The sequence below is a fragment of the Erinaceus europaeus genome, chromosome 15 (genome assembly GCF_950295315.1).
Source record: "Erinaceus europaeus chromosome 15, mEriEur2.1, whole genome shotgun sequence".
Lineage (NCBI taxonomy): Eukaryota > Metazoa > Chordata > Mammalia > Eulipotyphla > Erinaceidae > Erinaceus > Erinaceus europaeus.
In genome coordinates this window covers 77,125,710-77,367,248 of record NC_080176.1, presented here as the reverse complement: position 1 = coordinate 77,367,248, position 241,539 = coordinate 77,125,710, and the positions used below count along the sequence as shown (strand labels likewise).

The window sequence follows — 241,539 nt, the reverse complement described above, 5'->3', positions numbered from 1 at the left end:
TCCCCTGCAGGTGGGGATCAGGTGCTTGAGCCCAAGTCCGTGTGCATTGTAATGTGTGCACTCAATCAGATGCACACCGTGGGCTCTGCTCCCTTCTTTTTAACCCCACTTCACCCATCTGATGGAGAAAGTGGCTGTTTGTCCCCAACATAGGAACACAGGGCACAAGGCGGGATGGCAGGGTCAGGGCTGTGGAAGATGCTGCTTTTCCCATGGCGATGGCATCCGGAAATGGTCTTATTAAAGCACAGCACACAGTCAGTGCACAGCTGCATGAGCTCTCATGGAGGGAAGCCTACCTGACATCAGCTTCCAAATCACAAACAGAACATTACCTGCACCCCAAAATCTCTTTGTGTTACCCTCCAGTCACTACCTTCTAACCTTCACTTAAAAACTGATTTATGAGAAAGAGAGAGAGAGAGAGAGAGGGGCTAGGGACTGAACTTGACGCCTCATGCTTGTAAATCCGATATTCCAGCCATTGTGCCTTTTCCTGAGTCACTTTTTTTTTTTTTCTGGAGATTTACCAATTCCAGGCTTACTTTATCAGATAGAGGGAAGGTGGAAAAGATAACACAAATACTGACACTTCTTCCAGTGTGATGGGGTCAGGCTCGAACCTGGGTCATGTACAGGGCAAAGAAGGCAGACTATCCAGGTGAGCTATTTGGCAGGCCTCACTCTGTCTCTTTTAAAGATTGACTGATTTTTTTTTAAAGGATACATCTATTTTATTTGTTTATTATTAGGAGGAAGAGAGAGGGGGAGAGAGAGAGAGGGAGAAAGAGAGAAGGAGAGAGAGGGGGGGAGAGAGAGAGGGAACCAGAACATCACTTTAGCACATGCAACGCCAGGAATGGAACTCAGGACCTCACACTTGAGAGTCCAGCACCTTGTCCACTGCTCTACCTCCTGAGCTGTGATGGATTTATTTTTATGAGAGATGCTCTCCCGCTCAGCCCTGGCATAAGGTAGTGTCTGGAACTGAACCCAAGTCTTACATGCTCTGGTATCTTCTAACTCTGGTAACTTCTAACTTTACCCTCTGGGTAGATTTCATTATAATACCACTGAGTAGTTCCCATCTGGCTTTTGTCTGATAGTAGTTGTGTAAGAGTCACTCAGCACTACTCCACTGTGTCCCACCCAAGGATACAGGACTGCTCAGGTCCTCTGTAGCCTCTGGATTTTGGCAGCTTGAAGGTTTCTCACACCAAACCAGAATATTTAGACTTGCAGAGAGAACAGGTGGAATCTGTAAGCACTTGGAGACTCTCAAGACTGAAGCCATCCTCACAGCTTGCGACTCTCTCTGCAAACACCCGAGGGCTCTTTTAACTGAGCTGTATTTATTTGTTATTTATTTATTATCTTTATTTATTGGGTAGAGACAGCCAGAAATTGAGAGGAAGGAGAAAATAGAGAGGGAGAGAGTCAGGGAGACACCAGCAGCCCTGCTTCACCACTTGTGAAGCTTTCCCCCTGCAGGTGGGGACTGGGGGCTTGAACCCGGGTCCTTGTGCACTGTAACAAGTGCGCTCAACCAGGTGCACCACCGCCTGGTCCCCCAAACTTTTTTTTTTAATTTTACAGTATAGTTTGTATCTCTTAGTTTATAGTTACTGGGTTACTGTATAGTATTAGCACATAGGAGCAGCCTCTCATCTTCTGTTGACTGGTATCTAAGAGACACACAAGAACCCCGATGTCCCTTCAACCTGTGCCTTAACTTTCTTCCCCAGAGTCCTTTTTTCTGGTGCAATACGCCACTCCCAGTTCAACTTTCACCTGATATCCTCCCGTACTGTCTTTTATTCTTAAATTACACCTAGAAGTGAGATCATTTGGCCCTGACAGTCTTCATTTGCATCCGACCTTGAATGCTGCCCCAGACCCCTCCTTCCTGGCTGAGCTTCTGTGGGATGGAGTGGGGGTGGGGGGAGAGGGAGAGGCTTTTTATTTTTTGTCACCCAAATCTCTAGACCTTGTAGTTGGCTGGGAAAACAGATATTTAACTGGCTCTTTCCTTTTTTTTTTTATTTTCCTCTTTGCATTTCTTCACTTTGCTTGATTTTTCCTTTAAGTAGAGAAAGAGTGTTGAGCACATATGTTACAGTGCATCAAGACCCAGGTTCAAGCCCCTGGTTCCCACCTTCGAGAATGGTGAAGCAGAGCTGCAAGTGTCTCTCTGTCTCTCTCCCTCTCTCCCTCCCTCTTCCCTCTCAATGTCTTTGTCTCTATTCTTCTTCTTCTAGCGTTTACCCTTCTTCCGTAGCCAGTCAACAGCGTCAGGTTGAGCCTGATGTCAAGTTTCGAGACCTCCTTTGAATCTGGAGAGGTGGCAGTCGTTGACTATGTGGGTCATAGTCTGTCTGGAGCCACAGGGGCAGTTCGGGTCGTCTCTGGCTCCCCAGTGATGGAACATAGCGGCGCACCGGCCATGGCCTGTTCGATAGCGATTGAGGAGGGCCCGATCATAACGTGCTAGGTCAAAGCCGGGTTGACGCTTGCAGGGGTCTGTGATGAGGTGTTTGTTCTTTACCTCAGCTGACTGCCAACTCTGTTTCCAAGAGTCTGGAACAGAGAAGTTCAGTGTAGGCGTAGGGGACCAGATTGGGTGACGAGACGTCAAGCGTTGGACAGGGTGGGCGAAGATCTCCGCGTATATTGGCAGGTCCGGTCGAGCGTAGACGTGGGAAATGAACTTAGATGATGCCGCATCCTGACGAATATCTGGTGAGGCGATTTTGCTAAGAACTGGCAGCCATGGAAGCGGGGTGGAACGGATGGTTCCAGAAATTATCCTCATGGAGGAATATAATTTGGAATCGACCAAGTGGACATGGGGGCTACGGAACCATCCTGGGGCACAGTATTCTGCAGTGGAATAGCATAATGCCAGAGATGATGATCGTAGTGTGGAAGCGCTCGCGCCCCATGAGGAGCTGGCCAGTCTTGCAATGATGTTATTCCTCGCGCCCACCTTTGCTGCAGTTTTTATGAGATGTTAGTGAAATGACAGAGTGTGATCGAGAGTAACGCCAAGATAGACTGGCTGGGCTTCATGCCGGATTCTCATATCGCCAAGCTGCACATTAAGCTCACGTGAGGCCGAGGCATGGTGTAGATGGAAAAACAGATGATACCGTTTTTGCAGTGCTAGGGATTAGTCGCCATTTTTTACAGTAATCAGATATCAGAGACATGTCTTTCGTGAGTGTTTCCTCAAGGATGTCGAACTTTGATGCCTGAGTTGCACAGCAGATGTCATCGGCGTAGATGAACTTCCTTGAAGAAGTTTCTGGGAGGTCATTGATGTAAATATTGAATAGCGTAGGAGCCAGAACAGAGACCTGGGGGAGGCCACTTGAGACAAGTCTCCATCTGCTAGACTTGTCACCCAGATGCACCCGGAATCTTCTGTTTTGGAGAAGAAACGATATAGTGTTGGCCACCCATGGAGGCAGGCATCTTGAGATCTTGACCAGGAGACCACGGTGCCAGACCATGGTGTCATAGGCTGCTGTGAGATCAACAAAGACAGCACCCATCTTTAAATTCTTCTGGAATCCATTTTCAATGTAAGTTGAGAGGGCCAGGGCTTGTTCGCAGGTAGATCTTCCTGGGCAGAAACCAGCCTGGGCGGGTGATAGGAATTTCTCTGTAAGAGGAGAAATACGTGACAGAAGCAGCCTCTCGAGGAGTTTGTAACACATGGAGAGGAGAGAAATTGGTCTATAGCTGGCAGCCAGTGTTGGCCAGTTTGTCTCTATGCGATAAATAAACAAATAAGCAGATTTCTAAAAAGCTAAGTGGAGGACTAGTGAAGTAACTGCCTTGAGCAGTGCACTGTTTTGCTATGTGCACAGCCCAGGTTCCAGCCCGCCCACCGCACTGAAAGAAGCTTCAGCTGTAACATGTGTGCTCAACCAGTGGGGCCCCAGCCTGTCCCCTGCTTTTCATTCCTGGTCAAAGTATCTTTCCAGGTGTCTCGTTTGAGTGTTCTCACTGAAACGCAGTCTCATTAACCCAGACGACACTGTATGCCACTGCACAGACTCTCACTCCAATGTATCAGGCTAGAATCTACAGTCTGCTTCTAGAAGCCTTCTGTGGATGTTGTCTTTCTCTCCATGCACATCTGGAAAGATCCAGCTCCAGCCCCGCTAAATTCTGGGTACACTTCACACCTGCTCCTGAAATAGCTGGTCCTAGCTGGAGAAAGACAATACAGTTGTGATAATGGCTTTATGTCTCTATATTTGTATATGCGACCAGGGTTATCATTGCAGTTTGGTTCCTGCATGGCTCCACCATTCCCAATGGACATTTTGTCCCTTTTCTTTCCCTTTTTTTTTTTTTTTGACAGAGGGTGAGAGACAGAGGGAGATAAGAGTAGGAGAGAGATGGAGAGACAGAAAGGAGAGACACTTGCAATGCTGCTCACTGCTCATGAAGCTCCCCCCCCCACCGCCCTTGAACCCATGTCCTCACATGTTAACACATGTGCTCTACCTGGTGTGCCACCACCTGACATCCTAACTAGTTCTGTTTGCTGTGGGGTTCTGAAGTCACTTGGCAAAGCTACAGTTAATTTCCTTCATAACTCACTATGTCATTCTTGAAGGCAACCGTTGATACCTTTCTCTCCCCACCTCTACCCCTCCCCACACACCCAGTCTTTGTTTCCTACCTCACTGAGGAAGCAGAAGGAGGTGGAAACTCCCTAGTGTTCCCAGCACTCACTGACTGAGCTACCTCCTGGGGTGTCTGTTCTTCCTGATACACTGGGGCAGTGCCCACCTTGGGGCTCTGGGCCTCATCCCTGTCCCTCAGTCGCTGCCTTCTCTGGCCTCCACTGGCCTGTCCTCCCCAGCAAATGACCTTGATCGAATTGCTCCCATGTGACACACAATCCTTTTCAGTATCAGTACTTCTTTACAAACTTAAAAATAGGGCCCGGTAGTGGTGTACCTGGTTGAGTGCACATGTCACAATGTGAAAGGACCCTGGTTTGACCCCACCCCCACCCCTCCAGAAAGCTTTGTGAGTGGTTGCATCTGTCTCTTTCCCTATCACCCCCTTCCCTCTCAATTTCTGGCTGTCTCTTATTAAATAAATATAGAGAATTAAAAAATAAAAATAATGAATTAAAATTATTTATTTATGACTGGATATAGACAGAGGAATTGAGAGGGCAGGGGAGATAAAGAAGAGAGACAGAGAGACACCTGTCCCCTGCTTCACTGTTTATGAAACTTTCCCCTTTTGCAGGTGGGGACCACAGGCATGAACCTGGGTCATTGGGCACTGTAATGTGTACGCTTAACCAACCAGGTGCAACCCCACCTGGTCCCTAAAAATAATAAATTTTTAAACATACATTTTATGGAGATGGAGTGGTGGTGCACTTGGTTGAACACGTGTCAGTCACTGTGCACAAGAACCTGGGTTTAAGCCCCCTGCTCCCCACCCACGAGCAGTGAAGCAGGACTTCAGGTCTCTCTTTCTCCCTCTCTATCTTCCCCTCCCCTCTTGATTTCCATCTCTCTGCAATAAATAAAATATCCAAAATATATTTTACTTATTTTTATATTATTGGATAGAAACAGAGAGAAATCAAGCAGTAAAGGAGAGACATAGAGGAAGCAAGATACCTGTAGCACTGCTTCGGCATTCCAAAAGCTTTCCCCATGCAGGTGGGAACTGGGGACTTGAAGCCGGGTCTTTACACATGGTAACGAGTGCACTTGACCAGGTGTGCCACTACAGGTCCCTTCAGTTTCAGAACTTCCTCTGGCTAGTAATTTCTTCTTCTTTAGCACCATGAGCTCCGATTTGTATTGTGCACAGCCTCTGGGTCCACCATTAGGATCTGGGGGAGAGGAATGAGCCCCAGGAGAAGCACTGAGCTGTTGTGATGGGAAGACAGGGCTGGGGTCTTGGCTGCCCTTAGGGGACTGTCATGTTATCTTCCACAGGACAGAACCCTGGGACTCAAGGGACCGGGGAACAGTGGACCCCATAGTTACTGCGTGATCTTCTCACAGCCATGCTTGGCTGGGAGACAAACCCTGGGCCATCTCTCAAAGGAGGTGAGGTCTCTGTCTTAGCACGGACAGGCAGAGCCTTGCTCTTCATACCTTGATATTCCAGTCTGTGGTCAAGCCAACGGTGCCATGCCAACTGGAATGGTGTTGGGTTTCATCTCACTGGCCCATTCCAGACCTGGCAGTCTCTCCATATTATTTGTCTCTGTCCACTGGCCTCTGGGAGCCACCATCAACCTTACCAGTGGCTTTAACCCCTTCCATGGCTTTTTGACCTGTCATTATCCTGAAAGCAGAGTAGTAGCTGGCCCTCCTTGCAATGCTTTGCTTTCTTTCAAGATACCACACTTGAAAAGAAAGAGGAAAGACATTGGGGCTGGCTGTGGCTCACTAGGTCGAGTCATGACAAGGACCTGGGTTCAAGCCCCTGCTCTCCATCTGCAGGGAGGACAATTAACAGGTGTTGAAGAAGATCTTCAGGTGTCTATTTTTCTCTTTCCCTATCTCACCATCTCAAAAAAAAAAATTAAGTGATCTGGGAGGTGGTGCAATGGCACTGAACTCTTAAGCATGAGGTCCCGAGTTCAACCCCCGGCAGCACATGTACCGGTGTGATGTCTGGTTCTTTCTCTCTCCTCCTAACATTGTCATTAATAAATAAATAAAATATTTTAAAAAATTAAAAAAGAAAAAAAAGGCCACTGGGAGAGGTGAATTCATCATTTGTACCAGTGATAACCCTGGGAGCAAAAAAAAAAAAAAAAAAGACAAGAAAAAAATGTCAACAACTTTACTGTAATCCACTAACCCTTCAATAAAATAAGAAAGAAAAAAAAAAGATTTATTTATGAGAGAAAGGAGAGGACCAGAGCATCACTCTGGCACGTGGGACCTCATGCAGGCAAGTCTGGCGCTTTGGTCACTGTGTCACCTCCTAGGTCACAGGTCACTGCTGCTTCACTTCCACCGGGTAGTATGTTCCTTCTGGCTCTTTAAGCAATTCTACTTGCTCTGTGGGGTTTCCAAACACAGGGCTCAGGGCTCAGCTTGGAACCTTCTTCTGATGGTTCCTTTCTCCCCAGGCCAGGCCACTGAACTCCACAGCTTCATCCAAATACCAATCATCTCATAATCTGTATTTTCACTTAAAATATTAATAATATATTTATTTATTTTATTAAGAGAAATACAAACAGAGAGAAAGACGCAGAGTGAAAGACCAGAGCATAGCTCAGCTGTGGCTTATGGTGTTACTGGGGATTGAACCTGGGACCTCAAAGCCTCAGGCATGAAAGTCTTTGCATAACAATTATGCTGTCTCTCCAGCTTCCATCCCTGTATTTTCAATCTTGACTTCTCCTGAGATCAGACGTGGACAGATTGGGTGACGAGACGTCAAGCATTGAACAGGGTGGGTGAAGATATCCGAGTATACTGGCAGGTCCAGTCGTCACCCAATCTGGTCCCCTACGCCTACACAGAACTTCTCTGTTCCAGACTCATGGAAACAGAGTTGGCAGTCAGCTGAGGTAAAGAACAAACACCTCATCACAGACCCCTGCAAGTGTCAACCCGGCTTTGACCTAGCACGTTATGACTGGGCCCTCCTCAATCGCTATCGAACAGGCCATGGCCGGTGCGCCGCTATGTTCCATCGCTGGGGAGCCAGAGACGACCCGAACTGTCCCTGCGGCTCCAGACAGACTATGACCCACATAGTCAACGACTGCCACCTCTCCAGATTCAAAGGAGGTCTCGAAACTTTACATCAGGCTCAACCTGACGCTGTTGACTGGCTACGGAAGAAGGGCAAACGCTAGAAGAAGAAGACGTGGACAAATCTTTACTTGGCATTTCCTTTCAGTATCTTAACTTTAGTCCAGGTAAAATGGAATCATATCGCCACGTGCGCTACCCAGGTTCAAGCCCAGCCTTTGCTGCACTGGAGGAAGCTTTGGTGCTGTGATTTCTCTCTCTCTCTTTCTGCCTCTTTGTCTCTAGCTCTCTGAAAAAAAAATCATGGAGCTGTGAACCCTCAGTGATTAGAAAAAAAAAAAAAAAGCAAAACCAAGCCTCTCCAGACTTGTTCTTCACTTCCCTCCTGATGTTACCACCTATCTGAAGTCACTCCAGTCAGAAGTCGCAATGACATTTGGGGCTTTTCCCTTCCTCTATCTCTTCACCGCTAGTTGGTCACGTCAACTCTACCTCAGATCTGCCTGTCTCCCTTTGTTTCATTTCTGTGTCACTGCCGCTTCTTGCTTGGACTCTGTGTTGGCTTCTGCCTTTAGCCTCTACCCCTGCCTTTCTCTGAATCCTTCTGACAAAACAGAAGTACATCTAACCTCAGCACATAGTGGATGAAGCCATTCTCTTTCAGCAAAGGATTCCCTTTCTAATTATCGTGGACAAGTCCATCTTCCCCACCCCCTGTCCAGTCTCATCTTTTGGTCTTTGCTTCATTCAATGTGTTCGGCCATTTTGGTTTCTCTTTCCCATCCAGTTCCTTGGACGTAATCATTTATCATCTCAAAGCGATGTACTTATCGTTCCTTATTGTTTCCTACCTTCTCATAGGGCTAAAAGCTATTCTTCCTAGATTTCAAGTAACAAGGTCACTTTAGAGCGCCCCTTCAAAGTAAGCCATAGCTACTCCAACTAAAGGGAGTTCTCCTCAGCCCCTCTCTCTCCTCATGGTTGTGTATTTGTCCGGTTACAGGTGATCCCTGTCAGTCTAATTCTTCTTTTTTTCCTAAAACTTTTTTTTATATTTTATTTATTTTCCCTTTTGTTGCCCTTGTTTTTTCTATTGTTGTAGCTATTATTGTTGTTGTTATTGATGTCTTTGTTGGACAGGACAGAGAACTGGAGAGAGGAGGGGAGGACAAGAGAGGAGGAGAGAGAAAAGAAAGAAAGACTCGCCAGCATGAGGTCCCACGTGCCAGAGTGATGCTCTGGTCCTCTCCCTTCTCTCATAAATAAATATTTTTCTTTCTTTCTTATTTTATTGAAGGGTTAGTGGATTACAGTACAGTTGACATCTTTTTTTTTTTCTTTGCTCCCAGGGTTATCACTGGTGCAAATGACGAATTCACCTCTCCCACCTTCAAGCAACTCCCCTTTACGCCACGTGCACTTAACCCACTGCACTACCGACTCCCTCCCTGTCAGTCTTCTTTTCAGGCCATATAACACAAGGCACAACTCTTTATTTGCATTTCCATGTAGTTCTTATCATCTACCTTGGAAATAAAAAAATATATATTGAAAATAGTTAAAATTTTTTTTGCTAAGGTCGAGATACAACAGACAATATCTACAGTTCTGATGAACATAGTGGTTCAGTGAAAAGGATATGAGGCCAATTTTGTGTCTGAACTAAGTAGGTTTATCTTCTTTGGGGGACTTATTACCATATCCTATTCTTTTAAATCTAGTTGGCAAGCACGCATGGAATTGGTCGCCCACAGCTGTTAAGCAGCTACACGTGCAGGTACCCCATAAGCACTGAGACACTTACTGAAAAGGACAGGTAGTATTTTTCTCATTGAGCTGAGTCTGGTAAGAGACATGGACAATATAAAGATTTTACTATGCACAAAGACTGGGTTGTTTTTTTTCTTCTTTTTCCTCCAGGGTTATTGCTGGGGCTCAGTGCCAGCACTAAGAAGCCACTGCTCCTGGTGGCCATCTTTTCCTCTCTACTGCTGTTGTTAAATAGGACAGAGAGAAATGGAGAGAGGAGGGGAAGACAGAGAGGGAGAGAGATGTTGGATAGTATGCCAGCTCCCCCTGGCTTCTGCTTAACCATATGCCTATATAGGGATAGATTTAATCCCATTCAAAGCTTTGGTCTATTTACATAAATCACTTTTACATTTACATAAAGCACTCCAGGGCATTGGTGGTTCAGTGATAGGATTCTCGCCTGCTCTGCCCCCTCCTTGTCACACTCTGATTTTCACCAGTCACTTTTCTCTCCACCCTCTCTATGTCACATCCTGTTTCCACCCTACTTGGCAAGTATATATAAAGACAGCATTGTAAGTTTTAGGGTACCTTGAGTTTAGCTTAGCTCGTCTTAGATTGTGCTGCGTCCTGCATGAATAAAGAGATACTGCCTACAGCTCAACCATGAGTCCCTGGTCGTCTGTTACCCGCCCGCGAAGCCAGCCCGGCGAAAACAACAGAGAGACACCTGCAGACCTGCTTCACCACTTGTGATTTGACCTCCCTGCAGGTGGGGAGGCTAGACTGGGATCTTTATGCCAGTCCTTGTAAGCAGGTGTGCTACCTCCCGGCCCCCAAAGACAGGGGTTTGAGTCCCTGCTTTCCACATCCTGGAGGTGGGGGGATGGGAAAATTCTCGTGGCGAAGCAGGTCTGCATGCCTCTCTCCCTTCCTCTTTATCCCACCAGCGCAATTTCTCTGTCATATCAGACAGGATAAAAGAAGAGACAAGAAATGAGTACTAAGAATAATCATGAAATAACAAAGAGATGTGGCAGAATTTCAGGGGCTACTTGGACATGCATTGTCAGAGCTCAACAGGCTTTCTGAAAGGCAAGAACCACGTGGCAACTGGCATTGCATAAAATCTATTTGTAGCTCCTTTGTGAAAAGCCAGACATTTGTCCGTTTACCTCATTTTTGGTCACCTCGCCATATTTCTTGTGAATGCTGATTTCTTTTCTTTTAAATTTTTTTAAAAATATTTATTCCCTTTTGTTACCCTTGTTGTCGTAGCTATTGTTGTTGTTATTGATATCGTCATTGTTGGATAGGACAGAGAAATGGAGAGAGGAGGGGAAGACAGAGAAGGGGAGAGAAAGACAGACACCTGCAGACCTGCTTCACCGCCTGTGAAGCGACTCCCCTGTGGGTGGGGATCCGGGGGGCTCGAACTGGGATCCTTACGCAGGTCGTTGCCCTTGGCACCACCTGCGCTTAACCCACTGCACTACTGCCCGATTCCCGAATGCTGGTTTCATTATAGGACTGTGTTTCAGTAGTATGCCAAAACAAAATGGCCAGCAAATTTGACCTCTGGTGTTGACCTCCAAAGACCTAAAGATTTTTGTAGTGTCAGACACCTAATTGTTAATTAAAAAAAAAAAAAGTGGTCAACAGCTAACTGAAGAGTTTTAATAAATTGTTTTCAAGAAATAGCAGTTCTTACTTTTCCTCAATTTATTTGAAAAATTACCAGGAGACTGGAGATTCAAATTAAGTACCTAAGAGAAATAGATTCTCTATCAAGAGGAGCTGGAGTGCATGGAGTGCTCAGTGGTAGAGTACATGCCTGAATGCTTGAGGCCTTGGGTTCCACTTCCAGCACACTAAAAGCAAAAACAAATAGGGGCCAGGTAGTGGCGCACCTGGTTAAGCGCACACAGTACAGTGCGCAAGGACCCGGGTTCAAACTCTTTATTCCCACCTGCAGGGGGAAAGCTTCCTAAGTGGTGAAGCAGGGCTGCAATTGTCTCTTTTCCTCCTTATCTCCGCCTCCCTTCTTAATTTCTGTCTCTGTCCAATAGTAAATAAGTAAATAAGAACAAAAAATTACAGAAAGAAAAAGAAACAGAACACCGTAATGGCGAGGCAGTAGTTGTCTCTCAAACACAAGAATCAAAGGTACACAGAAAAAGATACAAGTAGAGTTCCAGGACTTTTGAAAACCTGAACAAATTATGTAATGGGAAATCAAACTAATTTACCATTTTCTTTTTTTTAACCAGAGCACTGCTAGGCTCTGGTTTATGGTGGTACAGGGGACTTTGGAGCCTGAGCCTCTTCCCATAACCATTATGCTAATCTACCCCCTCCAACTCCTTGTTGGAAGTTTTAATTGAATCACAGACTTTCTTATTAAAAGGTAAATGATATTTCTGACATTCATGAGGTGTAAACTGGGGAGTGGCTACAGTGGGCAGAAAAATCCAACCAGCAGGAATCTGTGCCCTGTACTGCATGCTGGGATGGGGTTACCCAGAGGTCTCTATGTTTTGGCTAGTAATTTAACACTTTTAGTTCCACTCTGAACCTGCCCAGTGCTTAAAATGCTAGAGCACTTTCAGGTTTATTATTATGTAATTTCATAAGTCCTGTGAGGAATAGAGAGCATATCATTACTTTCATGTTGGTGACAAGACAAAATAAGTTCCTAGAAATGTGACTGGAGCATTGGAGTCTCGGGCATGAGGTCCTGAGTTCAATCCCTGGCATACATACCAAGTGCCAGAGGGATGCTCTGGTCCTTTCTCTCCTTAATAAGCAGATGAATCTAAAAAATGAAACAGAACACTAAAACAAAAACCTAAAAGGAAACATGACTATGTTTATAACATCCAAACCAAGAAAAATAGGAAATAAATTACAATATTTAAATATTCACTATAGGTTTATCCTCAATACATGACTGGAAAAAGTTTACAGATAGTTAGATATTCATTACCAGAAACGAGAGCACCTAGGAAAAAAAAAAATCAGTAAATTTTTTTACTTTTTGGCAATTTCTATTGAAACTTTACTGTTAAACATTTTTTTTTTCACCAGGGTTATCACTGGCATTGGATGCCTGTACAGTGAACCCACCACTGGCCTTTTAAAAAATTTTATAGACACAGAGAAGTTAAGAGGGATGGGGGAATAGCGAGGGAGACTGGCAACACTGCTTCACCAATAATGAAACTTTTCCCGCTACTCACGGTAAGGTAATGTGTGTGCTCTACGGGGCGGGCCTCGACCTGGCTCCCTATCACTTTATGGGATGCTGGGGCATGAACCCAAGGCCTCGCAGATGCTAGATAGGGGTAAGTGGTTTCCTAGGCCCCATTTCTCATTCCTTATTATGCAATCCCCATCAAGATCCCACCCAGTTTTTTTTTTTTTTTTAAGAATAGAACAGCTACAAATGTTTATCTGGAACCAGAAAAGACTTGCTAAAACTATCTTGAGGGGAGTCGGGCTGTAGCGCAGCGGGTTAAGCGCAGGTGGCGCAAAGCACAAGGACCGGCATAAGGATCCCGGTTCGAATCCCGGCTCCCCACCTGCAGGGGAGTCGCTTCACAGGCGGTGAAGCAGGTCTGCAGGTGTCTATCTTTCTCTCCCCTTCTCTGTCTTCCCCTCCTCTCTCCGTTTCTCTCTGTCCTATCCAACAACGACGACAATAATAACTGCAACAATAAAACAACAAGGGCAACAAAAGGGAATAAATAAATTAAATAAAATAATTAAAAAAAAACTATCTTGAGAAGAAAGAGAAGTCATAAAAGTTTAATAAGCCAGACAAGTCACTGAAATAAAACGTGTGTCTGGGGGCCTGGGTGCTGGCATACTTGGTACAGATCACATGCCCCTGGTCCCCACCTGCAGGGGGGAACATTCACCAGCAGTGAGTACTATTATTCCAAATAAGTGAGGGGGGCCTGGGCAGTGGCACACCGGGCTGAGTGCACAAGCACAAAGACAGGGTTCAAGCCCCCAGCTTCCGCCTGCAGCGGAAAAGCTTCATGAGTCCTAAAGCAGTGCTGCAAGAGTCTCTTTGTCTCTTTCCTCTTTATTTCTCTCTGTCAATATATAATATATACATTTCCAAGAGAAGGGAGAGTTCAGATATTTTTCTTTTTTTTTTTTTTTAAAGATTTTTAAAATTCATTTATGAGAAAGATAGGAGGAGAGAGTAAGAACCAGACATCACTCTGGCACATGTGCTGCCGGGGATCGAACTCCGTACCTCATGCTTGGGAGTCCAAAGCTTTACCACTGCGCCACTTCCCGGACCACTCAGATATTTTTCTTTAAATCATTTCTGAAATGTATTAAATCTATATCAACAAAATCTTTAGTGAAAGTCAGTGAAAATAGGTAATGTGGGTCACAGTGTTTTCAAAATGAATACACAAATCCAAGACAAGTATGCAAAAACAGTTTATTTATAACAGATCAACATTTTTGACATGAAAGGTAGCCACTTTCTATTTCTCAGGAATGCCTAGAATGCAACAGTTTCCAGAAAGACCTAGTTAACAACTATTTCACTGTAGGTAAAAGAAATAATTTCAAAATGAACATTTAGAATGGCTTTACCCATGGCAACATGTTTTATAAGCTTGAACGTATGGTCAGCAAGCTTTCCCCAGAAGTGAATGTAATCCAACCGTGTTCTCAGTATATTAAACCAGTTTATACAATGAACATGAGAAGCACTTATGTACATCAACTGTGCTCAAACGAAAATTCTCTTTATCAAAATATTCATTTCTTTTAAAAAGGCATCCAATTATTCACCCCTCAGCCCAACTACTCCTTTATATCCAGTACTTTGCTTTCCTACTTCACGCTGCATTATACACAGACAAACTACCAAGTCCCAGTGGACCTGTGCATGACATACTCTATGAAACACCCAACACAACAACAGCCACTGACTTTAAGGGACAAGGTGATAATTAGCCAAGAATAGTTTAGCGATGTCAACTTTAGTTTGGAGGGAAAAAGGCAGCCCCCAGATGTCCTAGACTTTTCCGTACTTCTCTGTAACACACGGGTATGTGTGTGTGTGTGTGAAAAGATAAATCTCTGGAGTTAAAAAGACACCTTGAATAAAATATTTTAGGTAAGTAAGTGTTAACTTTCTAATTCAAACCTTATTTTTCCTTTTCATTTCAAACTGGGCAAAAAAAAAAAAATCACAATTATTAACTCTTCCATTTCTCTTTTGAGTATCTGAATTTACTACACAGCTGTCAGTCAACATCTCCTTGGTTACCACTCTGGGCTTAGGTGCTGTCTTTGCTCAGGTAAGTCCATTAGATGCGTGTGAGTGCCAGGGAGACTGAAATAGCACTTAAAGTATATTCACGAGAGCTCTGAGATGTCGAAGAATTCATCATTGTCTACTCACTGTAGGGTCTGTAGTTCAGATTCACCACAGCATTATAAATACTGTGTGAAGGAATGCATGGCTCCTACAGACACACAAACTGAAGTCCAAAAGGCACAGAGTAATGCTGGTGGCTCTTTCTAGTCAGTTAAGAAACAATAAAAAGTCTGCATTATTCTTCATAATTTAAATACTTAAGTAATCTCCATTTTATTACTTTATAACAATGACTTCGAATTTACATTATTTTGAGTACCATTGTAATAGCTTAGTGTATAATACAGATATTTGCCGATATACCATCCAAAACTTAAAAAAAATCATTACATATATGTATATTTATATACATATGTAAAAAAAATTCAAGGAAAAAAGAACACAGAAGAGGGACTTGGTACAGAGCATCAACTCAGTACTCTATCGCCACAGTTATAACTCCGAAAGTAACAGATATACAGCAATAATCAAAAGCAGTGCAAATATCTTTGGAGGTTAGAGAAAATTATAACAAAAGAACACAAAACAAAACAAAAAAAGGCAAGTACTTCAGTACAGGGAGCAGCCTGCTTGAGGTCCATCTTAGTGTTGACTGGGCTGTCCTTCTTGCTTCTACTTTTTCCTCTGAAACACGTTGGCCAGCATGGCCCCTGATGTTGTCAGCTGACCCATTTTGTTCAGAAACTTGGTCTTTGTGTCTTCACTTACTAAGCTTGCAGCGATTGACATTGAGCTAGGAAAGAAAATTTAAAATTCACAATTAGAAAATTAAAATACTGATTTTTCTGGCATCATCTCCCCAGACAATAACTAGGATCCACCTGAATATCTAATTTCAGGCTCAGGAAAACAAACAAACAAACAAAAAAACCAAACTAGTATTGCCCACAGGCCCTTTGGAATAGAACTAAAATATGCCAACTAGCTATCTACAAAACAGAGACCCTCACCCCCAACTCTTCATCTGCACTATTCCAGTCTTTAGGTTCATGATTAGTCAACAATTTGTTTGGCTTTGTATGTTAACTCTCTTTTCAACAACCAGGTTCCAGGTGCTCTAGCATGATGCCGACCAGACTTCCCTGACCAGAGACAACCCCACCATTGTGTCCTGGAGCTCTGATTCCCCAGAGCTCTTCCCCACTAGGGAAAGAGAGAGGCAGGCTGGGAGTGTGGATCAATCTGTCAATGCCCATGTTCAGTGGGGAAGCAATTACAGAAGCCAGACTTTCCACCTTCTGCATCCCACAGTGACCTTGGGTCCATGCTCCCAGAGGGTTAAAGAATAGGAAAGCTATCAAGGGAGGGGATGGGATACGGAGATCTGGTGGTGGGAATTGTGTAGAGTTGTACCCATCTTATCATATGGGTTAGTCAGTGTTTCCTTTTTATAAATAAAAAAAATGAAAATTAAAAAAGGAAGGAAAAATATTGATTTTCCATGTTGTTACATGTGGTGTTAATAAAAAAAAAATCTGTGTATTATAAAAAAAAGGAAACAAAATATTTCTAGAGGAGGTTTTTCGCCTTAATAAGTTTACAGTAATTGCATGGTATGATATAGCTGTTAGGAGAATCTCGGCTCTGTCCTTTACCAGCTGTGTGATCAAAAGGGAGAGGCTGACTTACTTCAATGGTCACCTATTAAATGTAAGATAAAACGTACCTGGCATTAAGAAATGGCCATCCATCTGCTGTTCATAAATCATCATGCCCAGCTTCCAGACTGTGAGTCAGTTTTGCTCAGTTTGACTATTCAAACTGGTCTACACTGAAATACCCCATTTCTATTGGGTTGTCAGAAGAGCCATGGCCCATTTTTGCATAGAAAAACAAAAGAACACATGTCTTTTCTGACAACCCAATATTTGGTATCAAACATCCTTTAGTTCACAGTTCAAGTCCTATCTTTTCTATGATGCCTTGACTTTAACTAAATTTGTAAATGCTATTCTTCATTCTATAGAAATAGTGAAGGGGCCAGGCAGTGGTGAAGCACATACATTGTAGTGTGCAAGGTGGCAGGTTCAAGCCCCCAGTCCCCACCCGCAGGGGGAAAGCTTCATAAGCAGTAGAGCAGGACTGCAGGTGTCTCTCTCCTGTCTCCCTCTCCCATTTCACTTTCTCTCTATCTCTATCCAATAATAAAAACATTAAAAAAAGTTAAGAAAAGAAATAAAGTGAAAGTCAAGTGGCAAGTATAATTTTAATTTATTTGCTTCTAGCAAAACAGGATACATAAAACCAGGTAAGACTTGAGTCGCCCAATTTTAATGATATCCTAACAGGGCAGAAATGATAGGTGGAGGCCTGGATTTTGCAGGTGTACCAGGATCTCCTTATGTTGCCTGTGAAAAAGGGCATCATGTCCTCTCCTCTATGTCTGCATAGTGACAGCTACGTAGATAGATAGCTCTGCTGTCGGACACCTCAAGACTCGTCCTGATGGCCATCGTTCGGATTCTTTGCATGCTGAGCAGAGGACAGGTGGCTGGCTGTTCTCCAGAGTGTTCTGATACAGGACCACTACATTATGCCATTTTCCCCTGAAGAGTTTACACTCTTTCTTTTAAAAAAAGTCATTTTATTGGGGAGAAATAATGGCGTGTAGGATGACCGCTGACACTTGGCAGAGTTTGCACTCTCCTAGGTTTTGCTGAAGGGCGCTAATGCTTCCCCTCCTGACAACCCCACTACGACCCTCCTAAATCATGAACACATCTAGAGTAGATTGCACTGAGGTTTTAAAACTCAGGTTAAGAGAATTAAAAACAAAAACAAAAACGAAGAACCCAATAGGGGGCCAGGCAGTGGTGAACCCAGTTAACTGCACATATTACCAAGAGCAAAGACCTGGGTTCAAGCTCTGCAGGGAGCATACTTCTTGGACAGTGAAGCAGGTCTGCAGGTGTCTATCTTTCTCTCCCTCTCTCTATTTCCCTGCCCTCTCTCAATTTCTCTGTCCTATGTAATGAAAATTAGAAGAAAAAAAAAAAAAAAGGAAAAACTGGCTGCTGGGAGCAGTGGATTCATAGTGCCGGCACCAAGCCCCAGTGACAACCCTGGCAGCAGGAAAACAACAAACAAACAAACAAAAAAACCCAACAAAAACATGAGACCAACAAGCTAGAGTTCTTAAAAACAAAATGGGCTGTCCTGTAAGGTAAGAAAAATTCCTCGTTCTTCCAACTCATTTCCAACGAGCTGCAGTACTGCTGATTCTCAATCTGCAGAATTTCTTACACCGAGCCTGTCTTCTGTCAGACGATGGACAAAACTGTCTTTGTTCCACACCATATTACAATGTAAAAGCCCTGGCTCTGGCTAGAAATAAGAGGGAACAGGCTGACCTACACAAGGAAATGTAATCAGCAAAATATGGATGGGAAGAAACTTTTATAGGACAAGTGACTCAATCTCCTCAACAAGCAACATGCTTGGAGAAAAAAAAGGGGGTGGGTGGCGAGAGCCTATGGATTAAAAGAGATTTATGAGAGGTAACAACTAATCAGACACATGAACTTTGATCTTGACTGAAAGAAACAATGCATAAAGGAAAGACAAACAACAAATAGCTAATGGAATTTATGAAGCAATTAGAAGTTTGCATATAGGTCAGACTATTGAGATAATATAAAGGAGCGGTTTTGTTGATCTTGTTACCCAACCCCCCATGGCTCTAGAGTTATTGCTGGGGCTTAATGCTGGCACTATGAATCCACTGCTCCTCCTGGTGGACAATTTTCCCCCCATTTGATTGGATAGGACAGAGAGAAACTGAGAGAGGAGGGGAAGATAGAGATGGGGAGAGAAAGAGAGACACTTGCAGACCTGCTTCACCTCTTGTGAAGTGACTTCCTTGCAGGTGGGGAGCTGAGGGCTTGAACCTGGATACTGGCACAGGTCCCTGTACTCCGTGCTATGTGTACTTAACTCGCTGTACCACCGCCTGGCCCATGATGCTGTATACTATTTATGTTTAAAAAAACCAGTGCTACCCACCAGGACCCTGGGTCCTTACTCCCAGAGGGATAGAGAATGGGAAAGCTATCATGGGAGGGGATGGGCTATGGAGATTGAGTGGTGGGAATTGTGTGGAGTTGTACCCCTCCTACCCTATGGTTTTGGTAATGTCTCCTTTCTTAAAAAATGGTAATAACAGAAGATTTGATTAACATGAGAAATCATTATAAAATTAAGTTTTTAATAAAAAGGAAGGTAATATAACTGGAACAGTATGTGTAGACATATATTTTAATAAGCACTATGAATCTACTGCTCCTGGAGGTCATTTTCTTCCTTTTTGTTGCCCTTGTTGTTTATGGTTATTATTACTGTTGCCAATGCTGTCATTGCTGTTGGATGGGACAGAGAGAAATGGAGAGAGGAGGGAAGACAGAGAGGGGGAGAGAAAGACAGACACCAGCAGCCCTGCCTCACCACCAGTGAAGCAACCCCCCCTGCAGGTGGGGAGTCGGGGGCTCGAACTGGGATCCTTACGCTGGTCCTTGCTTCATGCCACGTGTGTTTAACCCACTGTGCTATTGCCTGACCCCCCAAAACCAAATAATTTTAATACTTAATGCATGACAAAGGAACAGAAGTTTTTACTTTGGTCTTATATTCATAAATTTTTTGTTCCAAACAAAAAACTATTCAAATATTTTTATTAATTTTTCATAGCAAAAATGGTAGAGGAGCTCCTACCACCTTAAGTGGCTGAATAAAGGTCTCTGATACATAGTTAGGAAGCAAAAGCGTGCGCGTGAGCATGGTGATGATATGGGGACGAAGGAGTGTGTGAGTTACTGTGTCCACTGCTCCTGGAGGCCATTTTTCCCTTTTGTTGCCCTTGTTGTGGTTGTTGTTCTTGGATAGGACAGAGAAATTGAGAGAGAAGGGGAAGCACAGGAGTCTATAATCCTTTATGCAGTAATTAGGCTACACCTTGTAACTCCTATCACAATTTTTAAAAAATATTTTTACATTATTTATTTTAATGATACAGAGAGAGAGAGAGAGAGAGAGAGAGAGAGAAAGAGGGAGAGAGGCCGACCAACCAAGACCAAAGCACTGCTCAGCTCTGGCTTATGGCGGTGCTAGGGATTGAACCTGGGACATTTGGTGCCTCAGGTGTGAAAATCTTTTTGGGTAACCATGTCTCCACAGTCCATCTCACAAATTTCTAAGAGACCATTTTAACCAGGAACCCCAAGTCCAACTACATATCATAGTCTCTTTAGTAGTTTTCAAACAGACTGACCCTTGGGCTAAATTATACTCTGGAAAGGAGGGCACACAGCATGGGATGGAGATCTGAATTTTAATTTTCCAGATAATTCTGATGTAGATGGTTTATTGAAGACCCCCTGATTAAAGCACTTTCTTGTCTTTCAAATAAATAACCAGGATAAAACAAAACAGTACCATACACACTTATAAAAAATTAGAAAAACTAAGATTAACAAGAAGCCTTATAAGTAATAATGATAATGATACTAATAAATTAATGTCTCACCCTTGAGGCTCCTGGACGGTCTTGTTCTCTACTTTCTGTTCACATTCTTTTATCATGGAACTTAAAATAACCTGTGTTTAAAAAATGACTTAAGTGAAAAGCAATTTACATGTGAAATGCTACACTATAATCTTAAGTTTTCATTTAATTTTAAATGCTACATCTTCAGGACTATAGTTATTAAGAGTGAGAATACCAGAGAGCATCAATCTGTCATATCTGGTGCCAGGCTAAATTTAATGCCTAATGTTTCCACAGGCAAATGTGTAACTTGAAAAGTTAATTTTTCCAACAGCTGATGATCTTGGGATGTCCATTAAAACTGGGCATGAAAATGTTGACTGAATTCTCTTCATGCATAAGTAACTTCAGTTTGTGTTAATTTTGAACAGATTTTTTTTTCCTCCTGTGCAGAAATAATCTGGCTGCCAGCATTCTTAGGAGCCAAGAGGAAAGACAGTGAGGTTTCCAAGCACTGATAGAATATCTTCACTTTCCTGGGTTTCTTTTCACTACAGCATCTTATTCACCTCTCAGCTCTGTCTCTGACATGCCAAGTCTAGAAAGTAATTTCTAGTGTTCAGGGTTCAACCTCCAGTCTCCTCCCAGGATTGGAGAAGGAATCAATAGGACTCTGGCTCTGCCGGTATTTTCACCCTTCTTTTCAGCCCTGCAGTATGCTGATGGAGGTTGCTGCAGTAACATTAGCTTTCCGTTACAGACCACAGATTTAGCTTTTGTCTTGCATAACACACACACACACACACACACACACACACACACACACACACACACACGGCAAAAAAAAATACCCAAATTTAGCTATATATGAGGAGGATCATACACTATAATTCAAGTGGAATTTAATCAAATGATGCAAAGGTTATTATCATCCAAACAGTCACTGAAACAAAACATTGTGTAAGAGGAAAGAAAGACAAAGGATAACCAAGTGATCACCTCAAGTGAAACTAACAAAAAGGACCCCTGAAATCTCCTGATTTTATAAGACCACCGTTAAATTGCTTATAGTAAAGTTAAAAAACATCCACAAAAGCAAACACTGAAAGATTTTTGGATATTTAAACAAAATTTATTTACTTTAGTTGGTAGAACAGAGAAAAATTGTGAGGGATGGGGGTAGAGATGGGGGGGGAGAGGGGAGATGGGAGAGAGAGGGAGAGAGAGAGAGAGAGGCAGGCACCTGCAGCACTGCTTCACCACTCATAATGCTTTACCCCTGCAGGTGGGGACTGGGGGGTTGAACCTGGGTCCCTGTGCCTAAGAATACAAGCATTTCACCAGGTGTGCCGCCACCTGGCCCCAGAAATAGATAATTCTTAATCAAAACTTTAATGCATGCCTTTCAATAGCTGATTTGAACAAGATCTCAAAAAACTGATAGAAATACAGGATATCTGAACTCACTGAGTGAGTTACTTGGCTAAACAAGATCATGGAAATGGAAACCTCAAGTGGAGGCAATGTTTTCATGTGCCGCTGTAACACTGTGAATGCACGGGATGTAGCTAGAGGAAACCATGAGTCTTACCCTCATGTGGCAGAGAAGAAAAGCTGTGAGAATAAGCAACCTGAACTATCTCCTTACCAATTTAGAAAAACAGGGGGTGCGGGGCTGGGGAGGGTGGAAGCACATCTAGAAAAGATGAAATGCAGACGAGACACCACTTCACATGCACCAAGTAATACTGCAGCCTGTGAGGTGGCTCAGTCCCAGCTGCTCGACTGATGAGCAAGAGTTCCTGACTGCTACCAGGCACATGTGCCAGGGCAATGCTTCGCTTCTAACCCACTCATTCCCCACTCACTTTTTTTAACCAGAGCACTGATGAGCTCTGGATTATGGTGGTGTGGGGGAACTGAACCTGGAGCTTTGGAGCCTAATATTCTCTTTGCATAACCATTATGCTATCTACCCCTGCCACACACACTTTTTAAGAAACCAAATATTGATGAAGATGTGAAGGAAAAGGAGACAATACTATCAGGCCTGATAAGTGCTCTTCCGTGCAGTGCTCTGACCACCAGTGACCCTGAGCACAGTGGTCTCCGTGGCTTGGTGTGACGGCAGCGACTGTGATGTCCCACCTAGCTGTGGGCGCTGAGACAGACGGTGAGTGAGGAATAATAGGGAGAGGGACTATGAGGAGAAAAAGGGGGATTTCTGATTTTATTTTATTTAAGAGGGGGAAGGTCAGGCATAAAAGGTTATAGAACAGGTGGTAGAAATGCACACTGAAGCTACAGAATAGCAAATAAGTAATAATAAGTTTGGGGAAATAAACAGTGAGTTATAGGAAATGGAGACAGAAAAATAGAAACCTTGCTTCTAAGAAAAATGATGGTCAGAAAAAATAGCAGCTAACATTTTATAGACAACATAGATATTTCCTGTATATTATCTTATTAAATTCTATGATTATATCTGGTGAAGTAGAGCAGGTTTTCCCCACTCTGGAGAATTAAACGGGTTCTAGGATGTCAAGAAGTAGCTCAAAGCCTCTTATCTAGTAAATAAACCTGTAAAATGACAGTAAATCTGATTAAAATATCAAGCACAGCATTCCTAAGGGAGTCCCACATGAGGAGGAGGGACGGCCTCCATATGAGATAATAAAGCACAGAACTGACGATCACAGGAGCTCACCTCGTGCTCTGGAGAAAGATGTTCCATGTCAGTTCGTAAACATCTCAGACCAGGCAAAAAGTGATTAACCATTAACTCCTCTGAAATGACTTGAGACAAAGTAGTTAAGGGAATTAGGAAAATCTGAAGCAAGAGACTTCTTAAAGGAGAAAAATGAAAACACAAACACTCTTACATCATGCCTATGCGACTGACTGCTAAGACAAGCCTCCCTGCAGCACCACTCTCATTCAATGAGCTACTTTCTTTTCAGTCAACTGCTGTTTATTACTACACATTTCTTTATTACAGTGGTTTCACCATTTTAATAGTGTACCACTTAATTCCATGCTACACAAACATGAAATAATTCAAGTGGAAGTTTAAGTCAGTAGGAAGTATAAAATATAAGAAAACTAATGTTTCCATGATAACTAATTTGAAAATTTAAGAAAAAAACCAAGTTTAAGACATTTTATTCTGAGACCACTCTAAAAGATTAATGAACACATAGGAATCTAGAAGAATCCTATCAGAGTCTTTGAGAAATGTCTCTAGACCCTCTTTAGAGAAACAAACTCATATTAGGTAATTATATCATGCTGTGGTTTATCTATGTAAAATAATGTTTCATTCTAATCAGTCAACTCAAACTAGAAACACCCCACAATTAAAGGATTGATAAAAATAAATATTCAAAACACCACTGCCACCCACTGCCACTGAGTTCTTGACAAGAATAGTGGAGGTTATGCTGTCAAGTAGTCACAGACTCGTGGGACATGACTGTGCCAAGACAGCACAGCACTTAAGTGCCAAGACCTCAGCTTCCTCTCCAGGTACTGTCTGTGCCTGAGGGATGCTCTGGCCTTCTTGCTCATGAAATAGATAAAGCAATTTTTCTAAGTAATCAAAATAAATAGCAACATGGAACTATCTGATAAATGAGCTGTTTGTCATTTAGCATATGTTAAGTTGCGCATTATTTTTTAAATTTTGGGCATCTATTAAAATGGATGATCTAAACTGTGTTTTCTTTATAGTACAGATTGTAAAGTGGGTAGATATACCGTGGGGTATTTTATTTTACCCCAGGCATCCACACATCGGCTATAGTCTTAATTTTATTAAAAGCAGAAGAACTTACTCTCATTCCTGATTTACTTTGTTGGCATTTAAAACTTTAAATGAAATAAAAGAGGAAGTAAAAAGAGGAAGTGATATTATGAATTAGCAAGGAAAAACTTTAGTAATGGAGAAGTGGCTGGATCCTTACAAGAAACTAACAATGGCATGTCAGAGCTTGTGTTTCAAAGAAAGAAAATCTATGTTTATAGCCATTTCAGAGACACCATGAATACGAGTCTCCAAAACCTGAAACCCCTAAGAACTCCCCCATAGTCGCACACAGCAAAGAACTCCTGAAGGAATATGCTTCAGGGAAATAGGACTTCAAAAGCTCAAAACTTTAACTGTGCAAACCTGAATTTCTGAGTGGAAAGGGCCATAGTTTCTAAGCGTCAGGAATTCTGTATCTTTTGCTATACACAAAATAACAATGAAGCAAATACAGCAAATAGTCTGCCAAATATATACAGTGAAGGGGAAGAGACATCTTAACAATAGAGCCCAGCTCAAGTACAAAAATGCTGGTTCTGCATGAGTTAGACTTTCTGCTTGTGCCAGCAGGGTGGTGTGACCAGAATAAAATCGCATTGTCCTAATCTGTTTTGCCTTTGTATTATGAGCTAAGATAAGGGTTACATTCATATAATTAGTATACATGGCATATACTAATGACTTGGGAACGAATATAATTTAAAAATTATTTCAAAAGTTGTTAGTTAGGGGGACCAGGTGGTGACGCGCTTAGTTGAGCAAACATGTTACAATGTGGCAAGGACCCAGGTTCGAGCCCCCAGTGCCCACCTGCACGGGGAAAGCTGCACAAGTGGTGAAGCAGTGCTGCAGGTGTCTCTCTGTCTCTCACCTTCTCTATCCCTCCCTTCCCTCTCGATTTCTGACTGTCTCTATCTATCCAATAAATAATAAAGATAATAAAAAGGTGTTAGGTGCTCTGTTGTGTCACTAAAAAGACAGAATAAGCAGAGACTAGAGGTCAGTTTTACTAAAATAAACTTTCTAACAGAGATATATGAGCTCTCTCCTGACATTTTCCCTGGCTACTAGAAGAGATCTGATATTATGTTGGCTACTCTATACTTTCCTAGTCCTCTTTGAGTATTTGGCCTTCTGATCCTTTTCCAATCTTATTTCCCCTTTCTTGCACTCGTCTGACTTGAAGCTGGAGTGCACCGTACTCATCTTTATTTTACTTCCCTCTTAGTCTTATTTAAGTAGGATAGTAAAAAGAACGTTTAACAGGACAGCCAAAGTTCATTGTTCAAGTTACAGTTTTGCTTTTAACCATAAAAGACAGAAGTCACTGATGTCTGTAAGCTCTGGCTTAATCATTTATAAAATGCAGTGGCTACACGGGCCAGATGCCCTTAGCATAATGTGTAGCCATTACTGGAGGTGATTAGCCATATTGGCTGGTCCTGCACTTTGACAGTGAGAGATGTTTCTCCAAGACATTTTCATAGCATTTCACTGAATACAGATGATTAAGCACTGACATAAAAAAAAAAAAATCCAACAGTTGATCCTTTTAATGCCTTAGCTATAACTCATTTCTTGCTCAGCTATACAGCCAGTTAACAAAAACTTGAAAATCAATGTTTTCAAAACTACAGAACACACAATCACAAAAGATAGAAAGCTTATCTCTGAACACTATGAGACGTTAGAATAAGGAGTGGCAAACGTCAAATGAAATGTTTCGTTTTCTGCAAACCTTCTGTAAGTTAGTTGAAGACCAACTATCCTCCTCCCCAGCCCTTGACACCTGAGGCTGACAGGAAGACTGGCTGTATAAATGCAGACAGACATTAGCACAGCAGGATACAACAACAGGAAAGTGCACTGTAGGCTTCAAAAAGATGGGTAGCAATGTCCAGTCTCTTAGAATCCACAATTTGTAAATTGTTCACCAAGGCTAACTTATGCAAATGTGGTATAACAACTGAAAGAAAAAAAAAACAAAGAAATATTAACTCTTTAATCCAAAACATGCACATACAATACTCACTTAAGAAGTAGGCTGTCATTTTTGTTATAAAATCTTAATCCTAGATGATTATATTTTTAAATTTTCATTATTTATTTTAGAGAGCCAAAAGGTATAGAGAGACGGAAAGAGACCACAGCACTGAAGCTTCCTTAAATGTGGTGGGGTCAGGCTTGAACCTGGAGAGGGCACATGGCACTACCCAAGTGAGCTGTTTCACTGATCCCAATCCTAGATGATTTAAAAAAACACATCCTATGCTTACTACAATGCCACCCCAAGGAAGGCTTTACCACTTGGCAATTCTGGAATTGTTAGTAAGTACAAATGGACAATAACATAACAATACTTTTAACTTAAGTTCCACTTAATGTATCCACTTTAGTAACAGGGCACAGAATTTCTTAGGGTAGCTTTTTATTTTAAATTTATTTTAATTAATTATATTTTATATTTCTTTGCACCAGGGTTGCTGCTGGGGTTTGGTGGTTGCATAAAGAATTCAGGGTTCCTGGTAGTCATTCCCCCTCCCTTTTTTTTCTTTTGTTTCTAGAAACAGGGAGAAACTGAGAGGAAAGTGGTAGATAGAGAGGAAGAGAAGATGAGAGACACCTGCAGCTCTGCTTCACCACTCATGAAGCTTCTCTCCTGCAGGTGGGAACTAGGGGCTTGAACCTAGGTCCTTATACTTCGTAATGTGTGTGCTCTCTGAGGTACGTCACTGCCCAGCCCCCCTTAGTGTAGTGTTTTAAAGTAAAACGGGGGTCCACTAGTAAAAAATACAAAAGAAAATGAATAATTTCACCTTTAAAAAGATAGAAAGCTTTCTGGAAAGAGTGGCCTGCACAGGGTGCCATATCACTGGGGGAAGTTTTGTGTGTGATGTCTCTCCCTCTCTCTCTTTTTCAGTCTGAATGAAAAAGTCAATCCTGCGAGCAGTGAAATCATGAATGTCCAAGGCCCTAGAAGACTACTGAGACACACATGTGTCTAGTGCACTGCAAAGGCTCCAGGGACTGTGCTTTTCTAGACTGTGTCAGGATGATGCTCTGGCCTCTCCTCTCCTCTCCTCTCCTCTCCTCTCCTCTCCTCTCCTCTCCTCTCCTCTTCTTCTTTCTTTCTCTCTCTGTCTCTCTCTCATTTTGTATTAAATTAAAAACAAGTTATTTTTTTTTTAAGAATACACTCTTTTTTTAATATTTATTTTATTTATTAATTCCCTTTTGTTGCCCTTGTTTTTTTTTTATTGTTGTAGTTATTATTGTTGTTGTCGTTGTTGGATAGGACAGAGAGAAATGGAGAGAGGAGGGGAAGACAGAGAGGAGGAGAGAAAGATAGACACCTGCAGACCTGCTTCACCGCCTGTGAAGCGACTCCCCTGCAGGTGGGGAGCCGGGGTTCGAACCGGGATCCTTATGCCGGTCCTTGTGCTTTGCGCCACCTGCGCTTAACCTGCTGTGCTACAGCCCGACTCCCAAAACAAGTTATTTTTTAAAGGTAGTCATTTATACTATAACTTTCAAAAGAACAATTTTTAGAAGTTCTTAAAAGTTATAGAGACATTAAGATACTGACATCTGTGATTTTGGAAATAACTATATTCCCAGAATTACCGAGGGAAAAGTATTTTAAAGATGTAACAAAATAAATAGAACAGAGCCTAGAGAAATCAGATGTAGTCTTCTCAGATTAGATTTTACTAAAATCACCTATAAATCTGATGCTACAACATAGCTATCTCTATTTATAACTAAAATACCAAACCTTTTACTATAAAAGGATAACAAGATGCCATTATTCTCTCCTCATGTTAGAACATCACCCTTGCTCAGAGAAAAGTAGTCTCATGATTATGTTTTTGTAGTTTAGTAAGTGACCATGACTTGATAAGACATTTTGGATACCATGGCACAAATTTCTGCTTTTGTTTGGGATGATTCTGGTCTGAAAAATGGTGAGACAATATCAGGTTGGGCTTTCAATAAGTCGTCTGTGGGAGAACCCAATCTTGTAGGAGAAAACCAAATGAACTTGGCCAAATGAACAAGGCAGACTTGGCCAAGGATGTTGCAGTTCTGCTCAGGGTAGAACGTGTGCTTTATATTGAACCTCTAGCAACAACAACAACAACAACAACAACAAAAATCAAGCTTGTGACTTGCGCTTCTCAACGATGACAACACATGAAATTGCTAAAAAATAAAAGAGCAAAATTATAGCAGCAGGAACTGGTAGTGGTGTCTTTACAGAATGATGATCACTGAATACTTTGATGACACTGAAAAACGTCCTAAAGATAGTGGCCTGCAGTAGAGAGGTAGTATAAAAACCAGAGGAAACGCTTCAGCACACTGAGTGGATCAACAAACTATGCATTAAAACAAAATATGCCACCGCACAACTGCATTTTTATAAGAATTAAACAGTGATCTCTGAATATAATGTAACCCAAATCATCAACAGTTCTATAAAACAGTGGCACTTCAATTGAAAAAAAATGAGGCAGTGTAGCATTCTAGAAATAGTTATTATGAAATATTTATAAATAACCTGAAATTATATTTATAAATTACTTTTTTCACATGTCTTAATAGTGATTAGGATAGCATGTAATAAGTTACCCAGTAATGCTGATCAATTGACAACCAGTTTCATTTTCAGCTTTCAGTATGTGAAAGGAATTGAAGGTTTAACACATGACAAGAAGAAGCATCTGGATTTAACTTCACAGTTCACAGTAAGAGGTAGAAAAACATGACTTACACTCATCTCGGAACCTTGGTTCTGCATTAGGCCCAACTCTACCAAATGTTTTAATGATCTCTGTGTGCAGGGAATACTGGTCTTGATACTGAGGATCTTCCAGGAAAGAAGCCAACTGCATCTTCACTCTTTCCAGTAACTTAAAATTGGACATTGTATAGTCACTTTAGAGAATATGAATAACTGAATAGAGTTGTTAGAAAGAAATCCACACTAAATATGGCTTGTAGCATCAGATTTAAATAACTTACAAATATGATCAACTAATAACAGACTTGGAATTTACTTGGGTTTTTGGTTTAGGAAAAAGCTTTACATTTTTGTTAATGTTTATCAATTTTTCATTTTTTATGGTATGTAAAAATAAAAGTATCCTCTGACAAACTGAAAAAGAAAGCATTAGGAAAGATTCAAAACACTTATGGAAAAAGAGCTATGTTTATGATGATTTTATACATAAATTACAATTTTTAAAACATTTATGAGTAGAAGTTACCCAGTTATTCACCATTGGAAAGCAATGAGTCAATAATGACTTAGGTCTTACTCACATTTCCCTAAAAGATATTATTTTAGGATTTAAGAACATGTTGAAATTCTGCCAAAATTGCAAACTTTGCAAAATATGCTTTTTTTTTTAATGTTGCTTCACCAGTGAAATATGTAACTAAAAAAATTGAAGATAGTTCGTTCTATAACAAAGATGTTTAATTTTAATTGTAAAACCTGAACAACATTGAGACTTTACAAAACAGCTTGCCTTCCCTCCCCCACCCCCTTGCCTAGTCAACAGCAAACCTCACTTTCCATTTAAACGGTTAGGTCAGAGGGCCACAAGTAAATATCTAATCTATAAGATTTTCATTTGTATTAAGAACTTGCTCATTCTGATAACAAAGAATAAAATTCTGATAATGATTCTGAGAAACATCTAATAGTTAAAGTTGCAGGTAGAATCGAACAAGGTTGAAATTAAATTACTAGTTCAGAACCAATACACACTTTGGCAGTCACCTAAGGCTGGTTTGTCAGAGATGTTTGCCACACCAAGACCACTCTGGCCTAGCTGATGGCACACAGCTTGGTATCAATGGCACAGTGAGAGAGTGCACCTGTTCTTGATCCCCTAATTGTGAACCTGAGAAAGATCTCCTAGACGGCAACTCTACAGTTGTCTGGCCAAAGTAAAAGACTCTGGGCTGGTGGTGTGTGTGCGGGGGAGGGCTCAGGTCCTGGAACATGATGGCAGAGGAGGACCTAGTGGGGGTTGAACTGTAATGTGGAAATGTTATGCATGTACAAACTATTGTATTTTACTGTCAACTATAAACCATTAACCCCACCAACAAAGAAATAAAAAAAGAATCAGGAATGTGTATAGACTGATCAGAATTCTAACAGATAATAGAAGGTCCAGGAACTAACTAGCTCTGGCTTGAAGGATTGATTAGTCAGAAGAGTAGTGTACAATCAGGCTTAATATAGGACAGTTGAGAGTTGATTTATATTAACTTTTCTAATTAAGACCAGAGGTTTCTTTAGGATATGAAAATATATTTCAGTGACGCTACCCTGCTTTCATATACTGACATCCTTCCCTGGGCCCATAATTGAGAAATAAAATGAAAGACATTATGGCCCTACCCCCAGGTACATGCATGGTAGTATATTCTCTTGACCTCAAAAGCACACAGAAACACATGTGAACGAGTTCCTACCTCTCTTTGAATAACTGTTTCCATAATAGTGCCAAAGGCTGGAATTGTGGCAATCCTGACAGAGCTGTTAGATTAAAAAAGAAAGAAACTGAAATTTTGAGATCAAAGTCTACTTATTATTAAAATTTATATCAGAGTAAGTACGAGGTAAATACACTGTATTAGTGTCTAGTAATGACAAAGTAAATACATAAATAAATAAATAAAGCAGACCAAGAAGAATGCTCAAAAAAGACAGACAGGATAACTTAAGGCCGCAGTCTGTGAAACTCACAATTCAGGATCACTGGACAAGGTAACAAGGGCCGGAGCAACCCGCTTGTCAACTAACGCTTCACTCATGCCTCGAAGAGTCAGCTGCAAACCAGTCAACATGCAATAAAAAATGGTTTGGTAAACTGGAATGAGAACTGGGTTAGCTGTGACTGAGGATGGGCAGGCAGACTCATTGGCCTCTCTTGGTTTAGTCACCCACACGAGCCATTAAAACGTTAAGCCTCTGGTTCATGCCCCTACACTTACTAGTAACATGTTAGTGAGGTTAGCAGAGCATCCTTTCTTGGCTTGGAAGAAATAGTCCATCAGCAGGTTTTAAGTGTGGGAAATGCTTATGGAGGACTACATGTATAAATGACAATAGGCATATTTTAATATGTAGCCTTCAGATTTGGCTTACTGTGAAAATCTTAAAAGTTACATGCATAGCAATATCACAAAGCTTTAAATCAAGCAAGCAAAATCCAGTATTGTTAATTTACAGAGACAGGTGTGTCTTTCAGTGAGTTTAGAAGCTGATGGTTATTTCTTGACAGGCACATTGTGAAAGGATGCTGAATATAAAAGGCAGGGGCGACACTTACATTTCAGGGTCACTGGAGAGAGTAATGAGAGCAGGAACAACCCTCTGAGCTACCAGAGTTTCATTCACCCCCTTCACCAACAGCTGATTGGTCAGCGCAGGGGGTATTCACAGGTGGTGCATGAAAAGAGCAAACACAGTGCCGCAGGAAGAACAAAGGAACAACCAAGAGAGAGAGAGAAACACAAAAGCAAAACCAAAATTAGAAGCTAAGCAAATATTGCTACTAGAGTGCTTTATAAAGGCAGAGAATGCTTAGGAGGAAAATAAAGCTTAAATTGTTTAGCAGTCCACAAAGACAGATTATGTCACCAATTCAGTGACAGTTTGCACTTGTGGTCAAATAGGCTCTGCAATTTCCATGTCCAATTAAAACGCAATTCAAAAGTGATATCTCTGTTTACATTTTAGAGAAGACAAACAAGAACATACATACTGAGTTCTATGTTTAAAGCTCTCCAAGTACATAATCTGGTGTGATTTCACTATGACCAACAAAGTACAAACTGGACTTAACTGAAACCAAACTGAAACCAAACTCAAATGGCTAGCAGCCAGCCACCACTATTTGAACATCACACCTGATTCTTCTACAACAAGAATAATTTACAGGTGTAAATTTAAAAATCACATAGGAAAGTTCCAAAATTTTATATCACATAGCTTCCTTTCTCCTTTGAGGTATAGAGACATAATGCAGCCTAGTGGAAAGTATTATCCTTGGATATCTGGTCTGGGCTCAGATGCCAGCTCCCTACTATATGGCCTTAGATATATAATTTCCTGAAACTCAAGTTTTCTCATCTGAAAATGCTGATGATATTATCTACCTTAAAGGATTGTTGTGTTACTAGTTTGAAAATGCTATACCTAAATATTATGTCTCACAAAGACTGGACATTCAAGAAACAGGAGTTTAGTATGATTATTTAGAGGCTGGAAGAGTATGACATGGTCAGAAAAAAAAAAGTTGCATTTAAACAGTTTGCTTGGATTAAGTATTTAATATTTTAAATAAGCAGTTCGCAATGTGCATAATTAGATGAGTATAACAAAAAGAATGTATTTTACATGTAACCTGGGGCCGGGAAGTGGTGCACCCAATAAGAGTTCATACATTGCCATGTGTAAGGACCCAGGGTCAAGCCCATGGTCTCCACATGTAAGGGAGAAGCTTCACTAGTGGTAGAGCAGGAGCAGTGCTGCAGGTGTCTCTCATTCCCAAAAGAAGGAAACAAACAAACAAAAAGGGCCACCAGGAGTGGTGGATTTGCCATGCAGGTACCAAGCACCAGCTATAACTCTGGTGGCAAAGACACAAAAAGAAAACCAAAAAACATGAAGTCCCAAATCACAACAAAAGATCAGCAGTATGGATCTTATTTTTCTAAGAATTACTAGATTTTGTATGTCCAGCAGAGAAGGACGACATTCTAACCTTAAAGTTTCCATTTCAGAATGTAGTATCATGAAAATTTTAACAGCAAAAATCCAACTCATCTCTCCTTCAAAACACATGAGAAAAAGCAGAACTTTCCATAGTTTATGGAAAGCCTTAATTTTGTAGCATGACCTACCTATTCACTTTCGAATCTACTTCCATCACATGGAACCGGACACAATGAATGGTCTGAGCTCTGGAATGCAAGCCTGAGGTCCTGAGTTTGATCCCCACCATCTCATGTGTCAGAGTGATGCTTTGGTTCTCCCTCTCTCTCCCTCTCTCTCATTGACAAAAAAAGGGGAAAGGAAGTTAGCCTCCTATTTTAAAATAAAACAAAAAGAGTCTAGCTCATTACCCTGAAATAATTCTTCTTTAAAAAAAAAAAAGAAAGAAATTAGGTAGGAATAGAATGATAAAAGAAATTTTGTTATCACTTTAAACATCACTGATATCAAGTAGAAAGAAGGATGAAAAAGGTCAAATACTGTTAAACAAAAACATTATCCTCTGTATCATTTTATAGAAGACAGCTTAGATTTGATTCAAATAGAGTATACCTTGAAATGTCTGCTTTCTTGTGCCAGTCAATAATAATAAAGATAATCTAGCGGACAAGTTAATTTTTATGGCTTTGGGGATTTTCAGTTTTCTTAAATTAGAAAATCTGAAAACAAAGTCGAAGAGCTGTCAGTTATTGCACACTTTATACCCAATAATTTGATCATTAAACCTAATGAGGGAAATACAGTTATGACCAATATTTATTTTTAAAATTATTTTTACTTATTGGATAGAGAGAGAGGGAAATTGAGAAGGAAGGGGAGCGATAGAGAAGGAGAGAGACAGAGAGACACTTGGAGCCTTGCTTCACCACTTGCAAAGCTTCCCCCTTGCAGGTGGGGACTGGGGGCTGGAACATGGTCCATGCACTTAAACAGGTGCACCACCACCCGGATCCCTAAGATCAATATTTAAACAGAAGAAGGAAGTGAGACCTTGAGAAGCTGACTCACTTGCTTGAGGGGTTTTAGAGTCAATAACAAGCAGATCTAGAAAGCACACTCAATAATATGTTTTATCTTTCTTTTTAAAAGAGCCTATGCCTTAAGTTTCGGTCTAGTACTAATGATTAATTTTATAACCAAGATAAAAAAGTCATATGACAGTTTCCTAATAAATCAATTTCAGTGATGATTTGCAAATTCAAAAATTATTGCCTCTCATTTAACAATAAGAATAAATAATCCGGGGGGTTGGGCGGTAGTGCAGCGGATTAAGCGCACAGCAAAGTGCAATGGCCAGCATAAGGACCCAGGTTTGAATCGCTGGCTCCACATCTGCGGGGGTGGGGTGGGGGGGGGGAGGTTGCTTCACAAGTGGTGAAGCAGGTCTGCAGATGTCTGTCTTTCTCTCCCCTTCTCTGTCTTCCCCTCCTCTCTCCATATCTCTCTGTCCTATCTGGCAACAACAACATCAATAACAACATTAATAATAAGCACAACAATGAATAAAAAAAAAGGGCAACAAAAAGGAAAATAAATATTTTTTAAAAAGAATAAATAATCTGACTGTGTTTCCACTTTTTGTCTAGATTTAATTTCAGTAAGTATCTCAGATTATGTTCCTGCTGTATCTATTTCTCATACTCTTGTCTTATAGCTAAAAACTCAAGTGTGTTATAGCTTATGTTTTTATTATAAGTGAGCTCATGGGGGAAATGACTAATTAATAAATGGCATACATATCAGTATTAAGATAACAAAATTTGCATTATTTAATAATAGTTCTGTTCAAAATATGGATCACTAACAAAAAGGTAGTTTGGATTTTACCTACTGATGACCTGTACCAAAAAATTCATGAAAATTTATAACAAATAAATTTGTAAAAATAGGAAGTTTCTCAAATCAGGCTTAATAGGTCATAATAAATCCAAGAAAACATTAAAATTACTTAGACAGTAGGTAGCGTTTCCACTGACACAGAAACCAAAACTACACAAAGAACACATGAAAGAAATAGGGTAGAAAGCACAAAAACAAAATGGGAGGATGCATCATTTTACTGATTTAGATTACTTTCATTTCAATGGCATCTTTCACCAGTACATATATACATATTAGAAACAAATGGTTTAAGAGAAGGAACTCACTTCTGTGATCTTATGATAAAAATATTCCACAAAAATGTTTTTAAAGAAACAATTCTTCATTTAAAAGACTGCTTTTTTTTGGGGGGGGGTGGGGAAGGAAGTTTTTTTTTTCTCTTTTTCAGCAGATGAAATAACAAAAAATAATTTATACTCAGAAATAATTTGTGCTAGGCAGAAAAGCAAACTTTTGATTTGGCACTAGGTTATAGTTTTATAAAAATCAAGTACAAAGTTGAGGGGATAACATGGACAGAGTATTTTCAACGTCCTGATACAGAGAATTATCTTTAGAGTCCACAAATCCACCATACATACTGAAACATTTTCGTTGACACAGGTTATCGCATATATCTGGGTTCTGGGTTGGTGAGACAGCTCACTTGGACAGTATGCTGCTTTGCCATATGTGCGACCCAGGTTCAAGCCTGGCCCCTACTGCACTGAAATTCTACTATTTTGTGGTGGAATGGACATATGAAGAAGGTCCAGTAAGGATGATAGTTATTTAGCTCTTATTATGTGCAAGAAACCATTAAAGGGCTTTCTAGGTATACTTAATACTAGCCAAAATCCTTTGAGGTAGATACTATTATCACCTTCTTTTTATAGATGAGGAAACTTAAGGTACAGAGACATTCACCCCTACCCAAGTCATATACAAAGACACGAAGTGGCAGGTAGTGTGGCTCTGCTGTGATACCCTAGAGCAGTGAAGAACGCTCTGAACTACTGTAGTGCTCACATACAAGCTCTAATAATACATATGCATGTTAAAAACATGCTAGGCCATGGCATAGCTTCCTCTATGATCGACAGAAAAGGTAGCTATTTCAACTTATATATCAACTTAGGTAAATAGCAAGTTGAGAAAATTTGGTAAGATTAAAAGAACAGTATCATCCTCTCTTACAAATCTACAGACAGACAGGTTAGTGTACAAGGATATTATTCCAGATGTGGAATATGCAAAAGTAGTTAAGTAGGAGTAAGCAGTAAAATACACACTTCTGTAAGTGCCATAATTTCCTAAAGCTCTACATGAATCCAATTACATTTTATCAGTTGAGATCCTATGCTGTTCTAGCATATTTTAAATTATTTGCCTCAGAAACAAGTCAGATATACATAGGTTGGAAAAGTAAATATTTAAAAGGAAATTTGAGAAGCTGAACTGATAACAGAATAATATTCAAGGAACCAACAGGGCTAGAAAAATTCTTAAATAAGTGAAAACTGAAATTTCTGCTCCATCACACAGTACACAACTAGACATACATCAACATCACATAGTATATGAAAACTTTTTAGTTCCCCTTTTCCTCTCCCAAAGAAAAGAAATACAGTCTGAGTAAACAGAAGCATCTGATGACATACCTCAAACATCCTAGCAGCAGTGCACCTTACAAGTGCTGAGGTGTGGACAACACCATACCATAAGACAGTTAGTAGTAACTCATGGTAGGCTGGATTTGCACTGAAAGAAAAAAAGAAATCAGTATTAAAACTGAGGAGTACAAATAATTAAAAAAAAAAATTAGGCAAAACTCATGAAATTACTTTGCCTAGTTTAATAGGTCATACTTAGGATTCTTTAAAAAGGAAGTCACCTTATAAAACTTTATATAATGGTCCTAAGTTCAATTTCCAGCACCACCATAAGCCAGAGCTGAGTACTGCTCTGGTAAAAACAAAACAAAAACCAAAAATTAGAAACGTTTATAATATTTAGGAGTTCCTTTTAGTTTCTCTAAGCATTTGTAATTATAATAGAATGTCAATTTTAATAACAGAAATATATATATATGTAACATTTCTGTTTGAGATGAGAAGAAAGCCCTGGACTCAGTCAGCTGCGGAAGACCTCTGTGGGTCTTCAGTCTTAGCATCTATAAAGAAAGCAAGGAAGGAATCTGTGTGAAAAAATGATTTAAAAAAAAAGGCAAAATAGGGTTCTGGCTAATCAGCTGTGGCACAACTGAATAGCGTACTCTTTGTGGTTAGTAGAGCAACTATTTATTTTGGGATAAGTTCAAAATGATACTAGATTCATTACCTTACTAATTGGTCATCTCTGGAGCTTCACTGCTCTGGGCTAACTTTTTAAAGAGAGGGGTGTAGGGGGTAGGGGGGGGGAAGAAACAGCAGCATGGAAGCCTATCAATGCAGCACACGTGGCAACACAGCACACTATCCAAGCCAGCTATCTGCATACGGACCTCACTGCTCCTGGCAGCCATTCCCCCCCCTTTCCTCTGTCCCCACTCTTTTTTGGATAGAGGGTGAGGAACAGAGGAAACATAAAGAGGGAGAGAAACAGAGGTTACTATTATTCTTATTAGTTTTATTAAAAAGTTGTATTTTATTTATTTTCCCTTTTGTTGCCCCTTTTTATTGTTGTAGTTATTATTGCTGTTATTGATGTCATCATTGTTGGATAGGACAGAGAGAAATGGAGAGAGGAGGGGAAGACAGAGGGGGAGAGAAAGATAGACACCTGCAGACCTGCTTCACTGCCTGTGAAGCGAAGCCCCTGCAGGTGGGGAGCCAGGAGCTTGAACCGATATCCTTACACTGGTCCTTGTGCTTTGTGCCATGTGCACTTAACGCCTGACCACCCCCAAAAAGTTATATTTTAATAAGAGGAAAATAAATGAAAGAAAAATAAAAAAAAATTGGTAGCAGAAGGGACAGATTTAACACAGCTTACATGGTGTGAAAAGTTACTCAACAGTTGGGAGAGGAAATCTAAAATAGTCTTTGTGTTATAAAGGTCTTACTCAGTACTTGGGGGCAGGTTCTCACAAGCATCATTTTCTGCACAAATATTTAAGCACTCACTTGTATATATTATGCAAGAACTTCCCAAAGCGAGCCAGGTGTTTTTAGCAACCAGCCATCACTACAACAGATACAGAGGAGATGCAGGTGTGCCTCAATTTACAGATGGGGGCTTAGAGAACTGATTTTGCATTTATTAAACTTACACATTTTACAATTTTAACACAAAAACAGCTACTTAAAAGACTTGTAGGGGATTTGTAGGGAGAAAAGACAAAATTTCTCAGTTTATCTTTAGTATGATGTTTAGATTCTGGTGCTTTGAGCTGGATTGCTTAACTTGAAGAAACTTTTCTGTGTTGTGTTTATGTGTTTTGTTTTAGTATTTTAGTCTCAATAGTAGAAAACTTTTCTTTTTTTAAAGATTTTATTTATTTATTAATGATAGGAGAGAGAGAGAACAAGATACCACTCTGGTACATGTGGTGCTAGGGACTGAACTCAGGACCTCATGCTTGAGAGTCCAATGCTTTATCCACTGTGCCACCTCCTGGACCACAACTTTTCTTTTTTAAAGTTTATTTGTTTTGGGGGGGGGGTAGCAGAGTACTGCTCAGCTCTGGATTATGGTGGTGCTGGAGACTAAACCTGGGACTTTGGAGCCTCGGGCAGGAGAGTTCTTTTGTAGAATCATTATGTTATCTTCCCAGATCAGTAGAAAACTCTTTTTTTTTGCCTTTTCTTTCTTTCATTTTTTTTTTTTTAGTAGAAAACTTTTCTATGCTCACTTGGGTTTACCAATTGTTTAAACTTTCTTTTACCAATTATTTTTGAAAAGGTGTGAAAATTCACTCCTAAAACTATACAGTGCTGTAAACTGAAATAACTTGAATTAAAACAAAACATGACATCATCTCCCCAGACAATAACTAGGATCCACCTGAATATCAGATTTCAGGCTCAGGGAAAAACAACAACAACAACAAAAAACAACTAGTATAGCCACAGGCCCTTTGGAATAGAACTAAAATAGGCCCACTAGCTATCCATAAAACAGAGACCCCCCCCCCTCCAACTCTTCATTTGCACTATTCCAAACTTTAGGTCCATGATTGGTCAACAACAATTTGTTTGGCTTTGTATATTAACTCTCTTTTCAACCACCAGGTTCCAGGTGCTCTAGCGTGATGCTGACCAGACTTCCCTGGACAGACAACCCCACCAATGTGTCCTGGAGCTCTGATTCCCCAGAGCCCTTCCCCACTAGGTAAAGAGAGAGGCAGACTGGGAGTATGGATTGACCTGTCAACGCCCATGTTCAGTGGGGAAGCAATTATAGAAGCCAGACCTTCCACCTTCTGCATCCCACAATGACCCTGGGTCCATACTCCCAGAGGGTTAAAGAATAGGAAAGCTATCAAGGGAGGAGATGGGATACGGAGATCTGGTGGTAGGAACTGTGTGGAGTTGTACCCCTCTTATCCTATAGTCTTGTCAGTATTCCCTTTTTATAAATAAATTTAAAATATTAATAATTAATAATAAAATAATTAATAATAATAATAAAACAACTCTGGGGACTGGGTAGTGGTGCCCCTAGTAAATCACACACACTGCAGTGTGCAAGGACCCAGTTCAAGCCCCCAGTCCCCACCTGCAGGGAGGGAAGGTTAACAAGTGATGGAACACTCTTTCCCTTAATCTCCTTCTCGCTCTCAATTTCTGTCATTGCACAAGATAAATACATTAATTTTAAAAATATTTATTATTGAAGAGACACAGAGAAATTGAGGGGGGGATAAAGAGAGGGAGAGAGAGAGACACTGGCAGCTCTACTTCATCACTCCCCCTGCAGGTGGGGGCCAGGAGACTTGAATCCAGGTCCTTGCGCACTATAATGTATGTGCTTACCCAGGTGTGTCACCACCTGGCCCCCATTAAAAAAATTGAAAAACAAACTCATTAAAAAAACCCTTTCAATACATGTTCTATTTGCCATATGGTTGCATGTGGCATATACAAGACGGACTCAAATCATCTTCATAGAAGGGTTAAGTTAATTATGAAGCCCATCCCAATTCAAATGGTATTATTTATAGGTTCATATTTTCAGTAAATGTAGATAGAATTTTTTTTAGCAGCCACATGATACAGTTACGAGCAGGACTAAGTATATCAAATGAAATGGAAAAAGAATGCCTTAGTTTTACTCGAGGTTCCTTTTTCAGCTTTGGGCCATTAGAGATTCTCCAAATCTGTAGCTGATTTTTCTCCGACTACTTCAAAGGTAACATGTTTTTATCCTTTTCTCACACTGCCATTACAACACTGTATTAATATATTAATTAATGTGTGAATATTAAGATAACAAGCAAGTAAAACATAATTAAAAACCATTTTAAGTCTCAAAACCAGGAGACTGAGTGTCTATAATAGTTCTTTGTTTCTCTCCTCCCCTCTCTATCCATCCATTTTTCCTCCCTCCCTCCCTCCCTCCCTCCCTCCCCCCTTCCTTCCTTCTTTCCTCCCTCCCTCCCTTCCGTTTTGTTGACTGAGATAGAAATTGAGAGGGAAGGCGGTCAGAGAGAGGCAGAGGGAAAGAGAGACACCTACAGCACTATTTCACTGTTTATGAAGTTTCTTCTCTACAGGTGAGGTCTGGGGGTCTCAAACCTGGGTCCTTGAACATGGTAACATGCACTGCACTGGGTGTGCCACCACCATGCCCCTATGCTAGTCTTTTCAGACTGAAAGTAAGTACTTTATGAATCCAAACTTTAAAACTTTATATGACTTAAGAAAAAAACCAAAAACCAAAAACTCTGCAAGCTATTATTTTTACCCCAGTTCCACAAAAGATGCCTTCAGACTATCAAGAGGAGCATGAGAGAGCGAAAGCAGTGTCATTACATCTTCTAGGAATCCAACTAACAGTTTTCGGTCTTCTTCCTGGAGAGGAAAAGGGTTGATAATAAATTTCCAGCAATGAATTAAAACACTTTCTTACAAATTGTCTTAACTTTTTCTAACTAGAGAACAACCTCAGTTGGAAGTAGTTCAACATTTATAAGCCTATCTATGGTCACCATTCACTGTGTGTGCCTACCTCGATTTAAATTCAATTAAAAATAAGTGAAAGATTCAGCTGTACTAGCTACAGATCAGGTGAATAATAACCATTTCTGCCTACACTCCAGGTGTAGGTTATTTCCATCAACGCAAATTGCATTAGATAGTATTTAGAACATAAAAAGTTATATTCTTTCTTTTTAAATTTATTTTATTTTTATTTGACAGGACAGAGAGAAATTGAGAGGGGAAGGAAGGAAGAAAGGTAGATTGGTACTTGGATAGATATTTAGATAAAAAGACACATGCAACACTACTGCATTGCTTGTGAAGTTTCCTCACCTGCAGGTATGGACCGGAGTTCTGAACCCAGATCATCTAAGTGTACCACTGCCTGGCTCTTGGTATCTTCACTTGTTCAAACTCACCCTACCAACTTTAGTCTCCATTAATTTCACCTTAAAGTATTTAAATGCAAACTCATGTATCCCTGATTAAAAAATAATCCGTATTCTTCAATAAGTGATTTTCATAATTAGAAATTTATTCTCTTAGATAATATTTCATTAAGTAAATGTGTGAGGAAAAAAGCATTTCTGCTATATCAGGAGAACTGGAAAAAACTTTTATAAGTTAAACTGAACTCTATTTACAAGAGAAGGAAAGGTGACATTTTACTAGGAAACACAGGGCTGTCAGAACTAAGTCAGGATGCATTTTTGCACAGAAGAACATAAAAAAAAATGTATCCAGACTTTTCTGAAAATCAAATATGTAGTTACATTTTGGTCATGAGGAATACATTAAGCTAAATTAAACAATTCATTAAATAACTTCTATGTGAATTAATAAATTCATGAAGATAACTTGATTACTGACCATTTCCCCCTAACAGAATAATCTAGAATGAGACAAAAGTAAACAAAACTAGTATTAGCTTTGAAAGGATGGATAAAGTAGTTATGATGGTACTGATTAAAAATATGACAGTCTACTCAGTACAGAGACTAAGACACTGACAAACCAGCATCACAAAATTACTTTTTCTATTTTTACATGGTTATATATATGTACATATACATATACATAGAGAGTAAAAAACTTTTTTGTGAGAGAGAGCGAGAAAGAGAGAGAGAGAGAGAGAGAGAGAGAGAGAAAGAGAGAGAGAGAAACTACAGCACCAAAACTTCCTTCACTATAGTGGGGGCTGGGTTATGCATATGGCAAAGCAGTGTACTACCCAAGTGAGCTATTTTTCCATAGACTAATTACTTTGATACAATTAGTTAATTAATTTATTTTTTGGCATATAGATTATATACAGTTGATAAATGTCTGGGCAACAAATGGTAAATGCAAAAAACTAAATATGAAATAAGAGTGATGACGTATATATATTTTTATATAGACTCTGCTGATTTTTTGAAAATTTACTAAAACCTTATTTTTTGAAATCTCAAAACTAGTACTACTGCTTATGTATCTGATTCAAAGCAGTTTTTTTTTTAATTTACCCAAACAAATATGGTACTGACTTACTCCAGTAGAAAATGCTGTTTATTAAGAAGACATTAACTGTGACTACATGTTTCTTCAAACAAGTATTTCTGGCACTGTATGGAAATTACTTGCTATTATATTTTGTAGCAAACTGAAACGTTCCTATCTCTTTAGAGATATGATGAACATTTGAACTTCATACAAGGAGTCAAAAGATAAGTCCTTATCCAGTCATTTAGCAAATACACACCAAGGCCTACTTTACTATGGCACTTCACTGTGCTTTAAAATATTTCTTATAGTCACAATCAACATTCTAACTAAACTTCTAAAGGCTAATGAGGAAAACAATACTGCTTCCATAGCTGTTATGCTGGAATAGCTCCCCAAACTGGAGAGAGTGGTATGCTTACTACTGCGCCTCATAATGGAGCAGGAGTTAGTCTCCATGAATTTAAGAACAGCACAATCTAGTAATGTTACATAACTTAAAATATTCTTGACACATGCACTGTCATGTACTCGTAATATGAGGTAGACCTATAAACGGGTGTAGAAAACTTCCAAGGAACACGGTGCTACCTTCACAGAGTTGGAACTTCAAGTTGTCAAGTACCATACCATACAACTAACTATATTTTAACATTTTACAGTTGTCCAGATCTGTGTTAGATAACAGTGTGAGAAGCATGTTGTCTGAATTGAAATGTTAAAAGGAATGTTAGGTATCAGTAGGAGAGCAACTCAGGAAACAAACAGTATTCTTTTGATGCTCACATTTTAATTCCAAAAGTGCTTTATCCTGGGTATGTACTTTTACTTTGTTGGTGGCTCTCTTTCACACTTGAAATGATTGATATGTCTTAGTATATGCCATGTATTGTTTGCTTAGAATACTGTTGTCTGTTAAACTGGTGAACTATAATGAACCACACTCCAGGTCATGGGCCTGAGACCTGCTCCATCTGACTGGAAAGTTACTGGTGGTGTGTCAGTTCCTAAGCCTTAGCTTACTGGATTCTACTTCTGTACTCTTGGGGTCCCCGAGCCAGCAACCAATAAATCTCACTTTGCCCTTTGAGAGGCCATTAAATAACTCATGAGGCCTAGCCATCTTGGCGAGGCCCTTGATGCTCAGATAGATGCGATCAGCAAGACAGCAGAAGAGATACCCAACTAAGCGAAGCCCAAGAACAACTGCTCGGTAGTGAGCCATCGTGCTTCCCAACTGCTTACAGTACAGTGACAATCAAGAAAAATCAAGGGCCATTACAAGGTACTGTGCTGGGCCTGCGACATAACTCACCTGGGAGGGTGCCTATTTTGCCAGGCTCAAGCACAGCCCCCAGTGTGCTGGGGGAAGCTTCAGTGCTGAGGCTGTCTTCCTCTTTCTCTCTATCTGGAAAAGTTGGCCTGGAGCGGTGAAGCCCCCGCGATAACATAAAGAAAATGCTTTGCTGAAAACAATGATAAAGTATGGTGTTCTAAACTATCTTGCAACTTCTTCACTTAGCACCTCTACTGTACTATTTAAGAAATACAATACAAATTTCACAAAATAAGTGCAATTCCTTAAAAAAATATCAGAATAAGCATACAATCTCTAATATAGTTGTTCAACTGAGATTTTACTCAGACTTATTGAAATATATTTAAATACACTATATATTGTACATTATTTGTTGACTAAAACAGGTTTCCCCTTTCAGTAACATTTTCACTTACAACACATTAAAAAGATTTAGTGACAGGTCGGTTTCTAAACTGAAAGCACTTTATCGGAAAATATCTCTGTGCTTACCTGAATATAACATGTAAGGACTCCTGTTGCATAAATGGGGACTGTAGCTTTAGTGAGAACTCCATTTCCCGCTGAGGATTCTAAAATTGTGAAAAATGATTTAAAAATTCTGAATATCTTAAAAATATAAAGCAAAATATCACATCTTATTATCTTTACAATTATAACTGGTTATAAGGCTAATAAATATTATTACTTTGGAAATATTGTGATTAAAACACCTATCAGAGCCACAACCTGGAAGCAACCCAGGTGTCCAACAACAGATGAATGGCTGAGCAAGCTGTGGTATATATACACAATGGAATACTACTCAGCTATTAAAAATGGTGACTTCACAGTTTTCAGCCGATCTTGGATGGACCGTGAAAAAATCATGTTAAGTGAAGTAAATCAAAAACAGAAGGATGAATATGGGATGATCTCACTCTCAGGCAGAAGTTGAAAAACAAGATCAGAAGAGAAAACACAAGTAGAACCTGAAATGGAATTGGCACATTGCACCAAAGTAAAAGACTCTGGGGTGGGTGGATGGGGAGAATACAGGTCCAAAAAGGGTGACAGAGGACCTAGTGGATTGTTATATGGAAAACTGGGCAATGTTATGCAAGTACAAACTATTGTATTTACTGTCGAATGTAAAAAATTAATTCCCCAATAAAGAAATTAAAATAAATACATAAGTAAAACATATCAGTTAAGTGCAGGTGGCACAAAGCGCAAGGACAGGCATAAGGATCCCGGTTCGAGCCCCCGGCTCCCCACCTACAGGCAGTCGCTTTACAAGTGGTGAAGCAGGTCTGCAGGTGTCTATCTTTCTCTCCCCCTCCTCTCTCCATTTCTCTCTGTCCTATCCAACAACTACGACATCAATAACAACAACAATAAAAACAAGGGCAACAAAAGGGAATAAATATTTTTTAAAAATATCAAAGCTTTAAACAAATACAGTACTAGTAACTGAGCTGCTAGCATAACCATTTCTGGTAGGAGGGAAAGAATTTTTTTTTCTTCTAGGGTTATTGCTGGGGCTCCGCCTGCACTATGAACCCACTGCTCCTGGAGGCCATTTTCCCCATTTTTGTTGCCCCTTTTGCCTTTGCTGTTATTGTTGTTACTGTTGTTGTTGTTGGACAGGACAGAGAGAAACTGAGAGAGGAGGGGAAGGCAGAGGGAGAGAGAAAGACACCTGCAGACCTGCTTCACCGCCTGTGAAGTGACCCCCTGCAGGTGGGGAGCCAGGAGCTCAAACTGGGATCTTTCCACTGGTCCTCACACTTCACACCATGTGTGTTTAACCTGTAGTGCTATTATCTAGCCCCCTGGGAAGAATTTTAATAACCAAACTTGAGATATTATTTCATAATCAGAATTTTATTGATTCTGCATCCTTAAATGCTGGGTGGTGGCACATCCAGTAGAGTGCAAGCACTACCAGAATGATTCCATTCAAGTTTTTAAACTAAAAGAAGTCACTTACTCATCTGTTTATTGATTTATTTCTGAGGCCAGTCAAGAATGGAGCTTTCTAGATAGTTCAAATCATTAAGGCAGGTGTGAGGTAAAAATCAGTGAAATTGAAGCAGGTGGCGCATGGACACAGCTGCAGCCCAGAACTGCACAGGAGGGTGCTACGGCACCAGAAGACACCCACCTTTCTCTCTACATGAAAACCCAGCCAGAGTGGCGAGACCGCACACGGTGAGACCCCAGCTATGTAATACACAGCAAAACAAAGGGAGGGTATATATTTTATGTGACATTTCCTACTATGTAGCCCTAGAAATGAGGAAAATACAAAAGGATGTCAAGAGTTTCAAATGAATGCATTCCTAGACTAGTGGTGTTACAACTAAATTTAAAATAGATGAAGAGCTCTGCAAACAACAGCTAGAGGAATTCATTACCACTAATCTGGCCCTCTAAGAAATATCCTAAAGACACTCACATAAAAAGACAATATAGAAAAATCTTGACCTGTGGTGTAAGCAAAGAAACCAAGCAAGGAAAACTAGCCAAGTTAACAGAGAAGAAGTCATTGAATAAGACTGCAGAAATGAGATTACTGAAAGGAACTGGGGGTGGGGGAGAGGACAGTTGGGGTGCAAGAGTGGATGGAGCCCTAGTGAACACTGATGGAGGGATACTGGTATTTTGTTGGTCACTAAAGTGCAGTAATTGTAAACCAATTAATTGTAAGACAAAAAAATTAATGAATCTATAATGAGTGAACTTACCAATGTTTTCTTCAGACAATCTTAAAATCTCCTGGAACTGAGGTTTGACCTAAACAAGCCAAAGAAAAGATCCAGAAGTCTTAGGTTCAATGGACCAAGTGATATATACAGATAAATAAATGAAAATGTTTACAACTGCTAGTAATACAACTACTATTTATTTATCTTTATGAGGCACTATTTCAATTGGTCAGAAATATAACACGTATCTTAATTAAAAAAATTAATTAGGGTCAGTTAGCATTGTCTAAGTGACTGTTGGTTTTTTTCACTAAATGAAAATAAATGTCCAAGATGCTTTTACATGCTTGCAATTGCAGAAAGGTTATTTGGGTAGAATTTATAAAATTAGAGTTAATGAAAAAATAACTGCTGTGTTTAATAAATAAATCTGTAAGGAAACTACTTATCTAGGATGCTTAACAGTGACATATTCATCATGGGATACCCACCTGGCTAAATTAGTCTTTTATTTTTACTACTTGAAATTTAAATACCAAATACAGAATTTAATATTTTAAGTTATAGCCAATGCTAGTTTCACTATTTAATTACTAACCATATCACAGATTTCAGGCCACACAGTAAGCCACTTGTTAGGTTTTAAGTGGACTCCTACTTGCTCTTGAAAGAAAATGTCAACAGTTCTTGCCAGTAGTGAAACCAAAGGATTTTTTTTTTTTTTAATAATCAGATGTTACTGAAAAATGTAAAATGTCCTTGATTTTTCTCATAGTAACATCAGAGTCTGGTTTTTGCCCTCCAATTGGCAGATCAGGCATATAAACTATTCAAAGTAAGCTGGGGGGAAGACTACTGTTAAATGTTTAACCCACAGGATCACACTAAAAGAAACAACTTCATTTCACACATAAAAAGACTAAGTCCAAATCAATTAATGTAGTTATTAAAGGTTATAAATAACAAAGCTCTAACTCCCAATTTTGGATGTTGTCCCATCTACTATACCAACCTGTCTTGCTTGCACTATTTCAACAACTCTTTCAATAGTGAGAGAGCTGCCTAAAGTCCTTACCTACTAAATGCTTATATTAGCATCTGACTATAACAAATGTATCTTATTTTAAAAATCTGAAGCATTTATTTATTAGCGGCAATGAAAGAGAAGAGATGCAGAGGAGAGAGAGAATCATTCTGGCACAGGCAACACTGGGAATCACACTCAGGACCTCATATCTCAGAGTCCAAGGCCCTGTTTACTGTGTCACCTCTTGGGTCTCAACAACTCTATCTTTAATGTTTGCACTGTCTCTAAAGAACAGGCTTAGCAATATGGTTTAGGGGCTGAACAGTAGTGCACCTGGCAGAACTCGCACATTATAGTGTACGAAAAAAATTCATGGAGAAAGAAATAAAATATTAAAAAAAAAAAAACCGCAACAACACAAGACCCCATATGCTGTAAAGACCAATAAATTACCAAGATTAAAGAAACTGGGATTGAAAGACATTCTGATTTTACTATCTCAAACTGCAAAATAACCTGGAGAGACAAAGTATCCTTTCAGTAGTGATTGAACCAGTCTGCATTTAGTCTCCTCCTTCGCTCTATGTTCTACAGCTGCCAGAGGTTTTCACCACATGTGCTAATAAGCAAGTGGCTGCTTCCTGAATCTATGGCAGTGGTTGAAGTGCCAGAAGCATAAGTCAACTGACTGCAGTTGAGTTCCCTAGTTGACGGTTCTCTGTTGAAACTCTTTGAGATGGATATCCACCATGAGTAGATCTCAAATTAAAATCTGAAAACAAACTAAATTTTAAGTAAAGCATCTTGTGGAAGATCAATAAAATCAGGAATATTAACTAAGAATTTTCTTTCACTCTAGTATTCTGAGATATTAAACCATAAATACAGGTCATGCTTTTATTCACTGTCAACACATTAACTAATACATTACATTTCTATGGCTCTTGCATATAAGAAAACATGGAGTACAAGTTTTGTGTTTTTTTTACCTTAGTGTTTGTAAAAATTTTGCCAAATGTCCGGCAAAGGCGCCAGAAAAATCTGGAGAATTCATGGACACAGGCAGTTGAAGTGACATTAATTTTGCCAACTATTTCTATAAGTTGTGGCAACCTGAATATGAAAGGAAAGAAGAATAGGCAGGGGACAGATATAAATGACTGTTTCCTTGCCAGTTTCTGAAACAATGCAAATCTAGTAACCTTTTTAGTCAGTACAATTGAAAGCAAAGGAACTGTTTAGGACCCTCTGAAAAGGTCTTAAGTTTGTAGTCTACTCTGCAGACTTCATAAAATGAATTTTAATTTCTTGCCAATAAAAGATACAGAACCCTAGTGGTAGAGTTCTAAGTAAGTACTTAATGAGACTAAAATCTACAGATTTGAGTTTCACAAAAGAGCTTAGCTAAGACAGCCTTGAAAATGAAAAACGGGGGCCAGGTGGTGACACACCTGGTTAAGCACACACATTACAGTGTGCAAGGACCTGGGTTCAAGCCCTGGTCCCCACCTGCAGGGGGAAAGCTTCACGTGTGGCGAAGCAGGGCCGCAGGTTTCTCGGTGTCTCTCTCCCTCTCTATCTCCTCTTCCCCTCTCAATTTCACTCTGTATCCAATAATAAATAAATAAATAAAAGATTTTTTTAAAAAGGGGAAAAATCTTTTTAAAAAAAGAAAATGAAAAACCTGTTAGAAGTTTAAAATCTATTACCATTACTTAACAAACAAGGCAGCAGAATTTTTTCAGAGTATAGTAGAACCATTTTAGAGATAACTGCATAACTGGTAGTATGAATCCCTTCTCCTAAAGAAATTAACCACAGATGATGCTAAATTCTATTTTGTTATTATTAATTTTTTAAATGTTTTATCTCTTAGAGGCAAGCCTAACTATAAGGAGCCTTTATTCAAATGATTTTGGTTGAACAAATGACTATGGAGGTGGGAACTTACAATTGATTGACAACCCATAGCAAACTCTCCCAGCCTGTTGTACCCTCATGCTCCAGCTGGTAATCATAAAGTTGTAGCAGCACCGCCAATTGTTCACGACTTCCAATAATAGTAGACACATCTTGAAGAGGTGACATAGGCCGAGGGAACCTAGTAACTATATAAATAATAAGCAAAATAAATCAGACAGGTGATGGCAGTTTGCAACAGTTAGTACTCTGTTAAAAGGAAAATGAAATGATTTCTTTAGATATTTAAATGAATTTCTAACAAGAAACTAAACATAAAATTTAAATATTCTATTTTTAAAAAAGAAACTTTTATTGATGTGAACAAAAATGTAAAATACAATTTGCAAATTACAATGATTTTATGCTGTAGTGGAATAGTTTGCTATAGAGTAAAATTTCACTTAGGTTAAATTAAAGTCAGCCCAAAGAATACGACCTGAGGATTTGAGTTTTAAACAATACAAATACTTTGTAATTCCATCTAAATGTCCAAGTAAATGAAAATGTAAATAAGATAAAATGCTTCTGGGACCAGAATTGATGGCACATATTACAGTGTACAAGGACCCAGGTTTGAGCTCCCGGACCCCACTTGCAGGGGGAAAGCTGTGCGAGTGGTGAAGCAGTGCTGCAGGTGTCTCTCTGTCTCTCTCTCTCTCTCTCTCCCCTCTCCATTTCTGATGGTCTCTATCCAACAAATCAATAAAGATAATTAAAAAAAAAAGATAAAATGATTCCTTTTAGGGAATAAGGAAAGGCTAGAAAAAAAATGCTTATTGCAAGGCGACACTACTAATGGCATAGAATACATTAAATTTTATTTAATCTTCAATATTAAATGCTTTATTTTATTTTAAGCCATTCCATTTATTTTTGATATGGCATTCGAGCCAGGGCCCAGAGTCTCAGGCATGAATCACCACTCAGCCACCTCCCCAACCTAACATTTCTCTATTTTCAAAATGAGGTAGTGAGATAGTTACAATGGAAGACAATGATAGAGACAAAGGAAGGTAGAGGGAAAGAGAACAAAATATTGTTTCACTATAAATGGAGAAATATAGTTTTGAGACAACAAAACTCCACTATCTTTGTATTTTGATACTAAGTTATTAAAATAATGCATCTTACATGGCTAGTAATAATAATGCATATCACTAGCTCAGTCATTTTAGGTCAGAAAAGGCTGATGGTCCAGGACTTCTGCATTTAGACACAGACATAATAGCAATTTGTTCTCAAGATATTAATAGTAACTTAAATAACTTAACAAGTAATTTTTAAAACTTAAAATGTAGTTAAATTGAAAAAAATTACAACGGCTCATGCCTGAGGCTTTAAGGTTACAGATTCAATCCCTCAAAATTCAGAGCTGAGCAGTACTCCGGTAGAAAAAAAAAAAGAAAAGAAAAGAAAGAAAAAGAAAAGAAAATATCACAAAGGCAAACTTTGATGTTACTGCCTTTCCAGCCTATCTAGGTCTTTAACAATCTATTAGTAGACAGAAGTTATCCCTTATTGGCTGAATTCTCATGTTCTATCCTAGTACGCAAAGAGATGACATGGAGACATGAGGTCCCTCACTGAGGTTCTGGCTAAATTCTTGAATATAACCTAGCAAAGAGATTTGGATGATGAGGACTATTTATACTTCCTATCTCCACAGCAAGTCAAAACATGTCTAATATAAAAATCACAGAGGATTATACTATAGTAGTCACAAGCTGCTATACACTGACAGACTAAGTTAACCTTCAAAAATGCTCATAAATTACCAAAAAATAATGGAAGTAAGTAAAAGTAAAAAGTAAGTAACTAAAAGTAAAGTAAAAGTGAAAACGAAAAGTAAGTTGCATATGGCTAGAGTTACTGTAAGAAGAGAAATTAAAAGGTAGGTTCCACAGGAGCAAACCAATGTTAGGAAAGAAGTTATTACTTAGATAATTTACTTATCATAGAAAAGAGCCAGAATGGTTATCCAGAAAAGAGCCAGGAACCTCAAAAAGATTAGTCTATTTAACATTAATAGAATTTTAAAAATTGATCATGAAATTTATAACGATATAGAATGGTTCTTAGAATGTCATCTTAATAGGCTCACATATTATTGTCAACAAAATAACTACAACTATCCAGCAAAAACAACTATTATAAGCCTTATAATGTTTGTCTCTTGCTAGAATATAAACTATAATGGCATAAATTTTGTGTATTACTTTATGAATGACTGTACTGCATGTGTTTAAAGTGCTGCCTCCCATAAATCCTAGCTAATGCTCTGCAGTAAGTATATGGATGTAAGACACATGTGTAAACCCAGATGAGGCTAGAAGACTTTTGCATTTTGCATAAATGCTTCACAAGCTAGATGTGAGAATAACTTAACATTTCACTCTATTATTTAAGTCACAGAGTCAAATCAAGAACTGAAAACAAAAGAATACTTTTGACTTAAGAAAAGGTCACATAAACAACCAGAAGGAATACATTCAATGAGATAAAGCAGCTGTTTTTTAAAAAAAATCTTTCTAATTTGAACATTTGTTTGACAACAGGGGAAAAGAATTATTCGGTAAATGGAAGCAAGTGTTATGGGCTGAACCATGTTCCCACTAAATATTCTGTTCAAGTCCTAATCCCCTGAAGCTCAGAATATGACCTGACTTGGAAATCGTGCTGTAGCAGATAGAATTAGATAAGGTGAGGTCATGCCAAAGAGGGGTGGGTCTGATTCAATATGACTGATCTTAGAAAAGGGGGAAACTTCAACACTGAAATAAATATGGACACAATGAAGAATATGAATGTGGACAAGTAGTTATAGAGATGAAGGTTGGCCCATGTCCATAACCTTAGGGGAACTGTGGTGGATTGCAGTGGGGAGGCTGAAGATTCAGAACTCTGGTGGTGGGAATGGTGTGGATTCAAACTCCTGTTGACATGCAATTCTGTAATATAAAGATTACCAGCAAAGCACCAGAAGCCAAGAGAGGGCCATGCAAGGAAAACCTTTTGCCTTATCCCCCAATAGAAGGAACCAGCCCTGTAACATTTTGATCTCAGCTGACAGCTGATAGCCTTCAGAGCCCAGAGATAAGTTTGTTTTCAAGCACTCACTCACTTAACTGTTCCATCTTATGGCAGACCTAGCAAGCCAGCACAGTGAGATGAAACACAGAGAAAACAGGAAGGAAAATTCCTAGCAGATGCAGTGTCTTAATGAGTAGATAGTGAGGCCTGAGGTGGCCAGCTGTGTCTGCTTTATGAAATCTCACTTTCAAAATTTCAAAACATATTTCTCTCAGTCTTCCTTGAAAATCTTAAACCAACCACCCCCAAAGTAAACGGGTATAACTAACATTGCTTTTGTGTAACCTTTGGGAAAGTTATTCATGTCTAAAAGATTACAGGTATACCACAGTTCACTTTGCATGAAAACTATCACTCTGGAAGTAGTAAGGAAACGTTGATATTCTTGATGTGATATACTTTTTGGTCTATCAGAATCCAGGAAGAAACACAAATAATTTCACAAGTCTGAAAAAGCTTCAAAAGAGATATCATACATAGTAGTAGTACGTCAAAAGGCACTTATTTATAGACTGCCATGGATCAGGCTTGCTGAACTCTGAGGTAAGAAAGTATCTCCTCTATCAATTTCACGTGCTTCTGAAAGTAAATCATATCCCACCTTTAGAAAAAAAAAAAAAAAGCAAAAATTCTAGCAAGAACATAGCAGGAAAGAGTAATTGCATTTACACTTCTCATCGAAGAGAATATGAAAGAGCTGCAGCAGGAAAATAAATGGGAGGGAACTTCAAGAGTCATAAACTTACACTAGTAACTATTAGGAAATCTTTTTATTGACTCAGCTCTATTTGTAAGAAAAAAACCCACTTATTCCAGCTACTGAAAAGAACAGCTATTAAAAGACTATAGAGCTCTTTTGGCTGCTGCTGCTTCTCTTGGTCAGAAGCATCTCAGCGGAGATGCACCAGGTATCCGCCATGGCGACTTCTCCTGGGAACTGAACACGTGTGACTCTGCTAGCTGGTAAACTTTTGGACCCCTCTACAACCATGAGCAACCTTTACCAGAGTTGCTAATTGTTTATCTTATGGGACTAAACTTTTGATAACTATACTCAGACTTTATGGACCTAGCGTACTCTTAACCCTTGATGATAAGTGCTTATTTTGCCTTTTACCTGTTACATCCTAATAAACCTTGTATTGTTTAAGGAAAAAAAAAAAAAGACTGTAGAGTAAGGATGGAAAAAACAGAGTATAAAATTTAAATAATTATCATGAGGCTTATCTGCAAATGGAAGTTGTTTGTATAACTTACCTTAGATAGCATATAAACTACAATTATGAGATTCTACACATACAATACATTTTAGTGACTATGCTTTAGACTCATATAAGATGATCTTTAGAATTTCAATCTAAGACAGTTCCATAGGAAAGATAAAGTGCTAACATTCTACATCTATCTCCCAGAATGTCAGTCCAGTACCTTCTATTTGTGGCACTTCACCATAAAGCTTGGCCTTGCTGGAGAAAGGTGCATTCTGTAGCACTAGTGCAAAGAGTGATGGGATCAAGGACTGCAAGGCAGAGAGATACATGTGGAGCTTATGCTCATCCAGCCCATGCTCTCCTTCCTGCAACATAAAGAGGAGGAAGCTTATTTGAGCTTTTTTCCAAATTATTTATGATGCTGTTCATTTCAGAGACAAAGAATACAACATTTAAGGACCTGCATGCTAGATTCAGAGCAATAACGCCTCATGGAAATATCCATGAACCTGAACTTCTCTATGTGAAAATATGAAGGGGTACCAAGGCACTGCAGAAACAGAACACTAGTAAATCTCATCTGTATGGAATTTATTAAAAAAAAAAACCCACTATGGTGTTTTTAAAAATATTTATTTATTTATTCCTTTTTAAAAAAATTTTTTTATTGGGGAATTAATGTTTTACATTCAACAGTAAATACAATAGTTTGTACATGCATAACATTCCCCAGTTTCCCATTTAACAATACAACCCCCACTATGTCATTTACCATCCTTTATGGACCTGTATTCTCCCCACCCACCCACCCCAGAGTCTTTTACTTTGGTGCGATATGCCAATTACATTTCAGGTTCTACTTGTGTTTTCGTTTCTGATCGTGATCCTTTTTTTTTTTTTTTTTTTTAAGAATTTATTTATTCATGAGAAATATAGGAGGAGAGAGAACCAACCAGACACCACTCTGGTACATGTGCTGCTGGGGATTGAACTCAGGACCTCATGGTTGAGAATCTAATGCTTTATCTACTGCACCATCTCCCAGACCACTATTTATTCCCTTTTGTTGCCATAGTTGTTTTTTATTGTTTTTGTACTTATTATTGTTGTTATTGATGTCATTGTTGTTGGGTAGGACAGAGAGAAACGGAGAGAGAAGGGGAAGACAGAGAAGGGGGAGAGAAAGACAGACATCTGCAGACCTGCTTCACTGCTTGTGAAGCGACTCCCCTGCAGGTGGGGAGCCGGGATCCTTACACTGACACTGGTCCTTGTGCTTTGCACCTCCTACACTTAACCCGCTGTGCTACTGCCCGACTCCCACCGTGGTTCTTTTTTATTTATATTTATTGGTTGTTGGAAAGAGACAGAGAAAAATTGAGGGGAGGGTGAAATACAGATGGAGAGAGACCTGTAGCCCTGCTTCACCACTTATGAAGCTTTCCCCCTGTAGGTGGGGACCAGGGGCTTGAACCTGGGTCCTTAGACACTGTAGTATGAGCACTTAACCAGGGGCACCACCGCCTGGCCTCACTGTACAGAATTTGTTTGATGGGTTTTCTTCTCCATTTAAGAGGGTTTCTTGAAATTTTATAAATCAGAGTAAAAAAGTTCAAGTGAGTCACAGGGATCATTTTAAATGCTAACTGCCAAACCTGCAGTAGCTCTTGCCACTTCCTCTCTCCTACTTCCTATCTCCTTTTATAGGTTTGGTGACATATGTATTTGGCAGCATCAAGAACATTAAAGATAGTTCAGCATATATGTAAAATGGAGGAGAAACTTCTCAAGGAAACAAAATGAAGAGACAGCAGAAAGGAAGAGGAAAAGGATAGCATGGCACAGAGAAAACAAACATTTAAATGAAAACCAGAGATGACAATGGTTATTGCTGTTAAAATCTGTTATTATAAACAAATATAAATTAATAAACAAATATAAATTAATGTACTATAAAACAAATGTGATAGAAATGCCAGAGAAAATAGTTATTTGCTACCAAGTTCTGACAATTTCTTCATGGAAGAATTACTACCTATATTATGTATTGCAGATACACTTAGTAGCAATGTGAAATTAACGATGTTAAGAAATCAGAACAAGAAAACTCTGGTATGGGACAACAGCAACACTTGACAGGTATGGTGAGTGCCTTGCCAGCAGTGTAGCCTGATTTCAAGTCCCTACACCACTTGGGAGTGCCATCATACCAGGGGAAGATCATCCAGTGAAATTATCTCTCTCCCTTTCTCTTTCTGAATGAAAACAAAAAGTCAGTGAAATTATATATATGTACGACTTGAAAAAGCTCCATTTTAAAATTAAATAAATGCATGTGTATACATACATGACCAACAGAACAGATTCAGTGCTTCATGTAAAATGCATGGGGGAAATTTCATGGGGGAAGCAGGATAATTGTTCTGGAAAAGACCTTCATGCCTGAGGTTCTAGGCTTCAATTATAAGCCAGAGCTGAGGAGTGCTTTGGTGAAAACAAACAAACAAACAAACAAATAAATAAATAAAATTGGGGGGGAGTAGAGGTTGGTGAGACAGCTTACTTGGTAGGGTGCCTATCTTGCCATCTAAGTGACCCAGGCTTGAGTCAGGACACCACATGAAGAAACGGTGTCTGTCTCTCTATTTGAAAAACTAGCTAGGAGCAATGAAACAGTGGTGAAGACCAAAAGAATAAATAAATAAAGAGAAGTAGAAAAGACTAGAATTTGATGTGAAAACCTGATGTTAGATCCTGATTTTGTCATTTGATAGCTGTGAGACTGTCTAATAGAAACAAAATGTTATATACAAAAATATCTAGCTTCCTGGCATACAACAGACATTAAAGTAGTAGTTTTTCTTCCAGTCTGTAAAAGAAACTTTGAATATGAAAATTAGATCAAGTGATAACTATAGCTAACCTTTCTTTAGTTCTTTCTCTTGGGAAGAATTAAAAGTACATTTAGATAAGGAGTGATCTTAGAGGCAACGTAATGGTTACGTACAAGACTGTCATGGCAGAAGGGCCCAGGTCTTGATGCACCTGGTTGAGAGCACATGCCACAATGCACAAGGACCTGAGTTCAAGTCTTTGGTACCCAGCAGCTAGGGGAAAACTTCATGAGCAGTGAAGCAGCGCTGCAGATGTCTTTTTCTCATTCTTTATCTCCCACTTCCCTCTCAGTTTCTGTTTCTATCCAATACATAAATAAAATAAAAATATTAAAAGAACACACAAAACCCTGGGGGTTGGGCACACTGGGTTACGCACACTTTGTACCAAGTGCAAGAACCCATGCAAGGATTCTAGTTCAAGATGCTGACTGCCCACCTGCAGGGGGTTGCTTTGCAAGCAGTAAAGCAGGTCTGCAGGTGTTTCTCTCCCCCCCCGCCCCCGTCTTCCCCTCCTCTCTCAATTTCTTTGTACTATCCAACAACAACAAAAATGGAAAAAGATGGCGGCCAGGAGTAGTAGATTCGTTGCCCCAGTGATAACCCTGGAGGCAAAAAACAACAAAACCAACCAACCAACCAACCAACCAACCAACCAACCAACCAACCAAAAGTCTTTCTAGCCAGGGGCTCTAAGGCCCCAGTTCAATCTCTCCTACTCTGTAGGCCAGAATTAAGCAACACTCTGCTTAAAATTAAAAATAAAAAAACTTCCACTCTAAAACAGTCAGTTTTTGACATTGTATAAATATGAACAGTTTAAAATTCTTATTTTACTGTGTACTTTGGGAACTGGAGTTGGTACTTTTGCCTAAAGTATTTCAGTTTTCAGAAGAGGCAAGAACTAAGCTTTCTGACTAATGTCTTAATTAGTCGCACAAAGCTCAGATCATGCCCTTGTTGCTCGTGCCTCCAACACTCTAGCTGCTGTGTCACCTCCAGATGATGCTCTTTAGTTTAACAAAGCAAACTGACCTCAACTCTCTCTTGGCTGCAGTCAAAAGGAATCCTTAGCTGTAATTTATTAGAATGTATACAGTCAGGGGGCACTGTCTGTGCTCCCAAGTATTCTTTCAAGATGCCGCAGATAGAACACAGCTTGCAAAACTCTATAAGCTAGATAAAGAAAGGGAGCGCTTACCCTGAGAAGTTTTTCAATCTTGCTCAGCAATGTAGGTATAAGGTGGGCCTGTAGATTTCCAAGTTCTGTAGTCCAGGCAGCATAAGCTGGTAAAAATACTTGATGTGTTGCACTCACTACTCTTTCTGAGGGGTCTCCCAAAGCGGACAACAGTAATTCAAATCCCTGCCAGAAGAAAACACACACTGTAGACTGCTGAAAGAATCAACTTAAAACTACCATTGTTGCCATAGCTCCTATTTCCTTCCTTCCTTTTTCGTTTTCACTCTTTTTTTTTTTCCTTATTGGGGGGAATGTTTACAGTCAATAGCAAAATATAATAGTTTGTACAGGTGTAACATTTCTCAATTTTCTACATAACAATACAACCCTCACTAGGTCCTCCTCTCTCCTCTGCCATCCTGTTCCTGGACCCTCCCCCCATCCACCCCAGAGCCTTTTACTTTGGTGCAGTACACCAACTCCAGTCCAAGTTCTGCTTAGAGTTTTCCCTTCTGATCTTGTTTTTCAACTTCTGCCTGTGAGTGAGATCATCTCATATTCAACCTTTTGCTTCTGACTTATCTCACTTAACATGATTTCTTCAACCTCCATCCAAGATGGGGTAAAGAAGGTGAAATCACAATTTTTAATGGCTGAGTAGTATTCCATTGTGTATATAGACCACAACTTGCTCAGCCACGCATCTGTTGTTGGACACCTGGGTTGCTTCCAGGTTTTGGCCATTAGAAATTGTGCTGCTATGAACACAGGTATTTACAAATCTTTTTGGATGGTTCTGTTTGGTTCCTTAGGATATATCCCCAGGAGAGGAATTGCAGAGTCATAGGGTAGGTCCACTTCTAGCCAGACTGCTCTCCACAGAGGTTGGATCAATTGACATTCCCACCAGCAGTGCAGGAGGTTTCCTTTGTCCCTACAACCTCTCCAGCATTGGTTGCTACTATCTTTTCTGTCCTGTCCCCCCTCCCCTTTTAAATTTCTTTATTGGGGGATTAATGCTTCACAGTTGACAGTAAATACAATAGTTTGTACATGCATAGCATTTCTCAGTTTTCCACATAACAATACAATCACCACTATGTATTACTACCTTTTCTGATGGTATGACATTCTCACAGGAGTGAAGTGGTATCTCATTGTTATCTTTATTTACATTTCTAGGACAATCAATGACTTGGAGAATTTTTTCATGTGTTAATCAGCCTTTCGGATCTCTTCTGTGGTGAATATTCTATCCATGTCCTCTCCCCATTTTTGGATGGGATCATTTGTTTTTTTGTTGCTGGGTCTGGTGAGCTCTCACTATATTTTGGTTATTAGGCTCTTGTCTGATGTGTGGCATGTAAAGATCTCATTCTGTAAGGGGTCTCTTTGTTTGGGTAGTGATTTCTTTTGCTGTGAAGATGCTTTTGAATTTGGTGTTGTCTCATTTTTTAAAATATTCTTATTTATTTATTATTGGATAGAGACAGAGAGAAATTGAGGGGAAGAGGGAGAGACACAGAGAGACACCTGCAGCCCTGCTTCACCTCTCATGAAGCTTTCTCCCTGAGGGGGCTTGAACCTGGGTCCTTGCGCACTTTAATGTGCGTGCTTAACCAGGTGTGCCACTGCCCGACCCGCCCATTTGTATTTGTTTTATTCTTCTTTGTAATTGGATTCAAATAATTGAAGAATCCTTTAAAATTTATACGAAAAAGAGTTCAGTCAATATTTTCTTCTAAGTACCTGATAGTTTCTGGTCTAACATCCAAGTCCTTGATCCACTTGGAATTCACTTTTGTGTTTGGTGAAATAGAGTGGTTCAGTTTCATTCTTCTGCATGTTTCAACCCAGTTTTTTCCAACACCGCTTGTTGAAGAGACTCTGCTTTCCCCATTTAATTGTCTGACACCATTGTCAAAGATCTGATGTCCATAGGTGTGGGGGGCTTATTTCTGGGCTCTCAATTCTATTCCACTGGTCAGTATGTCTACTTTCTTTCTTTCTTTCTTTCCTCCTTCTTCTTCTTCTTTTTAAACATTTTCTTTTTTAAAAATTTATTTATTTATAAAATGTAAACACTGACAAGACCATAGATAAGGAGTACAATTCCCACCACCAGAGCTACATATCCCATCCTCTCCCCTGATAGCTATCCTATTCTTTATCTCTCTGGCAGTATGGACCCAGGGTCACTATGGAGTGCAGAAGGTGGAAGGTCTGGCTTCTGTAACTGCTTCCCAACATTTTTATTCCTTTGCTTATTGGATAGAGACAGAAATTGAGAAGGGAGTAGGGAGATAGAGAGACAGAGAAAGACACCTACAACACAACTTCACCTCCTGAGGTGGGGATGGGAAGCTTGAACTCAGGTCCTTGGGTATTTTAACAAGCTAGTATTTTCTTAAAGACAGTGCCATGCATCCATTGGTGAAAAAACCAAATCGAAAGAATGTTACAGAAGGTATGCCTGATGGCAATTTCCTGCCATAAAGATTAGCAGATACTTTTACTTCTTTTTAAAAACATTCTTATGGGAGTTGGGCGGTAGCGCAGCGGGTTGAGCGCACATGGCGCAAAGCGCAAGGACCAGAATAAGGATCCTGGTTCGAGCCCCTGGCTCCCCACCTGCAGGGGAATCACTTCACAGGTGGTGAAGCAGGTCTGCAGGTGTGTCTTTCTCTCCTCCTCTCTGTCTTCCTCTCCTCTCTCCATTTCTCTCTGTCCTATCCAACAACAACAATACACACACACACACACACACACAACAAAGACAACAAAAGGGAAAAATAAATATTAAAAAATAATTAAAAAAAATAAAAACATTCTTATTTGTGATTTACAAGATTATAAATAGTAGAGGAGTAAGTTCTTTATCACTCCCACCAGCAAAGTCATGGCAGATACTGTAAATGAACCACAGTATTCTTTCCTTGGAATTACAGAACTAAAGATAGTCAACCCTGAATGATTAACATTTGTTTCTCTGCCATATTTACTGGAGATTACAGGGTATCTGAATCAGATTGGGAATAATGTATCCTTTGGAGTTATGTAACAGAACAAATGCAGACCATACCTGTTGATATTTGTCTGGATCATCAATGTATCCCATAATGATCCCAAGGCTTTTGATCACAGCTTCTCTTACCAAATCTGCCTTATCTTCCATTAACATCTGTTGCAACATTGAAAGAACCAAGGAGCTACGAATTTCTTTCTGAAAATAAATAAGAACATGTTTTTACTATGCAATTACACTAGTGAAAAAAATATGGAGGATATGAGACAACTGTGTTTTAAATATCCTTGAACACTTTGCTGTTTGCTTCCAGCCTTCATCTTTCAAGCACATAAAACAGATATAACGTAAGTAATCGTCTCCACCCTCCCTAATTTTCCTCTAAAGTTAGAAAATGAATCCTGTTAGTTCTTCTCCACCATATTTCTCTGTGTGCAAATCAAAACTCAACACTCTACATGTAAAGGCACTGACTCTTCTATCACTACCTGTTCAATCAGAGAAGAGCTCCAAGAGTTCTAAAAACAGAATAGTGGCCTGCTAATTGGCACTGTGGATGGGGTATTGGGTTATTAAGTATGCGGTCCCAAAGTCAGTCCCCACAGAGTAATCCTCTGGTGTTTCTTCTTTTTTTTGGGTTAATATTTATTTATTTATTCTCTTTTGTTGCTCTTGTTGTTTTACTGTTGTAGTTGTTAGTGTTGTCATTACTGCTGGATAGGACAGAGAAATGGAGAGAGGAAGGGAAGACAGAGAGGGGGAGAGAAAGACAGACACCTGCAGACCTGCTTCACCGCCTGGGATCCTTATGCTGGTCCTTGCGCTTTGTGCCATCTGCACTTAACCTGCTGCGCTACCACCTGATTTCCCTCTTTTCTTTTTATTTAACAAGAGCACTGCTCAGCTCTGGCTTATGGGGGTGCAGGGGATTGAACCTGGGACTTCAGAGCCTCAGGCATGAGAATCTCTTTGCATAACCATTATGCTATCTACCCCCGCTCCTCTAATGTTCTGTAAGGTGCTCTCTTTGTTTCTCTCCTCCCTCATAAATAAATCTTAAGAAAACCCCATTAAAACAGGAGAAATTACAATAAACACTCTGGTGAGCAGAGGCAGTAGGAGACAGTTAAATCCTGGTGTTTCTATTTTATGATGACCTGAGAAAAAATTCCAACAGGGTGGTCATTAAGAGAATAAATTTTAAAAGGAACTGCATTGTGATTTTCATAGGTTATTAGTTTAATATAATGGCAATTACTGCTTTATCTTAATTTTAGCTAAAGGATATTTTACCCTAATTAATGGCTAGTGCTAGAACGAAAAATTATCAGTATGCAAATCCTTGTCCTTCTTTTCCTACTTTGTTCCACTACTGTAATTTATAGAATTCTTTTCACTTGTCCACAGTTAGGTCCTTTTTTTTTTTTACATCTAACAGTAAGAATAAAAATAGAGAATGTGGTGGTCCGGGAGATGGTGCAGTGGATAAAATATTGGTATCTCAAGCATGAGGTCCTGAGTTCAATCCCTGGCAGCACATGTACCAGAGTGATGTCTGGTTCTTTCTCTCTCTTCTATCCCTCATTAATAAATAAATAAAATATTTTTAAAAAATAGAGAATGTGACCATTTTCATAAATTCAGTGTGACTTGGTAGGTTTGACAGACATTTTTAGATTGCCTTTTTTTTTTTTTTTTTTTACTTTTTAGAAACAAAAACAGCTAATTTTATCAAGTTTCCAACACATTTAAGTTGGCGAATGTGCTACATGGTATATACAGCTGTTTATTTAGCTTTTAAGTAAAATATTCCTTTCAAATGACTAAAATGACCTTAAAAGGGGTTCCTGGTGGAAATCAGCATAGACACTAAGAGGTAAGTAAACATTATCTGGGTATTTGCTTTACATGGGTCTGGTAGTTCTTGCTATTACTGATACTTTCAAAAGGTCACAGGGACCCAGAAGGAAAGGTCAGGAGGTATCACTCCATGTAAAGGAGGAGCACGATGATTTTAATATCACTCGCTGCAGTACAGCGAAAGGCAAGTGCTATACCACAGAGGAAACTGAAAGCCAATTACAGACCCTCATTTTTATTCTGTAAGAGGAGTAGAGTCGAATGGCTCACTTCACTACTGTAAGCTTTTATGTTCATCTTTGTCTTGGAACAGTGCATAAGAGGGTGTTCAAATCCACTCATGTATTATCTATTTTTTCTGACTTATTACAATAATAACATACTAGCTTTCTCCTGTAAAATATAAAAAAAACATCATTTTCATCATTCTGGGCGATGGTGTAGAAAAATGAAAATAGTGTTGGAGCATAAATCATGTCATTCTGGTTGGAGGCAATTTAATATTGTCAAAAGTAAAGAGTGACAAAGAAGCAATAGAATGTTAACAGTATGAGGATTAGAAAAAAACAAAAACAAACAAACAAAATCAGATATCCACACCAGAACCTGCCAATAGTGCCTACTGTCAGGGATATAGAACATTTATCTACTAATTAAAAACTCCTAACAACAGACAGGTATTTGTGGAGGACTGACAAGTAGCTATGGGAGGGTGAGCTATTTTGCAGGCCCAGGGGGATCTCCGACGACAGAGACAGAGAAGGCGATGATCTGCTTCTGTACATGTGGTGCCAGGGATGCCAGGCACATAAGTTTACTATTCAACCAGGAGAGCTATTTCTAGGGTGTCTGTAACCTCGCTTTTCAAAAACACTATCTGATTATATAATACTAACAGTAAGTAAAACACAAACAGCTCATGCATTCCTGTTCAGTTCCATTCTTGATACATATTTGAAAGAATAGCCTTACAAAAGTGACTCTTTTATAGCATGAGTGAGCAATTTTCTGTCAGTATCCATGTTGTACACGCTCCTGGCTCATCTGAAGACCCTCACCTCTCTGCTGTGACAGTGTAAAAGCAGGAAGAAAAGACAAGACAGAAATATACTTAGAAATTACTAACTCTCATCATTGGATATAAGTTTCCTAAAATTATAGCTCTTGCTTAAAAGCTCCAATTTTATCACTGGCAACTAAATCTGTCCAGTTTGGGCCCTAAAGTGAGTCTGTTATATTCATCATTGTGAAGGTGTCTGCCGGGGGCCTTTATCTGCAGAGCTGTAGCTTATTTGTTAGCAGTGTGCCAAGTAGCAGTGATGTCTCCTAAAAAACATAGGTCAGCTCACAACTCAAAACTATCTGAAGTTCTCTTCCTGAAATAGTCTGTATACTTTAGTATGTATGAGTATTTTTCCATTTTATGATAGAGTATTTTTTAAAAAGCATATTCAAGGGTAACATACACAATCAAATTTTTAAAAGATTATATATATATATATATACACACACACATGGAAAGAGAGAGGTAGAAGGAGAGGGAGAGAGAGGAAAGAAAAGAGAGGGAGAGGGAGAGAGAGGAAAGAAGAGAGAGGGAGAGGGAGAGGGCCAGCTTCCTGCAGTGCAGTGCAGTGGGAACCAAGCTCCAGCTTAGCCTGCATTCAAGGCAAAGCAGCACATCATCCCAAGTGTGCTATTCTGTCAGCCAGCAGAACTAATCTGATTCTTTTACCCAAGTTCACAGTAACTGAAACAGGCCTCTTCTGCAAATGCATAGCAGCGAAGGGTACAGACACCAATATATCTGGGTGTATCTGCGTGTGGCTGCACTGGAACTGCTTCCTTTTACAGGTATGAACCAACAGTGTACATGTCAGCACAGGGTAAAAAAGGTTTCAATATTGCCATGAATACAATTTTAACTCAAAGACCTCTTCAAAGGTATCTCAAGAAGCCCTCATGACTTTTAGATCATACTACACAGATGGTTAATACAGTCTAATGTAAATTTTTGATTGTGCAAAAATCAATAGTGAATGTACCTATTTGTTCTCAATGTTACAACATACTATTCTGAACCTTTTCTTTTTGGTTCAACTCTTACTAGGACAGTATGCCCTAGCAGAATTTGGATTAAAATGTATTAGACATTTGAAAAAAAAAGTTATCCTATTTATTTATTGGACTGAGACAAAGAAAAATAATTGAGAGTAAAGGGGGAGAGGGAAAGGGAGGAAGGGAGGGAGGGAGAGAGAGGGAAAGAGAGAGAGAGAGAGAAATAGTAATGCTTCAACACTTATGAAGTTCCCCCCCTGGGGGTGGGGACCAGGGGCTTGAACTTGGGTTCTTGAGCATTGCCATGCATGTGCTCACCAGGTCCACCCCGTTATTTTTTATAATGGAAAATCATTTTAAAAACAAAAAAGACAATTCTTACCGGAAGGTAAGGTGCCAATGCTCCACAGGATTCTGCCACAAGCAGTCGTCTTTCTGGATATTTGTGATTAATCTGGAGAAAATAAATAAAACAAACAATATTACCTTCCCTTTGTATAACAGACAGCTACTTTTCTACCACAAAGCCTGTTAAGAATGCAAGAAAGTTTTAGCTTTTTCCACTTCTGAGAACCCCTGTGTGGCTTTAACCAGGCCAGCTGTAAGGGAGTCAAGAAGAGACAAAAAAAAAAAAAAAAAATGAGGTCACGGAGGGTTATCTGTTATAAAAACAAGCTGAAAATCTGGCTAGATGTCGAGAGAGTGTAGGTTTGCCTAAAAGATGACTTTCCTTAGAAATGTCAGGAGAAAATGGGAACTCTTCCAAAGCCACACTAGTATACTTTAAAATTTTAAAAATTTAGCTTCCAAATTCTCTCTATATATGGGTTATGTGCCAGGAAGGAGCCATCAGTCCTATTTTTTTTTTATCTGAGTGCATCTAAAGTAAATTAACAACAGACTAGAGTTCTTAGTCAGTGATAAGATTCTGTTTTTAAAGCAAGTGCATTTCAGTTCAGTCCTCCTTGCTTATGATGGGATTTGGCTGTCAAGATGACTACACTGAATCATAACAAAAAAATAACAACAACAAAAAGACACATACTGGGTTTTGTTCCCATATGTCTTCTTCATAGAATATAAATCTTTCTTTGACTGGAAAAGAAGTAGTGTATCTGTTCTCATATTTCCATGTGAAAAGGTGACATAATTCATTAATGTATTGGATGCCTAAAATTAAGAAAAGAAATCATATAGTAATCTATAGGGGTGCAATCTGGAGGTACAGAGCTAGACTGACCCCTCGTCTCCATGTTTATCTGGGTTGCAGAGAAAGTGGCCACAGAGGTGCTTATACACACATCTGTTTATTACACAGTGACCTCAAAACTGAATGATCTGAATGTGGAAGTGTGTATATATAAAATTTCATATTGTGAGACCTAACTCAGTAAATCTCAAAATAAAATGTACATATAAAAGTCAATTCTATTTCTTTTTTTAATATTTATTTATTCCCTTTTGTTGCCCTTGTTGTTTTATTGTTATATAGTCTTTGTTGGATAGGACAGAGAGAAATGGAGAGAGGAGGGAAAGACAGAGAGGGTGAGAGAAAGATAGATACCTGCAGACCTGCTTCACCACTTGTGAAGCAACTCCCCTGCAGGTGGGGAGCCGGAGGCTCAAACCGGGATCCTTACGCCAGTCCTTGCTTGCGCCACGTGCACTTAACCAGCTGTGCTACCGCCCGACTCCTGGTAAACTTATTCTTAACTTGACTGTAATGATGGCTGTGGAACTCTGTACTAAAAATAACTGACCTGTACATTTTCAATGTTATATGAATTTTCTCTTTTTTCAATTTAAAATCTTTTCTTTATTTTGGATAGAGGCAAAGAGAAACTGAGGAGGGGGGAGATAGAGTTGGAGGGAGAGAGAGAGAGACACCTGCATCCCTGCTTCACCACTTGTGGAGCTTCCTCCCCTGCAGGTGGGGACCAGTGGCTTGAACCTGGGTCCTTTGTGTACTGTAATGTATGTGCTCAACCAGGTGTGTCACTGCCTGGCACTTTATGAATTATATCTCAACAAAGTTTTAAAAAAGAAAATACTAACTTTAAATGTCACTGTAAACTAGTATGAATTATCATTTGCAGACACGCGATTGTCAAACATAATCATGGTGGTATTTAAAGTTTACTAGATCTAGACACATCTTCAGTTTCTAAAGGAAAAGTGAATAGTCAAAGCAATTGGGGGAAAAGTAATCTAAAGGTCATCAGGACAAGCAATTTTTCTTTCAATGTGTTTTCTTATGAATAAGTAACTACACTATTATGAATGAAATCAAGACATTTGTCTTTAAAACTAAGAAATCCTTCTTTTTAAGAGAAATAAACTGTTTAATGACATACATATCAACTCTAGACAGCCAATGATATAAATTCTATAGAGGATTAGAATATGAAAATCAATATGAAATCCATAGTAGTGTTAGTAAGTAGAAAATTATAACTACAAAAATCTTGTGCAACAAAAGTTTACACTTTATAGTCTGACTATGCCTATACTGTATAAATATCATATATATTGTATATGTGTATATACACTCTGTGTGTGTATATATTGTAGCTAGGGGGCCGGGCGGTAGTGCACTGGGTTAAGCACACATGGTGTGAAGCGCAAGGACTGGTATAAGGGTCCTGGTTCGAGCCCTTGGCTCCCCACCTGCAGAGGGTTTGCTTCACAAGTGGTGAAGCAGGTCTGCAGGTGTCTATCTTTCTCCCTCTCTTGTCTTCTCCTCTTTCGATTTCTCTCTATCCTATCCAACAACAACAAGGGCAACAAAAATGGGGGAAAAAATGGCCTCCAGGAGCAGTTGGTTCATAGTGAAGGCCTCAGTGATTACCCTAGAGGCAAAGAAAAAAAAAAGTGCAAAATAAAAAAAACTAAAAGAAAAAAAACTAGTATAAACAAGATTTCCTACACATACTCACACTTTCTCTTTCTGCCTCTCCCTTGAAATTAACAAGTATACTACTAACTCAAGGCTTTTATATCTAAAATGACCCTTGCCTAAATATGAGTTCCTCTGTTATTCTTTCTCTGACCCCTCTTTACTTTTCTTCATAGTATATATCACTACAAGTTTTTTTTTTTGTTTACTTGTTTATTCTTATCCCCCTACAAGGATGTCTTCACCTTTTATTAAGCACTGCATCTATGAGTTTTATAAAATTACCTCAACAGAATCTAGTGTTTCTTAATACATCAGAAGTAAAATACCATAGAACATTCTTAAACAAAACAGAGCAAAGAGAAATCAAACAAAACAAAATAAAATGAAATAACGGAACAACTTTTTATTTAGGCTGGCGAAAATAACTGTTGGGCTAATGTGAAATAGACAGGTTGAGGAAAATCTTTAATGTCCTCCAAGGGCAGAATCCCCAGAATCAGACTGGAATCAAGCGGGACACATTATCAAATCACTGCGCTGAGCAGTAGAAACAACAGGGTAATTTACATTGCAAACATTTCTTTAAAAAGAATATATAGGGGGCCAGGTGGTGGCACACCTGGTTGAGCGTACATGTTCCAATGCACAAGGACCCAGGTTTGAGCTCCTGGTCCCCACCTGCAGGGGTAAAACTTTGTGAGTGGTGAAGCAGGGCTACAGGTGTCTTTCTCTCTCTCTCTCTCTCTCTCTTTCTCTCTTCCCCTTACTTTTTGATTTCTGGCTGTCTCTATCCAATGAATAAAGATAGTAAGTAAAATTAAAAAAAAGAAAATATAAATACTTGTAAATACAACAGTATTAATAGGGGAAACCCCTAACAGCTATTTACCTGTTCCCAACACTGTGGTAAAAGTTCAGCTTCTACTCGAGTTGGTCCAACATGACGTGCAAATGCCACACAACCAGTCAGTATCATTTGTCTGAAAATCATGCAAACACATAAAGGCCTGTATTAGCCTTGGAAAGCACCACTGGTACTAGAGGTGGAAAAGAGTCAGCAATGGAATTCATATAAAATAGATCCTTTTCGTATAATCAAATTAGACTTTACCAATAATGGACTTAGACTGCCACCAAGTGAGTGTGTTTATTCAGACCAACTCCTCCAGCAGCAGCATTGCGAGGCATTGTGAGGCACTGTGAGGGGACCCCAGTGGCGGAAGCTAGTTTCTCAAAACCCAAGTTAGCTTGCTATAAGAGACATTATGAGATTATATGTTCAGTGCCTACTGAATTTCAGTTTCAGCTCACTAAAATGACCACTGATGATTCTCCCAACAGTTCTATAAATGTGGTGGGCAGGAGGCTGCTTCCTAGATGGCTTCAGCTTATGCCCATCTCCCAATATTCACACACTAGTATAACCTCATCTTGAGAGTAGACTGAACCCAACGACTTGCTTCTAACAGAAAAATACCAAATGTCACTTCTGAGAATAGGTTATAAAAGTCTGTGGGATATATCTGTAGGACTCTATTACCTCCTCAGTGGACACATTTTACTATTAACAGAAACTATATGGCAAATGCTTTACACGATAGGTGTTTTTTCTGGGGTAAAATTTCACACCTACCCCAAATATGTGCCAGCAACTTATCTAGCACCAATCACTATCTCCCGTCACCCTAGGGCACAGTGTGTTCAATCCACTTCCTTAATTTCATATGAGGTAGAGGGTTTCATATAAGAGAACAAGAAAAAGAGGGGATGGAAGAGGGAGAGGGAGGAGATGGATCACCACTTCGGTACCTGTGATGCCTGGTATCACATAAGGAGTCTCATGAAGAGGGAGTGAAACATTAATAAACTCTTGGTGTATGTCAGCAGTTCTGGAGATACTGAATAAGAGAGGTATAAACAGGAACCAGGCAGCCAAGAAAATAGCTCAGGGGTAAGAATCTGGTCTCTCCAGCTCTACATGTAACACTCCTATTTCATAGTTCACAATAAAATTTCCCAGTATCACAATCTCACTCATGGACAGAAGTTGAAAAACAAGATCAGAAGGGAAAACACTAGGCAGAGCTTGGACTGGAGCTGCTGTATTGCACCAAAGTCAAAGACTCTGGGGTGGGGGGGAAGGTTCAGGTCCTGGAAGACAATGGTAAAGGAAGATCTAGTGGTTATGTGGAAAACTGAGAAGTGTTCTGCATGTACAATCTATTGTGTTTTGCTGTCAACTGTAAACTATTAATACCCCAATAAAGAAATTAAAAAAAAACTTCCCAATATTGAATCAAAATAATCAGGAGACATAAGCATATTGGTTCCACAAGTGTTTGATGATAATAATAGACTACTGATGCAGAAATTCATAAAATAAACATGTTATTTCTTATAAAACATAACCATTAAGATACCAAGGTGCATCTACATCGCCTGGGGGAAAGGAGACTATTTAGATGTTCTTAGAATGAAAGTGCCCTGAATGAGGTGGATTTCTCTGTGTTAAGATAGGTGTTGGAAAGAAAAGATACTCAGAATCAAGTTCAAGGCAACTATTTACCTTCTAAAGAAGCAGTCACACCCACCTTTGCTCATCATCTGGCCGCTTGATCAAATTGAAAAGTATATGGAGGAGCTGATCTCTCTCTTTAGGCTCAGGATGGAGGCAAGCTGTACACAATATGAGGGGGATCAACTCCTGAAAAAATACCAAGGTGAAAAAAATTCAAAGTAAAAATATATAGCTGAATATTTTCTCTAAAGTTGCCTTAAGTCAGTGGGAAATCAATCTCAACATGCTAAAAAACAAATTTTAATTTTGAGGGTTGCTGACTGAAGAGACAACACTGAACCATACATCTATGTACTGTAAATTAGTAAGTGAAAAATCACAAGGAAGTTATTAAAAGATTCAGTTAGTTTGCTTCCTTATCAGCACTTATGAACAGTAAGTTTTTACACAAATAGCCTTACTACAAGCTGATAGAGCAATCTTAATTTTGAAAGTGTTTTAATACACCCCACTCTTTCGAGGTTTCACTCTGTGTTTTTCCTTTCTGCTCCTGGTCAAAAAACAAAATTCAAGGGCTGGAACAGATAACTCACCAGGTAGACCATATTCAGAATTACAGAAATCAAAAAAAAAAAAAAAAAAAACTCAAAAAGAAATAGATCTCAGTAAATCTATAACAAGTCATAAGATTAAAGTAGGAATAAAATACTTCCAAGAAATTAAAAAATCAGATAATCAGTGATCTCTAGAATACACTTAAAGAAGAATTACAGTTGATCTTAGTCTTACATAATATACAAGAGTAAGAATAATTTCTAACACATATGGGATCAGCATTAGTTTGATAGCAATAAATAAATTATGGTAAATAATAGCACTGTAGAAGAAAACCATTGATTAATATCCATATATAAATATCAGTTTTACTTCTTCCTTTTTTCTATTCTGCTATATGGTGAGAGAAAAAGAGAGGAAAAGAGAGAGGGAGTGAGGCAGAGGGAGAGAGAGAGAGAGAGAGGAAGAACAAAGAAGAGACACCTGAAGCACAGCTTATAAAGCACCCCTGTAGGCAGGGGTTGAGTGTTTGAGCCCAGGTACCTGCGCATGATAATGTGTGTGTTCTACCATGTCCTCCTGATAATGTGGGTACCCAAAACCCAGCACCTTCAGTTCCATTTCTATACATCAAGAAGAGAACAAAGGAAACTAAGGAAACAACTTCATTTACAATAGAATCCAAAGGAAAAAAAATGCCCGAGAATAAGTTTACACCATTAAGTGAAATATTTTTATGCTGAAAACTACAAAGCATTGCTGAAAGAATCAGAAGAAATATGAAATGGGAGGAACTCCATGTTTGTGAAGTCTTAAAGTTTTAAAAATGGCAATACTCCAAATTCCTACCAAAATCTCTTTTCTTGTTTTGACTTTTTATTTATTTTATTTGCTAGGACAGAGAGAAATTGAGAGGGAAGGGGTGATAGAGGAGGAGAGACAGAAATACCTGCAGACCTGCTTCACTGCTCTTGAAGCTTTGCCTCTGTACGTGGAGACTGGGGGCTTGAACCCAGGTTCTTGTACATGGTAACATATGCACTTAACATGTGCACAACTGCCTGTCCCCCTCCCCCATCAAAGTTTCCATGAATCTATGCAGTAATGAAGGTTGGGTATCAAATTCGTATGGAACTATAAGAGCACATGAATAGCTAAAACAATGAAAAAAGTAAAAACTGACTTATACTCAAAATTTCAAAATTTACTACAAAATAAGAGTAATCAAAACACGTGGTATAGGCATGTGGAAAAGCATCTAGAATCTCTACAGTCAAGCAATTTTTATGACAACCAATGGGAAAACTATTTTTCTTTTTTTTAAATTTATATATTTATAGTTGGAGGAAGGGAAGGAGAGAGAGAGAGAGAGAGAGAGAGAGAGAGAAATGGAATATGGATCAGAGCACCACTCAGGCATATGTGATGGTATGCATCAAACCTAGGACCTCACGCTACAGAGCTGGACACTATCCACTGCATCACCTCCTAGGGCTGCCAATTTTCTATTCTACAAGTGGTACTTGGACAACTATTTTATTTATTTTTTAAATTAATTTATTTTTTGTTTTTCCCCTTTTGTTGCCCTTGTTGTTTATCATCATTGTTGTCACTATAGTTGTTGTTATTGCTGTCCTTGTTGTTGGATAGGACAGAGAGAAATGGAGAGAGGAGGGGAAGAAAGACAGAGGGGGAGAGAGAGATAGACACTTGCAGACATGCTTCACCGCTCGTGAAAAGAAGGCCCTGCAGGTGGGAAGCGAGGGGCTCGAATTGGGATCTTGATGCTGGTTTGTGTGCTTTGCGCCATGTGCATTAACCGTCCAGCTCCCGACAACTATTTTAGATAATCACATGAAAACATAACATGGGGCTCCTATGTTATCATTCCATAAGCCAAAAACAAACAAACAAAAAAACCCCACAAGTCTCAAAACAGATGTATAATCTTCATAAGAGAGTTGAATCTATATAACTATTAGAAGAGATCTTACAGCAAAATCTTCCTTGTCTCAGACTTAGCTGTGTGCTCTTAGGTTTGACAGCAGGAGAGTAAGCAAAAGAAGAAAAAATAGATCAAACTTAAAAAAAAAAGTGTCCATCAAAGGACACTATCAAGAATATGAAGACATCTATATGGTGGAAGAAAATATTTGCAAATCATATAGGTGACAAGGTTATACTACTATACAGAGTAATTAGAACTATTACAACTGAAAAAAAATCAAAGTTCAGTTTAAAATGGGCACAGAAGTTGAAACAAATTAAATGTTAGTGAAACTTACTGTATGCAGTACAGTGGCTCTGGGACAGAAGAAGTAGAATTTTTCTGTATTTTTTTATTTAAAACATGTTAAACTAAATGAATGTATTACTTAATCAAAAATGTTAAAACTTACTTCTATTCTTCTACTTATATAGTCAGCTGGGAAATTACTGTGATCAATCAGTCTACTGGCAAGTATTTTATTTCTACACCAAAAGAAGGCTTATACTAAGAGCAGAGTATTTAAAATCTAAGAAATAAGAAAAAAAAAAAAACACTAATTCTTTAATCATAAGACCTTTTGAAGACATGTAGATTTAAGGAATATGAAATATTAAATATAGGCAATCAAGTATCAAGAATGAAATGGAAAAATACTTTATCTTAAGACCCAGTGTCAGTCTCAAATCAAATCAAGATATATTTCAATGATCAACATAATTTTGAGACTATAGCTTTGTTGTATGTGGTAAGCTTTCTGAAACTAAGGCACAAAGGATTAAATAATGATTAATTCTTCATGTATTTAAGTCCTTAAACATTTTTCCAAAATATAATAAAACTCAAATTAGGCAGAAAATTCAACATTACAAATCTGTATGTGTCTCTCCATGTGTGTATAATGTTTATATACATTACGTATAAATCATGCAATACAATCAGATTTTAATAAGATAACCTTGAGCTTTTTAAAAGAGGGGGAGAAAATAAAAAAAAATTAAACTGCATGAGATAATAATTAGGTTTCTATGGAATTTTGAAAATCATATTAAGGAATGCAAACATTAATGCACTGCAGGGATTATGTTATAAACTGAAAAAGAAAAAGCAGCTCAAACACCACTCTGCCAGGCAGAACTGCCAAACAACGTGAAATTGGACACTGATCCTGCAAGACACAGAAAAAGTTCCATACTTAGCAGATCTCACACAATTTTACATATCAGCTGGAATGAAATATTAGTAAAGAAAGTCACTTAAAGTATTTAACTTAAAATATGTGTACAAATAAAAAAATTAAAACTCTTCATGCAAGTTTTCTTGAGGATCAGTACTAATTTCTTGTGCTGAGAGGATCAAGAGAAGCTTCATATGGTTTTGCGAATGCACTGTGTAGCTACCATACATGTAGGTCCCATGAACTTTGACTGAAATCAGTAGGAAATCTTGGTAAGGTAAAAGAAATTCATGAGATAGTCTAAAAGGTTCTTAATCCATTTTTAACACAAAATTTGTGAACTACTAACTGACTTCATAAATCCAGTAATTAAAACACACGCGTTTGCAAATAAATAATCTATTATCGCTGAAATGAGATTACACAGTAATTTTCATTACTCTTTTTGGGGCTAGCTTTTAGGTAACTATATATATAGCATTTACGGCTTACAACAGGCTATGTGTACTGAAGTGTATTAACCGTCTGTCAATAATAGTTTAGCTCCAGGAAAAACAAAAAAATCACTTTTAAAAGTTACTATAGTCAGTGTTATAAGTATTCTACTATTATGAGAGGGGTATAAAATTACTGTCAAACAACTACAGTAAAAATAGCATTTATAATAGGTAACTACAGATACATTTAAGAGCATAGTTATAATTATTAGTTCCTGTTAATTTTAAAACCAAGAGTGTCAATTCCTGTAGGCTTATCAAGCATATCATATCAAGAACAGAACAAAAAATACATTAGTTGAACTGGTAATGCAGAAAACAGACAGTGTTCATGGCACATGAATGGACCTACAGTAGTCATTAGTGTTGCAGAAGCTAATGATGCTTTAAGCAAACTGGAAAAACATGAATCCCATGCAGTTTTACTCGACTCACCTGACAGAGGTGCAAAACCATTCTCTAGGAGCAGAGATGCATGCACAAAAGTAAGAATATGATTGCAAGTAACAGACTTAAACAAAATAAAAATATAACACTAGGCTTCAAAATGACAACGGAAGGACAACATGATGAGATTACTGGGTGCAAAGACTTGTGTGTGTCTCACCTCTCTTTTTGCTAACAGCACATTAGGAACAATGTGCGGCAGGCATCGGCCCAGCATCAACATGACACTTTTTTCACTGTCTGCAATCCTAGACACCTAGAAACAAAGAATTAAGAAAAGATGAAAGTGAACAATTGCAGATGAAGAGTTGGGGGGTCCTCCATTTTGTAGGTAGCTAGTAGGCATATTTTAGTTATATTTCAAAGGGCCTGTGGCTATACTAGTTTGTTTTTTTTTCTTTTTCTTTTTTCCCGAGCCTGAAATCTGATATGCAGGTGGATCCAAGTTATTGTCTGGGGAGATGATGCCATGGCTGGAAAAGGAACAGATAGTTGGATCAGGGAAGAGAGTAGCTCCCTAATATGGGAAAGGGGAATAAATATTGTTGACTGTAAACCCCATCGATTTGATGTGACCTGGGCCTATATGCAGCTTAGGAGCCTATGTGACCTCTGCATCCCTGTAGATCTATCAGTCACAGAAGGTCTCCACTTGTCCACTTTTTTTTTTTTTTTTTTTTTTATGAAAAGAACATTGGGAGTCGGGTGGTAGCGCAGCGGGTTAAGCGCAGGTGGTGCAAAGCGCAAGAACCGGCACAAGGATCCGGGTTTGACCCCCCAGCTCCTCACCTGCAGAGGAGTCACTTCACAAGCGGTGAAGCAGGTCTGCAGGTGTCTTTCTCTCCCCCTCTCTGTCTGCCCCATCTCTCTCCATTTTTCTCTCTCCTATCCAACAACAATGACAACAATAATAACTACAATAAAACAACAAGGGCAACAAAAAGGAATAAATATTTTTAAAAAATCATTTAAAAAAAGGGGAAACATTGACAAAACCATAGGATAAGAGGAGTACAAGTCCACACAATTCCCAATTTGTTTGGCTTTATATGTTAACTCTATTTTCAGCCACCAGGTTCCAGATGCTAGCATGATGCCAACCTGACTTCCCTCAACAGACGACCCCACCAATGTGTCCTGGAGCTCTGATTCCCCAGAGCCCTTCCCTACTAGGGAAAGATAGAGGCAGGCTGGGAGTATGGATCGACCAGTCAACGCCCATGTTCAGTGGGAAGCAATTACAGAAGCCAGACCTTCCACCTTGTGCATCCCACAATGACCTTGGGTACTCCTAGAAGGTTAAACAATAGGAAAGCTATCAGGGGAGGGGGTGGGATACGGAGTTCTGGTGGTAGGAATTGTGTGGAGTTGTACCCCATTTATCCTATGGTTTTGTCAATGTTTCCTTTTTATAAATAATAAAAAGAAAGTGGACAAGTGGAGATTTTCCATGACTGATAATACTTAAAGTTAAGTTCATGCTTTAGACATTGCTATCTCAGTTCCAAACTAACAAAGTTAAAATTAATGACGGTAGTAATGACTGTGACCTCAAACAGGTCCAACATTCCTTTAGGACAGAAATGGATTTAAAAACCACAAGCAGCAAGGGACAGGAGGAGAATGACGATGAGGCTTCAATTCTAGGAAAGTAGGGGATCACCCAGTTCTAGGGAAGTTTCAGTGGCTTTTCTTTTGTCCTTGAAAAGATGCTCACCAATCTTTGCCTTAGTCCAAGGCGATAATTTGTATATAAAGCTATAAGCAAGGGGAGGACCGAGTAGTTTGACTCAGCTTTACAAGGATTGTTGGAACTGAATCCAAACCACCCTTTGGAAATCCATGAGAGGTCAAATGGAATCAGTCCTGAAGGGTTAGGAAGAGAGTAGCAAGTATTAAGAGAGACAAAATATCATCTCAGGATGAGCCTGCACCAACCACCACAAGCATTTAAGGAAAACGAATCTGAGAGTTGACAAACTCAGCAATAAAAAAACAACCAATCCTGATGAAACAGTAACGGAGTGATCTAAAATAAAAACATGTATCCTTCAAATTTTCACAACTAGAACACTGAAAGACATACCACTTGTCACTAGACTTAACAAAACTGTAAAAGGACACTTTAATTACCTTTCTCAGAATTATTCCTCAGAGGACTATATCAAATAGTTGATTTTGAAATCACCTTATAGCTATTTCTGGATAAGATAATTAGGAAAATATTTGACTGTTTTAAGTAACTTGTGAGAGTATCTGGGATAATTACCTCTGATCCTAAACGACTATCTGCAGACATTCGACAAAAAGAGAGAAGTGCTTGATGGAAAGCCGGTGACAATTTCCTAGAAGAAAATATTGGGTGGAAAGGGTAAAGAAAAGAGTTACTACTGGCATTTAGTAGAAAGTAAGTTGCATAGTGTAACTTACATTCATCCTGTCCCACAAATGTTAACCAAATTTCCTGGTCATCAATGATGTAAAGAAGATTCTATAAGTCAGCTATGTCTGATCAGAAATTAGCTTGATGCTGTGCGAGTGAAAGATGCGTATGTGTTGGTGGATCAATCCAGAAGCAATACCAGGACGATGACTATAGAAAGCATTTGTAAATGTGAAATGCACCTTTGCTCCCAATTCCTTATGGTCTCAGAATCAAAGATGGTGCATAGAAACACTGATCTGGTATATAGCTAAGAGGAATTAATAGTTTGTCACTCTAAATACCAAGAACGCTAAATCTTAAAGTTAGAAACCCATATAAAAGTAAATATTGCAGATAAGGAAAGGCTTACTCAACATTCACACATTTTAAAGGAAGTGCTTTTTTTAAAAAAAATTTTAAAATGTTGGTTTATTTCTATGTAGTGGTATTCATGAAATTATGGATTGCATAAAATGGGTTTTATCAATGCTTACTATGCTCAATCTACGAGGAGAAGCACTTGTACCAAGTTACATAAGAGAGGTGATTGAGTATAGACACCACTAAGTGGCACTCTGACTTTTGTGACTAAGGTTAGACTAGAGTGCAAAAGCTTATGTCTTCATTTTTATTCCTCCTCCTATATTCTTTCAGGGGAGGGGTCCATAACCCATGGTAGTCTAATCTATAAACTTCAAATGAGTCTTTATCATTCTTTTTTCTATGAATCTCAAAACCAGGCAATCTTATATCTTCTACAAAATGTTGTAAGTTTATTCACTTATTTCCAGGACAGGGATCCATCATCTCTCGAATTCTTCCAGAAGACATCACCTTAATCTCCACTAGACTTGCTACCTGACAACTCTTTCCTATAGGAAGGATTCTATCTGAAAATCTGGATCATGCCCCCAACTGTCTGAACATAAACAAGGCTTGTATGACCCAATTTCTGTTTATTCCTCCAAGTACCTGTCCTGTACTCGTCCCACTTGAATTCTTTATTTAACCTTACTAAATTCTGCTTAGTTCCCCAACTGCACACGATTCTGACACATGTAGTTCTCTCTTTGCTGGAATACTCTCCCCCTTTCCTGGTTAACACCAACTGGTCCAGTGGTCTTATTCTTTGGTAACACTTCTTCCCTGAAACCTTTCATGCTCTGATGACTAACTGAGATATCCTGACTGTGAGATTCCTTGAGTTAGCTGAACTGTTATCACTACTTTCCATATATAATTGTGCATCTCTTATACGCTAAGGTCCCTGACTAAAAGAATTACCATGTGCTTTGCTTACTACTTTATTCCCTGTTAACACTATTCCAGCATACAGTCAAGATACAGCATGTGTGTACACACACACAGACTCAAACAGTTAGTTGAACAAATTCAATAACATGTCTAGAGAGTGGCTTTAGCATATCAAAGACACACAGAAGTACTCTTAAAGATTTAAGAACTTTTATAACTGTTATTACTGTTGAGTGTGATTAACAGATTTTTATACATTTGCTAGCCATGTTAGAATAAATGCACCCTGGGAGTCGGGTGGTATCGCAGCAGGTTAAGTACAGGTGGCGCAAAGCTTAAGGACTGGTGTAAGGATCCTGGTTCGAGCCCCCAGCTCCCTACCTGCAGGGGAGTCGCTTCACAAGCGGTGAAGCAGGTCTGCAGGTGTCTCTCTTTCTCTCCCCCTCCTCTCTCCATTTCTCTCTGTCCTATCCGACAATGACGACAATAAGAATAACTACAACAATAAAAACAAGAGCAACAAAAGGGAATAAATAAATATTAAAAAAAAAAGATTTAAAAACAAACAAGGACTGGTGAGGGTGCTTGCATGGACAGTGCGCTGTATTATTATGTGCATGGCTCTTTTTGAGCCCAGTCCCTAAGGCACTGAAGCAGGCTTGAGTGCTGTGAATTCTCCCCTCTACCCCTCCCCTTTCTTTCCTTCTCTCTCTCCAGTTCTACCTGGAAGAGTCAGAAGACAGCAGTGATGTCCTAGAAGTGACCTGAGCACCAAAAAGCCCCAAACACATTAGTCCTATTACACACCATTTAGCCTTGTGCGTAACAGAAGGTAGAGAAATGATTTTGTGGTTCAGAATGCACCACAGATCATTTGGAAGAATAAATTAGTTTGTGTACATAAAACATAAGTACGCCTGACATATGAAGAGTTCAGTTAAGGTGATGGTGCACCTGGTTGAAGGCACACATTACCATGCACAAGGACCTGGGTTCAAGCCCACAGTCCCCAACTGCAGGAGGGAAGCTTGACAAATGGTTAAGTGCAGCAGGTGTCTCTCTTTCCTCCATCTCTTTCAATTTCTCTGTCTCTATCATAAATAAATATTTAAAGAAAAAAAAAAAAGAAATACTACTTTAAGACGATTCAGTTAATATTATTTAATTATAATAACATTTTTATATACTCTAAAACAGTTTAAAATTACATTTTGAAAAATTTAAAAAGGCAGGAAGAAAAGGCAGACCATAGAAAAAAATGGGCAAGAAATACAGATAGGTAGTTAGTTATAGAAATAATAGCCAACTCCTATCTGTGATCTTGGAAGAACTACTGCAGTTTCCAAGGGAGAGAACAGGGACACAGAACTCTGGTGGTGGGAGCCATGTGAAATTATATCCCTGTTATAATTCTGTAAATCAGTATTAAATCACTAATGAAAAAAGACAAAGAAAAAATATATTTGGAGTCCTCCCCAACACAGAGTAAGGAAGGGAAGGAGGAAGGGAGAGACACCACTGCTTCACCATTCATGAAGTTTCTCCTGTATCTGGTGCTGCTCCCATGTGGTGGCCAAAGGCTGGAACCTGAGTCCTCAGGAATGGCAGACATGTGGTCTACAGAGTGAGCTATCTCCTGGCCCAATTTATTTCTCTTTATTATCACTTATTCTATCCATGTGCTTGTGTGTGTGTGTATGTGTGTGATATTTTATGTCAATTTCATATCAAACATAAAAATGCAGTCATCCAAATAAAAGCTGAAAAATTTCCCACTTGACAAAGTATGAAACAGCTGCTCAACACATTCCATATCCAGGCTGCACACTCACCTATTGGGCTTATCAAAAGACACTGCATTTTTAGTAGAAGGAGAAGAAGATGGCATTCCTTCTTTGTCTCTCCTAGGGAAAGTATTTGATAAATTCTCCTTAGGAATCAGGGCGTCAGCTTCATCCTTCTCTTTACCCATGTCTGAACTACTTAAAACTTGATTCTGTTCACTGTCTCCAGAGACTTTGTAAGGAGGCTGATCCAAAGAAGACTGAACAGAGTCAGAAACTATAGGGCTGGCAAAGTGAGCATTTTTGAGGAAGTCCATTTCACTGTAAAAAAAAAAAAGAGAGAGAGAAAGAGAGAAGAGAGAGAGATTATTAGAGAACAACAACATCAAAGAAAATAATAATAATAAAAAGCTATGGCAAAAGTATAAGCCTCATAATGGATTTAATACTTTGATAGTGTAACATGGAGCAGCCTGAGAGAAGCCAGAGTGGGCATAGTGTTGAACTCTCAAGCATGAGATAGTAAGTCTGATTCCTGGCATTGGAGTGTGTTCTCTTTCTTTCCCTACTCCCCCGTTCTTTCTCTTTCTCATAAATAAATACAGCCTAAGTAAATAAATAAATCATCCAAAAATGAAAGTATAACATATAAACAGAAAATGGCTTGGAAAAATCATTAATCTTTTCACATACACAGATTTTTTTTTCTTATACATAAGCAGGGCTACAAAGTCTTACCAATGCAGCATAAATATGGCACTTAAAATCTGAATTGGTGTTAACTTTGTTTTTTATTTGCAAAACTGCAAATTTCATCCAATCCACAGGACTATTATAATAATTAAAATAAAATAATGAGAAGGAAATGTGTACAACATGACTGTGTAGGGTCTATTCCATTAACTGTGACATGACTCAGGAAAAGTAATACAACTATCTTATTTCTTGATTCTAAGAAATAAGCAACTATAAAATTACTGCATTGATCTATTTATTTATTTTTTTTGGGAAAAGGACATATCAGTTATATAAAGCAATACTGACTTTGGGGAGTACCAGAAAGTAAAAATTTATCTTACAATTGAAGTGTTTTTTGTATATTTATTTAACTTGCCACTTTCTTTAAAAGTTTAGATATGTTAAATAAATGATTGATTACTAACCTTTCAAGTCTTCTGATCTGCTCCATCAAAGACCACTTTTCACTATTTAATAAACTAATTTTATCTTCTAACTTCTGTACTAGCAAGGAGTTCTAAAAATCAAAAACAGGGGAAAACAGAAAAACCCTCATGATCTCAGAGTATGCTTCTTTACACTGCTTAAGTATTTTTTGTGGATTTGACAAGTAAGTCAGGATTTCTCACCTCTACAGTCTGCGGAGTTTCAAGGGTTGGAGGAAGGTTGGCTAAAATTGGTGTAAGAGCCTCTAATTCATCTTCTTCTACTCCACTGGCCACATCCACAAGATCTTTCGTTGTCACTTGATGATTTCCAAAATCTCGATAGAGTTGTAGCAAATCCGGTGGTTTAGGAATATTTAATCCTACATCATCCCATAGTTCAAAATCCTTAAAGAAAATAAATTAAAATATATCTCAGAGTCGGAGAGCTCACCAGGTAGGGTGCATATCTTGTCTGTGCAAGGCCTAGGTTTGAACCCTGGCCATGCATAGGAGGTACCACAGCACTGGGGGAAATCCCAGTGCCAGTTCTCTCCCTCTCTCTGAAAGTAAAAGTAAAAAGAGTCCTAGGAATAGTGAAATCGTATATATGGCGGTCAGATGGAAAAGAAAAAACAATCTCTTTAGGTTAATTTTATCCTGTGCTTTTAACATTCATTTTATTCCTTACTGCTGATTATCTTAGAAACTCAACAATCATAATTTGAAATGCTCTGAAGCAATGAGGAAAATGAGTTAATTCCTTTCCTCAGGCAGGTGATGGTAATGATGACCCTTGCACTGTCTTGGAAAAGGGCTAACTCTTAATAGGCACAAGGCAGCGAGAGGGTAATTCTTCTAGAGTCACGGGGGACAGGGAGAAAAAAAAACAAAGCTCTAAAGGAAACAGATATGGTAAGGAAGATGCAAAGCCTTCTGTTTCACATGATCACAATGATTGGGCAAAAAATAATGTTGGTGAGGACGCCGAAGTATGAGTTAAAAGTACGGCTTTACACATTTCAAATTGGTAAGCAAGGAGTTAAAGGAGAAGGCAGAAAGGAGATGACTGATCTAGACAAGAGAGATTAGGAAAGTAAAGCTATTGATAAGGTGCGGAAAACCTGTGGAGTAGGAAAGACAGTGGCTAGGTCCAGATGGGCAGTGGGAGAAGGGTAATCTTGTTATAGTGGGGGGCAGGGAAAAGTTTCTGGCAGTCAGGGAGCTTCTGGCATTAAATGGTGAGATGGGTTGTTATCTAATTGAAAAAAGGAGGGAATAGAGTCCTTGGTGGATACATATTTTATTTAAGGTGAAAACAAAGTAAATAAAGTTCCAAATAGCATGATAAAAAGAGGGGAAACAGACAGCTGAAAAGCAAGGACTGTATGTAGATAAAGACATGAGAAAACTAACACTAAACCTTTTGAGTGCTGACTGCACATACAGACAGAGGTGAGAAGAGATTTGTGAAGCTTCAAGATATTTAGTCTACTCAGGACACAAGATAATTTCAGGTAAGGGCTGCCACGAAGAACAAAATGAGGGTGTATGGTAGAAAATAATGTTGGGTGTTACAGCCCAAGAGGTGGAGTAGTGGCAAGAGGACCAAGCTTAAACTCAGGAGGTCCTGAGCTTGACCTCTGGCATCTCATGTATCAGAGTAACAGATTTTCGTCGGTAAAAAATTTTCATTTTCTTATGTAAATAAATAATATAGAAAAAAGTAAAAGAAAATTAGGTGAAGTGTCTTAATTTCTGGTCACAAGGTAAAGAAAGGAGTAAGAGCCTGGGGCCAGGCGGTGGTACACCTGGAAGAGTGTACATGCTACAATGTCCAGAAACCCAAGTTCAAGCCCCTGGCCCCCACCTGTAGGGGGAAAGCTTCATAAGTGGTAAAGCAGTGCTGCAGTGTCTCTGTCTCTCTATTCCTTCTGGATTTCTCTCTGTCTCTATCAAATGAATAAATAAATAACTAAAGATATTAAGAAGAAAGGAGTAAGAGCTTCTTTTGCTAAATTACTGATAGGATATTTCATGGACTAATAGCATAAATTTGATTTAAAAATGATGGTTTCCTTATATCTACATAAAATAAACTTTGGTATTTTTATAGTATCAGTAAATATTTTAAAGCAAAAAAAGAGCAAATTTAGTAAGTATAGGAAATACAAACAGATTCCAGAGCTACAGGGAAATTGTAACAGATTACCTAGGAAGAATAAGAAATGTTTCTGTAGAAAGAAGACATGCAAAGGACAAAAAACAAACAAACAAACAAACAATTACATAGGCAAGGAAACAGTGTTTGGCTCCTTGCTTTACAGAATTTCCCGAGATGTATAATTTTGATAGGATTATAGAAAGTAGATAAAATAAATACACGAGAAGTACAAAAAAAGAAACTGTTAACAATAATTTAAAAAAGGAACTGTACCTGATCATCATTTTCATCTGAAAAAGTTATTGACGTAAGCTTATAATTATTCTTCAATAAGAATTCATTGACTAAGAAGTTTAGGGCTCTCTTTTCAAGAGGTTTGATTGGCTCCTAGAGCAAAAGAGAAGACAGATATAAATACCAGAAGTTTCCTTCCTTCAAAACATATGCTACCATTTTATGTAGAAGATACTTTTTAACCCACCTGAATTTCAGGACTTGATTTGTAATTTTTTCGTTCCTGTAAAGGAACTTCATGCTCTGGTGGAAGAAAATATGAACATTATTTTATTATTTTCATGTGGAAGTATCTCAGCTACTTCTACATTATCAAAGTAGGAAAAGTCTCGAAAAAGTTTTATGTACACCACCTGCAGCCTTTGTCAGGTTGGCTCGGAGGGCCTGAATGGTCTCCTTGGCTTTCCGTAGTTCAAACTCCAGGACTGGACAGGGATTTGGAATAAACACACACAGGCATCCAACCAAGAAAAGGGAAACAAAAGTAAAAAAAATAAAAAGCAAGGATGGGTATGAAAAAAAATACAATTTGTATTGAAAACAGAAAGCATGCAGTCTTTATGAAACTTGTGAACGCATGCAGCAGAGTTGATTTGCAAGCAAACTGGTGAATATTTTCCATAGCTTTAGAATTCAGGGGACTGCTGTTCCAGTGTTCCAGCTGTCTGACAAGGAATAGCTCTGTTTAGAAAGTCTATGGCATACTCTCATTTTGGTAAATAAAAATATTAGTAATCCAGGTGCTTTTGTTTGACTTAGTCTAGATAAGAAAATGTAATAGAATAATTTAATCATGACATAATTTGGGGGGGGGAAAAGGTAAAAATCAAATAGGTCCAAGGAAACATATTTAGAGAAAAATCTTAGAATTAAAAAAATACTTTCATATGTTATCTAGAATAATGTTGTAAATAGTATGGAGACACATTGTTAAGTATATTCCTTCATCAAGATGTTTAAGTACTATGGTTTATATCTAACAAATGACAGAAAACCAGTATTTTATTTATTTATTTATTTTTACAAAGTGCATGTTTTCTGTAAAGAAGCACAAGAATTTTAAAAACATCTTTAAAAAGTTTCTTGGGCTGGAACATGATGGCAGATGAGGACCTAGTGGAGGCTGAATTGTTATATGTAAAAATGGGAAATGTTATGCATGTACAAACTATTGTATTTACTGTCGACTATAAACCATTAATCCTCCAATAAAGAAACTGAAAGAGAAGTTTCTTGGGCATTATTTCAGGTTTCATGTAATACCCAAGGGTAGAAACAGTTTGTCCTTCATTTTCTATTTAAAAACATTATAAGGAAATGATTCTAAGTGTGGTCAACTATAGCTACTGAATAAAGTTAAGTGGGATGAAAACTACTCAAATAGATTTGTTCATGTCAGCAAACACTAATAGTAGCTCAAAGCTTTCTCCTGTTACCATAAAATCTGATTAAAGAATAAACATGACGGCTGGAAAAATATCTTAATAAGGTCCTTAAAAATGTCTCTGCATGAGCAAAATTCAACTATATCTGCTTAAAGGGGAACTTTCCTGTTAACCAAACTCAGATTTCCTGAGTAACAAATGCTATACTGAAGAAAAAGCAAATTTATATGGGGGGTGGGGGTAGAAAAAGGCAAAAAGTTATTTCCATGAAGTAACACTGGGAAAGTTAAGTGTTCTCACAACTACAGATTAAAATCTATATTTAAATAATTTCCCATAAAACTAGGAAATTTTATTTGTGACTTTTCAAATTAAAAATTCTATGAAGGCTTTTCTTCCCTGATTCACTAGCAAACAGAAAAAAGATGGTAAATGGGATGCAGTAAAGACAAGAATGCTATAAAATATATGGAAAAATAGGATTCACTCAGTTTGCATATTCTCAGTAAAAACTGAAGATGGAATTATTTAACATGTAGTACATGAAAGTCAATTATTTTGATGCACAGAATCTCAGTGCAGCAACAGGAAAGCACAACACAACTTCTCATGACATGTATGTTACTCTTTCTTTGTTGGTAGTCAGCAATGCTGATCTGCAAACATTTCTGTGCAACAAAGTTAAAATATTTCTCCTAAAATTTACATTCTGGCAACTCAGTGTTTGTGTTTAAACTAAGGCGGCATACATACAGTGTAAACTAAGATGAGATAGTAGGTAGTTTATAGTTTCTTCATTTTAAATTCTAGGTAGTTTATTGTGACTAAAAATACTTAACTGTACCTAATAGTAAAATAAGTATATTGATGATGTTTTCAATATCACAATTTACTAAGACTCATTACAGAATAATTGCAGATCAGAAATGCCCTGGACCAGAATGATAAAAATATGAAGAAAAAAAAACACACATGGAAAAAAACTGGTTAAAACACAAATTGTGAAAAAACTCAAATTCAACTGGTGACCAAGAGCAAAACATTGAAAGATCAAGGCACAGAAAGCCAGAAAAACCCATGTCAGACGGCAAGAATTTATTTTTAAGCATAGATAGGTACATGTACATTCCTAAATGTCATTAAAAATGACCAATGCTTTGAAAAGATAGTGTCGATCAAAATGAATTCACTCTGCTGCATGTTTCTTAATATACAATTACTTTAACATCTGTAAATATCTTTCAACTATAGCACACAGTCAAATTAACTTAAGATCAAATTAACTTAAGAAAGGTTTAAACACACCCATATCAACTTGCCTTTTCTTTTAAAGTAGTTAAGGTTAATATTCAAAAGCATAATGCGAAGAAAAACATTGCATCAACACACCAATTTCCAAGTATTTTTCAAATATTACAATTGTTAATAAAGACGTATGAAGATGTGAATGCTTTGGAAAAGCACCGTAGGAACCGACTACCAAAGTGCACTTTCTACAACCCCAACCTTCAACTAGACTAACTCTGGCGAATGGGACATCATTGAAAGTAAAGTATTAATAACAAGGATGTAGGTATATTCTATTACCGCACTATTATGATCATCAAAACAATTAGTGATTGCATCTGTATAAGCAACTTTAGATTACTTCAGTCATTTCTCAAATGGGGCTGGATATACAATTTGGGAGATATGTAACTGATATGAAGAGACATCAAGGGTGTAGTGTTCAACATTAAAACAAAACAGTATAAATCCTTTGTTGCCTCAACTCAATACACTGCTAATATTACTTTTGAAGTGCTTGTTAATAGTTTATTTTGGCATAAGATTCAAAACATTACATTGCAAGATCTTTCCCATAATGCCAATTTGAATCAAGTATTTATTCATTCCCATTCCTGCTCACTGTTGAAGAGTTCAAATCAACAGGTCTGAAACTTTCTCATTTCATAGTAGACATGAGATTGTCTTCTTCCAGGTCAAAACTTCCTGGATTTTTTTCACCTGAATATAAGGTGATTTGACATTATAACAAAATACTACTGCCCCTTCTTGTAGATTGCTTTGGCTATGCCAAGAAGAATTCTAGGAAAAGGCAAACCATTTCCTTTCAATATGAACTAGAATAAAAACCTGTCTCTAAAACAATACAGAGTTCCCAAGATATCACCACCACTATTCCTGTCAGGTTTATACAGACTTCAGAGAGAAAGCACTGACAGAAATGCCTTACTAGAGAGAGAAGTGAGCAGTAAAAGCGTGACGTGATTCCTTGCTCCGGACACCTAGTTTCCTCTACTCATGGAGTGGGGGAACACGCATCCTCTTTCTAAGGACCAAATCAAATGTTCTTCCCATCGCTGTTCCCCTGTCCTATGTCTTTCTTACAGATTTCTCTAGGATGACAGTCACCCTAGGATGACAGTCACCCATGCTTTTAAATGCTGTCACAACATCTAGGAAGAATCACAAATCTTCAAATTTTGCCAAGATGCAAATCCACCTAATTATCTTGTGAACATGCCCACTTTAATGTTTCATAAGTTTTTAATCTGATTCTGTTTAAAACAATTCCATCATCTCCCTCTTAACCTTGCTTCCCCCACTCTGGCAGACTCTCTACTTTAATGGCACGGTACCTAACCAGCTGCCCACCTAGAAGCCCTTACCCTTCCTTCTACATTAAATAAATGTCCAAGATACACTGACTCCAACTCTTGGAGAGTCAACCCTCCAAACAACCATTTATTTCAACTCTTTGCAGATGCCTTAGTTCAAACCTTTATGATTTGGATAAATTAATAAAACCCACCTGTCATATATTAAGGACTTTGTAAAATCCACAGAAAATTGTAATTTTCTAACCTGCCTGGCCAAACATTTTTATGTTCTTTCGCATGCTTTATGCTTGGTTTCTTTTTTATTTTATCTTATGAAACTAATATTGCCATAAAATATAGTTAAGGAAATGCTGACAGAAATTTAATGAATAAACACCACTTTTATTTTTTAGCTTAAACATAATGGCTTAACACAATGACTTTTTAGAGCTATTTTAACTTCATAAAAGTGCAGAGAAATCTATTTTTTCAAAATTCTCCCTCTATCTTCTCTATAGCCTTGTTTTACGTTTAAGAAAAATGGCAAGAAAGATGCTGAAAACACATGTGGAATCTATCAGTCTTATGAACAGCAGAGCTAGTTAAAGGCTGAAACAGACCTAACAACTGGCTCAATAGTTATCTCTCCATCACTTTTTCTGCCCAAGAAAATAATAAGGAAATTAAAAAAAAAAATTTTCTCTAGAGTACTAGTTTTTTCACAAGCTTTTACATATAGCTACTAATGTTTAAAAAGGAAGCAAAAATACTTTTAGAAATGGGAACTGTGATTAAACCTTTCAGATAAAATTTTAGATTAAACCTTTTAGATAAAATTCCCACACATCATACATTTGGTTCACTAACAGGCAATGACACCAAGTCTGGAGGTTTTTTCTTGGCATTAACACATGTCCTTCCTTCCTTCCTTCCTTTTCCGACGCAGGAAAAAACATCACCTTTTATGTATCAGAGCAGTATTTTTATCACAGATTTTAAAATATTTATTTATCTATTCCCTTTTGTTGCCCTTGTTTATTGTTGTAGCTATTATTGTTGTTGTTGATGCTGTCATTGTTGGATAGGACAGAGAGAAATGGAGAGAGGAGGGGAAGACAGAGAGGGGGAGAGAAAGAGAGACACCTACAGACCTGCTTCACTGCTTGTGAAGCGACTCCCTTGCAGGTGGGGAGCCGGGGACTTGAACTGGGATCTTTATGCTGGTTCTTACGCTTGGTGCCACGTGCGCTTAACCTGCTGTGCTACCGCCTGACTCCCAATCACAGATTTCTTTATGCCCCTCCATTTGTAGGTACATTACTATGTATTTAAAATGACATTTTCAAGGTAGTTGTAGTTTTAACATTTGTATTTGTGATCAGTAATGTTTCTCCAAATCAGAAACAGCTAAACAATGAAAATAATGATGAACTTAAAATATATTGCTATCTTAAAAATTTAAAACAGATTTAAAAGGAAGAGAATAACTGTATGGGATAACTGAGTAGGAACTATTTTCTAATATGTAATCATTTGTACAATAATACAATTCATAATATTAAACATATTTGGTTATTTAATATGTAACAAAATACTTAACTAAACGCTACATATCATACAGAATATAATAATGGCTGATAAACAATATCACAAGAATGATTAATTTGACCTAAAGTCATAGAAATAATTTATTTTAATTTGCTAGCAATTACTAATGTGGTTTGCTGATTTGATACAGTAAATAAGGGGCAAGGTTAGTGGCTTAGCAGCGTGCCTGAGTGCCTGGATTTGATACCGGGTACTGCATAAAATAAAGGAAACATGGAACATGATCTCTATCCCAGAAAAATAAAAGATCACACGAAGCTCTTTCACTGTCATTTTCCACAAAACTGACATGGGTGTTTACAATTTATCTCAGTTTGTACTGAACTGAAAATAAAAATAAAAACAATTCCGTTGCCTTTTACTTCTTTACTCGACAGAATATTGGAGAATTTAAAATATATTCAATATTTTTATCCTTGAGCAATGAATAAAAATCTTGTATACTGAAAATTATGACCCACTATTCAAGGAAATAGAAAAAGACATAAAGAAGTGAAAAGATATTCCATGTTCATGGGTTGGAAGAATTAACACCATTAAAATGAATATACTAAGAGCCATATACAAATTTAATGCAATCCCCATTAAGATCCCAACCACATTTTTTAGGAAAATAGAACAAAGCTACAAATGTTTATCTGGAACCAGAAAAGACCTAAACTTGCAAAAACAATCTTAAGAAGAAAGAACAGAACTGGAGGCATCATACTCCCAGACCTCAAATTATACTATATGGCCACTGTAGTCAAAACTGCTTGGTACTGGAACAGGAATAGACACACTGACCAGTGGAACAGAATTGAGAGCCCAGAAATAAGCTCCCAACACCTACAGACATCTAATCTTTGACAATGGTGAATAGACTAATAATGGGGAGAGGAGAGTCTCTTCAACAAATAGTATTGGAAAAATATGGTTGAAACATGCATATGAATGAAATTGAACCACTATATTTCACCAAAACCCAAAAATAAATTCCAAGTGGATCAAGGACTTGGATGTTAGACCAGAAACTATCAGATAACTTAGAAGAAAATATTGGCAGAACTCTTTTTCGTATAAATTTTAAAGGCATCTTCAATTATTTGAATCCAATTACAAAGAATAAAACAAATATAGACAAATGGGACAACACCAAATTAAAAAGCATCTACACAGCAAAAGAAACCATTACCCAAACAAAGAGACCTCATACAGAATGAGAGAAGATCTTTACGTGCTTTACACCAGACAAGAGGTAAATAACCAAAATATAGAGAGAGCTCACCAGACCCAGCAACAAGAAAACAAATGACCCCATCGAAAAATGGGGAGAGGACATGAATAGAGAGTATTCACCATAGAAGAGATCCGAAAGGCCAAAAAACATGAAAAAATGCTCCAAGTCACTGATTGTCAGAGAAATGCAAATAAAGACAACAATGAGATACCACTTCACCAGGGATAGGCGATAGTGCTGCGGGTTAAGTGCACATGGCGTGAAGAACAAAGACTGGCATAAGGATCCCAGTTCAAGCCCCCGGACCCCCACCTGCAGGGGAGTTGCTTCACAGGTGGTGAAGCAAGTCTGCAGGTGTCTATCTTTCTTTCCCCCTCTCTGTCTTCCCCATCTCTCTCCATTTCTCTCTGTCCTATTCAACAACAACAACAATAATAACCACAACAACAATAAAACAAGGGCAACAAAAGGGGGAAAAGGAAATTTTAAAAAAATGAAAAAAAAAAAGAGAGAGAGAGATACCATTTCACCCTGTGAGAATTTCATACAACAGAAAAGATAGCAGCAACAAATGCTAGAAGGTTGTGGGGACAAAGGAACCCTCCTGCACTGCTGGTGGGAATGTCAGTTGGTCCAACCCCTGTGGAGAACAATCTGGAGAACCCTCACAAGGCTAGAAGTAGATATACCCTATGACCCTGCAATTCCTCTCCTGGGGATAGGTACTAAGGAACCAAGCACAACCATCCATCCAAAAAGATCTGTGTATACCTATGTTCACAGCAGTAAAACCTGGAAGCAACACAGGTGTCCAACAACAGATGAGTGGCTGCGCAAGTTGTGGTCTATGTACACAACAGAATACTACTCAGCTATTAAAAATGGTCAATTCACTATTTTCAGCCCATCTTGGATGGAGCTTGAAGAAATCATGGTAAGTGAAATAAGTCCGAAACAGAAGGGTGAATATGGGATGATCTCACCCACAGGCAGAAGTTGAACAACAAGATCAGAAGAGAAAAAACTAAGCAGAACTTGGACTGGAGTTGGTGTATTGCACCAAAGTAAAAGACTCTGGGGTATGTGGGGGGAGGGGGGGGAGAGTTCAGGTCCTGGAACAGGATGGCAGTGGGGGTTGTATTGTTGTGTGGAAAACTGAGAAATTTTATGTGAGTACAAACCACTGTATTTACTGTCAACTGTAAAACATTCCCCCAATAAAGAAATTAAAAATGACTTCAATGGCCCATAGTCACAGTATCTGGTACAGTAAGAGGTACCAGAAGAAACCAGAAACTGAAGCTATTCATCAGTACCTTGTAGAGATAGTTCCAGAGCAGACCCCAGCAGAAATCTGCTCTACTCATCTGATATGGCTAATAGTTTACTGCCATTATTACTGGTACAAGTTAATCCTCTGAAGTTCCTATGAATCTAATGTTGACTACTAGAAGTCAAAGCTAGTGGGAGGATGGAGTAGTGACAGGAGACAGAGAAGAGTAACCAATCAATTAGAAAAAATATTGGCCTTTTGAATTGAGTGACCATGGTTTTAGAGGCTTCTGTTGTACCAAGCATCAACCCTTCATTTCCTGGGTTAGAGGACTATCCCGGGAAGATCAGAAGAAGTTGCTGAAGAGATACACCGGTGGCTAAGAAGCAACAAGGGATCTCAAGACAAAGTTTTATTCACTAGCCAGCATGGAATTATTTCAACCATTTTTTAACAGCTAGTAGAACTGTACTGGCATCTAATACCTTACTATTATCTTTGGTTTGGAGACTAAAAGAATGAGTATCATGAGGCCTAAGTGACTTTGTACAATATAACACCATTTTAAACCTTTTACACCTGTTTCATAACTAGATGGCTGTAAACTGCTGACACTAGCAGAGTTCAGCAAATTGTTGGAGTACATAGCCAGAAGCTCACAGCACCACTGCAAGAAGAAGCAAAGGCTTAGATTTGGGTTGCTTATTCAAGTCTATAAATTAGTAACAGAACTGTGAACACAGTTATATAATTATAGTCACATACCAAACTGCAGAACGGAGAATTCCTCAGGTCATTTTATTATTCCTGAAATGTCAAAGAATCCAAATCCATCTTTTTAATCTTACTCACCTGCTACTCTCTCATCTGTTTCCCGGTTACCATCATCTGAATATCTTGCAAAGTCTAAAGAATCAAGGGTACTGATGCTCCCAGCTCGATCTGCAATAAGACAAGAGAAGTGAACAGACTGTCAGTTACTTGCCAAAACAAATGACTGGAAAACAATTATATTTCCAGTTTATAAGATCACAATTCCAAGATCTAGGAAGTCTATTAATGTTTAACAGTAAGTAAGGTACAAAGGTTCATACTAATGGATCTACTTAAAAATAACTTAAGTGGCCTGGGGTGGGGTGGCACAGTAGCCAGAGTGCTAAACTTAAAAGCTTGAGGTCCTGAGTTCAATCCCTAGCAAGTGCCAGTGATGCTCTGGTTCTCTCTTCTAAATAAACCTTAAAAACAAAAACAAGCAACCCCCCCCCCATTTTCCCTGAACAAACCTCAAGTTAACAAATAAGATAGATTAAAACTACCTGAGCTAAAGATTAAAAAAAAAATTGAAATGAAATTTGAGCTGAATTCAGAAAGAAAATTCCCCATAAAAATCAAAACAACAACACTTATTGGAAACTACTAAGAACAACTCTGATTTGCATTTCTATATTAAAGATTGCTAGTGGCATTTCCATGTGTCTCTGGGCCATGAGACTAATTTTTAAAAAATCAATTGTAAAAGTATACTATGTGAGAATTCTATGGGTGGTGGAGTGATGCTTTGATCCCATTAAAATAATAAGCCCACTGTTTATAATTATGAAAATGTTAGGCATAGTAATTGACAAGACAACTTTGTATGTGGTTTGCATACATATACACAAGTAACTTTAACACTGTTTGGGCTACTTTATACTAAATTATAAGAGCCACTAAATAAATAACACCTTTTTTCTCCCTTTTTAAAAATGAAAAAAAAAATTTTTTTTCTAATTGCCACCAGGTTATTGCTGGTACTCTGTGTAGGCACCACAAACCCACCATGCCCACTGGCCATTTTTTCTTTCTTTTTCTTTCTAGTTTAACAGGGCAGAGAGAAATTGAGAAGGGTGGAATATCTATATATAGAGAGACAGAAAGACAGACAGATACATGTAGACCTGAGTTGCCACTAGAGATGCGTTTCCCTATGCAGGTAGGGAAGGGCTCGAATCCAGATCTTTGCACATGGTAATGAGTGCTTAACTTGGTGTGCCACTACCTGGCCCCTGAAAGACTAATTTTTGAATAAGATGTTTTCTTATTCAACAATGAGATTAAAGCTAACACTGCTTCAGGGTGATGGATCTATCTTAAATATTATGGTATTTTATTTTACATAATATTTTTTTAAGTGCTAATCTAAGGAAATAGATTATTTGTGTTCATGAGACAGGATATGGGCAAACCAATGCAAACTACAATATACTGTATTCTATTTTATTTTTCAGGTCTAGACAGGGGAAGGGGGAGGAGAAACACCACAGCACTAAAACGTCCTTCACTGCTATGGGGGCTGCAAAGGAACCTGGGCTGTGCACATGGGGAAATAGCACACCACCCAGGTGGCGGATTTCGCGATCTCACAATATAGATTTAGACTCTATAATCTCTCACCCCTTTAAAATTTATTATTACATGCCAATAATTGAAGTGGTTCACGACTAGAATTCATTAACTAAAATAAATTGGAAAAAATAACTACTGCGTTGTTGGAAAAGTCATGATCTATTTTTGCATACAAAAATGTCATGACTTTTCTGACAACCCAATGCCATTGTTTATTGACTTAAAGAATAAAAAATGAATACAGTTTCCATCTGCTGAAATTGAACCAAAGCTAGGGTTTCCAAAAGAGGAAATTTCAAAGTACAGCGATACACTTTATAATGCTTTTTACCTTAAAATATTTAAAATAAGTATAATTTATTTCTACCTTATTTAACATACAATTAGTTCACGATTAAATACATGTAAAATGTCAGTCTGCAGTAAACCACTGACTTAAAAACATGCCTAGTGGGAAAGTAACTGATATGCAGCATTCAGAAAACAGAGTTCCTATATCACAAGGCACTTACAACTTCAAGATTTTTTTTTTTTTAAATGAATCTAACCACACTGTGATTTCACCTCACACCCGTGAGAATGGGCTTCATCAACAAAACAGGAGAAGACAAGTGTCAAGAGAGGATGCGGGGAGAGAGAGGAACTCTATCTACCACATTGCTGGTGGGAATGCAAACTGGTGCAGGCACTATGAGGACGGTATATAGAATCCTTTAAACAAATACAAATGGAAAAGTTTTATGATCCAGCAATTTCACTCCAAGGCATTTATCCAAAAGTTATAACACTAATTTGAAGGGATATATGCACCCCCACGTTGATAGTGCCATTATTTACAAGAGCCAAAATTTGGAAGCAACTAAAATGTCCTTCAACAGATGACTGGATAAAGAAGTTATGGGACATTTATTCAGTGGAGTATTACTCAGCAGTAAAAAAGATGCTATTGTGTCTTTTGGGATAATATGAATGGAATTAGAGAAGATTAGGCTTAGTGAAGTAAGTGAGGAGGTAAAGGACAACTACAGAATGGTTTCACTCATATGTGAAATATAGACAATTGAACTCTTGAATGTGAAAGGAAAAAAGTTAACCCATATCTAAGACTGGGAGAACTATAGTGGGTATCTATGGAGCTGGGTGTGAGACACAGACCTTTGGTGACTGGAGCTCTGAGAAACTATACTCCTACTGGGAAAAGAAAAAAACAAAGACAGAAAACTATGTCTTCCCCACATCCCCACCCCAAATTTCTAGCTATTTTTTAAAATTCTTTTTTCCCAAATTTAAGACTGGGAAGATACTTTAGCAAACGGAATGAATACAAGTTTGTATCATGCTTAAAAAAAAAAAAAGCTTATAGGGCTGTCGAAAAAGCTCACTTAGATAGTGGGTGGCTTTGCTAAGTGTAGAACCCAGGTTTGAATGGGATCCCCAGTGTACTAAAGAAAACTTCAGTGTCTTTCACTCTCTCTTAAAAAATAAAACAAACAAACTCATAGTGAGAATTTGCCAGATTATCAAGGCTACTGATACACTGCTTAAATTGCTTTCCAAAAATTATATAATGAATATATATATATATTTTTAACTATGTATCTGTTTCCTCCGGAATTTGAACACTCTGAAAAAACGTACTGGCCATTTTCTTTCTTTTTGGGGAGGAGTATATGTAAATTATCGCTGCACATCACCTGACATGACCTAACATCTCAATGGTGCTGAAACATTAGTTTATCTGGTTGGTCATTACTGCCCCAACAAGAAACTCAGCTTGAGTATCATCTCCTCTGCTCTTAGTCACCGATATTTACTCTGTCAGCTCTTCTGATGTCTCCACCCTTTGTGGTAAAACAGTATACACCCAATAGAAATAACATACCACTTTTCAGCCACCAGGTTCCAGATGCTAACATGATGCCCACCAGACTTCCCTGGACAGACAACCCCACTAATGTGTCCTGGAGCTCTGATTGTCCAGAGCCCCACCCTACTAGGGAAAGAGAGAGGCAGGCTGGGAGTATGGATCAACCTGTCACTGCCCATGTTCAGTGGGGAAGCAATTACAGAAGCCAAACCTTCCACCTTCTGCATCCCACAATGACCTTGTGTCCATACTCCCAGAGGTTTAGTGAATAGGAAAGCTATCAGGGGAGGGGATGGGATACAGAGATCTGGTGGTGGGAATTGTGTGGAGTTGTACCCCATTTATCCTATGGTTTTGTCAATGTTTCCTTTTTATATATAAATAAAAAAAAAAGAAAGAAAAGAAGTAACACACCAACCAGATTCTAATGTTTTATCATACCTCACCTGCTTTATAGAATGTTAAGTATGTTGCTGGCTGTTGATTTCAAGTAAAATATTTCATTAAGCATTCATATAGTGCTATTAGCATTCTAAGTCTTTCTCTCCCTCATTTATTATTTTATTTTATTTTTACCAGAGCACTGTTCAGTTCTGGCTTATGGTGGTGCAGGGGATTAAACCTGGGACTTCAGAGCCTCAGGCATGAGTCTTTTTACATAACCATCATGCTATCTATCCTTGCCCTCATTTTAGTATTTTAAATCATACAGAAGGGTAATAAAGTCAATTAAGTTATATTATCCTTCCAATATATTTTTATTACTCCCCACAGTTTTAAATAACTCCACTATACTATAAGGAGAGTCTTTAGAGAATGCAAATACATAGCTTGATGTTCAACTTAGTTTTTATGGTCATTTTTAGTATTTTCTCAGGTCCAAGTCAACAACTTTAATTCTCCAACAGCAAAAAGCTAAGACATCTAAGAAAACAATTACAATGTTAAAAAGTTCCTAACATATTAAAACTGATTTCATGATGTCAGAAAAGAATTCATAGAAGTAATTTTAACATCGGGGTAACTTGCAGTTTTACAACTAAAACATATTTGGGTTTTAAGTATAATCTGAATCTTTACCACAGCTAACAAATACCTATTCAAATACTCTTATATTAAAGAGGAAGCGCTTGTAAAAATTTCTTTTATTAAGAATTAAATTATCACATTCTAATATAAAGTCTGCCCCGAAGTATTTCATCATATTTCAGAATCATACAACCTCTCAATAATTCACTTTATAACTCAGAAGCCCAAATAAGCAGGGACTGCTACTACAGTTGGCCAACTGGTAAAACTTGTTTATAAGTTTATAAGTCTGGGAACTAAACTCATATACATGATGTGACTGTAGGCACTGCTTAATGACTTTAGAAACCACATGGAAAAGTAGTCTTATTGATTTCTACAATTACCATTTTAGTAATTGTAACACAGTGGACTTTTCTTTTTTAAATAAGATCAAAACACTACTCCACTAACCATGGAGATCTCACACAATGTACTTTTACAAATGATTTTTAAAAATTAGCCTCATGGCCCAGAGACACATGAAAATACTGTCAACAATCCTTATTACGGAGATGCAAGTCATGCCAGAGCTGAGCAGTGGTCTGTTCTCTCATAAAAATAAGGGCTGGAGAAATAGCTCACTTGATGAAATAGCTCACATGGCTTTGCCAAGTGCCTCATGACTCATGATCAATCCCACATTGAAGTGGTGTGGTTTCTTTTACTCTCCCTCTCTGACTCTATCTAAAAAATAAAATAAAGATAATTATATGCTGGGGATCAAACTTGGGACCTTATGCACTCAAAATTCTTTTCTTAAAATTTTTAGACAGCCAGAAATCGAGAGGGATGGGAGAGATCAAAAAGGAGAGAGACAGAGAGACACCTGCAGCACTGTTTCACCACTTGCAGAGCCTTCCCCCTGAATGTGGCGACCAGGACTCGAACCTGGGTCCTTGTGCATTGTAACATGTACATTTAACCAGGTGCGCCTTCACCTGCCCCCCCACCATGCACTCAAGTCCAGCATGCCACCTACTATGCCACTGCCCTGACCGTGATACATTTATCTATCTACTATTCACTCTGTCACCAGGGTTATCAATAGAGCTTGGGCCCTGTATGACTTTAACATTCCCAGCAGCTTTTTTATTTTTATTTTTTATTTTTGACAGTGGATGAGAAATGGAGAGGTAGAGAAGAGAAAGACAGAGAGGAGAGACAGCTGCACCAGGGCTTTTAAAGTTAAATACAAATGGAGGGGGGCTGTGGGCGGTGGCACACCTAGTTAAGTGCACATTATTACCACGCACAAAGACCTGGGTTCAAGTCCCCACTCCCCACCTGCAGGGGGACACTTTTGGATTGGTGAGCAAGTACTACAGGTGTCTTTCTTTCTCCTTATCTATCTTTATATTCCTCTCTGTCCTGTCAAGTATAGAAGAAAGACAGAAAGGAAGACAGAAAGAAAAGAAATAATACAGATGGAGGAAGAGATTATGGAGATGAGTACCAGATATACAACCAAAGCTGATGATCCTGACCTGAAGTCTAAGACAGCATACAGAACTGATGGTTAGAAATAATTTAGGAGGGGGTCGGGCGGTAGCGCAGCGGGTTAAGCACAGGTGGCACAAAGCACAAGGACCGGCATATGGATCCCAGTTCAAGCCGCGGCTCCCCACCTGCAGAAGGGTCACTTCACAGGCAGTGAAGCAGGTCTGCAGGTGTCTGTCTTTCTCTCCCCCCTCTGTCTTCCCATCCTCTCTCCATTTCTCTCTGTCCTATCTAACAATGACATCAATAATATCAATAACTACAATAACAAAGGGAAAATAAATAAATATTAAAAAATTAAAGAAAAAGAAACAACTTAGGAAATATGGTGACACTACCTTAAGCAATCTCATTCACCTACAACAGGACCGGCTGGTTTAAAAAGAAAAGAATGTCCTTGTTTCTGACTCCTGGCGATTACTGAACAGGTGTGAAATCTCTGAAGAAGCTACACCCATGCTTAGAACTGGGGTTTCTTCCTCGAAACTTAGTCATGCTGCATGCCTAGACCAGAAACTTCAGATGTAACAGCGATACCAATCTGTAAGATTGAAAAAGAGTCCAAGCCAATTCAGCTCTGAATTTCCTCAGTTGATTTCATTCAGAAGTAAAACGACACCTGATGACTCTTTGACTCTAATAGGAGGCTTAGTTGATCCTACAATCATAGGTCGGATGTGCATATTCTGGTTTAGATGAAGCACTTGTGTGGTGCGGGCGCCTTGATGAAGTCAAATGATGCACTGGGCGGACTGTTCACTTCTGGCTGAAACTGTAATAATTTGTCACTCTGATCGTTCATGCATTTAAGACAGAGAACAAAATGCCAACTAGGGGCAAAATTCTGCTAATTTTTCATTATCATTTTTTGTCTTCCTTGTTTGTACGCAATGCTGGGGGTTGAATCCAGGGTGACACACATAAAAGACATGCATTTTTACGTATATTTACATAATTTATTGACTTGTTTGACCAGAGCACTACTCAGTTCTAGATATGGTAGCACTAGGGATAGAAACTGGGAACTTTGGTGCTTCAAGCATCAGTCTTTTTTGCACAACCGTTTGGCTGTTTCCCCTCCAGGATCTATCATATTTCAAATTAGTCATCTTGTATTATCAGATTCCTCTTCTGCATACACAAGACCAGCTACTGAATAAGATATACTCTGAATGAGTTATGATCCCTTATCTGATCATATACACAGAAAAGTACCAGAAAACTTGTGCTGGACTGTGCTTTGATGTTGGCATAAAACAGCAGTTAGTCAATGCTAGGGACTGCCCAACTTTCTGAAGGGGGGCTGTGTCAACACACTCTGCTACCTGAGGAGGACAGGTCCTGAATGCAGCCTAGAATGTTCCTTGCTGTGACCATGGAATGCAAGCTCAGACCTACAGGGATGCAGAGGTTACACAGGTTCCTGTGCTGAATATGGGCCCCGGATCAGATCGATGGGGTTTACAGTTAATGGTATTTATACACTTTTCCCATATTTGAGAGCTATTCTCTTCCCTGACCCAGCTTCCTAGTCCTATTTCCAACTCTGATACCATCTGCTTCCCCAGACAATACCTTTAGCTCAACTGCAAGTTAACTGTCAGGCTCAGGCAGAAATTGGTAAAGTCATGGGTCCCTTGGAATATACCTAAAATAGACCACCGACTCGCTTCTTCCAAAATGGAGACCTCAACTCTCATCTGCTCTATTCTTATGTTTAGGCTCCTGATTATTTAGCCATTTTTTCTGCTTTATATCTTCATGCTTTTCAGCCACCAACTTGCAGATGCTACCATGACACCACCCTGACTTCCCTGGGCAGACAAACTCACCAATGTGTCCACTCTTCATAGCCCTACCCCACTAGGGAAAGAAAGAAGAGAGACAGGCTGGGGGTATGGATCCACCTGCCAACACTCTTGTCCAGCAGGGAAGCAATTATAGAAGCCAGACCTTCCACCTTTTGCCCCATAATGATTCTGGGTCCATGCTCCCAGAGGGATAAAGAATAGGAAGCTTCCAATGGAGGGGATGGGATGCAGAACTCTGGTGGTGGAAATTGTATCCCTCTTATCCTATGGTCTTGTTGATTATTAAATCAATTTAAAATAATAAAATAAAAAATCTGTTAATCTCTTAGTAGATTTTGAATCTAAAATAAGACTAAGATTTTGACTAAAATGTATGAGACCACACTGTTTTCAGGACTTACCATAAACTTCAGAGAGTCATGAAACAGCAATCCAGACTGTCACCCTGCTTACTGGGTGTCAATCCAATAAGGCACTAAAGGTTAAGTCCTTGGCAGGCCAGAAACCCCAGGGTATTTTGGGAACTGAGAGAGGACTTAACCCCAAAGTAAGGTCTCACAGGCCAAATCTGATGGTTATGCTTGGTATGGCTCTTTAAGAGGACAGTAACAGCTCAATCTTGAGAGTCTTTAGAGAAGTGTCTTAGCAAAACACATTAAAATAATCTACATACTTATCCCTGTTCTTTTATTTAAAATTTATTTTATTTATTTATTCCCTTTTGTTGCCCTTGTTGTTTTATTGTTGTAGTTATTATTGTTGTCGTAGTTGTTGGATAGGACAGAGTGAAATGGAGAGAGGTGGGGAAGACAGAGAGGGGGAGAGAAAAACACCTGCAGACCTGCTTCACTGCTTGTGAAGCGACTCCCCTGCAGGTGGGGAGCCAGGGCTCAAACTGTGATCCTTATGCCGGTCCTTGTGCTTTGTGTCACCTGTGCTTAACCTGCTGTGCTACAGCCCGACTCCCACTTATCCCTGTTCTTATGGTATTTATGCAAAATAACTATCCAACTTAAGTGTTTTGTCAGTCCTAGTTATTCCACTAATCATTACCTAAGATCCCCAAAGAAGAAATTATACTTAAAACACAACTCACACAAGCACCAGCGTAACTGTTATGTTTTCTTCCTGGCTGTGAATTTTTTTATTAATATTTATTTATTCCCTTTTGTTGCCCCCCTTTTTTAAATTCTAGTTATTATTGTTGTTGATGATGTCATTGTTGTTGGATAGGACAGAAAGAAATGGAGAGAGGAGGGGAAGACAGAGAGGGGAAGAGAAAGACAGACACACACAGAAAAAAAAAAAAAGACAAACACCTGCAAACCTGCCTTTCTGCCTGTGAAGTGACTCCCTTGCAGGTGGGGAGATGGGGGCTCGAACTGGGATCCTTACCCCGGTCCTTGCGCTTGACTCCATGTGCACTTACCCCACTGTGCTACTGCCTGACCTCCCTTAGTTCATTTTTTAAGAATCATTTGGCTGGACTTAGTGCCCATGACTTAAAAACACTGACTAAGCAGAATCTTACAGGAAATCCATGATGTACGTAATGTTTTGCTTGTTTCTCAGAGCACCACTTAGCTCTGGCTTCTGGTAGTGGTGGGGATTGAACCTGGGACTTTGGAGCCTCAGGCATAAAATCTTTTGCATAACTGTTATGCTACCTCCCCCAAAGTAGATATTACTTCCATTATTTTTAGATGAAAAAACTTGAGTGTTCAAGTTCACATAGCTTAGGGAAGAAAAAAAAAAGACAACAAAACTGGAATCCACATGAGACAATCTGGTTTTCTGTGCTCTTCACTGACTATACAGTTTTTCCCCTTAAAATTAGTTGGGATTTGGTTTTATCTTATTTGTGGTAGTTACTCAAACGGAAATGTTACACAATTTTCATGTGGATTTCAAGCATAGCTGGTTCTAGTACAGGATTTTAAAATATTTTATAAGAAAGATGGCTTATGCAATATGCAAAAGTATGGTGGGACTACTATTATTTTAAATAGAGTGTCATATAACCATTAGTCCAGTTTAACTCCATGAACTAGTAATGTCAGATAGTATCTACCTTTCCCAGTCTTTCAATAGCAGTAAAACTGATTTAGTTATCTAGTTTTCCTTGGTTGTTTCTTGCATTTTCTCATTTAAAAAGTCATTAGTAATGATTTCCTGAAGCCTTTTAACATACATACTGTTGTGTCAGCTTTATTAAAACCCACACCCTATAAGGCACAAGAACTCAAGTTCAAGACCCTGGTCCCCAACTGCTGGAAGAAAGCTTCATGAAGTGGTGAAGCAGTGCTGCAGGTACTACTCTTTCTCTATCACCCTCTTTCGCTCCCCTTTTCTATCTATAAAGAAAGGAAGAATGAAGGAAAAGTGAGGAAGAAAGAAAGGGGGAAAAAGGGAAGAAAAGAGAAACAGCCAAGGAGAGTGATGGGTTGATTCTCTGTGCAGGCAATGAGTCCCAGTGCTAATCCCCGTGGTAGGAAAAAAAGAAAATTTTGTACAGCATGGTGTCAGTAGTTGACAATACTGTATATTTGAAAGTCTTAAGTTCTCAAAAAAGAAAAATTCTAATTATGAGTGGTAGTAGATGGTAACTAAATTCATTTTGGTGTCATTTCATAATATATACATACATAATGTTAGGGGCAGACTAGATGGGGCGGGGGTGGGGGTGGGGGGCATCTTAAGGAATTATTTGAGCACCACTGACAGCTTGTCCTGAGAACAGAAAACAACTGTTATGGACTGGATTGCTGTATCTAATATGCAAACGAGGCATACTGGGACAGCAGGAAAATGGACCACTCTCACTGGCCTGCAAGCAGGGTACATAAGGCATTCTACAAGGGCCAATGGCAACAGGGTTCTATTCCTCCCACTTAGTCCCTTCAGCCAACTACCTCAGGTACTGCAGAGATAAATGGACAGAGCTGAGGCCACTGCCTATGGGGACCTGCCTGTATCTGTGCACGTACTCTGCTCCTTCTTCTGCTAATAAGAACTTCTCTTGACTGATTCATGGGGTCCTCCTGATTCTTCTTGGCAACTACGGTGACTATGGTGATGGAATTGCTGTTTGGGTTACCCAGGCCCTTCTCTGGACCTGGAAAATTCTGTGGCCCCTTCAAACTAATGATATGTTAATTAGACATCAGTTTACAAATGTTCATTGTGATACTGAAACACATACTCATATGATGATGGAATGAAACAGATCAAATTAAAATAAAAATCATCTACTCCACCTCCAAATCAGTGGGTCACTATGTTAAGAGTTAAGCACTATTAATTTATCAACATGATCTTTTTAATACAAATAATTTAGAAACCACATTTCATCAAGTTACAGAATACTTATATAAAAAACAACTACTTATAAGAAAAAATAAACTTAATACTTAAAATCTTTCTCATCTGTTATCTGCAATTCAGGTATAAAATTATGTTTAGATCAAGGCAAATTTTTTCTTTTTTTCATCAGAAAAACATAGGGGTGGGTGGGTGCTGTTTTCGCTGGGCTAGGTTGTTTTCGCCGGGCTGGCTTCACGGGCGGGTAACAGACGACCAGGGACTCATGGTTGAGCTGTAGGCAGTATCTCTTTATTCATGCAGGACGCAACACAATCTAAGACGAGCTAAGCTAAACTCAAGGTACCCTAAAACTCACAATGCTGTCTTTATATATACTTGCCAAGTAGGGTGGAAACAGGATGTGACATAGAGAGGGTGGAGAGAAAAGTGACTGGTGAAAATCAGACTGTGACAAGGAGGGGGTGGAGCAGGCGAGAATCCTATCACTGAACCACCAATGCCCTGGAGGGAGGGTGGTACTTGTTAACAGTGGTTATGTAAATAGAATAGTGTTAAGCAGGGGGGATTTAAACCAAATGAAACAGAAGGGGTCTCATGCATACCAACAATTCCCCCTTTCTTTTTAACTAATGGCCATTGTGGGGTGAACAGAAACCTATATCGTACTACCAACAGGTGGGAAGTAACACACACACACACACACACACATACACACACACACACACACACACACACGTAAAAATTAACTCAAGTTCTTGACCCAAAAACACTAAAAAAAAAAAAAAAATGATAATGTGGTCTGGGAGGTGGCACAGTGGACAGAGCACTGGATTCTCAAGCATGAGGTTCTGAGTTCAACCCCGGGCAGCACATGTACCAGAGTGATGTCTGGTTCTTTCTCTCTCTCTCTCCTCCTATCTTTCTCATAAATAAATAAATTCTTTAAAAAAATGATAATCATATAATTATGTGGTTATTTTTCCAACCAAGAGTTTAAAAAACAACAAATTTTAGAGATTGCTCCTAATTTTCTGATTTTAAAAGAGAAAGTAATAACTTTAAAATACTCCCATCTTGCTTCCATTTAGACTAAGCACCACAACAGAGTGAAGCTACATTTTATAATTACCCAACTGGAGTCACTTTTTAAAGTGGTGAACCTGATAATGGGAAACATGTTTCAGAAGATTATTTTAAACAAGGGAAACTGTAAAAAAAAAAAAAAAGTATATTATCTTTTCTTAACCCTTACTTCCTTTTCCTCACCCAGGAGAAAAAAGTGTCTAAATATGGAAGTAATGAAGTTACCATTTAAAATTCACCCATTCTTGAGGGACAAATTTAAAGTTTACTTTATCTATAAGGGCTCTCTCATTACAACTAACCCCAAAGTAAGGTCTCTCTCACAGGCCAAATCTGATGGTTATGCTTGGAGACATTAACAGCTCAATCCTGAGAGTTTGTTCATTTGCTGGGTCTTGCCTCTCCACTAAGAACATAAACTCTAGGATTTGTCTTAAACAGTTTGTGGATCCCTATAATTTTTGAATGATAATACAATTTAATCAATATATTGAGCAATGAAAAATACTGAGCACCAATTATTGTATAGGAAGTTATTGTGTTAGGCAGTAAAATGATCACGCTATATTTCCACAAAAATTAATCACATTGTTTTAACTACTGTAAAGGTATAGACAAGAAACAAGTTACACAACAGATAAATTTAGGAGTCTATACAGTGGGAAGTTTCATTCATCTAGAAATAGTGAAACTAGGGAGTCGGCAGTAGCGCAGCAGGTGGTGCAAAGCACAGGACAGGTGTAAGGATCCTGGTTCGAGCCCCCAGCTCCCCACCTGCAGGGGAGTCACTTTACAGGTGGTGAAGCAGGTGTGCAGGTAGGTCTATCTTTCTCTCCCCCTCTGTCTTCCCCTCCTCTCTCCATTTCTCTGTCCTATCCAACAACAGCAGCAGTAACAACAATAACTATAACAACAATAAAAATCAAGGGCAACAAAAGGGAAAATAAATAAATAAAATTAAAAAGAAAAAAAATAGTCAAACTAGTAAATTCTAGGAGTACCATATTTCACTTTCAAGCCAGAGAAAGCATTAATGCACTAAACCCACTTCTAACCCAACAGAGTGGAACAGGCAGAAACTTGGGAAGATTGAAATCATGACATCTCGTTCAGGCGTTGGTAAGAGTTATGCAAAGAGACTCTCAAGCTTGAGACTCCAGAGTACCCGGTTCAATCTCCTGCACCAAAATAAACTAGAATTGAGTCGTGCTCCGGTAAAGAAAAAAAAGAAAGAAAATCATGAAATCTTTGCATTCCTGAAACTAAAGGGAACATCGAGTACAGTAAGATATGTACTCAGAAGAGTCCCGAGAAACGATAGGGCTATAAAAGAGAAAATTTAATGGAGGAGGAAGATGTTTCGAGAGGACTGTAGGCTCCTTACCATCCTCAGTCATAAATGACTATCTCTCGACAAGCAGCACTATAAAACTGTGAAGGGATGGAAATTTCAGAATAAATCACAGAAAGATATATATATATATATATATATATATATATATATACATATATATATATATATTTACCTCCATTTGACCACTCACTGTCTCTATTTTACATTAATTTATGTTCATGCAAGCCATTTCAGCCTAATTTTGATTAACACTAAAGCTTCAGTGGAATCAGCATTCTCCTAACTAAAATAACTACAATCTGCTCAGTGTTAATCACTGATGTTGTCACATTTTTTTTCTTGCCAACTAGTTGGAATGCTATAGATCAGTAAATGGAAGTTATTGTGGCTGAAGACGTTGTCTCCGTGTGTGCATAGGCACACAATAGTAAACATAAGATGTAAAAGATCTAATTAGTTCGAGTAGATCTAGTAGGAAAAACGAAATCACCAAGGCTTTAGAGCAGTTGCTAAAAGCAATTTTATTCAGTTAATAGAAAGTCTTTTACCAAAACTATTAACGTTATGAAGCTGTAATTCTTCAAGACTAGGCCATTTTTAGTCACCAATTTGTATGCCTTTATATGTTAACTCTTTTTCCACCAGGTTCCAGATGCTAATATGATGCCAACTGGACTTCCCTGGACAGATGACCCCACCAATGTGTCCTGGAGCCCTGCTTCCCCAAAGCCCTGCCCCACTAGGGAAAGAGAGAGACAGGCTGGGAGTATGAATCTATCTACCAATGCCCACGTTCATCGGGGAAGCAATTACTTCCACCTTCTGCATCCCATAATGACCCTGGGTCCATACTCCCACAGGGTTAAAGAATAGGAAAGCTACTGGGAAGGGGATGAGATACGGAGTTCTGGTAGTGGGAACCCTCTTATCCTATGGTCTTGTCAGTGTTTCCATTTTATAAATAAATAAATCAAAATAAATTTAAAAAAAGACTTGGACATTTTACAAATATGGACTAATCTACTAAAAACAAAACACAAATTATAGTGTGAAGACTCGATCAGTTTTAAAGGAATCACTACACTATAGAGTGAATGGTTCCTACAGTTCAGCTTCAATCTGGGTAAAAGCATTCCCCCAAAGCAAGTCTCAAAACACTAGAAGGGTGACTGAGAATTCAACTTCATCCTCACATACTTTAATTGGAGACAGCAACAGAATTGAGGGGGTCAGGGTCCAGTCTCCTAAGAACCACTTTCCATTTTCGACACCAGTCACAAGCCCAGGCTGTGACCTGTGCTTCTGACTCACTGGCAATGTCAGAGGTTCCCAGGACTCTCCTCAGGTTAGATTAGCTAGAGCAGGTCACATAACTCAGGATTCCTGTACAGATGACACCACTCAAGAGTAGATTAATGGAAAACGTGCCTATGGCAGGATTTGGGGGAAAAGTACTTCAGTTCTCTGCAGTCTCTACCAACCTGGAGCTCTGTAAGCCACCTCTTCATGGATTCTCATGGAAGCTTCGCTACATAGGAATGACTGACGACGTCATTGGTTACTGGCAACTGAACTCAACCTCCAGGAGGTTCCTTTCTTTCCCTAAAGGTCAGTATGTGTGTACAGGGGAGGGGTGCATGTTTCCCCTGGTAACCAAATCCCTGACACTTGTGGGATCTCTTGTCTCTGTTAGAAACAGAGAAGCCGAGAGGTTGAGAGACTATAGCATCGAAGCTTCCTTCAATGTGGTTATCCAGGAGAGCTATCTTGTTGGCCTTGGCATTTTTGTTTCTTAATGTTGATAGTTATAAATTCTAAGACTATTGGGAATTGTGAATTAATAAATGTGGATGAAAATGATGAAAAGAAAATGAAGTATGTATGAAAAATGTATTTTAGCTCATTTAAATGATCAATATCTCTTTTCACGAAACATACTGCACTGGCGACAGATTATTTTAGATAAGCAATTAATTTTTCAAAATTAAGATGTTTTAAAATATCACTATATAAATGACACTACTTTTGATTATGTATTTATTACTCTGAATTTTTGGATCAATCAAAATATGTACAAAAGCAAATCAAGATAACTAAATGTTTTAAATAATCCATGGTATTAATCTTTTGTGTGGATGAGAGCACAGCTCAGCTCTGGCTATTGGTGGTACCAGGGCTAAAACTTGGGGCTGCTGGCATTCACCACCAGTATGCCACTTACTGCTGCATGTCTCCCAGCCCAACAGCACTGAAGGGCTTGTAGAATGTTACCAAGTTATAGCCCAGCTGGCAACAACCAACATGCTAGAAGGGAACACAGACAACCATTACAAACAAGTAGTAACAGCTTTAGAGAAGATTCTTTGGTATATATGCTGTCTGGCTTCTTGAAATTCATCCATGTTTCTGTGTGGATTAGTAATTCATTCACTTTTCAGTTTATCAGTTCATCTGCTGAGGGACATTTATGCCTTTCAAACTTGGACTACATGAATATAGCTGTGATGAACATCCTTTTATGAACTTGACGTGGATACACACACACACACACACATATATATTTGGCTTTATCTAGAAATATAGTTTCAAGGTCACCTGGTAAATAAATTTCCAAGAAATTTCCAAGATGTTTTCCAAAGTGTTTGTACCATTTATTTATTTATATTTTTATTTTTTAAAAAAATAATTTATTGCAACGGACAGTGAGAAACAAGAGGCAAGGGGTAGATAGGATGGGGGAGTGAGAGAGAGACATGTGCAGCACTGCTTTACTGCTCTTGAAGGTTTCTCTTTGCAGATGTGGACCAAGGGCTTGAACCTGGGTCCCTGGGCACTATAACATGTGTACTCTACTACCAGGTACACCACCCACTGGCCCTGCCTCTTGCACCATTGAACATTCCCATCACCAGCTTATGAGAGTTCCAGCTCATAGGTATCCCTTAAATAGTTGCTTTTTCTACAGTTTTTAGTTGAAAGTGCTGTGGTATCTCACATTGCTTGTAATTTTTCATTTCCAAGGAAACATTCAGTTCTTTCTTCTAAGCTTTTTTCCATTAGCACATCTTTTAAGTCATTCGTGCATCTTTTTCTTGTGAAAAGTCGGTTCATGTCCTATACCTTTTCCTCATCCTTAATTCTTTTTTTTTTTTTTTTTTTCAATCTCACTAAAGAATCAAGCTGCTTAGGCAGAGTAGTATGGTAGGCATTTACAAACATGATATTTGAGCTGGGTTTTAAGGAACCTGTAAGAGTTTCCCACATGAAAATCATTATTAGATAACTGAGAAACTTTAAACACAAAACCAACTATGTAGCAATTTTGTTATATTGCCTTTTATAGCCTTAAGGTCAGCCATGAGGCCAAAAACCTCTTCCGGAAAAGGACGGTGATTCTGTATCTTGAGTAAGGAAGTCAGTTCTACCTACCGAGACAATTCCATATCCCAGAGGCAGAACTGCTTGAGACTTACTTTGCCAGAAAATGCACCCTGCACTAATCGACGTCTGTCGACATGCCTGGCACCATTCAAAAGTAAAGAAACAAAGATTATCAACTAGGTTACATTTTTAAAAAAATTGTGTATTTGACACCTGCTTGTAAATTCCAGTTGGTCTCATACCAACACACGTAGACACCTCAGACATCGGTAAAGGAAAACTGAACACCGTCCCAAGAAGGGGTACTGAGAACCCAGCACTGAGACGCCTTTGCTCCGACCTGTTCAGGTCACAAGACGCGTTATCAATACATGACGCATGGGCTCAAGTGCGGGGACCTTGCCTTCCCCCCGCACCCCCCGCCTTCCTCCACCACGGGAGGCGTCACGAGTGGTTCAGAGGGGCGGGGTGTGGCGCACCTGGCTGAGCACAAGGACCCGGGTTCAAGCCCCCACTTCCCACCCGCAGCGAGGAAGCTTCACAAGGGGGAGAGCAGTGCTGCAGGTGTCTCGCTCTCCCTCTCAACTTCTGCCTGTCTCTACCGAGTAAAGAAATAAACTGATTGAGAGAGAGAGAGAGAGAGAGAGAGAGAGAGAGAGAAGGGGACTAGATGGACAGAACACAAAGAGAACCAGATGCCTGGGGGCAAGTAATCCCGGAGACAAAAGCGGCTCAAAGGTGGATCGGTTTCCTGCTTTTCTTTTTAAAACTTCCCTCTGGACTTTTGGCTTTCAAAGAATGACCGCAGGCCACTTAGGAAACTAGATTTCCTGGGAGTGGCGTGGAGGAGGAAAAGAAGAAGAAAACAAACAAATAAGACAAGCTTAAAAGCCATGCAGCCCGGCTGTTCGCAAAGGAGCTCAAGTCAACTATGCCAGGTCCAGCCCCGGGCGGGCGGCGGGCCTCGAACCCAGGGACCGCCGGATCCTCGAGCTTCCACTGCACCCCGCCGTCCACCCCCGCCCCCCGGACCTCCCCGCACACCCCGAGGCCGCACTTACTGAGCTGTCCCCCGCCCGACGCGGTGCTCGGCTCCCGGCCTCCAGCGCCGCCGCCGCCCGCCGCTCCCGGGCCGCCCGGCGCCCCCGGCCCCGGCGGGGTCCCGCTCTGCCTCTCGAAGTTGCCTGGGTTGGAGAAGTAGTCGCGCAGGCGCGGCAGCTCGCGGCCGCTCTCCAGCAGCTCGGTGTGCAGCTCCAGCGCAGTCAGCAGGTACTGATCGCGCAGCAGCTGCGCGGCGATCGCGTCGATGGACAGGCGGGCCGGGGGCTCCCCGGGGCACCCAAGCGCCCCCGCCGCCGGCTCCCCCGGGAATCCCGGCCGCGCGCCGCCCCCCAAGGCCACCGGGTCCTGGGGCGACAGCGAGTCCGCCGAGCCCGGATCGAGGCCGCCCCCGGCCCCCAGCCGAAGTCCTGCCCGTCGCTCCTCGGGCGCGACGACCTCGTCGTCATCCTCGTCGGAGTCGCTAAGGAAAGGATTCACGCCGCCGCCGCCACCGCCGGGCGCCATGGCCGCCATCTTACCCTGTCAGGAGTGTGGGCGCCACCCTGACGGGCTGTGACAGGCCCGAACGCCTCCTCTGCCTCAGCGGGCCGGGCACACCTCCGCAGCCTCGGGCCTGGCCACCGCCCGCCTCCCCACCCGGAGACGCGGCACGGCCTCGGAGCTAATGAGTCCGGATGCGGCGGCACCCGCCGCCTCTGCAGCCGCTGCACCAGCAGCCCGGCTCCGCAGGCGTCTTCCTGGTCCCCGGTCTCGCGAGAACTGGCGTCTGTACAACCTCCTGCCAGTAGTCTCCTCGGCCCCGCCCACTCGGCACCTCCTGCGAGCCGGGATTGGAGGCCCCGCTCCCCGCTCGAAGGCAAAACCCCGCCCACCCACCTATCTGATTGGTTGGAGCCGGGGGGACTGGCCATCAGGGGACGCCTCCAGAATTGTCGCGAGAGCAGTCAGTGTCCAGGTAGGAGTCTGAGGGGCGTTCCGGGACTGGGGGCGCTTTTACTTTGGCGGGTCGGGAGGGTTCTCTAGGCTTCCCTTTCCTGGGGCGCGGGGGCACTGCCCAAGGGTGGGGCGAGGCGGGGCGGCCTGGGTCCCGAGGTCGTCAGCCCCGGTTGCCATCAGCCACAGGTAAAGGCGCAGGACAGAGGCACCGAGCCCGATCCTCCGGGCGCCCCGCTGCCTTAGCACCTGTCACCGTGTCCTGCTGGTCGCTGGTGACATGGGCGCTGCACGTGGAGCAGGAGCCCTGAACAGGTGTCGGGGCAGCGGGCAGAATCCGGCGTCCTTTCTCGTCCCGGCCAGCCATGTGGCGGCGGGCCGGGGTGGCCTAGGATGGAGCTGGCTTCCTGCACATCCAGGCTGTGGGAGGTGGAATGCAGATTGCAAAGGGAAGGCCCAGCTTTGTGTGTACCGGCGTCTGTGAGTATCCACGGAGCCGGGATTTGGAGAGCAGACTAGCAGTGCGCCGTCAGCACCGCGATTCAGCACACAATTCGCACATCAGAGTCCAGTGCAAGCAAATCTCCAGCATGTCCAAGACAGCCCCAGCCGTCAGCAGCGAGAAAAGTCAGCCGAAACTTAGTGACATCCAGTAACTTGATCAGGTGGACCTCACTAATAGGAATCCAAAGGAATCTTAAAAAATATATATATATATATATATATATTTTTAAAAAATATATATATATTTTTTAAGATTTTTTAAAAAATATATATATATTTTTTAAGATTCCTTTGGATTATATATAATATTATATATATATACATATATGTATATATATATGTATATACATATGCTAGAGAGAACCAGAGTATCACTGGCACATTGGATGTCAGGTGGGGATGAAACTGAGGACCTCCTGCTTGAGAGTCAGACGAATTCTTTATGCTGTGCTACCTCGCAGAAACCAGTTCTTTAATTTTTTAAATATTTATTTATTTTCCTTTTTGTTGCCCGTGTTGTTTTTTATTGTTGTTGTAGTTATTATTGTTGTTGTTATTGATGTCGTTGTTGTTGAATAGGACAGAGAGAAATGGAGAGAGGAGGGGAAGACAGAGAGGGGAGAGAAAGACAGACACCTGCAGACCTGCTTCACCGCCCATGAAGCGACTCCCCTGCAGGTGGGGAGCCCGGGGGCTCGGAACCAGGATCCTTGTGCTTTGTGCCACGTGCGCTTAACCGGCTGCGCTACCGCCCGACTCCCACCAGTTCTTTTTTTAATGTGTCAGTTTGTTTTTGATTTTTAAACCTTTTCGAATAGATGGGGAGAATGTTGACGAGGCTGAGGTCAGGGCGTGCAGTCTCACATCTCCACATGCTAGCTTTCAGCACTCCTCACCTTGCACCAACAACCCGGGGTCCCCATCCCATGGCAGCTCCCTCTCACCTCCTCCTTAGAGTCCTCGGATCTGCTGCGCACGAAGACATGCATATCTTCAGTTATTTGTTTATTCTTTAAAAACCATTTTATTTACTTATTAGACAGAAACTGAAATGGGACGGGGAGGTAGAGAGGAATAGAAAAAAGAGATAACCTGCAGCAATGCTTCACCACGTAACAAGTTTTCCACTCTGCAGGTGGGGACCAGGGGTTTGAACCTGGGTCCTTGCGTGTGATAACACGTGCTCTTAACAGGGTGTGCCTTAATCCAGCCCTAATTTTTTTTGGATATGACCGAAAGAAATTGAGAGAAGAAGGGAAGATGGGGGGGGGGGAGACACCTGCAGACCTGCTTGTGAAGCGACCCCCCTGCAGGTGGGGAGCTGGGGGCTGGAACCAAGATCCTCGGTCCGGTCCTTCGCTTTGTATTATGTGCACTTAACCCAGTGCGCCGCTGCCTGGCCCCTCCCCTAAATTCTTTGTAAAATATTTATTTATTGCATCTGAGAGAAGCAGAAGCCAGGGAGTCGGGCGGCAGCGCAGAGGGTTAAGCCCACGTGGAGCAAAGCTCGAGGACCGGCTAAGGATCCGGGTTCGAGCCCGCGGCTCCCCACCTCCAGGGGAGTCGCTTCACAGGCGGTGAAGCAGGTCTGCAGGTGTCTGTCTTTCTCTCCCCCTCCTCTGTCTTCCCCTCCTCCATTTCTCTCTGTCCTATCCAACAACAATGACATCAATAGCAATAATAACTACAGCAGTAAAACAAGGGCAGCAAAAGGGAATAAATAAATAAATATTTAAAAAATAAAATAAAAAAAAAAAGAGAGAGAAGCAGAGGCCAGAACATCACTTTGATACACGTGGTGCTGGGTGTCGCAGGAGGAACCTCAGAAATTTCAGTCCAGTGCCCTTCCAGTTGAACTGTTGCCCCAGCATTCGTATCTGAACTGCATCCTATGTTTTCCTTTAACTCCCACCTATGAGTGAGGTCGTGCAATAGTCATTTCTCTCCTGTGTTACTTCACTCAACATGAGAAATCAGCTTTATTGCTATTTTAGAAAGAGGGAGAGAGATCACAGTGCAAAAGCTTCCTTCAATGTGGTGGGGGTGGGGCTCGCACCTGGGTCAGCGCACGGCAAAGCAGCCCGGCAATCCGAGTGAGTTATTTCACCAGCTTGAGGAACAATCAGTTCTTTTACCTATAAAGAGACATTTTCCAAGCCCCTGTGCCTTGCAGTTTTTTCTGACGTCCTTTTAGGCAGGAATGAAGGTATTGACTATGGAATTAATTTTAGAACTTGTACACTGTAGACAGTTTTATTTTTCTTTATCAAGCACAACTCCATAAAGTAAGTGCATTTAGTCTGGAAGTTCAACGTTTATCTTTCATGTCGTTCTTACCTGGTAATTAGTTTCTAGCCAACAGTATTAGAGTGTCATTTCTAAGAACTTCTATTGTGTTCACACAGGCACTAGCACTTTTGCAAGTTTTAGATTTCCTTTTTTACTATACCATTTCTTTTAAGCTCCAGAAAAAAATAGGTATCAGTAACTATTTTATCAGGGAAGCTATATATTACATCGAAGCAGTAACATATCTGCTTTAGCTCTGTGGAAAGTAAAAATGGAGTGTTCTTATGTAACCTTAGATCAGGCTATAGGTTTACATGCAAAGGTATGTCAACAGTTAAGTGCAGGCTTTAATCTCAGGTTACCTGGGTTTGGGAAATTAAATTTTTCTTTGAATGCAACTTTGTTTTTTATTTTTTTGGCTGTTGTTTGTGGTATTTTGTTTTTGCTAGAAGTTGTGTGTGTGTGTGTCCCTGTGTTTCTGATATATTGTTAGTGCTAATAACTTCAAGTATTTTTTATAGAATATTTACACCTGATGTTTCAGTTCTAAATACTTTTCTGTGCCATATATTGCAGAATGTCATAAAAAAATCCCTGTTCTGAATAAAATAGTATTAAAAAGCCAGAGCAGGATGCTATTATATATTTCTTTTAAAAAATTGTTATTAGTGATTTAATAATGATTAATAAGATTGTAAGATAACAGGAGTCCAATTCCACACTGTTATTACCACCATGTCCGTATTCCATCCCCTCCTTTGGAAGCTTCCCTACTCTTTATCTCTCTGGAAGTATGGACCAAGGATCTTTATGGGGTGCAGAAGGTGGAAGGTCTGGCTTCTGTAACTGCTTCTCCACTGGACATGGGCATTGACAGGTTGAGCGATACTCCCAGCCTGTTTCTGTCTTTCCCTAGTGAGGCTGGGCTCTGGAGAGGAGGACACACTGGTGAGGTCATCTCCCCAGGGAAGTCAGGATGGCATGATAGCAGCGGCTGCAGCTTGGTGGCAGAAAGGCAGTAAGATATAAAGGAGGACAAATTGTTTAATAAGCAGGGACCCAAAGGTAGGAATAGAGCAGATGAAATTAGGGGTCTTCATGTGGGAAGTCTATTTTAGCTATGTTCCAGGGGACCCATGGCTTTAGTAATTTTTGCCTCATGCAGGCAAAAAATTTAGCTAACATGCAGGTAGACTAAAAGTATTGTCTGGGAAGATGGTGGCAGAGTTGAGAATAGGAATAGCAAGCTGGATTAGCAGAAAGGATATGCTTTCAGTTTTAGCTGTGTTTGCTGGAGAAAAATGAAAAAGGAACCCATTTCTGGAATGGAATGAAGGAAGAAGGGTTAGTGAATGATTGGAAAAGGCATGATTAGCAATGATTGTCAACATACATTGAAAATCATTTCAGTCTCTGTAATGGTGGACTTTTCAGAAATCTCCTGCACTGTATGCCTGAAGAGGACTGTGCTTGGAGGTAGAAGAGTCCACCATTCACATCTGCTATTTACCTATTGTTTTCTGTGAGATCTTCAAAAATTTATTAACTTGAATCATGTTGAGGGAGATAAGCCGGAAGGAGAAGGATGAATACCAGCTGACCTCCCTCATATGTGGTCCTTAAGAGAGAAAGACAGGAAGACATGGAATGAAATGGTTGTTGGGTCCAAGATGCAGAAAACATCAGTTGGCAGTGGAAGGGCCATGTGTCCCCCTATGACAGAGTGATAAGGAGCTATACTAATGTCACAACTGTGCTGTATGTCATTGTTTCCACTTAGTAAAGTGATCTGAGAAAAGGAAAAAAAAAGTACTAAACTTTTCTTAACCTCATTTGCATCCTTCTTTTAAGGGAAACTGAAAACAGAGAGAGTTAGGAATATGTTAATCTAGAACATAGCATTTGTTGTTAGAGTCAGTAATCAATATAGCAGTAGCATATATTGGGAATACTTAGTAGGTTTTTAGCAAGACAGAACAAATTTCAACTGTTTAGCTTCTATCTGGGAAAGGCATTTAATTGATTTAATTTTTTTTATATTTTATTTTATTTATTTATTCCCTTTTGTTGCCCTTGTTGTTTTATTGTTGTAGTTATTATTGATGTCGTTGTTGTTGGATAGGACAGAGAGAAATGGAGAGAGGAGGGGAAGACAGAGAGGGGGAGAGAAAGACAGACACCTGCAGACCTGCTTCACCGCCTGTGAAGGGACCTGCCTGCAGGTGGGGAGCCGGGGGCTCGAACTGGGATCCTGACGCCGATCCTTGAGCTTAGCACCACCTGCGCTTAACCCGTTGTGCTACAGCCCGACTCCCAGGGAAAGGCAGTTAATTTAGGAAGACCTAATGAGATTGTTAATTTAGAGTCTGGTTTCTAAAATGCAAGTTGAAAATAATTTTAAAATATTTTACCTCATAGGCTTGCAAGAAGTGGGATATAGACGTTCTTCCATGATTGGCTTTTTAAAATTTTTTTATTTTTATTTATTTACAAAAAGGAAACACTGACAAAACCATAGGATAAGAGGGGTACAACTCCACACAATTCCCACCACCAGAACTCTATATTCCATCCCTTCCCCTGATAGCTTTCCTATTTTTTATCCCTCTGGGAGTATGGACCCAAGATCATTGTGGGATGCAGAAGGTGGAAGGTCTGGCTTCTGTAATTGCTAATTGATCCATACTTCCAGCCTGCCTCTCTCTTTCCCTAGTGGGTTGGGGCTCCGGGGAAGTGGAGCTCCAGGACAGATTGGTGGGGTCATCTGTCCAGGGAAGTCTGGTGGCATCCTGCTAGCATCTGGAACCTGGTGGCTAAAAAGAGAGTTAACATACAAAGCTGAACAAATTGTTGACCAATCATAGACTTAAGGGCTGGAATAGTGCAGATGAAGAGTTGGGAGGGGGGTCTCTGTTTTGTAGATAGCTAGCAGGCATATTTTAGTTATATTCCAAAGGGCCTGGGGCTATACTAGTTTTTTTTTTTTTCCTCTGAGCCTGAAATCTGATATGCAGGTGGATCCAAGTTATTTTCTGGGTAGATGATATCCTGGCTGGAAAAAGGACCAGAAAGCTGGATCAGGGAAGAAAGTAGATCCCAAATATGGGAAAGGTATATAAATATTGTTGACTGTAAACCCTATCAGTTTGATCTGATCTGGGGCCCATAATCAGCTTAGGAGCCTATGCGCCATGATTGGTTTTCTATACAGACCTAAGTTTTCTGAATCGCCTTTGTATTCTGTAATCATGGACTTGTTTATGTGACCTTCCAAGCCACTAACAAGTCAATTGGCCAGTCTTCTCAGTGAGTACTTTTTATCCATAGTGCTTAAAGGTTGAAATATTAAAATGTTTACAAATTTTTGCATATTTAAGCATGAATAATTTTTTTTTTTGACCAGTGCATGCTCAGTTCTGGCTTACGATTATGTGGTGGGTTGAAGCTGGGACTTTGGAACCTCAGGCATGAGAGTCTCTTTGCATAAGCATTATGCTATCGCCCCCAGCCCGAGCTTGAAGGATTGTTAACTTCTGCTTGTAATAGTCATTAGGGTTGGGAAATTTCCTTTTTCAAAAAAAGAAAACTGTTCTTTCTGGCTCTTTTTAAGGCTAGAAATATTTTATTTATTTATTTATTTATTGGATAGAGATAGAGAAATCAAGAGGGAAGAAGGAGATAGAGACCCCTGCAACAATGTCCACAGTTTGTGAAGCTTCCCCCTGCAGACTGGGGTCTTGAACCCTAGTTCTTGTGCATCTTAACATGTGTGTGCTGGTGTGCTACTGCCTGGGTCCTTAAGATTCCTTTCTATTTTTCTCCTATGGAGAAAGGGAGACTTTCAAAATCCTAGACAGTGCCAACTCCTGGGTCATCAACTGTTGTTTTCGCCAGGCTGTAACAGACGACCAGGGACTCATGGTTGAGCTGTACGCAGTATCTCTTTATTCATGCAGGACGCAGCACAATCTAAGCCGAGCTAAGCTAAACTAAAAACTACAATCTTGTCCTTATAAATATACTAGCCCAGTAGGGTGGGAACAGGATGCGATGCAGAGAGGGTAGAGAGAAAAGTGACTGGTGAAAATCAGAGTGTGACAAGGAGGGGGCGGAGCAGGCGAGAATTCTATCACTGAACCACCAATGCCGTGGAGGGAGGGTGGTGCTTGTTAACAGCGGTTATGTAAATAGAATGAAGTGATTATGTAAATAGAATAGTGTTAAGCAGGGGGGATTAAACTAATGAAACAGAAGGGGTTTTTAGAAGCATACCAACAATCAACTGTTTAATTCTTACTTATCAGCACTACTGAATAGAGTGCATTTAAACAACACCATAAACCATCTAAAAAGATTGTCAGCAGGCCAGGTGGTGGCGCACCAAGTTGAGTGTACAAGGGGAGAGGGACACCTGCCAGCACAGGTATTAAATCAGGAGCCAAAGGTGTGCAAGTCCTGTGTTCTACCAGCTGAGCCGTTTCCATGTGAAAGTTTGTTTTCTGAATAAAATTTGTATTAATGTAGATCTGTATAGCTAATGTTTTATTCAAGAATTAGGGCAATTAATACAGTTGAACCTTAAAGAAAACATACAAATATTGCACTTTTCATACTTCTGTCATTTTAGTGTTTAAAAATCTTTTTGTTGTTGTTTTTAACAGTTTTAAAACAGTGACAAATAGCATTTTAAATGTGATTATTTGGTTGAAGTTTTAGAAATGGAAGTACTTTTGGTTTTCATTGCATGGTAAAGATTGCATTGCTGAATAAGATCCATTGGTGTGTAGATATATATCTGTTAAATTTTTCAGCTGTTATCCATTATTTTGGTGATTGTAAAATGGTTGAACTCTGATAGTTTTCATTTTCAGTGAACTGGAATATAATGCGATCTCATTAAAGAGATTAAATAATAATACTGCTTAGTCTGTATGTGTTTTGCAATAATAAAACGTAGTATGTAAAAGATGACATTTTGGAATCACTGCAAGTTTACATGTAGTAAAAGACTGAAGCATAAGAATCTTTTTTGTTTGTTTTTGCAAATATCCTGACTCTTCACACTTCTTCTTCTAGCGTTTGCCCTTCTTCCTTAGCCAGTCAACAGAATCAGGTTGAGCCTGATGTAAAGTTTCGAGACCTCCTTTAAATCTGGAGAGGGGGCAGTCGTTGACTATGTGGGTCATAGTCTGTCTGTAGCTGCAGGGGCAGTTCGGGTCGTCTCTGGCTCCCCAGCGATGGAACATAGCAGCGCACCGGCCATGGCCTGTTCGATAGCGATTGATAAGGGCCCAATCATAACGTGCTAGGTCAAAGCGGGGTTGAGCTTGCAGGGGTCTGTGATGAGGTGTTTGTTCTTGACCTCAGCTGACTGCCAACTCTGTTTCCAAGAGACTGGAACAGAGAAGTTCAGTGTAGGCGTAGGGGACCAGATTGGGTGACAAGACGTCAAGCGTTGGACAGGGTGGGCGAAGATACCCGCGTATATTGGCAGGTCCGGTGGAGCTTAGACGTGGGAAATGAACTTAGATGATGCCGCATCCCCACGAATATCTGGCGGGGCGATGTTGCTAAGAACTGGCAGCCATGGAACCGGGGTGGAACGGATGGTTCCAGGAATTATCCTCATGGAGGAATATAATTTGGAATAGACCAAGTGGACCACTTCACACTTGAGAAATAAAAAGAGTAGTGCGGCCTCTAGTGTCCATAGTGCATATTGCATGTGCCTTTCCAAATGATATTCTTTTTTTTTTTTTTTTTCTCCAAATGATATTCTTAAGTGAATTTAGTCAATAAACATGTGCTATGAGCTGGAGAAACCCAGACTTGCTGTCATCGAATTACTTCTATGCTTGCTACAGCCATCAGTTCATCTAGTTAGGGACATAGTTATGTAACTATAAAGCAAGGTAGACGTTTTGGTTTTACATGCCCTGATAAAATGTTTTCAAATGCAGGGAGATCTCTTGAGAGCTTGTTTGGAGGTTCTAGCCGGGGAGCGCAGCTACTCGTATACCCTCGACCGAAGACCGGTCCGTCTCTATTCGGGGAAGGCCGTCCTCTTCCAAGCATGCTGCTTAGGGAGGGACGCACATGGAGCGGTGAGGGAGGAAGGGGACACCTGCCTAGATTAGCCGAATCAACCCTGGCGATCAGTGAGTGGGGTTACAGATGTCGCAGCCAGATCGCCCTCACATCCGAGGGGAGATCTCTTAAGACAGTGGGGTGAGAGAGGATGGAGGGTAGTTTGCAAGTCCACTGTGTGGAGAAGTATAGCTGTGGAGGTCTTACTAGCAGTGCAAGCAGGGGTACTCATAATAATAATGATAATGATAATATAGTGTGGTGAGACTCTGTAAAGCAGGGGAAGTGCTGTAGGGCACAGCCCGGCCCATGCAACACCTTCCTAGTTGTAGGGAACTCATTTTGACTAGGAGGGAGCCCTAACACTTGTACAAGGGGGGGAGGTGATCAGATTTGCACTTATTTATTTTTTAAGATATGTGTTTAAAATGTATTTTTAAAATGCATGTAACTTTTTAGGCTGGGGAGATAGCGTAATGGTCACGCAGAGGACTTTCATGCCCGAGGCCCGGATATCCCAGGCTCAGTTTCCAGCACCACTGTCGGCCAGAGAGAGCTGAGCACTGATCTGGTATCTCTGTGTCTGTCTCTTTCTCTCTGTATCTCTCACTGTAAAAACAAAAAAAATATTTTTTAAATGTATCTCAATTAAAAAAATTTTAATTAGAGTACAGCTTCATCATATGCTGTGCAGAGGATTGAAATCGAGGCTTCACACATGTGAAACATGCACTCTAGTTCTCAGTCATCTCCCAGGCTCCACTCAGATTTGCATTTTGACAGGTGTCTATCTTTCTCTCTCCTTCTGTCTTCCTTTCCCTCTCAATTTTTCTCTGTCCTATTGAATAAAGATGTGGAAAAGAAAAAAAAAATGTTCACCAAGAGTGACACTGAGCCCCATCGACTGGAGGCAATATATATAAAGTAACTCCATATATGACTCCATAGTGGAAGAACAGATATGAAGAATGCTTCCGGGTTGGGGAAATTTATTTATTTGAAGCAGATTTTTCTCATTATTACCGACCATAGTCATATGTGCACATACATACACATGTGGACACACAGGAAAAAATTAAAACACTTTTTTTTCAAAATAATCATTTGCCTTACAACTTCTGAAGTATAGTCCTGTCCTAATCTGAGTCCTTTAAGCCTAATTGCCACCCATGGAACTAATTTTGTGATGAGTCCAAAATTAGTTGCTCCACCACTCCAAGACATATTAATCTTAATATTACTATTATTTAGTGCTAGAAAGTATTCCCAGTTTGTATTCAAGAAGTTATGGAATAAATTTAACTGAGTAGTTATTTTCAGAGCCACTTATAAAATTGATTTGGGGATATTGGATTATATGAAAATTTGACAATGGCCTCAGATCATTTTAAAGCTATGACTTTATAGGTTAAACAACTTGTATAGAACACTCACTTTGTTGATTTGGTTGCTAAGTATACACAAACACACACACACACACACACACATTTGTATGTGTACATCTAAGTGTATATTGGGTTGACAGAAAAGTCATGACGCATTTCTGTGTAGAGAAACAGAAAATACATCATGTTTCTTGCAACCCAATATAAGATATGAGGTCCTTACCTAAAACATTTTTAAAAGCAATACAATAGAATTAGTCTGCGTTAGCTAACAAATAGGGCATTGAATAAGGTCAGAAAAAACTGAACACAAAGGTAGCGCAGATCTGTTTCATAATATAGTGTGTATTATGGAAATATTGATATATTGCTGTTGGTCCTTGCAATTATTTAATCGTTCATATCACTTAGCTCACTTTTTACTGCCACTTAGTAAGAGTATAACTTAAATAAATCACTTTATTTCTCTGGCCTTCGGCTAAGTTTGACTCAGTGGTTCATACTTTCTAATGTGCTCTTCTTCCTCCCTCCCTTCCTTCCTTCCTTCCTTCCTTCCTTCCTTCCTTCCTTCCTTCCTTCCTTCCTTGTTTTCTTTTCTCTTTATTGGAGAGGGCATTAATGGTTTACTATAAATACCGTTGTTGGTACATGTGTAAAATTTCTCAGTTTTTCTGTAAAACACTCTCACCCGCAGCCTAGAGTCTCCTTAACCATCATGCACCAGGACCGAAAAGGACCCCCAGAGGCCTTTACTTTGGTGGAGTACACCAAACCCAGTCCAAGCTGTACTTTGTGTTTCTCTCTTTGTTCTTATTTATCAACTTCTTCCTTAAGTGAGATCACCCCATATTCTTTCTTCTCTTTCTGGCTGATCTCATTTAACATAACTGCTGAGTCCCTGCCAGTCCAGGCTCACTGCCCATGGTCACAGCTGCAAATATTCTAGGCTGCGCTCATTTCAGGACCAGTTTTCCTCTAGTGACAGAGGAAGTTGACCCAGCCTTCCTTCAGAGAGTCTCTTGCCCTCACCTAGCTTTTGTAGTCTTTTTCTTATCTGACAAGCTTAGACTTTCTCCCAGTCGTTAAAGAGTTGAGTGTCATTTTTTGTACCCACAGAGGTTAACTTTTCTCTATTTTCCAAACTTACGCACTGTGGTTATGATTTATTTTTATATCGATAATGCGTTTTATGCTTTATTTCAGAATTACTCATTGTTAAAGATTGTTAGCACCCCAATGAAGTTGAAATTCTGAGTTCACACACTGTGTTCAGTCAAGATGTAGTCGTCAAGATTTGTGTGAAAGTATAGATGACATAAGGCGCATCCAGAATTAATTTTGTTCCCTCTTGCAGTTGTCGTCGCCGATAACGGAGCGCCCGCGGATATGCTCCTGTTATTTGTTTTCGGGCTGCTCATACACTTGGTGTTCTTTGCCTCCATCTTCGACATTTATTTCACGTCTCCATTAGTTCATGGGATGACGCCACGGTCCACACCATTGCCTCCTCCAGCAAGAAGACTGGTGCTTTTTGTTGCTGATGGACTGCGGGCACATACACTTTATGAGCTTGATGAAAGTGGAAACCCTCGAGCCCCATTTATTAGGTGAGTGTGTAAACCAATACGCAAACATCTCTGGAAAGTGCTATCCTGATACTGACTATCGCACACTGGGCAAATGGCTGAGCTGGGGAGAGAACAGGACACATACATTTGCCTTGGTATATCAGCAAGGTTTTTGTTTTTGTTCTTTGTCCTTTTCCCTCCTGAGAGTTATTTCTTTTTTTTTTTTAATTTTTACTTACAAAATGGAAATATTGACAAGACTATAGGATAAGAGGGGTACAACTGCACATAACTCCCACCACCAGAACTCTGTATCCCCACCCTTGAAAACTTTCCTATTTTTTATCCCTCTGGGAGCATGGACCCAGGATCATTATGGGGTGCAGAAGGTCTGGCTTCTGTAATTGCTTCTCTGCTGAACACAGGTGTTGACAGGTCGATCCATACTCCCAGCCTGTCTCTCTCTTTCTCTAGTGGGGCGGGGCTCTGGGGAGGAGAAAGTCCAGGACACAGTGGTGAGGTTGTCTGCCCAGGGAGGTCAGGCTGGAATCATAATAACATCTATAACTTGGTGGCTAAAAGGCTTTAAGATAGATTTTTTTTTTTCCCAGAGCACTGCGTAGCTCTGGTTTATATTGGTGTCTGGGATTGAACCTGGCATTCTGCATAACCGGTATGCAGAGTGCAGTATGGTGGCATATCTCTGGCCCTTATAATTTTAGATTCAACTAAGTGGTTTTGAAAAGAAACACAATTTGGGGGCTTATGGGGCTCCTGTACACAATTGTTCTTTTTCTGATTAGTGGAAAGACCAGTACTGTTTGGACAGATTCAAAGTCAAGTGGAAATTGGTTTAAAATATTGTCTTTGTCCATCCCCTGTCATTGTTACTTATTCTATCAACCTTTCATCATTATTTACGATTTCCATTTTTGTTTACTTTTGGGATTGAACTCAGGGCCTCATATGTGCATAGCATACTTTTCCACTGAGCTGCATTTCTGATGTGCTTTATTTTTCTTTATAAAAATTAGCACGTGGGGAGTTGGGCGGTAGTGCAGCAGGTTAAGTGCAAGGACTGGCATAAGGATCTCGTTTCGAGCCCCTGGCTCTCCACCTACAGTGGAGTCACTTCATGAGTGGTGAAGCAGGTCTGCAAGTGTCAAAAGAAAAAAAAAAAGAAGTTAGCGTGTGAAAGTTGCAAGAAGTTCAGGATTTTGTTTTGTGTAACACTTTACCCTCAGTTCCAAGAGAATAGTAGGAAGTTAATAAATGCTTTCTGACTTCTAGAAGACTAAAAAGACTTGATGCTAGGTTGAACCTCCAGAATAAATTTATGGTGGCTCAAGCTATATACTAAAGAAGAAAAATAAATAGTCAACCAAGTTATGCCAGTGGAAAAATATGAATAGGTATATAGGTCAGATGAGTGTTAAGGTGAGTACACATAAACTGTGTAACATTCCTACAAATAAGGAACACAATAGGCTCTGGTGACTTTCTTAGTTATCAAAGGGGAGAAATATAGCTTCTTTTTTTAAAAAATATTTATTTATTTATTCCCTTTTGTTGCCCTTGTTTTATTGTTGTAGTTGTTGTTGTCGTCATCATTGTTGGATAGGACAGAGAGAAATGGAGAGAGGAGGGGAAGACAGAGTGGAGGAGAGAAAGATAGACACACCTGCAGACCTGCTTCACCGCCTGTGAAGCGACTCCCCTGCAGGTGGGGAACAGGGGGCTGGAACCGGGATCCTTATGCCGGTCCTTGAGCTTTGTGCCACCTGCACTGAACCCACTGCGCTACGGCCGACTCCTGAAATATAGTTTCTTACAAAGTTAATTAGGAAAGTGAATATACTGGTGGTTAAGGAAAAGATGAACTTTTCTGGTTGTAGTTGTTTCTCCTTTGAGTATTGACTTTTGGGACAAAGGCTCAGCAAGCTGATGTATCTTGTGGTATTTGCCCCGTGTGTGTTTACATTTTCATTGATCTTCTGGTTTCTCATAAACCTGTATTTGGAACTTGAATTTTTGTGAACCACTATGCTACAGCTTAAAGAAGGCTAATACATTTTACCACAGGGAGCTTTTTGCCTCGAATTTTTTTAATCTCAAATTAAGCTGTATAATTGAAATACTAATTTGAGTGTTGCCATTTCCCCTTCCATTAACTTTTTTTTTTTTTGAAAAAGGAGTTGCTTATTTTATGAGACATTTGAGTATGTTGCTCCATCATCTGTGTAATCTTAACCTAGATCTATCAAGTTTTAATATCTTTCATGTTTGAGTTTTGTCTTTTGCTAAAAGTACATTTATTTAGTTGCTTTATTTGTAACGAGAGAAAGATAGAGAGGTACTAGAGCACTGGTGGTGCTGGGGATTGAGCCTGGGACCTCAGAGCCTGAGGCATAAAAGTCTTTTGCATAACCATTATGTGGCCCTGCATTTTTATCTTTTAATGCACCCACCTAAACTTTCAGTTGTTATTGGTGAGCAATTTGAAAGCAATGTGTGATGACAGGTCACCCCTAACCATTTTACCAGGTATCTTCTAAGTACAAGAAGTTTTTCCTACATGACCAGATTACCAAATCACACCTAATCAAGTTTCACACTGACAGAGTAATGCTGTACATGCCCCTTATTTCTTTTCTAAATTTTTAATCTTTATTTATTTGTTGGTTAGAGACAGCCAGAAATTGAGAGGGAAGAGAGTGATACAGAGGGAGAGAGACAGAGAGACACCTGCAGCCCTGCTTCACCACTCACGAAACTTTCCCCCTGCAGGTGGGCACTGGGGACTCGAACCCAGGTCTTTGTGCATTGTAGCCTGTGCACTTAAACCAGGTGCTCAACCACCTGCCTCCTCTACCCCCCTTACTTCTTATGTGACAGAACATCTCAGTGCTTTGTGGCTTAAAACAGTCGTGATACTTGGCCTCATATACTGTACAGTGGTTGGATGGTTCTGCCTCATTTGGACTCACCCAACTCAGTCAACCTGCTGGGAGACTGAGTTCTTGCCTCACTTGGAATCTGAAATACTCCTTTTCTTTTGAAAAGGAAGTCAAAATAAAGTTTGACTCACACTTTTGGGTATTATTTTTTCTGTGATTATCTTATATATCGAAAGCCCTAGCAAGACATTTGATCACTCTGCTTCTATACTAATGTGTAATACCATCTAGGAGTATCATAATGCATGAAGGCAGCTGGGGGATATCTCACACCCATGTGCCAACGGAGTCTCGGCCAGGCCATGTCGCCATGATAGCTGGGTTCTATGAAGATGTCAGTGCAGTTGCCAAAGGTACTGTCTCTTTAAATGACTTCACCACTTGAGAAAACGTATGGCATTAGTGTTGCTTCTTGCATGTCGAATCCTGATACAAAAGCAAGTATGTTTTGAGATGCTTTTAGTTATTCATTCATTTATTGGATAGAGTCAGAGAGAAATTGAGAGGGGAGGGAGAGAAAGACAAAGAGAAATCCCTGCAGACTTGCTTCACTGCTTGTGAAGCGTCCCTCTGCAGGTGGTGTTTTGAGGTGTTTTTATAAGGATGTTAGCCTGCCTAACCTGCATGAGCACAATGGCACTAAACAAGAATCAAGTCTTTACATCATATTTTGTTACTGAAAGGTTATGATTGGGTGAGTTCATAGTCTTCTTGGATATTAAATTTCAAAATTTCATGAGTGATTCTATATTTTAATAGTAAATTATCTGTTGTAAGCTTTTGAAAGAAATTGAAGCATGATACATGTAATCTGAAATCTATTTTAGTTTCTCATCTGTTCTGCTATTAGTTCTCATTGTTATTCTCTGAAGAATCATTCCTTTAGGACAATACTAATACTTTACCATTAAATTATTAATTAAATAATATTGTTGTGTTAAATATTAATTTAATAAAAATATTAATTTATTAACATTATTAAATATCAATTTAATAATGTTGCTTCTCCACCCCACAACTATCTAAGGATGGAAGGAAAATCCGGTGGAATTTGATTCTCTTTTTAATGAAAGCAAGTACACATGGAGCTGGGGGAGCCCAGATATCTTACCTATGTTTGCCAAAGGTAAGGAACATTGATTATATTTCCACAGATAGTAAACAAGTAAGAAATTAACCAGGTAATTTTTTTTTATTGTTGTTGTAGTTATTATTGCTGTTGTTGTTGATGTCGTGATTGTTGGGTAGGATAGAGAGAAATGGAGAGAGGAGGGGAAGGCAGAGAAGGGGAGAGAAAGATAGACACCTGCAGACCTGCTTCACCACTTGTGAAGCGACTCCCCTGCAGGTGGGGAACCGGGGGCTCGAACCGGGATTCTTTTTTTTTATTTTTTTATTTTATTTATTTATTTATTTATTTATTTTTTTCGAACCAGGATTCTTATGCCCATCCTTATGCTTTGCGCCATGTGCGCTTAACCCATTGTGCTACTGCCCGACTCCCAACCAGGTAATTTTTAATGCATTCATTTTTATATTTACTATCACCAGAGCACTGCGCAGCTCTGGCTTATGGTGATGGAGGGAATTGAATCTGGGACCTCAGAGCAGTAGGCATGACCGTCATTTTGCATAACTATTATGCTATCTGCCCCCCCCCCATTTTATTTTTTTTAGAATTTTCTATTGTCCGAACAACTAGTAGCAGTATGTTTTAAAGTACAAAGCATGGTCCGAGGTGAATAAATGCTAGCCCATCTTTATTATAACATAAAATGCTGTCTTATGTTGTATGATAGCTTAAAAGATTATCAATTTTTTTCACCAAAAATTTCTTTTCAGGTGCTAGTGGAGACCATGTTTTTGCACATACTTATGATTCTGAAAATGAGGACTTCGGTGCTGATGATGCAACAAAACTGGATTCCTGGGTTTTTGATAGAGTTAAGGTATGTACTATTGAATGGCTAATTCACATTTTTGTACCTGAAGTGCCAGAAATTGATTTGTTAGAACATACTTCTTACTTTTTCTACCTTCATGAGCTTAAAAGTTCTTTTTTTTTTTTTTTTTTGCCTCCAGGGTTATCACTGGGGCTTGGTGTCAGCACTATGAATCCACTGCTCCTGGAGACTAATTTTTTCCCTTTTGTTGCCTTTGTTATTTATCGTTGTTGTTGGATAGGACAAAGAGAAATGGAGAGAGGAGGGGAAGACAGAAGGGGGAGAGAAAGAGAGACACCTGCAGACCTGCTTCACCACTTGTGAAGCAACCCCCCTTCAGGTGGGGAGCTGGGGGCTCGAACCTGGATCCTTAAATGGGTCCTTGCACTTTGTACCTGGTCCCTAAAATTTCTTTATTGAAGCACGCTATTTTAGAAAGCTAAGCTCGTAAGTAGTTATACATCCTATAATAAGCAATTAGTAGTAATTTTTGAAAAACACTTTTAAGGGCTAAGGCCTAAGAGGCCCCAGTTTCAATCTCTAGCATCTCCATATGCTAAATGAGTGGTAGTCTGCTCTCTTTCTTTCTCTTGTTCTCTTTTTTCCATAAAAGTAAACCTATACTGGGCAGAGGGTAGATAGCATAATGGTTATGCAAACTGACTCTCGTGCCTGAGTCTCCAAAGTCCCAGGTTCAGTCCCCTGCACCACCATGAGCTATATCTGAACAGTGCTCTGGTAAAAAAAAAAAAAAAAAAAAAAAAGTTTAATCCTTAGCACCACCACAAGCCAGAGGTTAGCAGAACTCTGGTAAAACAAACAAATAAATAAATAAATAAATAAATTTCTTGTTTATGGCAGTAAACTAACCAAGCCTTAGATTGGGACTTATGAAAACTATGTTTTACTCTTAATTTGCTAAATCATCCTAAGTTAACTTTCTTGACCTTTTGTTAACTATAGAGCCAGTGTCTTACAGTAGTGAGACCATATGAATTAATCAAATTCTTTTGAAAAATGATGCTCAAATCTAAACCATTTTAGTTAAAGTAGATGATGTTCTGAAAATTTGCTTTAGAGAATAGATGAACAAAAACAAATGAGCAAGTTACTCAATAAAACAGCCACCTTTTTTTTTTTAATGAGTGATTTAATATTGATTTACAAAATTATAAATAAGATAACAGATGTATAACTTTGCCCTGTTCCCACCAGCAGAGTTCTGAATCCCCAATCCCTCCCTTGTAAGCTACAGCTGTTCTTTTACAGTTGCAGATATGGGTTAACTATTATTTCGGGAGTCGGGCTGTAGCGCAGCGGGTTAAGTGCAGGTGGCGCTAAGCACAAGGACCCACATAAGGATCCTGGTTCAAGCCCCGGCTCCCCACCTGCAGGGGAGTCGCTTCACAAGCGGTGAAACAGGTCTGCAGGTGTCTGTCTTTCTCTCCCTCTCTCTGTCTTCCCCTCCTCTCTCCATTTCTCTCTGTCCTATCCAACAACAATGACAACAATAATAACTACAACAAAACAACAAGGGCAACAAAAGGGAATAAATAAATAAAAACAAATATTAAAAAAAAACTATTATTTCTACAACTGTCTATATTTGTATTTGCTTTTTTCCCCCCCTTTAGTCCCATCTTTTTTTTTTTGCCTCCAGGGTTAATGCTCAGGACTTGGTGCCTGCACTATACAAATCCACTGCTTCTGTGGCTGTTTTTTTTTTTTTTTCAATTTCTTTTTTTCTTTTTTTTGGATAGGACAGAGAGAAATTGAGAGAGGAGGGAGAAGATAGACAGGGAGAGAGAAAGATAGACACCTGCAGACCTGCTTCACCACTTGTGAGGCAACCATCCCCCCCCACAAGTGGGGAGCTGGGGGCTCGAACTGGGATCCTTGGGTTTTGTACTATATGTGTTTAACCTGGTGTGCTACTGCCCATCCCCTCTTCTCTTCCTTCCCAGGTAGTACTACATCCAAATGTCCCTCCCTTTTTCCTCTTCTCTTTCTGGGTCTTGATGGAGCCCTCTGGTCATCTTTCCCCTATCACTTCTCTCCCACTGGGAGTATGGATTAGAATTATTTTTGAGGAACAGAAGGTGGGAGCTCTGGTTTCTGTAACTGCCTCTTTACTGGATATGGGTGTTGGTAGGCTGAGCCAGACTTGCAGCCAAATAACATTTCTTAAAGAACCTTGGATCATTTTGAAAGTAACAGCACAGTTTTACTAGCACTCCAATACAACTTGTATTTTCTTTTTTAAAAGTACTGTGTTATATTTTATTTATTTGGATAGAAACAGAGAAATTTAGAGGTGAGTGGGAGAGAGACAGAGAGACGACAGTGGCAGCGTTGTTTCATCACTTGTCAAACTTACCCCCTGCAGGTAGGGGTTGGGGGCTTGAACCTGGGTCTTTGCATGTGGTAATATGTATACTACCAGATGTACCACACCCCGACCCCTAAAATTTTTATATTTTCAAAACCCAAAAAACCTGAATATGAAATATTTGCTTTCCCCTTTCTACCAATTCATGGCTCATTTCCAAGTTATTATTCCTAATTCATTCTGTGTAAGATGTATTCACAGTGGCCTGGAAAGTGGCGTAGTAAAATAGAACTCGACTCTCAAGCGTGAGGCCCCAAGTTTGATCCCCAGCATCGCATATGCCAGAGTGATCCTTTGGGTCATTCTTCCCACCTCTACCCTCTCCTCCTTCTCCTGTAAATAAATCTTTGAAAAAGAAACATTCACAAATTGACCGTGAATGGTTCTTATTTTTACCAGTGTCTTCTAAAATGATATTGTGAGCCTCTTCATAATATGGACATTTTCTTTAAGATAGAGAGGTGAAGGTAAAGACCACTGCACTGAAGATTCCTTCAATGTGCTGGGGGCCAGGCTTGAACATGGGTCACATACATGTTAAAACAGTGCACTGTCCAAGTGAACTATTTTGCCAGCCCATCCTTTTTTGTTTGTTTATAAATGTACTTCTTTGCCTGCATTTCTTGTATTTTTTAACAAAAATTAAGTCAATAATTATTAGTTAACCCCCCTTTTAAATTTATTTATTCCCTTTTGTTGCCCTTGTTTTATTGTTGTAGTTATTGTTGTTGTTATTGATGTCGTTGTTGGATAAGACAGAGAGAAATAGAGACGAGAGGGGAAGACAGAGAAATAGAGAGGGGGAGAGAAAGATAGATACCTGCAGACCTGCTTCACCGCTTATGAAGCGACTCCCCTGCAGGTGGGGAGCCAGGAGCTCAAACTGGGATCCTTACTCTGGTCCTTGGCGCTTTGTGCACTTAACCTGCTGTACTACTGCCCAACTCCCTAAGCCCCCCCCTTTTTTTTATCAGCATCTTTCTCTTTTAAATTTTCTTTTTCTAGAATTTTTTTTATCATGTAATATTTGCTTTTGTCAATAGGGAAAACTTTCAAGTTACAACTGTGCCCCATCTTAAAAGATGTTATTTTATTTATTATTTCTCATATGTAGTACCTGCTATATTCATAATGCCTAGCTGGAGTCTTGCATATGTGTGATTTTTACCACTCATAGGCAACTTTTTCTTTTTAATGATTAAGATAGAGATAAATATATAGATGGATGGATGGATGGATGGATGGATGATGGATGGATGATGGATGGATGGAGAGAAATTACAGAATCAGAGCCACCTCTAGTGCTGTGGCCTTCCCATGTGCTGCTGGGATTTGAACCTGGGCTTTCAAGCATGGCAGTGTAGGCATCCTACCCAATGAGCTATTCCTCCAGTCCCTCTACTACTTTTTTTTTTTTTTTTCAACTAGAGCACTGTTAAGCTCTGGCTTTTATGGTGGTATGTGTGTATGTGTGTGTGTGTGTGTGAGGGGGGTGGGATTGAACCTGGGACTTTGGAGCCTCAGGCATGAGAGTCTCTTTGCATAACCATTATGCTATCTTCCCCCTGCCTAACCCTTTGCTACTATTTCCATTTTAGTTCTTGTCATATATTTCTACAGTCTGCTGTATTTTGTTAACTGAGATTTGGGATGATCACTATTAAGAGATCCTCATAAAATCAGGATCCTTTTTCTCTATCCGTTCTGGAGCCTGATGTTAGCACAAGATAGCTCACTTAATATTTTAGCGTAGCTGTGTGCCTGAACTGACAGCAAAGACTTTGTGCTGGTAGGTCCTAGAGACATACTTTAATGGAAGTAGGGCAACTTAATTTTAGAGGTATGTACAAACGTAGTGCGTTAATTTCCTAATCACAATGATTTCTTTCTTTCTTTTAAAGATTTTATTTATTTATTAATGAGAAACATAGGAGGAGAGAGAAAGAGCCAAACATCATTCTGGTACATTTGCTGCTAGGGATTGAACTTAGGACCTCATGCTTGAAAGTCCAATGCTTTATCCACTTTGCCACCTTCTGGACCACCAGGATGATTTCTTAGATAAAAATGAACTCAGTTTTTCAAATAATTTTTTTTTAACCCATAGGAGTTCTTTGATGCTGCCAGATACAACCAAACTTTGTTTTCTCAAGTAAAAGAGGAGAAAATAGTTTTTTTCTTACATTTGTTAGGAATCGATACGAATGGCCATGCTCACCGGCCATCATCAAGGTAATTCTTATGTCATTTACTTTTATGTTTTGGAGGGCTCAGCATTTCTGTTTGAATTTAAAGTAGTATGAGGCATTCTTATGTCTTAAGTGTCATAAGCAGATTAAGTTCTCAATTTTCTGGGTTGTAGTATTGTGATGAGTTCATGATGAAGATATTTTACTTTTCTAAATTGACATAATTTAATCTGCTCTTTTGTTTCTTTTAAAACTAAAATCCCATGTACTGTGATTGATTACATGGTAATGTAAATATGCCATATATATATATATATATATATATACACACACATATACATACATATGCATATATAGTTTGTCAAGGCGGATACAAAGCTATATATTTTAGGAATATGTCAGTAAATGTTGGGATAAAAAGGTATCTCATTTATTATCATTTAAAAAGTTTTAGAGATTTATTAATTGGGGGAGGGGTTATAAGTAGAGCATCACTCTGGTATATGTGATGCCAGAAGTTGAACATGGGTACTCGAGTTTGAGAGTTCAGTGCTCCACTTCCTGGACTGCAAAAAAGCATTTCATGCTGTTAATATTTATTTATTCATTTATTTTTCCAGAGCACTGCTTAGTTCTGGCTTATATTGGTGTGGGGGATTGAACCTGGGACTTTGGAGACTCGAGCAAGAGAATCAATTATGCTATCTACCCCCACCTGTGATGCTAATATTTATAGCACAAATTTGTCATTCCTTATGTTTTTCTCTTCATCAGTATTATATTCTAGCGAAGGAAGTTTTGTATACTCTTTCAGTTTCATTCATAACAAAGGACAGCAAATATTTCTCTTTCATAGACCACTAGAAAGAGGAATAATACATCTACTTTCACTCTTTGAGTTTGGTTTCAAGTAGTCTAACTGTAGCTATAAAGCCTCATGGTTAGTGTAGTGAATACCTCATGCTTCCCTTCTTTAATATGACACACTGGTTTAGGTGACAAAATTGTACTAAGCCAGTCTTGTTAGACTGTATCAGAAGCTAAAATATAAGTTGTTTGAAACATTTTATTGTGTTTTCTCATGCTGTGTTATGTTTTGTCACACGATATTCTGTATGGCAAACACTTCCAAAGGATGAAAATATTTTATACTTGAAACAGTGAATGCCATTATGAGATAAATGAACTTGAAAGTCGTCAGTACTGCACTTGAAACTTAACACTTGCATCAAAATGTATTTGCTCAGAGGGGGAGATAGCGTAGTGGTTATACAAAAAGTCTTTCACGCAGAACCACCACAATGCCAGATGTAATCTGAGTGACGCTATGGCAGCGGCAGGAGGGTGAATGGAGGTGATTTCTAACCAGTATTTTCCTTTTTAATTTTTTATTTTTTATTGGGGAATTAATATCAGTATTCTCCTTTTAAAACCATTTCACTCAGATCTTTTGCTTTTTTTAAAAATAGATTTTTTTTAACAATATGAAGTGTTCTGGTTTTAAAGTATTAAAGATGAAATTTATAAGTATTTCAAGAGTCATTAACTTTGAATGTAATAAGTTCATGTTAAGCATATTTTATTTTTCCAAATTAATATAATTTAATCTTCTGTTTCTTTTTAAACAGGGACTATAAGGACAATATTAAAATGGTTGATGAAGGAATAAAAGAAATTGTGTCCTTGTTTAATCAGTTTTATGAAAATGATGGGAAAACAGCGTTTATTTTTACTGCTGACCATGGAATGACAGAGTGGGGTTAGTCTGCCTTTAAACAATAAATACTTTATGATCAAAGAAGACATAAATGTAGCTTAGAATATAATATTAAAGAGGATTAGATTTCAGCATTTTCTTTTTTTTACCTTCTTTTTTAATATTTACTTATTTTCCCTCTTGTTGCCCCTGTTGTTTTTTAATTGTTATTGTAGTTATTATTGTTGTTGTTATTGATGTTGTTGTTGTTGGGTAGAACAGAGAGAAATGGAGAGAGGAGGGGAAGACAGAGAGGAGGAGAGAAAGATAGACACCTGCAGACCTGCTTCACCGCCTGTGAAGCAACTTCCCTGCAGGTGGGGAGCTGAGGGCTTGAACCGGGATCCTTATGCTGGTCCTCGCACTTCACGACGTGTGCACTTAACCCGTTGCGCTACCCCCCAACTCCCCAGATGTCAGCATTTTCAGGGTGTCTGCTGCATAATGTATCTTAAAACATTAGATAAGATAGATCTTATTTATATAAAGTCATCTAACTAGAAAGTAATCAATTTCCATTTAAAGTGAGAAATTAGAGAAAAGTACGGAGAAGAGTACAAAAAATATATGTTTATCTATCTGGAATTAACTTTACATTGATGACAGAGACAGAGTTGCTGTGATCAAGGGGGCATCAGTGAGGGACCTAGGAGTACTGAAACTCTGCCTTTGATGACTATTTTCCCTGTGTGATTCTCAGGGCAAATGCAATGTGCACTGGCTACTAGGATGAAGTTTGGGTCTCTGAGTCACCATGTACAATCCTAGTGATCTTGTCACCCCTTTGGGCTGCAGTAGCTAGAGCAGCCTGGAGTAAATAAAGCCTGGAGAGATGTGGCTGTCTTCTCTAGTTCAGACCTGACCTTGACTGCTAGCCTGAACTCAAATGACTTCTCTCTAAAGATGTCACTGTTCACTCTGCCTTTGGCTCCACTGCTTCAGGTCTTATACTTGTTTCTTCAAAGTCAATAGTCCTGCTTTTTTTTTTTTTTGATTGATTTTTGTAATATTTATTTATATCCCCTTTTGTTGCCCTTGTAGTTTTTTATTGTTGTAGTTATTGTTGTTGTTACTGATGTTGTTGTTGTTGGATAGGACAGAGAGAAATGGAGAGAGGAGGGCAAGACAGAGAGGAGGAGAGAAAGATAGACACCTGCAGACCTGTTTCACTGTCGATAAAGCGACTCCCCTGAAGGTGGGGAGCCGGGGGCTCAAAGCGGGATCCTTATGCCAGTCCTTGCACTTTGCGCCACCTGTGCTTAACCTGCTGCGCTACCGCCTGACTCCCTGTTTTTGTTTTGTCGTTGATGCTGTATGACTTGTTTTTGGACTGTTTTGAAAATAAGTGTTAAATAGAGTTGCAAACATTTTGGAGTATGGTGACTAAAATTGATTATATATTAATCATTTCTTTCAAGCTAATTATTAGGGAAAAAAAATACTTAGGTGGTGGCCTGGCATTCTGTAGAGTGTATGTATTATAGTGTGTAAGGACCTGGGTTCAAGTCCTCAGTCCCCACCTGCAGGGGGAAAGCTTTACAAGCAGTGAAGTAGTGTTGCAGGTGTCTCTCTTTCTCTTTCCCTTACTATCTGCCCCTTCCCTTCTCAGTTTCTCCCTGTTTCTATCAAGTAAATAAGTAATATAAAAACAAATTTGCATATGTTAGGTCTTGGATAATCTGTCTTGCTAGTCTCATTTATTTGTAGGTTCCCATGGCGCTGGCCACCCTTCAGAGACTTTTACTCCTCTCGTCACTTGGGGAGCTGGAATTAAGTATCCTCAAAAAGTATCAGCACAGCAGATTGATGATCCCCTTTTGAAAGGTACAGTCATTCCTATCAGTTTTTAACTTATATGTCATTTTTTATAAATATAACATTTAAAAATAAGTCTGAGGTTTCATTTAAAAATCACTTTTCAAGTTAGTTTTAGTTTTGATATCTGAATCTTATTATCTGCCTTGAGAAAATTCAGTTGAATTCTACTTTCACTTTTTCATAATTTTTTTTCCTACAGTCCCTTACTGAGATTTAGCTTAAAGCCCTGAGTTATTTATTTATTTATTTTACAAAAATTAAGTTTCTATACATTAGCCAAAAACAACTGGAATTTAAAATTCTAAAATATCACTATAATTTTATCAAAGAAAGCACAGAGTACTCAGGAATAAACAAAATATCCACAGTATCTGTACACTGAGAACTTTACTAAGCTTTACTAAGACTTAGTTAAGTAAATGGTAGGAAACACTACTTTCATGTCTGAGTTAAATCTTATCTACCAAGACTATCAGCTAGATAAGTTCTTTACACTAGGCTAGATGATTATGTTTGTAGTTAGGAATATAACTTTATTTTGGCATCTGATTCCTGTGATTTAATGTTTTAGGATCATGACTTCAAGAATCATTAAAGAATTTTTTTTTCTTATAGGACTATTAAAAATCCTGAACTATAGAAAATGGGAATGTGCATTTTTTTCTTTTTTCTTTTCTTTTTTTTTTTTTTTTTTACATTTTATTTATCAGTGAGAAAGATAGGTAGAGAGAGAGAAAGAACCATACATTACTCTGGTACATGTGTTGCCAAGGATGAAACTTGGGACCTCCTGCTTGAGAGTCCAGTGCTTTATCCACTGTACCACTTCCCAGACCACACATTTCTTTTTCTCATCAGGTGATTCATGGGAATTTTTAGTAGTTAACTAATAGAAATTGGAACATATTTTAAATTTTATTAGCTTTGTAAAGGGAATTTTTTCATTAGAATACCTTAGAATCCTTTTGGTCATAGCTTAAAGTCATCAAATTAAGGCATGATCTCTCATGATCATCTGTTTTGATTATTGCCTGTTAAATGTTCTGCACTTAAATGTAGATGGGAATGAGATTATCTTTGAGAGCAAATTGAGTGGTAACTCATACTATTTAATATTTGAAAATAGAGATGGTAGGAGCACTACAGCTACAATTTTAAGTTTTTTACAAGCAGATGACATTTTAGAAAAAAGCAGCTCTTCACTGACTAATTGGCTAGATTATCTTAGTTACTCTCTGAGACAGAATTCTGACTAGTCATTTTCATTTGACAATTACCACTGTGGTGTATGCTTCCATCATTGCTTCTTTTGCTTGTTGATTATGAAAGTATGAAAGTCTAACAAATCATCACAGGAAACACCATTTCCTTTTCAACTTTGCTTTTTTTTGCCTCCAGGGTTATCACTGGGCTCGATGCCTACACTATGAATCCACTGCTCCTGGCAGCCTTTTTTTTTTTTTTTTTTTCATTTTATTGGATAGGACAGAGAGAAATTGAGAAGGAGGGGGGTGATAGAGAGAGACACCTTCAGACTTGCTTGTGAAATGACCCCCCCTCCACGCAGGTGGGGAGCTAGGGGCTTGAACTGGGATCCTTGGGCGGGCCCTTGCACTTCGTACTTCAGCTTTGCTTTTAAGGTTCTAGTTTTTTTTTTAAATATTTACTTATTTATTCCCTTTTGTTGCCTTTGTTTTATTGTTGTTTTAGTTACAGTTGTTGTTGGATAGGACAGAGAGATGGAGAAGACAGAGGGTGAGAGAAAGACATCTGTAGACCTGCTTTACCACCTGTGAAGTGAATCCCCTGTAGGTGGTTAGCCGGGGGCTCGAACTGGGTTCCTTTTGCTGGTCCTTGCACTTTGCGCCACATGCACTTAACCTGCTGCGCTACCACCCGACTCCCAAAGTTCTAGTTTTAAAAAGTGAAAGTAATTGTCTTTTTTTTTTTTTTCAAGATTTATTTATTATGTAGGAGAGTTTCAGAAGACAAACTGAGAGAGTGACAAGCCAAGAGTACCACTCCATCCAGTTTCGTGGCTGTGGGAATAGAACCAGAAACTTCAGACCCAAAAGGCTGATGCTCTGCCAGTCGAGCAATCTCTCCAGTTGCTCCTGTCTTTTGGTTTATACTTGGCTTAAAATAGACTTTTCTGATACTTTCGTTTTAGAAAGCAGAGATCATTCATAGTCATGAAATAATTTATTCTTTTAAAAATCTGAACATCAGCTCCTGCTTTGTGCCTTTCAGAATGGAAACTGGAGAACTGGAAAAGACAAGATGTCAATCAGGTATTCATTTCAATCTACTTATGTTCAAATTTAATCTTATCCTTTATGAGGAGTTTAGACCAAAAAAAAAATTGAGGACCATCATAAAAGTGATGATAGAATATACTTTAAAAAAAATTTAGTCTTTAACAAAATTTCTAGTACAAATATTTTTTTTAATTTATTTTTTATTTAAGAAAGGATACATTAACAAAACCATAGGATAGGAGGGGTACAACTCCACACAATTCCCACCACCCAATCTCCATATCCCATCCCCTCCCCTGATAGCTTTCCCATTCTCTATCCCTCTGGGAGCATGGACCCAGGGTCATTGAGGGTTGCAGAAGGTGGAAGGTCTGGTTTCTATAATTGGTTCCCAGCTGAACATGGGCATTGACTGGTCGGTCCATACTCCCAGTCTGCCTCTCTCTTTCCCTAGTAGGGTGGGTCTCTGGGGAAGCAGAGCTCCAGGACACATTGGTGGGGTCTTCAGTCTAGGGAAGCCTGGCCGGCATCCTGATGACATCTGGAACCTGGTGGCTGAAAAGAGAGTTAACATACAAAGCCAAACAAATTGTTGAGCAAAGCTTGGAATAGTGGAGAGGAAGTGTTAGGGGGATACTCACTGCAAAGTCTAGTGTACTTCTGCTTTCAGGTATATATTTTGCACTAGTTTATGGATATGTGTGAACATATGCTCTCTCTCACAGAATCTGGTGTATATCTAGGTTTTGGGACTTTGTTAGAAAGTGAACCACCTGGGATGGAATTAGAGAATACTATGAAAGGAAAAGTCTCACCCGAGTAATGAAGCTGAAGGGTTGTCATTCCACACCTGAAGTCTCTGGACACAGTCTGAGCTGAAGCATGTTGAGGTGGCAATCGTTGTGTTGATTAGGTTGTGATTGGCAGATGCAATATTATTTGATATGGATTGGGAGAGGCATGCGGGAAAGTGGGCCCTATCCTAAGGTTCCAGGACTGGGGGAAATAAAGGCTCTATAGTGGAAATGTGAGGTTTCTTGCTGTCTTAGGGTTCAAAAAGACAATGGATAGTTATTGTTATTATCACATTATTTGGTAATTGGGTTAACTTTGAAAAGTCCTTTTGTTAGGGTTTGTTGTATAGTACCCAGCATCTTGTATATAGCTGTGCTACCTGTTGCTTCTGATGTACTTGATCTAGGCTTTTGAGAGTGTCCGCATATCAAATACAAAGCCTATGTATTAAAAAGACTCAGTCTGTGTTTTAAAAACTTCGAGACATTTTCCCCCTCTCATATTAATTAACTAGGATTTATATGACTACCCTTTACTAGGAGTGTACATAAACACCATTTCCACCACCAAAAGACTGTGTCCCATCTCACCCAACCACCCCCCACCGGCCCAGGAAGCTGCATGTCTACCCCTCACCACAGGGATTTTACTTTGGTACAAATATTTTAAGCCTCAACTAAAACTCAGAGAAATCTCCCTCTAAATCACACTGCCTGATTAAAACATTGTTATGCAAATAGAATTTACAAGCCTGATAAGATTCTGTGACTTCTTGGCATTGCCTTGCTTAGTTGCTTTAAGCACAGATCTTAATATATATATTTTACCCTCTAAAGTATATTATAGATTTTTTTTTCCCCTCCAGGGTTATTGCTGGGACTCTGTTCCATCACTATGAATCCATTGCTCCTGGAGGCCATTTTTAGACACCTGCTGACCTACTTCATTGCTTGTGAAGCGATCCCCCTACAAGTGGGGAGCTGGGGTCTTGAACCTGGATCCTCGCTCTGGTCCTTGTGCCTCATACTATGTGCACTTAACCAGGTGTGCTGTCCACCCCTCCCACTTTTCCCCCACAGGTTGAACAATTTATTTTTTAAAATTTCTTTATTGGGGAATTAACGTTTTACATTCGACAGTAAATACAATAGTTTGTACATGCATATCATTTCTCACTTTTCCACATAACAGTACTGCAGGGCTGAGCTATCTCCGCAGCCCGCGCTCAACAACACAGTACAACCCCCAGTAGGTCCTCTGTCATCCTTCTTGGATTTATTTTTTTTTACACACACATTTTTTTTTTTAATTCTAGCTAGGATCCTTACAAATGCAATAGGAAAAACAAACAAACAGACAAAAAAAAAACAAAAAACCCACCAAGATAATAGATTACTCTGCCTGAAACTTGTACAGTATAGGAACATGACCTATCGAATGAAGTTGGACTAGCGATATAATCTGTGTGAAGCGCAGGCTTTTCACTGTGGGAGATATGCTGTGAAAGCGGCCAGCCATCTTCATTATTTCACTTGTGCAGGTCACCTCCCTTCTTGTGTGACTAGCCAATGTCTAGGATCAGGGTTTCTGGCCTGTGGTTGCAGAAGCTTGCTCATTCTTAGCATACTACGATGTCTTCCCTTAGGACGGGTGTGTTCCCCATGTAAAGAAAAATGTGCGCGGTCAGACTGGCAATCGACTTGCAATAAGAATGACTGCTGATGGGATTGGAGTGACTCAAAGTCAGGAGACAAGGACATGTTCTGCCTATAGTTAGACCAGCTCATCATTATTATTATTTAAAGTTTCTAAAGTAAATAAATAAGATAGAAAGAAATTGAGAGGGAAAGGGGAGATAGAGGTAGGTAGGTAGATAGAGAGATAAATTGACCAACTGACTGAACCCAGGGCTCTGTGCACAATAAACAATACACTCCAGGGGGCTGGGCCAGTGGTGCACTGGGTTGAGCACACATAGAACTCTACCAATTGGCACATCTGTCAGCCCTACTTACTCATTCACTACCCCCCCCCCCCCGACTTAACCTTGCTGGAACTCTGTAAGGGAGACGTTTTTATTTACTTTATAATTGATATGGAAGCTGAGGTGTTAGGGGTATTAGATAGCCTCTCCAAGGTCTCAGAGATCGCAAGTAAGGATTTGAAACTGACATTCTGACACCCAGGCACTTTTCTGTCGGGAAAATTATAAGGACTAAAAAAAAAAACAATGCTAGCCAGAGAAATAGTTCAGCCAGTAGGGCATAGGACTTGCATGGCTGAGGCTCCTGGTCTAACACCCAGTGTTGCAAGTAGTATTATAACATTTCCCTCCCTCACAGGAAGCTTTGTTTCATCTTTTTTTTAGACTTTTTATTTTTTTTATTACTATTTTCACCAGAGCACTCTTCAGCTCAGGTTTGATGGTGGTGCTAGGTATTTGCTGGTGGTGTTGGGGATTGAACCTGGGACCTTTGGTGCCTCAGGCATGAAAGTCTTCCTGCAAAACCATTGTGCTCTCTCCCCAGCTGATAAAGCTTTCTTTGTTCAGTGTAATAAATTAAGTAAAAGTAAATCATTTTAGAGAACAAACAAACAAACAAAAAGACATTACCTAAGATAATAAAGGGCCAAGAAAATTAAGAATGTATTGAGGGGATGAGAAAATGGAGTCAGAACATGAACAAACATGTGCACACCACGTCTGGGAAACTAGACCTGAAGGAGAACTGTCCCAAATCATGTGGCTGGATCGTCTTTTCCCATGAGACTCGGGTCTAGTTTATCTCTCTTTTGGCTTATGATGGCTGGCCAAATCTCTGATCCATATATATATTTTACTTAGTTACTATATACTTTTCTCCAGTGAAAAACTAGGATTGCAATTTTGTCTAATCATTTTTATAATACTAAACATTTATTTTTATTTTTAATTCATATATGATGGGATATATAGACAAAGAGAAATTGAGAGGTGAGGGGAAGACACAGAGAGGCAAAGAAACAGACAGACAGACACCTTCAGCCCTGTTTCACCACTTGTGACGTTTTCCCCCTGCAGGTGGGGACCAGGGGCTTGAACCTGGGTCCTTGTGCACTGTAGTGTGTGTGCTCAACTAGGTTTGCTCTGAATGTTTTTTTTTCAGATTGATTTTTTCATACATTCATGTACCAGTTACAAATGACAGTTTTAGAGATCCGTTTCAGTAAATGTCTGAAGGTATTTACTTTAAGGAATATCACGGTTATATTCCCAAATCCAGCAGTGAAGTGTTTTATTTCCATGTTGATGCTGTAGACATCAGCTTTTTCTGTTTGTAGGCAGATATTGCACCATTAATGGCTTCTCTCATTGGAGTTCCCTTCCCTCTTAACTCAGTGGTAAGTACAATTTTATTTATATTTATTTATTTTATAACCAGAGAACTGCTCAGTTCTGGTTTATGGTGGTGTAAAGGATTGAACCTGGGAGTTTGGAGTCTCAGGTATGAGAGACCTTTGCATAACTATTATGCTATCTGCCCCTTCACCCCCATAAGTACAAGTTTATTATGAAATTTCAGAGTTAAAAATAATCGTTTGCTGTGATGTTTATATCTTTCTGAATAATCTTTGATTGTATTTAAAACTTTATTTTCCTTTATATTTCTTTCTTTCTCTCTGTTATTTTAACTTTTAAAAAATATTTCTTTAACATGAGCGTGAGAAAGAACTAGAGCATTGCTCTAGCAATAGTGATGGGAAATTAAACTTGGGACCTCATAACTTTGTTATTTTAATCACCAGGGATTCTGGTGCATACTTAATTTTTTTGACTCCAGGGTTATCGCTGGGGCTAAGTGCCTGCACTACAAATTTACTCCTCCTAGAATCTATTTTTTCCCTTTTGTTGCCCTTGTTTATTGTTATTGTTATTGTTATCATTGTTGTTGGATAGGGCAGAGAGAACTCGAGAGAGAAGTGGAAGGGGAGGGGGAGAAAGAGACACCTGCAGACCTGCTTCATCACTTGCAAAGCTATCCCTTGCAGGTGGGGAGCCTGAGGCTCGAACTGGGATCCTTTCTCCAGTCCTTGCGGTTCCCCTCATGTGCGCTTAACCCTCTTTGCCACTGCCCACCCAGGACCTCATAATTTGAAGTCTAACACCCTAGTCACTGAGTCACTTCCTGGGTTGTAATCTATATTCCTTTTTAAACATGTAGTATGTCATAATTTTGCATGCATTATAATTAATGAACAGTATAGAGCATGGACCTAACAACATTTAAAAAATTAAGCCAGAACAGAGCTGTTTTTTTTAAAAAATATTTATTTATTTATTCCCTTTTGTTGCCCTGGTTGTTTTATTGTTGTAGTTATTGTTGTCGTTGTTAGGTAGGACAGAGAGAAATGGAGAGAGGAGGGGAAGACAGAAGGGGAAGAGAAAGATAGACGCCTGCAGACCTGCTTTACCGCCTGTGAAGCGACTCCCCTGCAGGTGGGGAGCCAGGGGCTCGAACCGGGCGGGATCCTTACGCCAGTTCTTGCACTTTGCGTCAAGTGCGCTTAACCCGCTGCACTACTGCCCGACTTCGCCCTGAGCTCTGTGTTTTTATTAACTAATTAATTTTACTTTTATAGAGACAGAAAAGTTGAGTAGGATGGCAGAGATAGAGATAGACACACTTGCAGCACTACTTCACTCATGAAACTTTCCCACTGTAGGTGGGGACCAGGGGCTTTAACCCGGGTCCTGGCCTGTGGTAACATGTGTGCTCAATTGAGTGTGCTACTGCCTGGCCCCCAACAGCTTTTCTTTAAACTTTTTTTTATTTGCTAAAATGTATTGGGTTGTTGAGGAGAGTCATGATGTATGTTTATCTTTCTGTGCAGAAGTGCATCATGACTTTTCTGACAGCCCAAAATACAGATCTTTTATCTTTGCATTTGACTTATAAGTGATTAAACATATTACAAGCAGAAGCTGAATCCATTTAAAGAGAGTTTGTTTTAAAGCTTCTGGTGATTTGACTGTATTAAAGGGCATTCAAATGCAAGGTTTGGGAGTAAATAGGGATCCAGAGACTCAGAAGAAGGGACCAAACCATGCCCCCAGGGTGGGTCAGTCTCCTCAGGGCACTGATAGGGCCTAGCTGCAGCTTTGTTGTACTTTCTGCTCCTCTTGACTCTCGACTCAAATTCACATGCGCACTCTGGGGGTTACCTGGCTGCCTTCAGTAAGGGAGGCGTGGCCCCACTGAAGACCACCGTGCAGTATGCAGCCCAGACTTCTCAGCAGAGGGCGAACACTGGGGGATTGGAAAGCTGAGAACCCCCAGACAAACAGATGTCCATTCCACTCATTCTTCTTAGCTCTTGATTTTTATTTATTATTATTTTAATTTCCTCCAAGGTTATCACTTGGGCTCAGTGTTAGCACTATGAGTCCACCAGCCCCAGTAGCCATTTTTTCCTTTTTTTTTTTCTCCTCCTGTTTATGTTATTTGATAGGGCAGAGAGAAAGAGAGAAATTGGGGCGGGGAGATGTAGAGGGAGGAGAAGACAGACACCTGCTGCACAGCTCCTGAAGCATCACCTTGCAGGTAGGGAGTAAGGGCTCATCCCCGGCTCATTGCGCACTGTAACATGGGCACTCAGCTAGGTACACCACTGCCTGGCCCCTCTTTTTAGCTCTTCAAATACAACTTAGTTTTAGAAAAAAAAAAAATCGCATAACTTAGAATCCAAGTAATGTGTCACCGCTGTAGTCGTAAGTCTGTATGTATATAATTAAAACAACTCCATCATTACTTGTTTGTTAAAGTCACTTGTAGTAAGTATGTGTGTATGTGTATGTGTCTCTGTCTATCTGTCTCTTGGATGTGGACCCCAGGGTTTGATTACATGTAAAGCATGCACCTTATCACTGAGCTACATCCCTGGCTACAGCAGCCTCTGGTCTTAACCACATATATTGTATTCTCATTTTTCGTATTCTCTTTTTTTAAATTTCTTTATTGGGGGATTAATGGTTTACAGTTGATAGTAAAATACAATAGTTTGTCTCATTTTTCTTATTCTTAGGCTTTTTTTGTCGTTAAATAGTCTAGCTGTGACCTACCATACTGATTTTTTTTTGTTTGTATAAGGTGATTGGTTCACTGCTAAACCCATAGTAATCTATCAGTAACTTATGCTTTATTGAACTTAATTTCTTTTATTTTTTTAATAGATTTTATTTATTTATTCATGAGAACGATAGTAGGAAAGAGAGAACCAGACATCACCCTGGTCCCTGTGCTGCCAGCGATTGAACTCTGGACCTCATGCTTGAGAGTCCAGTGCTTTATCCACTGTGCCACCTCCTGGACCACTGAACTTGATTATTTTATTTTCACTTTTAAATTGAAAAAATATCTTTATTTGTTGGATAGAGACAGTCAGAAATCAAGGAGGGAGGAAGAGATAGAGAGGGAGAGAGACAGAGACACCTGCAGATTTGCTTCATCACTCACAAAGCTTTCCCCTTGCTGGTGGGCGTTGGGGGCTCAAGCCTGGGTCCTGTGCACTGTAACATGTGTGCTGAACCAGGTGTACAACCACCTGATCTCTTTTTCATTTTTAAAAATTTTATTAGTGATTTAATATTGATTTATAAAATTACATGTCAACAGGGGTATAAATCCACTCCATTCCCACCACCAGGGTTCTGAATCTTCAGTTGCTTCTCTGTAAGCCACCACCTGGGCCAGCCATTATCTCTACAACTATCTGTTTACATTTATACGTAATTACTCCATTTTTCTCCTTTTCCTCTTCTCTCTGGGTGCTGATGGAGCTGGAGGTAAAAACCCTCTTATCTTCTTCCTTCTATAATTTCTTCCCTGCTGGTAGTATGGATCAAGGTTGTTTTTGGGGTGTAGAAGGTAGGAGTTCTGGCTTCTGTAATTGCTTCTCCACTAAACGTGGGCATTGGCAGGTCGATCCATACCCCCAGCCTGTTTCTATCCTTCCCCAGTGGGCCAGAGCTCTGGAGAAGTGAGGTTTTAGGACACACTGATGAGGTCATCTGCTCAGACAAGTCAGAATGGAATCATGGTAGCATCTGCAGCTTGATGTCTGGAAGGTAGCAGGACATAAATTGAGACAAAATGGTTAGTGAACAGGAACCAAAAAGTAGGAATAGAGTAGATGAGATTAAGGATCTTAGGGTAGAAGAAAGCTGGGAAATCCATCTTAGTCATGTTCCAGGGGGCACACAATTATGATAGTTTTGCTTGAGTTTGATAGCTCACTTGAGGTTGGATAAAAATATTGTCTGAGAAAATGGTGTCAGAGAAAAGGGCTAGGAAGTTGGATTAGGGCAGTGCATAGCTCCCATTCTTGAAAAAAAATTCTATGGATATAATTTCTTTATTTATGTAGATTTCTTTTTTAAAAAATCTTTTTATTTATTTATTTATTTATTTTTATTGTTGGTGTTATTAATGTCATTGTTGGATAGGACAGAGAGAAATGGAGAGAGGAGGGGAAGACAGAGAGGGGGAGAGAAAGATAGACACCTGCAGACCTGCTTCACCGCCTGTGAAGTGACTCCCCTGCAGATGAGGAACTGAGATCCTTAAGCTGGTCCTTGCGTTTTGCGCCATGTGCGCTTAACCCGCTGTGCTACCACCCAACTCCCTGTCTAGATTTCTTCATAGCTAGTTGGTGAGGAAAACAGAACATCTTTCAGTTGTGGTTGTTTGCTGTTGGCTTTCCTTCACGCACTGCATGCCCCACCACTCACTCCCGGTAGACTGTTTTTTCCCTTCAAGATAGAGGATGAGACCAGAGAGAGGGAGAGAGGGAGAGAGGGAGAGAGAGAGAGAGAGAGAGAGAGAGAGCCTAAGAAAGAAGGAGAGAGGCAGCATTGTTCCACCACCTGTGAAGCTTACCCTGTGTAGGTGATTCTTTGTGGTAGCCAGAGCTTCGAACCTGGGTCCGTATGCGCGATAAATTGTGAGCTCTGTTGGGTGAACCATCTCCTGTTATCCTAGTAATCTGTTTATCAGTGTTACCTTCATTGCTTCCTTAAAGTCTGTTTGTGTGATAAGAATAACCTGAGCTTTGTTAGTACTGATATGCAACCAGCGTTTATTATTTACAGGGAATCCTGCCTGTGAAGTATCTTAACAACACTGATCTCTTCAAAGCAGAGAGCGTGCTGACAAATGCAGTTCAGATTCTTGAGCAGTTCAAGGTAACACACAGTGCACACACAAATGCCATGGCTACTACAGTTAGAAAATGGAGTGTGTTAAGTGAAATAGTCACTATGGTTTTTTTTTTAATATTTATTTATTTTCCCTTTTGTTGCTCTTGTTTTTTTATTGTTGTACTTATTATTGTTGTTGCTGTCGTTGTTGGTAGGACAGAGAGAAATGGAGAGGGGAGAGGAAGACAGAGAAGGGGAGAGAAAAGATAGACACCCGCAGACCTGCTTCACCGCCTGTGAAGCAACTCCCTTGCAGGTGGGGAGCCGGGGGCTCGAACTCAGATCCTTACTCTGGTCCTTGCGCTTCGCACCATGTGTGCTTAACCCCCTGCACCACCGCCCGGCTCCCTTCATTATGGTATTTTAATAAATGTTTTTTTAATACTTTAGTTTTTAAAGTTATTTTTATTATCTTTATTTATTAGAGACAGCCAGAAATCGAGAGGGTGGGGGAGAGGAAGGGGGGAGAGAAAAAGAGACACCTGCAGCACTACCTCACCACTTGTGAAGCTTTCCCCCTGCAGGTGGGGGCCGGGGGCTCGGACCCTGGGTCCTTGCCCGTTGTAACATGGGTGCTCAACCAAGTGCGCCACCACCTGGCCCCCAAGAAATGTTTTTTTTTTTTTTTTTAAAAAAAACAACAATTCCCTACCTTAAAATTTTGTGTATTTTTCTAGCGTTGTAAAGTCTGAGGGTAAGTTTCATCAGCAGTTGGAGATGGAGGAGTTACTTCTGTGTTATCTTCCTAATTGTGAACTACTTTGTTTTGTGATAAAGACAAACCAAGTCCTTATGAATTGGAATCGGACCCATATAAGTAGAAGACACTACAGTATTTTTTTTTTTGTCATTCCATGTTATTTTATACATGAAGAACTTAAGGTGATCATTTAACTTAATCTTTCTGATCTTAATACTGCTATTGGAACTTGGTTTGTTTTGTTTTCCAAGAAGTACAATTTAATTACATCGCAGTATGTTATTTTGCAGGCTTGATAGTATTAATTCTTAACTATATTGTGATCATATGATAAGTATTTACTTAAATATTTTTGAAATGATATATTAACCCATATTTAGCTATTTTTTAAATATTTACTTTGGATAGAGGCAGAGAGAAATTGAGAGGGAAGAGAGAAGGAGAGAAGGAGAAACACTTGCAGCCCTGCTTTCTCCCTGCAGGTGGGGACTTGAACCCGAGCCCTTGTGTCCTGTGACATGTACGCTCAACCAGGTGGACCACCACCCAGTGCCCCTTCTATTTATTTTTAAATAGTTAGCTATCCCCAAAGGAACATCTGAATGACTGTCTACATTTCAAAGTGCAATTAATTTCATTCATTATTCATAATAAAATGTTTTTATACTTTGGTTCCCAGGTGAAAATGGCCCAGAAAAAAGAAGTCACGTTACCATTTTTATTCACACCATTCAAGTAAGTCTCTTTATTATTAACTCGCAGGAAAGAACTCTTCCAAGAGTTTCACAGTGACAGGATTGATCAGAGCTTCTTAGAAACTTTGCTCCTTTCTTTTTGTGTTTATTAATGTAAATTCTAAATTGAAAATCTCTTCTGTTTTTGTAAATAATGAGCCAGATGCCTGACCGCCTTTGAATGGGAGGGAACTGGAGAGTAGAGCTAAAGTGTGAGAAGCATTAAGGGGATTAATTCAGCAAAGTTCTGCTGCTCACTGGGGAGATGTGAGGGCTTCCAGCTTGAGTGACTGGGAAGATGCTGGTGCCATGCAGGCTTTGAGGAAGAAAGGGGCAGTGACTCAGCAGTAAAGCTCATGCTTGAGAGTCCGGGTGTTTTACCCATTGCACCGTATCCTGGGCCTTATATTTTATTTTGACAGATTTTATACCATTAGCGTGACGCTCATCAACTTGTAAAGCTTAGATACTGCATTGCTCTCCGGATAGTGTTTGTTTACCTGAGTTGTGTCTGTTCGGGAGAGCAAAAGCCAGGGGGGGTAGGATCAAGATTTTGCAAGTTTTGATTACATGTGCTAAGTATTGTATTATGTACACTAGTGGTAGGACCACCTTTGAGGATTGTCTTGAACTGTAAGATTGCCACCTGTGTTCTATTTCTAAAGACTGTAAGCTAATCCTTTATTTGTTGCATATCATATCATGTACAGGACCGCACTCATCTGGTTATTTATACTATAGCGGCATAGTCAAACCTAAGAAAGAAAACAAGTAGGGCTGAGGAGATAGCAAATCGGCAACACACAGACTGTCACACCTGATACAGCAGGACAACATTAACAAGCAGCTGCTGGGGAGATAGCTCAATGGGTTGATCATCAGACTTGCCTGCCTGAGGTTCCCCAGCACTATGGCAGCAGAGAGATTGCTCTGACTTCTTTTTCTCCCTGTCTCATGCTAAGCCCTCTCTCTTCCTCTCTCTCCCTTTCTCTCTCCTTTTCACATGTGATAAATAAAATGAACCTTTAAAAGAAGAAAATAAACAGGTAAATGAACAAGAAATATAGTTTTTTTTTTTTTTTTTTTTTTTAACAAGAGTGCTGCTCAGCTCTGGTTTATGGTGGTGCCGGGGATTGAACCCGGGACTTTGGAACCTCAGGAGTGAGAATCTCTTTGCATAACCATTATGCTATCTTCCCCTACCCCGGGAAACATATGATCAATTCATAGTATGAAGAGAATACATAGGAGGCTGAAAGTGAGACCAGCCTAAGTTTACTGTAGACCCGCCATTTTGGAAAGACCTGTCAAGACTGCTCTCTGGCTAAGGGATGCCAGCGCACGCTGCCCCTTTCTTTCATTGGCCCTGTGGAGAAGACTCTAAAATGTAGCTTGAGATCCTAACAGAACATAAACAAATAAGTGCTGTATGGTAATGTTCAATATTGTGAAAACTCTCAGTCCTCCCCAGATGACTTCCCATGTGGAGTGTATAATAAGCAAATGATTTTTTTCCAGCGACTCAGAAAGATGATGCTAACATTTATGTGGAAAAACACATTGTTAAGAATAGCTTGACAATTGAACATACAAATGTAAAAAAAAAAAAAAAAAAAGAATAGCTTGAGTAGTACTGGGAAAAAAAGTTACGAGATTTACTCTGCTGGATGTCAAAGTACATCTGAAGTTCTTGCAATTATAAGAAATGTTATTTCTTGGTGCAGCCTAAGTGCATTGATTAGAGAGAATCAGCTGATATGTATATGGGGTTTGGTTATAATTAGAGATGACATTTGAAGCTTGGGAAGGGGAGAATTGCACTGGGAACACTAGCTATTCATTTGGAAAAAATCGGCTAGGCCTCCTATCTCGGTTCATTCACAACACTAAGTTGCATGCACATTGAATAAAAAATGAGATATTTATATGTGCGTGTGTTAGGTCTGTAACTAAGGCACAAGTGTAACTATCATATGATGGAAGTAGATCATTTAATTATATCAAAATTAAATGCTTTTATTTAATAAAATAAGGACTACAAAGTTAAGTAAGTACCAGATTAGGAGAAAATATTAATAAAAAGTATGACAAGAATTGTAATTTGCAGACTTTATAAAAATCTTATATGTCAGTTAAAAATGAGTGACCTTACTGGACATGGACAAAGGGTAACTGAAAATTCACAGAGAGGGGGCTGGGCGGTAGCACAGTGGGTTAAGTGTACATGGCACAAAGCACAAGGACCAGTGTAAAGTTCCTGGTTTGAGCCCCTGGCAGGGAGGTCACTTCGCAAGTGGTGAAGCAGGTCTGCAGGTGTCTAGCCTTTTCTGTCTTCCCCTCTTCTCTCGATTTTTCTCTGTCCTATCCAACAACGACAATAGCTATAACAACAATAACAATAATAACCACAACAAGGGTGACAAAGTGGGAAAAGCAGACTCTAGGAGTAGTGGATTCATAGTGCTGGCACCTAGCACCATCGATAACCCCGGAGCCATAAAAAAAAATTCACAAAGAGAATGGTGCCAACAGACCGTAAATCATTAAAAGTTGTGTCTCTGAGGGTCGGTTAGTGGCACACCAGCTGAGCACACACATAACTATACACCAGGACTTGGGTTGGAGCCCCACTCGCCACCCGCAATGGGGATGCTTCATGAGAGTGAAGCCGGTCTGCAAGTGCCTTTCTTTCTTTCTCCCTCTTTATCCCCCCCTCCCATTTCCCTCTGTACTATCAGAAAAAACAGAAAGGAAAAAACAGCTGCTGGAATAACTAAAGGAACTTTTAAAATAAAAGACTTTAAAATAGTTTATAAATATTTATTTATTCATTTGTTCTGGATAGAAATAGAGGGGGAGGGGAGATGGGGGAGAGAGGGAGAGAGAGAGAGAGAGAGAAAGAGGTGCCTGCAGCAGCAGTGCTTCCCCAGTTGTGAAGTGTCTCCCCTGCAGGTGTGGACTGGAAGCTTAAACATGGGTCCTGAAGCTTTGTGGTGCATGTACTCAGCCATGCACACCACCACCATCCTCCCCAAATAAGAATGCTAAGCTTCTATAACGTAATTTAGACTTGTTAACGTGTTCAGTAGATACATATGGCAATTGCAGATTCCCTCCTATTAATATTTAAAACATAGGTACACTTTAACTTTGATATCAAGATCTCTAAGAAATAAAGACATGAAATATTAGTTCTGACAAATACAACAAACATCAAGGAATTTAAACAAAACAAAAAAACTGGAATGAACTTCTATTCAGGGGTAGATATCATAATGGTAATACAAACAGACTGTTGTGTCTGAGGCTCCAAAGTCCCAGGTTCAATTCCCTGCAACACCATAAGCCAGAGGTGAACAGTGTTCTGGTAAACAAACAAAACAAAGAAACTTAAAAGCAAATAGACCTTGATGGTATGTCAAGGAATGACCAGAAGGTGGAGCTGTATGACTAGAGAAGTGTAAAGGTCTTCCTCAAAGTGGAAGAAAAACCTTTTTTTCTTATTTGAAAAATGTGTATTATAGAGGTTAAAGTAAAACAAGGAAAACCTTAATAGAAATATAATACTATGAAATAAGAAAAGAGATGAGATTGGGAAGGGTTTACTGTGTATTATCAACAGAAACCCAAACATTTGTTATTTAAAAATATCTCTGTAGGGGTTGGAGAGGTAGCTTAGCAGTAGATCACAGCATTTGCATGCAAGAGATGCCAGGTATGATCCCTGGCATCACCCAAAGAAATTACTATGATTTGAAAATGTGAATTTAAATCACCTGGTCTCTGGAACTCTATGTTGATGGAGGCCAGAACCCACAATGGAAAGCCTTTTATTTTTACTGTTGGTCAACCTGAGCTTGAGCAGGTGATGGGAAGGTGTATTAGTTTCCTAAAGCTGCCATGACAAGTTACTACAGTTAGCGCACAGAGTATGGAGCTCAAGGATCAAGGACCCCATTTCGAGGCCCCGGCTCCCTACCTAGAGGCGGGTCACTTCATGGACAGTGAAGCCCATCTGTAGATGTCTTTCTTTCTCTCTGCCTCTCTCTTTTTTTCCCTCTAGGGTTATTCCCTGCACTATGAATCCACTGCTCCTGGAGTTTATTTTTTCCCATTTTTGTTGCCCTTGTTGCTCTTCTTGTTGTTGTCATTGCTGTTGTTGTTGGATAGGACAGAGAGAAATCGAGAGAGGAGGAGAAGATGGAGAGGGGGAGAGAAAGACACCTGCAGACCTGCTTCACCCTGCAGGTGGGGAGCAGGGGGCTCAAACCAGGATCCTTACGTCAGTCCTTGTGCTTCACGTCCTGTGTGCTTAACCTGCTGCACTAACACCCAGCCCCCCTTCTTTCTGCCTCTCTATCTTTCCCTCTACTCTCAGTTTCTCCCTGTCCTATCGAAAAAAATGAAGAAAAAAAAATAGCCTCAGTAGCAATGGATCCATATAGTGCAGGAGCCCCAGCGATAACCCTGGAGGTAAAACAAAACAAAAACCAAAACAAACAAACAAAAAGCCAAGTTACTACGGTGTGGGCACCAAAGCATAACTAATTGTATTCTGTGACCAATTTTTTTTTTGTTTTTTTGTTGTGCACCAGCCACTGTTCAGTCCTGGTGGGACTCAAAGTCTGTAGGGGGTGATAGAAGGACTGCAGGAAACATTATGAGAACACAGTAAGGAATCATGCAATATTGCACCGTGAGCTCCTGAATGGCAGTATGCTTTTATTAGAACACTCTAGGAGCGTCAAACTCATAGATGAGAAATACGGATTTGCAGGCACTAGAGAAGGTAACCAGATAGCTCCAGTAAAGATGATGTTGGCAAGCAGGCAATTGTTACTATTGCCTCCGAGAGCCTGTGAGCTGGAGATGCGTTCCGTTCAGCATGTCCGACGTAGCTCATTCTCACTAACTGGACATTACTGACCAATACCATGGGCTGTGGTGACTGTCACAAGAGTGAGTGAGCAGGTAAGAATATAACAGCGGTTTGCTGGAACGTGTTGCAAGAGAGACTGGGTACTCCATGGGTAAGTGAAATTATGCGTGCCACTGTCCAAGCTGTGAATACTCTCTGGGAGCCAGTTTCAAGCTACCATCATGACTCTAGCAGAAGGGCCAGAAGGAAGCTGGGAGTTGGGGCAGCGAAAGAGAGTTTGGCTGGAGAGTTGCTAGAAAGTTCTCACTATTTTCAGATTGCCCTTTAAGAGTAACTATATGTAAGTGTGTATGTGTGTGATCTGCAGTGAGACATCTTTCCAAGCTTCTCTTTGATAATGTTTCTTTATGATGGCTTCTTTAAAGGCAACTAGAAGAAATTTGATAGTTTTTGCCATGTGCTTTATCATGTTAAGACTATTAAAGAGAGAGTGAGGCAGTAGTGCAGCATGTGAAGCACAAGGACCAGAGTAAGGATCCCAGTTTGAACCCCAGGCTCCCTACCTGCAGGGGAGTCACTTCACAGGTGGTGAAGCAGGTCTGCAGGTATCTATCGTTCTCTCTCCCTCTCTGTCTTCCCCTCCTCTCTCCATTTCTTTCTGTTCTATCTAACAATGACAACATCAATAACAACAACAATAATAACTACAACAATAAAATAACAAGGGCAACAAAGGGAATATATATATATATATTAAAGGAAGTGTATCATAGCAAGGATGGTAGGCCCAGGTGAGATAAAGAAATGTCACAGCCTCCTAGAATAATGGAGTTTCAAGAAAGTAGTGACCACTTTAAAGTTTTCATTAAAATATTTCACTGGCTTAAAAGTCACCTGGGTGTTATGAAAACAAAGGAGATTCTTTCCTTATGTCCTAAGCCAACTTTTTTTTTTTTACCTCTTTTGTCTCTTCCATTTATCTCGACTGCTCTCTGTGAGCTCCAGCTGCACCCTGGACTCATATTCTTCAGGCACTGTGAGCGCTCTCCTGAGGTGGCTCCTTTCCTTCCTATTATGATCTCTTATGGACTCATCTGTTCTAGGCTTCTTTGTTTAAATGTAAAACAGCCTTTGTGGCCCGGTGGTTTTAATTATGTTTCCAGTTCTGTGTTCTGATCACACAAGAGTTTCTTTGGAATTCTTCCTGGCTGACCTCCGGCAATTCATTTGCTTATACGTCACTTTACACAAAACAAATCTTACATCATAATGCCTTCAGTTGGCCTTAACATTAGCAGGTGCTGGTTAAGAAAGGATGAAAATAATTAGCTTCGTTCTCTCCCCAGCCTGAAATTTAGAAACTTTCCATTTTTATTCCAAGGGAAAATTTAACAATTATGTGTAGTGGCTTTATGTGTGTTCTCTTAAAATTTAGAATCACTCCTGTGGAGTTATGGAATGCTTATTAATGCTATTAAAATATCTAGATGCTAAATCTTCTGAATCAAGAATTACAAAGTTTATAAAGATATTTATATATATTAATAAGTTTTTAATGTGCTATTTCCTATCTTTTAAAATAATTTAAAATTTTTATCATGTCAAATAGGCATTTAAGGTCTTATTTATGGGAGTCGGGTGGTGGCACAGTGGGTTAAGCACAGGTAGCACAAAGTGCAAGGACCTGCATAAGGATCCTGGTTCGAGCCCCCGGCTCCCCACATGCAGGGGGACGTCACTTCACAGGCGGTGAAGCAGATCTGCAGGTGTCTATCTTTCTCTCCCCCTCTCTGTCTTCCCCTCCTCTCTCCATTTCTCTCTGTCCTATCCAACAACGACAACATCAGTAACAACAACAATACAACAAAGGCAACAAAAGGGAATAAATAAATAAATATTAAAATAATAAAGTCTTTACTTATTTATTTATTTTGTGTGTGATATAATAATGATTGATAAGATTATGGGATAAGATGGGTATAATTCCATACAATTCTCACCACCAGAGTTCTGTGACTCATCCCCTCTATTGGAAGTTTCCCTATTTTTATCCCTCTGGGAATATGGACCAAAGATTTTTTTTTCTCCAGGGTTATTGCTGGGCTTGGTGCCTGCACCATGAATCCACCACTCCTGGAGGCCATTTTCCCCCTTTTGTTGCCCTTGTTGTAGCCTCGTTGAGGTTATTATTATTACCATTGTTGATGTTGTTCATTGTTGGATAGGACAGAGAGAAATGGAGAGAGGAGGGGAAGACAGAGAGGGGGAGAGAAAAATAGACACCTGCAGACCTGCTTTACTGCCTGTGAAGCAACTCCTCTGCAGGTGGGGTGGGGAGCCGGGGGCTCGAACCAGGATCCTTACGCCGGTCCTTGCCCTTTGTGCCATGTGCGCTTAACCCACTGTGCCACCATCCAACCCCCGGACTAAAGATCTTTATGGTGTGCAGAAAGTGGGAGGTCTGGCTTCTTTAATTGCTTCTCTGCTGAACATGGGCTTTTGTTGGGAAATTGTGAGGATGTGGTTGAGCTTGGCAGGGTTTGACTTCAGGGGACATCCATCCTCTCGTCTTATCAAATTCCCTGCCTCACAAAACACCCTGCATTCCTGATACTATGGCCTGTTGCCTTATTATCTACATAATCATTGTTTTGCCTGAAAAATCCCCACCCATTCCATTCCTTTGATCTATCTTCTTTCTACCCTCAAGACCCTTCTTGCCTGCAGGGTATTATTAATCCTACCAGTTAAAACCCTTGCGACAGTTGCTAAGGAAGTTCCTACCTTTCCAGCTCCCTTTTGCCTTTCTCTGCCCCTTTCCTAATCATTTTCATTTCCAACTTGCCACTTCTGGTCTGCCCTTTAAAAGCCTTGGCTCTCTGATCAATAAAGAGTCAAATGGCCTCGCCACCCTGAGTCTGTTCCTGAGTCATCTCCCTTGTGTCACTGAGTGAGTAGCAGCTCAGGTTGTCTCCAGTCGAGTTCTATCCAACCCAGAGAGTATGCGCCCGGGAAGAGACACCCCCACGCTAGCCCGGCAGGCTTTGACAGGTCAATCCATACTCCCAGCTTGTTTCTATCTTTCCCTAGTGGGGTAGGACTCTGAGGAGGTGGAGTTCCAGGACAGATTGGTGAGGTCATCTGCCCAGAGAAGTCAGGTAGCATCTGCACTTTGGTGGCTGAAAAGCACTAAGATATAAAACAGAACAAATTGTTTAACAATCAGGAACCAAAAGGTGAGAATATAGCAGATCAGATGTGGGGTCTTTATGTTGGAAGAAACTAGGAAGTCTATTTTAGGTATATTGCAAGGGCCCTATGATTTTAGTAATTTTTGCCTGAGCCCTACAGCTAACATAGCAGGTGGGCTAACAGTGTTGTCTGGGAAGATGGTGTCAGAGTTGGGACTAGGACTAGGAAGCTGGATCAGGGCAGAGAATAGCTTCTAAATATGGGAAAGTATATAAATACCATTAATTGTAAAAAGCCTTTTATAAAAAAATTAGTGATTTAATAATGATTGACAAGATTGTGGGATTACAATTACATACACTTCCCACCACCAGAATTCTGTATCCCATCCTCTCCATTGGAAGTTCTCGTATTCTTTATCCATCTGGGAGTATGGACTCTAGATCTTTATATCCTAAATAAGAATTCATGGTACATGTGCATGTATGAGGCTCTGGGTATGATTGCTATCACCCACCCAAAATGACAATATGTACTATTTTGTCTCCTTTTAAAGCTATGCAACATTTTGATTCTATCAATTAAGATTTATTGAATCATTTTACATGTTCAGTGCTTTGCTAACTATCATTGTGGATATTAATGGAAATAATTAATGGCCCACATCAAGGTTTAAATTTACTTGAAGGGAAATAAATTGAACATTAGGCTACTCTAAAGTGCTAATGGTGTGAGGTGAGATTCGGATGAACCATAAAGGATGATGATGAATTTATCTGGGGGGGCCAGACAGTGGTGCACTCACATATCACCATGTGCAAGGATCCAAGTTCAAGCCCCCGCTCTGCACCTGCAGGGAAGATGCTTTGCAAGCAGTGAAGCAGGACTGCAGGTGTTTATCTTTCTCTCCCCTTCTCTACCTCTCCTTCCCTTCTTAATTTCTCTCTGTTCTGTCAAGTAATAATAATAAAAAAAAAAAAACAGAAAGGAAAACAGTTGATTTTGGAAACCATGAAGTATCTTTCTGAAGAAGAACTCAGGTGTGAATATAAGCTAGGCAATGTCTCGCCACTTTCTAGCCGAGGCTATACATTTGGGATGAGAAATAAAGCAAAGTGAAAAGTCACGGCCATCGGTCTTCCAGTAAATTTAGAATTGGTGAAGTCCACAGTCAGATGCCTGTATCATTTTGAGTTTACTAGAAGTTGCAGTTGGGATTTTAAGAAACTGATTGGAGTTCGTACAAAGCTTCAAAGGGTACAATGATGAGCTTTCTTGGGCAGCGTCATAAATTTTCTGAAGTCATAGTTTAAAAGTTATAGTAAAAGATGATGTGCTTTTTCCCTCCAGACAGTTGCAGATTTTCAAAGTTTATGACCCCACCCAGATCATTACCATTGCCTGAAAGGCTTACCTACCAGTGGCCATCTTAACTCTTCATGGGTTGCTGGGACCTAGTAGAAAGAAAATAATGATTTCAAAGTTTCTGCAGTATTAGCACTGTCTCTTGTGTGTGCTTTAGGATTCTACAGTTGTTAAACAATGACAGGGAAATAAATAATGGAAAGAGAAGTTAAGAGATGAGGGAACCAAATAAGTATAGAATAGTATAAGGATGGCAGAGGCCAGCCTGCGTGTTAGCTCATCTGAACACCCCTGCTTTGCCGCACATGTCACCCACGTTCTAGCCTGAGATAGCCCCACAGATCTGGGGCAACTTTCTGTGCTATGGTCTCTCTCTCTTTATCTGACTCTGAAAATGTTGAACTGGAATGGTGAAACCCTGGAAGTGACCATGAGAACTTTCACGGGGAGGTGACTTCTTGTGTTCAAGCACTGAGCTTACATGCCTGAGATTCCAGAGGCCTCATCATCACCAGCTCACAGCTGAGCAGTGCGCTGGCCTTTGCTTGCTTTCTTATAAAAATAAGTAAATCTTAAAAAAAAAAAAAGGTGACTGTGTTCAAGTTGTTGGTGCGGGCCTGCCTGCAGCTAGTTGGTAAGGTAAATTCTCAGGCCCTGTCTGCCTCTGGATTCTGAGTGCCATCATAGGTCTGCCTGGTTCTTTCTGATCTGTCAGGATGGGCGTTTGCTGTAGCAGTGTTTGCTGCCCCATCATTTATACTCACCTAGTCAGAATATCTTTGTTTGGACATAATGTTTCTTTAAAATGCTGCGTTATATAACTTTCCTAAGTGTGACCCGCTAGTTGAAAGTTTGAGTAAAGCAAACCAAGACTTAAACTATGAACAGTTTCCTAGTAGGGTTCAGATAACCAGAAATAACACCATTTAGTTCAAAGTTTTAAAAACATACTCTTTTTAAAAAATTTTTTAAATAATTTTTTCCCTTTTGTGACCCTTGTTGTTTTTTTGCTGTTGTTCTTGATGTCATCATTGCTAGATAGGACAGAGAGAAATGGAGAGAGGAGGGGAAGACAGAGAGGGGGAGAGAAGGATAGACACCTGCAGACCTGCTTCACTGCCTGTGAAGCGACGCCCCCTGCAGGTGGGGAGCGGGGGGGGGGGGGGGGGCTCAAACCGGGATCCTTGCAACTGTCGGTGCGCTTTGTGCCATGTACGCTTAACCTGCTGCGCCACCACCCAGCTCCCTAAAAACATATTCTTTTTTCCTAAGTTTTTTTTTGTTATCTTTATTTATTTATTGGATAGAGAAAGTCAGAAATTGAGAGAGAGGGGGGTGATAGAGAGAGAGAGATACCTGCAGCCCTGCTTTACCACTCATGAAGCTTCCCCCCTGCAGGTGGGGACTGGGGGCTCAAATCTGGGTCCTTGAGCACTGTAACATGTGCACTCAACCAGGTGTGCCACCACCCGGCTCCAAAACATATTCTTAATTTCCCCCATCCTTTTGTTTTCATAAGCAAAAAATATATATATATATAATTGAAATTAGTTGTATTATATATATATATTTTAATATTTATTTTATTTATTTATTCCCTTTTTGTTGCCCTTGTTGTTTTATTGTTGTAGTTATTATTGTTGTTGTCGTTGTTGGATAGGACAGAGAGAAATGGAGAGAGGAGGGGAAGACAGAGAGGAGGAGAGAAAGATAGACACCTGCAGACCTGCTTCACCGCCTGTGAAGCGACTCCCCTGCAGGTGAGGAGCCAGGGGGGTTCAAACCGGGATCCTTATACCGGTCCTTGTGCTTTGCGCCACCTGCGCTTAACCCGCTGTGCTACAGCCCGACTCCCGTATTATTATATTTTTAATTCTTATTCATTTATTTATTTTTACCAGAGCACTGTTCAGCTTTGGCTTATAGTGTGGTAGATTGACTCTGGGACCTCAGTGCCTCAGGCTTGACAGTCTTTTTGCATATGCATTATGCTATCTCCCCCACCTGAAGAAATATTTTTTTTCTTTTGCCTCCAGGGTTATCACTGTGACTTGGTGTCTACACTATAAATCCACTGTTTCTGGTGACCATATTCCCACTGTTGTTGTTGCAGTTGTTGGATAGGACAGAGAGAAATAGAGAGGAGGGGGAGACAGGGGAAGGAGTAGGTGGGGAGAAAGATAAGACACCTGCAGACCTGCTTCACCACTTGTGAAGCAAGCCCCCTGCAGATGGGGAGCCGGGGGCTTGACCGGGATCCTTTCTCTGGTCCCTGTACTTTGTACTATGTGTGCTTAACCCAGTGTGCCAGGCCCCTGAGACTTTTTCAACATAAGATTTCTTTTCTTTTCTAGGTTGCTTTCTGATTCCAAACAGCAGGATATTCTAAGACAAGCAAGATCTTACATAAAACAAAAGAAGTATGACGAAGCAGTAAGTATAAGGGCCTGCATGTAGAGTTGTCATCCTCTCGGGGATTGGGGGAGAGCTGGATACGGTGATGGACGGCGAAGTGGGCAGCCCTCCCAACGTAGCTGACTTTCCCATTAGCTGACTGAGGCATGGACTTTTCTTCTTTGCAGCTAGATTATACATTAACTTTCTCATGGTTAGCAGTGAAAGTGAGCAACTGTCATTTCCTTCTTCTTTCTTTTTAAAAATTATTTATTTATTATTGGATGGAGACAGAGAAGTTGAGAGGGGAGAGGGAGATAGAGAAGGGGAGAAATAGAAAGACACCTGTAGCTCTACTTTACCACTCATGAAGCTTTCCCCCTGTTCGTGGGGACCGGGGGCTTGAACCTGGGTCCTTGTGCACTGAACCGTGTGTGCTTAACCAAGTGTGCCACCATGTGGCACCTTTTCTTTTTCTTTTTAAGACTTAATTATTTATCTCATGGGAGAGAGAGACCCGAACATTGCTCTGGCATGTGCAGTGACAGAACATAGGAACTCATGCATGTCGGCCCTGTACTGGCCCCTCGCCAGCTCATCATCACCATGTTCTCTAATAAAGAATTGTACTCCTGGGGACAGGTGGTAGTGCAGCAGGTTAAATGCACATGGCATGAAGCACAGTGACCGTTGTAAGGATCCTGGTTTGAGCCCCTGGCTCCCTACCTGCAGGGGGGGTCGCCTCACAAGCAGTGAAGCAGGTCTGCAGGTGTCTATCTTTCTCTCCCCCTCTCTGTCTTCCCCTCCTCTCTTGATTTCTCTCTGTCCTATCCAACAACAATAATAACAACAAGGGCAACAAAAATGGAAAAAAATGGCCTCCAGAAGCAGTAGATTTTAGTGCAGGCACTAACACTGCAGTGCAACGATAACCCTGGAGGCAAAAAAAAAAAAATTGTAAAAATTGTATTCCTAGCTCCTGTTGCCCTACTTTCTCTTGATGCTTTTGAATATGACATAAAATAATAATAATGAAAGACTATGACATACAGTACATTTGGAATCATCTCCAGGCCAGCAAAATAGCTCACCTGCAAAATAGCTCACCTGCACAAGTGGTGAAGCAGGTCTGCAGGTGTCTGTCTTTCTCTCCCCCTCTCTGTCTTCCCCTCCTCTCTCCATTTCTCTCTGTCCTACCCAACAATGACAGCAATAAGAACAACAATAACAGTAACAACAACAACAACAAGAGTAAAGCAACAAGGACAACAAAAGGGAAAAAATAGCCTATTGTTATTGTTGTTGTTGTTCTTATGTTTTCCGTTTGCCTCCAGGGTTATCGCTGGGGCTCAGTGCCTGCACGCAAAAGGAAAAAATAAGAAACAACAACAACAATAACAATAGACACACACAGAAGTATATAATTGGAAGCCAGATGGTTCATATTGAAGAATTGGTGCTTCCTAACTCCACCCCATGATTTTTGTCCACTTATTTTCTGTTACATAGTTATATCGTTTTAAAATGTGTAAGTGGAACTATAGCTTTCTAATGTTTATTTTTTTATGATTTAACAATGGTAAGCTATTCTCTTTAAAATATTGAACTGTTTTAGCTTACTGTTATTATTTAATAATAGCACCGAGATTCTTTATTTGGGTAATCTGATATGAGACAGTGAAAATAACTGAGAGAAAGACGTAAACTAGATAGAGCATCACTCTGCCGCATGTGATGGCAGGGACTGAATCTGGGGCTTTATGCGCACAATATAGTATTTTCGCCACTGGCCCACAAAGATTTCTTTTATATATTTCATAAGGTAGATAGACAGACAACAGAGGGAGATAGAGAGGCCAGAGCAGCAGCCTGGCATATATGGTATAGAAGGTTTAACTCAGCACTCATGTTTACAAGTTCAAAGTTCTACTAGTGTTCCTCCTCATCACCAGTCTCTTTCTTTCATAATCTTCTGGTGATAATTTCCAGAAAACAAATCATTAAATTACTATGTATGTAATTTCATATACACACATGTATATCCATATATTAACCTTGTTGTCGACTTTTAAAAATCCATTTTACCCAGGAATCTTTCTTGTACTGATAAAAAGCTTCTTGAACAATTAAACCTATTCTGGACCTATCATCCACCTTTATCCTAATTTTTAATAATTTTCCTCCCTTTGGGACTTAGGTTTATTTATTCTTTCTTATATAGTCAGATGTAGTCTACTCTTTTGAAGTAACAAGTCATACTTTCCTTCCTTCGCAGATCTCCCTTTGCAAGGAGCTGATTCGTCTTGCACTGGAAGGACTGTCCTACTACCACACTTACGACAGATTCTTTTTGGGCATCACTGTTGTTCTTGGTTTTGTGGGATGGACATCTTATGCTTCTCTGTTGATCATCAAGTCTCATTCCAACCTCACCAGAGGTGGTAGTAACAAAATTAAGGTATGTTCTGAAAGTTTAATGCCGATCCCATGCCAGTATAAAACAAACCACTAGGACTAAGGAAAGAAATTGGAGTCAACATTGCTTCTTGGCTTTTTGGCTAAGATCAAGTGTAGAAATTGGAATCAAATCAAGAGTTTTGTAAAAGTTCATATAACATACAAATCACGCTAAGCTAACTTTATTTGCTTTTTTTTTCTTGCTAAGCCTCCTCCTCCTCCTCCTCCTCTTCCTCCTCCTCCTCCTCCTCCATTATCTGTTTCTTTCATTGGCTCAGGGGTGCAGCAATAAGAATGGTTCTGGACTAACTAGATCATGCTCTTTGTCTTGTGTGTGACCCGTGTTTAAGCCCAGCCCATACTGAACTGGCGGAAGCAGCGGTATGGTTTTTTCTTCTCTGTCTGCCCCCTTCTGTCTGTCTTCTTAAAGAGACATTTGTTTGTTAATGATAGAGAGAAGCAGAGCATCACTCTGACACATGTGATACTTGGGGTTGAATTTGGGATGTCATGCTTGTGAGTGCAGCACTGTAGCTGTGATGCCATCTCCTGGGTCACATCTTTTTTTTTTAAATTTTTTAAAAATATTTATTTTCCCTTTTGCTGACCTTGTTGTTGTTATTGATGTCATCCTTGTTGGATAGGACAAAGAGAAATGGAGAGAGGAGGGGAAGACAGAGAGGGGGAGAGGAAGACAGACACCTGCAGACCTGCTTCACCGCCTGTGAAGCGACTCCCCTGCAGGTGGGGAGCCGGGGGCTCGAACCGGTATCCTTACGCTGGTCCTTGTGCTTTGCGCCAACATCTTTTTTTTTTTAGACTTTTTTCCCCCTTTTATCTTTATTTATTTATTGAATAGAGGCTGCCAGAAACTGAAAGGGAAGGGGGTGATAGGAAGGGAGAGAGACAGAGATATCTGCAGCCCTGCTTTACCACTTGCAAAGCTTTCCCCTTACAGGTGGGGACCAGGGGCTTGAACCTGGGTCCTTGTGCACTGTAACATGTGTGCTCAACCAGGTGTGCCACCACCCAGGCCCCTGGGCCACATCTTTATCTGAAAACCTTAGCCCAGTGATGACAAAAACGAAAATAGTAATAGTCCTGAAACTTGCCAAGCCTACCATGTTAGCTGCATAGTTAACATAAACCTTAGCCCAGTGATGACAAAAACTAAAATAATAATAGTCCTGAAACTTACCAGGCCTACCATGTTAGCTGCATAGTTAACATAAACCTTAGCCCAGTGATGACAAAAACTAAAATAGTAATAGTCCTGAAACTTAACCAGGCCTACCATGTTAGCTGCATAGTTAACATCTCTTCTACCTTAGCTATATTAGTCTTCTGTCCTCTATATCATTCTCTAGCATATTATATTTCATATTTTTTTAATCTAAGTTTCTTATTTTACCTTTTATTTATTTTGGATAGAGACAGTAATTGAGAGGGAAGGGAAAATAGAGACAGAGAGAGAGGAAGAGAAAAGAAGAGAGAAAGAGAGATATCTGCAACACTGCTTCACTGCTTATAAAGCTTCCTTCTTGTAGGTGGGGACCAGGGGTTTTGAGCCCCGGTCCTTGCACATTGTAACGTGTGTGCTCAACCGGTGTGCTACTACCTGGCCCCGTGTTTTTATAATAACAGTGTGGGTGGGCAGAAAATGCTTGAAAGCAGTTTATTGAATTTTATCTGATAGTAAAAGTTCAGGAGCTAGAAGGTAATAACATCTCTTATTCAACACGTTCCTTTAAAAACATATATGTGATACATTTTTCCTCAAACTGTTCTTATCTTTCAACTTTATGAGGTTCCAGAATTTTTTTATTTATCTCCTCTTAAGAATGACTTCCAAAAAAAAAAAATGACTTCTTAGTTTATTGTACTTTGAATAGAAAAAAATAACTCTTTAATAATACTTCATGTTACTGAGAAGTTTTAACAGAATATGTGTGGTTTTGCTACATTAGAATAATTTGCTCTTTTCAAAGGTATTGCTAACTGCCACTACCAAGAAGCACATGCCACCTCCACCCCCTTTACTTCACCTTCTCTAATGAGTATTACTGTATCTTACTCTTCCATAAAGGAATGTTATCTGGATGGCATGTTATTATTAACAACATTCTGCAAACATTTCCACTGGTAACTTTTATAATTTTATATTTTATCTTTATGTAATGGAAGGAGGAGCAATAATGCTTATTCCCATCTTTTATAGTGCTTTAATGCACCTTAAATAATTCTCCCAAGTAATTTTCATTATTTGAAGGTATGTGAAAGTGGCTTGAATAGGAATAATTTCTTACTTGGTAGGGAAGAAAAGACAGAAATAATCATGTTTTAGTAATGGATCTACCTAGGTATTCAGCTGGGTTCTTGACATATACGTTTCTATTTTAAACTCGAAAGTACTGGAAGTAGAAATTGTAATTTTTCCTTGTTAAAGAAGAAACCAAAGCAGAGAGATTTTAAGGAAATTATAAAAGACCATTCAGCTAGCGGATAGAAAGCCTGTGATTTGAATACCAGCAAGTCTTTTGCCAGACATTGCTTTTTCATATATTTTACATCTTTTATTAAGAAATAAATCAATTTTGTTAATAGATTTCAAAATCAACATTTCCTTTGTATTCACTAGTCTAAAAATGCAGTCAATACTTGAGTATACAGTACAATTCTTTTGGCTTCATAGACTATACAAAGTTTATAAACTTCAGATTCTGCCTTCAAGGAGCTTAGAATTCCCTGAAGTAGGTGAGAGAGAAATACACATAACCTTGTTTTCAGATATTAATCACTATGCCTCACCACACTGTAAAAGACAGCTTTATTCTTTAATAACTTTAACGTATATTGTTTGGGTGTTTTACAAAGACTAACATTTTAAGTAAAGAAGAGCTTATTCTAATTCAGGCTAACTGGGAAAAGTAAGTCTTTAATTGTCAGAGTATAGAGTATGAGAATTGAAGCAAAGTGAATGACATAAACACGGACAAGCTGAAAGTCAGTTATGTCTTGTAATATTCACTGAGCTCCACTATTCCAGTTTTAGCCTGTGTGCTTTACTTGTGTGCTTCAGTTCAAATTGCTCCTCAAGTTGGTGGATATGATTCTCATAACATGTTTGGGGAATTTAGGCCCATAGAAATACATGTTCTTTTCAAAGACACATTACAGTGAAAGGACAAATCTAGTATTTTCTTTTTAAATATATTTGTATTAGTGTATTGGATAGAAATAGAGAAATCAAGAGGGGAGGGAGAGAGAACAAAAGATATCTGCAGCACTGCTTTACTGCTTGTGAAGCCTTCCCCTGCAAGTGGGAGCTGGGGGCTTGAACCTGGATCCTTGCACATTGTAACATGTATGCTCTACTGGGTGTGCCACCACCTGGCCCTTAGAATGAGAGAGAGAATCAGCGCATCACTCTGGCACATGCAATGGCCCAGGATAGAACTCAGGACCTCATGCTTCAGAGTTTAACCTCTGGTTTTTGTTTGTTTGCTTTTAATATATGTTTGTTTCAACAAGAGAGATACAGAGAGAGAGCTGAGCAGTTCTGGCTGGGAACTGAACCTAGGACCTCAGAGACTCAGACATGAAAGACTTTTGCATAACTATTATGCTGTCTCCCAAGCCCAAGACTGATATTTTCTAACTCTTGAATTAATGTTCTTTTTATATCATGTGACCTTCAAAATAAATCATTCGATTTGGATAGAACGTGGAAGGTGTATTTAAGGTACTAACAAGAAATAGTTCTAAAGATTAGGCCCAGGTAACCAGAGGCCTCTGGACTATAGCATTTAACTTTATTTGATGATGAGTTGGTTAAAATTAAACCAGAGACCCAGAACCATGGGACCTGTATATTAAGAGATTCAGTATAAAGCTTATATGGTTGAGGGGACCAGTTAAGTCCTGAATCCTAACAGGCCATCAGGAAGGGCACACTGGAATTTGCAGACAGGGGTTCTTCCAACCTTATGATCTGCTCTTCTAAAACCTTTTGCCTAGTAGACTCAGTCCTGCCTAGACTATAAAGGATAATCTCCCTGAGTTAAAGTCAACTGATTATGGACTTTAATCACATCTACAAAGTATGTTCACAGCCACACCTAGATTAGTGTTTGACTGTATAACTTCGCACTGTAGCCCAGTCACGTCAGCACGTAGAGCTGGCCATTACAGTTGAGCTTGTTAATAATAAGTTAACTCACTTGGTTCTATTCATAGAAGCATTCTGTTTCCTCTTCATCAAGGGTTGATAGTGTATCAAAGTGGCACCATTTAAATACTTAAGTAGAGATAAGTCTGTAGCCTTCACTGACAGAGCAGTTAGTTGATTAGACAGTTGCATGTTATGTTTGCAGAGTGTGTGTGTGTGTGTGTGTGTGTGTGTGTGTGTGTGTGTGTAGGGGGGTGTGGTAGAGTTTATTGTCAAGTGAACTATTTAGTGGCCTGAGAAGAGGTGCAGTGGAAAAAGCATTGGACTCTCAAGCATGAGGTCCCGAGTTTGATCCCCAGCAGCACATGTACCAGAACGATGTCTGGTTCTTTCTCTCTCCTCATATGCCTATCATTAATAAATAAATAAATAAAATATTCTTGTAATAAGTATTACAAGAATATTTTATTTATTTTTGGGTAGAGGCAGAGAGAAATTGAGAGGGAAGGGGAGACAGGTATATAGAGAGACCTGTAACACTGCATCTCCACTTGCAAAGCTTTCCCCTTGAAGGTGGTGACTGGGGGTTTGAACCCAGTTCCTTGAACATTGTAACATGTGCACTTAACTGGGCGTGCAACTGCCTGCCAATTAAATTCTTAAAGAGTGAGTGGAATGGCGCTGGTGGAGAAAAGAGAGACGATGCACAGACAGCATTAAGTGCTGAAGGAGTGAGGTCAGTTAGCCTAGCTTCTTGGAAAGGCTGCTGCCAGAATACATGGGGGGCAAGGGTGAGTGAAGTGAACTTGCCACCGGTACAACTATCCATGGATGAAGGAGGCAACACCTGTAGCCCAGCTAAGTGGCTTAGTCCAATTTGCAGGCAAATCCAATGGCAGCACTGGAATTTTCCCCCCATTTTTTCTTTGTGATTAATAGTGTGCTACAAGATTGTAAGATTACAGCATGTAGTTCCACCACCAGAGTTCTGTATTCCCACCCTCCCACCTCCCAAAGATAACCACTGTAGTTCTCCAATATCATCTTTTTTGATACATATTCCATGGAATATGTATCACATAAGTTCTTCTTAAAAATTTTTATTTATTTATTTATTATTTATTTATATTTTTAAATTACAGAATTACATGTCGACAGGGGTTTGAATCCACAACATTCCCACCACCAGAGTTCTGAATCTTCACTCTCCCTACTGCAATCCACCACAGTTCCCCTAAGATTGTAGACATGGGCCGACCATCTGTCCACGTTTATACAGTTGCCCATTCTTTTTCTGATTCAATCCTCACTTTCCCTCGAAACCACTCATGACATCAAAGCTGCCTCCATATGTCCCTCTCCTTTTCCTTCTCTCTCTCTCCGGGTGCTGATGGAGCTGGAGCGCAGAGTTCCCTTATCTTCATCCTATCACTTCTCCCCCGCTGGAATTATGGATCAAGGTGGTTTATGGGGAGCAGAAGGTAGGAGTTTTGGCTTCTGGAGCTGCTTCTCCACTAAGCATGGGCACTGACAGGTGGATTCATACCCTCAGCCTGTTTCTATCTTTCCCTAGTGGACCAGAGCACTGGAGATGTGAGGGTCCAGGACACACTGGTGAGATCATCTGCCCAGAGAAGTTGGGGTGGAGTCATGGTAGCATCTGCAGCCTGGTATCTGGAAGGTGGCATGACCTAAGTTGAGACAAGATGGATAATGAACAGAAAGTAGGAGCAGAGCAGATAAGATTAGGGATTTTAGAGTAGAAGAAAGCTAGGGAAACCATTTTAGGCATGTTCCTGGGGACATACAACTATAATAGTTTTGCTTGAGTTTGGCAACTAGCCTGAGGTTGGATGAGAATGTTGTCTGAGAGAATGGGGTCAGAGTGGAGCTCCAGGTTTGAAGAGTTGCGAGGTTGACTTCTCAGGCTGGTGTCTCAGGTTACAGTCCACAGTGGGATTTCAATAGCAGCATCATGCGGGGTGGCAGCACCAGTAGCGATTTGGTTAAAGTAGACAGGGTTGATATGGTGGTAAGGAATCATAGAAAAGGAATTTCAAGAAGTATGGGCATATCCTAGAGGTACCAGCACTAGGAGAAATGCAAGTCTTAAAGAAGATGCAAGGGGTTTCTTATAGTCTTACAGAAAGTTAAAACATCAATAATTAATTATTATAGCCAGGTTATTTGGTGGAGGATTTAAGTATCTGTGTTATTATTATACTTGACTTCACTATGATCTGAGCGCTTCTAGTGGTATACGAACCTCCTTGTATTTTAAATACTTAAAAGGTCCAAAGGTCTTGCCCTGTCTGGCCTAAAGCTGTAATTGATTTAGATGTTCGCAGAGCTTTATTTTCTGATGCATTTTTAGAGATCCATAAACAATCAATCCCCTTATCAGAGCATGATCATTTTGCAAATCTAAGATAAATATTAGCAAGAGCTAGCATTTGTGCTTAGGACTATAGTCTAGGCAGTTGGGGAACTTGAGATATTAAATCTATCCACCCCTCCCCCATGTTGTGTTGCTGTTGACAGGACTAAATAGTGATAAGACTAGATATCTTCCCTGCCCTCGAAAGTCTTTGCCTTCCCCCCACCCCCTTGGTAACCACAATAGTTTTCCCATTTTAAATATGGGTTGTGTTGTGTCAGGTTGTTTATTTTATATATGTGTGTTCAGTTCTCTGAATTCCACATATGAGTGAGACCATCCTATAGTTTTCCTTTACCTCCTTGCTTGTTTTACTAATGTTCTCAAGTTTAATCCATTTTATCCCAAAGGATGTAACATCATCTTTTTTATTGATGAGTAATTAGTCCATTGAGTATATGTCCCATAACTTTTTTAACCAATCATCTGTGGAGGGACATTTTGGTTGCTTCCAAATTTTTGCTATTGTAGATAATGTGGCTATGAACATTAGGATATTATCTCTTTGGGATAATGCCTAGGAGTGGGATTGCTGGGTCATACGTTATTTCCATCTGCATTTGCTTAAGGGTTCTCCATACTGTTCTATATAATAGTTGTACCATTTTGCATTCCCACCAGCAGTGTATTAGAGTTCCTTTCTCTCCACATCCTTTCCAGCATTTATCTTCTCCTGTTTTGTTGATGAAGGCCATTCTTACATGTGCGAGGTGGTATCTCAGTGTGGTTTTAATTTGTATGTCTCTAGTGATGAGTGAATTAGAGCATTTCTGCATATGTCTGTGGGCCGTGCGTATCTCTTCTTTGAAGAACTGTCTATGTGTGTCCTCTGCCTACTTTTTTTATTGGGTTGTTCTTTTTCTTTTTGTTGAGCCGAATGAGTTCTAAATAGATGTTTGATAATATCAAGTGTCTGTCTGAAGTATGATGTATGAATATGTTCTCCCATTTGCTGGGTTTCCTGTTTATCCATATGGAGTTTTCTTTTGATGTATAGAAGCTTTTTAATTTGATATGGTCCCACTTGTTCAGTCTTGCTTTTATTTCTTTTGCCCATGGGGTGAAGTCTCCAAATAAGTCTTTAGTGTTAATGCCATGGAATGTTTCACTGATATATTCTATGTATTTTATCCAGATCTTTGATCCATTTTGAGATTGTTTTGGTTTATGGTGTTAATCGACGGTCTAGTTTCATTTTTCTGTTTGAATTTTCCCTCCGTGCTGTTTAACTGCTTAGTGAGCTCTGTTTTAAGCTCTTTTTCCCACTTCGTAGCTTTTTACCAAATTCCAAAGAAAAATGCTCTTTCAACTCTTCCTTATATTCTTGTAAAGTTCTCATAAGATTTCTATCGTCTGTCTCTGATAGACTCTCTGTCTCAGAAATTTCTTGGATTTCGTCTGATTTACTTTTCTCTGTGTGATGTGACATGCTATTTAACTTTCTGCCTCTTTGCTTTCACATGCATGGTGAAAGTTATCTCGGCCAGCAGGTGGTGCTGTTGTGGTCTTTGCTTTCCACTTATTTGAATGTGCCATGGTGGGTGGGGCAGGGTTGTTTTGGGCTACCTTGTGGACTGAGTTTTGTCTTTGTCTTAAACTCAGACTGAAAAAAAAACAAGCGAGCAGAACCCAGAGTCAAAGACTGAGAGGTTTTTAAGCTCCAATTTCTTTTTTTCGGGGGAGCCTGCTAACTGTGTTATTGTCCAAAATGGTGCTGGTGGGTGCCTAGGGCCGTCAGCCCAGAGCTCTCGTTTCCACTGACCATGTCTTCCAACCAACTCCCATTTCCCCAACTGTGCATACTGACACCCACCTGAGTCTGGATTTTTTTCAGCTGTAGATTATGTGTCCAATTTTGGTCTCTTGTGTTTAATAGTTGTATCAGGGAGAGCAAAGATCTGATTGCAGCTATTCCATAAACCACACTTCCCAGAATTCCCCTCCCATAATTTTTTTTAAAAAAACATTTTTATTATTTTATTTATTGGATAGAGACAGCCAAAAATTGAGAAGATGAGGGGAGATAGAGAGGGAGAGAGACAGAGAGACACCTGCAGACCTGCTTCACAACTTGAAAAGCTTCCCCCCTGCAGGTGGGGACTGGGCTCCAGCCCAGGTCTTTGTACTCTGTAACATGTGCACTCAACCAGGTGCCCCACCACCCGACCCTATACCATAACTTCTTTACCCAGTCATTTGTTGACAGGCATTTAGGCTGCCACTCCTTGCCATATGAATAATGCAGCTGGGAACATAGGGCACATATACCCCTCCCAGTTGGGAAGCACTGGAATTTAACTCGGGTCTGGTTTCAAAGTTTTTGTCAATTTTGCCTGTCAGTGTTCCCTATATTGTAGAGCCTATGTCTCCTTTATCACCATTACAAGAAGGTATTCAGACAATATTCTTTGTTTTCTATAATGTAATTTGTGATCCAGGAAGATAACTCAGACAAAGCACAGGACTTGCACGCATGAGACCCTAAAGCCCCAGGTTCACATCCTGGCACATTATCTGCCAGAGGTGAAGGGTATTCTGGCCTTTCTCTCTTTTGCCTTTTCATTTATTTTTTAAAGGATTATTTAGTTATTTACTTTTGCTACTGGGGTTATTGCTAGTGCTTGCATGATTCCACCTTTCTCAGTGGTGATTTTTCTTTCCTCTTGGCAGAGGGTGAGAGGGAGGAAGGGAGAGAGAGAGAGAAGGAAGGAGAAATACCCACAGCACTGTTGCACCACTTGTATATCTTTCCCCCTGCAGGTGGGGACTGAGGCCTGGAAGCCACATGTATGTGTCATGTATGTGGTCTAGCAGGTGAGCTATCACCCAGCTTTGATTTATTTTATTTATGCACATGACAGAGAGAATTCCTTATGGGAGACAGAGAAGGCCGAGCAGCACTCTGGTTCACGCAGTGCTGGCCTCAGGCATGTATAGCCAGAGCTCTGCTGAGCTGTTCCTCCTCGCCAATAAATAACTGCCATTTGCCATGACTCCTCTTAATTGAGCTCAGAATTTAACTTCCACAATGCATTTTTCCTTTGCTCTTGCTGGTTTGTGCATCTTTTGCTTTAGAAGGAAGGGTTCTTACTTGGCCGCATGCCTTCTCTTGTTCTGTCACCTGGTTAAATCTCCAAATCATAACTCCTTTGAACCCAGGTCCCTGCACCTTGTAACGTGTGTGCTCAACTGGGTGTGCAACCAAGTTTAACCAGAGCTCCAAGTTCTAGCTCCACCTGGGTGGTTTAAACTCCTTGAGGGCCAGCACCTACTGCAGAGCACAGGATACAATGTATGGCTTGAATGAAGAGGTGGTCTCACAGCATGACTTGTTATCATCATGCATAATTGTGGGGAGTGGTGTGTGTGTGTGTGTGTGTGTGTGTGTGTGTGTGTGTGTGTGTGTGTGTGTGTGTGAGAGAGAGAGAGGGGGGGGGGCTTAGTTTATGACGAAGAAGAAAATGGCTTTCACTTTTGTTAGGTAACATCCTTTCAATTTTCACTTCAGCCAAGTCATCATCTTTTCCTTAGGTTTTAGCTCGCTGCAGGTAGATGTCATTTGTAATCTCTGTTCTGGATGTATTAGAGGATTAGGTCATTAGGCCATGCTATACTAACTCTAGAAAATCCTTTGAGGGCTGTTTAGGTGCTCTTAAGCTTATGCTATTATTTTACTATTATTGAAGTGATGTGAAACCTGTTCTCTCCTTCTTTCTCTGTCTGTCTGTCTGCCTCTCTTTAGTTTGTTATTGCTGCAATTTGGTGCGGACACCATCTGCCCATATCTGTGTGCCGTTGGCCATTTTTTCTCCCATCCTTTTGCTCTGGAGCTGTTTCCAATGCAGCTGATAGGTTTCTATAGTGACCTCTGGGACTTAGCAGAGAAATAGAGGAGAGCATAAAAGTAAAGATAATAAAGACAGCCATTTGTTTCCTAAGCAATATTAATACTCCAGACATCTTGTTGAACTCATTATGTATAATGCCATTTACAGGTTACTAACCTTGGTAAGTAGGTGTGGTATTAATTGTCCACATTTTAAAAGTGAATTGAAATGAAGTCTCAAGAGTTTTGTTTCTTTGGGGGCTGAGTGTTGAGCGCACACATTACAGTGCACAAAGACCTGGGTTCAAGCCCTCAGTCTCCACCTGCAAGAGGAAAGCTTCACGAGTGGTGAAGCAGGGCTGAGGGTGTCTCTCTGTCTCTCTCTCTATTACCCCCTTCCCTCTCAATTTATGGTTGTCTCTGTCCAATAAGTAAACATACTTTTTTTTAAAAAAAGAATTTTGCTTCTTATACAGTGCGGCAGAGCCTGGATTTGTTGTTGTTTTTTTTTTTTAATAATTTATTTCTTTATTGGGGAATTAATGTTTTACATTCAACAGTAAATACAATAGTTTGTACATGCATAACATTCCCCAGATTCCCATTTAACAATACAACCCCCACTATGTCATTCATCGTCTTTCATGGACCTTCATCATCTTTCAGAGCCTGGATTTGAATACTCATCTATGTGGCTTCAAACTCTTGATCCCAACACCGTGTTTCACGTCATCTTCCTTCTCTCAACTTTACCCTCATCTTTCCTTGTTTCTCACTTCCTTTCTAGTGACTTTTGATGCCAGTAGGGAGGAATTATAAAGAGGAGGAAGAAAAAAAATAATATTTCTTCCCTTAATTCCCTTATTACAGAAAGTACTTTTTAATTTTCACTTTATTTGGCTTTATCTAGCCAAAGGGAGGAGAGAGGGAATGAAAGAGGGGAGAGGGAGAGAGAGAACAAGATGACTGCCCATTCTTCCTCCGCTCCCAGTGTTTTCTCGTGTGCTGGTCTGAGTCACAGCTTTTCTTATGCCCTCTCCCCAGTTCCTGAGAATTTTGTCCCTGACCCAGACATAGACTGTCCTGGCCCAGAGCACCCACAGATCGTGGAGAACACAGTGGTGACTGCCATTCTTGTTTGGCAGGTGGTCGGGAAGAGCAGACATGACTGAATGAGCCTACTGTGGCTGGGCAATGAAGAGAGGTGCGTGGGCTGCATGTCAAGTCGGAATCCGGATAGATGGAAGCATTGTTCCACATGAGGATTAGGTCCCACAGTTTACTGAGGATTAAACAGGCTTTTATGAACCAGTCAGAGGACTCAATCAATATTTATAAATTGTTACCAAGGAGAAATATGTTCAGTGTTCCAGACAGTTTCCTTGCAAACTTTAGCACAAGAGTCACTTTTCAATTGAGACTTATCTGACTGCAAAAATTCCAAATGTTTGGGGTTGGTTGGTGGCACACATGTTGTCATGCTTGAGGCCCCAGGTTCAAGTCCCTTACCTGCTGGGGATATGCTTCACAAGCAGCAGAACAGTACTGTAGGTGTTTCTCTTCTCTTTTCCTCTCCCCTTCTTCCCTCTCTCTCATCCTCTATCAAAGGATAAGGGGAAGAAGAAGGAGGAAGAGAGGAAGGAGGAAGAGGAGGAGGAGAAGGAGAAGGAGCAGGGCAGGAGAAGCCATACAATCATCGTCCAGGCACTAAGCCCCAGTGATAACCCTGGTAGAAAAAAAAAATGAAGACAAAACCCCCAAATGATCCCATATATGTTTCTTATATGTGGTTCTCCAAGGGCAGATTGTTTTCAAATGCAATTTTTAAATTAATCTAATTGTAGGATCGCCAAAAGCAAGTAATATTTTTTCTTCACTTTATAAGATATCTTAAAAAAAAAAAAACCCGTTAACTAGGATGGCTTTATAAATATTGCAATGTTTTACTTGATTTTCAGAAACCAAATCATCTCCTGACATGTACTTTTGTAGCTGTTGGCATTGCAATAGCATTTTTCCTGCTGATTCAGTCCTGTCCCTGGACTTACTACGTGTACTGTCTGTTGCCGGTGCCAATATGGCATGCGCTTCTGAGCGAGTAAGTAAAGCATCTTCTTGTCTTGCTTTTCCCCTCATTGCCATTTAAATTTCTATTTAGAATGTGCTCAGTTGTTTGTAAGTATCAAAGATACTTAGACCACCTTCAAATTGCCAAACCCTTTCTCTTTATAAAAGAAAAATGTTGGGAGTCAGGCGATAGCACAGCGAAGCACAGTCAAGCAATAGCACACCTACAGGCACAGGTGGCGCAAAGCGCAAGGACCGGAGGAATGATCCTGGTTTGAGGCCCCGGCTCCCCACCTGAGGGGAGTCGCTTCACAGGCAGTGAAGCAGTTCTACAGGTGTCTGTCTTTCTCTCCTCCTCTCTGTCTTCCCCTCCTGTCTCCATTTCTCTCTGTCCTATCCAACAACGATATCAATAACAACAATAATAACTACAACAATAAAACAAGGGCAACAAAAGGGTATAAATAAATATTAAAAAATAAATAAATAAATAAACATTTTTCAAAAAGGCAAAATGTTGCACGAGCACCTCTTGTTTTTACCTTTCTCTTTTATCTTCATCTTTATTGCTTTGAGGTAGCATTGGCTTTGTGCCTTTCTTTGTGTATCTCTAATAGGGAAGCCCCGGAATCAAGTAAAATCATCTGTTTTTTAAAAAATATTTATTTATGGGAGTCGGGTGGTAGCACAGCGGGTTAAGCGCAGGTGGCACGAAGCACAAGGACCGGCGTAAGGATCCCGGTTCGAGCAATCGGCTCCCCACCTGCAGGGGAGTCGCTTCACAGGCAGTGAAGCAGGTCTGCAGGTGTCTGTCTTTCTCTCCCCCTCTCTGTCTTCCCATCCTCTTTCCATTTCTCTCTGTCCTGTCCAACAACGATGACATCAATAACAACAACTACAACAATAAAGCAACAAGGGCAACAAGAGGGAATAAATAAATAATAAATAAAAAATTATTTATTCCCTTTTGTCGCCCTTTTTATTGTTATAGTTATTATTGTTGTTGTTGTTGTTGTTGGATAGGACAGAAAGAAATGGAGAGAGGAGGGGAAGATGGAGAGGGGGAGAGAAAGATAGACACCTGCAGACCTGCTTCACTGCTTGTGAAGCGACTCTCCTGCAGGTGAGGAGATGGGGCCTTGGACCGGGATCCTTACTCCGATCCTTATGCTTTGTGCCACCTGTGCTTAACCGGCTATGCTACTGCCCGACTCCCAAGTAAAATCATCTTTATTGGACTGTTCCAGGAGTGATCTATGCTTTATCTTGCACAATCATCTTAGCTTCCAGTGTATTTTAAAGTCTCACCAAGAAACATGGGGAGATGAGAGGCCCTACCTGTGTGTCAACAACTGTACTGTAAACCATTAAAGCAGGAGAAAAAAAGATACTTCCATGTTTTCTTCTCAGACACTTGGGTCCATCTTTCCCCTAGCTATTATGTAAACCTAAGTAAATGAAACTTTGCACTTAAGTCAAACCTGCAGAGATAAGTGGATATTACTCATGTTTGCTGTGCTTATCCCTCTCAGTGGATTCTTTCCATTATGTGGAGCGGGAGAGGTGAATGAACTGTCCAGAGAGTTTCAAACACTTTACAGAGAACACTAAAACTCGTGCTGGCTCAAGCACTGAAACTCGTGCAGGCAGCAAGCATGACACTGCCAATTGTGCTGATAACTGTATTTGCACCAGTCCTCTGTCACTGAGACTTAGTCCTGGACGTGTAAGCATCCCTGAGGAAAAACAGTGGTAGATAGAATGAGAACTCCAAGTGAGGGGGTAGTTTCAGGACTGACCGGCATGTGTATCATGACATGAGATGAAGTGGATTTTTACTCAAAGTTTTGTGAATTCCAGTGTTAGCCACTTCCTTGGTCCTTCCCTTAAGAACATCATACATAGTTGGCAGAGGACCTAGTTGGGGTTGTATTGTTATGCAGAATACTGGGAAATATCATGCATGTATAAACTATTGTATTTACTGTCGACTGTAAAACATTAATCCCCTAATTAAAAAAAAAAGAACAGCATACATAAAAACCTCTGGTGCCAGGATGTCTGCATTATCTCTCTCTCTCTTTCCCTCTCCTTCTCTCTCTCTGAATAAGGGAGCCGCCTGCCTGGTGTGATGATATCATTTGTGTTTGAGGCCCCAATTCCACCCCCAAAAGAAATCTTAGTAACTATGAAGATGAGATAAATGTTTAAACTTTAAGGGAAAGTGTGATTTTGAAAGTATGTCATGTTCTATCTTTATCTTCTTGAGAGATGGCATACAAAATAAAAGATAAAAACACTTTTCTTCTTGAAAAATCTTCTAAAGGGTTTAATGAAGTCATCTCTTGTTTCTGCATTCTTGCTCACTGTTGAGAACAAAAGGAATATTTGTTATTTTTGGACTGGTGTTGGCTTTCCTTCCCTCCATGGCACCTGAACAGATCTGATGCCATTGAGTAACCATTGTTCTCAATCAGACAAAGATCCGAAGCCCAACGATAGCAGCCTTTTAAAATGACCTGCTTAACAATGCACTACAAAGACTAAAGTTTTTTTCCCAGTGATGAAATATAAAAAGTACTCAAGTATGTAATACATTTTTAATGGCTATAAATACACATTTAATTGTAATTAGTTACAATTAATGACACCTTAAATTAGGTTTGGAAAGGTTATTTAGCTCAATGAAAAAGTGCAGTTAAGATTTTTCTTAAGCAGGTAGGGAAATATCTCAACTGGTAAAGCATCAGATTTGCATGCCTGAGGTTCCCGGTTCAATTCCAAGTGCTGCATGTGCCAAAGTGGTGTTTTGGCTGTTCTCTCTCTTTTTCTCTCATACTCTCTCTCCCCCTCCCTCTCTATCATACGAAACTCTCTCATATGCGATCAATAAAACAAATTTTCCCCAACATGCTTGATTATACTGCTCCAGGTCACTCTTTTACTGAGAGAGAGAGAGAGAGAGAGAGCAAAGAAGAGAGGAGAAGACACCGCAGCACCACAGCTTCCTCCAGTCCTATGACACCTCCCATGTGGTGCCGGGATTAGAACTCGGGTAGTGTACATAGCAAGGCACATAGCCCACTCAGGAAGCTATTTCTCTGGTTCTAGAAGTCACATTTTTATACAATTGAACATTTAAACTCACAGGAAAATTCTGAGAGAATAAACAGGATCTAAAGCTAAAAAACAGAAACAAAACCCAAATTTCCCTTTTTAATTAGTGCCATAACAGTGATTTACAAAATTATAATATAGTAGGAGTATAATTCTATACCATTCCCACTGTGTTCTGTGCCCCCATTCCCCCCCCCCCCCCGCCCCAGCGTAAACCACCTTTGTTCTCCCAAGGTAACAGATATGAGTTGATACATTATACATATACACATATATATACATATACACATATAAGTATATATGTATTTTTTTCCCATTTTTATTCACTTCTATGGCCCTGCCTTCACTTCCTTTCAAAGCTATACCTACATCCCCTATGACTTCCTAGTGTCCTTTATTTTTCCTCTACCTTCTCAGATAAGAGAAACCATGCCTGACTTCCGCTAATGTTTTTCAGATTTTCTTCACTCTCAGTGATGGTATAAAAGCAAAGATTCTTGATGACAAACATTCTAGGTTCTAGTGGAGCTGGGGTTCAGAGCTCTCTGGTCATCTTCCCCTAACATTTCCCCGCTCTGGAAGTATTGCCCCAAATCCTTTTTTGAGTGCAGAGGTGGGAGTTCTGGCTTCTATCATTGCTTCTCTGTTTGACATGGGCATTGACAGGTCAAACCATACTCCCATCTTGTTTCTGTCTTTCCCTAGTAGGGTAAGGGCTCTGGAGAGGTGAGGTTCCAGGACACGTTAGTGAGGTTTTCTGTCTAGGGAAGGCAGGATGGAATCATAGTTCCTCCACAACTTGGTGGCTGAAAGGTGGTAAGATAGAAAGCAGGATAAAATGTTAATAAACAGGAAACAAAGAGTAGGAATACAGTGAATGAGAGTAGGGACCCTATGGTGAAAAGAATCTAGAGTGTCTTAAGATTTTCTGAGGGGGCCAGCTGGTGGTGCACCTGGTTGAGTGCACATGTTAGAGTGCGCAAGGACCTGGGGGTTCAAGCCCCTGGTTCCCACCCACAGGGGGAAAGCTTCATGAGTGGAAACTCAGGTCTGCCAGTGTCTCTCTGTCTCTCTCTATCTCTCTGTCCCCTCTTGATTTCTGGCTGTCTCTATTTAATAAATGAAGATAATAAAAAATTAAAAAAATATTTTATGTATCTTGATCCTGAAAAAAGTCTACCTTTATTTCATTAAAATAATTGCAATTTCAATCTATTTGAAGATTAGTCTTGGTGAATTAAAATTTTCCACATTTTAATTGTCTGTTATATTTGATTTAGTATCTGTATTTGTGTGTACCCAATATTTTAGTAAGATCACGCACAGCTTGTTTATTGTCATACATTTTTTAAAGCAAACTTTTGTAATCATTATCAAATTAATTCAGGAATTACATTATTTCCTAATGTTCCCTTAGATTTTTAAATAGCATTTAAATAAGTGCAGTCATTAAGTTCATTTATGATTGTCTTCGTCTTTGAATAATTTGTGACGTCAAAAGTCTATGATTTCAAATTCTTTGCAGTCTTAATGTTTTGTTATGTATAAGTCAATATAGAGTCTATAATTTTTTAATAAATAATCCTGTTAAACAGATTTCCAGTGATTGAGGACCTTGTCAAGTCTCTGCTGACCTTTCCCCCTGGTCAATTTATTGGAAGCCTGTTAGTCTTTGGTCTGGGACTTGAAATACTAGTAAGTCATTTACCCCATTATGGCATTTTTCAGATCCCTCTCATATATGTCTAACTCCTTTTAAATGACCTCATTTTTCATTTCTTCTTTGGTATGTGTTGCTAGGTTCTCAGTTTTTTCTACCGCTATATGCTTACAGCTGGACTTACAGCATTTGCGGGCTGGCCATTCGTCACTCAGCTGTGGACTCGAGCAAAGGTATAAGTACTTACCTCGCCATTGGGACAGATCAGTAGCTACTTTGTTTGGGGATGTCTTTAGTGCAGGCAAGTGTTGATTTTTAAAGAAATGGGTAGGATGTGCCCTTACATAAAGAACCTAGTCCTTTTTTGTTTTGACTAGAAGACTGAGATTTTAGCAATTCACATAGACTGTCATAACAGAGTGGTTGTGTGGTGATAACTGAAATAATGTGCTCTTTCCTGAAGAACTTCCACACTCCAGTAGCTTCACATGTGATGAAGCAGCCCAGGAACTGTCCAGAGCGGTGCAGAATATTAGACAACACTCTGAAGTTGAGAAAGACAACTTGCTACTCTTATGAGTGCATCTGAGCTCTCTTTCTCTCTTTCCCCCCCGCCCCCCTGGAGCAGACAATATACATGATGGATTATTTTCAAATAGAATGGCTCCAGATTTTCTTCTTTTACCTAGGTAGGGAATCACAATGTACTTCTACAAAGAATACACTTGTGTTTCCACTTTGATGTTTTTTGATAAAGGTAACAGGAAAACCTAAACATTTTCCCCTTACATGAGAACTTATCAGTTATCTAGTTGGTAAGATTATTGATAAATATTTGTATTTGTTTCCCTTCTAGGCTTAGTTAAATTGATTATAATTGAAGGCCAGTTTTTTTTTTTTAAATATGGGCACAGTAGATAAATGGCATGACATAAAGTCAGCAAAGCAGTTTATTTGGCCCAGGCTTAATCTGGACGATTTCACTTACTGGCATAACCCTGATATTACTTAGACTGTAGCATCTCTGAGTTCTGTTTCTTCTGAAATATTGTGAAGAGTACAGCAAGCCTCATGAGGTTATTAAATGAGGTGAATTCAATGTGATAATATTCATATTTCCTGCATACTCTGTACCAGGACTTTCACAAATCAGGGCTGTATTTAAAGAAAACTCATCCAAGGTTTTTGCACATTCCTTTTAATTTCATAGCCATGTTATCTGCAGAACACTGAAGACAGTTTTTTTTAAGTAGTGATTTAATACTGGTTTACAAAATTGTAAGACAATAGGGATATATCCATACAGTTCCCACCACCAGAGTTCTGTGTCCCCAACCCCTCCACTGGAAACTGCAGTAGTTCCCCAAGGTCACCAATATAGGCTGATTCTATAACTTTCTATCTTTCTCTCTCTGTCTCTTTCTCTCTCTCATAGATATCTCTCTCCCCTGTTTTTTCTACAGTCTTGCCTTCACCTCCTTTCTAAATCACCCCTACACCTATTACTATTTCTTTCCTTTTTTCCTTTTCTCTGTCAGATAAGAGAAACTGTGCCTGGTTTCCTCTGTTGTTTTCCAGATCTGTTTCCCTTTTACTGATGGTATAAAAACAAGATTCTTGGTGTCAAATGCTTCAGGTCCTTGTGAAATAGGAGTACAGAGCCCTCTGGTGTCCTTCTACCCTTTGCCCCTCTGGGGAGATATGGACCAAGTTTCTTTCTGGGGTGCACATGGTGGGAGCTCTGGCTTCTGTAATTGCTTCTCCGCTGGATATAGACGTTGGCAGGTCAATCCATACCCTCAGCCCCCCGAAGACTGTCTCTTGTACCATGTTTGTATAAAGATAACTTTTCTCTCTATTGTAGAGCACCTCACTGAGTTGGACTTTGTTCTCTTTGCTCCTGGCAGTGTTTCCACTGATGCCTGTTGTAGGACGGAAGCCAGACATCTCTGTGGTGTATGAGCAATATCTCAACTTATTTTCTTTTCAATACAATTGTTTTTCTTAATAAGCATTATGAAATGTAAATTTATTTATTTATTTACTTTTAATGGAGGACTATTTTACAGTTGACAATAAATATAGTAGTTTATACATGCATAATATTTCCCAGTTTTCCACGTAACAATACAACCCCCACTAGGTCCTCTGCCATCATGTTCCAGGACCTGAAACTCGCCCCCCTACCCACCCCAGAGTCTTTTTACTTTAGTGCAATACACCAACTCCAGTCCAAGTTATGCTTGGTGTTTTGTCTTTTGATCTTGTTTATGAAATAAAAATTTAAATGCACATGAACAGACTGTAAGTTAAACTATGGATAGTTAGCCATTAGTCATAGTTTTGGCATTAAAACCCCCTAGAATCTTTACAAAAATTGAAATCATGCTTCTGGGTCTTTACAAAAATTGAAATCATGCCAAAATAATAGCTTAAAATACCTAAATAAATAAATAAAAGTCTAGAATGTTTGTATGTTGGGACTATCAGCCAAAGGTCTCATATGGAGAAATATTTTCTTGGTTTGGCAAGAAAGGTAAAAGTTCTTAATAGAATTTCTGTCTTTGCCTTTGAGCATGTCCAACATGAGAAATCTAATTGTATTTTTGCAAATTATATTGTTTCCTTAAATATTTCTTAGTTACAATTCTTCAGTGATTTAAGTTTATGTTGGTTTCCTAGTAGTTGTATTTACAGCTTTTTTTTTTTTTAACTCCTGGCTGCTGGAGAAATTTCTACTTCCCACTGATCTCACATATCACCCCCATCTTTCGAAAATTAGAACACTGAAAATGTGAAACATATAAGGACAAAATTCAAGGGAAAAAATGCATGTAACAGTTGTCACATCCCTGTTACTTCAGTTCTCCAAAAATAATTTTCCAATGAGTTAAAATACCAGTTTTTTTAAAGGGAAAATATAGAAGCAAATATATTGATTGTTCAGTTTTTTCTGGTAATCTACAGGGAATATGTAACTACTCCCTCCCTTTTGATTCTCAAGTAAATCTGAGAAGAATCAGAACAAAAATAGACAAGCATTTTCTTAGAACTTCCTTTGCATTCTCCTCAGCTCTGTCTTTTGCTCTTTATTATTTGTCTGAAACCAACTCCCTTTCTCTCAGTTGTTGTACTGCTGAGTTCCATATTCTACCCTCAATGCAATTTCAGCTGTTCTATCTTGTTCCAATATCTGGATGAAAGGAATCAAGGTCTACATTAGTACACCATTTCCTTGGCTTTTTTTTTTTTTTTTTTAATTCGGGAGCCATACTACCCCTAGTATTCTTGAAAGGTATCAATTGCTTTTCATTCCTGTGCAGATGCCTCACATGATTGCCACACTACCTTTCCTGATGTCAGCAACAGCTGAGGAAAGCACCCAGGCTCATGACAGAGAGGGGCAGCACATTATTTATTTATTTATTTTATATTTATTTGTATTTACTTTTCCCTTTTTGTTGCCTTTGTTTTTTTATTGTTGTTGTAGCTATTATTGTAGTTGATGTTGTTGTTGTTAGATAGGACAAAGAGAAATGGACAGAGGAAGGGAAGACAGGGGGAGAGAAAGATAGACACCTGCAGACCTGCTTCACAGCCTGTTAAGTGACTCCCCTACAGGTGGGGAGCTAGATCCTTCCTCTGGTCCTTGCGCTTTACGCTATGTGCGCTTAACCCACTGTGCTTCCTCCTGACTCCCAGCACGTTCTTTAGGCATAGTGGGTTATAGGTATAGATATTGCTGTATGATAAGTATGTGCTTTCACAGATACTAATGGCGCTGATTTAGCTGTCTTCCATATTGTTTTACATAAGTTTGCCCCAGGTCATGCTAAACAATATGGAAGTTGGTATGCATGAAAGTTTCAAAAATCAAATTATAGAGGTAGCACCTTATCTTAATTAAAAAAAATTACAAAGTTGCAAATAACCCCATCCCTGTAATTTCTTGATTCTAAGATTTTAATTCTGATTATGCCTGTATATTCATCTTGTTACTTTATCTTCATTAAGCCAAATGACTGGGAGATTCTACATTAGAATAAAACGTCTTAGTATTATCTAACACTATGTACTCAGTAAATATCTTGACAAAATTTGTAATTGTGAATTATATTTTAAACCAGAATGGGAGCAGGCTTGCTGGTTCTTCTTCTGTCCCTGTTTGTTGTGACATCATATATAAAAAGAAAAGATAATCTCGATGGAGAACTATTTTTGTATCTGCTACAGGTCAGTACTCATTTTCAACACTTCGTTATACTAATGATATACCAAGAATTACATTTGGGTTAAGTTTAACTGTGTTATTCTTAAAGTGTCACTGAGCTTATTCAGCTTGGTAGTTGAGAAGAAAGTTTATTGCTGAAGATATTATATACACACGTATTCTATAAAAGGTAGGACATAACACAGGGCTCAGCAGGAGACAGCTCAAAGATACTTAGAGAGCAGAGGATAAGAAGCTGTAACAGGCACCTTGTGTTGAGCAAAAAATGTTGAGCTGCAAATTCTGAATTTTGACCGAATTTCTGGTTGTCCTAGTTTGGATTAGGAAAAAGGAAGTTATTTGAAAGGAAAGCAGCCTCTGTGAATATATTTACCTGAGGAATAACTGGACTAAGAATTACACTTAACTCTGTTGCAGCAGAGACAAGGACTCAAGAGGGAAGACAGACGGGAGGGAACTGAGAGGCAGTGGGGAACCCAGAGCATGAAGGGAGAAGAAGACTGGTTGCCACAGGGAATGATGTGTGGACATCTATCACAAGGAGATAGGAAGCTGGACTCTTGTCGCAACTGTCTTGTAAAGCATTATTCCCTCCCTCCACCTCCAGTAAAGTGATTTACACTGTAGCTCTAGGGGAAAAAGACCTTAGGTGGTGTCCTAAGAGAAAATAAACCTCACCTCGGCTGCTGACTGGTGTGGTGAAAAGAACTTTGAACTTGATGCCTGAAAACTGTCAATTCCCAGTTATGCTGTGTGCTAGATGTGTGGTTCTCAGTCATGTAACTTCATTCTGTTTGTTTTTAGTCAGTAATAACCAACAGGGTTGTGAGAATTAGAGAATATATGTCACCTTCAGTCAAATGATTACTGTTTTTTTAAAGAGTGGAAAGCACTTTCTTTTGAACAACAACAAAAAATTAAAAAACACATCCAGAGCAATGGCAAAACCTTATGAGTCTGAAAAAAAAATTCTCACAACAAAGTGGGGATAATTGAAACTACTTCTGAAAACACTCTGAAATAAAAGTATTCAGTATTTAAATGTTGCTGATTCATTCCTGGAAAACAATAGGGGACATATAAAGAGAGAAGACATATTTTGTCAGAGATCCTGTCAGGCCATCAGAACATATCTCTTACTGTAAATCATAGACTGACTAGATTTGCAGGAAAGCCCATTTTAAGTCTGGCAGAATGCATCTGTACTAATGAATTGCTTCAGTGGAAGAAGATGTTATTTCTGAATCTGACTCTGTAAGAGCAGAGGGTGTCATGTTAAAATTCTGACAGACTTTGCTAGAAATTTTCCTGAGTGTAAGATAAATCTGTTTGGAAATTCCTGTTTGACATTGACTTTACTCTTCTGTGTTGATTACTATACCATATTTTTCACTGGCTGTGTACTACACATCTCTTCACATTTTAATGTATGAAACTTATCTAAAATCAGAATGTATCTCACCATGTAGAATGATCATAGGATGTATTTATAGCTTTATGGGTAGCGTGGCTTTCTTTTTAGTTTACTGAAAAGAACTTTCTTGGATTTTTTTTTTTTGGTCCCACCAGGGTTATTGCTAGGGTTCAATGCTAGCACTATGAATCCATCCTTCTGGTGGCCATTTTTCCTCTTTTCTTTTCATTAGATAAATAGAAATTGAGAGGGGAGAGGGAGACAGAGAAGGAGAGAGAGAGACACCTGTAGACTTGCTTCACTGGTCATGAAGCTTTTCTCTTGCAGGTGAGGATTGGGTGCTCAAACCTGAGGTTCTTGCACATGGTAATACGTGCTCTCATTCGGGTCAGCCACTGCCCAATCCTCTCTCTTGGATTTCTTTGTCTTATCATTGGTTACTTTATGTTGCATACCAGCACTAAAAATTGCACTACAAAAAATTATTTAACAATGGAAACACTGTACGAATATCAAGGAGTATAACAAACTAATTTTTAGAAAGAAAGAGGATGGGGGTAGATAGCATAATGGTTATGCAAACAGACTCTCATGCCTGAGACTCTGAAGTCCCAGGCTCAATCTCCTGCACCACACTAAACCAGAGCTGTGCAGTGCTCTGGTGTTTCACTCTGTGTCTTTCTCTTTCTGCATCTCTCTCAAAAATAAAATAAATAAATACTTTAAAAAAGGAAAAAAGAAAGAAGAGTAAATTATATGCATCTCTAGGGACTGGTGAGGAAAGGAGGTTGCAAATCTGGTCACTACCAGAGTTTACTTTGTTTCTAACCATAGTTTATTAAGTCACTACGTAAATAAGTTAATTAATTCACTAAATCAGGGGTGAAAAAATATCTTTGGAAGAGTCAGATTATAACTATTTTAGGTTTGTGGTTCATATGTGGTCCGATGTAAATGTTCAACGCTGCTATTGCAGTGTAAACGGAGCTGTAAACAACACATAAGCAAATGGAAGTGATTAGGCTCTGTTAAAACCAGTCTTTTCTAAACAGATGACCAGCCTACAAGTTAGAGCTTACCATATCTAGTTTACATATTTTCCCCAAAGACAGTTGCATTTCTAGTATTCCTTCTACCAGCCTACAGACATGTGTTGATGGATAAATGGGAAAAGCCATTGCTGAAAGACATTCAACCACAAACACTATCTGCCTTTGCTTAAAGTTCTCTTTGTCTTATCCACAGAAACTTACAAAGTTTCAACAACATTTTGGCTGCATTCCAATTACTCACGCACTTCTCTAAGTCTTTCTAGCATTAAACCTTTTCTCATCTTCTCTTTTATTTGCATGTTTTGCATCTGTTTTCAGATACTGAGCATCATGCTTTCCATGTACACCGTGTATAGCACGCACAGTAGTCTGCAGCGGAAACAAGGACTACCCCTTCTTAATCAGACCATTAGCTGGATCATATTAGGTAAGAGGTCAATCAAGCCAAACAAGGTGATTTTTCACTAAGTCCTGTTTGGAAAGTATTCATTTATTTTCTGTGCTGTTCTTTCTGGAAGAAATCATTTTTGTTGCAGTTAAATCATAATAACTAGATAACATTTCCATTGTCGGAATGTGACAAAATCAGAACTTTTCTGAGTGTTTGTGTTTTAATGAGAATTACTTGATAGAATATTTATGAACTGCTAATCAGGCTGTTTTTATTCACAGCTGATAAAAGTGTAAGTAATCCCAGAAGAGGGGTCTGTGAAGGGATTCTTAATGTTCAAATTTCACATCAATTTGTAGATTCTCAGTACTAACAGAAGGACTAGAAAATGGCTACATTTTTATCTGTATTTTCCTTGCTGAAAATAGCATGATTAGCTACTTCCTAACACACATAAGGGCAGGACACTTTTCAAAACACCCCTCTATAGTAATCACACTCAAGAATGCTGGAATGGGCGTCTAAATCAGATGTACTGCAAGGATTTTCCTTCCAAGGAGAAGACACAGAAGCTCTTTGTCATGATGGCTACAGAAATGATGGCTTTCAAGCCTATAAGGACCCTCCTTTTTTTCTTTAATCATTCATTTGTTCATTTGTTCACTCACCTATTTGTTATTTTTTTTACACTCAAGTTACTGTTTTTTCAAACATATATAGTTCATTATTGTTGATATATTGGCCCAAATAATTGATAACCTGTCCCAAAATTAGCCAAAACAAGCTCCCTAAAGATAGCTTGTAAATTCATAATTCTTCAAGTATTTTCTTACGTGAATGTTGTTCTTTTTGATGTGACCTTATAACTTATGTTCCCCTAATTTGTTTTAGCCCCACCCTCCACCCTTCCTCTTCCTTCTTGGAGGGCTGACTTCCTGTACCTTATGTTCCTGATCTCCACTTCCACCTTTGGCATCTTTCTTCCTGCAAGTGTTCCCCTCTGCTGAGTTGTTTTAGCTTGGTTTCTGCAGTCTTTATTTCTCCAAACATTGTTATGAATTTTACTACAATCTTGTTATGATTTTATTGGTGGGGAATAATGGTTTATAACACAGTTGTTGACACATAGGTATAGTTTCTCATCTCCCTCTGCTAGGTGTCTACAAAGCACTCACCCCCAACTTAGGTCCTTCTTCGTTGTCATGCACCCGGACCTCCCTCCTTCCACACAGAGTCCTTTGCTTTGGTGCAGTACACAACACCCAGTCCAAGTTTCACTTTATGTTTTCCCTTTCTCTCCTTGTTTCTTAAATTTCACGTATCAGTGATAACATCTCGTGTTTGTCTTCTTATCTCACAAACATGATGCCTTCAATTTTCATCCATGATGAGGTTAAGGAGATGACCTCATGATTTTTAACAAGATAACAATATATAGGTAGTTAGCAATACATATTTTATGTATACCACAATTTTCTTAGCCAATTGTCTGTCATTGGGCATCTGAGTTACTTCCAATTTCAGGCTACTACAAATTGTGCTGATATGAACATAGGTGTAATAGATTTCTTCAGATAGGTGTATTTGCTTCCTTTGGATATATCCCTAGGAAAAGAGATACAGGGCCATAGAGTAGGTTCATTTCCAGAGTTCTGAGATGTCTTAGACTGCTCTCCACAGGAGTTGGACCGATTTACATTCCTGCTAGCAGTGCAGGAGGATTCCTTTGCCCAACACCTCCACATTGCCATTTCTGCCCTTTCTTTTTTTTTATTTATTTATTTTTTATTTATTTTTTTATTGCTTTATTTCTGCCCTTTCTAATGTGCGGCATTCTCATAGCTGGCAAGTGGTATCTTGTTGTTGTCTTATTTGCATTTCTCTCACTGTCAGTAACTTTGAGCATTTTTCATTTGTTTATTGGCCTTCTAGATCTGTTCTTTGTTGAAGATTCTGCTCATGTTCTCTCCCCATTTTGCATTTAAAAAAAATCTTTGGGAGCCGGTGGTGGCGCACCTGGTTGAGTGATATGTTACAGTGTGAAAGGATCAGGGTTCGAGCCCCTGGCCCCCACCTGCAGGGGGAAAGCTTTTCGAGTGGTGAAGCAGGGCTGCAGGTGTCTCTCTGTATGCTCCTTCCCTCTCAATTTCTGGCTGTTCCTATCCAATAAATAAAGATAATAATAATAAAAAATTTTTTTAATCTATTTTAGTCTTAGCACTTTGATATTGGGGATGCAAAGACCATCTTCCATTCTGTAGGGAGTCTCTCTGTTTGGGTGGTAGTTTCTTTTTCTGTGCAAAAATGTTTTCAATTTGATGTAGACCCATTGGTTTGTTTTTGTTTTTTGCTTTCCTTGCAGTTGAATTTGAGTCTGCAAAAATGTTTTTAAAACTTAGATCAAAAAGGGTCCTGCGAGTGTTTTTCTCTAGGTATCTGATGTTTCTGATCTAGGATCCAAATATTTGATCCATTGGAAATTTACTTTTGTACCTAGTAAAATGTAGTGGTCCAGTCTCATTCATCTGCATGTTTCAACCCAATTTTCCCACCATTAGTTGAATAGACACTTCATTCTTTATGTAATGTTTTGGACCCCCTTATGTGTATAAATGTCTGTAGATATGGGAAGAACTGGGCATATATTTTAAATAAGACGTTGATTCCTTGGGATTAACAGTTAAGTATGAAAGAATGCCTACCAAAGAAGAGGTGAAGAAGATGACTTCATTCTTAATAGCTGAGTAATATTCCATTGTGTTTATATACCACAGCTTTCTTAGACTCTTATCTACTGTTGGGCACCTAGGTTGCTTCTAAGTTTAGGTTATTAAGTTGATGCTATGAGCATAGGTGTACACAGATCTCTTTGGATGGTTGTGTTTGTTTCCTTAGGGAACTGAAGAAATCACGTTAAGTGAGATAAGCCAAAAAGACAAAGATGATTGTGGGATGATCTTATTCATGGGCAGAACTTTGGAACCAAAAACAGAAAGGAGAAACACAAAGTAAAAATTGAAGTAGCTTGGTGTATTGCACCAAAGCAAAGGACTCTGGGGAAGAAGGGCTGGAGGTGGGGGGGTGGGGGGTGCACTATGGTGTCCTGGTAAATGATGGTGGAAAAGGAACTAAGTTGTAGGTCAAAGTGTTTTGCTGACTCCTATTATGGCAAGATGAAAAATTGTACCCAGTGTGTCAATAACTATTCTGTAAACCATCATCCCCCTCCAATTAAAAAAAAATTAAAGAATGCCTATCAAATGGTTTAAGACATGAAATAGTAGGGGGCCGGGTGGTGGTGTACCTGGTTGAGTGCACGTATTACAATGCTCAAGGATCCAGGTTCGAGCCCTGGTCCCCACCTGCAGGGAGAAAGCTTTGCAAGTGGTGAAGCAGGTCTGCAGGTGTCTCTCTGTCTCTCTGTCTCTCTCTCTATCACACCCTTCCCTCTTGATTTCTGGCTATCTCTTTTCAATAAATAAAAATGGTAATGAAAGACCTGAAATAGTTGACTCACAGGTGGTATTAAGTCGGTCTACATTATCTCTGGCTATCTCTTCAAAACACTAACCCACAATAGTCCAGTTCCTGTGGACTTGCTCTGTCAAAGCACTCTCCCTTTCAGATTATTTCTACACCATGAAATAATCTGACCATATCATCACTCAGAATGGGTACTCTTACTTTCTCTTTCATGTCTCATCAACCCTTTAAACAAAAATAAAACAAGACTAGAGAATAGTAAAAGGTTCTCACTTTAACTGGCTTTTAAAAGAAATATTTGACTGTTATTCCTTTGACCAGAAAGTAAGAGACAATTACTGAATGGTTTCACTTAAAAAAAAATGAAAAATTCAGTAAAAATAGCATCTTAGACCCTGAAACCGTCATGGTTACTAGAGGGAGAGAGAAAGAGAGATGGGAGAAATCGTTAGACAAGTTACTTTGATAGTGTGGTAACATTAGAAATTTGGTAGTGGTTACAGAGAGAAGCTGTACTGGAATTTTTATAGAGTTGTGAACCAATGTTATATCAATAAGATTTGTTAAATAAATAAAATGTTACTTCTTCCTCTTAAAATATGTGTCAGGTAATGATACTATTACTGGAACTATACATCCAAAAAGTCAGAAGCTGTTAATCTCAGGCTACTATAAACACAACTTGCATAGTCTTAAACCTTGGAGTGACTTGCCTGTTAATGAGATTGTAGTATTCACGGGTTAGTAGACGTTGACTAATGAGTAGGAGCTGGCTGTCATACAGCGCCTAGCAGAGTTCAGGCGTGGTGCTCAGGGAGTATTGTGGAGGTACAATTACATTTACACTTCACAACCATGTTTTTATATCGTTTCTGCTTGACTGATGGCAAGTTAGGATTTTACCCCAAATCCTCTGTTTCCTTACTTTGGTGTGCATCACTCCATTTGTGTTGCCATCCTAACTAGGGGGCTTAGAGCTAGGGAGATGAAGGTGACATGCATATTTCCATTCCAAAATAGAGATTTGGGGAAGGGCTACGTTCAGCTCCCCACATCACCACCATCTATCCTTCTCTCATTGAAGGTGCTCCTCTCCTGTCCCATGGGGGATAGATGGCTTCAGCTATGAAGACGACTGTTAGTCACGACAGGCCTCATACATGGTGAAGGGCATGACTCTCACCAGTGGCACCACTCTCAGTCTCTGCTCTGCAGTGGAAAAACTGGGCGGAGAGCAGTAGGAGAAACTGATTCCTGGGGACCAAGTTGTCTTTGAGCTAAATGCCTAATGCAGAGGAGAGCTGCTGAAGTCTTTCATAATATTTTTAGTAATCTCTATTAAAAATGACATTCATTTAAGAGCTCATATCATAGTGAATGAGGCTGAGTATAAATTAAGAAAATCTGGGGGCTGGGAGGTGACACACCCAGTTAAGCACACATAGGAGTAAGTGCAAGGACCTGCACAAGGATCCTGGTTTGAGCCCCTGGGACCCCATCTTCAGGGAGGACTGTTCACAAGTGGTGAAGCAGGTGTGCAAGTGTCTCTCTTTCCCTCTATCTCACCCTCCTCTCTCAATCCTCTCTCATTTTATATATATCCAGTAAAATGGGAAAAATGGCTGTCAGGAGTCGTGGGTTTGTAGTGCCAGCAACAAGCCCCAGCTGTAACCCTGGAGGCAAAAAAGAAAAAAGAAAAAAGAAAAAAGAAAAGAAAATCTGAGTTGAAATTGGTTTTAAAAGAGTGGCATATACTTTAATTAAAATGTGAGTTTCATATTTGTTACAAAAGTGATGTGGACACATACAGCCTTATTTGGAAACAGGCAGTAATGTTGTGAGAATAGCCTGCTGAGCCCTGCTAAACTCACGTAAGGCACAATGCGTCGCTCACACTGACACTCCCGTTTTCTCTTGTTGCAGCCTCTTCCTTCATCCTGCCACTTCTGAGTCCCACCATCCTCTTTGAGCGGTTGTTCAGCATACTCCTTTCCTTGATGTCCACCTACCTGCTTCTAAGCACAGGGTATAAAGTTTTGTTTGTTTTTTCAATTTAATTTCTGTCTCATTGTGAGAAAAGGGAGTGAGAGAGACCAGAGCATGACCCTGCCACTCCATATGGTACCAGGAATTGAACCCAGGAACACAGACCTGTAAAGCATGTGCTTTCCCTGATACCTAAAGTTTAAAGTCTTAAATAAACATGGTGACAATGAAATCTGTGAAGGGGAATAATGTGTGAATCTTAAAGAAAAATTGATACACATTTTCTACTCTGTAACGGTTTATGGCGAGCTGAAATCTTTATCTTCCTTTTCCTGTCTTGTGTTTCTGCTTATTTCCTAAAGTTGCAAAAATGTCACTTTACTACAGCAAATTATGAATTGGCAATAGTTTAGATAGAAATAGGACTTTGAAGCCTCAGGCATGAAAGTCATTTTTACACAACCATTATGCTACCTCCCCTGAACTATTTTTTCAAAATTTACTGTAATAAATTCCAAATAGCTCTTTGGCCCAGAAAACTTAAGAAATATTTTTTCCCAAAGTTAAAACATCCATTTTTATTTGAGATTTAAATTCTCATTTTTGTCCCCAAAAAGATAACAGTTAGTTTATGAAAGAGGGAGAGGACAGAGCACTTCTTTGCCCTATCTCGGGGCTACAAAGGATTGAACCCAGAGTCCTGTGCTCTACCCAGTGAGTCACCTCCCAGACTGATATTGTTGACATTTTTCTTTGAAAACAAAAGCTAGCAGGGTAATTTAGGAGTAATCTTAAAGCATTCTCTAGAATTTCATGGCAACAGGAATATAATCAATCTCTCAGTCTACTTTGAGAAAAAGAATTTTTCACTTGCTTTTGAATTTTTTTGCTTTTCATTTTATTTATTTTTATTTTTCCTCCAGGGTTATTGCTGGGACTCAGTGCTCGCACTATGAATCCACTGCTCCTGGAGGCCATTTTTTTCCTTTTGTTGCCTTTGTTATTTTATCGTTGTTGTTGTTGTTGTTGTTGCTGTTGTCACTGTTGTTGGATAGGACAGAGAGAAATCAAGAGAGGAGGTGAGACAAAGAGGGGGAGAGAAAGACAGACACCTGCTGACCTACTTCAACACTTGTGAAGTGACGCCCCTGCAGGTGGGGAACCGGGGGCTAGAACTGGGATCCTTACGCTGATCCTTGAGTTTTGCGCCATGTGCACTTAGCCCACTGCGCTACTGCCCAGTTCCTTGTTTTTTATTTTTATTGGTGAGATAGACCAGAGCAGTGCTTAGTTCTGGCATATGAAGCGCTCGCTCACTGAACTCTCTCCAGCTCTCTTATGAAGGTACTTATGAGTGTGAGAAATGTGCACCTTGTAGCAAACCCTGATTGGAACAGAGAGCTTGAATAAACCCCACTCAGAGTTAAAAATTTCACTCAGATTGATGATTTTGATCCCAATTAGACTAAACCTAGGGATTTAACATTGCGGTATCATTATGATTTTTCTTGGTTTGGGCGGTTTATAAAGCCACTTTGGGCCTACACATTGGATTAACTAATTAAGAATTAGAAGGATATTCTCTTTCTTCTTCTTTTTAATTATCTTTATTTATTTACTGGATACAGACAGCCAGAAATTGAGAGGGGAGTGGGTGATAGAGAAAGGAGAGAGAAACACCTGGCAGCCCTGCTTCACCACTTGCAAAGCTTTTCCCCCTGCAAATGGGGACGGGGGCTTGAACCCGGGTCTTTGCGCATTGCAACATGTGCGCCCAATCAGGTGTGTGCCACCTCCCAGCCCCAGAAGGCTATTTTCAACACCTTTTTCTATCAGACTCTAACATCCTAAGCATCCTGTACACCAGGAGTTCTTGTAGTTCTTGGATGGGAAATGACCCGGTGGGAATCTAAACCTCCTCTCCTTGCCAGAGCTGTCCATGGTCTTCCTTCTGTCGGTATAGCAAGATCTGAGCACCGCCATGAAGGTGTATCATAAACAATGTAAAAGTTCTCACCATGATACTATCTAGAGATCTTAACACAAACCTGCTTCAAAACTTAAACTTTGGACTTTCAAATGAAATTAAATCTCTTGCATATTTTTACTCGAGAGAGAAACATAAGATCCTTTTAAAAGATTTTTTTTTTCAGTTAACTATCAGAATAGACAATTTAATGTAACCAGAATCTATCAAAGTCTAGATGAATGGAGTGAGTCCAAGCTTTAATCTAGATAAGAAAGCAGATGGTAAAATCTTTTCTGTTCTAACCCACTATTTTGATGGCCTATGAGTTTCATCAAAAGGTGACATCCAAAGTTTGCCTTATGGGAGTAAGTATTTGAGAGAAAGAATGATGTACTAGTTTCCACACAGTTACTTGATAGCGATCAATAAATCCTTTTCTTGAAACCTCATATTCTGAATTAGTAAACTGATTTAAGGGGATGAGTAAAAGATTTTTAAAAAATGGAAACAAAGTTAGAAATCTGGTTTGCTGTCTTAGACATAAAATAAGAAAGCATAATTGAATTTTGATTTTTTTTTAATTATAATCTCCGGGACTTTGCCACTCTGAAACTGACTTTTTCAGTGACAAAGAGACAGAGAGGTCAAGAGAGAAAGACCTCAGCATTAAAGCTTCCCTCTGCAGTGGGACCGTACTTGAACCTGGGTCATGGCACACATGGCAAAGCAGCACACTGTACAAGTGAACTGTTTTGTCAGTCCCTAAAGTTGAATTTAGAGGGGAAAATTTTCATAATGTAGAGAGAATTGTCATGTAACTTACATAGCGAGTAAGTGTTGTAATGGTTTAAATGACCAATTTAATTGTTAGGAAAGGCATCAGAGGACTGGTGAGATAGCATAATGATTATGCAAAAAGACTACCGTGCCTGAGACTTCTGAGTCCTAGGTTCTCACACCACCATAATCTGAACAGTGCTCTAGTAAGGAGGAAAACAAAACAATATATATACATATATATAATTTTATATGTGTATAAAATGTAATATCTGTATACATACATATCAGAGCAGATTGTAAGCACATTTAAGAAAAAGTGAAAATTCAGGAGTTGGGCGGTAGCGCAGTGGGTTAAGTGTAGGTGGCAAGAAGCACAAGGACTGGTGGCATAAGGATACGGGTTCGAGCCCCCAGCTCCCCACCTGCAGGGGAGTCGCTTCACTAGTGGTGAAGCAAGTCTGCAGGTGTCTGTCTTTCTCTCTCCCCCTCTCTGTCTTCCCCTCCTCTCTCCATTTCTCTGTGTCCTATCCAGCAATGACAACATCAACAACAACAATAATAATTACAATTAAACAAGGGCAACAAAAAGGAATAAATAAATATTTAAAAGAAAAAAAGAAAAAGTGAAAATTCATCCCTAAATTCAGGATATATTATTGATGACTGTGACTTTCATTAGTGAATATATTAGGAAATTTGTAATTATCAAAAAGTATAAATTATTTTCCTAAAAAAATTCACTAGGGGTAGTCTGAAACAGCAAAGTCTACTAATTTTAGTAATTCTATTCTTTCAGAGTCAAATCCATTTTGTAAAACATAGTATACCTATTATTGTTCCACATCACTATTTTAAATGATCTAGAGGCTTCTCTGTAAATTAGTGAGTAGAGGGGCCGGGCGGTGGTGCATTTGGTTGAGCACACATGTTACACTGTGCAAGGACCTGGGTTCGAGCCCCCGGCCCCCACCTGCAGGAGGGAAAGCTTCACAAGTGGTGAAGCAGGGCTGCAGGTGTCTCTCTGTCTCTCTCCCTCTCTATCACCCCCTTCCCTCTCGACTTCTGGCTGTCTCTATCCAAATAAATAAATAAGATAATTTTTAAAAATTAAAAAAAATTAGTGAGTAGTTAGGATTATAGATATTTAAAAGAAATGACGTTTTATTCCTTGGCAGAAGTACTGTAATCCTAAATTCTAACAAAGCACCCTTGGTTTCATGAATAAAGATGAATTTTAAGCAGCATTTAACTACTTTATGCAAATAGAAGCTAATGTAATACTTGAAAATAGTTATTTTAAGCTGGTCCTCTGAAATTTTGATTATGTTATCTCTTTGCTTAGTAAATTGTGGTGTAAAGCTAAACACATTTTCAGCCTTGCTCAGTTTGTTCACAGTCCAAACTAGCAGATTCTGATTTAGTAAGATTTTATCATGTACACCAAGAGCCTGCGATGATATTTTATTGGTAGTTCAGTCTATTAATTCAGTTGTGCTGGTTTTTTATTTTATTTTTTTTACAAGATATTGGTTGTCCACAGAAATTAAATCTCATAGGAATATTGTCTTTATCAGATTTATTCATTTACATTTTGCAAAAGAAAGTGATCATAGTTTATCGTTGGTGAAAGAAAATAAATCTCTAGTGTTATTTGTAAAGCTATGGGATTTATGTTTTCATTTGTTAGGACAGAAATCATTTCATATATAGAAGCAATTAAAAAAAATCACAGACTTCTTTAGCTTGGAGTATATATCTCCTTGATTCAGTTTCATTTCTCTACTATCCTGAGTACAAGGTAGACATACAATTAGTCTACCCCAGACATGTGACAGAGTGTTGAGGTGTTGTAAAATAAGATGTTTATTTTACAAAGCAAGGTAATTAAAAAACATGCAGCAATTAAATCACGGAGACAAATTGTGAATTGTATGAGGTAAATAATGACTAGACAAAGAGCTGGAAGCTAAGCCAAGCAGGCACCCTCCCAGGTGAGCTATCTCGCTGATGCCACACTCATCTCCCTAACGTAGCGTTAATCATAGTCTGGATATGAGCTACTTAACATTATTTTAATGATCTATGTTTAACTTCATGTCCCCCAATGACTCATAGACTAAATTTGATTGATTTTAATAGGTCAGAAGCTGTGTGGCATTCTGTATTTGTGAGATTTTCTCATATGTGTATTTGTTGTTATCCTAGAACATTCTAAATCTATATGCCAAGTAATTTGTGTGTACTCTTTCAAACAGACATTTCTTTTACTATTTTTTTTATCTGTAGGAGAATTTAAAGCATCTTGCTTATTTTACTTTTTCGTATTTGTGAGCTAGTATCCTATGCTATAGAATTCAACAGTGGAATACGGTGAGAGTACCATGTGAAACTCTCATATGTAATCAATAAAATACATCTTTAAAAAGACATTGAAAGAGAAGTAAAGATTTTTCTGTTCTGGTTTGGTTTGGTTGATTTTGTCTCATGACTTCCAAATAAGAAATTCACTTCATGTTGCGAGCTCGGCCGACTGTGGTGATTTACAATCCTGGGGTGAGGGATGCATATGGGTTGTCATGTGATTAAAACTGTGCAGTGATTACAGAAGCCAGAACTTCCACCTTCTGCACCCCATAATCATCTTGGGTCCATACTCCCAGAGGGATAAAGAATAGGGAAGCTTCCAGTGGTGGGGCTGGGATAGGGAACTTTGGTGGTGGGAAATGTGTGGAATTTTACCCCTTATCCTATGGTTTTGTCGATATTTTCTGTTTTTTTTTATTTTGTAAATTAAATTTAAAATAAAACTGTGCAGTAAGCTCTACCATAGAGTCTTGTGGATAGTGGTGCAGCCCTCACCCAGGCTAGCACAGAAAGTTCTGCTGAAAGAAAAGGCCCTGTCACTGTGTTCTCCTTTGTCCACAGTATCTACAACCTGAAGATTAGTCATTTCATCACCTCCACCCATGGATATGTACACTCTTACCTGCTTTTCTCTCTTGTAAACATTACTATAACAAATAGCTCTGTACAAAAACTATAGTGTGGTCTGGGAGGTGGCGCAGTGGACTCTCAAACATGAGGTCCTGAGTTTGATCCCTGGCAGCACATGTACCAGAGTGATGTCTGGCCCTTTCTCTCTCCTCCTATCTTTCTCATAAATAAATAAATAAAATCTTAAAAGAAAAAAAAAGGAAACAAAAACCACGTGTGCTTGATTCTTTTCTCAAGTTAAATTCCTAGAAGAGATACTATAGCATACTACTATTTTTAGACACTTGGTATATAGTGTTATATTGTTTTCCAGAATGTGCTTACTTCGTTTTATTTATAAAAAGGAAACACTGACAAAACCATAGAATAAGAGAGGTACAACTCCACATCACCAGAACTCTGTATCCCATCCCCTCCCTTCATAGCTTTCCTATTCTTTAACCCTCTGGGAGGATGGACCCAAGGTCATTGTGGGATGTAGAAGGTGGAAGGTCTGGCTTCTATAATTGCATCTATATATCTATATAGAGAATAGTTTTTTGTTTGTTTGTTTGTTTGTTTACCAGAGCACTGCTCAACTCTGGCTTATGGTGGTGCAGGGGGATTGACCTGGGACCTTGGAGCGTCAGGCATGAGAGTACTTTTGCATAACCATTATGCTATCTACTCCCACCCCACTTTCTTTTTCTTTATTGGGGGAGTTAATGGTTTATAGCTGACAGTAAAATGCAATCATCTGTGCTAACATTTCTCACTTTTCCACATAACAATCTATCCCCCTAAAGAGTTCCTTTTTATTATAATCTTGTTAACGTTTTTTAAAACATGGGTAAATATGACAATGCCTATTGTTTAAATTTTCATACAAGTGAGGTTTCATACCTTTATGAACTTATTGACTTTTTTTTACCTTCTGAGACATTTATGTTCCTGTATGGCACCAATTTTTTTTAATTTGGTATGTTTATGTTGCTCTTGTGTATGCATTAGTTTAATTCAAGAATTCTCTTCTTCTGTCTTAAATGTTGTCATTGTTTACATCTTTTGTTCACTTTGTGACTGCATCTCAGCTATTTTAATGTAAAGATCCCAAGATTAAGTCAATTTCAGAAAAAGATGTTGAGCTTGAGTTTTAAAAATTACTTTCTTATTCTTCCTTCTAGAAAGTCTAGAAATGTTAGATTTTGTGAAATGACATAGAAGTATTGCCAATATTGTTTAGTTTTGAGAAAGACCTCTCAGTATAAATTTATATTTTAGACTTTGTTTCATTGGTGTTTTTTTTTTTTATTCCTACACCCCACCCCCTCCTTTTCCCACATCCCTTAGGTATGAAGCTCTCTTCCCATTAGTGCTGTCATGTTTGATGTTCATCTGGATACACATGGAACAAGAAACCCTGCAACAATCTGGCTTTTCCTGTAAACAGAAGGTAGCTTGTCAAAATCATTGTTGCGTTTATTTGAAAGCGTTCAAATAATTTGCTGCTGTAGACCGAAGTTGCACTGTTATTTCATCTGAAGTATCTCTACCTAAACTTTGCAGTTAGAGCATTAGTAATTAAATAATTAGCTTGCTGGGTAAATTTTCACTTATAACAGAAAGGATGACTTTATTAGTTTATAGGTATTTATAGGCTGAGCTTAGACATATTTTGGGATCAGTACTATAAAGACATCTATTTAAGGGGCCAGGTGCTGGCACACCAGGCTGAGAGATGTTACGTTAACTTGGACTCAGGCCTCTGATCCCCACCTACAAGGGGGAAGCTTCATGAGCTGTGATGTAGTGCTGCAAGTGTCCTCCCCTCTCTCTCTCCTTTTATCTCCCTATCTCCCCCCAGCCCTCTCAGTTTCTCTCTGTCTCTATCAGTAAACAAATACAACTTAAAAGCATTTTTAATTGTTTAAAAAAACATTTTTTAAGGTAGAGGAATGAAAAAGAATGAATATTCTTTCCCTTACTTTTATTTTGTTTTCACACGCAATTTTCCTGTCTATTTTATTTTAATGGAAGAGTATTTATTCTATCACAAGTCAATTTTTGAATTTCACCATAAGATACGTTCATGTTCCCAGTGCTATTTTTGTCTTTCGAGTCATCTTAATCTCAAAGGCTTATTCTTTCACCTTAACAGCTGTTGCCTCAGTCCAAATCTTAGACTGTTTACTCACCACAGAAAACTCTGAATTGGCTAAAAGCCAGCCTGTTCTAAAGATACTGTTATCACACTGGACTGCAGCTCTGCCTTTATTGTAAAACTGAAAGTAATGATAAGAAATTCGTGATAGGATGCTTGCTGGAGTCAGGTGAAATTAATATTTTAGAAAAACATCTCCAATTGTTGATACATCCTTAACTGGCTCCAGCTGAGTTTTTACAGTAGTTAAATGATAATTCAGAATTTGTAATTACAATAAAAAATTGCTATAAGTTTTAAGAAATTACTTTTTTTTTTTAGTTTAAGAAAGGAGACATTAACAAAACCATAGAATAAAAGGGGTACAATTCCACACAATTCCCATATCCCAATCTCCATATCCCATTCCCTCCCCTGATAGCCTTCCCATTCTCTTTCTCTGGGAGTATGGATCCAGGGTTGTTGTGGGTTGAGAAATTACTGGGTTTTAACTTTCCTGGTATGTGAATAAATGAAAATTTCATCAGGTTTCAGTAAGATGGTTATATTATTGTCCTTGGTGGTAAATAAATTTAAAAAGAGGTTAATTGCTCTATTTATTTATTCTAATGTTTAATGGAGATCAAAGTAGTCTGTTTTCCAGAAGCATAGTAAAGCACTGGAAGAACTCACTGGAAGGAAAAACTTGTTGGAAAATTACGTGGAATTAGGGGATGGGAAGAACTCCCCTTTAAACTTGTCATGGGTGTTATTTTATTTGTTTATTTACTTCTGAGAGAGCTTAAGAAAGAGTGTACCTATCTTGTTGGAAGTGAGTGGCATTATGTTTTTTTTTTTTTAAATATAAGAATGTTTTGCATTTTTTTCCTCCAGGGTTATTGCTGGGCTCGGTGCCTGCACCATGAACCCACCGCTCCTGGAGGCCATTTTTTTCCCCTTTTGTTGCCCTTGTTGTAGCCTCGTTGTGGTTATTATTATTAATAATAATAATAACCGCCTGTGAAGCGACTCCCCTGCAGGTGGGAAGCCGGGGCTCGAACCGGGATCCTTACACAGGTCCCTGCGCTTTGCACCACATGTGCTTAACCCACTGCGCCATCGCCCGACCCCCCAATGTTTTGCATTTTTAAGAGAATTAATTTCTCCACAACTACAATTAGCAGAACAAATAAAAGAGAAATATTTAATTTACTGTACTTTAAACTTTTTTATTTTCATTTTTGAAAAGGACCTATATTGCAGGTAAGATTATTTTGCAGACACATATCATGGGGATATGAGAAATGATGCTCATTTGCCGGCAGCTTTACTATGCATTTACACACACACACACACACACACACACACACACACACACGCACACATAAAATGATTTGGTTAAGAAAAAAAAAAAGGATTGCTATCAGGGTTGTCACTGGGGCTCAGTGCCCAACAAAACCACTGCTCCCACTGGGCATTTATTTTCTCCTTTCTGTTCTTTTATTGTTAGTTTCTTTTTCATAGAAAAAGAAATTGAGAGGCAAGTGGGGATTAAGCAGGAGTGAGAGAGACACCTACTGCCCTGCTTCACCTCTCATGAAGTGTTCCTCCTGCAGGTGGAGATTGGGGGCTTGAACCTGTGTGTGTACTCTACCAGGTGTGCCACCTGATCCCTTTTCTATGGTTTTTTTAAACACCTTTGCATACCTGTGTTTGAGAAGTCAGGCTTAGAAGAGGGAAGATTTATATAGGTATTTAGAAGTAAAGCTTTTATATAGTATAAGAAAAAGCCCAGTTTTCATTTGTATTATACATACAGCAATGATCCAACTCTGTTCAGTCTATTATTAGCAAAATATTTCACCTTCTGGCAGATTTCATTAAGGTGTAATTAAGCTCTAGGAAAGCATTTATTATTGATTTCCCTTTTTGTCTATACGAGACAGCTTTCGAGCTGTTAGAGCGGAGACTGTAAGCTTCCCTTATTGTGCATTTATGTATCTTTTCTTATCTCACAGGTCAACAGTATCCAGTTTGCCTACAATATTGATATAACTCAGTATCGAAAGCTCTATCTCGACGACATCCGTAGGGCCTTTTTCCTTGTATCCTTTGCTTGAACTTCTGGGGTGGAGGGTTTCAACTTCTGTTTTAAGAAGTTGCAACTTCTTACTTACTGGAGTCAGAAGACCTGCAAGGCCTTTCCACCTACCACTTAATGGTGGTATCACTGGAAGGTCATCCAACCTTAACTACAGACTCTTACAACTGTCCTGTGTAATTTACTTTCTTTTTCTGTTTAAAAATTATTTTTATTTATTTGATAGAGATAGTCAGAAATCGAGAGGGAGAGATAGAGAGACACACCTGCAGCACTGCTTCACCACTTACAAAGCTTTCCTCCTACAGTTGGGGACCAGGGCACTTGAACCCGGGTCCTTGCACACTGTAACATGTAACAGCACCCCTGTAGTTCATTTTTGAAAAGTGTTGAGCAGGGATTTGGGCAGTAGCGCAGCGGGTCCAGCGTAGGTGGCGCAAAGCCCAAGGACTGGCATAAGGATCCCTGTTCAAGCCCCTGGCTCCCCACCTGTAGGGGAGTCGCTTCACAAGTGGTGAAGCAGGTCTGCAGGTGTTTTTCTCTCCCCGTCTCTGTCTTTCTTTCCTCTCTCCATTTCTCTCTGTCCTATCCAACAATGATGACATCAATTCATAACTACAACAATAAAACAACAAGGGCAACAAAAGGGAATAAATTTTTTTTTTAAAGTGTTGAGCAGGGAGTCGGGCAGTAGCGCAGCGGGTTAAGTACACATGTGCCGCGAAGCACAAGGACCAGGCTAAGGATCCCAGTTCGAGCCCCTGGCTCCCCACCTGCAGGGGAGTCACTTCACAGGTGGTGAAGCAGGTATACAGGTGTCTATCTTCCTCTCCCCCTCTCTGTCTTCCCCATCTCTCTCCATTTCTCTCTGTCCTGTCCAACAATGACAACATCAATAACAACAACAATAATAACTACAACAACAATAAAAAAACAAGGGCAACAAAAGGGAAAATAAATATAAATAAATAAATAAATAACTGTTGAGCAGCCTGGGAAAGTAGCTCAGTAGTAGAGCAGAGGACTTGCTGGGCCTCACCAGCCTTCTGTCCCAAACTCACTGACAACTTCCAGCCCATTTTAAGGCCCCGGGAGGTCTCATCTCATATAAAGACATCAACAGCTTCCCAGGCCACCAGTGTGCCATATTTAACTGTTCCTTGTCCAGCTCTCGAGTCTGTCTCCTGTCAGCCACACCTTTCACTCTTTAGGTGCCAGTCTTGCACTGCAGCATCCCCACCGAGGATGGATTACTGACACAGCCGCCCAAGTGGATTTCCTGGCTCCAGTGAACTCTCCCCCTCATGCTAGTTAGTATCTATCACTGGCCTGTCTTTTTTTTCTTCTTTTTTCTCCTCTTTCTCTTCCTCTTCCTCCTTCTTTTCTTTTTCTTTTTTTTTTCTTTTTTTTTCCTCCAGGCTTATTGCTGGGCTCGGTGCCTGCACCGTGAATCCACCGCTCCTGGAGGCCATTTTTTTCCCCTTTTTGTTGCCCTAGTTGTTGCAGCCTCGTTGCGGTTATTATTGCCATTGTTGACGTTGCTTTGTTGTTGGATAGGACAGAGAGAAATGGAGAGAGGAGGGGAAGACAGAGAGAGAGGGGAGAGAAAGACAGACACCTGCAGACCTGCTTCACCGCCTGTGAAGCGATTCACCTGCAGGTGGGGAGCCGGGGGCTCGAACCGGGATCCTTACGCCGGTCCCTGCGCTTTGCGCCACGTGCGCTTAACCCACTGCGCCACCGCCTGACTCCCTTCCTCCTTCTTTTCTTTCATAAGAGCACACTGCTGAGCTCTGGCTTATGGTGGTGCTGGGCATTGAACTTGGGACATTTGGTGCCTAACTATGGATTATTTTTGCATATCTCCCCAGCCCTTTAAAAAAAAAAATCACGCCACTCACTTGAAGTGCCATATTCATTGTCATCATCTCCACACTGAAGTTCAGGGTTTCATTGCCCCTACACTAAACTTCAAGACTTTTTATTAATCTGCCATTATCAATAGATATATTTGAATAACTACAGTGTTTCACCTTTCATTGTGTCTTTATAAACCCCAAGCTTCTCTTGACTGTGTCACTTACTTTTTTCCACTATCTGCCTCCAAATGCCTCTCATGTATTTCTGTATATTGTCATCATCTTAGTCACCATATGAGTACAAGACTCTTTTTATTCCTATTTGTGTCCTTAGTGCCTCGCTCTGCCCCTGACAGATAGCAAGGCAGTAAATGCTTGTTGACCGGTTGAATGAATGGATCTGTGAGTGCGTTTGAGGCTCTTGCCACTAAGTAAAATGTCGCTTTTTCACCGGGAGTTATCGTGATTCCTAATTCTTCTGCATTCCTATAGCACTGTATTTCTACTTGTTGTGCCTGTGTGGAGAACTATAAAAGAACTAGCATTTACCATGTCCTCTCAATAAGTCAAGTGCGATTTTCAAATGTGTTCTGACAAGAAACTCTTAGATACCAACATGATTAAAATCTACTTTTTTTTTTTTGCCTTGAGGGTTATTGCTGGGGCTCAGTGCCTGCACTATGACTCCACTGCTCCTGGAGGCTATTTTTCCTGATTTTTTTTTGTTGTTGTTGTTGCCCTTGTTGTCGTTATTGTTATTGTTACCATTGATGCTATTGTTGTTGGATAGGACAGAGAGAAATCGAGAGAGGAGGGGAAATAGGAAGGAGGAGAGAAAGATAGACACCAGCAAACCTACTTCACCACCTGTGAAGTGACACCCCTGCTGGTGGGGAGCTGGGGCCTTGAACTGGGATCCTTAGGCTGGTCCTTGCTCTTCAAGCCATGTGCGCTTCTGCCCCCCCCCCAAATCTTTTTTTTTTTTAATTTATTTCTTTATTGGGGAATTAATGTTTTACATTCAACACTAAATACAATAGTTTGTACATGCATAACATTCCCCAGTTTCCCATTTAACAATACAACCCCCACTATGTCATTTATCATCCTTCATGGACCTGTAAATCTGCTTTTTATTACTGCCCTAGTACCAGTGTATGATCAAAAAATGCCAAAAAGACGTGTAATGCTTTTTGGTGACTCGGTCCCAGTTGATTGTTTTAGAACATGATGCCTCCTTTCTGAGTTTTTAGAAGCACCTAGCATGTATTTCACATGAAATGACCTTACCATGAGCATCTATGGATTGAATTTCCTCTTAAAGTGTTCATCCAAAGCACTAGGTCTGTACTTTCCTTTGAAAAAAAATCACTAGGGGCAGGGAAAGATAGCATAATGGTTCTGCAAAAGACTTTCATGCCTGAACCTCTGAGGTCCCACGTTCAATCCTCTGTAAAAGCATAAGCCAGAACTAAGCAGTACTTTGGTTTACAAAAAAAAAAAAAGTCCTTAGTAGTCAATCCTGGGTTCAATCATCTGACCTGTTTGTGTAACCTTTCCACACCAGTAGCAATTGAGGAGCCCCCAGCCTCCCCCCGCCCACCCCACCCTCGACCTCTTCGTTCTTAGTGTACAGTTTTTCAACCTGGTTCACCCAAAATGCATTCACAAGATCAATCGAGCATTCTTTTACAATGTATGATCAGATGCACAAATTAAAAAGGCAAATTACTTTCATGGTAGAATAAGCATATCTTTTCTAAATGAAAAAAGAAATTTACATGAATTCTGACTTGTTTTGGCATTTCCTTAACTGCTTTTAGGTTTTCTTCTTAGTGACAGCATTTTTTGGAACTGGGAATATAGCTTCTATTAACAGGTAACTTAAAATGAAAATAGCATGCATGTAATAAAAAATGATACAGACTGAAATTTTTTACTTTGTTTTTTACAATGGAAAATGCAATTTGGAGATTGGCCTGTATTAGCGTAGACGGCTCTACCTTACTCATTTTGGAGGGTCCATAAAATTCCTTAATATGACATATGCTTACATTTAGCAAGAGTAGGTTTCAGAAAGCTGGTTCAAACATCATTTTCAGCAGAACCTTCTCTTAAAGCTACATTGTGAAGTCTCAAATCCTTTCGTCTTTATGTTATTTCCTTAGCTTTGATCTTGCTTCAGTCTATTGCTTTGTGACGGTGTTTAGTCCTTTTGTGATGGGAACCCTGATGATGTGGAAGGTTAGTCTTCTCATTTCTTATTTACTAACAATACTTGATGAAGGTTATGAACTTGTGACAATAGGATTACGTAACGTTATATGACATGAGATGAAGCCGTTAGGACAGAGTGAAACAGTATGGAAAGCAGTTACCTCCTTACACACTGCTGGATGAGAAGTAGGACCCTCCAGCCCTTGCTCCAAAGCACAGTTAATCTTTCTGCTTTACTGTTAAGCTCATTTGACTTCAAAAGAATAGAGACTCCATGTTACCCCTGGGATGTCCTATCAAGGGTGAAGGAACCTGTGGGGAAGAAAGATCAAAATCGCTTCTCAAGATTTAAGAATCCCTGAGCCATGTCCCCCACCCACAGAAGTGCAAACATTTAATCTTATAAGCCACATAGCTAGAGCTGATTCATTCATTTATTCAGCAAGTATCTCACTGAGCCTTTACATTCGGTAACGTGCTAGTCACCAAATCCTCAAGCTTCCAGGGTCAGACTCTGGAATATAATTCATGTTCTTCCCTTTCTCTCATGTTCCTCTTATTCCCATCCTCACAGTGCCTGGCAAATCTTATGTAATAGTATATATCTGTTTCAAGAAAGTAACTAGCATAACTAGAATCTGCCTCTGTACTAATCAATCACATAAGTTAGTAATTGTTAAAGGTGTGTATCTCTTAGTACGATGGATATCTTTTTGTGTTTACTTTTGTAGGAATGCAAATGTAAGTTTAAGAAATGTTAAAATGCTCAAACATTTTCTCATTTTCCATTGAATTATATGAAAACATGGATTTTTCTCATTTTGCAGTGTATGTAAATAGCAAATCATTATGTTGTATGCCTGAAACAAACATTATGTAATGTGGATACACTTTAAAAACGTGTTTTCTTAATCTTTATTTACATTTTTCATAGTAGTTCTTCTCTTAAATTAAAATTGAAAAATTAAATAAAATAAAGAAACTGCAAGAGAGCTGCCCTGGGAGGGTGCCTGCTTTGCCCTGCTTGTAACTCAGGTTCTAGCCTCTGTCCCCCACAGCACTGGGGGAAGCTTTGGTGCTGTGATTTTTCTGTCTGTCTGTCTTTCTGTCTGAAAAAGTTAGCCTTCAGCAGTGAAGTCCTGAGAGAGAGAGAGAGAGAGAGAGAGAGATTTAATTTCTAGCCAAATCCAATGTGAGCTTTGCTAATATGATCTTTTGACAGATATGGTCAAAAACAAATATCTTCTTGAACTCTATTTTACTTATATATCCTTCATTTGAAAAAAGGAGTCATATATAGTCTTGGGTATCATTTCTTCTCTATGTCTTCCCTCATACCTCTTTAAAAAAAAAAACTGCAAATATATATATGGAAATATTTTAGTGTTGATTCTGAGTTAAGGATTTTTAACCAGAATAGCTTTTATGATATCCTTCCCTTTTTTGTTTTTTAATTTACAATGAATATAAATTTTATAATCAGGAAGTAAGTTAACATTAGAATGAAAGAGCAAAAAGCAATGAGAAATCAGCTACATGATGTCTGTAGTTACTAAGAAGATAATCAGATGATTTTAGGGATCTGTGAATGAGATTATCAGGCTCCATCACTGATTTAATTTGGGCATTCTCTGCCACTATGACCTTTTGGAGTCATTTGAACAAGGCTGTTATTTTAGTGAACTATAGAAAACAAAACTTTGTAACTAATTGTATTTGAAATATATGTTCATATTGGTTATCTGATGCTAGTTATCTTTATACACGGTTAGTATAGATGTGACATCAATTTCATTACTGCTATTTATATTACTGACATGATTTTATTTCAGTGTGTGCTTTTTTAAACAATATAAGTAAAAGGTGTTTGAATAACTGAAGTATTTCTCAAACTGTAGTTATAGTATTTGTATCAATGAGCTTTTCCAATCCTTCAGCCACCCATGGCATCATTTGTTGTTCCTTTAAACAGATTTTAATCCCCTTTGTACTTGTGATGTGTGCTTTTGAAGCAGTTCAGTTAACTACCCAGCTGTCATCAAAAAGGTAAGATGAATGCTTAAGACGCATTGGGTTTGCTCATTTTAGGAGATGAGGGTGAACATGTGAGGATGTCCCATGTGGCTGTTAGTAAGGGGTGGCAGCACCGATGGTGTATCACAAAGAAGAGAAGAAACCATTTTGTCGCTCCATGTGGTTGTTAGTAAGGGGTGGCAGCTCCGATGGAAGAAACCATTTCATCACTTTAGCAGACTTTGGTCATCATGAGGAAAAATCACATTGATTACATTAACTAGAGTCTCTAACAGACAAATTACTTGCTCAGCAATAAAATATTATTTGAGAGCTGACAAAACAGCTCACTTGAATAGTTTTGCCATGCCTGTGACCCAGGCTTGAGTCTAGCTCCCACTTGCATTGAGCTTGTGCTTCCTTTCTCGTGTTCTCTCTCTGTCTTCTCTCTGACTGAAGGGAGAAAAAACAGTCGGTCATAGTAGTGGAGATGTCAAAAAAAAAAAATTTATGAAAACATTACTCGAGCTAATGGCTGGCTTACTACAACTTAGCAAAACATAAATGTGAGAGTTTTGCCGTCACTGACTCATCTGCTGTAGGAAAACTGTAGCTACAATCAGGGATATCATTCTTTCTTCTTTCTTAGATAAATATCAGACAAATGAGTTGAAATTATTTCATTTCACATGACTTGAAATTAATTTTCCTAACTGTCAATAATTTTTGTAGTTTCTCAGTTTTTATATCTACCTATGTGGCAGTTGGGTCAGGAAGCTGTTTTTATTTTTGTTTGTTCTGAGTGTTGAGATCTCTGAAACGCTCTTAGGCAGTGAAGACTAGAAGAAAAACTGTCCCTTCACTGATCACTTCTTTAAACTGGCAAACTTGCCTCACCAGAATAGGACTTATCCATCAGTCTCTTTGAGAGACACTTGAGATAAATAAAAAGCGAATTCTTCCCAGTTTTGTTATTCTTGAATCAAATTGGCATTTTCACTGCTGAAAGGAACAACTGAAATTAGCATAAATTTGCATGTTCTTCAGGATGAGTTTAAACTGGGATGGGTTTAGCATATAACTGTGCACATGCTGTAATTTTTGGGAAGGGTTTTCTTTCACAGTTTAAAAATAGTAGAAATTTTGTTTCTAGCTTGATTTAGTGGGATTTTGCAGGATATTTATGTGAATGTCACACTGAAGACATTTACACTTGTCTAGCCCATGGTAGACACAATCGAAAGCTGGTAAACAACATGTCGTTTCTTGCATCTCTGTTTAGTGGGTGCAGCTTTTTGAAGTTGTTTTTATTAAGATTTAGCTCTGAAAACACGAGAACACATGGAGTGAAAAGTAGAAGGCTTGCTGAGATGCATGTATGAATGTATTTGTGTGTATGTGTGTGCATGGGCAGAGAAATTCTTCTGGAGACTTGTGAAAGCAGAGTAACAAAATCGGAACTTTCTATATAAAAGACTTCTCTTCTGACCTCTCCTGGAACCTCGAAGTCATGCTTGCCCTTCATATTTAACTTGCCACACAGTGAACCTAACCATTTACTTTCTTGCTGCTCCTCATTCTGTTTTTCCTTCTCTAATATAGCGCATAGGCCTAAGTCCCCCCACCCCTATTAGCATAACCAGTAGACTAAATATTACCTGTCTCTTCTCTCCTTTCCACCCTCATTTCAGTCTCATTTGTGTTGCCAGACATTTTCTCGAAACACCCTTCTTGAAAGCCTAGGAGTTACCGTGCAGGTAAACTCTACACAATGACTTGCCTGCTAGATCCAGAATGCCTCGGGTGAGGTCAGTCTTAACAAGCCAGTGAGTGGCTCTGCTTTTCTTTCAGCTCTGTCCTTAAGTTATTCTGAGCAAAGTTAAAATAGAAGGACTGGATTGACATTGCTTTGTTTTGCATGGCTTTCAAAGATCTTCTCTAAGTACCAGCATCTTACTTTGCTTCTCAGCCTTGAGAACTGGCTTCATCAACAAAGACTTGTGTGTTGGAGGGTAGAGTCCAAGGAAAGGGAGTGTCTGGGCAGAAAGCTTTCTTAATGGCTAATGCTTTAGAAAAATGCTTTTGGCTATGAGTAATGAAAACCCAACAATAACAGAAATAAGGACTCCTTAACAGTCCAGAGCTAGTGTGAAGTCACCAACAAACTTACCTTTCAGCTCTCCATTCCTAAGTGTTGACTTTTTGTCTCATCCTTCCATCTGCCAGTTAGATAGAAAGAAGGGAAAAGGGACTAAGCAGAGAGAAAAGCAGAAATGCATCAGCAGATTCTCTTTCCATCAGGGAAGAAGGGTTTTCCCTAACACCCCATCTAACAGATGTGAGATTATGTTTCAGTGGTCAGAAATATACGTGGCGCACACGCCTTCTAAACTGGGAAGAGAAAACTGTGAATCACAATAGAGGGAGAGTCAGGCAGCTGAAAGCATTTGTTAAGGGAGACAGTTTGAGTCTAGTCCATTTCACAAGATGAGCATCTGTTCACGGAGACAGTTTGAGTCCAGTCCATATCACAAGATGAGGTAAAGAGCCCTGGGGTGTTGTCAGACGTGCAGGTCTGGTGCACTGCCACTGTGTATCTCCCTGGCTTTAAAAAAATTTTTTTTCAACAAATCTTGTTCATTTATCTGTCTTAAAGCCTAGGAAGCTTAGCTTCTGCTTGTTTTTCTTTTTTTAAATCTTATTTTCTGGGTTATTACGTATAGCAAGTCCAAATTCCCTAAGTCTGCTACTAAGATCTCTTCTTCCTTCATTACTTTGTCAGTTACAGCTATGCCTGTATGGGCTTTTCACAATACTATTTGCTAGTATTTTAAATTTGTCTATGAAACCAAAACAGATATATATAAAAAAAGATTGTCATCATGTATTGTTTATTTTCAGTTTTATTGTGTGCTGGCTATTTGTACAGCTCATTCAGCACATGTGTTTTGAGTCCTGTTAAATGCCAGGCCCTGTTCTGGCTTCTGGTGCTATGTGGGTAGTGCCTACCATCTACTCAGGGAGACAAATAACTAAAATGCCAGGTTGTGTTAACTGCCAGGCAGAAAAATTGACTGAGGAGGCCCCTATGCGGAGGAGGCATTTAAGCATAAACCTAAGTAAACCCAGAGTCAACTATGAAACGACATGAGCAAAGAGGACTGTGGGATAAAAGGATGTGGGGCATGGGAAGGGCATGAGGGGGACAGGCATGGGGTGTTGGACACACAGAGAGAGGGCCAGCCCTAGGTGGACTGTTGGCTGAAGAGTTATGGGAGATCAGGTTGGAGAGCTAGGTAGCGGACTTTATCATATGTGGCCACTGAGGCTATAATTATTATGGAACTTCAGAATTTTATGTGTTTGTAGCAAAAAGCCATTAGAAAGTTTCAAAGGCTCCTTAGTCTAGTGTGTGGATAATCACTTCTGAATTTTCAGGACAAGTGTAAGATCAGGGAGATCAGTTAAGATACCATGGCAGGTGAGCGATCCCAGTGGGCAGGAACAGATGATAGAAGCAATATTTGTTGTTAATTGGAGAAAAACTCAGTAGCATGTATACATTTTTAAAACAAAGTGAGAATTCACAGGGCAAATTCACAGGATTTAGGTGCCTAGTTACTTCAAAGTATCCCAAAGATAAAATGATACCTTAAAATGGATCCACTTTTAATAGAAATCCTATTCAAAACTACAAGAGTGATAATACCATGCTACTTTCATGGTGACTTGATCACTGTGAATATTGAACAGCGTGTTTCATTTGTGCTTCTCATTTGAACAATTTATGAATAAACAAAGGAAACAAGGGACACATTCCAAGGGAAGCGATGAACATGCTGAAGATTCTGAGAGTTAATAATGCCCTGAGGAGACTCTGTGGGTAGCAGGAGAAATTGATCAATTGGTCTTCATCCAAACCCTGCAGACTCAGCAGAAATCCTTTCAAGAGAATGAAAAGACAAACTATATACTGGGAGAAAATATTTACTATAATTTTTCCAAGCCATATGTCTGACATATATCTCCTATCTAGAATATATAAAGAACTCTTTGACTCAGCACCAAAAAACAAGCAATTCAATTATATATTAAAAAAAAAAAAGTCAAGAGACACGTAGAAGATATGCAGATGAGAAAGAACCCAGTGAGAAGAAGTTGAGCACCACTATGAAATAAGGAATTGTATGGTAAAGCCATAGTGAGACAGACCTTTTAAATGGTGCTGGGTGTTCATGATACCATCAAGTTGCCTCCTTGGCCAAATTCAAAACAAAAACAAAAGATAATTTACTTTGCTACTTGAGCGGAGGGGAAATATCAGTATTTGTCAAGAATTTCAGATCAGAAATCAGCAAGAGGAGAATGGGAGTGTCTGTAATAGTATATCATAAGGGGTCCTTGTGATAATGGCAGAATTTATTCTGTATTAGGGCCAGGGAGATATCTCAGCTGTACAGCACAGGTCTTGCACAGGAGGAGCCCTAGGTTTAATCTCCAGCTCTGCACAATGCCAGACCTGAGCAGTGCTCTGATTTCTTTCATACTCATGAAAACAAATTATTTTTTTTAACCTTTTAAAAAGAATGTTTTCAAATTGCGTTCTGTATATGAACAGTACCAGCATCAGTGTCCCAGTTGCGGTGTTGTACCAGACTCTGGAATGTGTGATCTTTAGGGGGGGCGGCTGAAGGGAGATATTTTCTGAACTTCCCCAATGGCAATTGCACATGAAACATGAATCTTTAGTTTTTTCAGAATACAAATCCTGACTTAAAATGCCACAATTCAGGCCTCCTTCATGCCATGAGTATAGTCATAGTGTTAAAGGACATTTTTGAAGTGATCACCCCAGTGGAAGAATGGTCTGTGATAATGTGCAAGGAACTTTTGTTCAAAGTGTTTTCAGAGGCAGAAGTACCATCCGAATACTGGGCTAGTTGGCTATTCTCATTTTGATTTTAGTGCGCTGTAAAAAATATGACTTTTATGTAATATGTCATTTCTCTTTATTTTTTTTCCCCAGCCTTTTTCTCATGGTTCTCGTCATATCAGACATCATGGCTTTGGTAAGACAGTATTGAATATTCACTGCAAATGAGTTTGAGAAGCTAAGTGCTGAGTTAATTTCATCAAAAGGATGTGAATGCATATCTCTACATGAAACCTTCAGACAGATGTTTACAAGTGCTGACATGTTCACACATGTAAATTATTTTTTCCGATCAGACCCTCTACAGGAGGTGTGTGCTTTAGTGTTGCAAGTTTCCTTATTTGATTCATTCAGGTCTGTCATTCAGACCTCGTCTTCCATGGTGCATTGTCTGAAGTGAGCCTTCCAATACATTATTTTCCTTCTTGAAATATTGATTGTTCACCCTTTTGTCAGACTGTATAAGAAAAGAAAGGAGAGAAGGGAAGAGTAGGGAGGAAAGAGGAAGCGGAACCTTTTTTCAGAAGGGAGTAGTGATCCCGGAGTGGGGACTGAGATCTTGCAGGTGGGCCTCTTACACGCGATGAGTTAACCAAAAGAACCAGCGCTACCCTCAGATTGATCCTTCACTCATTGACCTCACAGAAGATTGCTGTATTCCCAGTTACAGTTTATTGCAGGGCATGAAGACAGGTGCGAGTCAGCCAAGGGGAGGGTCACAGACAGAAGATAGGAGGGGCCTGAGTGGCCCTCCTGTGGAGTCAGAACAATCTTACTGTCAACAGTGCTGGTGTGTGACAGTACACATAGAGTGTACCACCAAGGCCTCGGCTGCCACATGCCACTCCCACAGCAGACCTTTGACTTCCTTCAGAGACCCAGCTGCCACCACACATTAGGGTGACCTGGTCCCTTGAGTCACATTATTATATTGGTGCCTCCATTCTTCCAAGCATCATGCTCCTGGAAGCGTAGGAATGCCCTCCCAGGAGCTGGAGGCAAAGGCTGAGGGTTATTTTTTTCTTCCTTCACATCATCCTAAGGTAGAAGCGATCAGAGACCTCAGTTAGGGGCACGTTCTCCCATCAGATTCCTATTCACCAGATTTGGAGGAGACGGCACTGTTGTGCCGTCCGGAACTAGACAGCCACTGTTTTTCTGAGATGGAGCACACCAAATGTTAGTACACATCAGCTTTCTGTTTTGCTCCCCAAGTGACAAGTAGACAAAACACAGGCATAGAAGAGAATGGAAATTCTCTAAGTTCATGTAGCATCAGATTTCTGTCATTTCACTCAGAAAGGTGATTGTGGGCAAGCCTCAGCCCAGTTGGCTGGCATCTTCTGGCCTGTCTCCTGGCTTCCTCAGCACCAGCCAAACTTCACGCTGGTCTTTTGATGTTGATGTCACTCCCAGGGTCAGAAGCACTACTTCTACCTCCTATAGCATCTTTCATTGGACTCTTACTCTTACTTTTCACTTCGTATTTTAGACTTTTTTTTTTTTAAAGCTGGGAACCTTCTCTTACATTCCAATTGAGATACCCACCCCTCCCTCTGTGCTCCTATAATTGCCTATGTTTTCCAGTGTTCATGTGACTGAAGTATTCACTGAAGTCCACATCCCCAGAAATAGACTTCATCTCTGGAACCTAACACAGTGGTCAGCACATAATAGGCAGTCAGTCAATATTTTTTGATGAATGGATGATACAGCCTCATTTCACCGAGGTCTTTGGTATTATTTAGAGCCTCTTATTAAAGTTGGCTGAGTCCCTACCCCACTGTCCACTTATGCCCCTCTTGCGTTCCTTCAGTTGAATGGTAATGCTATTGTTTCTGACTTTTAGGCCACTGTTCATTTTGGCCCAAGCAAAAAAATTTCAATGAAGAATGTATTCTTATTGATTGCAGTCAGACTGTGGCTCTGAGATCTGATGCATGGAATCTTAAAATAATGTTGTCTTTAGACAGTCTGAAAAGCCTTTTTTTTTTTAATGGTCTGCTATTTAATTTTCTTTTCCAGCACTTTTTCTTCTTGGTCCAGGATTATGGCAGCTGGCTTGATATTGGAACAAGGTATGGTACCTGCTCACAGAGAAATTTCTAAGCATGCAGTGAAGAAAAAGAGGCCATATCCTAGTATCACAGGTGCCAATTTGACTCCTGAGGTTAGCTTAGCAAGTAGCAATTATTTTAAGCCCCTGGAAGTGAGACATCTCCTCAGTTCTTGGCATTAACACTCTTGCAAGTATTTTCTTAGGAAGATGTGGAGATAGATGTTAAGTTTGGAGAGAATGGTAAGACAGCAGGAGGCTGCAGGAGACACTACTTAATCTGGAGCTTTGGAGTAGATCACTCCAGTATCTATGATGCCATCGTTCAACCTCACTTTAGAAAAATGAGGCCATTCAACTTTCTGTGAGAGTCACGTGTGGTGGGTTACACTTCCTGCCACTAGATGACCCCTAAAATGTCTGATATGGGGTCATTGTAGCCTGTGAAACCTGTAACATTGTTATTTAAAGTATAAGTTGAACAAAAAGTCAGTTTTCATCTGTATTGTGATTTGAAAGTCAATGATTTGAAAGTCACAAGTCTTAAATGTCTTCGTTTTGAGAAGAAGAGAATAAAGTGAACCCTTTTGCTGTGTTGTTTTCAAATGTACTTGGAGACAAGATGCCTTTTTTATGGCTTGATTCCATTTCGTTTGGTCAATATTTACTCAGTGCTGTCTGTGCCTTCAGTTGTGTAGGTCTGAGGGTAGACGCTGTGTTGTTAGAGATTCTCTCTTTGGTTCCTGCCCCTTAGGCTTGAGGCTTGCACCGTGTATTATTTATGTGCATATCTAACTCACCCAGAAGTCACCTAATTTGAATCTTTTCTGTTCCCTATGTGCTGGGTGTCTCACAGGCATTCCCTGGATTGTTTTTATTCTCATTAGTCTCTGGAGTTTGAAAGCTTAGGGAAAGCGTTGATGTCTCCACGCCGTCAGCCCTTGGACGCCCAGGTGTCTAGGTAGATAGTACGTCCGAGTGGGCCCTTAGGCTAGAGCAACTGGGACTTGATCTCTGCCACGTTTTAGCCATGAAACCATTGGCAGATGACTTAATCTCTCTAATCTCTCCCCTGCCTCCTGTAGTTATTTTAAAGGAATTAATCCGTATACAACATTTAGCACAGTGCCTGGTGTCCAATAAGCTTTGACAAATGAAAGTTGTTATTACTGATGTTTTTTCTGTAGTTCTGTCCTTTTAATCCTGGAACTCTATACTCATCAGAAAACAAACTACCCATCTTCCCATGCTCATCACCAGCCCTTCCCACCATTTCAACTTCCTGTCTCTATGAATTTGGCTATTCTGATTGCTCTCAGGCCATCTAGAGTTGGTTTGTGCTATATCTTCTCTTTTATGATGGACTAATTTCATTTTCATTATGTCCTTAACGTCCACCCATGATATAGCATGTGAAAATTTCCTTCTGTTATAAAGCTGAACGATACCCCACTGTATATACAGACCACATTCTATCTTGTCCTGTCATCTGTTGATGGACACTTGAGTTGTTGCTTCTACCTTTTGCCTGTTGCTGTTGAGGACATGCATGGGAGGCTTTTTATTCTTATCTACTTAGTTTTTGAAATTTTAACTTATTTGTATTATTTGTATTGCCCCCAGGGTTAGCTGGGGCTCAGTGACAGCACTATGAATGCACTGCACCCAGTGGCTATTTCACCCCTCCCCTTCTTTTAATCTGACAGGACAGAGAGACATTGAGATGGGAAGGTGGAGAGAAAGCATGGGAGAAAGACAGACACTTGCACATCTGCTTCACCACTTATGAAGCTTCCCTCCCTTAGGTGGGGAATGGGGGATGGATCCCAGGTCTGTGTGCATGGCAACGTGTGTGCTTAACCGAGTGCACCACCCCACCCCTGCCGGCCCCCTGCATGCGATGCTTTTTAAATGGAGAAATCTATGCTGGTTTTGTCTCTGACGAGGTGCCGTGATGTGAAGAAGGCCTAATTCTCACTTGAAGATGCGCATCACTGACTCATACACAGTCTCATTAAATCTGTATTTCATTCATTAAGAATTTTATTTCCTTTATTGACTTTAAGCGCATGTGGCACAAAGCGCAAGGACCGGCATAAGGATCCCGGTTCGAGCCCCCTGGCTCCCCACCTGCAGGGGAGTCACTTCACAGACTGTGAAGCAGGTCTGTAGGTGTCTATCTTTCTCTCCCCCTCTCTGCCTTCTCCTCCTCTCTCCGTTTCTCTCGGTTCTATCCAACAATGATGACATTAGTAACAACAACAAGAACCACAACAATAAAACAACAAGGGCAACAAAAGGGAATAAATAATAAATATACAAAAAATTTAATAAAAGATGTATAAAACACAAAGCCTTTGTAGATATCTGTGATCTCAGTTCAGTGCAGCAACTACTTATTAATCACCAGCTGTATTCCAGGCAGGGTTCTGGCGATGGAAAACACAGTCTTGGCGCCAGATGGTGGCGCACCTGGTTAAGTGCACACATTACCATGTACAAGGTTCCAGATTCAAGCCCTCACTCCCCACCTGCAGGGGGGAATGCTTCACAAATGGTGGAGCAAGTTGACCAGTGTCTCTCTCTCTCTCCCCCTTTTTGTCTCCCCCAGCCCTCTCAATTTCTGTCCATCCTATCTAACAATAAAAAAATAAAAAGATAAAGGAAAAGGAAAAAATGGTCACCAGGAGCAGTGGATTCAGCATGTAGTTACTAAACCCCAGTTGTAACCCTGGTGGCAATAAAAATTAAAAAAAAATTTTTTTAAGATGGAAGATAACAGGCTTAGCCTTTTGTTACACAGGGCCAGATGGCAAAGAGATCCCCAGCAGGTCATACACTGCAGTGTGAGAAGTCCTTAGGTGCTATGGGAACACTGAGCAGGGCATCGACCTCGGCCTTGCAGGGTAAGAGGAGGCCTCTTGGAGGAATGCTGCAAGTATGGGGCTTAGTGAAGCCCGTTTGGTCACAAGAGCTAGAGCTGACTTATGTGGCTCCTTAAGGGGAACCCCTGATACTTAAAGGCAGAGAAATATAACTGAAAGAAATGACCAGAAAAGTGGGAGAAAACAAGTGAGAGTACGGTGACAGAAATCAAAAGAGCATCTTGGTAAGAGATTACTTGGGCAAAGGCAGCCCAGTGAGTGTTGATTTAGCACCGAGTCGTGGACAGGCCTGGCCAGGCAGTGGCGGAGGCAGGCTTCAGTGTATCAGAGGCTGCACTGCATCAGAGTCATCCACTTACAGTGAGGCCTGCAGGCCAAGGAGAATCATTTACTTCCTCTCCGTTACCACCCCAGTGAAATAAACAAAGCCAACAAAAGTGAAGGGCCATCAGAAAATGCCAGTTCAGCAAACTCTCAGAAGATGACAAATCCCAGAGAGGAGACAGAAGCCCCAAGTCTCTCAGCTGGAGGCTGCCAAGCACAAAGGGAACCCCAGAAGCTCAGGCTCTTTCAACCAGTAACAGAGCAAAGGAGTGTTGGGGGGGTGGAGACACAGAATTAAAGGAATGTCTGCTGCTGTACTGTCAGCAGTTTCTCTCCTCTTTCCTTAGTCCCCCTGCAGAAAGTACTACAGGGAATATCCAGAGGACAAGTGCAGACAGACCAAAAAATGAGAAGCATTTCAGTACTGTGACAGAAGCCGGGTTGTGTTCTCTTATGTATACATGAGTCTAGAGCAGGCAGGATGAATCTGTAGTCACAGAAAGCTGACAGTGGCCAGCGGGGCTGAGAGCTGGAGCGAGCTTATAGGAGGGCTTGTGGGAGTGTCTGGGGGCGCTGGCAGTATTCTGCATCTTGACCACCCGGGTCGTGGTCACATGTGTGCTCCTTCGGTAGAAGCTCATCTAATTGGACATTTTAGATGGTCGTACTTCCTTCTGTATAAATTACACCTGAAAACTGATTGCTGAGAAAAGATAGATGAGCTAAATTATCTAGATTAAGATGTGTTCAGCTCACCTGCCTGAGCACGCACTTTGCCACATGCAGTGGCGCCTAGGCTCGAGCTCCTGATCCCCACCCGCAAGAGGAAGCTTCATTAGCAGTGAAAAAGGGCTACAGGTGGGGCCAGGTGGTGGTGCACCTGGTTAAGCACACACATTACAGTGCACAAGGACCCAGGTTCAAGCCCCTGGTCCCCACCTGCAGGGGGAAAGCTTCATGAGTGGTGAAGTAGGGCTGCAGGTGTCTCTGTCTCTTTCCTTATCTCCCCCTCCCTTCTCAATTTCTCTCTGTCTCTATCTAGTAAATAAATAAATAAATGCCTTTAAAAACAAGGGGCTACAGGTGTCTCTCTTGCTTCCTCCATACCTCCCCTGCTTCTCAGTTTCTCTCTGTTCTGTCAGAATATAAAGAAAAAAGGGGCCAGGTGGTGATGCACCTGGTTAAATGTATGTAGTACTATGTGCAAGGACCCAAGTTCTAGTCCTCACTTCCCACCTGCAGGGGGGATGTTTCACAAGTGGAAAAAAAGATCTGCAGATGTCTATCTTTTTCTCTCCCTCTCTACCCACTCCCCAATTTATCTCTGTCCTACTGAATAAAGTGGAAAAAAGGAAGGAAAGAAGAAGAAGAAGAAAAAAAAAAAAAAAGGCTGCTAGGAGCCGTGCATTCATAGTGCCGGCACTGAGCCCTAGCTGTCATCCTGGTGGTAATTTGAAAAAAGGAAAAACAAAAAGGCTATCAGGAGTGATGGATTTGAAATGGTTAAAGTATATTCTCTGAGAAGTGGGTTAGAAAGGATCCGGTTTTGCTGCTTTTCATCATAAATTTCCCTCTACTCTTTTGCTCTTGGGGCATCAGATATATGACCCTTATAAAAATAAATGGAAATGGGAGGTCAGGAGTTTGAAGTACAGAATTCTTTGAAGCTTCAATGGAAAGTGCAGTAGAGATGTAGGGAGCTACTATCTTGTTACACTTGGGGCATCATGTGGAATAATAATACTTAGGCAGAATGAGATAAGCCGGAAGATGTTAGTGTTGCATCAGTTCTTGCGATCCACCACCATAGTGGGCTTCTGGAGCCAGTATGGGGTCCGGGTGAGGCAAGTTCCTTCACAGAGCAGAGTGAAGGCAGAGACTAAGATCCAAGGTCAGAGCAGGACAGTGTCCGCAGCCCCAGCAGGCACTTCTCTGAAATGTGGGCTCTGAAGAGTCAATAAAGGCAGTTCGGAGACTAAGGAATCTGAGTATATATAGTCCTTAAGATGCAAATAGACGGAAGTTTAGCCTTGAGTAGGAGGTCCAGTATGAGCCATGCATACAGTGACACCTTCACCCCATTTATAGTATCGTGAGTCAGTGTTAAATAAAAGGATTTAACATACCTTTATTCATGATTTAATAATGATTAACAAGATTGTAGGATAAGAAGGGTACAATCCCCACCACCAGAGTTCTGTATCCCATCCCCTCTATTGTAGACTTTCCTGTTCTTTGTCCCTCTGGGAGTATGGACCCAGGATCATTATAGTGTATAGAAGGAAAGAGGTCTGGATTCTGTAATTGCTTCCCTGCTGGACATGGGCATTGACAGGCTGATCCATACTCCCAATCTATTTCTATTTTTCCCTAATGGGGTAGGGCTCTGGAGAGGTGAGACTTTGGGACACATTGGTGAGGTCGTCTGCCCAGGGAAGTCAGGTTGGCATCATGGTAGCACCTGCAATTTGATGACTGAAAAGTGGCAAGATGTAAAATAGGACAAATTGTTTAATAAACAGGAACCTAAAGATAAGAATAGAACAGATGGGACTAAGGGTCTTTGTATAGAAAGAAGCTAGGAGGGGGCCGGGTGGTAGCACAGTGGGTTAAAAACACATGGCGTGAAGCACAAGGACCAGTGTAAAAGATCCTGGTTCGAACCCCTGGCTCCCCACCTGTAGGGGGGTCACTTCACAAGCAGTGAGACAGGTATTCTTCAGGTGTCTTTCACTCTCCTTCTGTATCTCCCTCTCCTCTCTCGATTTCTCTCTGTCCTATCCAATAGCAACAACAATAACAAGGGCAACAAAATGGAAAAGATGGCCTCCAACAGCAGTGGATTCTTAGTGCAGGTACTTCTTCTAGCGTTTGCCCTTCTTCCGTAGCCAGTCAACAGCGTCAGGTTGAGCCTGATGTCAAGTTTCGAGACCTCCTTTGAATCTGGAGAGGTGGCAGTCGTTGACTATGTGGGTCATAGTCTGTCTGGAGCCGCAGGGGCAGTTCGGGTCGTCTCTGGCTCCCCAGCGATGGAACATAGCGGCGCACCGGCCATGGCCTGTTCGATAGCGATTGAGGAGGGCCCAATCATAACGTGCTAGGTCAAAGCCGGGTTGACGCTTGCAGGGGTCTGTGATGAGGTGTTTGTTCTTGACCTCAGCTTACTGCCAACTCTGTTTCCAAGAGTCTGGAACAGAGAAGTTCAGTGTAGGCATAGGGGACCAGATTGGGTGACGAGACGTCAAGCGTTGGACAGGGTGGGCGAAGATATCCGTGTATATTGGCAGGTCCGGTCGAGCGTAGACGTGGGAAATGAACTTAGATGATGCCGCATCCCAACGAATATCTGGCGGGGCGATGTTGCTAAGAACTGGCAGCCATGGAACTGGGGTAGAACGAATGGTTCCAGAAATTATCCTCATGGAGGAATATAATTTGGAATCGACCAAGTGGACATGGGAGCTACGGAACCATACTGGGGCACAGTATTCTGCAGTGGAATAGCATAATGCCAGAGATGATGATCGTAGTGTGGAAGCGCTCGCGCCCCATGAGGAGCTGGCCAGTCTTGCAGTGATGTTATTCCTCGCGCCCACCTTTGCTGCAGGTACTGAGCCCCAGTGATAACCCTGGAACCAAGAAAAAAAAAAGCTGGAAGTCTATTTTAGGTATATTACAAGGAGCCCGTGACTTTAGTAGTTTCTACCTGAGCCTGACAGCTTACATGAAGGTGGGCTAAGAGTATTTGGGGAGGGGAGGGGGAGATGGTGTCAGAGTTGAGAATAGGACAAGAAAACTGAATCAGGGCAGAGAAGCTTCCAAATATGAGGTAAGTATATACATACCGTTCGTTAACTGTAAACCACTGATCTGATCTAGGGCCCAATGTCTTTTCATATTTATCACAGGAGCCTATGTCACCTCTGCATCCCAGGCAGTCTGAGTTCAAATGCATGGTCACAGCTAGGGATATTATTATAGCCAAGGATTGTCTGCAGTCACACATCAGCCACATATGTCTCGTGCTGCAGTGTTTGTGGTATCTTCTGGCACAGTGTTTGTATGTGCTGTTTATCACAGCGCTGGGAAGAAAGGATCATTTCCCACCACGGACTCATTTCCCGTCTTCTAGGACAGAAGGGGATACTAGGAGTTGCCCATGTCACGGAGATAGGAGCAGACACCTCAGTAGCCCAGCCCCTCACCAATTCTGCTTAGAGAAGATTCCCCCAAAGTCTTTTTGTATAGCTCCAGGAAAGTGCTAACTTTATTTTCTATTAGACTTATAGCTCTTTAAGTGACTTTGTATCTATCTTTGTATGTGTGGCTATTTCAAAGGAGCCATTCACTACAGAGTTTTGGATCGTAGGACTTTAGGGTTCAAAGGGGAGGGAAATATTGATTGGGAGCTAATGAGCCAGGAGGAAGGGCACCAGGTGTCGGTTTGAGGCCAAAGGGCTTGTTTAGCTGTGCAGAGTCCTGTCGCTGAGAGAGACTGCTTCGAGGCAGCATGGGGCGGGGAGGGGGGAGCAGAAGTCTCCTCTTAGGGAGGGAAAGGTCATGATGGGGTGTGCAGATGCTAATGGGCACTGCACACCCTACCAGGCCGCATGGCTGGCAGAGCTGATGGGGACAGTGAGTCATCTTGGTTGGAGAAAAACACGATATAGAGAAAGCTCTGCTGTGGAAACGTTCCCTGGGAGGGTCACAGGTAGGCTGCAGGCTGCAGCAGCCCAGGATGCTCAGTCTCTGAGGTGTTGTCTGCCCCAGGAGGAGTTGTGCTCTGTGAACAGAGAAGCACTGATGAGGCAAGGTTCTCGCAAGGTGCCGGGGCATGACTGACCCAGCTGGGCATGTACTTACTGCGTGCCTGACCTGGTTCAAGTCCTGGCATCACAGGAGAGGACCGTGGCAATGGAGTGTCAGTTTATCTTAATGAAAAGATAGTCCAAGTGCACAAGAACCCAGGTTCAAGCCGCTGGGCCCCACCTGCAGAGGGAAAACTTCACAAGTGGTGAAGCAGGGCTGCAGGTGTCTCTCTCTGTCTCTTTCCCCCTCTGTCTCCTCCTCCCCTTTCAATTTCTGTCTCTATCCAATAATAAATAAATAAAATAAAAAGAAAAGGTGGTCCAAGAATGGTAAAAATCTTGTATGCACAAGTCTCTTGCTTGTCAAAAAAGAAAAAGATCTACTTAGTGTATTCAGACTTGTGCAGTCCCTGTGCAGAACTGCCTTGTCTTGCCTGACCACAGCTCTGCACCCATTAAACAGCACTTCCCCACTCCCCATTCATCACAGGACTGTCTCTTTCTCTCTCTCTCTCTCTCTCTCTATCTCTATCTCTATCTCTCTCGCCTCCTGGGTTATCGCTGGGGCTTGGTGCCTGCTCTACAAATCCACTGCTCCTGGAGGCTATATTTTCCCTTTTGCTACCCTTGTTGTTTATCGTTGTTGTTGGCAAGCCTCTTTCTCTGTGCATATGTGTACTCTGTGAGCCTCTCCTCTAAATGGACTCACCTCATCTCTGCCTTTTGGTGGCTGGCTAATTCACTTAGCAGTATGTCCTAGAGGACATCCACATGGTAGCATGTGTCAGAATCTTCCTCCCTTTTGAGGGGTGGGGGTGCTCCATCATATGTGTACACGCATTTTGGTCATGTACTTTCCCCACTGACAGACACTTAGATTGCTCTTAAGAACCATGAATACTGCTGCTATGAACATGGTGTTCGTCATCTCTTCAAGTTCCTCCTGTTTTCAGTTCTCTCATAGACACGTCTAGAAGTGGGGTTCTGAACTGGAAGGCAGTTCTAGTTCTAACTGTAGGAACTGACACCAGTATGTTGCCCTTGCCAGCTGCACTGGTTTACATTCTTACCAGCAGTAAGCAGGACTTTCAGCTTCTGCAAATCCCCAGTAAGCCTTGGCTTCCAGGTTTGGATAGTAGTCATCCTAATGGGTATGAAGTGGATCTCATTGGTTAGTGAACTTTTTTTCATCTGCTTTATGGCCATTTGTTTTCTTTCATGAACTGGCTGCTGCTTTTCTTTTCCTTTTTTTTTTTTTTTTCTTCTTACCAGGGTTATTGCTGGGGTTCAGTGGCTGTACATAGAATCCACCACTTCTGGTGAAGATTTTCCTAATTTTATTTTATTTAAATTTTTAAATTTATTTTGTTTTAATGAGGGAGATTCAGAGAGAAAGACCAGTGCACTGCTCAGCTCTGGCTTCTGGTGGTCCAGGGAACTGAACCTGAGAGTTTCGAGCCTGAGGCATGGAAGTCTTTTGATAGGACAGCTAAAAATTGAAAAGGGAGGGGGAAATAAAGAGGGAGGAGGAGAGACACTCACAGACCTGCTTCACCATTCATGAAGCTTCCTCCTGTGCAGGCGGGAGCTGGGGGCTTTCACCTGGGTCCTCACGCATGGCAATGTGCACTCAGCCAGACGTGCCCACCCAACCCCTGTAACTGCCTGTTTCTTTTCCTTCCTAACTCCTTTCTTTGCCCATGTGAGAATTGGTTTACTTGTGTATTGAGTTGTAGGAGTTCTTTATATAGCTTGGAGATTAACATCTTACCAGATATGTTGTGGTTTGAAAATACGTTCTGCTGTCCTGTCGATTGTCTTTTTACTGTTGTATTCTCTGATGTAGCCAGTTTTCAGTTGTAATGTAATTTAGTTTAACTTTTGTTACTTTGGTTACCTGTTGTAAGCCTGATCACTTTTAAAAGAGATTTTTGGGCCATTCAGGATTTGCACTGAATACCTTTCTGGCATTATTCATGTGTGTAACACAGGCATGCTTCCCTACAGCCCTTCTTCTTGTATAACTTTATTCATCCATCATTGGAATAAAGTATCATCAGAACACAAGCTATTATAAGAAAAGGTAACTACAGACACATCTTTCAAACCAAGGGCAATAGAACCAGCATTAGCAGAGAATCTCAAGTTTTCCTTGCTAGAACTGACTTGCAAAACATATTAAAATAGCACACAACTAATTAATGCCAGACAGTATAAAGACTATGTTCTGTAATACTTTGTGGTAACATTATTTTAATCTAATATTAATTGTCCTACAGAAATGATACTTCTCAGACAGATTTGATTTAGGCCTGTTGTCCTGGTATAGTTATTACAACCTCCTCTATACAACCCTGAAAGCCCAAAGTGGATGGGACGATCCCAAAGGCATGACTGGTCACTAAGGTCTTTAAACCTCAGCTAGTCTCAGTCTCCCTGTTTCACTGTCCTGGGTCCAACCCCTGAGGTGAACTGGAAACTTCTCTGAGTGACTTTTAGAAGCAGCTTTAGTAGGGGACTAACCAGGCAGCTGTATTTCTGAGATACACTCCCCCCCCCATACTCATCCCTGCCGTGACATATCTTGCTGTGCCCTGCTTATCTTCTCTGTTGCTGATTATCTCAGTCACTTAAGAAGGGAAGATTGTGGGAGGGAGGGGACACAGTGGGAGGGGCTGGGATGGGAACCCAAAATGCATCTTCACGAAATGGGATGGCCTGATTGCGGCCACACTGCGGGTTTCTGTTGCTGCAGCTGCTGTTCTTGTTGGGAGGTTAGAATCAGGAAGAGCCTCATGCCCCGGGTGCCCCAGACATCCCTGATGGCATTACTGCCCCAGCAAGGCAGGCGACACAGGTTAATGGTGGGAGTGGGTCATGCATCTTCATAAGCATCTAATGGAAAAGGCTCAGCTAATGCAAGGGCTGCACTTCAGGATCCTGAACTAGAGCACTGCGTAATGGGCTTCACAGAGCAAAGCCTCATCATTCTCCCGTTCCTGCTACTTAACCGCGCAAATGTTGCTTGCAGGCTGGGGCTCTCTAATTACTCCTGTGTGAGTGTAGATGGGTGGCAAGACCGGGGACATTTCTTGAGGCTGTGTCCCTTCAGTGGGAATGGCTGACCTGCACTGTGCTCCTGTCCTTTGTGACAGATTTCATTTGGGCAACTCCTTTTTCTAGTAATGCGGTTAATAATTGCTCTTATTTGTGGGGTTGGAATGTTGTCCTTTTCTTTAACTATGCTGATGCTTTGTGAGTATAGAAATGGTGAGAGGCTGGGTGGGGGAGATAGCATAGTACTTATGCAAAAAAGACGTTCATTTCTGAGATCCTAAGTCCCAGGTTCAATGCTCAGAACCACCATAAGCTAGAGCTGAGCAGTGCTTTTTGTCTCCCTTCCCCCCTTCTTTCTCCTTCTCTCTCTCATGAAGCTGCCCAGAATCTGAGGAGCAGGAGCTGGCTGGGCCCATGCACGCCATGTCATGTTTACAGTACCATTCTGGTGGCTGCAGTGGGGCTGCAGTAGGCTTCAGCAATTCCTCAACTGCTAGTTTCAGGTTAACATGTCAGTAACATCTTTAAAAAACAAAGGTTACATTTCTAGGGCATGAGATGGCACAGAACCTTTGTATTGGAGTAATCTAATGCTTTAAAACATCTCCAGAGCAGATTTTACCAGAGTTAAATTGAGTCTCTTACAGGAATGAGCGCCCACTCCCATCCACATCATTGGCTAAAGTGCAAAGGAAGGAATCAGTGTTTGAATCAGTTTGTTTTCAACCACCATGTGAGAACTGCCCTGCTCAAGCCACAGGATTGACCTGGGCAGGCAGAGAACTGCCAATCCATCATTTTCTCTTGTGACATTTCACACTGTGTCTTCATTCATAGTGCTGGATCGCTCTGGGTCCTCCCATCTCCCCAGCCGTTGGGAGACGGAGGTCAAAAGCAGCCCCCCGAGGGCCCTGGGGTAGCTCAGCATGCCGAGGGCAAAGTGTTCAGGGAGACAAGCAGTCAGCCCTGGGAAAGCCTCAGTGGGACAATTATTTTATTGAAAGTAAAAGCAGGTAGATATAGGCCATAACTGGCGGGGGGGGGATCCATTAACTCAAACACAGAGCAAGACAATGCATAGTTACATTTTTACCAACAGACTGTTTGATCTTAAGCTTTACAATGTACATTTTTCCGGAGGTAAATTGCAAACACTTTAGAGCAGTAAGAGAGAGAGGAAAAGCTGAGCAATGTTTGCTGGAGTTTTAAAGTTAACACAGTAATCCATGGCTTTTAATTAAAGAAGGAAAGGGGGGAGGTGTAGAAAGGCACAAGGCGCCCATGTTTGAGGGTCCAGCCGTCATAAATTCCAGGAGACCTGAGGAACCAGCCCTTCCTTCTCTCAACCTAAAGGGAGAGTTGGGGGTCAACTCACTCAGATCTCATAGAAATAATGGCCTAACTTTCCAGTGCATAGCAGTTCATAAACTTTACCAGAGCATTGCCTTTTATGTGGCACACTGAAAGAAATGGGTTTTGGAAACTCCTTTGAGGTCATTTCTGTAGCTCTGAAGACATGTATTCAGTCTCACTCTAACCCTCTAACCATGGCATGAGGAGACTAGATTGGCACTATCAGTGAACACTGCAGTTTGATTTGATAGTGGTGTTCATCTGGATTATACCTGTCCCCTCCATGCACTACTGCAATCATATTAAAACACAAATGGCAACCAAAATATCTCTTCTCTTTAATTATAATGGAAATCTATGATTTGAGTCGATGGTACTTGAATATTCTCCTAAGCAGAATTAATAAGCGTCAAAAAAATCCTTGGCTCTTACAATGAACACTAAGAAGTATCAGAGATCAATCATCCTTTTTTCTTCCCGGTATATCTGACAGGTGACCTTCCATGACTGTTGCCCTGCTATTGATTGAGATGTATGATATTGGGGGGCTGGGCAGTGGTGCACCCAGATAAGCACACATAGCTCGAAGTGCTAGGACCCGTGCAAGGATCTGGGTTTGAGTCCCCACTCCCCACCTGCAGGGTGGACTCTTCACAATCGGTGAAGCAGGTCTGCAGGTGTCTCTTTCTCTCTCCCTCTCTATTACCCTCCTCTCTCCATTTCTCTTTCTGTCCTAGCCAATAATATGGAAAAAAAAAAAAATGACCATCAGGAGCAGTGGATTTTTGGTGCTGGCACCAAGCCCCAGAAATAACCCTGGAGGAAGAGAGAGAGAGAGAGCTCACAGGATACTGGCTTGTTCAGCATGTCCGTTTGCCCCACCCTTGACAGACCTTGTCCCTGTCCAGTCAGAAGTGCTGAAGTGCTGAGTTTGGTGATGTCACATAATCATGGAGGAGAGAGAACAGCTGAGCTCCTGCAAGCTGAAATGTGGTGCTCCTTTAACTCCACTGTGCTAAGATGACACCAGGGTTTGATTGATGGGACATATCTCAAACCCAGTGCCTGGTGGCTTGATTTCATGAAAATGGGAAGCTTCACAACTGTCCCTGCCAATAATGTTCCCTTAAATGAGCCAAGAGTAAGTAATTTCAGGCCATTGTGAGGAGATAAGCAATCTGTCTCTTTAATGAACAGACTCACTAAATTTGAGTTTAGGTCACTTCCTGGTCTAACAAATGGTGCTTTGTTAAGAGATCAGTGATAGTTTATAAGTTTATATTTTATAATAATTTTAATTGTTCAAAATGACAGAGAAAAGGCCTCAAAGTGCTACCAAAACTTAACAGGAGAGATATGAACTGTGATCTTTTGACTTTTCTTCAAAGCTTTTTGAGATATAGTCTACATACCAGACAATTTACATTTTATACTTTTTATTTGTATTTATTTTCCCTTTTGTTGCCCTTGTTTTGTTTTATTGTTGTTGTAGTTATTATTATTGTTATTGATGTCGTTGTTAGGACAGAGAGAAATGGAGAGAGGAGGGGAAAACAGAGGGGGAAAAAGGATAGACACCTGCAGACCTGCTTCACTGCCTGTGAAGCGACTCCCCTGTAGGTGGGGAGCTGGGGGCTCGATCCAGAATCCTTATGCCATTCCTTGTGCTTTGCATCTTGTGCACTTAACCTGCTGCACTACTGCCCGACTCCCACATTTTATATTTTTACAAATTACACTTTACATTTTTCAGTGATTGAATAAATTTTAAAAACACTTCAGTGGTTTTTTTCAGGAATATTTATAAAATTGTACAGATATTATAAGTGACTTTTCTAACATCTCTATTATCCAGAAGTTTTTCCTGTACCTGGTTTTAATCTATCCCCATTCTCATACTTAGCCCAGATAACCATTAACCTGCTTCCTTGGTGCTATTTGCATCATTTTTTTTCTTTTTGTAGAGCCAAGGCCTTGCACATATATTACCTACTGCTCTGGGGTACTATTTCAGAGAGAGAGAGAGAGAGAGGAGAGAGAGGACAAAAATACCACAACATGGGAGCTTCCTCAGTTCAGTAGCTTCTGGGCCATGCATGTGGCAAGGGAGAGTTGTCTCTCTGGCCATAGGTAGCCATTTGAAAATCATATGTATGCTGTGCGGTGTGGGGACATGATAGGTATAGGTTATATTCTTTTGGTTGATTGTAGTGTCCTGCACCACAAGGGAGAGGTGATTAAGGAAAAGAAAGACCAAGACACAAAAGAGAGTGCAAGCAGGGAGGCAGGGATCTATCCACAACCTGCTAGTGAGACTGTGACCCAGAAGACTGCCATCAGTGCGTATTTATTGAGTGCACAATGAAGGATGCGTGGTTGGGATGGTGGATGCAGAGGAACCCATGCGTCTATTCCAAGAGTATGCTGTTTTGCTCAGGGACACAGGAAACAGGTGTGTGTGTGTGTGTGTGTGTGTGTGTGTGTCTGTGTGTGTGTGTGTGTGTGTGTGTGTCTGTGTGTCTGTGTGTCTGAAATGTAGGGAATGTCTAGGAACAACATGAAAGCAAGAGTGGCTTGAGTTCAGGCTCCTTGTGTGCAAAGAATGGAGAGAAAAGAGTCTGCTGTGTTCTTCATCCTACCCGTTGTACGCGTGCCATGCTTGGCATTTGTATGTTCTCCAGGAGTTGATGGCTTATTCTTCTGTAGATTTCTTTGCAGAGAGGGGAGGAGGCGATAGAGAAACACCTTCAGCCCTGCTACACCACTCGTGAAGCTTTCCCCCTGAAAGTGGGGACCAGAGGCTTGAACCTGGGTCTTCGTGTAGTATGAGCACCTAACCAGGTGTGCCACCACCTGGCCCCCAGTTTATCTACCTTCCTGGTGTTAATAGGTTCTTCCTTCATCATTTCCTTTCTGTGTGAAGAATTTCTTCATGTCATTAAGGTAAATCTGAGTTGGGGGGCGGGTAGTAGCACAGCGGGTTAAGCGCACATGTTACCATGTGCAAGGACCTGGGTTCTAGCCCCACTTCCTCACCTATGGGGGTACACTTCACAAATGGTGAAGTAGGTCTGCAAATATCACTCTTTCTCTCTCTGACTCTTATCTTTCCCCTCCCCTCTCAATTTCTCTTTGTCCTATCCAATAAAAGGAAAGAAAGGAAGGAAAGAAGGAAGGAAGGAAGGAAGAAAGAAAGAAAGAAAGAAAGAAAGAAAGAAAGAAAGAAAGAAAGAAAGAAAGGAGGGAGGGACAGAAGGAAGGAAGGAAAAGAGAAGAAAAGAAGAGAAAAGAAAAGGAATGGAAAGAAAAGAAAAGAAGGGAAGTTACCGGGACTGGTGGATTCCTTGTACAGGCCATGAGCCCCAGCAATAACCTTGGTGAAAACAAACAACAAAAAGGTAGATTGGAGGCAGTAAATTACCTCAGCTTTCCTTCAACTGAATTTGTTTTGATTTCCTCTTTATCTGGGCTGACAGCTATTTTTTTCTAGCCCTTGAAATATAGTGTGTGCTGCTTTCCTCTGGCTTCCATGTTTTCTGCTGAGAGAGATTTATTCCTGTTATCCAAATTGTTTTCCCCTATAGGAAAAGTAAGATTTCTTCCTCTCCCTCTTTCTCTCTCTCTCTTTCCTACCAGAGCACTGCTCAGCAGTTTAGAGTGATGCTGGGATTAAACCTGGGACTCAGGTATGAAAATCTTTTGCATAATCACTGTGTTATCTTTCCTCAGCTCTGAGTGTTTTCAAGTTCTTTTTTGTTGTTGTTGTTCTTGTCTTTTGCCTTTAGAAATTTGGCTTATCTCTGTGTGTGTTGTTTTGAGTTTATCTTAGGTAAGATTTGATAAGCTTCAGCAATCTATAGATTTATGTCTTTCATCGTATTGGGGGAGTTTTCAGTCATTGTTCTTTTGAAATTGCTTCCTCTCTCTTTGTTTCTTCTCTTTCTGGAATTCTGTTGACACCTACATTAAATCTTATTGCCTGTAGGCCCCTGAGGCTGTGCTATTTTTTTTTTTATTCCCTGTCTGTTTTCTTGTTTCAGTTCAGATTGGGTAACTTCTATTGCTTTATCTCAACTTCACAGACTGTCTGTTGCTCCTGTTTTGTTATTTGAGCCCACCCATATTTCAGTTGTATTTTTCAATCAAAAATTTCCATTTTGTTCTTTGTGTCTTATTTATTTTCTGAGAAGTTATAGCACTTTTCTCTAGTTTGTAGGCTGTTTTGTTGTTGTTGTTATTTGTTTGTTTCAAATGTGCTTGTATTTTCTCACTGAAGGATTTTTATCACAACCATTTAAAAAGTTTGCTAAATAATCCTAATAACTCTTGTCATCTCAGTGCTGATGTTATTTTTCCTCATTTCATTTTGAAATCTTCCAGATTCTTAGTATGGCAAATAATTATCTCTTCTTTCTTCTCTCTTTCTTTATTTGTCCCCTTTCTTTTTCATAGAGGCAGAGAGAAATTGAGAGGGAAGAGGGAGAAAAAAGGATGAGAAATAGACACCTTCAGTACCTCTCTACAGCTCATGAAACTCTCCCCCTGCAGATGGGAACTGGGGAAGTGGGTCTTGAACCTGAGCCCTTGAACTGGATAATATGTGCATTCTACACGTGCAGTACCACCCAGCCCAAGGCAGATACCACCAATCAAAATCTGATGAGAGACTGATTTTTTTAATTAAAGTGTTCTGACTTGCTGCTTTCTCTAGCAAAGAAAGAAGGATGCTCTTTCATTCAGACTGATGGAAGTGGAAATCTGGGTTCTCATTGAGTCTCTACTGGTACTCAAGGGAGGTGGTGGGGAGGGTGCCATCAATGTTGAGGCTGTGGTAGTTGTTACAGATCCTTTCTAGGCTCCACTGACTTCCCCAGCTAGGAAGGGAAGATGGCATTCCGACTGCTCTGCATGCAGCCTAGTTAACCTTGTACCTTAGCAAATGACTCCACTAGGCCTAACAACACCTCATTCCTGGATGGAGGTAGAAGCCCAGGCTTCTCACAAGATCTCCAACTACCTGTTGAGGCAACAGGCATTTCTCATGACAGTTGGGCTTGGATGAAAGTACTAACTTGGCCTTTGCTGGAGTAGGAGGGCATTTTGGCTGAAGTAGTATAGTTAATGTCTAGAACTTTGCTTGGTGATGATAGGGAAGGTGCTGCCTCTTTTCCGGCCCATTGCTTGACTAGAAACAGTAAGCTTTTGCTATAATGTTAGAGGTTGATTTTTATTTTGCCATGCCCATTGGTATTTCCAAGTAGCTGACATCTTCTGCAAATTTGGTACAAAGTAGGCAAAAGAAGCAAATCCAGAAACGTCACCACCATATTGCTCCGTGATTTCCAAAGTCTTTTTCTTCTTCCCACTGTTTACAATCTGATGTTTATTTTGTCCAGAGATCTTTAGCTGTAGTTGGCAGGAAGACAAGAGAGAAATTGACCTACCACAGATCTCCTGGAAGAGCAAGTTATTCTTAATGCTTTTGGGGTTTCCTGACAGCGTGTTCTCCCAGCACCTTTGTGTTATGACAAGTTTGAATCACTGTGTTTTGGAACACATCTAAAGTAAGACTCATCAACCAATTACCCTCTTCTGTGTGAGAAACTGTCAGCAGTTTATATAGTTCTAGTCACATAATCTTGTTTATTTTGGCACACGTTTTTCAAGAGAGCTTGATTCAAAACAATATCCTTACACCAAATTAAAGATGCTACTATGACTCTATCTCAACTTCCCTGGGCAGATAACCTCACCGGTGTGTCCTGGAACCTTACCTCTCCAGAGCCCTGCCCCACCAGAGAAAAATAGAAATAGGCTGGGGGCTTGGATTGACCTGCCAAAATCTATGTCCAGCAGAGAAGCAATTACAGAAGCCAGAACTTCCATCTTCTGCACCCCAAAAAGAACTTTGAGTCATACTCCCAGGAGGAGGAAATGATAGGGGAAGGTGTCCAGAGGGCTCTGGACCCCAATTCTACCTGGGCTTGAAATGCTTTTCATCAGGAATCTTTGTTTTTATACCATCACTGAAAGGGAAGTGAATCTGGAAGACAGAGGAAGTCAAGCACTGTTTCTATTATCTGGAGGAGAAGAGGAAAAAGGAAAGTAGTAATAGGCTTAGGTGTGACTTAGAAAGGAAATGAAGATGGGATCGTAGAAAAAACGGGCCCCAAATACAGAAAGGTGTAGACAGATAAGTATTGATGTGAAGCCAGCCCATGTCTGTGACTGTGCGAGAACTATAGCAGTTCTGCTGGAGGGGAGATGGGGACACTGAACTCTGCTGCTGGGGTGGGGATGGTGTGGAATTATACCCCTGTTATCTTATTTCTGTCTTATCTTATTTCTCCCTCTCTCTCTCTCTCTCTCTCTCTCTCTCTCTCTCTCTCTCTCTCTCTCTCCAGGGTTATTGCTGGGGCTCAGTGCCTGCACTGTGAATCTACTACTCCCAGTGGCCATTTCCCCCCCTTTTTTCTGTCTTATTCAATAGGACTGAGAGGACTGATAAGGGGTGGGGGAAATAGAAAGGGAGAAAGATAGACACCTTGTAAAGCATCCCCGATGCTGCAGGTGGGGACTGGGGGCTCGAACCCGGGTCAGTACATATGGTACTACATGCCCTTCACCAGGTGTGCCACTGCCTTCCCCTCCATTATCTTATAATTCTGTACATCACTATTAAATCACTGAGAACAACAAAATTAAAAAGAAAAATATATAGGGAATTTTATTAATATCAAGGGTTGATAGGATGGTAAATAAACCTAACTTAATGATTGTTGCTTTTCCTTTATTTTGCCACCTGGGTGATTGTTGGGACTTAATGCTGGCATGATACTCCGCTGTTCAGTGTGTGTATGTATATATGGGGGGAGGGAAGGAGGGCGATAGACACCTGCAGCCCTGCTTCACCACTTATGAAGCATCCCCCCATAGTGGTTCTCACACATAGTAATGTGTGTACTTAACAGGGTGCTTTACTTTAAAATAAGTGATTGTCAGCTACTGAATTCCTCTTAGCCACTGAAGTTGGCAAGTGGTTTTGTGAATTTTACATTATTAAATGGCAGGTAACATCCCTATTCATTCAGGGTTAAAAAAATATGTATATAAGTATAAATTTAGGTAGAAAAACTATTCCAGGTCTCATATCCTGTTACGTTGCTTTTACAGTGGAAACAAATGAAATTTAAAACTATTTTATATTAGCACTAATACTTACTTAGCAATTAAGTAACAACTTTGTTGCTTTCTTTTTCTTTTTGCTTTATTTTATTTTTCTTATATTTGGCAAGACAGAGAGAACTTGAGATTGGATAGGGAGGTAGAGAGGAAGAGAGGGAGAGAGACACCTTCAGTACATCTTTACCACTCATGAAGCTTCCTTTCTGCAGGGAGTGGGGGCTTGAACCCAGGTCCTTGCATATTGTCATGCATGCACTCAACCAGATGTGCCACCAGCCAGCCCAGCGCCATTTCCTTTTTTTTTTTCTTTTTAGTTCAAGACTCTGCTCTACATCCAAACCAGATTTGTAATATAATTGGTCCTAATGCTTGTTTTTAATGATTCATTTCATAATTTTTAAAAAGTTTTTTAAATTTTATTTTTAAGATGAACTTAGGGAGGAATTCTAAATGAGAATGTCCTAGCCAATGTCTTTCCAAAGAAAATCTTATCAGATGACAAAGCCTTAAAAGTAGAGGTTCTGGGAGTCGGGCTGTAGCACAGAGGGTTAAGCGCAGGTGGCGCTAAGAACAAGGACTGGAGCAAGGATCCCGGTTCGAGCCCTGGCTCCCCACCTGCAGGGGAGTCACCTCACAAGTGGTGAAGCAGGTCTGCAGGTGTCTATCTTTCTCTCTCCCTCCCTCTGTCTTCCCCTCCTCTCTCCATTTCTCTCTGTCCTATCCAACAACAATGACAACAATAATAACTACAACAATAAAACAACAAGGGCAACAAAAGGGAATAAATAAATAAAATATTTTTTTAAAAAGTAGAGGTTCTTCTTTAAAAGCTGTAATAACACCAAAACATCTGCACAGAGAAGAACCCTATCCCATGGAGGGGTCTTCTCTGTGCAGATGTTTTTGATCTTGAGCAACCTTTCTTGCCTGCTGTTGATTGACCTCGAGGATTTTTCCTACAGGCGAGTTCTGGCTGCTAGGCAACTCTTGGCTTGGCTTGGCCTGGGGACAGTTTTGACATTTGAGGATGGTTTGACTGGGGACAATTTTGACATTTGAGACTCACTTTAAAATTTTTCTTCTTTATTTTAATATTTCATTTATTCATTTATTAGATAAAGACAGAGAAACTGAGAGGGAACAAGGAGGTTGAGAGAGAGAGAGAGAGACCTGCAGCACTACTTCTCTACTCATGAAACTTCCCCATCTTCAGGTGGGGACCAGAGGCTTGAACCTGGGTCCTTATGCATGGTAGCATGTGTGCATAACTGAATGCACCACCACCCAGCCTTGACATCTGAGAACTGTTCACCTACAGGATTTGAGCTCTTGAGCAGGGAAATTTGTGAGCCTCCTTCCATTCTCCCTGCCTCCTCCCACATCCAATCTCTGCTCCTTCTAAGTGATTAATTAATGTCACAGATGCACCCAGCAGTCACCCTAATGTCTGAGAAAGGTTCCCTGGGTATGTGTGGGGGGCAGCATTCCTGACTTTGTTGTTTTTTGTTTGTTTGTTTTGGTTCTTTTATATTTGTTTTTTCCTTTCTTTATAACCAGCACCAGGTGTTCTCCTGTTTGCTGGGAGATAGAGGAGAAGAGAGGGGAGCAAATGTGATTTCCCTGGCTATCGGGAAGTCAGATAATTCAGTGCGACTGACAAGCTTTGCGGATGGCTGACTTGCCCATCTGTCCCTCGGCTAGTGGGGCAGCACTGTGCTGGTGTCACTGCACAAAGCCTCTGCTTTACTGCAGCTTTCTCAGATCTGTATCCTACACTTCTTCCCATGCTTCTGAATGTTTCCTCAAGCCATGATCTGTATGGATTCTACAGTTACTGTGTTTTAAAAGGAAAACTAGTGCTGAGAGAGGAGAACCAAGACTAGGCAACTTCAGTAATCACCATTATTTTGTCTCTGTTTTTCTTTTTTTCAAAAGCCTGTGAAACAATAGCTTTAAGTGGGAGCTGAATAAAGAGATATGTTCTTTCCCCTTTGTTTAGGTGCTTGACGAAAAATTTCACTTCCTTGAATCTGAGTTTAGGTGACATGTTTCTTTCTTGTGGCAGGCAATTCTGCCAAAGTACTTCTAACTTACATCAAAGCATGAGGTGCTGTGCTCTAAAGCGTCAGCATCCTTAACCCAGAGACATGGAGAGAATCTGTGCTCAAAATCAGAGGAGAAAGAGTTAAAGAAAGAGAATTATCTTTATTTCCTGAAAAACAAGATTTGGAGCTAACTTTCTGCTTTAGCAAAGACAGGCATTCCAAAAGCCAGCAGAACATGTATGTAGCATAATACAGCTGGTGGAGATTTCTCCAAATATTAGTTGTGTTCATAACTGCTCCTATAACATTTTCTTTTTATTTCATCATTTTGACATCTGTTTTGAGATCATGGGTAGTCTAGCTCTGAGCGCTTTGAATACACATTTGGAACTGTTACAGGGCTCCGAGGCTCTTCGTTCACATTCTCAGTGCCTGTAACACATGTGTCTACTCCTGCAGCATCAGCCACTACGTGATCGTCATGTCCATGACCATCTTCCTGGTGTTCCTCAATGGCTTGGCGCAGATGCTCACGACCAAGAAACTCACACTGTGCGGCAAACCCAAGAGCCACCTCTTCTGATGGCGGCAAAGCCACCTTTCAGCCCCAGGGCCCTTTCTCCTGTTTTGGCTGGAATCTCACCAAGGAGTTAGTAAGAAGATGGACACCATTTTCCTGTGGAGAATATAAGAGAATATGTTCTTTCTATCTAGAAGAATGTAGGGGAATATGTACCATATTCTGCTGTAAGAAATGTGTGGGGTGATGCATTTTATGGGTTAGCTGGAATAAAGGAGCTTTCATGTTCTTTGCGTCTTGCGTGCATCAACTAGTGAAGATGTCTGCGGGAAAGCAGAGTCAAGCATTCTCCGGCTTGGCTTAGCTTTGCCCCTGAGCCGGCAGCTCTTATCTGCAAAGCCTCAGCACACCTGTGAGGATTGGGTCCCTGAATGCAGCTTCCAGTACCAGCAGAGGAGAATGTGCTCTACTGGGGAAGTGTGATTACAGCCCCAATCAGGGCCCAGACTGAACCCAAGGGAAATCAGGATGGGGGGGGGGGGGCACCATACATATTTATCAGCTCTCAGCAGTGGCTTTGCAAGGTCCTAACTACTAACACTGATATTAGACGACCAGGATTGGTGCTTTTAAATTTACTACAGTGTTGGGGCGAGGGGAGATGTTGCTGGTGCTTCTCATTTTTCTTTGTCTAGCGATCCTGTCTTAAGCTTCACAGAAAATTTTGTTTCTAGGGTTTCCAGAGTCCCCAGCTCCATGCAGGCTTACCTTGATTTGTTTCCGGATTCCCATGGAGTTTCTGGATATAGAAAAAGTATAAAGTGTTTAGTGTCTCTGTCTCCTCTGTGGGGGGGGGGGGAATAAAATTTGAAAGTGTTTTTACTTGTAGACTTGGTATTTATTACCTCCATAACTTATAACATATATTCTTTTTCAACAGAACTCTTTAAATTCATGGGTAACCTGTCTGCCATTATCATAAGAATCATATGAGAATTGCTTTTCTTTCTGATTGTGAGATTCTATCCCAGAGGCCTACAGTCCTCTCATTAAATTTAGATGCCTGTTTGTAAGCTAATTCTAATGGAACAGACATTTCTAGAATACGTTTTCTCTAGAGTGACCTTTATGTGTCACTGTGGAATTGGTCATCTATCTGTGTAGTGTATGCCAGTACGTTGTGGCTTGGGCTAAGATTTTGGTGGTCTGAATTCTAGTTAAAAAAAGAATTAAGTACTTTTAAATTAAGTCATTCGTTGCACCTCATCAGTGATGAACAAGCCTTTATCTACATCTTCACTAAAATTGCTAGATATAATGAGTTACTACATTAAAAAAAAAAAAACTGGAGATAGAAAGTCCCTGGACTGTTATATTGTCTCAAAGAATTTCTACTCTGTATTTTCACAGGTTAGAAGATTGACCTTCTAAATGCCATATAACTTCCTTTATATCTATTTAGCTTTCCCAGGTTTTCACTGGGAAATTAATGATTAGCTTATCAGAACATTGTAAATGGTGCCCAGTGACTCACTTGTATCTTGTTCTTTGAAGCATTTTTTTTTCTTTTAATAAAAGGTTCTTTGTAGTGTGTGTGTGTGTGTGTGTGTGTGTGTGTGTGTTGTGTTCTATTTTGTTTTGTTTTGAGAGAGACCAGAACACTGTTCAGCTCTGACTTAAGATGGTGCCATGGTATATAAGGCCTGTGCTCTAATGCTGAGCTATCTCCCTTAGTCCCCTCATGTCTTTTGCTTACTCTTGTTTCAAGTTCCAGGTAAGTTTGCAGAAGGAGAAGGTGCACCTGCAGCCTCAATTTTGCCTCACTGCCCTTTGGCTGGACCCCTCAGATTCACCTCAAAATGATGCTTGCTTGCTATACAGATCTTTTCTATTGCATAGTTGACCAAATATCTTAAAATATCTTGAAATAATTTTATTTTATATTGAATAAAGAGAAAATTATAATAAACATTTAAGTGAACTATATTTCTATTAAGGCATGGATTTTATTTATTTTTTACTTTTTACCAGAGCACTGCTCAGGTCTAGCTTTTGGTGGAGTTAGAGATTGAACCTGGGATTTCAGAGCCTCAGGAATGAAAGTCTTTTTGCACAACCATTATGCTATGTCCCTATCCCTGAAGCATTGATTTTTTTTTTTTTTTTTTTTAGTTCTGTGAGTATTAGATTTTCAAAGCAACACTCAGGACCTTTACTGACCAATACTGTTAAAATTGGGAACCACTGTCAGACTTAGTAGGCATATCAAGTAGAGAAAATATTAAACAAAGGGGTAGGGGTAGATAGCATAATTGTTATGCAAAGAGATTCTCATGCCTAAGGCTCCAAAGTCCCAGGGTTCACTTATCTGAAACACTAAGTCAGAGCTGAGCAGTGCTCTGGTATAAAATAAATAAATAAATAAATAAATTTACTGTTGAATGTAAAACATTAATTCCCCAATACAGAAATCAAAAAAGAAAAATAAATAAATAAACGAACAACAACAAAGCCATGCTGTATCATCAGACCACAAATAAATCTTGGGAGAAACTCTGGATTTAGGAAACTGTAGCCTGATAATTGATTTTGCATTACAGTATTTAGTATACTGTTTTCAGAACACAAAATGCTTTTTGATTTTTAGGGGGGGAGTGTGTTACACATGATGGCATATTTTTTATAATCCTTTTTTAATCTTATATTTATTTATTTTCCCTTTTGTTGCCCTTTTTATTGTTGTTGTTGTTATTGAT

At 40.0% G+C, this 241,539-nt stretch overlaps 2 protein-coding genes and 1 long non-coding RNA gene across 8 annotated transcripts; 2 read left to right on the top strand and 1 right to left on the bottom strand.

Moving 5' to 3' along the window:
* Positions 1–13,969: 13,969 nt before the first annotated feature.
* On the bottom strand, positions 13,970–111,645 carry RELCH (RAB11 binding and LisH domain, coiled-coil and HEAT repeat containing). Of its 5 annotated transcripts, none has more exons than XM_060173960.1 (29): positions 110,905–111,645; positions 92,923–93,012; positions 84,336–84,407; positions 84,170–84,225; positions 83,962–84,075; positions 81,729–81,932; positions 81,525–81,616; positions 80,410–80,682; positions 77,168–77,243; positions 75,059–75,154; positions 70,309–70,421; positions 68,607–68,697; positions 65,201–65,272; positions 60,961–61,101; positions 57,897–58,061; positions 54,019–54,166; positions 49,490–49,646; positions 48,528–48,651; positions 46,551–46,599; positions 44,314–44,393; positions 40,786–40,892; positions 36,540–36,639; positions 31,571–31,653; positions 30,711–30,774; positions 28,993–29,131; positions 26,068–26,184; positions 23,121–23,209; positions 20,453–20,523; positions 13,970–15,667 (listed from the first exon to the last, which is right to left on the bottom strand). In XM_060173960.1, exons 1-29 carry the CDS (start codon positions 111,416–111,418, stop codon positions 15,547–15,549), a joined length of 3,618 nt encoding a protein of 1,205 aa, XP_060029943.1. In that variant the 5' UTR covers positions 111,419–111,645; the 3' UTR covers positions 13,970–15,546. The 5 variants fall into 5 exon arrangements, 3 of the variants coding, with proteins under 3 accessions (XP_060029943.1, XP_060029944.1, XP_060029945.1); XM_060173961.1 differs by lacking the exon at positions 31,571–31,653 and adding an exon at positions 30,985–31,067; XM_060173962.1 differs by lacking the exon at positions 84,336–84,407.
* On the top strand, positions 17,957–29,026 carry LOC132533179 (uncharacterized). Its single transcript, XR_009545097.1, has 3 exons — positions 17,957–18,097; positions 22,413–22,586; positions 28,891–29,026. It is a non-coding gene; the product is annotated as an uncharacterized LOC132533179 (long non-coding RNA).
* Positions 111,646–111,756: 111 nt separating the features above from the next.
* Positions 111,757–239,661, top strand: PIGN (phosphatidylinositol glycan anchor biosynthesis class N). 2 transcript variants are annotated; one of them, XM_007524199.3, is made up of 29 exons: positions 111,757–111,860; positions 123,458–123,710; positions 126,860–126,981; positions 127,656–127,754; positions 128,471–128,577; positions 133,068–133,192; positions 134,778–134,908; positions 136,613–136,729; positions 138,974–139,014; positions 143,098–143,157; positions 147,905–147,997; positions 149,392–149,447; positions 161,237–161,315; positions 163,552–163,734; positions 176,123–176,262; positions 180,944–181,043; positions 181,149–181,241; positions 182,873–182,964; positions 185,136–185,241; positions 188,024–188,132; positions 193,503–193,605; positions 200,638–200,740; positions 203,446–203,532; positions 207,211–207,266; positions 207,556–207,631; positions 209,577–209,650; positions 214,644–214,686; positions 216,576–216,628; positions 238,723–239,661. In XM_007524199.3, the coding sequence occupies exons 2-29, from the start codon at positions 123,490–123,492 to the stop codon at positions 238,844–238,846; spliced, it is 2,793 nt and encodes a 930-aa protein (XP_007524261.1). In that variant the 5' UTR covers positions 111,757–111,860; positions 123,458–123,489; the 3' UTR covers positions 238,847–239,661. The 2 variants fall into 2 exon arrangements, with proteins under 2 accessions (XP_007524261.1, XP_060029946.1); XM_060173963.1 differs by lacking the exon at positions 111,757–111,860 and adding an exon at positions 120,884–121,289.
* Positions 239,662–241,539: the final 1,878 nt, after the last annotated feature.

What these genes read in the sequence shown, in the direction of transcription:
- PIGN (XM_007524199.3), top strand. Translation starts at nt 123,490, where the DNA reads ATGCTCCTGTTATTTGTTTTCGGGCTGCTCATACACTTGGTGTTCTTT. An exon ending in TGTCAGTGCAGTTGCCAAAG is followed by an intron (nt 126,982 to 127,655) that starts GTACTGTCTCTT and finishes CAACTATCTAAG; the next exon opens with GATGGAAGGAAAATCCGGTG. An exon ending in AGATTCTTGAGCAGTTCAAG is followed by an intron (nt 147,998 to 149,391) that starts GTAACACACAGT and finishes TTTGGTTCCCAG; the next exon opens with GTGAAAATGGCCCAGAAAAA.
- RELCH (XM_060173960.1), bottom strand. Translation starts at nt 111,418, where the DNA reads ATGGCGGCCATGGCGCCCGGCGGTGGCGGCGGCGGCGTGAATCCTTTC. An exon ending in CAGATCAGAAGACTTGAAAG is followed by an intron (nt 80,683 to 81,524) that starts GTTAGTAATCAA and finishes TTTTTTTTACAG; the next exon opens with TGAAATGGACTTCCTCAAAA. An exon ending in CATTGGCACCTTACCTTCCG is followed by an intron (nt 61,102 to 65,200) that starts GTAAGAATTGTC and finishes ATTTATTTTCAG; the next exon opens with AAAGAAATTCGTAGCTCCTT.